Source organism: Muntiacus reevesi, chromosome 19 (assembly GCF_963930625.1).
Source record: "Muntiacus reevesi chromosome 19, mMunRee1.1, whole genome shotgun sequence".
NCBI classification, from domain to species: Eukaryota; Metazoa; Chordata; class Mammalia; order Artiodactyla; family Cervidae; genus Muntiacus; species Muntiacus reevesi.
The window spans coordinates 12,502,921-12,791,278 of NC_089267.1; the positions used below are offsets into that span (position 1 = coordinate 12,502,921).

General features: G+C 40.6%; 1 protein-coding gene and 1 non-coding gene across 2 annotated transcripts; one reads left to right on the forward strand and one right to left on the reverse strand.

Moving 5' to 3' along the window:
• The first annotated feature begins 40,703 nt into the window (after positions 1-40,703).
• CD109 (CD109 molecule) lies at positions 40,704-173,935 on the forward strand. The gene is made up of 33 exons (XM_065911293.1): positions 40,704-40,925; positions 42,253-42,425; positions 63,466-63,494; positions 70,512-70,742; positions 76,470-76,595; positions 98,541-98,580; positions 101,430-101,514; positions 109,983-110,079; positions 110,346-110,487; positions 111,171-111,280; positions 113,599-113,823; positions 114,624-114,725; positions 114,812-114,874; positions 117,479-117,655; positions 120,010-120,162; positions 124,255-124,329; positions 124,856-124,916; positions 129,111-129,252; positions 130,322-130,439; positions 132,296-132,409; positions 134,127-134,345; positions 135,072-135,216; positions 138,714-138,890; positions 148,195-148,276; positions 150,202-150,430; positions 151,726-151,891; positions 153,628-153,818; positions 154,957-155,112; positions 157,307-157,372; positions 159,724-159,866; positions 164,759-164,906; positions 166,905-167,007; positions 168,959-173,935. The coding sequence occupies exons 1-33, from the start codon at positions 40,852-40,854 to the stop codon at positions 169,135-169,137; spliced, it is 4,341 nt and encodes a 1,446-aa protein (XP_065767365.1). The 5' UTR covers positions 40,704-40,851; the 3' UTR covers positions 169,138-173,935.
• Positions 173,936-266,603: 92,668 nt separating this feature from the next.
• On the reverse strand, positions 266,604-266,711 carry LOC136150989 (U6 spliceosomal RNA). Its single transcript, XR_010659977.1, has one exon. It is a non-coding gene; the product is annotated as a U6 spliceosomal RNA (small nuclear RNA).
• Positions 266,712-288,358: the final 21,647 nt, after the last annotated feature.

Below are 288,358 nucleotides of genomic sequence, written 5' to 3' on the forward strand. Positions count from 1 at the left end.
CCTCCCTTGCGCTCCCTGGTAAAGCTCAGAGAGCAGCGGGGACTGGGAACCTTGAGGCGGAAGACAGAGGCTTAAATCTTGCATCATTAAGGGGAGAACTTGGAGTGGATGACGTTCAGTTATAGTAGTAATTTGCCATGAAAGTGATTCATGCATTGGAGAAGGAAATGGCAACACACTCCAGTGTTCTTGCCTGGAGAATCCCAGGGACGGCGGAACCTGGTGGGCTGCCGTCTATGGGGTCACACAGAGTCGGACACAACTGAAGCGACTTAGCAGCAGCAGCAGCAGCCATGAAAGTGAAAGTCGCTTAGTCGTGTCCGACTCTGTGCGACCCCATTGGACTATCTAGTCCATGGAATTCTCCAGGCCAGAATACTGGAGTTAAGTAGCCATTTCCTGCTCCAGGGGGTCTTCCCAACCCAGGGATCGAACCCAGGTCTTCCGCACTGCAGGCGGGTTCTTTACCAGCTAAGCCACAAGGGAAATTGCCATGGATATTAGCAACCCCAGTACTCTCTGCCCGTGACAGCATATTGTCGCTAGGATAGCTTTTAAGGTGGAAAACAGGCAATAGAAACATTGATTCCTGTGTAATTGCCTACTTTGCAGTCAAAATACCCAGTTATCAGCAGTTTTCTATGGTTCACCCTATGCAATCGTCTGACTTAACATCTCCACAGGTCTAATTCGAACAGGTTTTCCTGGCATTTGCTGACTAAGGGAGAAGCGCTAGGAAAATGCACTATCTTGCCTTGGGGTGTGTGACCACCGGCAGTAATCCTGGGAACTGGAGATTGATTAGATATAAAGGCATAGTAGATGACCTTGTGGCGGGGAAGAAACTCACAAGCCATCAGTTGAGTCAGCCAGGTCAGGCACTTGGTGAGGTTCACGTGGTAACAAATGAAAGGGGTCATCTTTGTCCAGAGGGGAGGGTGGCAATTACTGAAGGAATTCTTAACCTCTGCATGGGTAATGGCTGGGAAGGTTATCACGTTAAAACTAGGACAAATCAGACCTAGTTTCTGAAATTATGTAGATTTTAAACTCTGAGGCGGATTCTGGCCTGTCAGAATTTTGTAGTGTTAGGAAGTTCACAGGTGGCTACACTTTGAATAGCAAGGTTATAAAGGATTTGAACCAGAAATAATTCCAACAAAAACTTGAAAGTTTTCAAACCACAAGAGGTCCTTAAAAAACAAACAAACAAACAAACAAACAAAAAACAGAAACCTACCCCTTTTATTTTAGAAGTTTTAAGTTTAAAGAAAAGTTGTGGAGCTAATCCGGAGAGTTTTGCATACCATTTGTCTTGTTTGAGGTATAGCTGATATCTTACGTTGGTATGATACATTGATAACAACTAATTAGCCATTGTTAGGTTGTTGTTAATGGAAGTTCATACTTTATATTCAGATTTATTTAGCTTTTACCTAATATTCTTGTTCTGTCCTAGGATTCCATCCAGAATGCCACATTATATTTAATCATTATATCTCATGGGACTCCTCTAGACTGACAGTTTCTCAGATTTTCCTTGTTTTTGCTGACCTTGAAAGTTTTGTTGAGTACTGGTAGAATTTGTAGAAAGCCTTTCAATTTGGGTTTGTTGGATGCTTTTATTGTAGTTAAACTGGAGTTACGGGTTTTGAAGAAAGACCAGAGAGGTAAAGTGCCATCGTCATCACATAATTTCAAGAGAATGTGCTGTCAGCATAGCTTATCATTAATGGTTATCACTGGTGGTGTTACACTTCATCACATGCTTGAGGTGGTGTTTGCAGGTTTTTCCTTGTGTCAAATTCCTCTTTTTTCCCATCCCATTCTCAGTATGTGCAGCCTGTACTTGAGGGGTAGGGACTTTATGCTTCATCTCTTTGAGGGACAGAATTCTTTTGTATCGGAAAAGTGTCTGTTCTCCCCCGTTTGTTTATTTTATGTGTACATATATTTAAAATTTGAGACTCGTTTATTTATTAAAATTTTTTATTTTACATTGGAGTGTTGTTGATTGACAATGTTGGGTTAGTTTCAGGTGTTCAGCAGAGTGATTCGGTTATACATGTACATGCACCATTCTTTTTCAAATTCTTGCCCCATTTAGGTTATTCTAGTGTACTGAGGAGAGTTCCCTGTGCTAGACAGTAGGACCTTGTTGATTTTTTTTTTTTTTTTTTAAGCTGCGCTGCACTGCTGGTGGAATCTTAGTTCCCCACCCAGGGACTGAATTTGGGCCAAGGCAGTGAAAGCGAGGAGTCCTAATCAGTGGACCGCCAGGTAACTCCCATGGTTATCTGTTTTAAATAAAACAGCGTGTACATGTCAGTCCCAGACTCCCAATCTATCACTCCCCCACCCCCATATATTTATTTATTCAATCATTTATTTATATTAATGTGGACTCATGGTTTTTTATCCTTTGGGTTATAAGCCAACGCTCTGTTATTCATTTTATTGCTCAGATTGTTCCAGCTTTGGTAATTGAGCGGTCCTTTCAGTCGGCTCCTGTATCCCTTTTGTATGTCCCTGTTGTGTATTTTTTAGGCACTACCTTAGTTTCTGGAATTAGAAGCTGTTGCAGCTCATCCTGAATAGTCTCCGCTCCTGCCATTTCTCCAAGGGCAGTGATATTAGAAACCAAGGTGGTGCTGGGTGTACTTGCTACTCTGTCACTGATCCCAGGCCCAGAGGAGGTACTTTTGTTTTTGTTTCCTTTTATTATCTTCCCAAGAGAATTTTTTTTTTTAAGTATAAGGTAACACCTTTTAGTTTCTTGTATCTGGCCTTCAGTTCCTGGTCACTGCCATAAAAGATTGTTGTTGAGGTTGTTTGTTTATTTTTTGATTGGTAATTTCTTCCTTTACCAGCACTCTAAACCAGTGCTGTTTAATAGAAATATTATGCAAGACATATATGCAATTTAACATTTTCTAGTAGCTACATTAAAATCTTAAGAAACAAAAAAGTAAAAAAAGGTGAAATTATTTTATAATATATGTTATTTAATCAAATCTATCAAAATTTTTACAAATTCAATATCTAATCAATATAAAATACTTAATGAGGGACTTCCCTGGTAGTTCAGTAGTTAAGATTTTGCCTTTCAATTCGGGGGCTGGGGGTTTCTTTAGCTTCCTCTAAGATCCCACATGACTCCCCACATGACTTTGGACCAAAACATAATATATAAACAATATTGTAACGAATTCAATAAAGACTTTAAAAATGATCCACATCAAAAGCAAAAACCACTTAATGAGATATGTTATATTCTTTTTTTTGGTTCTAAATCTTCAAAATGTGGTGGGTGTATTACACTTAGAGCACATCTTTATTAAGACTAGTCACATTTCAGATGTTTGATAACTACATGTGGCCTGGGCTGCCATTTGGGACAGCACAGTTGCAGACCATGTGAGGGCTTACTTTTCCCCCAAATTCTGTCTGCATGGAAAAAGAATATCTTCTGATCAGTGCCTAGTTCAAAAGACTATCTGTTTTCTTCCTCCATAAAATGGGGATAATAATAGAAGCAACTATTATTGTTAAACAACTCATTTTCTTATTACGAGAAATAAATAAGATAATACATGCAAGTCATGGTATAGGATGGGTTGTTGTTTAGTCGCCAAGTCATGTCCAACTCTCTTGCTACCTCATGGGTTGTAACCCACCAGACTCCCTGTCCATGGGATTTCCTAGGCAAGAATGCTGGAGTGGGTTGTCATTTCCTTCTCCAGAGCATCTTCCCCACCCAGGGATTGAACCCGTGTCTCCTGTGGCTCCGGCACTGGCAGGTGGATTCTTTAATGCCACCAGGGAAGCACTACATGATGGTTAGTAAGTCTCAATATATGTTCGCTATTGTCATTTTTATTGTTAAGTTTGTTTTGGAAAATGAACTTACCCGTCTTAGGAACTCCTTTATTTATATATTTTAAAATGTAGTTTATTTAGTGTCATGTTATTTTATGGTGTACAGAAAAGTGATTCAGTTATACACACACACACACATACACACACACATATTCTTTTTTATGTTCTTTTCCATTATGGCTTATTACAGGATATTGAGTATAGTTACCTGTGCTATACAGTAAGACCTTATTGCCTACCTATTTTATGTATATTAGCTTGTATCTGCTAGTCCCAAATTCCCAGTTTATCCCTCTCCCACTCCCTTTCCCCTTTGGTAACCATAGGTTTTTTTTTCTATGTCTGGTAGTCTGTTTCTGTTTTATAAATAAGTTCCTTTGTGTCATATTTTAGATTCCACATATAAATGATATCATATAACATTTGTCTTTCTCTTTCTAACTTACTTCACTTAGTATGATTATCTCTAGATCTATCCATGTTGCTGCAAATGGCTTTATTTCATTCTTTTTTATAGCTGGGTAATATTCCCTTGTATATATGTACCACATCTATTTTTTTAAACTTTTTATTTTGTATTGGGGTACCGATGATTAGCAATGTTGTGATAGTTTCAGGTGAAAGGCAAAGGGGCTCAACCACACATATACAGGTATCCATCTCTTCCAAACTCCTCTCCCGTCCAGGCTCCCACATACCACTGAGCAGATTTCCTTGTGCTATATACAGTAGATCTTTGTTGGTTATCCATTTTAAATATAGCAGTGTGTACATGTCCATCCCAAACTCCCCAGCTGTCTCTTCCTCCCATCCTCCCTCCCTGGCAACTATTAAGTTTGTTCTCTTAAGTCTGTAAGTCTGTTTTATAAATAAGCTCATTTGTACTGTTTCTTTTTAGATTTTTACATGTGTGGAATTCCTAGGTGGCTCAGGTGGCAATGCAGGAGACAAAGGAGATGCAGATTTGATCCCTGGGGTGGGAAGATCCCCTGAAGGAGGGCATGGCAACCCACTCCAGTATTCTTGCCTGGAGCGTCCCATGACAGAGGAGCCTGGCAGGCTACAGTCCATGGGGTCACCAAGAATCAGACACGACTGAAGCAACTGAGCATGCACACATATAGGGGATGTTGTGCAATATTTGTCCTTCCCTGACTTACTTCATTCAGTGTGACAATCTCCAGGTCCACCCACATTGCTGCAATGGCATTGTTTCATTCTTTTTAGTGGCTGAGTAATATTCCAATGCCGATGGACACTTAGATTGCTTCCATGTCTTGACTATCGTTAATAGTGATGCTATGAATATTGGGGTGCATGTATCTTTTCAAATTATGGTTTTCCCCAGATATATTCCCAGGAATGAGATTGCTGGGTCATATGCTAGCTCTATTTTTAGTTTTTAAGGAACCGCCATACTGCATCAATTTACATTCCCACTAACAGTGCAGAGGAACTCCAATTTGATTTTTATTATACCTCTTTCAAAATACAAATCACTTTCTGTCCAGAATTATATAGATAGTGGCTGACTGTGCAGCTGTTTTAGTTCCTTTCTGTGGCTGTTGGTGTCCTAGGAACTGGTATCACATCTCATTTATCTTTGTGAGCTGAGAAGTTCGTAACTCTGGTTCTTTCACTGGGCTTATCATATTTCACAGTGCTTTGCCGTGCTGGCCTTGGTGAAATTTCCAAGGTGAAATCTCAAGTAGATATGTGTATATAGGGTGTAAAAAACTCAATGGAGAGACAAATATTGAAACCACTAAATTTAGAAATAGTAAAATTGGTAAAGGAATTTTTGGATGAACAATGTCACCCTATAAAATCATCCTTTATCCCAGATTTTCCTCTAAAATAATTAATTATAATTACAAATGATGATTATCAAGCTATAATGGTTGAGATACTTTATTTAATGTCTTAATTAATTATTATTATTTTTGCCAAACTTAACAATTAATCATCTGAGAGTTTATTTCTTTGGGTTAATTTCAGAATTCTTTGTCATTTTATGGTTTTGAATCTCTAGAATTTAGCAACTATTTTCTTTAAATTGTATCACATTATTATATATTCCACCATTTTGGAGATCTTGTCCTCACAGAATTCTGTAAAGTTCAGTTCCACTGATCATTTTTTTCTCAAATTATCTTTGTAACTTATATAGAGTGTTAGGCCAAATACTTGCTCAGACAATAGATTTTTGCAAAGGAGAGACACTAAAACTTTAGGTACTACCGTTCAGCCTGACTTCAAACAATGAAATGTTAAAATATTTTAAAAAGATAGGATTTGTAGGAAAACTTCTATTGAGTATAAGGTTTCTCTCTACTCTAAGAATATTGATTTTCCTTATAATACTTCTTTTCTGGCATCACAATTCTTGATTTCAAACTTTATTACAAAGCTATAGTTCTCAAAACAGTATGGTACTGGCATAAAAATGAAGACATAGACCTATGGAACAGAAGTGAGAGCCCAGAAATAAACCCCCACTTACAAGGTCAACTAATATTTGATAAGGGTGTCAGTAATACTCAATGGGTCAAGAATAGCCATTTCAGAACTGGTGTTGTAAAAACTGGATAACTATATGCAGAAGAGTGAAAATGGACCCTATCTTACATCATTTACAAAAATTAACTCAAAATGCATTAAAGACTTAAATGTGAGACCCGAAACTGTAAAACCCCTTAGAAGAGAACATAGGAAAAAAGCTCTTTCACATTGGTCTTGGCAATGATATTTTGGACATGACACCCAAAGTATAAACAACAACATAAAAAATAAACAGGTGGCGCTACATTAAAATAAAAAGCTTCTGCACAGCAAAAGATACAGTCAGCAAAATAAAAAGAGTGAGAGAAAACATTTGCAAACAACCTATTTGATAAGGGGTTAATATCCATAATAAGTAAAAGGACTCATACAACTCAATAGCATAAAACCAGTCTGATTAAAAAATGGGTAAAGGATTTGAGTTGACTTTTTTCCACAGAAGACATATATATGGTAAAGACATATATAGATACATGAAAAGATGCTCAACACCACTAATTACAGGGAAATACAAATCAAAACTTCATACCTGTTAGAAAGTCTGTTGTCAAAAAGACGAAAGATAACAGATATTGGCGAAGCTGTTGATGTGAGTGTAAATTGCTGCAGCCACTATGGAAAACAGTGTTTTTCCTTAAAAAGTTAGAACTAGAACTACCGTATGATCCAGCAATTCCACTGCTGGATATATATCTTAAGGAAGTCAGGGTCTTAAAGAAAAGTTTGCACTCCCATGTTCACTGTAGCATTATTCATGATAGCCAAGATATGGAAACAACCTAAGTGTCTATCAACAAACAAATGGATAAAGAAAATATAATGGAATATCATTCAGATATATAGAAAAGGGAAGTTTGCCTTTTGTGAGAACATAGATGGACCTTGAGGACATGCTAGGTGAGGTAAGTCAGAGAAAGACAAATTTTGTATGTTTTCACTTATATTTGAAATTTAAAAGCTGAACTCGGATATAGAGAGTAGATTGGTGGTTGCCAAGGGCTGGCAGTGGGGTGAGGCAAATGGAGAGATGTCAGTCAAAGGGTACAAACTCCCAGTTACAAGATAAATAAGTTCAAGGGATCTAATGTATATCATGGTGACTATAACTAACAGTACTGTACTGTATACTTGAAAGTTAAGAGAATAAATCTTAAATGTTATCAATACATACACTCAGAGGCAATTATGTGAGGGGGTGGAGATATTAACTAACCTTGTGAAATCATTTTATAATATATACATGTGTTAAATCATCACATTGTAAACCTTAAGCTTAGATATATGTCAATATTTCAACAAAGCTGGAAAAAAATTTTTTTCCTTTTCCCTGTTAAAGTATCATCTGCATGTACCTTTAGCTCTCTCTGCATAATACAGGTCTGATACTGTTACTCCTTTAAAAAACCCTTTAATGAAAACTTATTGCCTGGGTATTCATATCTTTTGATTGTGTACTACATCATGAAAAATTCTGAATATGGACCCAATTTGTATATTTTTCTTTGTAAATTACACATGAATATATATATATATATATACTCAATGAACACTCAAAAAGGAGATGAGAAAATATAAATAGAGATAGATGTTTTGATTTTTCCCTGGATCAGTTTGCATATGCTCTGCAGTGAGTGCCCCCCACTTTGGAGAGTATTGTCTAGAAGATAAAATCTAAATACTTTGGTGGAGAACGCAAGACCGTTACTGACTGGCCCCATTTTCCTTCCACCTTCCATCACTTCTGCACCCGCTGGGTGCTGTACACGTTGGACCACACATCATGCTTTCTTTGTCTACTTCTTTTGTGCATAGTGAGTTCTTATTTGTCTGTAGGCTAAAATGTCACATTTCTTTAAAGATCTCTTGGCCACCTCTCCTTTTCTCATGCTCGCGTGTGCATTGTCCGTACATCTATATTAACATATTGTGCTATAACAAGGCTGTTTATAGTGTGTGAGTCATTCCTTGAAGATAGGAACCTTGGCTTACTTATCTTCCGTTCCAGCTCTAAGCAGACAGAACAACTTAAGAAATATTTATGGAACCTCATACGATGCTGAGGGCCTGACCTGGTTGCTATGAAAGTGTATGAATGAATAAACATGATTTTTGCCTCTAAGGAGTTTATAAATAAAATGTACCTTGAAGAAAATATTTCTTAATTACTGTGCAAGGGAAGTACAAATATTTCTCTAACAATTATGAATTAGAGGACTTTTTAAAATGTGTATTTTCTAGAGAACCAGTGGTATATGATTAATGTATTCCAGAGGACGAGTGATCATATTTTTAGAAAGGAATTTCAAAAATGAACAGTCTGGACATATTTTTCCATATCCTGTTTCCTTCATGCAGCTGTACTGACAGATGTTCTCAATGATCGAAATGTAAACAAAGTAAGGCAGGTAAATGTGAATAGTTTTTTTGTCATGTTTACCTGACAGCATGCACTCAATTATTTTTATAGCACGGTTTAAATTTTACAATCTAACATAACAATTGGGTAATTATTGTAATATACCCATAGATACGTGGTTATTATAACCATTTAAAAGAGGGGAACTAATGCATGACAATTGAATGAAGTAAATTGTCCAAGGTCAGTGAGATGCACTATGGCAATTTAGATTTATTGCCTTTTCTAGAATTCAGAGCCCCTAGGATGGTGGTACTTCTTCATAATTTTCTTGATTTTCGACACCGCCTTCATTATCTTTGCATCTTAAAACTTTTGAGTACAATTTTGCTTACTCTTGGAAGTCATTTCAGTGATAGGTATATAGTATATAAAGTTAGTTGTTGACTATAAATTATATGACATTTTCTTTGTCAGTTTCCTTTTATTTGCTATATGGATGGTGAAAAAGCAGTCACTTGAAAAAGAGACATAAGTAATTTTGCCTCTGGGAAAATCCTGGAAAAGACTGATATGTAACATTTAAATACACTGAAAAATTTAGAAGACATGTTGCGGTTTTATCTCTTTTACTTTAGGGAATTTAAAATAAGTCAGGTTTTGCAAATGTGAATTATCAGTGAAGCAGATAGTGAATCAGCTGGGAAAATCACATAAGAACCACAAGAAACAGAATGACCTTCAGAAATAAGCTGAAAGTGCATGTAAAGCAACTTAAAATTGAATGACTCAGGCAGATTAGAAGATTAAGGCTCAAATTTGTTCTTTTAACTAGTGTGTGAAACCACAGTGCTGTTGAGTCAGCTCTTCGTGATGATCCTTTTTGGTCAGAATTCTCTGCACAAATACCTTTATATTTTCTGACTAATGAAGGATATACTGGATTAGAAACTAATTGTTACTTTATAACAGGAAAAATAATCTGAGAAAATGGGATCTGGATATTAAAAAGTGTTACAGCATCCCTATAACCTACCAATGAGCACAATAGCACCTTATTTTTCCTTACATAAACATATAAAAGTTTATATAAATTCAGCCATATTTCAGATGACATGTGAGTTTGCTACTTTTTAAAATAGGGCTATGATTAACCCTTTTGTAGAGGAATAGCTGAATTTTCATTTTTTAGGTATTTTTTAACCTCTATTTCTTCTTTACTGTTGAATTACAGTTTGACGTTTTACAAGTCAAAAGACTGAATATTTCCTCTTAGGAAATTGACCACATTTTCCCGTTCTTTTTTTTTTTTGGTCATTGATTAGTCTGGTGTCTGACTAAATGATATCCCTTTTTAGTTAATCTGTCTAATCTAGTTCATCTGTCTTTTCCTTCTAGTTACTTTTAGTATCTTTTTTTTTTTGACTCTGCTCTTTTGGCTCACTATTATGCATCTAAGTGTGCATTCATTATTTATCTTGCTTCCAATTTGTTAAGCTTTCTGAATTTGTACATTGAGACATATATTCAGTTCAGTCAGTTCAGTTCAGTCGCTCAGTCGTGTCCGACTCTGCGACCCCATGAATCGCAGCACGCCAGGCCTCCCTGTCCATCACAAACTCCCGGAGTTTACTCAAACTCATGCCCATCGAGTCAGTGATGCCATCCAGCCATCTCATCCTCTGTCTTCCCCTTCTCCTCCTGCCCCCAATCCCTCCCAGCGTCAGGGTCTTTTCCAATGAGTCAACTCTTCTCATGAGGTGGCCAAAGTACTGGAGTTTCAGCTTCAGCATCAGTCCTTCTAATGAACACCCAGGACTGATCTCCTTCAGGATGGACTGGTTGGATCTCCTTGCAGTCCAAGGGACTCTCAAGAGTCTTCTCCAACACCACAGTTCAAAAGCATCAATTTTTCAGCGCTCAGCTTTCTTCACAGTCCAACTCTCACATCCATACATGACCACTGGAAAAACCATAGCCTTGACCAGGTGGACCTTTGTTGGCAAAGTAATGTCTCTGCTTTTTAATATGCTATCTAGGTTGGTCATCACTTTCCTTCCAAAGAGTAAGCATCTTTTAATTTCATGACTGCAATCACCATCTGCAGTGATTTTGGAGTCCCCCAAAATAAAGTCTGACACTGTTTCCACTGTCTCCCCATCTATTTCCCATGAAGTGATGGAACCAGATGCCATGATCTTAGTTTTCTGAATGTTAAGCTTTAAGCCAACTTTTTTACTCTCCTCTTTCATTTTCATCAAGAGGCTTTTCAGTTCCTCTTCACTCTCTGCCATAAGGGTGGTATCATCTGCATATCTGAGGTTATTGATATTTCTCCCAGCAATCTTGATTCCAGCTTGTGCTTCATCCAGCCCTGCGTTTCTCATGCATATGCATATTCTCTGCATATAAGTTAAATAAGCAGGGTGACAATATACAACCTTGACATACTCCTTTTCCTATTTGGAACGAGTCTGTTGTTCCGTGTCCAGTTTTAACTGTTGCTTCCTGACCTGCATACGGGTTTCTGAAGAGGCAGGTCAGGTGGTCTGGTATTCCCATCTCTTTCAGAATTTTCTACAGTTTATTGTGATCCACACAGTCGAAGGCTTTGATGTAGTCAATAAAGCAGAAATAGATGTTTTTCCGGAACGCTCTTGCTTTTTCGATGATCCAGCGGATGTTGGCAATTTGATCTCTGGTTCCTCTGCCTTTTCTAAAACCAGCTTGAACATCTGGAAGTTCTCGGTTCATGTATTGCTGAAGTCTGGCTTGGAGAATTTTGAGCATTACTTTACTAGCGTGTGAGATGATTGCAATTGTGCGGTAGTTTAAGCATTCTTTGGGATTGCCTTTCTTAGGGATTGGAATGAAAATGGACCTTTTCCAGTCCTGTGGCCACTGCTGAGTTTTCCCAATTTGCTGGCGTATTGTGTGCAGCACTTTCACAGCATCATCTTTCAGGATTTGAAATAGCTCAACTAGAATTCCGTCATCTCCACTAGCTTTGTTCGTAGTGGTGCTTTCTAAGGCCCACTTGACTTCACATTCCAGGATGTCTGACTCTAGGTGAGTGATCACACCATTGTGATTATCTAGGTCATGAAAGTCTTTTCTGTACAGTTCTTCTGTGTATTCTTGCCACCTCTTCTTAATATCTTCTGCTTCTGTTAGGTCCATACCATTTCTGTCCTTTATTGAACCCATCTTTGCCTGAAATGTTCCCTTGATATCTCTGATTTTCTTGAAGAGATCTCTAGTCTTTCCCATTCTATTGTTTTCCTCTATTTCTTTGCATTGATCGCTGAAAAAGGCTTTCTTATCTCTCCTGGCTATTCTTTGTAACTCTGCATTCAAATGGGTATATCTTTCCCTTTCTCCTTTGCTTTTGGCTTCTCTATGTAACGTAGACAGCTAGTGGGAAGTTGCTGTTTAACACAGGGAGCTCAGCTCAGAGCTCTGTGAAGACCTAGAGGGGTGATGTGGGGGTGGTAAATGTATCTTATGGCTGATACGTTGTTTTGTGGCAGAAGTCAAGACAACATTGTAAAGCAATTATCCTCCAATTAAAAATCAATTTTAAAAAATCTGAGCAGTTCCAAGTATTCATGAAAGATGTAAACTTACAAATTTAGCTATTCTTTTTAATAGGACACATTTATACTTGTTTTCTGTACCAGTAATTTAAGTAAAAAGAAAAATGCAGTTATGTTGAGATTATCTTTCTAATTGAGTATATCAGGAATAAAAACCACAATCTTAAAAATCACTAGCTATAAAAAAAAATCACTAGCTATAATGCTAGTAAATCAGAATCTTAAATTTAATCCTTTCTATTAAAAGACAAATTCATCAGGACTGGTTACATCAATTGATGAAATTATTCCAGTCTCTATCAATAGACCTCTTTTTGTTTAAACAAATAAGCACCAAAGGACAAAAATTCAAAGAATAACAACAGCTAAGGCAAAACCAAAACTCAGAGTTTTCATGATTGATTAACCGCTTCAACTCAAATAAAAACCACCAACAAGACATAGAGTTAATAATGCTATGTGGTAGCATCATTACATATAAAGGAAAGCAGTCAGACTAGGTCACAGTTTTAACATACAAAATGTGTCTATAAAATAACCAGATTGTGTGAAGGAGTGAAGAATTGGTTCTTCATAGAGTTTTACAAAGAAACATTCTGAAAGTATTTTGAGAGAACTGGAGAAAAGATATTTAACCTGTTAAAACTTGCATTATCTATTTCATTAATTTGTGTTTATTTGGGAAAAAAAAATCTCAGTAGTCTACTGCTGGATTCTCACACTACTGTCTCTCATGTAGCCAAGCTGACAGCTTAGTCGTGGTGATGTCAACAGAGGTGGACCCTACACATCCGTTTTCTTGGAGAAGAGCATGAGTGAACTGGTAAGGAAGACTCTGTCTTTTATTGGGACACAAGGTGGGATCATGGGGAGGACTTTTATCTGAGGCAGGCGCTTCTTTACCACTGAACCACCATGGAAGCCCCTCCTTAGGCATAAGAATGAGTTAATGAAATGTTTTGATGCAGATTTAAAGAAATGAATGCTACCCTACCTTTGTGAAGCTTGGAAGGGACTTTCAATGATAGCTTCAGTTGTGTCTAAGAATCATTGTTGACTTTTTTTTGATTGCTTAGGCAAGGGAATGTATACATTGAATGCTACGATGCAGGTTAAGGAAATTACTTTACTTTTGGATTAGACTGCCAATATATTAAACTTGGAAAGGAATTCCAGCTACTACCTAAGACCCAGTCATCCCCCCTAGTCCCCCTCCTATTGCTGTGCAGTAGGTGGTCCTAAGTGAAAACCCAGCCTGTGTTCTCATCTGCTTTGTTATGCCCTTCAGTCATGCTGGGAAAGGTTGAAAGCAGAAGGAGAAGATGGAGGCAGAGGATGAGATGGTTGGATAGTATCACTGACTCAAAACTCTAGGAGACGGTGAAGGACACTGGAGCCTGGTGCGCTTCAGTCCGTGGGGTCGCAAGGAGTCGGTCATGACTTAGCGACTGAATGACAACACGAGGGAAACAGATCAGCACAATCCTTAAAAAACATTTCAAAATATGTGCCTTAGCATAAACTTTCCATTATGAAAAATTTCAACATGCATGAATGTGGAGAGAATAGAATAATAAACTACTATTGACAAGTAATTTGATTCTGATGATTATCAATATTTTGCCAAGTTTGTTTCATCTATCTCCCATTCAGCTAACTTGTGTCTCCCTGTCCTCCATTACTCCGTAACCATCACCAGACTATTTAAAACCAATCATCAGACATCATTTCCTACATTTCAGGTAAAAGGTTAAAAATGATGGTGCCGTTATTACACTAAAATCACAGTGCATGCATGCTAAGTCGCTTTAGTCATGTCTGACTCTTTGCAACCTTATGGACTATAGCCCGTCAGGCTCCTCTGTCCTTGGGATTTTCCAGGCAAGATTACTAGAGTGGGTTGACATGCCCTCCTCAGGGGATCTTTCTGAATCAGGGATTGAACCTGCTTGCCCAAAGTCTCCTGCATTGGCAGGCGGGTTCTTTACCACCAGTGCCACCTGGGAAGCCCCAAAGCATAATATTCCAATAATAATATCGTCTAATACTTATTCTCCCAGTTGTCTCAAAGATGTCTTTTAACTGAATAGGTTCAATTAAAATTGGTTTTATCCATAGATCAGTGGAATAGAATAGAGAGTCCAGAAATAAACCCACACACCTATGATCAATTAATCTATGATAAAGGAGGCAAGAACATGCAATGGAGAAAAGACAGCCTCTTTAATTAGTGGTACTGGGAAAGCTGGACAGCTACATGGAAATCAATGAAATTAGAACACAACCTCACACCATACACAAAAATGAACACAAACTTGTTTAAAGACCTAAATGTAAGACATGACACCATTAAATTCCTAGAAAAGAACATGGGCAGAATATTCTTTGACATAAATTGTAGCAATATTTTTTTGAATGAGTTTTCCAAGGCAAAAAAAAAAAAACAAAACAAAAAAGGAAAGACAAACAGGACCTAATTAAAGTTAAAAGGCTTTTTATACCAAAGGAAACCATCAACAAAATGAAATAACCTATGGAATGGGGGAAAGTATTTGCAGACAATACAATAGACAATGGTTAAAATCCAGAATATAAAAGAACTCATACAACTCAGTATCAAAAAACAACTCGATCAGAACACTAGGCAAAAGATCTAATACACATTTTCCCCAAAGAAGACATAGAGATGGCTAATAGACACATTAAAATATGCTCATTATTATTAGTTATTAGAGAAATGCAAATCAAAACCACAGTGAGGTATCAGTCACCTCACCCTAATTAGTATGACTATCATCAAAAAATCTACTAATATTATAAGACTTCCCTGGTGGTCCAGTGGTTAGGACTCTGTGATTTCAGAGCCTTGGGACCAAGTTCAATCCCTGATTGGGAACTAAGATCCTGTAAGCCACACTAAATTTTTTTTTGGAGAAAAAAAAGAAATAATGCCATGTTGTTTCAGAAACATGGACGGACCTAGAGATTGTCATACTGAGTGAAGTAAGTCAGACAAAGACAATTATCATATGATATTGCTTATATGTGAAATCTAAAAAAAATGACACAAATGGACCTATTTGCCATCAGAAATAGAGTCACAGATTTAGGAAGCAAACTTATAGTTACCGAGGGGGGGACGTGGGGGAGGGATAAATTGGGAGACTGGGACCAACATGCACACACTGTTACATGTAAAATAGTTAACTAATAAAACCTATGGTGTAGCACAGGAACTCTACTCAGCACTCTGTAATGATCTACATGGGGGAAAAAATCTAAAAAAAAGAGGATGTATATAACTATTCACTTTATTATACAGCAGAAATTAACACAACATTTTCAATCAACTATGCTCCAATAAAAATTAATTTTCATAAAGTCTGTCAATATAATGGAACTTCCCTGGTGGCCCAGAGGTTAGGTCTCCAAGTTTTCACTGCTGAAGGCCCAGGTTCAATCCCTGGTTGTGGAATTAAGATCCTGCAAGCCATGCAGTGCAGCCAACAACAACAACAAAATCTACAAATAATAAATGCTGGAGAGGGTGTGGAGAGAAGGGAATACTTGTGCACTGTTGGTGGGAATGTAATTTGTGCAGACAGTATGAAAACCAGTATGGAATTTCCTTAAAAAGCTAAAAATAGAGCTAACATATGATCCAGCATTTCCACTCCTGGGTATATATCTGGAAAACAAAAAATCTATTTAGAAAAGATACATGCACCCCAGTGTTCAGAGCAGCACTATTTGCAATAGCCAAGACATGGGAGCAACCCGAGTGCCCATCAACATTAAATATATATAAAATGGAATATTATTCAGCCAAAAGAAGGAATGAAGTACTGCCATTTGCAGTAACATGGATGGACCCAGATAACATTATGCTTAGTGAAATAAGTCAGAGAAAGACAAATGCTGTATGATATCAATTATATGTGGAATATAAAAATGATACAAAATATTATTTAATAATAATATTAAAAATAATACAAATGAATCTATAGACAAAACAGAAACAGACTCACAGACATAAAGAACAAACTTATGGCTACCAAATAAGATTGGGATGGAGAGATGGGGAGGCACAAATTAGGAAGATGAGATTAATAGATAAGCCTCCCAGGCTCCTCTGTTCATGAGATTTCCAGGCAAGAATACTGGAGTGGGTTGCCATTTCCTTCTTCAAGATACAGGATACTATACATAAAATAGATGAGCATCAAAGATTTACTGTTTGTAGCACAGGGAATTATACCCAATATTTTGTAACAACCTATAATGAAATAAATTTACAAAAAAATTGAATCAGTATGTTGTATACCTGAAACTAACACCATATTGTAAATCAACTATACTTAATTAAAAAATTTAAATTTAATTAACTTAAAAAATAAAAATTGGTTGTTTCTCTTATTTAAAAAGTTAACAGATTTTATTTCTTAGAGCATTTTTAGGTTTACAGAAAAACTGAACAGAATTCATAAACAGTTCCCTTATTTCCTCCCTTCATGCCGTTTCCCCTATTATTAACATCTTGCACTGGTGCATTGATGTGGTACGTTTGTTATAATTGATGAACCAATAATGATATATTAGTATTAACTAAAGTTCATAGTCTACCTTAGGGTTCACTCTTAGTACTGTGTAGGTCTATAGGTTTTGCCAAATGTATAATGTCATATATCCAGCATTACAGTATCATGTAGAATAATTTCTCTGCCCTAAAAAAATCCCTTGTGCTCTATACATCTCTTCCTCCTTGCTCTCTCCCAAGTCTTGGTAACCAATGATCTTTTTATTGTTTCTAGAATTTTTCCTTTTTCATATAGTTGGAATCATATAGCATGCAGCCTCTTCATCCTGGATACTTTCACTTAGCAATAAGCATTCACACGTTTAAGGTTCCTTCATGTCTTTTTATGACTTGATAATGGATTTCTTTGTATTAGTGAATACCATTGCATTGTATGGCTTTGTTTATCCATTTACCTATTGAGGGACATCTTGGACATCTTGCTTCCAAGTTTTGGTAATTATGCATAAAGCTGCTATATATTATTACATGGAGGTTTCTGTGTGGACTTCAGTTTTCCACTCATTTGGGTAAAATCCTCAGAGCATGATTGTTGGGTCACATGATAAGATGTGCTTTAGTTTGGTAAGAAAGCACTGAACAACAGAAAAGTCTCTAAAACGGCTGCACCATTCTGCATCCTCACCAGCACTAAACGAGTGTTCCAGCTTTCACATCCTTCCCAGCATTTGGTGGTGTCTAGAGTGTCCTGGAGTTCAGCCATTCTAATAGGTGTGTAGTGCTGTCTCCTTGTTTAGATTTGCAGCTCTTTAATGCACCTCTCTATTTTTTATTTTTATTTTTTTCATTTATTTTTATTAGTTGGAGGCCAACCATTTCACAACATTGCAGCGGGTTTTGTCATATATGGACATGAATCAGCCATGGAGTTACATGTATTCCCCATCCCGAACCCCCCTCCCACCTCCCTCTCCACCCGACTCCTCTGGGTCTTCCCAATGCACCAGGCCCTAGCACTTGACTCATGCATCCCACCTGGGCTGGTGATCTGTTTCACCATAGATAATATACATGCTGTTCTCTCGAAACATCCCACCCTTGCCTTCTCCCACAGAGTCCAAAAGTCTGTTCTGTACATCTGTGTCTCTTTTTCTGTTTTGCATATAGGGTTATCATTACCATCTTTGTAAATTCCATATATATGTGTTAGTATGCTGTAATGTTCTTTATCTTTCTGGCTTACTTCACTCTGTATAATGGGCTCCAGTTTCATCCACCTCATTAGAACTGATTCAAATGAATTCTTTTTAACTGCTGAGTAATATTCCATGGTGTTTATGTACCACAGCTTCCTTATCCATTCGTCTGCTGATGGGCATCTAGGTTGCTTCCATGTCCTGGCTATTATAAATAGTAATGCACCTCTTTAATGAGGTGCTCAACTTGGAATGTTGAGCATTCCAAGTCTCTTTTAATCTGTAATAGCTTTATACCTTTCTATTCCCCTGGCCATGCCATTTATCTGTTAAAGAAACCAGGCCATTTATTTTGTAGAATTTTCACATTCCAACAGATTCATGATGTGTAAAGTGCATGTTTGTTGACAGAAGTTTAGTATCATCTTCATGTTTGAAAGAGAACACACAACTAAGAACCTATTGGATGGAAAGACCTTAAGATACTACCGTGCTTAGCTGCTGGGTCGTGTCTGACTCTGCAACCCCATGGAGTGTAGCCCAGCAGGCTCCTCTGTCCATGGAATTTCCCAGGCAAGAGTACTGGAGCGGGTTGCCTGTCCCTTCTCCAGGGGATCTCCCTGATCCAGGGATCAAACCTTGCATCTCTTGCATCTCTTGTGTTGGCAGGCGGATTCTTTACCACTGTGCCTAGATTATCCTATATTTTATATTATTAACAGTTCAATTTAGTGTTTTAAAATATACTGCCTACAAGGGATAGACAGACATTATGTTCTTTTGGAATTCCTCACACATTTCAGATGACAGATTTGTTTCTCTTTTTTGTAAATTTGTCTGATTTCACATTAACTGATAGGGTTAAAAAACCTCTGGCCAATGTGGAGTTAAGTCTTTTTAGTTCTTTTCAATAGACTTTTAGTGCACATTAAAAAAAATGTTGAAAATATAACTTTCTAAAATTGCTTTAGGCTAAGTATACATTTTGGAGAAACCATGTTGTAACTCCCTTCAGGAATAATGAGAGCACAAAGGAAATGTCTGATTTACAGTCAGTTCACGGTGGGTTCTATCAGAGCATCTTACTTTCTTGTTCACAGTTGATATCTTGGCCATGATAGTTCCTGTTCCTTGAAGCAATAATTTCTCTTGACAAATAGTTTTGTCTAAATGAAGGCTCTACTACTCTATAGTTTATTACTCTTTAATTTCTGCGTTTTAAAGGGTAATGTGGAAAGTATTGTCGGTGTTGTTGGTGATCTATGGACTGATGCACAGACAGATTGAAAACTGAGTTATTAAGCAGACCTCCTTTTTTTATTTTTTAAGATTTATTTGTTTATTTTTGGCTGTTCTCGGTCTTCGTTGCTACCTGTGGGTTTTCTCTAACTGCTGTGCGTGAGCTTCTCATTGCGGAGGCTTCTCGTTGTGGAACACGGGCTCTAGGTACATGGGCTTCAGTCATGGTGCGCGGGCTTCAGTCGTGGTGCATGGGTTTAATTGCTCCATGGCATCTGCAGTCTTTCCGCAGCAGGTATCAAACTTGTGTCCCCTGCATTGGCAAGTAGATTCTCAACCACTGGACCATCAGGGAAGCCCAAGAAACAGACTTCTTGTATTTTTTTTTAAATACACATCTTATTTGTTTGGAAGCAACAAACTATGTTAAAAAAATAAGGATTTCCTTTAGTGAAGACCTTAAAATAGAACATCTATTGTTATCACTAAAGTTCCCATGTCATATATATTTTTGGGGATTGATGAATTTTTATCATGATGTCTAGTATTTGTATGGAAACTGTCCTTCAGTCTAGGCAAACCTGCTGGTGGTGCAGTTCAGACCCATTCCTACACGGGAGGGGTCTTTCATTTTTTTCTGTGTAATTGTATTTATTTGTTTTTGGTTGTGCTGGGCCTTTATTGCTGTGTGGGCTCTTCTCTAGTGCTGCTGCGGCTGCTGCTAGGTCGCTTCAGTTGTGTCTGACTCTGTGCGACCCCATAGATGGCAGCCCACCAGGGTCCCCCGTCCCTGGGATTCTCCAGGCAAGGACACTGGAGTGGGTTGCCATTTCCTTCTCCAATGCAGGAAACTGAAAAGTGAAAGTGAAGTTGCTCAGTCGTGCCCGACTCTTAGAGACCCCATGAACTGCAGCCTACCAGGCTCCTCTGTCCATGGGATTTTCCAGGCGAGAGTCCTGGAGTGGATGCCATTGCCTTCTCCATTTCTCTAGTGAGCAGGGGCTAATCTCTAGTTGCAGTGCACGGACTGCTCATTGTGGTGGCTTCTCTCGTCACAGAACACAGGCTCTAGAGTGCAGCCTCAGTAGTTGTGGTACCCAGGCCCAGTTTCCCCACAGCATGTGGAATCCTCCCAGACCGGGATCGAACCCATGTCCCCTGCATTGGCAAGTGGATTCTTAACCCCTGGACCACCAGGGAAGTCCATGTCATGGAGTTTTGAGTTGATGATGCCCTTTGACTGCATATACACTAGAGGTGAAGCTGTGAACTGGCCATGAAAGGTCCGTGTGATAGATGGCTTTGCTGAACAACAGCGGTCCCCCACCTTTTTGGCACTAGGAACCAGTTTTGTGAAAGATAGTTTTCTACAGACTGGGTTGGGAGGGTGGTTTTGGGATGATTTAAATGCACTACATTTATTGTGTACTTTTTTCATATTATTATTCCATCAGCTCCACCTCAGATCATCAGGTATTAGATCCCAGAGGTTGGGGATCCCTGATGTGTGGGACTTCAGATTTAGAGCCTGGGCCTGATATTGCTACTCAACACTACTCCAGGGTCTGCCTGGTGGCTGGCTGCTTCTGGAGATACCCGACGTTGGGAGATCCCTCAAGTCTACTCCGAGAATTGTGGTGTGGACTCCTGGCAACTTCTTTTCACAGCAAAGTTCTCAGTACAATGGAAACTGCACAGAATAGGTAACGTAGTCCTACTTTTGGGTCTTGGAGAGTCTGTTCTCCAGGAGTACAAGCAGAAGGTATTTTTGGCACTGAGCTGAGGTCACCTCCAATTTTTAGTTAGGGAAATTGAAATTCTTTTGTCCATGGTGTTGTCTACAGTGATGAATACAAGGCTATCTACCACCTGGGTGGGAATCCTAAAATCCCTTTGGTCTCATCCTCCTGTGCTTCCTCACATTTCACATGACTAACTGTGGTGTAAGCGGAGGCTGTTGATGGTCCATTTCACTAAATGTTGAAGCAGGTGACATTAAAACACTTGTCTTAGGTAGACTCCTAATTATAGAACAAATGTAAGAGTTATAGTTCTTATTTTCTAAGAATTTTTTTTCTTGTCTTCTAAGAGTTTTTATCAGTAATTATTTTGTCATTGTCGTATTGTTACAGGGATGTCTACGTCTCTCTCCTCCTCAGTTTGACCCAGGAAGCATTTATTCCCAGGCACAGAAAAAGATGAGGTTATACTGTTTGGATCGTGTGGAGACACCGGTAACATGTTGCATCGGTTGTTATGACCAGTAGGTGGCAGGCTGATGCAGACGGCATTCAGCATCTGGCTTATTCTTTGGTCAGAGGGGCACGCAGGCTTTTCCAAGATTCAGAACGCAAGCTGGATGAATTCAACCGTCTGTTACCTTATGGACCTGTCACCCAGTTACCTTTTCCTCCTTATTTCTTCTTTTAGACCTTCAAACACGAAAGACTAAGCATCCTATTCCAGGTAATAGAGTTATTTCCATACCACTGTAATGTGACCCAAGGGCTCCCTTATATAGATGCCTAGAACTCAGAGGGGTCACACTCTAAAAGTTTGAGTCCTGTAAAGAAAATTAAAAAAACACCAAAGAACCCAGAAGTGGGTGATGGGAAATTATAAAAAGAAGGGTCTATTAACTACCGTCCTTAGAGAGACAATATACCTCCACAGAATTACCTCCTTTTTCAGTGTTTATGAGAAGTCCAAAAGTTCCCATCTAAATTGGCTTCCAGGAGTCCACTGCGGGTGGGGAGCCCAGGTCTTTTCTCTTTCACTGTATTTTGTTTTTTTCCTGCACTGAAGTGGTATTGCCTACCGGCACTCAGCGTCTCCATCAAAACAGAGCCACTTTGTCCCCATTTGTCTTCAGATTGGACACAGTCTAGTTTTGGTTCACACCCATCTGCGGTAAATGACTTTCGTGGGAGTGGAGGTGCCTCTGACGCCCGAATTGCTCCTGACCCTAGGCTGCTTTCCCCTCCTCCACCCCAGCTCTGTTTCAGGCCCTGTCTGCGGGCCCAGTGCTAGCGCGTCCTCCTGGGGTGTTCCAGCTTGTGTCCTTGTTCAGAATTCCAGCTCTTCCTTGCTAGTTTTATCACTGTGTTACTGATTAGTAACTCTGATTACTGAATACTGATTACTCTACTACTGGCATCCAGACTTCTTGCCTATTCTTAATCTGTTTCAAGACTCTGACACTGTCACCATCAAGTCAGTTAAACTCTTTTTCACGTCCCTAGGGTTGCTTGATGGAAACTAATTATAATTGTCCCACATTGTCCACTGGGGATTGGTTCCAGGTGACCTCATATAAAAATCTAGGGATGTGCTTATATAAAATGGCATAATATTTGCATATAATCTATGTATATCCTTCCTTACATATGTTAAAGTACCTTTAGACTACTTAAAATATCTAATACTATGTATATACTATGTAAATAGTTGTAGTGAAAGTGTTAGTCATTCAGTCATGTCTGACTCTGCCACCCCATGGACTGGAGCCCACCAGGCTCCTCTGTTCATGGAATTCTCCAAGCAAGAATACTGGAGTGGGTAGCCATTCCCTTCTTCAGGGGATCTTCCTGACCCAGGGATTAAACCCAGGTCTCTGTATTGCAGGCAGATTCTTTACAGTCTGAACCACCAGGGAAGCCCTAAATAGTTGTAAGTACAAATATAATTCCTATGTAAGTAGTTGTCAGTTCCTGGAAAACTCATGTTTTGCTCTTTGGAACTTTCTGGAAAATTCTTTTCAAGTCTTTTCAGTCTGTGGTTGGTTAAACATGTGGGTACAGAACTTGCAGATATGGAGGGCCAACTTCAAAAAATTTTAATTGAAATGTAGTTGATTTACAATGTTGTGTTAGTTTCAGGTATATGGAGGACCAACTTTTAATAGGAAATTCAAGAGGTTATACAGATAAACTCTTGGAACTAATAAGAGTTCAGCAGGAATGGTGAGTACAAGATCAACATGCAAAAATTAATTGTATTTCTTATACCATCAATAACCCCTTAGGTGGGGCTTCTCTGGTAGCTCAGTGGTAAAGAATCCACTTACCAATGCAGGAAGCCCAGGTTTGATCCCTGAGTCAGGAAGATCCCCTGGAGAAAGAAATGGCAAACCGCTCCAGTATTCTTGCCTGGGAAATCCCATGGACAGAGGAGACTAGTGGGCTACAGTCCATGGGGTCACAAAGAGTCTGACACGACTGAGCGACTCAACAACTATAATACAATCCCTTAGGTAATGCAATTTAAAAATATCATTTGCAATAATATCAAGGATTATAAATCTGACAAATGATATGCAGACCTTTATTGAGAAAAAGTATAAAATGTCATTGTTTCAAAATAGTAACATAGATGCAGAGTTATATCATGCCCATGTGATCTCTGAGAGACAACAGTGAGCAGTCTTGAAGCAGAATCTTCTTTCCCTGCCTGGAAACGGCAACCCACTCCACTATTCTTGCCTGGAAAATCTCATGTACGGAGGAGCCTGGTAGGCTATAGTCTGTCCGTGGGCTTGAAAAGAGTTGGACACGACTGAGCAACTTCACTTTCACTTTCACCCTGGATGAAAACCAGGAACCCTAACCACTAGTCTATCAGGGGTTAGATTAGAAGCAAATTTACCCTTGCTTTTGCCCCCATTTGAAAGCATGGATGTTTCAAGGAGGCAAAAAGTATAAAAACAGGTCTGAAGTTTGTTATTAAAGATGGAGTACAATATGTGGGAGAGCACACAGAAAAACAGTTTATTTATTTAAGACAGGAGCAAGGCTTCCCAGGTGGCACAGTGGTAAAGAATCCGCCTGCCAATGCAGGAGATGCAAGAGATACAGGTTCTATCTTTGCGGAGGAAATGGCAACCCACCGCAGTATTCTTGCCTGAAAAATTCCATGGGCAGAGGAGCCTGGTGGGCTACAGTCAATGGGGTCGCAATGAGTTGGAAGGGACCTAGTACACACACACACACACACACACACACACAGAAGGCAGAAATACACACCCAAAGAGAAAGGGTATGGGCATCTTACCTAATAAGAAGTAGTGAAGTAAAGAGGCGGTTTAATCACTTATATAGCGCAGTTCCTCTACATCTTCGTTCTTCTCTGGCCAACTATCTCACTTCTTTTCCCTCATCTGACCTGTTTTAGGGTCCTCCACAATATGAGTGTTCATGTTTTTACCAAGATGGATTCCAGCACAAAGGCCTGTGGGAGGTTTGACCACATTTATTTTGGGGTGATGTCCCCCTTCCTTTTTGAAACCCCCAGTCTTTCTGCGCATGTATGGTCAGGGAGGTTTCCCTGACCTCAGGAGTGGTCAGCTTGTCTCTTTATTGCAGCAGAACCCAGCTTCTGCCATTAATTTTATCCTTAGAATGTTTAGGGAAAACAAATCTCCAGTTTACTTGACAAACTCAAACTGCTCAGCCCAGGGGCCCACATATTTCCTGTTGTTGTTGTTGTTTTTTAGTTGCTCAGTCCTGTCCAGCTCTTTGTGACCCCATGGACTGTAGCTTGCCAGGCTCCTCTCTGTCCATGGGATTCTCCAGGCAAGAACACTGGAGTGGGTTGCCATTCCCTTCTCCAGGGGATCTTCCTGACCCCTGATTGAACCCAGATTTCCTGCACTGCAGGCATATTCATTACCATTTGGGCCACTAAGGAAGCCCCCACATACCTCCTACCTCACAAGTATGGGAACCTTCAGTTTCATAAAGGTGTTCATTTTCCTAAGTTAATCTATTAGTTAAATAAAAATTCAAGTAATAATGCCATCACTCTTTTCCCCATGGAATTAGACTGATTCTAAAGTTCATATGGAGGAATAATAGTCAAAGTTCAGCCAAAAACAATTCTGAAAAGGTACTATAAGAGGTGATTTACTTATTAAATTCCAGAACTCAATACAAAATTTTTTTAGTTAAAGCATGTGGTATCTGGTCCAATGATAGACAAGCAGATCAATAGAAGAGAAATAATCGCTGAGAAAAATGACTGAAGCACTTATGGGACATTGATATAAAGGTGATGTATTAGTTAGAATTTCTTTCTGTGAGGGAAAAAACTCAAAATAGCAATGGCTTAAACAAGATATTGTTTATTTCTCTCTTACCTGTTAGTCCAGAGGAAGTCAGGGACCTAGGTTTTTATCTTTAAAAAAAAAATAATTTTATTTATTTATATTTGACTGTGCTGGGTCTCCACTGCTGTGCGGGCTTTTCTCTAGTTGTGAAGAGTTGGGGCTTCTCTCTAGTTGTGGTGTGAGGGCTTCTCATTGCAGAAGCTTCTCTTTGGAGCGCAGGCTCTCGGGTGCACAGGCTTCAGTAATTGAGGAAGTGGACTTGGCAATTGTGGCTCCTGGCCCTAGAGCACAGGCTCAGTAGTCGTGGCACACGGGCTTGGCTGTTCTGAGGCATGTGGGGTCCTCCTGGGTCAAGGATCAAACTGTGTCTGCTGCATTGGCAGGTGGACTCTTTTTTTTTTATTATTATTTTTTTTATTAGTTGGAGGCTAATTACTTCACAACATTTCAGTGGGTTTTGTTATACATTGATATGAATCAGCCATAGAGTTACACGTATTCCCCATCCCGATCCCCCCTCCCACCTCCCTTTTCACCCGGCTCCTCTGGGTCCTCCCAGTGCACCAGGCCCGAGCATTGGTCTCATGCATCCCACCTGGGCTGGTAATCTGTTTCACCATAGATAATATACATGCTGTTCTTTCGAAACATCCCACGCTCACCTTCTCCCACAGAGTTCAAACGTCTGTTCTGTACTTCTGTGTCTCTTTTTCTGTTTTGCATATAGGGTTATCATTACCATCTTTCTAAATTCCATATATATGTGTTAGTATGCTGTAATGTTCTTTATCTTTCTGGCTTACTTCACTCTGTATAATGGGCTCCAGGCAGGTGGACTCTTTACACTGAGCCACCACGGAAGCCCCTAGACTTATATCATTTTATACCACTGTGCATGGCCTACTTTTCTAAACTCAACTAATGGTTCAGGATGGCTTCTGCAACTCCAGCCAGCAAGTCTGCAAGCAGCATTCTGCAAGCAGGAAAGAGGTTAAGGAAGGGAAAAAGAATGCTTCCTCTGTTTGGGGACATTTCCAGAAGGTTGCACACATTACTTCCACTAACAGCTCATTGGCCAGAACATGGCCACACCAGCTGCAAGTAAGGCTGGGAAATGTTATTAATTCTGGTTACCCATGTTTCCAGCTAAATCCTGATACAGGTGGCAATACAAATCAATGGAAGAAAGATTCCTCATTTATTATATGTGTTGGGACAGTAGATTCATGAGAAAAATAGAATTTTTGATACTTTCTTCACACTGTACATAAAAAGTTTTGATGAATTAAAAACCTAAATGTGAAAAATAAAACTTTAAGGGTACTTGAAGAAAATAAAGAAGATTATCTTTATGGTTGCAGTAGAAAGCTTATTTGTTTAACAGGAGATATGAAAAGCACAACCCACTAAGTATGTCTGATAGATTTGCACACATTGTAATGAAAAGCTTCTGTACCACAAAAGACAATAAACAAAAAGAGAGGCTAAGATAGGTATTTGTAATTTATATACTAAGATAACATTTTAGCACCCAGATTATGTGAAAGAAGGTGAAAGGGAAGTCGCTCAGTTGTGTCTGACTCTTTGCGACCCCATGGACTGTAACCTATTAGGCTTCTCCGCCCATGGGATTTTCCAGGCAAGAGAACTGGAGTGGGTTGCCATTTCCTTCTCCAGAGGATCTTCCTTACGCAGAGATTGAACCCAGGTCTCGTGCATTGTAGGCAGACGCTTTACCGTCTGAGCCACCAGGAAGTTGTATGTAGTACCAGACTATATGTAGTACTCATAAATCTGTAAGAAAAAGGCAACCTAACACGAATTGAACAAAGGACTTCATGAGGCAGTTTCCAGAAGATGAAAACAGAATACCAAGATAGACCTAATTGTACCAAATACCGTTCTACTGAGACAAAGGTTAAAGAGAATTTCTTTAAAAACAATGATTTATTTCTTTATTTGTCGCCGCGCAGGGCCTTGGTTGCTGCCCTCAGGCTTTCTCTAGTTGCGGCGAGCTGAGGTTACTCTAGTTGTGGTGTGTGGGCTTCTCACTGCAGCGGCTTCGCTTATCACAGAGCAGAGGCCCTGGGTGTGCAGGCTTAGTTGCCCTGCGGCGTGTGGAATCTCCCCTGACCAGAGATTGAACCCGTGGCCCCTGCACTCGCAGGCAGATTCTTAACCGCTGGACCATCGGGGAAGTCCTAAAGAGAATTTCTTACCCACCAAAAAGTAAAATAAAATAGAAAGGCAATTAATATGTGAAAATATATTCAGCCTCACTAGTAAGAGTACTGAATGGAAGAATGCATTCTAAGTTACAGTGATGCTTGATTCTGGACAGATTAGATCCAATATCTGGTGAGGGAGAGGAACAAAAGGGGAGTTTAACTTGTTATAGATCTCCTAGCCTTTAAGTTAAAAAAAAAATAAGATGAGTGAGAGTGACAGAAATAAGGAACAAAACCTTGCCACAGAGCCTCTCAGTTAGACTTTTCTTGGCTTCATGGGCACACTCTTGGGTGGGGCCTGCTGAGGCCTGCAGGAGAGAGGGTAGAGGGGAGTGCTGGAGTTACTGCACTTTCACTCTGCATTTGTGCTGGCCTTCTGGGGCCAGGGCTGAGGAGTGTGGGCCACCATCTGTGCAGAGGCCCCATGGCTCTGGTTCTCTTTGCCACCATATCTCCACGGAGGGAAATGCAAGGGAGTCTATTTTGAATTCTGAAGGAAGACCCCGGCTCATTCTCTAATCTTGCAAATGAAGAGCCTGCTGTTTTCTTTGACATCTTCAGTCAGTTTCTGCTGCTTTCTGACTCCTCGGGACATACAGGATACCGGAGTCAATTTGTTCTCTCTGAGTCAATTTGTTCTCTCTGTCCTTCAGGTTAACGCCCAGGAATTCTGACAAAGTATCTGATGGTCCCTGATGCATGGGTTGTGCCTAGATAATTATTTGGAAAAAAGGAAAAAAGATTAAAGAAGGGGGAAACAAAGGCAGTATGCAAAAATACATTATTTCAATAATTGAAAGAGGCATCTGAAATTAAAGTATTGGTTACTCAGTTGTGTCTGACTCTTTCGGACCCCACGGACTGTAGCCCATCAGGCTCCTCTGTCCATGGAATTCTCCAAGTAGGAATACTGGAGTGGGTAGCCATTCCTTTCTCCAGGAGATCGTCCTGACCCAGGGACTGAACCCCAGTCTCCCTCATTACAGGCAGATTCTTTACTGTCTGAGCCAAATTATTTCAGTAATTGAAAGAAGCATCTGAAATGAAAGCCTTATTAATATCTGATTTCTTTCCATATCTAAAATGAAAACATGGTCCTTCTGGGAGAGCCCACACACAAGACTAGTTTGGCAGTGGCGGTGGTGGGGTCACCTAGGAGTCAATGTGTGTATCTGCTGCCTGAAAAAGTCAGGAGCTGAGGACAGCAACTGTGGGGCTTTTGGGCGTGAACTGAGCCTAGGAGGGGAGCAGAGCCAAAATGATCAAGTGTGCGTGAATGAACACAGGCTCAGGGTGAGCCTTGAGGTGGGGACTGCATGGTGGAGCAACCGAAACCAAGGTGGATGAAATATCAGAACTGAGTCAGATCGGGAGGCAGGTTACCACGGAGGAAAACGGGGAACCACAAACTCAGGGATACCGACAGAGTCATGATTCTGCTCTGTCTGTTTCCATTTCAAGTCATTTTTATTTTTGAATGCTGATTAAGTGATTTACCTTCTAAATTTATTAGATACAGATTTATGTGTGGAATTCCCTGGTGACTCAGCGGCAAAAGAATTCACTTGCAATGCAGGAGACATGGTTTGATCCCTGGGTTGGGAAGATCCCCTGGAGAAGGAAATGGCAACCCACTCCAGTGTTCTTGCTTGGGAAAGCCCATGGACAGAGGAGCCTGCGGGGCTACAGTCCATGGGGCTGCAAGAGTCAGACACAACTGAACTAAACCACCACCACCACCACATATATTTATGTAATTATATTTATATAATTTAAAATTTCTTTTTCCTTTATACATTTTCCTTTCACAAAAATTGGTGATGTGACAGTTAACTTTTGGTGTGTGTATAATGTTGACCAGGTTTAAAAATCCTGACACAGTGTATTGGCTCTGCAGCTTTTAAAAAATACAGACAATATAAAAAAAAAATACAGACAATATAAAAGTTAAGTTCAGTGTTTAAAAAACCACATTTGCATGAAGTTTAAAGACAAAAATAATTCTACAAGACTTAGTGGAAAAACAAAAGAAAAGCCAGCAGCCCCCTTTACCTATGTAGTCTGTTTCCAGAGGAAACTGTTTTATTTTTATTATTTACATTATTATTTATTTTCTATATTATTTACTATTTACTACTATACTATTGAGTGGAGTTGATGTACAATATTGCATAAGTTGTAGGTGTATGAAATAGCAATTCATAATTTTTAAAGGTTATACTCCATTCAGAAGAAGCTATTTTAGTTTTCTTGGCCACACAGCACAGCTTACAGGATCTTACTTCCCCAACCAAGGATTGAACCGGCACCCTCAGCAGTGAAACTGTGGCACTCTAACCACTGACCCACCAGGGAATTCCCCAGTGAAAGCCATTTTAAATGGGAAATTTTCCTTCATGGCATTTCTAGCTCAGTTTCCATCTTTTCTGCTGGCTTTCCATATCTTCATTGAGGTCTTAACTAGATAGTTTTCTTAGGCTGTGGTCATTCTGGGGACAAAATTTTTGGTTATAATGTTCATGTCCTCTATTATTACACTATTCTGGTGAGAATTATTAGCCATTTTCCTGTTTTTATTTTTTAGTTTAAACTGAATTCTCTTGTATCTTTGTATAAATCTTGTTTTGGTACAAAAATATTTTCATTATGGAAAATGTCAACATATGCAAGTAGAGAGAAGAGTGCATTGAATCCCCACATATCCCTCACCTGCCTCAACAACCCTTGACTATAATTCCATATAATTCCACCTGGCCCAACCTGCTTGTCGCCTCTTGTATTATTATTATTTATAGTAAAATATATATAACATATAGGGCAGTTGGTAAAGAATCTGCTTGCAATGCTGCAGACCCTGGTTGGATTCCTGGGTCAGGAAGATCCCCTGGAGAAGGGATAGGCTACCCACTCCAGTATTCTTGGGCTTCCCTTGTGGCTCATCTGGTGAAGAATCCACCTGCAATGCAAGAATACAGATTGTAATAGCTACTTGCAGTTCTTTCTTGTTTTGGTATACATGTATATATACTTATACATATCAGAGTATATATATATATTTATTTATTTTTTCCTTGTGGCTCATCTGGTAAAGAATTTACCTGCAATGTGGGAGACCTGAGTTCGATCCCTGGGTTGGGAGGATCCCCTGGAGAAGGCAAAGGCTACCCACTCCAGTGTTCTGGCCTGGAGAATTCCATGGGCTATTTAGACAGAGTCGGACACGACTGAGCAACTTTCACTCTTCATATAGAACCTATAGAACTTATAGAATAAGTCACATTTTTTTAAATCTGTTAATTCATCAAGGAACACCTGTGTTGAGTTCACCCCTTGGCTATTGTGAACAGTGCTTCTGTGAACAAGTGTGTATAAATATATGTTTTGAGTTCCTGCTTTCAATTCTTTTGGATGTATACCCCAAAGTGGAGTTACTGAATCTTATGGTAATTCTATGTTTAATTTTTTTAAGGAAATGCCATGCAGTTTTTCCACCATGGTTGCACTTTAACTTCCTTACCAGCAATGCACAAGGATTTCAGTTTCTCCATACCCTTTCCGATGCTTGTTATTTTCTGTGGTTTGTTTATTTGATAATAGCCATCCTAATGTGTCTGAATTGGTTCCTGTATTATTTCTGAAGCAAATCCCAGGTATCACAAATTTCACCTACAATTATTTCAGGAAGTATTTCTTCTTTTTCAGTATGTATTTCTAAAAGATAAAAACACTTTTAAAATTATCAGTTCAGTTCAGTCACTCAGTCATATCCAACTCTTTGCGACCCCATGAACTGCAGCACGCCAGGCTTCCCTGTCTATCACCAACTCCCAGAGCTTGATCAAACTAATGTCCATCAAGTCGGTGATGCCATCAAACCATCTCATCCTCTGTTGGCCCCTTCTCCTCCTGCCTTTAATCTTTCCCAGCATCAGGGTCATTTCAAGTGAGTCAGTTCTTCGCATCAGGTGGCCAAAGTATTGGAGTTTCAGTTTCAGCATCAGTTCTTCCAGTGAACATTCAGGACTGATTTCCTTAACCATTGACTGGTTTGATCTCCTTGCAGTCCAAGGGACTCTCAAGAGTTTTCTCTAACACCACAGTTCAAAAGCATCAATTCTTCGGTGCTCAGCTTTCTTTATAGTCCAAAGTCTCACATCCATACATGACTACTGGAAAAACCATAGCTTTGACTAGATGGACCTTTGTTGGCAAAGCAATGTCTGTGCTTTGCAATATGCTCTCTAGGTTGGTCATAGCTTTTCTTTCAAGGAGTAAGCATCTTTTAATTTCATGGCTGCAGTCACCATCTGCAGGGATTTTGGAGCCCCCCAAAATTAAGTCTCTCACTGTTACCATTGTTTCCCCATCTATTTGCCATGAAGTGATGGGACTGGATGCCTTGATCTTAGTTTTTTGAATGCTGAGTTTTAAGCCAACGTTTTTAGTCTTCTCTTTCACTTTTATCAAGAGGCTCTTTAGTTCTTCTCTTTCTGCCATTAGGGTGGTATATCTGCATATCTGAGGTTATTGATATTTCTCCCGGCAATCTTGATTCCAGCTTGTGCTTCATTCAGCCCAGTGTTTCTCATGATGTACTCTGCATATAAGTTAAATAAGCAAGGTGACAATATACAGCCTTGACGTACTCTTTTCCTAGTTTGGAACCATCTGTTGTTCCGTGTCCGGTTCTAACTATTGTTTCTTGACCTGCATACAGATTTCTTAGGAGGCAGCTAAGGTGGTCTGGTATTCCCATCTCTTTAAGAATTTTTCAGTTTATTGTGGTCCACACAGTCAAAGGCTTTGGCGTACTCAATAAAGCAGAAGTAGATGCTTTTCTGGAACTCTACTTAAGACTGTATTTCCAACCTGAATAATTAATAACAGTTCTGTAATATCATCAAATACTTAGTCACTATGCAAAATTTCAACTGTTTCAAAATGGAACAATTATTTTACCAGTGTTCTGTTTGGATATAGAGCTAAATTATATTCGTACATTGTCATTAATTGTTGTTTTTTAAGTCCCTTTAAACCTTTAGTTTCTTTCAATTATATTTATTTTTCCTTACAATTTATTTGTTGAAGAAATTTGATTGTTTGATAAAACATCCCACAGCCTAGATTTTGCTAATACATCCCTGAGGTATTTTCCCCTTCATGGATCACAGCCTTGTGACCGAAGCCACCCCAAATAAAAGAAATGTAAGAAGGTGAAGTGGTTGTCTGAGGAGGCTTTACAGACAGCTGAGGAAAGAAGAGAAGCCAAAGGCAAGGAAGAAAGGAAAAAACGCGCCCAACTGAATGCAGGGTTCCAGAGAAGAGCAAGGAGAGATGAGAAAGCCTTCTTAAGTGAATGATACAAAGAAATAGAGGAAAACAATAGAATGGGAAAGACTAGAGATCTCTTCAAGAAAATTGGAGATAGCAAGGGAACATTTCATGCAAAGATAGGTACAATAAAGGACAGAAAAGTTATGGACCTAACAGAAGCAGAAGAGATTAAGAAGAGATGGCAAGACTACACATAAGAACTATACAAAAAATGTCTTAATGACCTGGATAACCACAGTGGTGTGGTCACTCACCTAGAGTCAGATATCTTGGAATGTGAAGTCAAATGGGCCTTAGGAAGTATTACCATGAACAAAGCTAGTGGTGGTGATGGAATTCCAACTGAGCCATTTAAAATCCTAAAAGATGATGGTGTTAAAGTGTTGCACTCAATATGTCAGCAATTTTGGAAAACCTGGCAGTGGGCACAGGACTGGAAAAGGCCATTTTTCATTTCAGTCCTAAAGAAAAGCAATGCCAAAGGACATTCAAACTACCACACAGTTGCACTCATTTCACATGCTAGCAAAGTTTTGCTCAAAATACTTCAAGTTAAATGGCTTCAGTAGTACATGAACTGAGAACTTCCAAATGCCCAAGTTGGATTTAGAAAAGGCAGAGGAGCAAGAGATCAAATTCCCATTATCTGTTGGATCATAGAAAAAGCAAGAGAATTCCAGAAAAAACATTTGCTTTATTGACTATGCTAAAGACTTTGACTGTGTGGATCACAGCAAACTGTGGAAAATTCTTAAAGAGATGGGATTATCACCTTACCTGCCTCCCAAGAAACCTGTATGCAAGTCAAGAAACAACAGAACTGAACATGGAACAAAGGACAGTTCAAAACTGGGAAAGGAGTACATCAAGGCTGTGTATTGTCACTCTGCTTTTTTAACTTATATGCAGAGTACATCATGTGAAATCCCTGGCTGGATGAATCACAAGGTGGAATCAAGATTGCCAGGAGAAATATCAACAACCTCAAATATTCAGATGATAACACTCTAATAGCAGAAAGTGAAGAGGAACTAAAAAGCCTCTTGAAGAGGGTGAAAGAAGAGAGTGAAAGAGCTGGCTTAAAACTTAGCATTCAAAAAACTAAGATCATGGCATCCAGCTCCATCACTTCATGGAGAATGGAAGGGGAAAAATTGGAAGCAGTGACAGATTTTCTTTTCTTGGGCTCCAAAATCACTGTGGACAGTGACTGCAGACTTGAAATTAAAAGACACTTGCTCCTTTAAAGGAAAGCTATGACAAACCTAAACAGCATATTAGAAAACAGGGACATCACTTTGCCAATGAAGGTCTGTCTAGTCAAAGCTATGGTTTTTCTAGCAGTCATGTATGGATGTGAGAGAGTTGAACCATAAAGAAAGGTGAGTGTCAAAGAACTGATGCTTTCAAACTGTGGTGTTGGAGAAGACTCTTGAGAGCCTCTTGGACAGCAAGGAGATCAAATTAGTTAATCTAGTAAAGGAAATCAACCCTGAATATTCATCGGAAGGACTAACGCTGAAGCTGAAGCTCCAGTACTTTGGCCACCTGAGGTGAAGAGCCGACTCAATGGGAAACACTGACTCAATGGACATGATTCTGAGCAAACTCTGGGAAATAGTGAAGGACAGGGAAGCCTGGCCTGCTGCAGCCTATGGGGTCACAGAGAGCCAGACAGGACTTGGTGACTAAATAACAACAACCCGGAGGTATTTAATATGTTCCCCTATTTTTCTTTGCAAATTGGGAATCAGATTCAGGTTCAGTCTTTTGACAAGACCATTTAGGTGGTTCTGGGTTCTTCTATAGGGAGACAGGGTATCTGGATATTTCCTATAGCAGCCCTTTATCATTATTGTTTAGGCCCACATGAACCAATAGAGTCGTCACATGTTGCCTGCTCTTTAAATTAATGCAAATGAAATAAAATAAAAATCTCAGCGTCTTGGGTATGCCAACCACATGACCAGTGTGCTCAGGAGCCTCACATTGCTCATGGCTTCAGTACTGAGGTGGATATGGAACATTTCCGTCCTCACTGAAGATGCTATTGTATAGCACTGGTCTAGATCTATTAATTCACCAAGGGTTGTGATATGGTGCTAATTCTAACATACATTTTACATTTTACTGGCTGGAAAACTTCTGAAATGAGAAATTTTCCCGTGTCTCCCATTTGGTTATCAGTGATACAGTTCATGTAGGCGAAGCAGGATAGAGTTTAATACTTCCCCTTTCACAGGACTGATTCTAAGTTATAGATAAGTAAACCATACATAACTTTATATAATTCTTGTTTACTACAGACCCAACTAACGAATTATGGTTATATTTCCTTTTTTATCTATTTTTTTTCTTTTCCCTAGAGTTTCTGAATTTCTTTCCCACTGTTACACAATTTTACATTATCATAGCCTCAAAATTATCCCCCAGTTTCCCATCAGATTTATCTATTCTATTCAGGTCCCTTTTACCCTTGAGGCCTTTATTCCTGGAATTCTTCTTTCTGTTGGAACTTCTCTCATTATTGCTCTCTGGGGTTATATATACTGTTCCCTGAATCTCATGTCTTCCTTTTTCTTGGCTTCTATCATTGGTTTGCTAAATATGTCCTCCTAAAGTAACTTCCTAAAAAGAGTTTATTGAAGCAAAGTTCCTAAGCCATTCCATTTCTGAAAATGTTTTCATTCTTTCTCTTGTTTGATAATTTGGTGGGACACAAAATTCTAATTTTAAATTTTGAAATCTCATAAATAAAGTTAAGAACAAGCTTAATTATTATTATTCCTAATTAATTTCAATATCATTCTTTGTCTTCCAGTGCACAAGAATTTCCTCTTCTGCTTTGAGTTAGAAAGATTCTGGTGTTCTGTGTAGGCATCTATCTAAATAGTTCTCAAGTAGATGATAAATGTAAGTAAACATTCATTTCATACATAATATTTCTTAAATTTTATACAATTTGAATGTGTAAAAATCAACAACAGACTTGAGGATGTAGACTATTCTGTAAATCAGTAACTAATGTTTAAATGTTTCTCCCGAAACCAGCCTCACTGGTGTGAGAACAGAGGGTGGAAATGAGAGCGGCTCCTCAATTACCCCTAGTGACCACTGCTGAAAGTTTTGCTTCTTATTTCCACATCAGACTCTGCCAGTTTAGAGTTCTGAGTTCCCAAGAGAGGCATGTTTCCACTAGGTGACACTGCAGCAGTTTGGTTAGACTGGCAGCTGACCCTGGCCACTTGGGGCTCCTCATGCCAGTAAAACAGTGGCCACAGAAGCGGTTGCTTTACTGGCCGGAGGGACTGAATGCTCTTGATTGTCGAGGAATTGCCACTACACAGTGGAAGTAAGGAGTACTTCTGGAATACTACAGAACATATACTCCAGTATATCTGCAGAAGATATACTGGGGCATCTCTCAGTCTCCCCAGGTCCTGTGGTTAAAAATCAATAGAAAACATCAATGTAATATGCAAAGGACTGATAATGCTTCAGACCCTTCAGGAGCGAAGATCTAGGTCACTCCACCATGCAGAAAGCCATGCCAGCCTAGGTGATTACTGACAGCAGAGGTATAAGTAGAAGAAGTAGTTAGTTATAAATACAAGCTTGTGACGAGTAGCAGAAATAAAGACTGTAATAGCTACTTGCAGTTTTTTCTTGTTTTGATATACATGTATATATTCTTATATATATCCAAGTATATATATACATATTTTCCTTGTGGTTCAGCTGGTAAAGAATCCGCCTGCAGTGTGGGAGATTTTGGGTTGGATCCCTGGGTTAGGAAGATCCCCTGGAGAAGGGAAAGGCTACCCATTTCAGTATTCTGGCCTGGAGAATTCCATGGACTGTTCAGTGCATGGGGTCACATAGAGTAGGACACAAGTGAGCCACTTTTGATTTCATATATAGGTATTTTATATATATATATACACACACACACACACACACACACACACTTCATTCCTGAGGTATGAGATTAACTGCTAACACGTTAGATGGTAGAGAAATGAGGGGGGAAGGAAAAATATTGGTTAATATATAATAGTAGCCAATATTTATATATCTTATATTTATATATATATTATATATATATATATTATTATTTATTAAAATTACCAGGTGGCTCAGTGGTAAAGAATCTGCCTGCCAAGCAGGAGATGAGGGTTCAATTCCTGTGTCAGGAAGATCCCCTGGAAAAGGAAATAGCAACCCACCCCACTATTCTTGCTTGGGAAACTCCATGGACAGAGGAACCTGGTGGGCTGCAGTCCATGGGGTTGCAAAGAGCCTGACAGTACTTAGCAACTGACCATGCAAAATTATAATATAAATATAATATATAGAATATTTTTATTATCATTGGCATTTATAATAATATATTATTATAACATATTATTAATATAGTAATATAGTATATAATAAAATAAATATTACTATTGTATCACTATATCAATCAATAATATAGTATATATTAATATACCATCACTGTATTATTACATTAATGTTAATAATTAATATTATAACATTAATATATTAATCTATATATTAAATAATTATTGCTTTGAATATAATATTAATTAATATTATATATATAAACTAATATTTTTCTTCCCCTTCTCAATTTTCTACCATCTAATATATATTAATAGCAGTTAATCTTAAACCTTAGGTTTAAAGTTATAGGCTCTCAAAGGGAGAATGTGATTCAGCTAGAAAAGGCACTGATAATGTCCAAAAACAGTTGAAGGACTTTTTATACTCCTTTGGAGAAAGGGTCGTTTTTGGTTCTGTGAGGGATAGTTGCATCATGTTGGGGGAAAGCATGAATTTTCTGTCTCTTGTTGAAGTTAAGTATGGTTAAAATGGGTATATTCAGAAGCCAAGTGGATGAGGCATGGACTTTGGTAGCTTCGTGCTGTGCCAGATTATCTAAGATGAAGCTAAACTCAGAATTCCCCTCCCTGTATGGTTATGAGTTGGTGTTGGCCACAAGAGACACTTTATGTGAATTTGGAAGCCAGCTTGAAGCAGAAGTCATAGTTTTCACTCTGAAGGTCTGTGCAGGGCGCTGGCCTTGGCCACCAGCCCAGACTGGTACTGCCGTGCTAGCTGACTTGGCGGGTGTGGGGCGGCAGTGGGGCCCAGGTCCTCCGCTTCTCAGGGGGTCTCCACCTTGAGCTTTTCTGAATTCTGGGCCAGGTACATATTTAGCTGGCTTCTTCTGCAGGTTACCCATGACATCAGAGTTGGAGGTGTTAATAGACACATGCGTTCCAGTTCACCCTCATGTTTCCTTGTTGTGGTTCACATGTAGCTTTTTTCCCCTGGCTGACTTAGAGTGACTTCACTCAACCCTAGATGCAGAATCAACAACTGCTCCACAAACTCCCATAATTGCGTAGGATTTGTCTCCTATTGATTCTGCTTTTCTCAATGAACCACATGCTAAAGACATGTCAGGAGGGACATGGGAACAGTGTGAGGTTCTTATGCCAAAGGCCATTCAGTTTTCATGGGAGAAACATACTTAGTTTTTTTGTATCAAGATTCATGAATTTTATTCCAAAGAGTTTCTAAGATACTCTCTTAAAGACTACTTACTAAAATGATATCATTTTTAATGTTTTATTTTTTAAAGTTATATATATATTTATATGTAGACAGTTTGGCAGGTCCAGGTAATTGCCTGGATATGGATAACATTTTGATGAATATCCTTCAAATCTTTTTTCAGTGCATATATATATAATGTATGTGTGTGTGCGCGCTAAGTTGCTTTAGTCCTGTCTGACTCTTTGTGACCCTATAGACTGTAGCCCTCCAGGTTCCTCTGTTCGTGGGATTCTCCAATACTGGAGTGGGTTGCTGTGCCCTCCTCCAGGGTATCTCCCCAATCCAGGGATTGAACCTGTGTCTCTTATGTCTCCTGTATTGGTAGATGGGTTCTTTACCACTAGCGCCACCTGGGAAGCCCAGTCTGTGCCTCATTTCTGCAAATCCACATGGCCAAATTTCTGCATGGTTAAGCTTCTTGTGTGTATTGTAAGAAGGAAGGCATGAGCAGGGAGCTCACATCAATTTAAAATATGCACAGACTTCATTTTATAAAACAGCAAGGTGGTTCTAAACTTTTCTAGACATCTTCTGGGGATGCAACATTATCAACTAATTTTTTGGAGTCCTTCTTATATCTGCCTGCCTCTAGAATGAACCTGAATTGATTGATCCATTTTCTGAAGTGAAGCTTGGAAAGAATTTTCTGCAGTTTCCCAATTTCCTTTTCTCATCACAGACAGAGTCTACCGGTAGACCCTCTGTAGCCCACAGTATGCTGAAATGAAGTAGAATTTCAGTCCCAGACCTGCTGAATCAGGATTTGCATTTTACTGTGATTTTCATACATACACATTAGAGCTTGAGAAGCACTGATGTAGGCTGGGACAGAGCCCTCACTCAACCTTGTACTACAGAGGTGAGGAGACCAGAGTGTGTACACAATGACCCACTTCAACCCTTCTCACTTCACCCAAGCCCTGCCTGCACAGGATGTCAGCCACTAAAGATAGGAGCGTGTAGGAGCCTTGAGGACACAGGGCTCTGCAAGCCGCTCAGCAGGGTGAAAAAGGGTGGAACAGGAAAGGGAGGAAAACAAGTTCCTGGACTCCCAAACCACAGTTTGTCTAGGTGCTACTTTCCCCCTTATTTAGCACATAGACTTGTGAAGAGACAACCTTCTGATGACCTCTTTTCCTTTTGCATTTTGCCCCGTGTTAAACGGTCACCATCTGAAGCTTTTCTCCGTGAATTAGAAACCTGAAGTTGTCAGGGACTGAGTGTGCCCGTTTTCCAACGGTTCCTGGCAGTTCCCCGCTTTTATGGTTGTAGTCATGGTGAAACCTGAGTCATCTGAAGATGGTGAGTGCCAAGGAGTCGGGGAAGGAGTTGCAGCCAAGCCAGGACCCAGGAGCTGGGGCTCAGGCGCTGCGGGCCACCCTGGGCCACTGGCCTTCCTTGGGCACAGGAGAGCCGCCCCAACCCTGTGTTTAAACAAATTGCTCCAAGCTTCGCGGTGCTAATGAATACCTTCTGTAGCCGAAGTGTTCAGCGGCAGCCCAGAGTATGAAGCATCTCCCCACACAGTTGCTTCTTAGGGTTTCAAGGAGCAGCACCTCACTCTCACACGTGCCAGAATTTTCTTCCCATTTATTTCATTTTTTTTTTTAAACCGACAAATCCACATTTTCCTGGAGAAGCGAACAATATACATGACATTTTGTTTCAAGGGGGGAAAAAAAGTTTTCTCCCAGGCTTATTGATTCATACACATTCAACGGCTACCAGCAAATACGCGCCTGTTTGGTGTGTGTTTGCCGTTTTCTCTGAGATTCTGACTCACAGTCTGGAGGACAATGACTGATTTTTTCCCACCTCCCAGAGCGGCCGTGCATTTTTCTCTGCACAAGGAGGGGCCTGTTTACGACCCCCGGGCATCGCCGGCGGAGCGCTCGTGTAAACAGCCCGCGGAGCCGGGTGGCCGGGGGGCGGAGCGGGGCGGCCGCGCCAGGTCGGGCGGGCCGCGCGCCTCCCGCCTCCCGCCCGGGTCTGCGGTGTCGGCCGGGGCGCCGCCGAGCGCCGCGGTGATGCGGCGGGAGGGGTGGAGCCGCCGCGCCCCGGCTGGGTTTGGAGCCCTCGCTCGGCCGGCGGGCGCGCCCAGCGCTCACTGCTGAGCCGGGAGTCTGGGCGAAGCCGGGAGGCGGTGGGAGGCCACACCCCGCGCGAGCCCGCGGCCGCCGCGCAGACAGCGCCGAGATGCGGGGCCCCAGGCTCCTGACCGCCGCCCGCCTCTTCTGCGTGTGGAGCGCGGCGCTGGCCGCCGTCCCCGGGTAGGAGCGCGGGGCGCGCGGGGCGGGCGGGGAGCGGGGGTCCCCAGCCGGACCTCGGCCTGGAGATTGGAGCCTGCATCGCTTCAGCTGGGTCCTCCCTGGGACAGTTAACTTTCTCCATTCACGAGGTTGTTTAAGCGTCTCCGGCCAGGACTGCTTTCTGAAGACTTTATTTTTAGTCCACGCTCCCTCTGAGTTTGTTTCGACTTTTTGCACCCTCCCCCACTCTCCCCCAGTAATGTGTCTTCTTTTAAAGACATGAATGCATATTTTTTCTAAACAAGATGTCTCAACTTTAGCAATGATAAGGTGTGGCCGAGGTGGTTAAGTATGGGTTCAGGTGCAGACTTCGTAGGAAGATAACCAGCGAGACGCTTAAGTATTGGAATGCACTTCCTTCCCCCTCAGCGGGTTTTGCGCTGTAGCCCTAATCCCTGGTCTGGGCAGAGAAAGTGCTTTTAGCAACTTTTTGTGCTCTGCTCCACCTGGAAATGTCACCGCCGACAGATAGTTTAATTTCAGATGGCATATTTTAATCAGTGATGTTGATTAGATGATGTTTTCTTGGGTAGATGCCCAAACATAAAGGTTTGAATAAGAAACAAGCAAAATTCATGTGTGTATATATGTGTGTCTGTGTGTGTGTGTGCGCGCGCGCCTGTGTTTTTAAGCCAAGAAAAAAAAATTACCCTGGGATGATGTCTTCTATAAAGAAGTTTAGAGGCTTGTACTTTGCCAATACTTCTGCATGTCTTAGTGTAAGCTATCCTGTGCTATTTGTGGTTTATAAAATGGAAATACTAACACAGGCCATCCTCTAGCAGTGAATGCATTACTGCATTAAAATTGATTTATGGGAATGTACAACATGATAAATATAGCTAACACTGCTGTATGTTATAAATGAACCTTATGAAGAGAGTAAATCCTTAGAGTTCTGATCACAAGGAAAAAATAAGTATTTTTTCTGTTTCTTTAATTTCATTACTATGTGAGATGATGAATGTTCTCTAAATTTATTGTGATAATCATCTTATAATGTGTGTAAGTCAAATCGTTACCTGTACACCTTAAACTTTTACAATGCTGTAGGTCAGTTTTATCTCAATAAAACAGGACAAAAATTGATTTAGGGGAATGATTATTTTTTCAACAGCCTTTCAATGCAGTTGCTAAATGGAGCAGTGGGGCCACATTAATTGAAGCAGTTACAGTTGACATTGTATAGGGAATCTGTCTCACCATCTATGAAACTTGAGAATCTCAAAAGAATGAAGATGTAAGGATAAGAGACTTCATTTTTCTCTTGTTGTTGGGAACTCTTTAGGCCCAGGTTTCTGGTGACAGTCCCTGGGATCATCAGGCCAGGAGGAAATGTGACCGTTGGGGTGGAGCTTCTGGAACACAGCCCCTCACAGGTCACTGTGAAGGCGGAACTGATGAAGATGGTAGCGAACCGCTCGGTCTCTGTCCTGGAAGCAGAAGGAATCTTTGAAAAAGGTAAGATACACAGCAGAGTCTCACCCTTCTGCGGTAATAATTGTTGTTCAGTTACTCGGTGATGTGTGACTCTTTGCGACCCCATGGACTGCAGCACACAGTCTGCCCTTCGCTATCTCCCAGAGTTCAAACTCATGTCCCCTTGAGTTGCTGATGCCAATCCAACCGTCTCATCCTCTGTCATCCCCTTATCCTCCTGCCTTCAATCTTTCCGAGAATCAGGGTCTTTTCCATTGAGTTGGCTCTTTGCATCAGATGGCCAAAGTATTGGAGCTTCTGCTTCAGCAGCGGTCCTTCCAATGAGTGTCAGGGTTGATTTCCTTTGATTGACTGGTTTGATCTCCTTGCTGTCAAAGGGACTCTCAAGAGTCTTCTCCAGCACCACAGTTCAAAAGCAAAGCATCAATTCTTTGGCATTTGGCATTCTTTATGGTCTAAATCTCACATCTGTACATGCGCATTAATAATTGGAGTGTGCAAGAAATATCAATAACCTCAGATATGCAGATGACACCACCCTTATGGCAGAAAGTGAAGAGGAACTAAAAAGCCTCTTGATGAAAGTGAAAGAGGAGAGTGAAAAAGTTGGCTTAAAGCTTAACATTCAGAAAACTAAGATCATGGCATCTGGTCCCATCACCTCATGGGAAATAGATGGGGGGACAGTGGAAACAGTGTCAGGCTTTATTTTTTTGGGCTCCAAAATCACTGCAGATGGTGACTGCAGCCATGAAATTAAAAAACGCTTACTCCTTGGAAGGAAAGTTATGACCAACCTAGATAGCATATTAAAAAGCAGAGACAAAAAAAAAAAAAAAAAAAAAAGCAGAGACATTACTTTGCCAACAAAGGTCCGTCTGGTCAAGGCTATGGTTTTTTCAGTAGTCATGTGTGGGTGTGAGAGTTGAACTGTGAAGAAAGCTGAGCGCCGAAGAATTGATGCTTTTGAACTGTGGTGTTGGAGAAGACTCTTGAGAGTCCCTTGAACTGCAAGGAGATCCAGCCAGTCCATCCTAAAGGAGATCAGTCCTGGGTGTTCACTGGAAGGACTGATGCTGAGGCTGGAACTCCAATACTTTGGCCGCCTCATGTGAAGAGTTGACTCATTGGAAAAGACCCTGATGCTGGGAGGGATTGGGGGCCGGAGGAGAAGGGGACTACAGAGGATGAGATGGCTGGATGGCATCACCGACTCGATGGGCATGAGTTTTAGTAAACTTTGGGAGTTTGTGATGGACAGGGAGGCCTGGCGTGCTGCGATTCATGGGGTCGCAAAGAGTCGGACACTACTGAGCGACTGAGTGAACTGACTGAATAAAGCCATGTGCTAGGTAGGGTCATGAAGAAGCCCCACATTTTCAGTGGCTTAAACAATACACTTTTGTTTTTTACTCATGTGGAGTCCAAAGTGATGTTCCTGGGATGCTCTTCTAGGGGGAGGTTCTGAGGCCCAGGTTCCTTCCTCTTTGTGGCTCTGTCCTCATCAGTACGTGGCTTCCAAGTCTGCAGGGCAAGAACGTGCATTTCTTCCTGTGGGAGGTTCTTGTGGGCCATGCCTGGACATGGCTCATATCACCCCTCCTCTCATGACCACGCTGAGCTTCACAGGAGTCTGGGAGTGTAGGACAGTGTGTGCCCAGAAGAGGGAGTGGGCATAGTTAAAAGTCTGACACAAGACCATATTTGCGTATGGTTTATATAAACTATGTGTAACCATCTGTCTTTATTGGTTGCAGAGGATTTTACTAAGTAGGCCCATGGGAAGTAAAAGAAGAACTGTAGTTAAAACCTAGTTTTATAGAATATGTTTTAGTTTTTTAAGTGACAAGAAGAAAAGAAAAATAATGTAAAAGTGGAAGCCATTTGTAAAAGAACCCACATCTCTTATTTTAAGTCTGGGTTCTAACTAGGCCCAGGATTAAATTGGGTCAATGAATATCTTCTTTTTTAATACTAAGGGCAAAATAGTTTTGAGGGGTAAAGAGTTAAATATATAAACTCTTTTTTTTCACAATGAAACCAACACTTAATTTTTTCTAATTGAAAGAGTAATATATACTCAGTGCTGGTAACCTGGAAAACACTGTAAGTAAAGAAAATAAACCAAAATCACCTGTAATCCTACCACCCACCTATAAGCACTGTTAACTAGAAGCATGATTACAGGTTTAGTCGTAGGCCAGAAACTGAGGCATAAATCCCTATAATGTTGAGAGTTATCTTTTAAGAGAATAATTTAAGGGCACAGAATGAAGGGTGGATGAGATTCCACAGTAGCTCATTATATACATGTTTACCCTTTACCAGCATAGAGAAATTAATACCATCATGAAATAAGATAAAATCACAGTTTATTTTCATTTGAGATTCTTTCTGCACTGGGAAGTTGACTGACTGGGCAGGTAAATTTGGAGCTGGAAGAGGTGATGCGTGCAGGGGCCAGGCCACTTTGTCTTTTCTATAGGAAAGACAGGAAAGTGGGAGGCCTTGTCCTTGGAGAAGAAATGTTAGTGCTTAAGGTCCGAGATTGAGTCTTAGTACTAGCTGTGTGATCTTAAGCCGGTTACTTATATACTCTGAGCCTCAGTGTCCTCATGTATAAAATGGGGATAGTGTAAAGTTAAAATCAGTATCTAGTACCTGTTAGACACTCAATAAACAACAGCTGTGCATATTGTGAGTAGAAATACTATTGAAGAAGAAGATGACGGAAGCATCATTTACTATTTACATGGGGGCCAACCTCTACTTTCATTATTGAACTGTTTATTCTGAAAATGGATGAAATCTTGGCCTTAGGATAATGGCTAAAGGAAATACTGAAATACCAAGTCACAGCAGACAACACAAGGCTAAATAAAGAGGGGCGGACAGCACTATCCTGGGAGCTTAATGAATTTTTGAAAAAGAGAGAAAATGCACTACTTTCAGGGGCTGTTTCATTGAAAATACCATTGCAAGCATGCTCCCTGTTTCAAAGGAAAATGTTAACTTTGTTATCAGAGGTTGTGAGTCATTGCTCTCAGAACAGATGCTTCCTGTAAGGTTAGGACTTAAGGATCAAGACATTTCTCCCTCTGTCTTCACATCCTTTGCTTTATCTGATTTCTCCAGTTGTAACAATATGTAGATCAAGAAGGACTTTTTTAAATTAATGGGGCCTGGATCTTCCTAGGATTCATTTTATTTCTTGCTATCTAAACACAAGTAATTAAATACATTTTAGGTCTGATTATTTCATCATTTTCTCATGGGGGCCTCCAAGAGGTTACTGCCAAGAAAAGACAGCTTCCCTGGTGGCTCAGGTGGTAAAGAATCTGCCTAAAATGTGGGAGACCCAGGTTTGATCCCTGAGCCGGAAAGATCCCCTGGAGAAGGGAATGGCTACCCTCTCCAGCATTCTTGTCTGGAGAATCCCACGGACAGTGGAGCCTGGCGGACTGCAGTCCCCCTGGGGTCCCAAAGAGCTGGACACGACCAAGTGACTAACACTTTCACTTTCACCTTCTAGCGGAGGTGGGTAAGGAGGGGACTGTTTATGAGTGGCTGTTTCTAGCAGCTGGGCTGTTCTTGGAAATTCTTTGGGTAGGGCAGTATTTCACCATAACCAGAATGCATTTGAATTGCAGCATATACCTTAATGGGCTTCCCAGGTGGCGCTAGTGATAAAGAACCCGCCTGCCCACGCGGGAGATGTAAAGAGTCTCGGGTTTGATCCCTGGGTTGGGAAGATCCTCTGGAGGAGGAGGACGTGGCAACCCACTCCAGTATTCTTGCCTGGATAATCCCATGGACAGAGGAGCCTGGCAGGCTACAGTCCTTCGGGTCACAAAGAGTCGGACACAGCTGAGTGACTAAGCACAGCACAGACCTTAATAAAATCAGAAAAGTATGGCTTGTTCTCAAGGAAAAACTCATTTATTTGTTTGGTATATATGGGGAGAATTTTGTTTACATTTCCATCCTTGAGGCCAGTAGCATGGACTACATTACAGTTAGTTTATTCATTTGTGAATATATCAATTCTATATTTATAGGGAGTCAATTATGTTTATGTATTTATTTTTTGATGAACAATAGCCCTTGAGAAAAATGTGTTTCTAATAAACTTTGAGGAGTTCTCTCTAAGAGTACAGACATGGAAGTGTACTTGTTATTAGAACCACCACCATCATCATCACCACCATCATTATCATCATTTCTGTGGTGAATAGTATAAAACAATTAGTTGAATAAATATAATTGATAAAATTTAGTGGGAAGTAGTTACCAGAGGAGAGAAGATGGAGCAGCTATGGAGATTTGAAATCAAATCAGACTATCTGTTGGTTGGAGAGTGAGTCTCTCCCCTTATTTCTTACCTCCTGGCCTTTACCTCTTCCTTTATTGTGTTGCCTGGGAGTTCCACACCCAATCAAGAAAAAAATGTTAAGAACGTTTGAATTCACAGGTCATAAATAAGAACCAACTCTTAAAGCATATGAAGTAATTGAATTATTTTTGATGTCATTAAAACCATAATTTCTGTTTTATTTCCCATTCTCTTTTTACAGTTTGACATGTTCATCTGTAAACTTTCATTGTTTTTCCTGAATGATATTTACCTCACATAATGAAGAATATACCCTTTTCCTCCACTATTGAATTGTCACTGGTTTCACATACCCCTGATAAAAGATTAAAAAAAAAAACTAAGAAATCTCCATACTGTTTTCCATTAGTGGCTGCTCCAGTTTACATTCCCACCAGCAGTGTAGGAGAGCTCTGTTTTCTCCACACCGTCTCCAGCATTTATTTTCTGTAGACTTTTTGATAGCACAGGGAACTCTGCTCAATATTCTGCAATATCCTAAATGGGAAAAGAATTTGAAAAAGAATAGATGCCTGTATATGTGTAACCAATCACTTTGCTATACACCTGAAACTAACACAACATTGTTTATCAGTGATAGTTCAATATAAAATAAAATTAAAAATAAATTAATAAAATTTCTTTTCTGTCCCTCTTCCCCCCAACAAAGAGAAAAGAAAAAAAAAACCCTACTAAACAGAAAACCTTGACTGTTAACTTGAGTGCTCAGGAGGGCATCTCCTGGCCTGGAGGCCCTGCTTATTTAATTTTGACACCGAGCCTGCTTCCATCTTCCCACGGAAGGGTTCGGGTGAGGTGGACTCTGTATATGTCTGTATCCTTTAACTTGCCTTTTCTTCTTGCCCTAAAATCTTGGAGAGTTAACGGGATGTTTATGTCCTATTTTTTAAGGATGAAACATTCTTCTTTGTCTTCTCCCATCGACTGTGGATTTTTTTGTTTTTTATCTCGATCCACTGGGATGAGAAATCAATATTTTAAAATTTGAGATGTTAGTTGAAGAACTCAAAAAATCACTCAGTTCGGTTTGGATGGCTTTCTGGTGGAAACAAAGCTCCCGAGCATACATTTCATGGCTTGTCGGTAAAAATCGGCGCCACGGTTTTCATGAGCATAGATGAGTTAGTGTGCTATGTGGGGCAGGTATCCTCGGGAAGGTTTTCACAGGCAGTGTGCCAGCAGAGCTCAGTGTGAACTTGTAGCGACATGAGAATTATTTTGAAAGGGTGTGGGTTCTTCATTCACATGTCTTTGGTATGGTGTGTGATGTGTGTAGATAGGTGGGGCCTGAGGAGAGAGGACCAGAGTGTGCTCACAATGAGCTTGAGCTCTGCAGCCAGGCTACCTGACGCCCTCCCATCGGTGACTGTGTCCTTTCTCACTGGGCTTCGGTTTTATCATCTGAAGAGCAGTGGTTTCCGCTTTGTACAATTTCCCAGTTATTGTGAGGATGAAATGAGGTAACATGTTTAGAGCACTTAAACACAGAAGACCTATTCAGGGAGCTGGTACCTACTGTTACTGGAAGATGATGGCAGCAATCATGTCAGAGGCAATTCTTGGTCACATGTTGGGATGATCTTGAACTGGGAACTCTATAAAAGACACTCACACGGAGAAGGAAATGGCAACCCACTCCAGAGTTCTTGCCTGGAGAATCCCAGGGACGGGGGAGCCTGGTGGGCTCCCGTCTGTGGGGTCGCACAGAGTTGGACACGACTGAAGCGACTTAGCAGCAGCAGGAAGGGGGTGGGAAGGGATGTAACATATTAAGTACTGAGTTTCCTTATAGTGTGGAGATTAATGCACACTCTTAACTTCAATAACCCTAGGAGGAAGGCACTATTATCTTCATTTTAGAGATGAGACTGAGGCTGAAAGAGAATAATTGTCCTGGATTAACACAGTAAATGGTATATATCGCCTGAATGTGAAGTTGGTCCTGATGGTTCTTTTGGTTAACTGAATTTGAAGGTTTTCCACCGCCTGGAAGAACATGGAATACTTTTTGGTTGCTCCACTTTGGAATATTGACGAAATGTGGTGTCGGTCTTCTGTGAAAAGCATTTTTTCTCGTTTGCTTGTGGTAGTTCACAGTTGGATCTCATGAAATCTAATCTGGATCTAAGAGTTGCAAGCTGCAGTGCCATCTCTCCTCCTGATTTAGTTTGAGCTTCGTAGAATTTGGGGGAGATGAGCCAAGTCAATCGCCTAGTTCATGGCTGAGGAGATTGAGGGGTGGTGTGTAGTGACTTGCCCAAGGTGAAATGTCTGTTGGTGGTAGAAACTGGCCCCCAAATTTGCAATCCAGTGCTTCTTCCATTATACTCTAGGAAATTCTCCTGACATGGGGAACTGTGTGTGATTTCGGATATATTTGCAGATGTTGCTTTATCTGATACAAACAAAATATGGCTAACTAAGGAGGTGAAAAATGCTTACCTGCATCTTTGCGCTAGTTTCCTATTTCAGCTGAAGGTGGAGTTGCTCTTTATGGACTAATGGTTCTGCGTGGGTTGGGGGCCAGGCTAGTTTTAGAAATTCTATTGCTGTGATTCTTAAAATGTGAGTCATACTTATTCAAAATGCAGATTCATGGTCATCCTCTCAAGACATGGGTAATGTCTGGGAATCTAAACTTTATTTTGAGCAACCACCACAAGTGAGTTTCAGCTGTGCTAAAATGAGAACAACTGCACTTCAGTTAAAACGATTCTCATGGATTGTTACCAGCCAAGTACTGGAAAGCCTGAGAGTAAGAGGCAAGCCTTCACAAGTCTGTGATGATTCAAGGCAGCTGGAGGCCCCGCCCAGATTTCCCTGTTTGCCTTTCAGGTGGCCCGCCAACCCTAAACCTTGGTGTTAATTTAATGCAACAGAGCAACATGTCTTGGCATTTGATTATGAATCAGTGATGGAGTGAAGTTGAAAGTGAACAGACTGATTCTTTAAACTCCAAGTTAAACACGTTCTGCTCTTCTTCTGACACAGAATGAGTCATTGAGGGCTTGTGGTGGAAACAGAAATCAGATCCTGTAAGAATCTGGGCGGGGTTGCTGTTTGATCCCTTATGCCTTAAGAAGACTTTTACAATGTTGGAACTCCTTGTTTTCCTGGTAACATTTCCCCCTGCTAATTTATTATTTATTGCATGGGAGACCTGGGTTTGATCTCTGCCTTTGGAAGATCCCCTGGAGAAGGAAATGGTAATCCACTCCAATATTCTTGCATGGAGGATTCCATGGACAGAGGAGCCTGACAGGCTACAGTCCATGGGGTCGCAAAGAGTTGGACACAACTGAGTGACTAACACGGATTATTTGCTGTGTGTGAAACGTGAATGAATGGGGTGGGCAGGGCAGAAGGAAGGAAGTTTCAGAGGTGGCAGAAGGAAAAGTGTAATATTAAAAGTGCAGAGGCTGAATTTTGATTTCTCATTTGTTTAGAAAGTTTAGTGTGGTTGGTAAGCAGTGCTTCTTGTGTGTGACCCTCTGCCTGGTTCTGTTACATTTTACGTGCAGAACTGTACAGATGTCCATTCATGAGCATTCCACCTCTGCTGATATATTTGGCATTTTGTGGCAGTTACTTCGCAGATGAGAGAAGGAAAGGGTGTGCCAGAGGAAAGTGCCCGGGGCTGGGAGTGGCAGGACTGAGGAGACAGAGCTTTGTGTGTATATGTTTTCTGAAAAGATGTTACTCTCTGGTTTAGTTGAGTGTGGGGAAACACCCTAGGGGAGAGGCCCAGCAGATAGTTTTGAAATTGTAACCAGGGAGAGAGTTGAAGGCATTGTTTTCACAGAGGCAGACAATATTCCAAATGTTGGTGGGAAGGCGTGGCATGCCCAAGAGATAATGCTTATGGAGAGAATGAGGCTGATGACTGGAGCTTGGGAGGCAGAAGAGAAGTCAATGAAAGAGCTGGACAGTGAGCAGCCAAGACAGGGATGGGTTGGAGATGCTGAGATGTCTCAGATGCCAAGGGAAGAAGAAGTACCGAGAAGGAAGTTTTTATTAACTTCCTTTTATTAACTGTGAAGTGTCCTAGAAGGTCAGAGAAGAAAAGGACAGAGTAAAGGGCATTGGTGACCCTCCAGTGAATGAATGCCTTTAAGTTGATTGTTGGGAGCAAAAGCAAGTTTTTAGTAATAAATGGGCGGTGGGGAAATATAATCAGAAAATGTAGAATCCACTCTTCTTTTAAAAAAGTTATTGCAGTAGCCTCCTTGATTGTCCCCCCACCCCCCGCTCCCTGCCGCCCCCACTGATGGCTCTAAGGGGCTTCCCAGGTGGCTCAGTGGTAAAGAATTTGCCTGCCAATGCAGGAGACTCAGGAGACTCGGGTTCGATCCCTGGGTTGGGAAGATCCCTTGGAGTAGAAAGTGGCAACCCGCTCCAGTGTTCTTGCCTGGAAAATTCCTTGAACAGAGGAACCTGGTGGGCTTACAGTCCAAGGGGGCCACAGAGTTGGAAATGACTGAGCATGTGCATGCAACCACACATATCGCTCTATAGTCTGTCCTCAATCCAGTGGCCAGGAAGCAGGCCAGATTTTGTCACCACCCCTCCATCTCAATATTAGCATACATCCAGCCTCCCCATGGCCTGCAAACCGTACACGATCTGTCTGATCTCATTTCACACACCCTCCACCTCACTCTGCAGCCTCTTAGGCGGTCATGCAGGTCCTGCAACACAGCACGAGTGCGCCCCCCTCAGGGCCTCACAGTTACTCATCTCTCTCCTTGCGATACACTCGCCAGATGTCTTCATGACTCAGCTGCTCCAGGTTTTGATTCAGATATCACCTTTGCAGTACACCACTGCAAAGACCAAATGTCCCTCTGTGGAAGTTTGATGGTTGAAAGAGAGGCGGATTGTCTCTTTAAAAACACAGTAGAGGGGCTTCCCTGGTGGTCCAGTGGTTAAGAATCTGCCTTGCAAACAGAAGAGACACCGGTTTGATTCCTGGTCTGGGAAGATCCCACATGAAAAGTGAAAGTGAAAATTGCACAGTGGTGTCCGACTCTGTGATCCCATGGGACTGTAGCCTGCCCAGCTCCTCTGTCCATGGGATTCTCCAGGCAGGAGTACTGGAGTGGGTTGCCATTTCCTTCTCCAGGGAATCTTCCCGACCGGGGAATCAAACCCAGGTCTCCTGCATTGCAGGCAGATTCTTTACCAACTGAGCCACTAGGGAAACCCTAGTGCAAGGGAGCCTGTGTGCCACAGCTGCTGAGGCCTCGAGCCCTGGAGTCCACGCTCTGCAACCGGAGAACCCCGTGCACCCCAGCTAGAGGCAACCTGCACTCAGCCTCAGAGACCTAGCCCAGCCCGAAATAAATACAGAAATATTAAGAAGACACCCCACAGTACTGAGGTAAAGGCCAGGGGTAGATAATTTAGGATAAGAAGTGGGGTCATGTTTAGGAGCATGGGTAAGTGGATTATAGTTAAAAGGGTACTTTTTCCTTTGATATAAGAAAGAAACGGAAGAGAGAAATGTTTTGAAGTATCAGCTTGAGATGAATAAAACTGAAATATGGTTTTAGAAAACCTTGCCATAGTTACCTCTAAACTGTGCAGATCCATCATCTCTTTGTAGAAAGTGGGGATAAACGTTAGAAGTCATGGCTCCCTGAGGAGAGAAACACAGAACTGGGGGTATTCCCTGGTGCTGCCCTAACCTGGGTCCCTGCTGGACTGGGGGCTAGTGGGATGCAAGAAGGGCGGATACCAATACTGGCATGGGGGGGGTACACAGAACAGAGAAGAGAGGGGAGCTGTTTGTGTGGTAGGATGCCTCACTTGGGGCTTCCCAGGTGACGCTAGAGGTAAAGAACCCAGCTGCCAATGCAGGAGACATGGGTTTAGTCCCTGGGTTGGGAAGATCCCCTGGAGGAGGGCATGGCAACCCACCCCAGTATTCTTGCCTGGAGAATCCCATGTGCAGGGGAGCCTGGCGGGCTACAGTTCATAGGGTCACAAAGAGTTGGACACGACTAAAGCGACTTAGCACACACACATGTCTCGTTTGAAGCTTGAGGGGATGGGGTAGAGGCATTTTGTTATCACTGTGTTGTAAGTGGGAGAAGAAGTGACCTTGTGGCTCCTCACATCCTGGTCTGGGCTACGAGGGCCTCATACCAAAGGTGCAGTGATAGAACTGGAAGAGAGGAAATTGTAGTGGGTCCTAGACCTGCTGTGTCTCTTCTGCCCTCATTCCCCTTAGGAGAATCCATGAGTTGACTCACTTCCTTTGCAAGAGTGGGATCCAAGAAACTGATCAAAAAGGATTTGACGGAGGTGGAGGAGTAGGGAGATGGTGGGCAGGTCTGTGGGTCTTTAGTTCTGAAGAAATGATTCATGAATTAAAATCTGAAAAACCAGAGAGGTAAAGTGCTTGGAAACAAACAAGGAGAGACGTGTGTTAAGAGTGCCTGGTAAGCTTCTTTTGGACAAATATTAGGAGTTTACATTTATGCAAATGTAACTGGCAGAAATGATTTACTATTATAAATTTCACTTTTGCTGAAATAATGTTTTAAACCTCCTCAGGAATATAGTTAGTGAGTGAAGTGAAGGTGCTCAGTCATGTCTGACTGTTTGCGACCCCATGGATTGTAGCCCGCCAGGCTCCTCTGTCCTTGGGATTCTCCAGGCAAGAATACTGGAGTGGGTTGCCATATCCTTCTCCAATAGTTAAGACAGGGCATTTACTATTTTGCGAACTCCACTCATTCTTAGGCACCAAATTGTAAACAGCACAAAATTGGTGGCTTAATGTTTGGTGACTGCACAAATTTCCTGTTCTGTCATGCTCCTCACAGGGAAGCAAAGCAGGTTTCATGTCACGTGCCAACGTGGTGGTAGAGTCGGTGGTAGAGGCCACTTACGTTGTTTTCAAATAAAGTGTGGGTTTGCTGAAGTAGAGACTAGGTGGATTAGCTGTGTCTGCCATGCAAGGGATCTGGGAATGTGGTGTGAATGTTGCAAATGAGCCTGTTGGTTTGAAGATGGATGGTCGTCTGAAGGGCCACATAGGGACTTGATCCGAAAACACATGGATAAGAGAAACTATGGAAGAATGGGTGTGTCAAGATACTAACTTGAGAGTGCAGTAAGCTACAGAGGCGTGACAGGGAGGGAGTATGAGGCTTTTTGGACTGATATTTTAGAAGAACTAGCTGGGTCTGTCCTTTGCAGTTTGGGAGACACAGTGGGTTTGAATGGGGCTTAGACACATTGCATTTTCCCCTTGTGGCTCAGTTGGTAAAGAATCTGCCTGCAATGTGGGAGACCTAGGTTCGATGCCTGCGTTGGGAAGATCCCCTGGAGAAGCGAAAGGTTACCCACTCCGGTATTCTGGCCTAGAGAATTCTATGGACTATATAGTCCATGAGGTTGCAAAGAGTTGGACACGACTGAGTGACTTTCATTTTTTCACTAGACACATTGGAACTGGGCCATTACACTGCTTCTTACTACCTGTGTGGCCTTGGGAAGGTCATTCTTCTCATCTAGTCTCAGCGTCTTTATCTGCATAAAGGCAACAGTAATAGTGCCTACCTCACACTCTGTTGTGAGGATTAAAGGACATGATGCTTTAGAGCCGCCCTGTCCATTTTGGTAGCCACTAGCCACGTGTGGTTTTTGAGCTTGCAGTGTGACTCGTGCATATAAAGATGAGCTGTGAGTATAAAATACACACTGGATTTTGAATACTTTTAGTGCCAAAAAGTGTAGCAAAACTCAAAAATTTGTTTTGGGAATGGTGGGATAATAATTATTTCAATAATTTTGTGGGAATATAAATTGTTAACAGCCACTATGGAACAGAGTATGGAGATTCCTTAAAAAGCTAGGAATAAAACTACCATATGACCCAGCAATCCCACTCCTAGGCATATACCCTGAGGAAACCAAAATTGAAAAAAACACGTGTATCCCATTGTTCATTGCAGTGCTATTTGCAATAGTTAGAACACAGAAGCAACCTAGATGTCCACCAACAGATGAATGAATAAAGAAGTTATTGTACATATACACAATGGAATATTACTCAGCCAGAAAAAGGAATGCATTTGAATCAGTTCTGATGAGGTGGATGAGCCTAGAACCTATTATACAGAGTGAAGTGAGTCAGAAAGAGAAAGAGAAATACCGTATTTTAATGCACATATACTGAATCTAGAAAAATGGTACTGAAGAATTTATTTACAGGGCAGCAGTGGAGAAACAGACATAGAGAATAGACTTGTGGACGTGGGGAGAGGGGAGGAGAGGGTGAGATGTATGGAAAGAGTAACATGGAAACTTACATCACCACATGTAAAATAGAGAGCCAATGGGAATTTGCTGTGTGGCTCAGGAAACTCAAACAGGGGTCTTTATCAACCTAGAGGGGTGGGGTGGGGAGGGAGATGGGAGGGAGGTTCAAGACGGAGGGGACATGTGTATCCCTATGGCTGATTCATGTTGAGGTTTGACAGAAAACAACAACATTCTGTAAAGAAATTATGCTTCAGTAAAAAAATGAATTAAAAAGAAAAAAACCCTCATTTAAAAAGTATTGATTACACATTTATTGGCAATATATTGGTTACATGGGCCTTCCCATTAGCTCACATGGTAAAGAATCTGCCCACGCTGTGGGAGACCTGGGTTTGGACCCTGGGTCAGGAAGACCCATCAGAGAAGGGAATGGCTACCCACTCCAGTATTCTTGCCTGGAGAATCCCATGGACAGAGGAGCCTGGTGGACTGCAGTCCATGGGTCGCAAATAGGGGAACACGACTGAGTGAATAAAATGTTATTAAAATTAATTTCACCCTATTCTTTTTCCTTTTTCTGGTTTATTTTAAAAATTTTTATTCTTTTCCCTTTTTTGTGGTGTACTGCTTTAGGACGTTCCCCACGGTGCCTGGCACAGAGTAAACACTTGGGAATGTCAGCTATCTTGTACTGAGCATCTCCCAGCACACACTCTGCCCTGGTGCCTCCCTTGTGAGCGCAAGCCTGTGGCGTGAGGCCAGGTGTGTCTGTATTTTATTTTATTTTTTTTATTGCCAGGTGTCTCTGTTGATGGCTCTTTGATTCTGACTGGAGTGGGCCTTCAGCCTTACTCCTCACCCTTTGAGGAAGGAGAATATGTATCTTCCTAAAAAGAACACCATACTATAGGAGTCAGTAAACTTTTTTTCTGTAAAGGGCCAGATGGTCAGCACAGTAGGTTTTGCTGGCCTGTGGTCTTGGTTGCAGTTACTCAGCCATTGTAGCGTGCAAGCAGCCATAGATGGTGTGAAAGGAGCGTGCTCGTGTGCCAACAGAAATTTATCTGTGGACCCTGAATTTGGAGTTCGTATAATTTCTATGTGTCACAAAACATTCTTCTTTTTAAAAATTTTTCCCAGCTATTTAAAATGCAAGCTATTTTTAGTTCATGAACTGTACAAAAACAGGCATGGGCCAGACTTGGCCTGTGGGCTATAGATTGCTGACCTTGACATGATGAATGGCTTGTATATTTAGCAGCCCAGAGCTTGGCTTAATTGGTTTTTCATTTGTATAGAACCTAACAATTAGCTTATGTTGTACCATTTTATTTATTTTATTTTTAGTGGGCTTTCATTTGACCTATTTTACACTTCAGCAGTTTAAATGGAATAAAACATTGTATATGAAACTCTTAGTAAGAAATTTGTAGAGCTTCCATGGTACCTTAGTGGTAAGGAATCCGCCTGCCAATGTAGGACACACAGGTTCGATCCCTGATCCAGGAAGATCCCACATGCTTCGGAGCAGTTAAGCCTGTGTGGACAACTATTGAGCCTGTGCTCTAGAACCAGGAGCTGCAGCTACTGAAGCCCTTGTGCCCTAGAGCTGGTTACTTTGCAGAAAGAGAAGACACTGCAACGAGAAGCCCGCATGCCACAGCTAGAGAGTAGGCCTCCTCGCCACAACTTGAGAAAAGCCTGCGGTAGCAGCAAAGCCCCAGTGTAGCCAATAAATAACTAACTAACTAAAATCGTAAAATTCTTTAAAAAGAAATTTGTAAGCAAGGAGAGGCAGGAGAGAAAAAAATTATGTAAGGGACCACAGGACATATTTTTGTTTTGTTTTGCTTGAAGTACTTCTGTATTCTGTCTAGAATGAGTTAGTTCACTGAAGAGTTCCTTGGCTTAAAAATGACATTAAATCATGAAGCAGGATCATATTTTTAAGGTTTTGCCTTCCATAAATTTGTGGTGGGAACCCCATTTACCACTTTGTCCATTTGTGATCAAAGAAAATGCTGAATAATGAGGGTACTGATGAGAGAATATTTAATAACTTGGTAAAGAGGTCAAATTTTTTAGCTGAAAAGGTGATTTCCTTAAGTTCTTTATTGTATATTACTGAACAGCAGAGAACTGTCAAAAGTAATTCACCAGTAAACACTAAGTCAGGCACATACATGGTAGAAAACCGTTTATTTCCCGTAGAGAATATTTCTGGACCCGGTTGGATTTCCAATTACACACTCTCCTTTCCTTCAGCGATTTTCTGCAGAGCTGTTTGGTGAGCACAGATGTCAGAAGAGGCAGCCTATGGCATAATGGAGTGTGTTTAAAAAGTTAAGGAAAGGTTAGTTTTTGAGTATGCTTATTACACAATTTAAAAATAGCTTTGACTCTATTTGTAAATCAAATGACGGCCAGCTCTCAGGCCTGTGCCAAGTGTGAAGCTTTAAAACAAGGTTTCTTTTGAGTGGTTTTGGTGGCTCTGGGAAGGCCAAAGCACTGGAGGATGTTAAGATCGACTTTCTGTGGTGGTAACACAAAAATGATCTGAGTTTTACAGAGTTATCTGTGATAACATTGAGGAGGGCTTCACAGAACAGAATGTATGTTTAGTCAGTGATTAAGAGTGATATGCAGCTTTTTGGGAGGTGGTTACTATTTCCTGTGTCTGAGTCTCAGCAAAAGGCCCCAGCAAAAGGGAGAAAAAAATGCTCACAACGATTTGGAGATACCATCTATTTCATCTTCAACCTAGAAGCCCCAGAGAAAGAGATGACTGTTTCTCATTGGCACTCGTACCACACTGCTCTTAATTTTATATTTGGCTACTGTAAATTATTGCTAGAATGTTAGGACTTTCAAATAAGACTTACCCAGTGCCTGGGAGATTCCAAACTGCCCTTGTAAATTTAGAGGGAAGACAGCAAGTTAAAAAAAAATGTCAAGTACTTGAAGTTGACCTTTTAATAAGGACACATGGAACAAGTGAGGGCTTTAAGTTGGATCCAGCAAGATTGAGGGGTAGGCAGACCTCTCTCCTTCTGCACCCCAGCTTTTGGGGGCTGCTGTGTGTTTCTTGGGTCTGTGGTAGACATGGTTACCTGTCAGAGCAGTGAGACCCAGGCTTGCAGTCTACCCCCTCTTCCAATTTCTCTCTGATGAGAAGATCCCTCAAAACTTTGACTTTATGAAGAGCTGCATTAAAATTTGTTGTGTGACTCAGGGAACTCAAACAGGGGATCTGTATCAACCTAGAGGCGTGGGATGGGGAGGGAGGTCCAAAGAGGGAGGGGACACATGTATACCTGTGGCTGATCTATATTGATGTTTGACAGAAAACAACAAAATTCTGTAAAGCAATTATCTTCAATTAAAAAATAAAAAAATAAAGTTTTTCCATGAATGGGATTTCCTGGACTTCAGATCTGGGTAGCTGGCTTTGAATTGCTGAAATGCTTGACCTCCTATTAATCAACCTACTGGATTTATTTGGATTGTAGACTCGAAGCTGCTTTTTTATTTTCTCCTTGCTTAGTGTCATGTAGATAAAAATAAATTACTCCCCGCCCCCTGCCCCCAGCACACACGCACACGCGCACACACTCACACACACTCGCAGTCTTTAGTCTTTGTGAGTTTGCCAGTGACGGGAGGTAACTCGCTTGTCAGGCCCTGGTAGAAAGGAAGCACATTGCTTCCTCCAGTCACGGGACTGACAAAATAGGCAACCCTGATGGTTTATCTTAAAGATGTGAAAAATCAGTGACTCTCTATAATCACACGTGCTGGTTTGCTGGGCGAAGAGCTCCTTGCAGTTTAATATTTTTGATTTTATTCCACGGTGGGACACTGTGGTGGGGTGCCATGGTCCCCCTCCCAGAACCAGCGCATCAGGGATGAAGACTTATTCTCTGAAATCGCTGGGGGATGTTGCAGCCCGCTGCCTTCTGAGCTGACTCTTTGGGGACTGCAGCCACAGGGAGATTCGTCCTGCACCCTCCTTGGGGGAGGCCCAGCTTCCCCGCTAGCCCTACTCGGGGCAGCTCTCAGGGGTCAGATTGGCTTCTGAGGGCTCCCGACGGATGTCTCTGGAGTCTGCATTGCAGCTCCTTCCCTCCTCCTCCCCAGTCCTGCCTCCACAACCCCCTCTTCTCCAGGGCTGACCCCAGGTGGACGCCCTGCTCTTTCATCACCATCTCAGAATCAGCTTCCCAGGGAACCCAACCTTAGACACATGTGGTTGTTTCCTTCGAAGATGAGTTTTTCCAATCTTGAAGTTAACTTCAAATGTATCAAGACTGTGTAGTGTGAAGAAGTGATAAAAAGAGCTGAGAAATTGTCCAGTGTGTATCTCCTTTTCAGAAGGTTCTTGTATTATACGAATTGTTTAATGAGCTCCACCACTGAAGCTCCTATAAGGGCGGGGAGAAACATCATGGTATAGTGTCTAGGTTCCCCGTGATGATTAACGTAGAGTTGAGGGGAGCAGGGAGTCCAAGAAGATTGTGATTTTGAACCTGCCTGACTGAGGGAGTAAGGAGCATACACAAAGAGGCTACCCAGGATGTGCAGCTTTTATGTAATCAAAGGTGGGTAGAATACAAGAGCAAAAGTACAGCTGCTGGTAGAAACAGAGGCAGTGGCTTAGAATCTCGGCTCTGTTACTGCTCTTTTATGTGACTGGGGAACTCACTTAAGGTCTCTGTGATTCAGGTTCTCATTTGTAAAATAAGGATAATAATACTTGAAATTGCTAGAGAATCTTTTTACTTTAAATGTGTACCAGTTATCTATTGCTGTGAATGAACCATTCAACACTTAGGAGCTTCAAACAGCCATAGTTTATTATTTCTCACGAGCCTTAGTCCTTCCACATATACACACAAGATTGGTAATTTGTCTTAATCAGTTATTATCATAATTGTTGTGAAATTTTCTAATTCCATGATTCCTTCTACATTTATTAATTGGAATTCTATGGTAAAGAATAACTTTTTCAGAATGTAGAACAATCTCTTTGCTCTACAGGAGAAATTAATACAACGTTGTAAATCAACTACCCTTCAATAAAATTAATTTAAAATAGTAAAAAAAGAATAACTTTTTCTTCTCCCTCATTTAAATTATATACCAGCATAAATTCATAGACTCTTATTTTATTCTGTAGGTTATACTCCATTATTTATTTGAATGTTTCAGTTGTCTGACCATTATCATAATAATGTTCAATCTGAACATTCTCATAAATGAAAAATTATTTTTGCAGATTTCCCATATTATTCCTGACACCATGCATGCCTAGCTTTCTCTATTATCAATATTGCTCATAAGAATGGTACATTTTTTTTCTTACCAAGGATGAACCTGTTTTGTTACTTCATAATCTCCCAAACTTCATAGTTTATATTTTTACATTAAGGTTCACTCTTGGTGTTATATATTCTATGGGTTTTGTTGAATGTATAATGACATTTGTCCATCATTATAATATCATACAAAGTATTTTTACTGTCCTAAAATCCTTTTTTTTTTTTTGTCAAAGATAAGTTGACTACCTAGAGTAGTGAAATTAGGAGCAAAAATAAACAAATGGGACCTAATTAACTTAAAAGCTTTTGTACAGCAAAGGAAAGAATAAACAAAAGGAAAAGACAACCCTCAGAACTGGAGAAAGTATTTTAAAATAAACCAACTGACAAGAGATTAATCTTTAAGATATACAAACAGGTCATGCGGCTCAATATAAAAAAAACAAACAACCCAATCAAAAAATGGGCAGAAAATCTAAATAGACACTTCTCCAAAGAAGACATTCAGATGGCCCACAAAAAGATGAAAATATCCCCCCCCCAAAAAAAAAAAAGATGAAAATATATTCAACATCATTAATTATTAGAGAAATGCAAATCAAAACTACAATGAGGTGTCACTTTACACCAGTCAGAATAGCCATCATCAAAAATCTACAAACAATAAATGCTATAGAGGGTGTATTGAGAGGGGAACCCTCCTACACTGTTGGTGGGGATGTAAATTGGTTACCCTGGCTATGGAGAACAGTGTGGAGGTTCCTCAAAAACCTAAAAATAGAGCTACCATATGATGCAGGCAGTCCCACTCCTGAGCGTATATCCAGAGAAAACCATAGTTCAGAAAGATGTATGCATCCTGAAGTTCGCTGCAGCACTATTTACAATAGCCAGGACATGGAAGCAAGCTAAGTGTCGCTCAGCAGAAGTATGGATAAAGAAGATGTGGTACAGATGTATAATAGAATATTACCGGACTGTAAAAAGGAATGAAGTGATGCCATTTGCAGAGAAGTGGATGGACCTAGCGATTGTCATACAGAGTGAAGTACGTCAGAAAGAGAAAAGCAATTGTCACCTGAAACTGCCTGTAGGTGGAATCTAGAAAAAAATGGTACAGGTGAACTTATTTGCAAAGCAGAAATAGAGTCACAGATATAGTGAACAAACTTACAGTTACTTGGGGGAGGGGGAATGGTATGAATTGGGAAGTTGGGATTGACCTATGTACACCACTGTGTATGAAATGACGATGAATGAGAACCTACTGTGTATCACAGGAAGCTCTCCTCGGTGCCCTGTGTGCGTGCTAAACCCATTCAGTTGTGCCCGACTCTTTGCCACCCTATGACTGCAGCCCACCAGACTCCTGTGTCCATGGGATTCTCCAGGCAGAAATACTGGAGTGGGTTGCCCTCCTCCAGACTCAGTGCTCTATGGTGACCTAAATGGGAAGGAAATCTGAAAAAGAGTAGATGTGTGTATAGGTGTAACTGGTTTGCTTTGCCATACGGCAGAAACGAACACAGCTTTGTAGAGCAACTGTTCTCCAGTAACAAGTAATTAAAAAACTTGGCTGACTGTACTTATGAAGTCTATTTCTAGGCTCTCTATTCTGTTCCATTGATCTGTTTGTCTCTTCATTTGCTGGTATCACTTGGTCTTGATTACTGTGAAGTGAAGTTGCTCAGTCACGTCCGACTCTTTGCGACCCCATGGACTGTAGCCCACCAGGCTCCTCTCTCTGTCCATGGGATTCTCCAGGCAGAATGATTACTTTAGCTTTATAGAGAGTCTTAAAGTCAGGCAGCATTACTTTTCCACCTTTGTTCTTCAGTATGGTTAGCTAGTCTGCATCTTTTGCTTTTTCATGTAAACTTTAGAATCAGTTTGTTGATATCCATAAAATCGCTTGCTGGGATTTTGATTAGGATTGCCTTGACTCTAAAGATCAAGTTGGGAAGAATTGATGTCTTGATAGTTGAGTTTTTCTATTTATGAACATTGAGTGTCTCTCCATTTATGTAGCTCTTTGATTTCAAAGTTTTTTTTTCTCTTAAAAGTATTTATTTTTTAAATTTGGCCACATTGGGTCTTAGTTGCAGCATGATGGCTTTCCGTGCAGCATGTGGGGTCTTAGCTCCCCGACCAGGGATTGAACCCGCATTCCCTGTGTTGCAAGACCGACTCAGCCACTGGACTAGCAGGGAAGCTCTGTGGATAAAAAAATTGAACCTGGAGAATTAGGTAACATGTCAAGGACAGGACTAGTAGTCTGATTTCAGAAGCCACCGGCCTGACTCCTGCTGCATGCTATGCCTGTCTGTTCCCACGGTGTAAGACGCCTGTGGCCTTCAGGAGGAGAGGGGCTGTGTCTGTCTTGTTTACTGGGTTACCCTTAATAAGTGTTTCTTAAATGAATGAAGAAACTGAGGGCCTGTTACCACCTATAAATTCATGTCACTTAAATGGAAACTTCGAATAAGTACTCTTTTATTTTTAACTTGGAACATTTTCCCCTAGCAGTAAATAGATTTGATGAGAAGTTGGCATGAGTTAAATTAGCAGTCTTTGTTTAGTAACTTACATGAAAAAAGTCTGCATCGTTTTAATACTAATGGGTCAGTTAGGAGTCCCAGCTCACCCCTGATGTGACTAATGCCTTCCTTTTCTCTGTCATGAGTGTATGAGAAATGTTCATTAGGAATGAACCTCAGCTTCCTTCTGTACACTGTATAAAGTGTCCCTCAAACGTGTATAACCTTAAAACAGCAAGAGGAGCAGCAGCAACGCTGATACCAAAAATGAACGTGGAAAAGAGAAGCAGAACTTAGTTTTTAGGAAGAGGTTCACCCACTGTTAGCCTTTTGATCTTAACTCTTTGGCACAAGGATATGTAATAATCTCTCAGGGGTTCTGGGCTTTAATAAAATTGTTTTGGCTTGGCTAAATAAATTTGTGGCTTTGTAAGTTTATGATACCCTCTATATCTGAAAAGTATTAGAGTCTTAATGAGTTTTATGTTATATCATCATATTCAAATTATGACTATTTTCTTCCCTGTTTTCCTTTTTAGGTTCTTTCAAGACACTTATTCTTCCATCAGTAAGTATTTATCTTAAATATTTTTAAAATTTAAATTTATTTAAATGTATTAATTTATTTAAATGCATTTATTAAAAATATACACTGTGTCAGTGAAATAAATAAATTCAGATTTTATTGGTTTTCATATTGATTTACATGCCTTGTGAGTTTGGCTTGGGTTCCGTTCCACCTTCAAATTATTTAAGAATAATATTTCTCCAGGGAGATTGGTTATTAGCCTCTTCAGACTCATAGTGGAGATTTTCCTCCTGTAAAGTAGAGAACGTCACTGAGGGGACTGGCCTGGAGTCTTCACACAGGGACCTGGGTGGGTTTGGTCCTGCTTCTTCCCTAGTGAGCACAGAAGTCTTGGGTGTGTCATTATTGCTTCCTCCCAGTTTCTTTGTCCTGGAAAAGGGCAGTGCCTCGCTGAGCAGAATTGCTGCTTGAGGCAAAACAAACAAACAAAAATCAGTAATTGATACTGATCCTATCTTTGATTAAAATTTTGATTTTTTTTTTTTTTTTGTTTCACAGTTTTGTATTGCTTTTGCTGTTTATTATTGAGTTTTTTGCTATTCTTGAGTTTTTTGCTATGTTTATTGAGTTCCTTGATTATTGAGTTTTTTGGCACACTCTTGAGGCAAGTGCCTGGCTCACCCCACCATGGTCCCAGCCCTGGAGAAGGGGATGAACGTGTAGTCTGATTCATAGAGGCCACCTTGGAGGTGAAGTGAGGTGTAGACTTGCTGTGGCACCTGCTGTAGCAGTGGGAAGAGTTATTCTTTGCTGAGAGAGTCAAGAAACCTGGTTATTCAGTGTTGCTTGTGAACTAGTCCTACTTGTCATAGCTTTGGTTTGGAAGTTTGTCCTTTACAACTGTTTTCTTTTGGAGCGTCACACATTTAATGTGTAGTTAAACACAGCTTCCACCAAGAGGACAATTCGGTGCACTTTCCTGGGACTAGATGAGTCATGACTTTGACCTTGACACATTACACACTTGTGTATGTAGGGTCAGCATCTCCCGGTAAGCCAGGTTCCCCATTACCTCCTGAAGGTTGTTTATCAAGCACATGCAGAAATCACATTCATTTTGAGGGGGAGTTCTTAGAGAACGGGCTTCCCTGGTGGGTCGGTGATAAAGAATCTGCCTGCATTGCAGGAGACCTCAGTTCAATCCCTGGGTCGGGAAGATCCCCTGGAGAAGGGAATGGCAACCACTCCAGTACTCTTGCCTGGAGAATGCCATGGCCAGAGGAGCCTCGTTGTGGGGGGTGGGGGTGGGCTACAGTCAGTGGGATCACAAAGAGTTGGGCATGACTGAGTGACTAATACATTCACACTTTTCACACTCTTAGAGAATATAGTGCTCCCAAACAGTTCTTTCCGCCTGGAGTAGGAAATGGCAACCTGCTCCAGTATTCTTACCTGGAAAATTCCATGGCCAGAGAGGTGTCTTGTGGGCTACAGTCCATGGAGTTGCAAAGAGTCAGACACGACTGAGTGGCTGAGCACAAACAACCTGTTATAAAAAGTCCTTGATGTTGTTCAATCTCTAAGTTGCATCAGTCTCTTTGCCACCCCATGGCCTGCAACATGCCAGGCTTCCCTGTCCTTGACTGTCTCTGGAGTTTGCTTAAATTCATGTCCACTGAGTCAGTGTTGCTATTTAGTTATCTCATCCTCTGCCACCCCCTTCTCCTTCTTCATTTTTTCCCAGCGTCAGGGTCTTTTCCAGTGAGTTGGCTCTTTGCATCAGGTGGCCAAAATATTGGAGCTTCAGCTTCAGCATCTATCCTTTCAATAAATATTCAGGTTGGTTTCCTTTAGGATTGACTGGTTGGATCTCCTTGCAGTTCAAGGGACACTTAGAATCTCCAGCATCACAGTTCGAAAGCATCAATTCTTCAGTGCTCAGCCTTTTTTATGGTTCAACGCTCACATCTGTACATGACTACAGGGAAAACCGTAGCTTTGTCTGTATAGACCTTTGTCATCAGTGTGATGTCTCTGCTTTTTAATACACTTTCTAGATTTGTCATAGCTTTTCTTCCAAGGAGGAAGTGTCTCTTAATTTCATGGCTGCAGTCACTGTTAAAATCATGGCTGCAGTGATTTTGAAGCCCCTAGAAATAAAATCTGTCACTGTTTCCATTTTCCCCCCATCTGTTTGCCATGAAGTGATGGGACCGTGATGGGACCGTGAGCTTAGTTTTTTGAGTGTTGAGTTTTAAGCCAGCTTTTTCACTCTATTCTTTCACCCTCATCAAGAGGCTCTTTAGTTTCTGTGTTTTCTGCCATTAGAGTGGTATCATCTGTGTATCTGAGACTGCCAATATTTCTCCCGACAATGTTGATTCCAGCTTGGCATTTCACATCATGTATTCTGCATATAAGTTAAATAAGCAGTGTGACAATATACAGCCTTGACATACTCCTCTCATAACTGTTATATTTCATACCTAGTATGTTTGTACTTACCTTACTAAGAAATATATGCTGTAATAATAGAAAGTAGGGGCAGGGGAAGTGAAGGCATAAATAGGCAGAGCGGGGTTAAAAAAAACCCCAAACTTAATGGCAATAAGATATTAGACTGCATTAATACGACCTCAGACATTAGGTGCTGACTCCCCATGCCCGTGTCCCTAACTCTGTTGAAAGAGTATTACAATGAGAAGATTAAAATAAATCCTGTGTGACTTAATTGTCTGGTAGCGGAAGGGAGTGAGATTTAAGCTCAGGAAGAACAGCTTGAAGCACAGTAACTGCTTTCCTCAAAGAAGTCCACAGCTGCGCTGGCTAGAGGGTGGTAAGACTGGCAGGAGTAGGCGTGTGGGTGGGACCAGAGCACTGGGGCTGGATTTCCAGTAACCCCCCTCTAAGCTGTACTCATCCCATTTATCAGTAGCTGCAAATTTCACCACTGTTATTCTTTAAATTAAAAAAAAAAATTAAGTTTATTTTTGCTGCACTGGGTCTTTGCTGCTGCACGCGGGCTTTCTCTCGCTGCAGCGAGCGAGGGCTGCTGTCTAGACGGGGTGCGCAGGCCTCTCTCTGCAGTTACTGCTCTTGTTGGGGTGCCCAGGCTCTGCAGAGGAGGCTCAGTAGTTGCGGCACGCAGGCTTAGTTGCACATAGGCGTGTGGGATCTTCCTGGACCAGGGATTGAACCCGTGCTCCCCGCCTTGGCAGGTGGTTTCTTAATCACTGGACCACCAGGGAAACCCTACTCTTTTTCTTTAAAGTCTTAACTATGTGAAATGCTCACCCCAATGTCTCATATTTGTCTGTAACATTTTTTTTTGTTGTATGTAGATATAACAATTACCTGTTGAAAATTTTACTAGAGCTTGTATTTAGGACTAGATCCTTTTTTAGTAAAACAGAACTTTAAAGACTTAGTCATAAAGTGTCTGGGAAAATTTGATAATGCTTGGCAAAAATAGAAGGTTCTGCATTTTTATGAGTTTTCAATGAAAATAGACCTGTCTTTAAAAGCGTGCTTGTATTCTGTTTGCAAATATAATATTTAAAATTAGTTTTTAAAGTCCTCATGAATTTTTGCTACAAAATATGAATATTTTGGCTGTATTGAAACATGTGTTTTTAATATCTGACTGGCTCATTGTTTCTGCTTCTGATATAGTAAAATCAGCCTTCAATAAGAAGTAAATAAAAAAAGCAATTTATGCTTAACATAAAGGTTGTTTTTTGTATAAAATATGCTAGAAAAAGTTTCTGTTGTTCTCTGTGTAATAAAGCTTAAAATGAGGGAGTGGCTTTTAAAATTAAAATGCTTAAAATTTTTTAAATTTTATATTGGAGTAGAGTTGATTTACAATGTTGTGTCTCAGGCGTACAGTAAAGTGAATCACGTATGCATATACTTATATTTATTCTTTATTGGATCTTTTCCCGTATAAATTGTTACAAAATATTGAGTATAGATCCCTGTGTTATACAGTAGGTCCTTGTTGATTATCTATCTTACATATGAAAGTGAAAGTTGCACGTTCATGTCCGAATCTTTGTGATCTCATGGACTGTAGCCTGTAGCCTCTGTCCATGGAATTCTCTAGGCTTGAATACTGGAGTGGGTTGCCATTTCCTTCTCCAGATCTTCCCAACCCAGGGATCGAACCCAGGTCTCCTGTATTGCAAGCAGATTCTATACCGACTGAGCCACTCAGGAAGCCCCAACTTGCATATAATAGTATGTATATGTTAGTCCCAACCTAATAAGATTAGAATGCTTTTAATGTTTAATTACTAATATATTTTAAAATAGAAACTATCATCTTAAGTTTCTCAATTTTATTTAGAAAGTTATTTGAAAGTGCCATTACTTTTGGTAACTGGAGTTATTAGTGAAATAAAGTAGTATTAAATACTCTTGTGTTGTCTCAGTTTTCTTAAGACGGTTAATCTTCCAGAGAAGCTGAGATGGTTTTAGATGGGCCAGATTAGAATCAGGAATCCATTTATTGTCCATCAGGAACTTTCTGAGCATTCCTCTGTCATGTATTCTGGGTGGAGAGCTGCCATCTGCCTGGAGAGTTTGTGTTGATGTACACCCAGAATAGACTTAGCGTAACTGAGAATCAACAGTGCTCAACTCAGGTGCTGGTTGATATTCTGTTGATCTAAGTCCTGGGGAGTGTACACCCCCAGCCTCTCATCCTGCTGTCAGACAGTGTCTGTCTCTGGGAACCACGTCTTTCCCCAGTCCTGTGACTTCAGCTGAACACATAGGATCCAAAGTTTCTGTAGGTAAATAATTGGTTCTTGTGTAAGAGAAAAGGAACCCCTTTATTACCAGTTCTGGGAACTCTTTTCAGTAATTGAGGGAGAAGGCGGGAGGCAGTTTACCAGGAGATTCAAGAGATTTACCACCTTTGATCCTCACCACCATCCGAAGCAGGTTACCACTGAGTGTGCAGGTCCGGCATGACTCTTTCATGAGGATTGCCTAACATCCCCAGTGTTTTCTTCAGTATCCTATCACTATGTCCCTCCACCGTTACCAGTGGAGGGCCAAGGTCTGTACTGACACCCGGAGTGACAGTGACAGGTGACACCCTGGACCTTGCAGGAATGCCCCCTGGTTCATGGGGACACCCCAGGTCCACTCTGACAAGTCCATATTGTCATCTCTGACTTTCCAGCCCTAGGGTCAGCCCCGAGGCTTTGAGGCTCCTACATTGCCCAAATTTTACATATGAGGAGGTGGGATTTCTACCAGGCGAGGTTTGAAAAAGAGAATTAGGGTAACTGAAAGGAGCAGAGAGTCAGTACTGTCTCCTCTTGTGTATCAACTCCCCGAAGGAGGATGGAGTAGGAAACAGGAAAAGTCCTTGGACACTTTTGTGTCACTTCTAACTCTCTAACTGTTTGACTCTTCGTGGTTAGTAAGTCTTTAGTTGCAGGCCTCTGCATCATTAATTTGGTATAAGTCTTTAATCCACTGGGGCTTTCCTGGTGGCTCAGATGGTAAAGAATCTGCCTGCAGTGCAGAGACCTGGGTTCGATCTCTGGGTTGGGAAGATTCCTCTGGAGAAGGGAATGGCAACCAATCCCAGTATTCTTACCTGGAGAATTCCATGGACAGAGAAGCCTGGCGAGCTACAGTCCGTGGGGTTTCCAAGAGTTGGACACGACTGAGCCACTAATACTACTTTAATCTACTGTCTGTTCTGGGGCCTCTGTGCCACTAAAAATGATACCCAAATCATGGAGAGACATTCCATCTAATCCCATATTTTTAAAGAATGAGCTGTTTATAAATCTGTGGCATATACAAGCAAATGATATGCTGGCCCCTGGAATGTATATTTTCCTGCTTACTTTCCCTTGTGGCTCAGCTGGTAAAGAATCTGCCTGCAATGTGGGACTGACTTCCCCCAGAGCCTCGGATCCGAGAAAGTGAGAACCAGGCAGAGGGTATCTGTCAACGACGCAGCCTCATTCCACTCCTGAGGAGCAGGTCACTGGAGATTTAGGCTCCCACTTTTGCAAGGAGGAGGGTCAAAGAATATTTGGACATGTTTTGTTTTAAAAAAACTTTTTATTTTGTGTTGGGCTATAGCCGATGAGCAACCTCATGATAGTTTCAGATGAACAGGAAAGGGACTCAGCCATACATACACATGTTGGATACATGGATGGATTTCTCCCCCAAACTCCCCTCCCAACCAGGCTCCCCCATAACGTTGAGCAGAGTTCCATGTGCTGGACAGTAGGTCCCTTTTGGGTTTCTGTTTTAGATATAGCAGTGTGGACGTATTTTAAAACCACCGCACGAAGGCTCTTGTTATGGCTCATCCCAGGTCTGAATCTCAGCCAGTGACCTGGAGCAACTTCTTTCATTTTTCCAAGCCCCCAGGTTCCTGGTTGTAACCTGGCATTTGTTAGAGCATCCCCCTGAAGGGTTGTGAGTGGAACGACACAGCGTGTGTAAGTTGCTGAGTGTGGCTTCTGGTCTGTCAATGCTAGAAGGTAGGATTTCCACTAGTGACAGAAACAGTAACAATATCAGTGCCATCAGATGGACCAGGACTATGGCACGATGCACAAGGTGGGGCAAGGGAGTGCATCTTGGCACAGGTAAGAGATCCTGGAGAGAGAATGGCAAGAAGACCGGTCTTGTGCAAATGTGCCTTTGGGCTGCCTCAGACAGGGCAAGGCACGGAAGTGAATGCTGAAGGGTGTTCTGACTCACAGTGACTGTACGTGCAGAAGAGTTCGTACTTGGAATAGGAAGTGAGAAGGTGACTGCTGACAGGGCTATGGGGCGAGGCTCCTGCAGTCCAGGAACCTGGAGATTTAACTAGAGAGCAAACCCCAGGGTGTTGAAAGAGGGAAAACAAATTTTTTAATTGTGGTGCCCAGGAGGGGCACATTTTTCAATGTTGCAATTACTTTTGATAATACTATATATTTAAAACGTCAATTCTAACTTACAATTAAAAACATTTTTGAGGTAAAGCGATGAGACTTTGATACATATGATGTCTTTTTATTTTTCCCTTAGCTACCTCTGAACAGTGCCGATGAGATGTATGAGCTCCGTGTCACCGGACGTGCCCAGGATGAGATTTTATTCTCGAATAGTACACGCTTATCATTCGAGACCAAGAGAATGACTGTCTTCATTCAAACAGACAAGCCCCTATATAAACCAAAGCAGGAAGTGAAGTTTCGTGTTGTTACACTCTTCTCTGATTTTAAGCCTTACAAGACCTTTTTAAACATTCTAATTAAGGTGAGTGCCAGGTGGAAATGAAACTGGGGGTTCAGGCCATCTCATGGAGCTCTCTTGGAAGTTCTGCTGACATTGTTGGTCCTGGGACGACTTAGGATTCACGTGGCTAAGCTCCTTTCCTGACGTGGGGCGGTTTCCCTAGGTAGGGGATGGTAGAGCATGGGTTAAGAGCTCAGGCTCCAGAGTCAGCCTGCTTGGGCTTTGGTCCCAGTTTCTTCATTGATTAATTCATTTGTCAAACATTTGTTAAACCTCTGTGTCCTCGATACAGAGGGTGAGTACTTGCTCACATTGATCTTGTATCCTGGTGGGTAGTGGACAAATAATAAATTAACATACACATAGATATAAAAAGAAATAAGTGTTATGTATGTGTGAAAGAGAGGGAAAGACCTTGTGTTTGCTGTTTTCAACAGGGTTGTTAGAGAAGTCCTATTGAAACAGAGACCTGCAGGAAATAGTAGACTCTGCAAACAGAGGGAATGGCATATGCAAAGGCCCTGTGGTAGGAACTTGTTAGGGCCATTGGGGGAGTGAACTAGCAGTGCACTATTTCCCAGGAAGTGAGGGGACAATATTAGAAGATAAGTCAGGTATGAGTAGGTTGACTGGAGGAGGGGCTGTATGGGATTTTCTTGACTATGATATGGACCTTGGATTTTATGGTGAAGGAAATGAAAATTCCCTGCAGAATTCTGAGGAGAGGAATGATACGATTTGACTTCACGTTTTAGAAGGATCACTCTGTGCTCTAAGAAGTGCTTAGATGTGTTAGCTCTGTGACCTTCAGGAAATGAATCAACATCTCTGATTCTTGGTTTCCTTATTTGTAAAATGTGTAAAAATACTACTACTTTTGTGAGGATTATGTGAGGTGGCTCAAGTAGAGCATTTAGAACTATGTCCAGCACATAGAACATGCTCACTAAACATTAGCTATAGGAGCCCCTTCTGGCAAGAAGTCTTTGGCCTCTGCTGCTGGAACACTCCAAGCTCTGAAAGCAGTGTGGTTAGCAGACCGAGTGCTTTCTGGTGAGAACCAAGCTGAAGATGGCTGAGATCCAGGTGGACCTGGTTTTCTACATGTAAGCTGAGGAGAATATTAGACATTTGATCAATGGCATAGAAATAGGGTGAGCAACTCATCCCAGTTTGCTGGGACTCTCTTCAAGCTAAGATATGTTTGTAGCAAATACCACATGGGTTGGCATGTTCGATGCATATTTCTTGAATGGCACTGGTATTATTTCAGAATTTGCAGCTCTGTGAATTTCTGCCTTTGCTGTGTTGGAATAAAGCAGGTCGCCATAGTGAACAGCATTTCTAAGTTCATATAACTCTCTGAATGGAGTTAATGGATGCCATTCATACTGTCCGTCATCCTTTGTCCATCTTTTGTAAAAGGAGGGTTCAGAAGTGAATGTCTGTCTGTGTCTGGTTGTTTACATTAGATCTGCCTGTTTTCTATCTCAGTTGAATAAAAGTCAGCTCTGGGTAAATGGTCTGTTCCAGGTGTTAACCCAGAAGGAACCCTGCTGATTCTGTTTTGTGGATTCGTTGGGCTCCTTTCTCAGATTTTGGACTTGGCCTGACATGTTCGTCTTTCCTGGAAGCACATGGAGAGACCTTCCTCTTGCTGCTTCTGGTTCTGAGGGATCCCGCTGGCCTGGCTGACGGGGGGCTTCCTTGGTCAAGTGAAGTGAAAGTCGCTCAGTCGTGTCCGACTGTTTGCGACCCCATGGACTGTACAGTCCATGGAATTCTCCAGGCCAGAATACTGGAGTGGGTAACCTTTCCCTCAGTCCATGGAATTCTCCAGGCCAGAATACTGGAGTGGGTAGTCTTTCCCTTCTCCAGGGGATCTTCCCAACCCAGGGATCGAACCCAGGTCTCCTGCACTGCAGGCAGATTCTTAACCAGCTGAGCCACAAGGGAAGCCCTGGGGAGGAGAATTTAGACTGAAATTCTACCAGGAACCCACGGTGTTTGGGACCCTGCCCTCCTCCCTCTGAAAACAGTCCTTTGGGCCCAGTTCACCAGGCTGTGATATTTCCTACATTTTTCTTGGAAAAATTTCCCAGAAAAAAGTTAAGTCTTTAGTGTAGTGAGAGCCCCTGATGTGGACCAAGTTGTACTTGCTAGCACAGCGCACCCTGCAGGCGAGTGTGGAGAATGCATCTTGGATCTACACGAGGCCAACTGTTGGGGGCCCATGTTGCCCAGCCAAGAATGACTCACTCTAGGATGTACCTAAATTATTGACCATCATAGCATATTCAGGCACTTCGGTGTTTTTCTGGGATCGTTGGTTATTTCCCCTGATCTACTGACTGGCTTTCTCAGGAAGCAAAGGGGCTTCAGGGACCTATTTATGGTAATATAAGCCTCTTCCTCCTAATTCTGATCTCCTCCAGCCAGTTTGTTCTTACACAATGGAAATATAAGTGTCTTGAACAGTGTGACTGGGGGTTTCCCAGGTGGCTCAGTGGGTAAAGAATCCGCCTGCAGTACAGAAGACACGGGAGACGTGGGTTCGATCCCTGGATCGGTAAGATCCGCCAGAGAGGGGAATGGCTACCCACTCCAGTATTCTTGCCTGGAGAATTCCGTGGACAGAGCTCTGAGCCTGGAGGGCTACAATCCACGGGGTCGCAAAGAGTCGGACACGACTGAGGTGACTGAGCACAATAGTGTGATGGTCACCGGCTCGCTGTTTTCTACCCTGGCTGCCCTTCCTCGTGACGTTGTTGCTTCTGGAGCAGGTGGATGGTCTTGTGGGCATGGCGGCTGGCCTGGGGTCCATCCTGTCTGTGGCTGGGCTCTGACACTTTGGCCTTGTGCAGTGGTGGCAAACCCAGAACCTCATCCTTGGCCAGACGAGGGGCCACCACATTTCTTTAATTCTACGTGCTAGACACTTAATGTGTGTGTGCTGTGCCCAGTCATGTCCAACTCTTTGCAACCCCATGGACTGTAGCCCACCAGGCTTCTCTGTCCATGGGATTTTTCAGGCCAGAATTCTGGAGTGGGTTGCCATTTCCTTCTCCAGGGGATCTTCCCAACCCAGGGATTGAACCTTTGTCTCCTTCACTGGTAGGGGGATCCTCTGCCACTGAGCCACCTTGTGCATAACCCGGGACTCCGGAGAGTGGCAGAGATCCCTGCCTTCTCTAGCCAGGGTGAGTTTATTGCTTGAGAGGGTGTGGCACAGGCAGCAGGCACTGTGCTGTGCAGAGGAAGCTGACGGAGAGCCCGAGCCGTGCGGAGGTGACTCAGAGAGCGCGGGGACCACTCTCCCTGCGTCTCCAGCCACATGACTCTTCCGTCTGCCACAGGGCCACTGTTCACATCACACTTTGCTGTGCTGGGTGCGTCCCATGTGGAAGTGACCACGTGCAAGTGCTCTGCTGTGGTGCACCTGTTCAGATCCTCGTGTGCCCTGGGAGGACCTCTGGCCTTTCTCCATTCTCCGTTCTCGTGTCTTCCTGGTTGGTGACATGCCCAGGTCCTAGACTGGCCTGGGAAACGAGAGAGATTTATCTCTTTCACACGCAACCCTCTAGGTCCTCTAGGTCATCAAAGCCTTCAGTGTGGGTTTCCTTTGTTTGTAGGGCTGTGGGAAAAATGGGTGCCTTCCCCAAAATAATACATCAGTGGACTGTACGCGTTTCTTTGCCTACGTTTTCAGCAACCCTGGGAATTATTTTTTCTTTTTGTCAGTGTGACAGAAGAAAAATGGCCTTTCATTGTTTTCACTTGCATTTCCTTAATTATTTGACAGCATGTATTTATTAGCTTTCTGTATTAGCTTTTCATTTTTGATCCTTTGAGCTCCGGGTGTCATGCCTTGGCAGTGGGTGGGAGAGCCAGCTCTGATGGCAGTGCCTGTGCCAGGGCTTGCCAAGCGTGGTGACCTTCTGATTCTTGACCTGCTTGTGGTCTTTGGTTTTAACACTTGGTTTCTGCCTTACTAGACCACTTACTCAGTGGTCAGCATTGTTCTCACCCTGACTTTCACACTGTCTCCTGGTGGAGGAGAGAGATTTCTTCTGACCCAAACGCCACCTCGAGTCACAGCGTAGGAATTAAGAATGGAGAAATATTTGATCCCTACTGCCAGGAGTTCATAGTCCAGGGAACAGAGAAACACCAAACCCCAAAGTAACAAGGACAAAAGCACCAAAAAACCTAGATAGCGAGTGAGAGCCTTGAGCACTAATAACATGTCAAGAAGGGTGAACTCCGGATGTCCTGAGGTTTCTCCAGGAAGTGGTGGCTTCTGCCTGTTGGAGGCGTGTGGAGAAGGAAGAATTTGGAGCTCATTTCAGCAGCTGGACAAGGAAGGGAGGGCCTTCTGTGCAGCAATTGTAGAGGCTTATGTACACTGGCATTTGGAGCAAATTACAATCAAATCTATGTGTTGGGAGGAAGATGTGCCTAGAACAGTAGCTGGGGTCAGCTTACTGGGCCCTGTAAACTGTGCAAGGGTTTCCCTGGCAGATTAGCCTGCTAAGCAGGAGGTTCATATTCAGTCCCTGGGTCAGAAAGATCCCCTGGAGGAGGAAATGGCAACCTGCTCCAGTATTCTTGGCTGGGAAATCCCATGGACAGAGGAGCCTGGTGGGCTATGGTCCATGAGGTTACAGAACAGGTGGACATGAATTAGCAACTACCCAACAAAAAACTATGCAAAGGAATGTAGCTCTCATTCTGTAGGCAAGCAGGAGTCGTCGTTACTTGGCGGTCTAGTGTTGTGCTTATAGCAAATGTTTGTTTATTGTGACGTGCCAGGAGCTGTGCCAGGCGTTTCCGCCACCGTGCCTCGGTCTCAGGTTTGTGTTTGGCAGCGGGGAAAATGCATTGGCGGGGCCAGACTAGGGGAGAGAGATGAGCTGCAGCAGTTAGAAAGTGGTGGCTGAATGTGAGGATGGAAAGGAGATAAATTGCAGAGATGTGAAAGGGATAGGGCTGGGGTTGGGTTGGATGGATGTTGCGCACGGGGACGTGGTCTGGGAGAGCCTGGGAAGACTCAGGTGTTTTTCATGCATCCTCCTGGTTAAGCACCTTCGTGACATACTTTTGTTGAATTAAAAGACACATAGGTTCGAAGCCTCAATTTCATCATGTGTTGGTGCCCTGACATTAGATCAGCTGTTTATGGCTGAGGGCTTATCTGACCTCTCAGGGGGCTACTTTTCTCAGCCATCATGTGAGGCTAATCCGACTCTGGAGGAGAGTCATAGTGACTGAATGATGTGTGAGTGATCGTGAGAAGGCTGAGTGCCAGACACACGGGCCTCTTATCCCCACAATGGGATTTTATTTTACAGCAAGAGCAGCAAGCATGGTTTTGGAGATGGACGTGTTGTAGTGTTTCATGTGGAAGGAAATACGGTGTCCAGAATTAAAAGGCAGAGCAGAATAAAGATATGCTCAGGAGAATATGATGAAAAAGTTAACTTTTATTTGCCTTTTTTGGTAGTATTTTTGTTGTTATTCAGTTGCCAAGTTGTGGCTGACTCTTTGCAACCCCGTGGACTAAAGCATGCCAGGCTTCCCTGTCCCTCACCATCTCCCAGAGTTTGCCCAATATAGAGCTGGCATTTTCCAAGAGCTCCCCCATTTTGCATGTGCCTGGGGGTACTGCGGGACCTTATTTGTAACCAGGTAGGATCCACATGTCCATGGCAGGTTTTATATAGTTAACGTACATGGTTTTCATTATAGGATCCCAAGTCAAATTTGATCCAACAGTGGTTATCAGAAAAAAGTGATCTTGGAGTCGTTTCCAAAACTTTCCAGTTATCTTCCCATCCAATACTTGGTGACTGGTCCATCCAAGTTCAAGTGAATGTGAGTATACATACATTTAGTAGGTGGGGGAGGGGAAAGTTAAAATGTTTTAAATAAATCTGGTGGGGAACGTATCTCTAAAGTCATTTATTTCAGTTAACAGAAAAAATATTAATATGAGTATCTAGATAATTTAAGTGATTTATTTTTTAATTTGCTGTTGTTATCAATGGGTTAGCCTGTCTTGTAACATATTGGAGTTTTAGTCATGTTCTTTTTATGTAACATTTGAAGGTTAAAACATTTCACATTTTAGTATAAAGGTGATTAAATGTTGTTTATTGTACTTAGTTATTGCACTCACTGAGTATTTTAAAACTAAGTAATGAATACATAGCTATGATTTGGCAAATCTTATGTCAGAATGATGACTCCTGATGAGAGGTTGGTCTAACCTACTCTATCTTTGTTTTAAGAACGCTGTTGACCTGAGACTTAGAGAGTGAACTTATGGTTGCTTGAGCAGGGAAGGATGGGGGGAAGGGATAGTCAGGGAGTCTGGGATGGACGTGTACACACTGCTATATTTAAAACGGATAACCAACAAGGATGTACTGTATAGAACAGGGAACTCTGCTCAATGTTATGTTGCAGCCTGGATGGGAGGGGAATTTGAGTGAGAATGGATACGCATGCATGTATGGCTGAGTCCGTTCACTGTTCACTTGAAGCTATCACAACATTTTAATCATCTAGTGTTGTTGTTCTGTTGCTAAGTCGTGTCTAACTCTGCGACCCCACGGACTGCAGCATGCCAGGCTTTCTTGTCCTTCATCATCTCCCAGGGTTTTCCCAAGTTCATGTCCATCGAGTTGGTGATGCCATCCAACTGTCTCATCCTCTCCCCCCGTCTTCTCCTTTGGCCTTCAATCTTTCCCAGCATCAGGGTCTTTTCCAGTGAATCTGTTCTTCACATCAGGTGGCAAAGTATTGGAGCTTCAGCTTCAGCATCGGTCCTTCCAATGAATATTTAGGATTGATTTCCTTTAGGATGGACTGGTTTGATCTCCTTGCTGCCCAAGGGACTCTCAAGAGTCTTCTTCAGCACCAGTTTGAAAGCATCAATTCGTTGGTGCTCAGCCTTCTTTATGGTCCACCTCTCACATCTGTACATGATTACTGGAAAGACTGTAGCTTTGACTGTATGGACCTTTGTTGACAAAGTGATGTCTCTGCTTTTTAATACGTTGTCTAGGTTTGTCATAGCTATACCCCAATGCAAAAAAAAAAAAAAAATCTCCAGTGACTTTAGACAGCCACATCAATCTTCTGTTCCCCATCCTTCTTCCCGTCTGGCTCCTCCACCTACTTCCTGTGTTTTCTGCCAGCTCCCCTGCTCTGAGATCTGCAGCACAGGGGCACTAGAACACCATTCACGTCTCTGCCTCAGGTTTTCTCTGGAGCATCACTCTGTGATGTTTGAAAAGTCATTGAATTTTTTCTGATTTTTTTTCTTTGGAATTTATTAAAATATATATAAATTCACAAATAGGAGCTTTAAAAAATAGGGCTGTTAGAATAGGGCTTCTCCCTTTTGATGTTACAGTAAAAAATTCTTTGTTGCGGAGTTGGCTTGTGCCCTGTTGGATGTTAGCAGCGTCTCTGATCTCTACCTGCTAAATACCAGTAGCTTCTCCCCCTCCAGGTCATGACAACCAGAGATGTCTACAGACAGATGTCCCCTTTGAAAAATACCCTTTCCCTCCTCCATTGGAGAGGGCTTCCCTGGTGGCTCAGATGGTAAAGAATCTGCCTGCAATGCGGGAGACCTGGGTTCGATCCCTGGGTTGGAAAGATTCCCTGGAGAAGGGAATGGAAACTTGTTGGGGTCCTTTAATGGACCAGAACCTGGTGCTATGGAGTCGACGATAAGAAAGTAAAAGAGAGAAAGAGGCTGATATTCCCTGGTTTACGCAGAGGACGAATAAAGCCCTTGACACAGGACTTGCATCGCTCACAAAGGCACCAGGCGCCCTCTCGAGGGGGTGAAGGCACAAAGTGCCTTCTCGAGAGGGTCTTAGAAGCCCGGGCAGGAAAGTGAGCACGACAGTCTCCACGCTCCAGAGAATCAGCCAGAAAAAGAGAGAGAGAGAAAAAAAAGACACAGGGACCTAAGCTCTGATGGAGCAAAGGTGCTTTAAGGATTTTTCTATGAGTATATATAGGCTGTGGTACAAGAAACTTCTTTCGGGAATGATAGAGATCAGAAAACCAAACGTACAGCAACCGTTACCAAGGGAACAAGGGGTAATGTTAGTCACAAGGCCAGGAGACAATCCATATCTCAAGAAAGGGGAAGGAGATTAAGCAGTTTTGTCCTAAGGAGAATGTTTACTAAAGGAGACCCCAGCCTGCCTCACACAGTGACCTCAGGCCCTGGGAGCAGCGTGCTGTTCTGCTTGAAGAGGGACAAAGGACTCATGAGAGACAGCATGTAGGAATCCTCCCGTCAAACATTCCCTGCAGAAGCTCAACTCCAGTATTCTTGCTTGAAGAATTCCATGGACAGAGGAGCCTGGCAGGCTACAGTCCATGGGGGTCACAAAAGAGTCAGACATGAGTGGGTTACTAATGAACACACACATTCTCCATCCGAGAACCACTTTATTAGAAGGAATAGTCATTCATTAGCATGCGAGTTGAGGGAAAAGTACCAAGTACTTAATAAAATTAAAATTAAAAATGAAAATTTTAATTTAAATTAAATTTAAATTAAATTTAAATTTAATTTAATTTTAATTTAAAATTTAATTCAAAAATAAGATTAAAAATGAAAACAGATTTCCTTTAGTTAGCATTTTTTTTGGAGGGGCCACGTCTAAAAAGCAGAACTAAGTCTCCTTAGTCAGCACAAGGTTTTGGAGCATCTGCCTGGGGGTGAAGTGCACACTAGGCTCCTGGCGAGGCTGTGCCGCAGAGGAAGCCAGGAAGCCCGGAGGGAGTTGTGGGCAGAGAGCGGGGTGGCGAGCTCTGGGTGGCACAGATGTTTGTGCTCGTAGAGAAGGAGGTCAGGGTAGGTGTTCTGTGAGACCTGGGCGAGAGGAGGGTTCGTGTAGAGGGCGGGAGGGTGGAGGAGAGCCTCGGGATCTGGGGGCTGGGGAGAGCAGGGGGATTCGAGCAGGTCCAGGAGGATGGGAGCTAAGGGTTAGAAAGCACGGTGTGAGTTTTAGGGCATTAGGACTTTATTCTATGTCCCCCCCCATTGGGGTTTCGCTACAGTTTTCCCAGGGGCCAGCCATTTGTCTGTCCGTCTGTCTGTCCGTCCTTCCATCCATGCATCCATCCATTCATCCGTTGTTCATCAAATACGTGTTGAGAGCTTCTAGTGCTGTGGTGTGATACTGGGAAGCCAACCAGCTGATCTTTGTCTTCAAAGACTATTGTGGGGCAGATGACTAACGCGATAAAAGTTAAGTGACCGGAGGGTGATGGAAGAACTTGAGGTTGTACAGCCGCAGAGGACGCATGAGGCGCTCAGTCGTGAGCCCCGTCAGGTTCCCCCAGAGGGAGTCTCGCTGAGGCCTCAGGGGGCAGAGAGGGTGGTGTCTGCTGTCAGCTGAGCGCCTGTGCTCTGGGGCCAGCGGCCCCCTCTGTCCTTGGGGTCGGCCCCGTCCCCCTTGCTCTTCTCATCCTCTCTGGGCTCGGTCTGGGCTGAGCACGCTGACAGCCTAGTAACCATCATCCTCAGGGTCCTGCAGTCCAGCCTCTGCACGGGAGCTGGCAGCTTATGGCTGGGTCGCTGGGTCATGTCCACCTCTGGCTCGCTCAGAAGCCACCTCCGCACAGTGGGTGAATGGGACCATCTCAGCCTTGTGGTAGCAGCCTCTGAGGGATTAATTTGTTCAGTGAATGGTGCACAGAATATGCACCAGAGGAGAAAGGAGACTGGGAGAGTGGAGAAAGGCTGAGACTGTAGGGTGAAAGAATGACCGGATTTCTCATGCAGTAGTGTTTTTTTTGTGGACTTGACCTGTGTTATTGATTTAATAGCCAAAAAAAGAAAAGGTAAATGTTCTTAAGGAAATTAAGTGCTTGAAAAATCACAAAATCTTGTCCTTGCCTACCTCTTCGGCCTTGTTAAGGGCTGCTCTCGCTCTTGAACTCTGTGCTTTAGACATATTATCCCCTAAGTTTTCTAAACTGGCCAGTCTGTTCTGTCCCAGAGCCTTCCTGCTCCCTCTGCCTGGAAAGCCACTTTTCTGCTGTTTTTCTGGCTCCTGGCTTTTCTCCTCAGGCATCGTCTGTGATGGCCTGGCCCCTCTGGACGGTTGCATAGCACGCTGTGCGTCTCTGGGTCCATTCCTGTCACTCGATCGGCAGGATCCGAGAGGCAGAGGCTTGTTTCCCTGTATCTTTGAGACCCAGCACAGTGCTTTTGCAGAAGGTGGAAGTCAAAGTGTGCTTGTTACATGGATGCATGAAAACTATATGACAGTCATTGAACTAATGTTCAAGACGTTACTAAATGTAATGTCCCCTTTACACATTCTATAAACATCTTTATCCTTCTGAAGACAGGCATATTGATTAGGAACTTGTTATTGGTGTTACGTTGTTTTTTCCTTCTAGCTTTATCAAGATGTAATTGGCAAATAAAATTGTAGGATATTTAAAGTGTACAGTGTGATGATTTAATATGCATAGACATTGTGAAAGGATTCCCCTAGGTGATAACAATGTTAAGGCATGTAAAATGTTTCGTCACTAAGTCGTGACCCACTCTTTCGCAGCCCCATGAAGTGCAGCCTGCCAAGCTCACCAAATCCTCTGTGGGATTTCCCAGACAAGAATACTGGAGTGGGTTGCGATTTACTTCTCCAGGGGATCTTCCTGATCCAGAGATCTAACCCCTGTCTCTTGTGTTGGCAGGCTAATTGTTTACCACTGAGTCACGAGGGAAACCCAAGTGAAAATAGACCATTTTATTTAAAAAAGTCGCTCAGTCCAGTCCAGTTCAATTCAGTCAAAAAAAAAAAAAAAAAAAAAAAAAGTCCTCCAATGGCCACCAGAGGGCAATATAGTCAAAGAAATGTAGGGGAAGCAACCCAACCCAAGCTTTGGTCTCTGGTTTTTTCTCTCTCCTTGACTCCTGCACAGCATTCAAAGAGTCTGTTGCTTATTATTAAATTCTTTTCCTTTTAGCTGTGAATAATGATTATAGAGTAAATATATTTATTATTTAAACAAACCACCATTATAGACCATATTTTTATTTTCTCAAGGCAGTGACCATTCTTGGTATAAATCTTTGGGAGGAGAAAATAACTATTTTCGGGAGAGAGTTTTGAAATTCCATTTTTGTCTCTAGAAAAAATATGGCATGATCATAGTATTACTACTGAAGGACAATGTATGAAAAATACAGGACTTCCCAGAGCTTTGATTCGTAGTGATGTGCAGATAATCAGTAGTAGTATTGTAAAGCAAGCCTTGACGATTATTATTTTTAAACTCTCTTAAAGTTAGTAAGAGTTAGTTAGAAAGCTGACTTTGTTGCCTGATATTTATGCGTATACTTAATTTGCATGGTTGCATTGGATGAGACTAGTTCTTGACTGCCTTGGGGACTGTACTGCTCCTGAGAACAATCCCCGTCCCGCCCAGCTGTCCCACACTTTGCTCCCTTCCTCCTCTCCCGGCCCTTTTCCATCGGGTCTCCCTTAACTTCCTGGAGCCCCGGGCCCTCCCCTCAGAGGGGCTCCTCCCAGGTGAAATTCCCCTCCCTGGTAACATATACAGGTGTCCACTCTCCCCCAGACTCCCCTCCCACCCAGGCTGCCATGGAACATTGAGCAGAGTTCTCTGTCCTGTACGGTGGGACCTTGTGGGTTCTACTTTTCAAAATAGTGGTGTGTATATGCCTGTCCCAAACTCCCTAACTTTCCTGGGAAGATAATTTGTTTTAAAAGTTAGGTATTGCTTGTACTGGAATTTTTTGTAGTAATTGCTTTATCTTTTGACTGGTATCCTTAGTTCTCCCAAGTAGTTGCAAAATTTTTTATTTGCTCCCTATTTGTATGTGTTTGTGTGTGTAGTAAAATGTACATAAGAGGAGATTTACTGTCTTAGGTATTTTTAAGTGTATGGTTCAGTGGTATTAAATACATTCACAGTGTTGTGCAACTATCACCACCATCCGTCTCCAGAAGTTTATTCATCTTGCAAAACTGAAACTCAGTACATATTAGCCAGTCACTGCCCATTTTCCCCTTCTCAGCCCCAGGCACACACCGTTCCTCTTCCTGTCTCTATGATTTTGACTCCTCTAAGTACCTCTTATAAGCGGACTCATGCAGTATTTGTCTTTTTGTGACTTTAGCCCACTTAATTTAATGTCTTCAAAGTTCATCCGTGTTATAGTATGTGTCAGAATTTCCTTTTTAATGATGAATAACCTTCTGTTGTATGTATATTCCAGATTTAGATGCCAATTTTCTGACATCTGTGATTGTAAATTGTTATTCCAGGTTCCTGGAAGGCAGTTTTAGAGCTTTCTCTTCTTCTTTTTTTTAAAATACATTTGAGAGACCAGGATATGCCTCCTCTGCTTTTTAAAAAATATTTATTGATTTGGTTGTGCCAGGTCTTAGTTGTGGCATGTGGAGTCTAGTTCCCTGGCCTGGGATTGAACCCGGCTCCCCTGCATTGGGCGCATGGAGTCTCAGCCACTGGACCATCAGGGAAGTCCCTCATAAAGCAGTATTAGAGGTTCTTGAGTCTGGCGTTGGTGTCTGAACACCAGGTTTCTAGGAGGTCGGAGGGGTCTTGCCAAACGGCCTTCTCCGTGTACTCAGTGTAGGCTGGCCCAGAGTTCCAGGTATCAGTGAGAGTCCTCTGAGGACCCGAGGGAAGGGCAGAGTCACAGAGAGAGCCCCATTACCGGATGTCATAACTCTGTGCCCTCCTTTCCTGGGGCGGGGTCAGACAACCTGTCTTTCCTCCCAGAGAGGTTGGTGGGGCTCCCGCTGCTGAAACTTAGCATTGGTTTCCAAGCGCGCGCATGCCTGAGACTCCGCTGACGGCAGCTCTGGTTCAGGTTATACAGCCCAGGCCCCACCCCTAGACCGCTAGTCAGTACTGCTGGCAGGGACCTAGGAGTCTGCATTTTGCACACGGGTTCGATCCCTGGGTCAGGAAGATCCCCTGGAGGAGGAACTGGCAACCCACTCCAGTATTCTTGCCTGGGAAATCCCATGGACGCAGGAGCCTGGCGGGCCACAGTCCATGGGGTCGCAAAGAGTCAGGCATGGCTGAGCGACTAAGCCGCAGCAGGAGCATTAGCTCTCTCGGAAATCCTGTCTGTTTTCAGGGCTGCCGTTTGAGAAGTGCGGCTCCGCGCCCCCAGCTTGGCCTCTTCAGTGTCAGGTCAGGGGGAAGGCCAGCCCCTGACTTCTGTGAGCGCCCTGGTGGTGAGACTGGGCTCCTTAGCTCCCCTGCAGGCGAGGAGCTCTGCACAGCCCTCTGGCAGCCTGGACTTCCTAACGCGGGTCTGTTTCTGCAACAGCTTCCCTGGAGATTGGAGGCACGGCTGGCGCTGGAGCCCCTGAGCCAGACGACCTCGTCATCTCTTTGGTCTGTAGCCGACTGCAGTTTCTCAGCCCTTGTTTTGATCTTAGGCTAGCGGACGAGGAACAGACGGCAGAAAGCACGGTAGCCCCGAGGCCTGAGATCACTCTTTTGGAGCCCTGTGTGCTGGTCTGTGGGTGGAGTTACGTAATTCAAAAGCAGCCGGCACGGAATCGTTCCTTTATTGGTAACAGTGATATCTCCTTTCTCCTGAGCTGGTTGCTCTGGAAGGTCAGGTAACCGGGCACCGCCTGACTTCCTACAGCCTTTCAGGTTCTCCTTCTCTTTCTGCCTCTGCTTATCTTTCTGCTCAGCTGTTCCCTGGTGAGTTTGCTTCTGCTGTCAAGGTTTTTCTGGAGCCATTGTCCTTTGCGAAAAAGCACATCTTTGTTTGGACACTTGAAGCACTCTACAAGTAGCATCTGGTGACCCCCTCTGGCTGGTGATGACGAATGAACAGGGCATGGATCCCCTGTGACAGGTCACCTAACAGTATATTCTCTCTGGATTGTGGGTGTGGCTTCTCAAATCCTCTTGCCAGCTCTGCTTAAAAGAAGGCTGCCTTTACCGACGGGGAAGATCTTAAGTTCTTGCTTGAATGTGCAGTGAAAAAAGGAAGGAGGAGTCAGTTTTAGAATTTCGATATTTTAGAGTATCAACTGGCGAAGGCAAGCACTTCATTCTGCATTCTTCCCTAGGTGCTTTTACACAACATCTATACTGCAGCACTTAACTCCTGTAGTTTTCTCTCTCTCTCTTTTTTTTGTGGTAAGGTGTTGATAACATAAAATCTGCTGTTTTAGCCTTTAAGTTCACTAAGTTGTAGTGCTATAGTTCAGTAGCATCAAGTACATTCACATTGTTGTAAAAACATCACCATTAATTTCCAGAATTTGTTTCATCTTTCCAAACTTTGATCAGTGTAGTTTTACAAAATATGACTGCCTCATTTAATAGACTGTGAGTTGCAGTTTAGTGACTCTGAGCTCCTTGAAGACTCAAGTTCTTTTTCTTTAATTGAAGTATAGTTGATTTACAATATTATGTTAATTTCATATGTATATGCCATAGTGGTTTGTCTTTTTTCAGATTATATTCCATTATAGGTTATTACATGATATTGGGTAAAATTTCCTGTGTTATAAATCCTTGCAGCTTGTCTGTCTTATGTATAATATTGATAGTTTGTATCTCTTAATCCCATATTCCTGATTTGTCTCTTACCCTTTCCCTCTCTCTTTTGATAATAATACATTTGTTTTCTGTTTGTGAGTGTGTTTCTGTTTTTGTATATAGATTAATTCATATTATTTTTGATTCCACATACAGTATATCATAGTATTTATCTTTCTCTGACCTATTTAACTAATCGTAAAATTCCCTACATTTATTCCTGTTATTGGAAATGGCAGTATTTCATTCTTTTTTATGACTGAGTAATATTCCATTGTGTGTGTGTGTGTATATATATATATATACACACACACACATATATCTATCTATCTCATATCTTCCTAAGTCAGTCATCTGTTAATGGGCACTTGGGTTGCTTCCATAAGACAGGAGTTCTATATGATTAATTTTCATTTTTATTCTGTCCTGTATGCAGTAGCTCATTTATGCTTGTAGGATGACAGAATGGATGAATGAATGGAGTGATTGAACAGTTTCTCCTAGACTGTTGCTACTGGCCATTGTTCTTTGGAAAGTTCTTTGACTTACAGTCCCACTCTTCTATATGAGACTACAACTTAGTGGAGATATGTTCATATATTTTCATTTTGAGGGTATGTACATAATTACTGTATTTGATGCACCTACAGGCCAGTAGGAAACAGGCCTTTTGGATTAATATTCTGCACTTTCTGATTTGAAGATTAAAAAAGATTTCAGTCAAGAACTGAATATTCTGGTCTCTTGTGAAATTCAAGATGCACACACACAAGTTTTGTGCTGTTTTATTCCTGTGACTCTATTGGGTTGTTCTGCTATTGTCAGTCCTTGGGGGTGCGCATTTTATTAAATTCTGGCTCCAGGCTAGTTATGTGAGGAGTTCCTTGTCTTGGTCTTTCTCTAGAAGCTACTCCTGGGATGCCCTTCCTCTCACATGGTCTCTTTCCGACCACTCTCTTCAGTCAGAAAACTTTGGGGTCAGAGTTTAGCATGTCCTGATCCTCAATGAAATGGGGGTCTGAGAAGCCCATCAGCCCATCTCACAGGGCTTCAGTGCTGGAGAGGATCTTAGCGAGCCTCTTACCTAGACCCGTCTCCTCTTTTGATGGAGGAAGAATCTAAGTGACTTAGTTGAATTCAGGTGGTATTAGGGTAGGGTCAGGACTGGAAGCTAGATTTCCTGCTACTTTCCGCTCTGTAACAGTGAACAGTTTAATATGTGCAGCAATTGCTGTTTTGAGATGGTCGCCTTTTTGTTTGAATGCAGATGCCAACGGGGATGGCTGGGACTTCCCTGGTGGTCCACTGTGGCTAAGACTCTGTGCTCCCAACGTAGGGGACCTGGGTTCGATTTCTGGTCAGGGAACTAGATCCCATATTCTGCAGCTAAGACCTGGAGAAGTCAGATAGATAAATAAGAAATGAGTATTTAAAAAACCAGGACCGACTGGATGCACTGGTGGGGTGGATGCCCAGCTCTCTCACATGATTTTCGAGTCACACTTGTCACTTCCTCATAAGTTGGGTTGTTTCCAAAAGATCTCAGATTCCAACCACTGCAGGCAGGGCTTTGTGGTATGGATTGAGGGTTTGGGTCTGGGAGACTCATGTTACAGCTTATGGGTTGCCTGGTAGGGACTATGTAATATCCATTAGTGTATTTATTGAGGATTAGCTTGCTGTCACCTAGCAGACTGTATAAGCTTGGTGTTATGAGCCATTAAGATTAATTTCTTTTTTAGTTCTGTGACGTTAATTTCTTTTTTTTTTAAATTGCATCTCTTTTCTAAAAATGGAAATAGAGCTGATTTACAATGCCGTGTTAATTTCAGGTGTTAGCACGGTGATTCAGTTATACACACATATAATCTATTCCTTTTCAGATTCTTTTTTATTATAGGTTATTACAAAGTATTGGATATAGTTCCCTGTGCTATATAGTAGGTCCTTGTTGCTTATCTATATCTGTTGATTCTGAACTCCTAATTTATCCACCTCGTCTTCCCCTTTGGTAACCGAGTTTGCTTTCTACGTCTGTGAATCTATAAGAAGATTAATTAATTAATTAGGCTGCATTGGTTCTTCGTCGTTGCTCGCAAGACCTTCATTGCTTCATGTGGGATCTTTCGTTGCTGTGGATGGTGTTTGCAGAAAAACTTATTGCAGGGCTCTAAGCAATGGAGTGGGGGGACCAGCCACTCCAACCTGGTCTGTGAATTGGGGCGTTTCTTAAGGAAAAGAACAAGGAGGCTGAGATTAATGGTCATTTGTTGACGTTTCTTTATTTGCAGTTTTGAGGGTCAGGATGTCTCTGGTTTACAGTTCTCTGGCCCCGTGATCCGTGGGTCATCTTGCTCTGGAGAAACAGCCTGAGTTTGTGTGTTAATGACGATGTCCACAACAGCAGTTTTGGTACAGCAATGATGTTATCAACAACCACCATGATTTTAGTCATCTGACTCTGGTTGATTAGTGTTCAGCTAGCACAGGCTTGAGGTCAGAGGGGACAAGAAAGGGTATAAGTTTCGGATAGAGGGATTAGTCATAAGCTCAGTAAGGGAGCTCACTTCTTGCGGGACTGGGTCTCACACCCACAAGGCTCCCGCCCCATGGGGCCTGCTGCCAGCTTTGCAGCCTGTCCCCTAGCTCTCATCCCCGGGCCACCCCCATCCCACCCCACTGGCCTCCTCTCAGCCCTGCAGTCACTCCACCTCCATCCGGTTGACACGTGGAATTTTAAGGTGTGAAGAGGCTTGCAAGTTCTCTGATCAGAATCCTCTACTTTATAGCTGAGGGAACTGGAATTTATAGTTAGAATGACTTGGCCACAGTCTCATGACTCCTCAGTCTAGAGTTTTTTGCATTTATTCTTTTTTTAAAAAAGTTTATTTATTTATTTATTGACTGCGCTGGGTCTTCACTGCTGCCCACGAGGTTTCTCTAGTTGCAGAGGGAGGGGGCTTCTCATTGCCTGGCTTCTCCTGTGCCAGGGCACAGGGTCTAGGGCGTGCGGGCTCAGTAGCTCGTTGCTCTGTGGCATGTGGGATCTTCCAGGATCGTGGATTGAACCTGTGTTCCCTGGGTTGGCAGGCGGATTCTTAACCACTAGACCACCAGGGAAGCCTGAACTCTTAGCAACCTTAAATGAAGCTTTTCTTGACTGTAAGCTTCCCTGACCCTACTTGAAAGTAGGAACTGTGTCTTATCATCTTTAGATGTTTACTGACTTGTGTTTTTCCCCACCTAATATATACAACAGGAAATTTCTCTATTTTTAGCTTTATTCAGATCCCTACTAATATTCCTAATGGTGATGATGTTGCTAAGTTGCTTCAGTCATGTCCGACTCTTTGAGACCCCACGGACTGTAGCCCGCCAAGCTCCTCTGTCCATGGAATTCTCCAGGCAAGAATACTGGAGTGGGTTGCCATGCCCTTCTCCAGGGGATCATCCTGACCCAGGGATCTAACCCATCTCTCTTATGTCTCCTGCATTGGCAGGCAGGTTCTTTACCACTGGAGCCACATGGGAAGACCTTAGCCTTAATTACCTACAGAACAGTAATCATGTAATATCTTATCTTCCCCCCTCTTTGATTTTTACCATATAATTAGCAAAGAACTTAAAAAGCTAGTAAATCACAAAAGCATCAAGAGATGTATGTTGTCTTTCTTAGAGAAATGACAGATGTGCACACTGCCTGAAATGGGGTGGGGGGAATCCCACTACTTTTCTGGTTATTCTTTGGTGATAAAAGGTCCTGTCATTTTTGATTACATGTATGCACACGAAATTCTGCATTCAGTAATTAATATGTCCAGCCCTCCTCTCTCACCTCTGGTCTTCTCTGCTCTGGCCGCCTATCTCTCATTCATGAGGATGCATTGCAGTCCTGCAGGATCAAATCAGGTGGAGGGAAGAGAGGTGAGGGATAAAAAACTCATTCATATGAGGGTGAGGCATGTTCATTCTGTGTGCGTGTGCTGCTTAGCCACTTTAGTCCTGTCTGATTCTTTGTGACCCCATGGACTGTAGCCCACCAGGCTCTTCTGTCCATGGGATTCTCCAGGCAAGAATACTGGAGTGGGTTGCCATGCCCTCCTCCAGGGGATCTTCCCGACCCAGGGACTGAACCTGAGTCTCTTAGATCTCCTGCATTGGCAGGGGGGTTCTTCATCACTAGCGTCACCTGGGCAGCCCAATATTAATTCTATAAAAGTGTTTAATGTGGTTTAAGGTACTAGTGTCGTCAACTGGTATCAGAGCTTTCTGGGCTCGGCAGGCATTTAAAACGAACACCTTTTCTTCCTAGAGCTCTTTTGTGGGTTCTCTGGAGCACCCCTACCGTTGCTGGGAGGTTTCTCATCCAAACTGTCTTCCGTGCTTTTGACTGTCTCCTCCGGCTGGCTCTGTCCTGACTGCTACATCGTCAGCTCCTGGCTGTCTGCAGTGCACCTCTGGCTGCATCTCCTGGGGTTGCCTTAGGTCTCTGGAGGCTGATTTTGATCAGGATAGAAGCAGCCTCATGCTGGGCCTCTCTTTTTTTGCACATTCAGTTCAGTTCAGTTGCTCAGTCGTGTCTGACTCTTTGTGACCCCATGGACTGCAGCACACCAGGCCTCCCTGTCCATCACCAACTCCCGGAGTTTGCTCAAACTCATGTCCATTGAGTCGGTGATGCCATCCAACCATCTCATCCTCTGTCATCCTCTTCGCCTCCCGCCTTCAATCTTTCCCAGCATCAGGGTCTTTTCAAACGAGTCAGTTCAGTTGAAGGGAAAAGCTCCTGTTTTCTTTGCTCCCTGAAACTCAGTGCAGCATCCTCTTCCAGCTCAGCCTTCTGTGCAGCAGGTCAGCAGCAGTATTTTTCTCTCTAGGATTTTTGGGCCGGAGGAGGCAATGGCACCCCACTCCAGTACTCTTGCCTGGAAAATCCCATGGATGGAGGAGCCTGGTAGGCTGCAGTCCATGGGGTCGCTAAGCGTTGGACAAGACTGAACGACTTCACTTTCACTTTTCACCTTCATGCATTGGAGAAGGAAATGGTAACCCACTCCAGTGTTCTTGCCTGGAGAATCCCAGGGACGGGGGAGCCGGGTGGGCTGCCGTCTATGGGGTCGCACAGAGTCGGACACAACTGAAGTGACTTAGCAGTAGCAGGATTTTTGGGCATGTCAAGTGCCTGACCACTGCAGCTTGAGGTCGCTCCCGGGGGCAGGCATCCAGCTGTCTGGATTGTCCAACTGAAGCCCTTTGCCTTAGGCTTGAAGTGAGGGGCAAGCAATTCCCACCTGATCCCTGGGGGTAGGGTGTGTGAGACTCCTAGCACATCAGAAACTGTCTCTTAAAATTCCTTTCGAGTTGATTTTCTTTTGGTGAAGAGCTGCAAGACCAGTTTTTTGAGCCTTCTTTTGCAAGTCCTGCCTGCTAGTCTTGCACATTCCTGGCTTGGGAATGTGGCTGTATTTGGCCTCTGCCACCTTGGGGGGCAGAGCCAAAACTGAGTCTGAAATAGTTCCATTTTAGCAACCTGTTATGTGTGGATGTAAAAACTTTTAGTGCCTTTCTTAATCTTTAAATAAAAATTAAATCCAGACACTAGAGATCAATGCTAAAGCAGATTTTTGTGAAGTTAACATGTTCATAAATGAACGTAAATGTGCAACAAAAAAGAGTTCGTCCAACCCTTTAATTCTGTTTCTGGCATTTCTTTTTATTCCAGCAGCGAGAGTTGAAAGAAGCTGACCCGCAGTTGTAAAAATATACATCTTTAAGCAGTCAGGTAGTGTGCCATATTTTTTGAGGTTTGTTAAAAAATAAAAGCCCTCTTATAGCAGTTGGATGGCTTCATGGTTAGAGAAGGGAAATCAGTAACTGGAATAGCAGGTCTTAGTAATTCATGTGTCTCCAATTTGCTCTGTAGTCATAGCAGATTTTTTAGGAAGGTAGTAAAAATAGTCTGTTTTCTCTCTTTCCCCTTTCATTTGATTGATTTCCATAATATACACCATCACCATGAACTATTGATGTAGGGATAAAGGGATAAAGAAGTTCAGAGATTACCCAAGAGCACCCCCGGGTTCTTCTTTTCCATTCTGCTTTAGAAGTTGTTTAGAAATCTAATTGAGATGGTCTCACATGTAATACAGATGAACATGTGTGCTGAAGAGCAGGTTTCCTAAGGGAGTGCTTTCTCCCTGGAAACAGTGACTGTATTAAAGAAAGCAGAGCTCCAAAGACCTCGATGTTTTCTATTTCTTTTTTTTTTTTTCCTGGAAAGGTGTTTGCTTAGAAGATATGCTGCCCAAGTATTTAAGCCTGCAGGTCAGCTTCTCTCTCTGGTTGCTGGTAGAGTGAATGAGCACAAGCTGTTTCACAAGCTAGAATAAATATTAAAAACTCATTTTGAAGCAGATTGTTGCTTTGGTGGTGCTAATGGTAAAGAACCCACCTGCCAATGCTGGAGACATGAGAGATGAGGGTTCGATCCCTGGGTTGGGAAGATCCCCTGGAGAAGGGCATGGCAACCCACTCCGGTATTCTTGCCTGGAGAATCCCATGGACAGAAAAGTCTGGTGGGCTACAGTTCATGGGGTCACAAAGGGTCGGACACAACTGCTTTGAAAGTGAAGGCAAGTTTAGTAAATGGAACGTTACCTCCTGCAAAAGGTCTAGGGTTGTTTTTTGCTTCCTGTTTTTAGTTTGATTTAGTCAAATTTAGTTGAGTTCAGCTAGATATAGCAGAACAGAATGGAAATAAATTTTAGATTTTGGACCAGGGGTTCAGCAAACCCTGACCTAAAGACCGAGTGAAGCCCAGCAGGTGTTTCTGTTAATAAAGTTTTGTTGGGACACAGCCAGTCTTGTTTGTTTGTCTTGTCTCTGGTTGGGTTGAGAAGTTGTAAGAGGGACCATATGGCTTGCAAAGGCTAATAAAATATTCACTGCTTTGCCTTTTATAGAAACAGTTTGCAAAAACCTTTTCTGGACTAATGAAATGTGGTTATCTTCCTTATCTATGGCATAAATGGCTACCGATTCTCTGAATTATTATTCATTTAAAGTATTTCAGTATCTTCTATATTCTTAATTGTATATTTTGTAAAAATATTTTATAAAAAAATATTAAACTTGTGAAAATTGGTATGGCCTGATTGCCTAATGACCACATGTTGAGAATGCCGAAACTTATTAAACCCCTGGAACAGTAAAATAATTTCCTTCTAGATTTGCATGTCACGTCTTATAAACATCCTGGGAAAACCGCGTCTGGTACAGAGTACACTGTCACCACTCAGTCACTAGATGATTTATTGATTTATTGGAACAATTTAAATGACAATGGAAAGAAGCCTTTTTCTCCCACAGTTTCTTCAGTTTTCTGTGATGAGTGTTTTCTTCCACTCCCAGACGTTCATATTCCTTCCAAATGCGGCACAGAGAGTTAAGGTTACTTCATGGGTCACTTGGCTGATGGCTGTGCCTCCTCAAGGTAGTCTGAAGGCTCTGACTTTCTTGCCGGAGATGCTGCGAGATAACTGAGGCTAATCTGATGAGCCCCCAGTAAGAACCAGCCTGGGGACCAAATTCAGTGTGTTCATTCATTAATATGTACATTCATTCAACAGAGCTTGAAAGGACGCTGAATTAAGTGCAGTACCCCCAGTGGCCTCATAGTCTGTTCCAGGTGATGATCACAAAGCAGATGGTTATAGTATATTAAGTAAAGTGACTGAGTTATACACGGATATTTGGGAGAGAAGGGCATCTAATCCAACCTGGGGAGAGGCGATCAAGAGACTAACTCCAGATAAATGAGTCCAGGACATTAAAAAAAATTATTTATTTTATTTTTGGCTACGCTGAATCTTCATTGCTGAGCACGGGCTTTCTCTAGTTTTTACGCAGCAGGGGCTACTGCGTACTTGTGGTGAGTGGGCTTCTTATTACAGTGGCTTCCCTTGTTGGGAAGCATGGGCCCTAGGGCACATGGGCCTCACTTTTTGTAGCACATGGGCTTAGTTTCCCTGAAGCATATGGAATCTTCCTGGACCAGGGATTGAACTTGTGTCTCCTGCATTACCAGACCAACTTACCTGCCTTCTGAGAAATCTGTATGCAGATCAAGAAGCAACAGTTAGAACTGGACATGAAACAATGAACTGGTTTGAAATTGTCAAAGGAGTACGTCAAGGGTGTATATTGTCACCCTGCCTATTTAACTTATATGCAGAGTACATCATGCAAAATGCCAGATTGGATGAAGCATACGCTGGAATCAAGATTACAGGGAGAAATATCAGTAACCTCAGATAGGCAGATGACACCACCCTTATGGCAGAAAGTGAAGAGGAACTATAGAGCTTCTTGATGAAAGTGAAAGAGGAAAGTGAAAAAATTGGCTTAAAACTCAACATTCAGAAAACTAAGATCATGGCATCCGATCCCATCACTTCATGGCAAATAGATGGGGAAACAAAGGAAACAGTGAGAGACTTTGTTTTCTTGGCCTCCAAAATCACTGCAGATGGTGACTGCAGCCATGAAATTAAAAGACACTTGCTTCTTGGAAGAAAAGCTATGACTAACCTAGACAGCATATTAAAAAGCAGAGACATTACTTTGCCGACAAAGGTCTGTCTAGTCAAAGCTATGGTTTTCCCAGTGGTCATGTATGGATGTAAGAGTTGGACCATAAAGAAAGCTGAGCGCTAAATAATTGATGCTTTTAGACTGTGGTGTTGGAGAAGACTCTTGAGAGTCCCTTGGACTGCAAGGAGACCAAACCAGTCCATCCTAAAGGAAATCAGTCCTGAATATTCATTAGAAGGACTGATGCTGAAGCTCCAGTACTTTGGCTACCTGATGTGAATAACTGACTCAATGGAAAAGATCCTGATGCTGGGAAAGATTGAAGGTGGGAGGAGAAGGGGACAACAGAGGATGGGATGTTTGGATGGCATCGCCGACTCGATGGACATGAGTTTTAACAAGGCTTGGGAGTTGGTGAAGGACAGGGAAGCCTGGTGTGCTGCAATCCATGGGATCGTAAAGGGTAGGACATGACTGAGTGACTGAACTGAACTGAATCCCTGCATTGGCAGCTGGATTTTTAACCACTGAACCACCAAGGAAATCCAGAAGTCCAGAACTTTCTCTTGATCTTTCAGGTGGAGGTGTCCAGAAGATGTATTTGAGTCTAAATCTCCAGCTTGAGATAGAGGTTTAGAAGTGTTTACTGAAAAAAAAAAAAAAGAAAAAAAAGAAGTGTTTACTGTAGAGATGGCAGTTAACACCATGAGAGTTGATGAACTAACTTATGGGAAGAGCATGGGGATCAGGATGGGAAGGACCAACGTTTCAAGATCAGAAAGGACCATTAAGGAAACAAGGAGTGATTCAGAAACAGATTCAAGAGTACCAGGAGAGCAGAAGATGTAACAACGTCTATAGACAGAATGAAGGGGAGGAGACAGTAAACAGAAAGATGGAAAATCCAGGTATTGTCAGGGGTGATTGGTAATGTAGGAGGCAGGAAGGGAGACTTCATTTCAAATGTCATCTAATGTAAGTACTTGTGTTAAATAATTGCCTAAATGTTGGTTTCAAGGCTGTATAAAGGAGGCCCAAATAAATTAATTTTCTACATTTGTCAAAGCTAGCACTTTTATTCAATATAAAACATGTTATTTTGAGAACTTTTTTGTATCAGACACTCTTTTAAGTTGACATGTCAAGGGATAAACTATGAAGGGTAAAAACATGATCCAACATGGACGTGGTCATGAAGGAACTTGCAGCAAGGGAAGCCATGTACCTAAATATTTAGGATACAGGGTAAAAAGTGATGAAGAAGGGCTGAAGTGCAAGGAGGCAGAGAGATTACTTTTATTTTAGTTTCATTTTTTTTTTTTTCAAACTTTAAACTCTTTATTTTGTATTGGGGTGAAACCATTTACTCAGGTTGGGACTTGAACCCACGTGGCTGGGACTCAAACCCAGCCAAAACCCACCGTGACTGGTTTCAGAACCTAATGAAGCTCAGGTTCTTGATGTCTCATCAGAGAAAGAGTTCAGTGAGAGACAAAGTGATAGGTAAGAAGTGGGTTTATTTAGATTCAGAGAGAAGCGCACATCACGGACAGAGTGTGGGCCATCACAGAGGTCGAGTGCTGGCTGTGAAATGTGGGGCGGTTAGTTTTAGGATGAGTGATTTCATATGCTAATGAGTGGGAGGATTATTCCAACTAGTTTTGGGAAGGGGTGGAGGTTTCCAGGGACTGGGCCACCGCCCACTCTTGGTCTTTTGACAGTGCCTGGGAACTGTCATGGCACCTCTGGTTGTGTCATTTAGCTTGCTGATTGAGGGTCAAGGTCTACTTAAGGTCGACTCATCTGCCATCTTGGACTCATTCGATTTTAACCGGGTTGTGTCGTGTCCTTGGGCTATGTCATTCTTTCAAAAGTTGTGCCCTGGCCCTTTTCCTCCTGTTACAGGAGTGCAGCCAATTAACAATGTGGTGGTAGTTTCACGTGCACGGTGAAGGGATTCAGCCACGCACATACATGTATCTGTGTGTTGAGTCGCTTCAGTCGCGTCCAACAGTGTGCTACCCCATGGACTTGCAGCCTCCCCAGCTCCTCTGTCCATGGGATTCTCTAGGCAAGAATACTGGAGTGGGTTGCCCTGCTCTCCTCCAGGGGAGCTTCCCAACCCAGGGATGGAACTGATGTCTTTTATGTCTAACCTGCATTGGTAGGTGGGTTCTTTACCACTAGTGCGACCTGGGAAGCCCATACATATATTCATTCTTCCCTAAAGAAGAATAATGCCAGCCTCCCGTCCAGGCTGGCACATAATTGAGTAAAGTTCCAGGTGCTATACAATAGGTCTTCGTTGGTTATCCATTTTGAATAGAGCAGTGTGTACGTGACCTTCCCAAACTCCCTAACTATCCCTTCCCCTGGCAACCATAAGTTTGTTTTCTAAGTCTGTGAGTCTCCTTCTGTTTTCTAAGTAAGTTAGTTTCTATCATTTCTTTTTAGATTCCACATAGAAGGGATGCCATACGATATTAAAGAGATTACTTTTAGATTGGGGATCCAGGGAATCACATGCTATTTGATCTAGGTCTTGGCAGGTTAGAGGTGGAAGTGTGTGTCAGTCAAGTTAGGGAGCTGAGATCGGAAGCCCAGTGCATGAAAGTCTAGGGTACGGTCTGCCTTGCAGAACTGCTCTGGACTGGGTCTGCTCCATCTTGAGATTGACTCTGATGTTGAGGGCTGTAGTTAACTTTTACAGAGCTTCATGCCATGTTTTACATGGGATACTCACTTGGCATTTGCTGTATGATCTTGATCAGCAGACATCATCATTTTTAAATTGCTTGTTCACAGCCTTACCAGTCATAAAGCAAAAAGTAATTTAAAGACTAGAATTCTTATATTATCAGTAAAATTACAGGTAGATTACCTTCCTGATTTGATTTTTGAGGATAACAAATCAAAACTTATAAATGAATTAAAACCATTGATTTATACCATTCCTATATGTGACATGAAAACACTTTAAGATAGAAGGGACAAATGTGAGATTCCTAAAGACTGATCAACACAGTGTCTTTGGGATCTATAAATGACAGCCTTGAAGCCAAGCTTTAGACAATTATTTTGTTGATGTGTAAGTAGTTTCAGTTGTCTTATACTTTGAAATGAATTGTATCCTGTAAGGACTAAAAAATAATTGCTGGTGTGCACTTTATTTATTAAAATTTTATTTTTTATTGAGGTATAGTTGATTTATACTATCATATTATTGGTTTAGGAGATGTAGAGTTACTTTAGATTAAACAAATAATTATTATTTAAAAAACCAATATGTTATTTATTTGCTTTGGTAAACTTAGGGAATCAGAATTGGAATATACATTTCTTTAGTAGAATTTCTTAACTAATTTGAAGAGGTGCTGTTTAATGTGTTACCTGTGATTAGGAATGGACAGATAGAAATATGAGTTGGGGAGGGTGGTGGGAGAGGGGATCGGGATGGGGAATACATGTAAATCCATGGCTGATTCATGTCAATGTATGGCAAAAACCACTACAATATTGTAAAGTAATTAGCCTCCAACTAATAAAAATAAATGGGAAAAAAAAAAAGAAATATGAGGAGTTGGGGAAAAAAAAGATTTTCTAGGCCAGACGTTTTCTTTTTTGTTGTTGTTGTTTACTTTGGGGAAAGCTCCCTCTGTTTGTTTAAAAAAAGTTTTTTAAACTTTGACTTTGTGTTGGGATATAGCTGATTAACCGTGTTGTCATAGTTTCAGGTGGTCAGGAAAGGGATTCAGCCATACATACGTATGTATCCATTCTCCCCCCAATTCCCCTCCCATCCAGGCTGCCGCATAGCATTGAGCAGAGTTCTAAGTGCTATACAGTAGGTCCTTGTTATCCATTTTAAAACAGCGGTGTGTACATGTCCATCCCAAATCCCTACCTGTCCCTCTGCCCATCCACCGCACCCTGCAACTAGAAGTTCCTCCTCTAAGTCTGTGCGTCTGTTTCTGTTTTGTAAGTAACTTCTTTTGTATCATGTCTTTATAGATCCACAAATAAGGGATGTCACACGCTTTCTTGTTGATCTTGGAAAAAGAAATGATATCTGTTAAAATAGGGTAGAGTATATTGACTTAAGGATTATAGTAGAAAATACTTCAGGCAATTAGGAAGATAAAGGGTATTGGTCCATGATGATTTTGTATCCTTGACTATTTTATATATTTGAATAATGTGTAATTTTATTTTCTTCACTGGTTAGCTTTGATAGAGATATACAAACCAAATTTGAAGTCATTTCTTGTTAGTTTGCCATGCTTCATAAATTATCTGATTTAATTTTGTTCTTATTTCGCAAATGAGGAAAGTCAGGTTAAGCAGTTGGTTTCAGTGACCTGCAGTGAATTAAAGAGACAGGTCACCTTTTTATGTTAGTGGATTGCTAAGAAAAACTCATGAAATTCACAGACTTCATGTTGCAGGTGATTAAAAATAAACTTCTGTAAGTTGAAATAAATTGTTTTGTTCATTAAATAATTATAAATGTAATTTAAAATTTTTTCTAAATATTTTTGTGAGGTGAGTAAACAAATGAAGTAATTAAATAGAAACTCATTTATTTTCTTGTCTTTTTTTTCTTTCTCTCAATAGGACCAGACATATTATCAGTCATTTCAGGTTTCAGAATATGGTAAGAGTTCTTCAACTTATTTTGAAGGAAAATGTATTTGTTCCTTTCCATAGGGAAAAGAAAGATTTCTAGGAGGTATATTATTTAAAGTAAAAACTCCAATGGAGGTAAAGTCCTGATATTTCTTATAGGTCTGAACTTTTTTTATCTGTAAAAGATCATTATAAAGAGTAAAGTGGGAATGAGATTGCCTATAGTCCCATGATCCTACTCTTTTTCTTATGCACAGTTAGCCTGTTTTTGTATTTTGCTGTGATCATAACATATTTAAAATTATTATTATTTTTTAAAGCATAGCCTCAGTGATTTCCTGATTTTTCCACTTTTCACTTGGTCAACACTAGTCAAGACCGGGTTTAACTTGGGTAAATCCTCTTCCTGCAGGTGCCACTTCTGTAATACTGTAGTTGTAAACACGTAGGTGTAGGCAATGTGGGACCCAGCGGTTTTTTGTTGGTGCATAGAGAAGAGGAAAGCTGAGAGTGAGTGCATAGGGTCCCAGTATTAGTTACACTTTGAACAACTGTTCTGAAATTGTACACAAGCTCTTTTGTCTGACTTGTGTTATTTTTTGAGAGGGTGTCTCATTCGGGCATGAGAAATTCTGGAAAGTCATCTGCTTGCACATTTGTGGCTGCGGTCCACGTGTGTCTCACAACATTGTCACAGCTCAGTTTCATGATCAGCTGGAACAGGGAGCAGCAAAGCTTTTTCCTATAAATGGCCAGATAGGAAAACTTTATGCTCTGTGGCTCACATGGCTGTCTTTACTCAACTTTGCCATCACAGCACGCAGCAGCCGTCGGCAATATGTAAGTGAAAGTGGCTGTGATCCAGTACAATTTTATTTATGGATGTGGAAATTTCTATTTCACATGATTTTCACATGTTATGAAATACTCTTCTTGTGATTTTTTCCCCCAACCAATTAGAAACGCACAAACCATTCTTAGCTCATGCTGGTCTTTGTTTGCTGACCTCCGATCTGGAACTGTTTTGCCCAGTTCAGGGGTCACTCAGCACATTGAATGCTTGAAATGTGGCTGATGCAAATGGAGATGTGCTCTAAGCGTGTAAAATACCCAATTTTGAAGATGGTATAAATGAAGAAAAATACCTCCTTAATAATTATTTGTATTGATTACATGTTGCAATGATATTTTGGATATATGAGGTTATATAAAATGTTGCAAAAATTAATTTCACCTGATTTTTTTTTTTCTTTTTAAATGTGGCTGCTGAGCATACGAAATGACACCACGTGGCTCACATTTTATTTCTTTTGCACATGGGAATAAGTCAGAGGTGGCTGTGACTCTCATAGGCTGTTTTTATGTCATGTAGGAGTGGTGCTGGGTGGTTGTATGTTGTTGAAGGAGGTATATCGTGGAGGCAGGATGGATTGCCAACCTGTGATATCTGTGGAGGGGACATTCTGATTTCCTTGTTCTGAGGAGATTCCACCCCTGGGTGACCCCAACTTTTGTGCTGGTGCAGAGTCCTGGCCTGGTCTTGGTCTTGGTCTTGGAGTGTCCGGGCCCTCCAGGGTCCTTAACCTGGAGCTGGAGGCTCTCCTGTTCTGCCGATTCCTTGGTCGTCTTGTTTCGTTTCTTTTACTAATTGTTATGAGATGAATCTATTTCATTGGTCAGTGAAGTTAAAGATGAGAATTATTTCTATAGATTTGTTTAGATTGGTAGGAAATATTTTCTTTTAACTCCAGTGAAGTGCTTTGTATTAAATAATATTACTATTTATGAAATATTTCACAGCTTAATTATACTTGTTGTCGTTGTTGTTGAGTCACTAAGTCATGTCCGACTCTCTGTGTCCCCACGAACTGCGGCACGCCAGGCTTCCCTGTCCTTCACAATCTCCTGGAGTTTGCTCAAACTCATGTCCATTGAGTTGGTGATGCCATCCAACCAGATTGCATTAAATAATACTACTATTTATAAAATATTTCATAGCTGAGTTATATAAAGCCAGCCAAAGTAGGGGTTTCTAGTTTTGGGATTACCTTCAGGAACCAGTACCTGTTGCACAAGAAAAGCATCATTACTTGTAGCCATATCTTAGTAATTAACTAGAAATCCTAGTACACAACTTTCTCTTCATGGGATTCCTTTGGGTTAGACTGTTACCAGATTTGCCTCTGATGGCCTCCAAGGATGCAGGGTCTCTGTGAATGCATGTATGTCAGCATGCAGAAGGAGAGTAAGAGTCAGGATGTGCTTTTAGAAGCCAAATTGGAACACAGTCCTCAGAGGTACCTATTTATCAAATAATATGGGTGACAATTGAATGAAAAAACCGAGTCTTCTAGCACTCAGATGGCTTTGCCTGTAGGGTTCTGGATGCAATTTATTTATTTTTAATTTTTTCTATTAAACTTTTCATTTTGTATTCGAGCTACAGTCAGTTAACAATGTTGTGATAGTTTCAGGTGAGCAGTGAAGGGACTCAGCCATACATGTACACGTATGCATTCTCCCCCAAACTCCTTCTAACCCAGGCTTCCACATAACATTGAGAAGAGTTTCCTGTGCTACACAGTACGTCCTTGTTAGGTATCTGGATCCAGTTTGGATTCTGCCAGTGGGAGGCTTCACAGACATGAACGTCCACAGCAGCCCTCCCCATTCAGTGTTTCGTCACCAGCCTTATGGGGTTTTAGATTTTGAGTGGAGTGAAGTACTTTTATCTATGTGTAAACGTGTGTTTGGAGCCTAACGAATTTAAGTTTAAATAATACCAACTCCTTTAGAACAGTTCTATTCACTAGTTTGTTAAACTGTAAAATGAGAGGAAAATGGACTGTTTAAAATATTCTTGCTTTTCTTTTCCAGTATTACCAAAGTTTGAAGTTGCTTTGCAGACACCATTATATTGTTCTTTAAATTCTAAGAGTTTAAATGGTACTGTCACCGCAAAGTAAGTATCATATTGCTTTTTATGACTATAAACTGTTGTGAAACTGCATGACAGAGAGCTCATTATATACCCCAGAACATGAGTGCAACATGTTGCTTGTTAAAATACCCCAATGGACAGGAAACAAGTGTTTATAATAAATATTTAGGCACGGAACATGTCTGCACAGGTCTTTGCAGCCATTTTCTCTGCTTCTAAGCTGATCCAATCCTAAAATAGTCCCCATAGGCGCGTATCTTTCCAAGACTAGTCAAGAGATTTACCTTATAGATTTTGCAGGATTGAAAAAAAAAAACAAACTTTATTTATCATTCAGCTGACATGGGTTAAGGCAACTTACTCTTTTAAATGCTAATTATTTCCTCTGTCAATAATGGATGTTGAGACTTTGGGGAGGGGATTGGTTCCCTTGGGGCTTCCCTGGTGGCTCAGATGGTAAAGAATCTGCCTGCAATGTGGAAGACCTGGGTTTGATCCCCTGGAGAAGGGAATGGCTACCCACTCCAGTTTCTTGCCTGGAAAAATACATGCACCGAGGAATCTGGCGGGCTACAGTCCATGCGGTCGCAAAGAGTCAGATGTGACTGAGCGACTAACACATTTTTTTCACTCGGTTCCCTTATTGCACTTGGCAGATGCATCAGTAAGTCACATTCATCATCCATTTCAGCATGTGTGCACAGAGACTTCCCGCCCCCCCGCTGTGTAACTTCTGTCTAGTGGCTTCCATGATTTCATGAGTTTGATCCACTGGCTTGAAGAGCACGGCGCTTTGTTTTGCTGAAGCAAAAAGCATGCTCTGGTTTCCAGACCAGTGGCTCTTCAAAGTATAGGGTGAATTTGCCCTCAAGTAAATCCAGCACTGATTTCTTGTAGCATTTAAACATTTTAATTTAGTGTCAAATTTTTTTGTCCCTCCTCATCTCCCAGGGTTTGCAAGGACTTGGCTGGGGCGACACCTGTGACATGGGTCCCTCCTTGGCTACCTGTCAGTGGGCTGGAGTTGGCCTGGGTGGCTAAGGCCTCCTTGGGAGAGCAGCCTATGGGCTGGGGTCCCACCTAACCCTCTGAGGACCTGGGACCTGATGGAGCATTGCAGTATCCTTTCCTGTTCAGTTGTCCCTCCTCTGTGTCACTTGCATCCGCTCTCTCAGACGGGCCCAGTAAACCTCAGCAGACTCCTGGCGTCCTCTGCAGCTCTTTTGGAGAAGTGCTTGCTTTTCCTTCCCAAGAAAGGCTGTGCCATGCAACATTTATTTTGTGTATGTGTGTGTGTGTGTACGTGTTAGTCGCTCAGTTGTGTCCAACTTTTGTGACCCCGTGGACTGTGGCCTGCTAGGCCCCTCTGTCCATGGGATTCTCCAGGCAAGAATAATGGACTGGGTTGCCCTTCCCTTATTGAGAGGATCTTCCTGACCCAGGGATTGAACCCAGGTCTCCTGGATTGGAGTCAGATTCTTTACCCTCTGGGCCACCAGGGTTTAAATTTATGTATTTCATTTTTGATTGTGTTGAGTCTCTATTGCTGCAGGGGGCCTTTCTCTAGTTGTGCGAGCAGGGGCTACCCTTCATTGCGGTGCGTGGGCTTCTCACTGTGGTGGCCTCTTGTTGCAGGGCACAAGGTCTAGGTGCTGGGCTTCAGCACTTGCAGCACACGAATCAGTAGTTGTGGTGCACTTTTGCACGTGGGATCTTCCCGGACCAGGAATCGAACCTGTGTCCCCTGCACTGACAGGCAGATTCTTATCCACCAGACCACCAGGGAAGTCGTAGCATTTGTTTTTGATGTGTCAATGTCTGTACTCAGGTTTGTGAAATTTATTTAGTTTCAGAATTTATTTGTAATAACTGGTAACAACTGTACCCCACGTCACCACTCTCTCCTCACAGTATTTCTCTCTTATTGGGGGTCTGTGGCAGTGGCAAGCATGGGCAGTGAGTTCACATACCAAAACATCTGAGGACTCCTGTTTTAGGTTCTTCTTGCAAACAAATCATGTGAATCCATATGACATAAAGGCAAAAATGTGTCTATGATTTGTATACCAAGCTAGTTCAACTAAGAGGTAGCTTCCAGTGTGAATGTGGGTACTGTGGCTGGATTTATGGTTTAGAAAACACATAAATGCCTACTTTTTCATATTATTATCCTGCTCTTGATCTTAGCTGAAGGTCAATATTCTGTCTGGGTTTTATTTGGAATTCTTTGACTAACACATATAAAACTTAGTGACTGCAAATCCGCATAAACCATCTGTGTGCACATGGGTTAAGTTGAAAGTGGATATCTTCTTTTTTCTGTTTTTGGTTTTCAGGCATGTGCCAGGGATTTAAACACAACTAGTTAAAACAGTGGTTCTTAAACTCTGGTAACTATCTAGAAAATTTATTGTACACTTTTCAGGGAGGGTAAATCCCTTGAAGCCACAACACTAACAGCCTCTTCCTCATGCCAAGCAGAGCCCTGGGGACCTCCGGGCCCAGAGGCCTTTCTGTACCCCATTTCTTGTAGGCAAGATTCCAGCCTCCATGACCTTTCCTGAGTTCCAAAGGGCAGACTTTGGGGGACTTCCCTGGTGGTTAAGAAAACGCCTGCTGACATGTGGGGCATGGGTTTGATTCTGGTCCGAGAAGATTCCACATGCCATGGGCAACTAAGCTCAGTCCCCACACCTGCTGAGCATGCACTCTATAGAGCCTGTGAGCTGTAAGCGCTGAAGCCTTTGAGCTGCAGAGCCCATACTCTGCGACAAGAGAAGCCACCACCATGAGAAACCTGGAAATTAGTCCCCACTCAGAGCAACTCGAGAAAGCCCGGGTGGAGCAACAAAGACCCAGGGCAGCCAAAAATAAATAAATGCAAAGGGCAGATGGGAACAGTTGCGGGGCAGATTCTTTACCATTGAGCCACCAGGGAAGCCTGACTATATAACTGCTTCCTATTCACCAGGGAGAGGGGGGCACAGTTCTTGAGGCGCTAGCCTACTGTGTTCGTCTTTTGTCTGGCAAAGAAGTAAAGCCACTTTTCCCTTTTCCTGCTTACTCTGTCTCCATATTTCTGTTTGACCCCGGTGCACAGAGAGCCAAGGTTCTGGCAGCGTGTTCCTTCAGTGCAGGGATCCTCTGGTGTCAGGTGATGGTGGGTGAACTGTGACCTTACCTGGAATGAAGAGTGCATCATCAAGTAGTCAGGATCTTCCATTTGGTGGGGGTTTTAGTTCTGCACAAGAGCTCAAAGACGAGGTTCTGTGTATCCCTTGAGGCGGGACCAGGACCCTGCCCCGAGGCTGCACTATTGTGTCTTGACTGCTCCTCCCTTGCCTCTGCCATCCTCTCCCTTCCCGGATTAACAGCTGCTTGAACCTGTCCTCTGGAAGGCAGGAAAGGGGACACAGAAAAAGGTTTTTGTGCCCAGGAGCCCCACAGGGTCCCATTCAATTTCAATTGCATTATGTCTAAAACAAAAACCTACCTACCTTGATTAAAAAGTACTTTATTCGCAAAGAAGACTAACCATCATCCGAGCCTTTGGTGAATTGTAATGTGTTTGCAGTAGTGAAATCGAAGATCTCTGATCATAGATCACCACAACAAATGTAATAGTGATGAAAAAGCTTGAAATATTATGAGAATTACCAACATATGTCACAGAGACTTGAAATGAGCAGATGACTTTGGGAAAAGGGCACCAGTAGACTTGAGTATCAAAAGGTGAAAGTGTTAGTCGCTCAGTCAAGTCCGACTCTGTGACCCTATGGATTGTAGCCCACCAGGCTCCTCTGTTTATGGAATTTTTCAGGCAAAAAGAGTGGGTAGCGTTCCCTTTTCCAGGGGATCTTCCTGACCCAGGGGTTGAACCCAGGTCTCCTGCTTTGCAGGTGCATTCTTTACCATCTGGGCCACCAGGGAAGCCCTCGCTTATTGCGAGCTTGCCACAAAAGTTCAGTTGGTAAAAAACACAGTATCTGTCACTTCACAGTATCTGTGAAGTGCAATAAAGCAAAGCACAATAAAATGAGGTCTGCCTATAGTCCATTCCGAGGACTTCCTTCCTTTTACCCCTCCTTCCTTCAGGCTTCAGTTGCCTGGGGGTGTCCATAATGGGGGCCGAGGAAGGTGGCCTGCCCCAGGGCAGCTCAGATCTTATGTGTGAATTCAAATGGGTGGCTCCCGAGATGGCTGAGGAGGCCCTTTGCTTGAGGTCTGTGGATAAACGGTCCTTCTCCACCCCAGCGTTCATGAGTTCTCAGTCAACCCTTGCGTTTCAGGAGGGTCTTATTTTACTCAGATTGTGTATGTAATTTGCAACTTTGCAACAGAGTCAGGAGATCTTTTGACTAGCAAGGTCTTTTACCAGTCTCTAAAAATTGACATAGACCTAATCTATAAATACTGTGTCCTGGAGGAGATGGAGGTGATGACGGTGAAGTTGCCATCATCCTGTGTCTATTGAGAACCCATCTCTCCTTCCTTCAGGCTCATCCTTCCAGTTTGCCTCAAGTCTGGGTCTCCTGTCGGGAGAATCCTGGCCCACTTCGCTTCTTACCTGTGTCTGAATTCTTCCGTTTGGTGTCTTTAACCTTCTGCTATTTCCTGGCATCTTCACTCTGTGTTTAAACGTGTCTGTCATTGAAGGAAGCAAACCCTCTCTGATTATCCTGCCTCCTTCTAGCTGCTGCCCCATCTCTCACCTCTTTGTAGAGTTCCAGCTGCCTGTTTCTGCTTCTTCACATCCTGTTTGTTCTTCAGCCCCCTGGGTCCTACTTTTCTCCTTCACCATGGATGGAAACTGTTTTCACTACGCCACAAAGCCTCCTTCTTGCCTCACCTTGTGGCTGCTTTCTTAGGCTGTTACAAATTTTTGCCCCGCCTTGCAGCACTGATCATTGCTGTCCTCTCATTTTCTTTCTGGCTTTTCTTCTTTTGCTTTGGTTACCCCTTTGAGGCTCTTTGCAGACAATGTCCACATTGAAAACCTTATTCCTTAGAGCTCCATCTTTGGCTCTCTTTTCTATTTTTATGCATTTACTCAGAGTTTTCTTCTCCATGGCCAGAGCTTCTGCTCCTGTTGATAATTTGATGAAACCTGAATCCATACCAGGCTTCCCTGGTGGCTCAGTGGTAAAGAATATGCCTGCTAATGCAGGAGATGCAGGTTTGATACCTGAGTTGGGAAGGTCCCCTGGAGAAGGAAATGGCAGCTCACGCCAGTATTCTTGCCTGGGAAATCCCATGAACAGGAGAGCTTGGTGGGCTCCAGTCCATGGGATCCCAGAGTCCAGCATGACTTAGTGACTAAACAACAACAACAAAATCCGTATCTCCAGCCTTCATTTCTGGCTTGACAGTCAGATCTTTATGTCTCGCTGCTCACTGGACATCGCCCACTGGATGTCCCACAGATACATGAAGCAGGCTGTCTTCCCCAGCCCTGGTTCTCTGCACCCTTCTCCTGGTGGACTGCACCTCCCTCTCTCTAGCTGCCTGGGTCAGCTGTACTCTTCTGACTCCCTCGGTTCACAGCCAGTCAGCATCCAGTGCTGCTGGTTCTGTCTCCTTGTGAAAGTCGCTCAGTCGTGTCCAACTGTTTGCGACTCCATGCACTATACAGTCCATGGAATTCTCCAGGCCAGAACACTGGAGTGGGTAGCCTTTCCCTTCTCCAGGAGATCTTCCCAACCCAGGGATTGAGCCCAGGTCTCCTGTGTTGCAGGCAGATTCTTTACCAGCTGAGCCACAAGGGAAGCTCTCTTTCTCCTTTATATCTCTCAAATAATCCATCCCCTTTTCTCCACTGGCACTTCCTTCACTCAGGCCAGTGTCTCTTTCTTTCTTCAGCTACTGTTGTAGTTTCTTAAAAGTGTTTCCTGCGTCCATTTTGGCGACATTTAATCTTTTCTGTACTTTGCATCCAGACTTCTTCTTGTCTCCTCTTCTTTTCCTTCTCTCTTTCTCCTCCTCCTCTTCTCCCCCAAATCCCTACCACTTCTGCGTTCTTTTTTGACTGAAAAAACAAAGCTAATTCTGTTGCCCTTTTGCATTAAAGTTTTCAGACCATTGCCTTGAGGGTGAAGTTCAGAATTTTTAGTGTTTCTTACCAAGTTCTTTTCTAGTTTCAAGTCTTTTGAAACACCTCGCTCAGCCCCTTATCTCCCCTCTCAAAGTCTCTTCCCGGATTTTACCTGTGCGTCCAAGAATGCACAATGCTTTTTCTGCCCAAGATGACTTTACTTAGGTAATTTCAGTGTGTGGCTTCTTGCCCCCAAGCTTCTGTCCTTAGGCCACGTGGCTCAATCACCTCTTTGAGAGTGGGTCTGTGTCGTGGTTACAGTGCCCGTCATGGAGTGGGCTTCTAATAAACGCCCATTGAAAGAATAAATAGATAAAACAATGTGACTCCTAAGATTTCAGTTTCAAGCTGTGTGTAGCACAGCAGAGGCCTCTATACCTAATCAAAAGCCTCTTATTTTGAGTGAACTAAATTAAGGTGTATGGGCAGTAGTTTTGGTTTTGTCACCAAATTAGGGAGTAAAGAAAAGGACTTGAAATCCAGTTGTCTTTTGTGTGTACTTTGAAAGATGAGTTCTGTTGTCTTACCACTTGGAGAGTTGTTATTAAGTTATAGAAATGATTAGCTCTTACAGTCATCTCTATGAGCGGATGATAACAATTTTGGTTACTTTTGCTTGTGGCCATCTATCCCATCAAAGTATAGTTGATGTGCAGAGGGTTACTGGAAATTTCCTGGATCAGAAGGTTAACATTCTCTTTTAGTTTAAAAATTTTTAGCTGAGATGAATAAAAACCTGTATATGCTTATTAGCTTTGATGTGAACATCTGCTCACTATTCCCACCTCATTAAAATAAATAATAGATTCTTTCTTCTCATCATACTAGGTTTAAGAAGATTGTAAAGAAAATAACATGGCATACATCTAGTTACTTCCATAACGTTTGTGGACAGTAGAACTTCAAAAGTATTGTTTTTATAATCTAAGGCTTATTAAAATGTAGTTATTATATGATGAGTTGAGACATTTGTATCCTGGGAATGACATGGAAAAAATGGTGGGGAGAAATATATGAATTATAATGATAGGTTCACTTGTTTTAGGTATTATTTTGTAAACCTATTGTGCTATGGTTGTTTCCTGAAAAAACAAAAAAAGATCCTTGTTTTGTTAATGATATCATAGAATATCTTTGACTTACTTTTTAAAAGTTAAACTGTTACTTTCTGAATGATTAGTTTATTCCCCAAAGCATCTAGATTCTGTTTAGCACAATAATGTCAGTATCCTTGTTTCATGATTATCATAAAAAAATCAGCTTGGGACTTGGAAAACCAAATCCATGTCACATTTAAATCAAAATTAAAAATATTTGTGTCTGACAATACTTTAAATAATGTATGAATTCTCAGCTCCTTGTACTATCATGTGATATAACTTTTAAAATAATGATGTTCTGGTGTTCTAGTTATGGATTTATTTAATTTTTAACAAGATACAAGCAGAGTTAGGTTTTGAGAACTCTTTTGAGCATTTGAATTTGATGCTGATATTACTATCTGGGGGTTTCCACTAACTTTATTGTTTTTGTTTGGAAGGGTGGTACATTTGAAGATGGACTGTTTTATTTTTTTAAATTTTGGAATATGCTATATTTTGTTATCAGTTTTTGAGTTGAGTTGATCCAGACAAGGGGATGTTTTCTGTGATCCAGATGAGGGATTCAGGAAGCAGGAGTTAACAGTCACATTTTTAGAGTGCAAAATAAAATTAGCTTTCATGTTTGGCTGAGCATTTCGTAATAGAGATGGAAGGAACCCAGGAAACGGATTTACAGAAGGCTTTCTGACAGTAAAATGATTTACCAAAGACTGCCTCTCCTTTACACAAAGAGACTTTCCCTTCGTGAGAGATGATACAGTTAAAAAGTAGAATGCAAATCAGCAAGAGTGATATCTTCTTGACTCAAGAAGATAATTTTGATTATATGGATAATTTGCTCTTATTTTAAATTTTCTTTCAAAAAGTGAATTTTCAATAGCTATGAGCACATTTGGTGCCCTGGTGTGTTGGTCTAATAAACCCTGATGGTTAATATTGAAACATGCAGGAAAAACATTTTAAAATGTTTAAAAGTTGCAAAGTCTCCTGGGCATGCAGTTAATCGGCTGTCCAGACTTCTAAGAATAAAAGATTTTCATAATATTTTAAGAAATCTTTCAACAGGAAACTGTCACTTCCAGTTATGATCAGATTTTCTCCAGGAGGCTGGGTAAAGTGTGTGTGTTGTGAACTGTTTTGAGGTATTGTAGTAAAAAATCTTCCCACTTTGGAGACTTAGTATCAAGAATCACCATTTATTAAGCACATTCCTCTGTTTTAGTTTTAAAAATTTGTAGTAAGAGCATGTTTTTAATATAATTCTTTTAAGTTAGGTCCTGTTTATTATTTTTCAGGTATACATATGGGAAGCCTGTGAAAGGAGACCTAACACTTACATTTTTACCTTTATCCTTCTGGGGTGTGAAGAAAAATATTACAAAAACGTTGAAGGTAACTTTTGCAGATATCTTTTAACCTGTAATGGGAAAAAAAATGTGTACATTCCCCAGAAATAAGATTTTATACCAAATTAACAAAAAGTTGAACATGAGAAAATCAAGAGATTTCTATCATTGAACAAATGAGAATTTGCCTATTTATTAAAGTATTTAAGTGGAAATAGAACCTTTGTATTGTTGTGACTTAGTTTGAATTTTATTTCTCAAATTTGAAGTGCTAAAGTGAAGAATGAAATTGAAAATTTTTTAACAAAACAGATAAATGGATCTGCAAACTTCTCTTTTAATGATGAAGAGATGAAAAAGGTAATGGAGTTTTCGGATGGACCTTCTGAACACATGTACCTGTCTTCTCCTGGGCCAGTAGAAATCTTAGCCACAGTGACAGAATCACTTACAGGTTTGTAGACTTTGAAGCACAGGCGAAGTTCTGTATGATGTGCTGCTCTATCATTTCTTATATAATTAGCATGTTCATTTGAGGGCACTGTTGCCTAAGGATGCTATTTAATGCTGAAATTGTCATGAACATTAGTCTAACTTGCAGAATGTTTTCATAATGAAGGGGAAACTTATTTTCTTTGAACAATAGTGCTTCAACCACCTGTGATAGGTATTCATAATTTTTTCCATCTCTACCGTTTTTTTCCAACCTGAAAACTACATGGAAGGGCTACCTTTTAGCTGACTAACCATCCTCCTTTTATTTTTTTTAAATAATGTCCTCTGAAATCTCACCTCCTCCTAGACCGTGTTCTCTTTTAATAATAAAATAAAGGTTAATTACTTGGATCTTTCTGTTGCTATTTTAATGGCTTTCATCAATCCCCAGAAGTACAAAAAGACTATTCTGTCAGTGGCCTTGGGTGCACATGTCATTGATGGAGGGCTCTACTGGTGCTCAGAAGGGATCCACGAAGGACATAATGTAACTGATGTTCCTTTTTGTGGCCAAGCCAAAGAGGCTTCTGTGCTCTGATATCCTAACGCTTTGGGAAGTAGCTCAGATGGAGAGATGTGGTGGATCGAAGCTGGTGATTATATATTACTTTTACTGTCTAAAGGGTGCAATTTCCAAAACAGGTATCTCAAGAAATGCAAGCTCCAATGTATTTTTCAAGCAGCACGATTACATCATTGAATTTTTTGACTATGCTACTGTCTTGAAGCCATCTCTCAACTTCACAGCCACTGTAAGTTGGCATGTTTAATAATGGTCTAAAGCAGTAAGTTCAGTTTAGTGAAACAGGATGGGAGAGAGTACTTTTAGTGGTTTTCAAAAAAATTTAAGCCCAAAGTAGATAAGTTACTTTTCCCCTTTAGATATATGAGGCACACAGAATTGTTTCCAAATGACCTCTATCTAATTTACTTTTAAAAAGTAGTTTCCAAAATATATTTTATTCAAAGTATTTTAATAAGTAATATATGTTAGATATTTAGAAATTAATGGAAGGGTTTAGATGCTAGTAAAAAAATTTCAATTTCAAAGTTTCAAATTTCAAGTTGATTTTTATGACTAATTTTAGTTCTAGCAAAGATGTAGCATTGGAGATGATCATCTAGTCTGGAAATTCTCCAGTAGTCCAGTGGTTAAAACTCTGCCTTCCAATGTAGGGACGTGGGTTCAATCCTTAACTGGGGAACTAAGGTTCCCCATGCTGCAGGCTGCCCTCAAAAGTTAAAAAATTATCAATTCAGTCTCACTTTTTTGAGAGAATATTGCGTTAACATTTATTGGGCAAGTGAATTTTGACAGTCTGCAAGGCATGCTGCTGGGTGGGGCTTACTGACCTCGGAAGACCCCAGCCCCAGTCCTGGATTCACAGTATTTGTGATGGTGACAAGAGAATACACACATGGCTGTAATTCAAGGCAGGATAAATGTGTCATGAACACACTTCTGTAGGGATTTAAAACTGGCAAACTTTTTCTGCAAAGGGCGAGATAGTAAATATTTTTAGCGCTGCGGGCCACGTGGTCAGTCCCAGCTGTGCGGCTCTGACATTGTAACATGAAAGCAGCCGGAGCCACTTGGTAACCAAGGGAGGGGGCCGTGTTCCAGTGAAACCTTATGTCAGAGAGACTGGATTTGGTCTTCCTGCCTGCCACAGTTTGCTAGCCCCTGGTGTAAAGAGAAAAGGGTCAGTTCCTGTTGAGCAGATCAGGACAAGTTTTTAGAGTTTCCAAATTGGTGACTGTGGAGATTTGGGGGAAAGAATGTGCTCAGAGAGGGTCCTTTCCTGGTTCCTTGGCCTGAACGTCGATCCTTTTCATTTTGTTCAGTATCCTTTTACAATAAACTGGTAATCTAGTGAGAAAAAAAGTTTTAGCTCCTAATTTTAACAATCTTATAATTCAGACAGTTTGAAAGGATAGTTATGAAGAAATCTGCAGAAACTGTCACCCAGGAATCTGCACATGGTAACATCCAAATGATTAGAGGGACAAAGAGAGTTCCGGGAAGAAGAGCTGGCTGGGGGATGGCGTGGGGGTCGTTGAAAGGGGAAGATTTAGGCTCTTGGTTGCAAGAGATCACAGCATTTTCAGTGTTTGAGTGTGTCGTTTGGGAGCAGGCAACAAGATGAGCTGAGATGCAAAGCAAGAGTTTTGGGTGGCAAGTCAGGGTGCAATCAGGTGTCAGTGACTGGACCCAGCTGCGGCTGCAGAGAGCTCATGTCTGGGAGCAGTCAGAGAGGAAACACGAGGTGAAGCTTGGGGATTGCAGAGGGTCCTCCGTGTCCCACGTGCTCCGCGGGGATCGCAGAGGGTTCTCCGTGTCCTACAGTGCTCTACACAGTGAAGAGCTTGGAGCCTCATGAACGTGGGAGGGATGTGGCAAAATCTGGGTTCCAGGGTGACTGGTGGGGTCTGTGTGTGGGAGAAGGGTGGTAGCCCTGGCATGAAGCCATGAGGAGGCCCAGTGGTGGATGTGGCTGGAGAGCTTGTAAAAGACATTTAGGACTTGGTAGGCATCAGATTGGGAAGGTGGGGAGAGGGATGGGCAATGCACACATGTTAAGTATGGGAGAACTGTGATATTAGAACAAGCAGGAAAGCAAGATGGTTTCCCAGTTTTAGATGTGTTAAATTTGAGACAATGGGGTTGTACAGGTAGAAATTTCCTTGAGAGCTTGGAGGTACAGAGTGTGAGTTCCAGAGCTAGGTCAGGATGGCCGCAGGAGTGCTGAGACCTTTGAGGGTAAATGATAATGACGCTTTGGCAAATTCCCATGGTTCCAGAGAGGGAAGGGGAACCAAAGTGGACACTGATACGATGTAGAAACAGAGGTGTGCAGTGAAGGAGGTTGTTGTGGAGCTGTGGAAGGCAAAAAACGTGGAGTGGAGGCTGCCTGGAGAGACCTCTGAACCTGGAAGTTAGAGGACTGCTGATGACTTTTGAGAGTTCAGGTTCCTGGGAACAGCACAGACGGAAACTGGATTCAATTAAACTTAAATCCTTTGCTTCTGTTGTTTACCTGATTTCACAGTGTTTTCTTTTGACAATTAGGTGAAGGTAACCCGTTCTGATGGTCATCAGCTGACTCCTGAAGAAAGAAGAAATAATGTAGTCTTAATGGTGACTCAGAGAAACTATACTGAGTACTGGAGCAGATGGGACACTCGAAATCAGGATGTAGGGGCTGTCCAGATCATAAATCATACTGTCCCCGCAAATGGAATCTTCAAGATCGAATTCCCAATCCTGGATGATTCCAGCGAGCTACAAGTGAAGGTGCCACATGTTTCCCATCATATGTTACTGCAACAACAGCATGAAAATTGAAGTCTGGCGGCGGGCACTCAACTGGTTGGGAGGTGAAAGTGCACAGGAAGTCGACACATAGTTTTACTTAAAAGAGCGGGAAAAGGGATTAAAAGGGATTTAATGGCAGTGGCTGAGTTAGACTTCCTTGTAAATTCATTTTGAAGAGCACAGTAAAATACTGACCGGAAGACATGATGGAGAAGCACCCCCAACTCCCAGTCTAGGTGCTTTCAATCATTTGGAATTGTATTTTGGCAGGAGCTGAAAATGAAAGGGGAATATATGTTTTTACATCCCCCTCCCTCTCTCTGGGTTACTCAGCCCTGCCACAGTGTGGCCTCTCTGAGTTTTCCTCTCCCCAGCGGTGGACTGAGTGAGCTGATTCTGTTTCTTGCTGATAGTTGAGCTCTGTGTTGTGGGGAGAAGAAAGGATTCCTTTTCCTTTTTCTTCTCTCCTCTCACAGTGTGAGAAATCTCTCAAAGGTGTGAGAAGACACCTTTGTTTTAAAAATAAGTTAGGACTGTGTTTTTTCCTCTTAGATGATGATGATGATGAAGACCATCTAGCACATTTTACAGCTATCAGTTTCTTTATCGTTTCTTTAAGCTGTAAAATGATGACGCTCCAATGTCTGGGGAGTATATTGTTTGCTGTGTGAAAAAGGTGAAAGTGAATTTGCCTTTCACTGATTGTCCAGCCAGGTCACATTCCTTATCCTGATGCTTCTGAAGATGAAAGTTTATGGCTCCCTTTTCTTTTGTTATAGGCCTCTTTTCTCGATAGTATAAGTAACATGGCAGTTCATGGTATGTTTAAGTCTCCTAGTAAAACCTACATCCAGCTGAAAGCAAAAGATGAAAATATAAAGGTAAGGCTTGCAATCATGTGTTAATGATAATATAACTGAACTGTCTTGACATTGATATGTATTTATTAATTAAGTTTTTTTCCTAGGTGGGATCACCATTTGAGTTGGTGGTTATTGGCAACAAGCAATTGAAGGAGTTAAGTTACATGGTAATCTCTTTTAAAAAATAATTTTCTTTATTTTTAAATTGATTTTTGACTGTGCTGGATCTTTGTTGCTGTGAGGGCTTTTCTCTAGTTGCAGACAGCAGGGTCTTCTCTTGTTGCTCAGCACAGGCTCTAGGGTGCCCGGACTTCAGTAGTTGCAGCTTATGAGCTCAGTAGTTGCGGCTCCCAGACTCTAGACCACAGGCTCAGTAGTTGTGGTTCACAGGCCTGGTTGCTCCACAGGATGCAGAATGTTTCCCAACCAGGGATCGAACCCATGTTTCCTGCATGGGCAGGTAGATTCTTCACTACTGAGCCACCAGGGAAGCCCTGGTAATTTCTTACATGATCTAAATTTATTATCTATTGTAGAATCGTCTGAAATCGTGTCTATCTTATGTTTAAACTGAACTTACTGATTTTTAAAATTCAGCCTCACACTTAAAAAAAAACATATTTTGCATATCATACATGCACAGGATATAGTATTTATATACATCCTTTCAGACTTTTCTATGTCTAAGTTGCATATAAATTTACTTTTACAGAACTTAACATTTTATTCCTGTTGGTCCTTTAATGGACCGGAACCTGGTGGTCCGGAGAGTAAGAGAGAGAAAGAGGCTGATAACACCTGGTTTACACGGAAAGCCAGTGGAGTCCTGTTCTTAGGGCTCGCGCTGCTCCACATAGGCACCAGGCGCCCTCTCGAGTGGGTGAAGGCACGGTGCGCCTTCTCTTGAGGGTCTTAGAAGCCCGGGCAAGAAAGTGAGCTCAGCGGGCCTCCGCCCTCCAAGGAATTAGCCAGAAATAGAGAGGGAGAGAGAGAGAGAGACAGACAGACAGAAAGAAAAGAAAGAAAGAAAGAAAGACACGGGGACCAAAGTTCTGATGGAGCAAAGGTGTTTTAATCAACATGGCGTGGGCATATATACTGTCTTACAAGGTGGTTATTCTCAGCAAAGATAAAGATTAAAATTCTAGACTTACAAAACATAAGACAATCCCTATCAAAGAGAGAGTTGCAAACAATCACCTTTTACCGTTTGGCTTATAAAAAGGAAGAGGGTACTTATCACCGTAATGAGAAATGCCTGGATTCCTCAGCCCCGGGAAAGGCGTGCCTCTCCTCTTAATTCCTGAATATTCAGGAATCAATAAGGGCCAGAGGGTTCCTGACAGATCCAAAATAGCACACAGGAAACCTCTTGTTAAATGCTTCCTGACAATTCCTTCTCCATAATGGATTATGTTATAACTATAATTACAGTATGTTGACTGTAGCTCCCTGTGCTATACAGTAGGTCCTTGTTGTTTATTCATCTTACATACAGTAGTTTGCAACCCAACCTCCCAACCCATCCCTCTTCTACCTTCTCTCCCCTTTGGAAACCTCAAGACTATTCTCTGTGTCTGTGAGTCTGTTTCTGTTTCTTTTTAAAATTTTTCTAAAAATTGTGCATTTATTTTTGGCTGTGCTGGGTCGTTGTTGCTGTGCGTGGGCTTTCTGTAATTCCAGTCAGTGGGGGCTGCTGTTCCTTGCAGTTCTTGGGCTTCTCATTATGGTGGCTTCTCTTGTTGTAAGCACCAGCTCTGGGTGCCTGGGCTCGGTAGTTGCAGCTCGGGCTTACTTACTCCTTGGCATGTGGAACCTTCCCAGACCAGGGATCAAACCTGCATCCCTTGCATTGGAAGGCAGATTCTTAACTCTGGACTACCAGGGTAGTCCTTTGTGTCATATTTTGGATTCCACATAGAAGAGATATCATACGGTTTTTGTCTTTCTCTTTTTGACTTATCTCACTTATCGTACTAGGTGCATCCATGTTGCTGTAAATCAGCCTCATTTCTTTTTAAGCTGCCCATTTATACTGAAATCAAACTATCTTTTTTCTTTCTTTACTTATATTTGTATTTCCAACTTAAGAGGAATAATGAAACCACCTTGCATTATGTTTAAAATTTATATTTTTATGAGGTAAGCCACATATGTTCATTGTGTGTGTGTGTGTGTGTGTGTGTGTGTGTGTGTTAGTTGCTCAGTCATGTCTGACTCTTTGTGACCCCATGGACTGTACCCCAGCCAGGCTCCTCTGTCCATGGGATTCTCCAGGTAAGAATACTGGAGTGGGTAGCCATTCCCTCCTCCAGGGGATCTTCCCCACTCAGGGATTGAACCTGGGTTCAATTTGCCTGCATTGCAGGCAAATTCTTTACTGTCTGAGCCACCAGGAAGCCCTGTGTTTATTATAGAAAATTATAAAACGTAAGAAAGAAACAAAGAAAATTGCTCCCATAGCCTTGTCATTTCGCTGATCCGTCTCTCTGAGTGGTGCTCTGCGTTCCTTAAACTCGGGAACAGATTCTTGTCTGTTGAGTTGCTGTTGCCTCCGTGATGGTTACTTTATCTTCTCCTTTTCTAATGACCAGCGTATACGCCCTGTGTCAGACAGGAAAGTTTATTTGTGGGTGTGTGTATTCAGAAAGGATTTGATGTTGGCTTAAGTCGAGAATTTGTATGTATGCTTAAAATTATGAAAGCATAGCTGATATTGAGATTCTCATTATCTTTAGCACAAAACGAAACTCGTGTACTCTTCTTTTCAGGTCGTGTCCAGGGGACAGTTGGTGGCTGTAGGCAAGCAAAATTCAACAACCTTTTCCTTAACACCAGAAAATTCTTGGGCTCCAAAAGCCTGTATCATTGTATATTATATTGAAGATGATGGGGAAATTATAAATGATGTTCTGAAAATTCCTGTTCAGCTGGTTTTTAAAAATAAGGTAAGATTTAAGGTAATAATGTTTAGAAAGAAAACTTCATAAAGTCTGCAAAATGTAATATTTCTTTAGAAAAGTATCATTAAAACAAATTAGTTAGAAATTCATATTTTTTCTAGAACTCTGAAAGTGAGAGCAGGTTCTAAAAAATGTTGCTGTGTAAGAGGCTTTGAGGAAACAGTGTGTATAAATAGCATACTTCCAAGAAACTTCTTAGTATGAGCTGTAAGAAAATAGTTTTGGTTGTGTTTGCAAAGATAATTCTTCAATTTTTATATGATAATGTTTACCACATTTACTCCAAAAGAAATTATGTATTTGGAAATAAAATATGTTTAAACACAACAAAATTAATGAATCTTTGTGGATGTTCAGTAATGACTGTGGAATAAATGTGTGGGATGTAGAGAGGCAAGAGATGTAGTTTCAGAGATTGTCAGCACAGAAGTGCAGTTTGGAGCTATGGAGTCACTGAGGTGCAGAGTAAAGGGTGAGAAGTGCAAGGTTTGCATATTATGCGTTCCCCTCTCACCTTATTTAAGATATGAGTGGAGAAGAGTAAACCTATCACAGTGGCTTAAGAGGCATGTGAAAAAAAGATTGTTAAACAGGCAAGTTAAACAGGGAAGGAACACTTTAGTTAAGACTATTGCAGTAGGGGAGAGATACGGAACTCAACTCCACTGAAAGAGAAGGCAGGAAAGTTTTTAAATACTGGGGTGAGTTAATGAAAAAGTACTGGAGGACGTTGGGGGAGGGATTGGTCAATGTGAGCAGGCCATCTGTGAGTTTATAAGTTAGGTTCCTATTCACTCACAGAGACTGGGAGATCAATCAAGGCCCTTTCTTGATGATTAACACTTCAAAGTGAAAAAACTGGCTTAAAACTCAGCATTTGGAAAACTAAGATCATGGCAACCAGTCCCATCACTTCATGGCAGATAGACCGAGAAACAATGGCAACAGTGATAGACTTGATTTTCTTGGGCTCCAAAATCACTGCAGAGGGTGACTGTAGCCATGAGATTTAAAGATGCTTGTTCATTGGAAGAAAAGCTATGACAAACCTAGATAGCATATTAAAAAGCAGAGACATTTCTTTGCTAACAAAGGTCTGCATAGCCAAAGTTATGGTTTTCCCAGTAGTCATGTATGGATGTGAGAGTGTTAGTTGCTCAGTCGTGTCCGACTCTTTGCGACCCCATGGACTGTAGCCCATCAGGCTCCTCTGTCCATGGGATTCTCCAGGCAGGAATATTGGATTGGGTTCCATGTCCTCCAGGGGATCTTCCCAATCGAGGGATCAAACCCAGGTATCCCACATTGCAGGTGGATTCTTTACTGTCTGAGCCACCTGGGAGGTTGGTATATGGTCCAATGGATGTGAGAGTTGGACCATAAAAAATTCTGAGCACTGAAGGATTGATGCTTTCAAACTGTGGTGTTGGAGAAGACTCTTGGGAGTCCATTGGACTGCAAGGAGATCAAACCAGCCAATCCTAAAGGAAATCAACCCTGAATATTCATTGGAAGGACTGATGCTGAAGCTGAAGCTCCAGTACTTTGGCCACTTGATGCAAAGAGCTAACTTATTGGAAAAGACCCTGATGCTGGGGAAGATTGAAGGCAGGAGGAGAAGCGGACGGCAGAGGATGAAATGGTTGGATGACATCACTGACTCAATGGGCGTGAGTTTGAGTAAACTCAGGGAGATGGTGTAGGACAGGGAAACCCGGCGTGCTGCAGTCCATGGGCTTGCAAAGGGTTGGACATGAGTGAGTGACTGAATGAAGACACTTCAAAAGGATGGCTCCCAGATCTTTGAGAAAGACTTTTCGACTGGTAATACTAGCAGGAAGCTGGGAGAAGGTTTACATCTCAAAGGAGCAGAGAAAACATTTGCAATTGCAGATTTTCTAAGGAAAGGGAAATCAGGTAGTTAATATCAGGTAGAAGCCTGTCTAACATTCAACTAAGCTGAGGGATTCATTAAGGCCATCTTCATCAGGTGGCCCAGCCACTGGGGCATGGGATTGTTGGAATAGAGCTGGGCAAGATGAACATTCCTAGGAGGAAGAGGTGGGGTGAGAAGCGGAGAAAGGGAAGTACGGTAGAGAAGTGAAGGAAAACTTTGATATATACCCCAGTGAGAGGTTCCATGACTTGAGAACACTGTGGGAGTGAAGTTTGTTTTTACTCCTTTCCCTGGAAAAGACTTGTGGATGGTTTTGGAATGCCCCTGAGCCAACACAAGTGTAGACTCTTTGCTAGATTTTGTCACTGATCTGCTATTGATAGGACATATGAAATGCTTTAAAAAAGTGTGCTATATCAATACTGTTTTTTCATTTTCTTAGATACAGCTATTTTGGAGTAAAGCCAATGCTGAACCATCTGAGAAAGTCTCTCTCAGGATCTCTGTGACACAGCCAGACTCAATAGTTGGTATCGTAGCTGTCGACAAGAGTGTGAATCTGATGAATGTCTCAAATGATATTACAATGGAAAATGTGAGTTTAGCCATTTTTTCATTACAAAAATATGCATTGAAAGAGAAAAAAAAGAAACTTTACTGTGTTACTTCAAGTTTTAAAGGAAATTTCATTTTTCAAGTATAAGTCAGTAATAGTAAAGCTTCTGAATGAAGGGGATCTGCATTCCAGTTGTCATGCTGGAAAGAGTCTATTGTGGTCAACTGTCTTTGCTGTCTTAAGTGAAAATTGTCACCTAGAGTTTCCCTTCATTTTCAAACTATATTTTAACTGAACACACTTGAAAAAGTATTAGGAATTGGACTTGCACATTTATGAATGACACTGGGGAGAGCTTTAGGTAATTGTAAAATACTTTATATTTTGGTGATGCATAATGGTTATAAATAATTACAGTCCTCACTGAATCAGGAATTTGCAGTGTGTTCAGGGAGTGAAATCATGTTAATCTTCAGAAAACGTAGAAGTCAAGGAATATATGAACATCTAGTGTTACATAATCTAATCCCCTATTCATCAGTCATTTAATTTTTATTTATAAGTCATTTATATATCCTTGGCAGTGGAGATGTAGACTGTATGAACCATATCCATTGATTGATTAACTATAATGATTAACAACACTTCAGGAAGAAAGATACATGTGTATAGGCTAATTTGGACATATTGTTGTAAAATCAGTCCATTTGAGAAAAATTATGTATTTTTCTTCAGCCTATCCAGCAAATTTTTCTCATTTTCTTTTTTAAAAAAAAAAAAAAAACCCATTGGTCACTTTTTTCTCTTGACTTTACTTAAATTCATTTATTCTAAAAAAATCGATAGCATTTTGCACTTGATTTAACTGATGATAGTATCTTTTGTTTTACAACTTGCTAAATATCTTGGTAAATACATTATTTAATTTTTTCTTCCATATGTGTGTGTCCACACAGAGATACACACACATGTGCTCTCCCCGCGTCTCTGTCTCTAAATCACACTGTGCATTTACATTAAATTCTGTCATATATAAGATTGCTATCCCAGATTTCTTTTGTTTCACACTTGAGTGGTATGTTTTTCCATCTTTTTATTTTCAACCTTCTGTAAATTTTTAAGTGTATCTTGTAGACAGTATATTATTGTATTTTGCTTTTTTTTAAAAAAAAAATCTAATCTGACAGTATCTTAATAAACTTATTTAACCCATTTAAAAATTAGTCCTTGTTCTAATTAGGACTTATTTCTGCTTTTTTATTTTATAATTTAGACTACTTCCTTTTTGTTTCTTTTCATTCTTCTTTTCATGGTTTTGGAAGTTACACATTCTATTTTTGTTCCCATGATAGATGTCCGTATCTCATGAATTGTACTCATGTTTATTTATCCTTATTGATTTTTTTTTGTATATTTATCTGACAAGTCAAGCATTTTGGTGTGCCCTCATATTCTTACACATCCTTTGTGTCTCTCCCTGTCCCCATCTCCTTCCCCAACCCTGGCCAGATCATGTTGCTGTTGTATAGTATCGTTAATTATTGTTTTCATTTGTTTTTTTCCTTGTTTTATATTGCTAATATTTTCTCTTATCTGTATTTACTATGTTTATTTTAAATTCTTGAGCTGACTTTTCAGTATTCACCTCACATGCTGTATATTGTCTGATTGGATATCTTTTATGAAAACTATACTTGTTGGATATCTAGTTGATTTGGCAGCTGTTCTGTCTGTTGGGGAAGGCTGAATACCAGGCTCCAATCCGCGTAATTCTTGTCAGTTTAAAGAGAGGGGAAGGGTTGAGCTTCAGGGACTAGAGAACTACTCTTGATTCTCCCGATGTGCTGCCCCCTTCCACTCAGTGGTTCATTTTTAAGCTCCTAGGGAAAAGCAGCCCAGTAAGAGGTAATTTCCTGAGGTGATGACCCACCAGCTCGGAGGGGTGGGAGGAGGAGGGGAGGAAAAGTGAATGCTTGAAGGCCAGGGGTCTGTCTAAATGTTTCCTGGTTCTTTCACACCAGAAGGGCAGAGGTGCTGAGCTGGTATTGTCTTGGCCATTAATATCCTGGTGTTATCAGCAGACTGCCTGCCCGCTGCCTGCTGGTTTTGGCAGTGAATTGCCAGGATGATTGTCCTAAGGCTACCTCCTGAAGAGAAGCACAAGTAGAATTTAAAAGCCTCTTCCAGCCTGCTACGTGTATCAGCTTTCTGCCATCTGCTTCCTCCAACACCCCAATTGGAGATACCCTTCCCTCTTCCGAGAGTTTTCTTGTTCTACTCATATAAGTTTCTTGCTTGCTTTTTGTATTTCTCAAGTGTTGGCTGTAGAGGAAGGAGTCAAGAGCCTATGATAATGGACCATTTTCCTTTCTTTCATTTTTGTTAAATTTATGTATGCTGTTCAGAGACTTGTGAATGCCTTGGAATAATTTAAGTGTCCTACATCTTCCAGGACTAATCTGCAGGTATCAGACTTCCCTTGCTGCAGCTTTCTCACTGAACCAGTGAGGAAAAGAGGACTTCCGTATGCAAGAGATGCTTCTTCCTAGATAGTTCCATTGATTCACACCTGCATTGCACATATAGGTCTTGTGTGGCAGAGTTTGAGTTATGGAATGAAAAACTTTCCTCTCCATCCTGTCTGGCTCTGGCTTCATTGTCTATAGTTGGGCTAACTATATTGGCCAGCTTGTTGAGATATTATGGAATTTTCTGTTTTCTCATTCTGTTGCTTTCTTCTTGATGCCTATTCTAGCATCATGCTTCCTTACCATGGGTGTAGCAGTGCTATTGTTAGTAAAGCAGAAGCAGTGGTTTGGGTGTTTAATGTTAAACTTGATATGTTTTTAAACTTAGAATTGTCCATAATTCTTTTCCCTGTCTTAATTTCCCAATCTTAATGCTAATGTAATTGAGGTAAATGTATCAAAGTAGTTACCAAAGGGTTATAATATCCTAACTTTTTTTTTACCATAGTAAAATATATATAACATGAAATTTTCCATTTTAGCCATTTTAAAAAGTATAGTTCAGTGGCATTAATTATTCATAATATTGTATAACCATCATCACTGTTTATTTCTGAAATTTTCGTCATTCTAAATAGAGACTCTGTGGCCATGAAGCAATAACTCTTCATTACCTCCTTCCCTTTGCATCACTGGTAACCTCTAATCAAATTCTGATCTTATGAATTTACTTATTCTAGATATTTCACAAGTGGAATCATGCAATATTTGTCCTTTTGTATCTGCTTTACTTCACTTAGCAAAATTTTTTAAAATTTATTTTTAGTTGAAGGATAATTGTTTTACAACAATTATTATGTGTTGGTTTCTGCTGTCCAACAATGTGAATCAGCCATAAGTATACATGTGTTCCCTCCCTCTTGAACCTTCTTCCCACCGCATCCCCCAGTCCACCCCTCTAGGTCATCACAGAGCACTTGGTTAACCTTCCTGTGTTATATAGCAACTTCCCACTAGCTAGCTATTTTGCACATGGTTATGTATATGTTTCAATGCTACTCTTTCAATTTATCCCACCCTCACCTTTCCCCGCTGTGTCCACAAATCTGTTTTCTGTGTCTGCATCTCTATTCCTGCTTTGTAAATAGGTTCATCAGTAGCATTTTTCTAGATTTCATAAATACACATTAATTAATTTTTCTCTTTCTGACAACTTCACTCTGTATAAATGGCTCTAGGTTCATCCACCTTGCTAGAACTGACTTGGATTCTTAACTGATGTTTTTTAAGGTCTTATGTTAACCATCACATTGACCCTCTATCTTTGTCAAAAGTATGGCTCATTTTTAATGCTGATTTCTACGTGTTGGCTTTGTCAACAAGCCCACACTTCTTAGGAACTCCTGATTACTGAACAGAATAAAAATAAGTTTAAAGAAGAAGTGTATTTTTGGCTGATAGAATTATGAACATGGCATTGACATATTCATTATTCCTCCATTTATGTCATTTTCAAATTTGATAAGCATATGGTCTATTTGATGTAGTACACTTGATAAGCATGTATACCTGTCTTTTATTCACAGTACATATCAGAAATGTTGAGAGGGCAGAACACATTGATATGAATGCTTTCATTCTGTATATTTTATCTTTTTCTTAGGTGGTCCATGAATTGGAACTTTATAACACAGGATATTATTTAGGCATGTTCATGAATTCTTTTGCAGTCTTTCAGGTATGTTTAGTTTGCTATGTAATTTGAAAATTTATATATATATATATATATAAAATTTGAAAAGATATTAATATATTTACTGCTGCAAAACTAACTTCAGTTGCTGAAGTGCAGTGTGTTATATAAGTGTAATTTGAAATTGAAAGATGGTCGTCTTTCTAGTCTTAAAAGCAAATGTGTAAATTCATCATTAGAGAAATAATGGAATTGCCATTAAACAAGTAACTTCTTTCTTTTATATCACTTTCCTTGACTCTGAAATAGCTCTTTCTGCATGTGAGAGTGTGTGTTCGTGTGCTTGTGTGTGTGGCTGTGTGTCTTGTTGTGAGAAACTGTATACTCATGTATGTATTTAAACTCTCAATGAGAGTTTAAAATGAGCAAGAGTTAAAAAAGCAAAGGGAGGTATTTTCACATGTTTTCACAAAAACAAAACAGCAAGAGTGAATTAGGGGTATAGGCAACTGACAATTTAGAGGGCGTTTAAACTTATATTTTAAACGAAAATTAAAATGATTCTTTCTAGGAGTGTGGCCTCTGGGTATTGACGGATGCAAACCTTGTGAAGGATTACATTGACGGTGTTTGTAAGTGAAATCTGGCAAAGTGCTTTTTAAGTAATTAAGTCTCTCATCTCAGGTATTTATAGTTACTTATGTAAGTATGAATACATTCTGGTTGAATATGGATATTGTAATTTTCATTTTCTATTCTTTTATCCTATAGTGTTTGGAGTTTATTGTACTTGGAAGTACATCTGGGCCATGACATGGAGTGTTCCTCAGCTCCTGTTTAGATCTTTCTAATGATTACTTTCCATTTTCTCTCTGTAACCTTTTGACATGGTTATATTTCTGGACATATTGAAAGATCTTATGCCTCCAATTTGTATTGTAAACTGCGATGTTACTTTGGAATTAGTTAAACGGAGGCAACATGTTTTTGAAACATTTCTGTTCTCTGTCTTCTTATTGTTCAGCTAGAAAATAGTCCAGATGCCATGAAGTATGCAGTGTACACACACACACACACACACACACACACACATGCACACACTCACGTCTCCTCAGTCTGAGTTCTTCCCAGGGCAGGATCACATCGCACATCCCTGTTCCCTGGATTGCGAAGTAGACTTGACCACCCAACTAATTAAAAGATGTGCTTTAAGGAAAATTCATAAGGCGTTTTACTTGAATTGTTCATTTTAACTTCTTTTAAAAAATTAACTGATTGATTAGACTGTGTCGGGTCTTAGTTGCACTATGCGGGGTCTCCGTCACATGTGGGATCCTTCGTGTGGTGCAAGGACTCTAGTTGTGGCGCCTGGACTCGGTAGTTGTGATGTGGGGGCTTAGTTGCTTCATAGCGTGTGGGATCTTAGTTCCTGGACCAGGGATTGAACTCCTATCCTGTGCACAGCAAGGTGGATTCTTAGCCACTAGACCACCAGGGAGGTCCCCATAAAATATTTTGACTGAAGGAAATGAGAATGATTAATTCTAGAAGCTGTTCTCACTTCTTTCAGGTAAAATGATACGAAATCATCTCGAAAGACTATAGAACTATCATAGTTTCTATTCACGAATCCCCTAATGTCTACCCCATGTTCCCTCACTAACCTCCAGACTCTCCATTTAGGAGTTGGTTCTTGACACCGTAGGACACCTGAGCCTCTGTCCTGAAGTTTTAAGGACAATTTTATAGTCTTAAAGATTTTATGAAGTCATTATGATCTCTGTGTATTAAAGACACTTGGCACTTTTAGCTTTCTTCATGTAATCATTTATCCTAGGCAGCCTTCCAACCAATCTGATTTTCCATGCTGTCTCTGTTGGTCTCAGCTTTTACCCAGCTTTGTTTATGTTTACTTATCAAATCCTGATGCTATCATACTCATTCTATTGTTAGTAACACTTATTGTAATCTTTACCTTTTCTGAGAACCTTCTACCTTTTCACTGTAACAGAAGAAACCTGATATTTTTACTGGTATATTATGTTCCTGGAAACCTTCAAGTAATTAACATTAATTTTTCTGCCTCTCTTCTGGTTCACGGTCTGAAGGTGCATGTTGTTGTTTAGTTGCTAAGGTGTGTCTGACTCTCGGGACCCCATGGACTATAGCCTGCCAGGCTCCTCTGTGCATGGAATTTCCCAGGCAAGAAGACTGGAGTGGGTTGCCATTTCCTTCTCCAGGGTATCTTCCTGACCCAGGGATCGAACCCACATCTCCTGCATTGGCAGGTGAATTCTTTACCATTGAGCCACCAGGGAAGCCCCCCATTCCCAGTAGGTGTATAGAGTTCAGTATTTTCTTGGCTACTTCAAGACTGTTGTTCAGCAGTCCTCAGTTAAAAGCCCCTTATCATTTGAAGCTCAAAAATTTCAATCACGTATCCTTTAATCAACATTCAGTCACCTACTTTCCCTTTGACTCTCTCTATATTAATGACTCTGGCAGAAGGTTCAGAGTCTGACTACTTTGTCTTCTTGGGGGATTTGAAGGTGTGGGTGGCCCGTCTACTGTCATGTGATCATCACCATGGCAACAGTAGTCATAGGTCACGTCATCACGTACCATGGATCTACCCCTGACATTTCAAATGCCTGTCCTTCTTCTTTGTATGTGCCCTCACTTCCCTGATTCTGTTACGTGTCTTCTTTGGTTTTGGCCTCTCCTGGTCATTTTTGGTCACTGACTCCTGCCCATATTTGCCCCTAGTACCTGGACCACGGGCTTCCCAGGTGGCTCAGTGGTAAAGAAACTGCCTGCCAGTGCAGGAGATGCAGGTTTGATCCCTGGATGGGGGAGATACCCTGGAGGAGGAAATGGCAACGCATTCTAGTATTCTGGCCTGGGAAATCCCATGGACAGAGGAACCTGGTGGGCTACAGTCCGTGGGGTTGCCAAACAGCTGGAACATGACTAAACAACAACACAACAGCGACCCCCTGGACCACGTGGTCACTCAGTTTGGTAGAATTCTTCCCTAGTCCCTGGTCCTTCCATGACATCTTCCCCATTAAATTCAACTCTGGAACACCTTGATTGTTTATCTTACCCCTCCTGATTCTGCACCCTGATGCCCCACAAATACCTTAAATTCTATATGTCACAAACCATTGCTCTTCCCTAATATGATTTGACTGATATATGAGCTCTTGAATTGATATGATCTCATATATCTGTTAATGAAATCACCATCTACCCACATGTTTGCATCAGAAACCCAAAACTCATCCTTGATTCTTTCCTCGCTGCCAGATGCAGAACAGCCTAGTGATTAAGAAAATAATTTACCAAGAAATACTTCTGACTTTCAATCGTGGCTTTATGGCCCTGAGGAAATTCATTAAGCTCCTTAAACCTCAGGTTTCTCCTTGAATTATAAGTACTAATAATATTGCCTCTATTACAGGATTGTTAGGAGGTTAAATCCAGAGGCATGCAAAGTGCCTCGCACATGTTTGGTACTCAGAAATCTGCAATTACCTATTATCAGTAGATGATATTAATATGTGCCTGGCATGTCAGAGGCAATGGAAGTTCAGGCTTGGTCTAGTAGGCAAACCAACACACAGGTAGAAGAGTGTGCTGAGGGGTGTGATGGGGAGGGAAAGTGCCGTGGGCACGCACAGAGCTCATCCAGCTGGGAGGCTGAGCAGAGTCATTTCAAGACTGTCCTTCCTCTCCTCTGCTGGGCCCCAGCTCCTGGTCAGTGTTTTTCCCTGGGCAGTGCAGGAACCTTCCTTTTCTCCTGCGTCCATTCCCCCATCTCCGAACCACTGTTCTCATTGAGACCAGAGTTATCATTATAAAACATGGAATAGATCACGTTTCTAATTTATTTTAAAACCTTCAGTAGATCATCACTGCTTAAAGGATCAAGTCCAAATCCTTCAGCATGGGATAACTGATGTTTTAAAATCTGGACCTGTGCATTCTTTCTGTTCTCATTTTATGCCACTCTTCCCTAATAAGCATTGCCATATTCTGGACATGCCTTTGTACTTAGCTTCCTTTTTTTCCCCCTCTTGTATGGGATACTCTTTATCTGAAGACATAAGGAAAATGTAATGCAATAAACAACACAAGATGGATTTTTTTTCCTAGCCATACCTTTTCATTATTCAGATTCTATGTAAAAATCAGCTCTTCTCTGCATGGCAGACATTTCGCCTGAGTGGACTATCACTCATATATTTGTTTGCCTTCTCCATAGACAGTGGGTGGAGCTCATTGCATTTATCTTTGTATCTTTGGTAACTTCGTCAGTATAATTTTATTTTTTAACATTTTGTTTTGAAATAGTTTTAGACTTATAGAAAAGTTGAAAGAATAGAGATAGGTGATCCAGCATCTGTGTGTCAGTGTGACTGTTTTGTATGAAAAAAGCTAATAAGCTGGATTTTTGTAGCATCTTGTGGCAGGTATAGCCAAAGGCATTCAGCACTAGGAATCTAAGATGAGGAGAATAGCAGAACTGGAGATAACTTTTAAAAATGGGATTTAACTTATTTTTTTGCAGCTGAACTGCAAGTAGTTTTTAAGGTATTGGTTGTAGGGCCAGAGAACGTTTTTTCCCAGCTCTGCCATAAGTGACCATGTGGCTTGGGGTAAATCACATGACTGCTATGGGTCTCGGGTGTCAAATGAGAAGGATTGGAGAAGATAAACTGTAAAGGCCTTGTCAGCTGAGAGATTCTGTAATTCTGTGGACTAGGTTTATGAACATTATCTACCGTGACTTTCCCCTAACAGTTGTCAATGTTTATTTTTAGATGACAGCGTAGAGTTGGCTGAGAGGTTTGTGGACGAAAATGAAAGCTACTTGGTAGATCTTCATGACTTTTCTCTGGGTAGCAGTCCACGTGTACGAAAGCATTTTCCAGAGACTTGGATATGGCTAGACACCAACATGGGGTACAGATTAAAGTTCTTTGCCTGTATATGTTTTGTTTGGTCTTAGTTTTAAGTAAGTTTTGCCCTCTTTCTAATGTTTCAGTATAAATATAGTGTGATAAAGAACTAAATAGACCAAGAGTTTTTAAAGAATGATATTAATTGTATCTAAATATAGTATTTAATTAGAGAAGGAAATGGCAACCCACTCCACTATTCTTGCCTGGAAAATCCTATGGACAGAGGAGCCTGGTGGGCTATAGTCTGTGGGGTCACAGAGAGTTGAACACAGCTGAGCAACTGAACACACACATGCATAGTATCTAATAAAGCTGTATGCAAATTGTGGCAGTAAGAGGATCATCAAGGAGAAGACAGGTCTTTTCTTAAGAAGGATGATTTTAAGTTCCCTGAAGTTGCATGGTTCTCGCTGGGGAAAGACTGCTGGGAGTTCCTTTGTTGCTTGGGGTGGGAAGCGCTCATGATTGTTCCTTTTGCCTTGTGGCGCCCTATTAAACATCCCTGTGAGCTACAAGCAGAAGAGGTGTGGTCATTGAAAAGAACTCAACCTAGCTAACAAACTCTGTGCCACCTGGCGTGATGACTCAACATGAAATGTTGAATCATGAAATCTGCATATATTGTGAGTCAGCTATTTATGGAAATTTGAAATAAGGCACGAGTCAAACCTCCAAAAACAAATAATAGCATTGACAAGAATACAGAGGGAAACTTTATGCATACTGAGAGAAACAAATGGGAGTTAAATTTGGAAAAGGATATTTATTATCTATATAACATTTTTGAAAATGATGCTTGTCTTGAAGATATAAATATTATAGAAAGATTTTTATTGGAATATGGATCAGTATGCAGTATTATGACCTTATTATGAGCTGTTCCTTGAGAACTTGAGATGTATTGTTTTATGCTTAAATCTTAAAAAAAATTTTAGATATGTAAATTATTTGGAAAATTAAAATTTTCCAAAACATGGAAATTCTTCCAAAACATGATTTAGGTTATGTTGACCTATTTTGAAGTGTGTCTGTTCTTGGTTTTGTGACTTTTATGTTTATCTTGACTTCAGTTCCAGGATTTACCAAGAATTCGAAGTTACTGTGCCTGATTCTATCACTTCTTGGGTTGCAACTGCTTTTGTGATCTCTGAGGATTTAGGTCTTGGACTAACAACTGCTCCAGTGGAGGTAGTATGCGAAAGGGCTGCTTATAGATGGTGCAATGCCATGAAGCACAGAGAGCATCAGCTCCTCAGTGGATTTTAAAAAAGTGATTGCTTGTGATGTTGATCATAGTTTGAAGCTTTCTTGGCATTTCCTTTTTGTTTTTCATCTGTTTTACATTTTCAAGTGTGAACTGCATTAAACTGTTAACTGTGCTAGCTCTGTGTTGAGATTTGGAGAGTAGGTTTATTGTTGACTGAGTCCAATTACTTCCAAAGGCCAGAGGAGAGAGAATGTCCTCTTTAAGGATGAGCGGAACTCAGAATGTACCGTAGTGAACATTCCTTCACAACTCTTTGGTCAAATTACATCCCATGTCGCTCCCTAAACCATCACTGACAGGAGGAAGCTCTTGACTGTGATTGGTCTGAGGCCAGTAGCCTTCAGCTCTGTCATATATGAAGCTGGTTTTTAAAAACAGATATTTTGTTTTGTCCCTCAACCACCTGTGCAAATGAAATGCATAGAAAATTTAATATACCTTAATAAAAAAAATCAGTAAGATGCTCTAAGTGAAATACCAAGGAGAAATAAAAGGAAAGTAATGTATAATAAAATAATAAACCTTTTAGTATGTAAACCATAGTTGCACAAGAAAGCATAGTAACATATTTGAATATTTATGTGGTATACAGTATACCTTGTGTGTACGTAGGTACCTTGTGTATAAGAGCTGCAAAATGCAATTTGATATACATGTATTGTTTTAGCAATGCAAAAATCTTGAGTGGTGCTCCCTGTGGTGATGTAAAGTTTTGAAATAGTGAAGAAATTTTGGTAAAGTTAACAAAACAAAGTGCAGTTTCCTCTTGATTTACAAAATAGTTGTGTATTGACAGATGCTTTAAGTCCAGCTTATTATAAGCAGGGGCTTTGTCTACATGAAAGGACATTTAAGAATCATGAGGAACACAGGGCAATTCTTCATTGTCTGGGACTGTCCTGAGCATGCAGACCTTCACCTGCTGAGTGCCAGGAGCACCTCATTGTGATAGTCTGAGACTTTCACAGATTTCCAAATAAACTTCTAAGAGAGAATTAACTGCTGCCAGTGAGAAGCTTGGCCAACACTATCAGAGTTTGGGTGACCAACATATATGTATGTGTTTATATGTTGGGCTCTCCTGGCTTAGACAGTAAAGAATCTGCCTGCACTGCAGGAGACCCCACTTTGATTCCTGGGTCGAGAAGATCCCCTGGAGAAGGGAATGGCTACCCACTCCAGTATTCTTGCCTGGAGAATTCCATGGATGGAGGAGCCTGGTGGGCTACAGTCCATAGGGTGGTAGGCAAAAGATCATTTGCTCTTCACAGGAGTCTAAAACAGATGCTGTTTCATTTGGACAATGGCTTTAAAAGCAGAATGATGAAATCGGCATGGCGGAGTAGTAGAAGAGGAACTTGGCCATGGCCTCAGACATGCCAGGATCCAGGTCTGGCTCTTGCACTGGCCAGCAGTGTGCTCTTGTACCAGTTACAGAGGTGGCTGAGCTTCTTTTCTGTAAAATATGTTTCTGTAAAATAGGTTTCTTTTCTGTAAAATATGACCATAACACCTGCCTACATAGGGGTGATGAAGTAATTTGTATAAAGTCCCTGGTTTCTAGTGGGAATTTCATAAAACATAGTGATTACTGTGTTATAAATCAAAGCAATATGCCCCTGTTTATTTAGGATAGGTTGCGGTTTTCTGTTGGTAGGCAAGAGGACATTTCTATGCGAAGCTACTAATAAGTGTTGTAGGTTTTGTGAGATATAAGTGTGTAAGTGTGAATGAAGCTCTGGACTTAAATAAAATGTGTTCATTGTGTTCTTTCCAGCTCCAAGCCTTCCAACCATTTTTCATTTTTTTGAATCTTCCATACTCTGTCATCAGAGGTGAAGAATTTGCTTTGGAAGTAACCATATTCAATTATTTGAAAGATGCCACTGAGGTAATGTGCTAAAAGGTTTGTTCATCATTTACATGTCAGGAAAAATGAAGAAAGCATGCTGGCATTGGGTTATGTAGTGTTTGGGCATCTAAAAATGTTATACATTTCTGGAATATTGAAAATAGCCATACTTTGCCCACCATTTCTTCAGCTTGTTAATGTTGAAGGATATTGCTGGCGTGGCGTTCTCCCCTTAATTTCTAGTGCGGGTTCTCTGCTTTAGCCCCCCAACTTCATTTCTTGACCTCTCTTTCTCTTTCGTGCCCCTTTCTCCCCACATTTTTTCCCTACTCTACTCCCACACGGGGGATGTATTGCCACTTCACACTGCCATTCTGTGCCCCCTGCAACTGGCAAGAATTTATTCCTTTCAAGGACGGGTTTGGAACTAAGGTGTCTTCCCTGAGGAATCTCACTCATGCTGTTAGGCTAGTGGTCCCCATATTTGTACAATATTTTCTGGTTTTTTTTTTAATCTATTTTTAAGTGGAGGATAATGGCTTTACAACATTGCGTTGGGCTCTGCCATACATCAACATGAACCAGCTGTAGATATGCATATGTCCCCTCCTTCCTGGACCCTCCCCGCCCCCCACCTTCCTACCCCTCTAGGCTGTCATGGGGTACAGTTGAGCTCCCCATGTTAGTGTATTCTGTTTCCAGGGCTTTTATTTTTGAGTCATGGCCTGGTGTCCCCTCAGCCAATCAGTTCCCTGTAAGGCAGCGGTAGGCCCACTCTTTTTATTGAGCCCATAGCGGTGCTAATGAAATGATTCCCTCCCCACCCCCACCCCCAGACTAGGGATTGTAATTAACCTTTCTACCCGAAAATGCCATCATCTCTTTAAGCACTGTGTCTAGAGAATAAGCTGGTTCTTATTTTCTAATTTTACTTTTTAATTTTCTCAACATGGTATAGTGTAAAGAGCAAAAGATCTGGAGTCAGAAGGCCCAGATTCAGTATCTAGCTTGTTCACTTAATGACAGGTAACTTAATTGCAGTTTAGTCATCTGTTAGATAAGAAATATTTTGAGAAACAGATGAGAAAGTAAGTGGGAAAAACAATTCATAAAGTCTAACATCCAGAGAAATGCTCTTCTTGATGAGCCTGGCAACTTTGAAGTACTCTACGAAAGTTTACAACCAACACGTGCCTCAGGACTAGTGTCTGATTCATACTTTTCTTGGAATAATTTTAGAGATTCTCAATGAGTGTAATGACATTTCATCCTGTTTGCCTCAGGTTTTTCTAATGGGACTAGTGTCCCAGGATGACACAGTTGAGTCAGGCTGGTGGTAGTGCTAGGATATGAAATAACCCAGCCTTCAGAAAATGAGAGAATTTAATGTTAGTGGGAGTTTAATGTTAGACCTGAAGAATGGCATTTCCCTGCTTGTCTTGAGGTAGGTGGAAAAAGCGTGGGAAAGAACTAGGTTTATCCTGTTACCTTTACACCCTCTTCTTGGCTGAACCTTTCTGAACCTTTCATTTTTCTCTAGTCTTGGCCCTCACAGATTTAACCATGCTTAAAAGGGCTTGGCAACCCACTCCAGTATTCTTACCTGCAGAATCCCATGGACAGAGGAGCCTGGCGGGCTGCAGTCCATAGGATTGCAAAGAGTCGACTAAAGCGACTTAGCATGAATGCACAAAGCAACATTTTACTGAGGAGCATTTATTATATAGAACCTTTGATGACTTTGTTTTTCTTCCAGGTTAAGGTAATCATTGAGAAAAGTGGTGCATTTGATATTCTAATGGCTTCGAACGAAATCAATGCCACGGGACACCAACAGACCATTCTGGTTCCCAGTGAGGATGGGGCAACTGTTCTTTTCCCCGTCAGGCCAACACGTCTGGGGGACGTGCCCATCACGGTCACAGCTGTTTCACCCGCTGCTTCTGATGCTGTCACCCAGAGGATTTTAGTGAAGGTAAATACTTGAAGTCTAAAACAAAATGGAAATACATAATTGAAAAGGAAGCAGAAGATGGTTTTTTTCCTGGTTAAATTTGTTTTCAAGACCTAGTAGGACATCTTCTCCACCCTCCAGGAATGCCTAACGTTTTTCTCATCTAAATGTAAAAATATATCACGCAATTGGAGGCAATTGCCAATGTCTTATTTAAATTTATAGTATGATTATAAAGCAGGTTGCATTTACACTCTGCGTGACATTGGAATCCTGTTAAATTGTGCCAAGTTGATATATAGATTTTGAATTTTGGGATTCCTCAGTACAGGTTTTGTAGATAAGTATAGGTTTTGTAGGTTTCTTTCAGAGAAGACAGTATGCACAAAAAAGCAACTCAGCATAGTGGATAAGCCCTTGTGTTCTGGAGGGAGGCAGCCCTGGGTTTCATCTCAGCTCTGTCAAGGGTGCCTTTGGACAAGGTATTTAATCTCTTTGAATAATAAAAAGACCTATTTCAGAGGATTTCTCATCCCTTTTTCATCTTCTTTATCATTTCCATTGCCATTCCATGAACTATTTTCTTTAGTTTAAAGAGAAAATAAACATTTATTAACGGGTTTGAACCAAGAATCAAGACCTTGTAGGTACTTATCTAACCATAACAGGCCAGACAATTAACTGCCTATAGTTTTCTCTAAACAGAGGAATAGAGACCGTGTTAATTGTGTTACTTTTTATCAACAGGCTGAAGGAATAGAAAAATCATATTCACAATCCATCTTGCTAGATTTGACGGACAGCACGCTACAAACTACCCTGCAAACACTGAGTTTCTCCTTTCCTCCTCACACAGTGAGTGGCAGTGAGAGGGTTCAGATCACTGCAATCGGTAAGAACAGGGTATATCACCCTCACCACTGGTTTATTTGTATATGATAATACACACTTCTCATTTATTTGTACATGCATTTCCTTTTTTAAGGAATTATTTAAATTGAAGTACAGTTGATTGACACTGTTTTGGGTGAACAGTAAAGTGGTTCGGTTATACATATGTATAAGTATATAGTTTTTCAGATCCTTTTCCATTATTGTTTATTACAAGAAATTGAATGTAGTTCCCTGTACTATACAGTAGGTCCTTTTTAGGTATATTTTCTTATTTAACCTTTCTTATTTAATCCTAGCTAAATAAAACTTTTTCTAGTTGCTGCCAACCGCTGATTCCAGGAGAAAGGCAAGTAAGATGTGTGTTCTGGACCAGTTCTTCTGGACCAGTTCTGGACCAGTCTTCAGGTGCACATGAATCTTCTGGGGACGCTGTGTGAAGGCAGATTCTGGCTCAGTAGGCGTGGGGTGGGCCCTGGATTCTGCATTTCTAAGAGGCTCCCAGGTGTTGCTGATGTTTCTGGTGTGCAGTCCGCTCTTTGAGGAGCCAGGCCACAATGCTGTGTGGCTGGAGGGAGGAGTTTTCCTGCCTTTGTGGCTCTCAGTTACTGGTGAATATCACAGCCTTCTGTGGAGCTTTGCAAATACGCAAATATCCGGGTTCCACTCCCAGTCTACTCAGTGAGGCTCCCTTGGACTATGGCTAGGACATGCATGTTTTGAATAGGTTCTGCTAGTGCTTCTGACAACCAGAAGTTGAGGACCACTGCCTTGAGCGGTTTTCTGTGCAGAACGCAAGTACCCTGTACTGTTGGAAGCCACCCACTGACTTAGTCACCGTCTCCTAGTTGCCTTGGTAACCCCAAAGGACTTTCAACTATTAGAACTTCCACAGAAATGGCTTATTTGTATAGTTGTGCTTTACAAATAGCTGAAAGAAATGTTTAGATTTTGTTGTTTTTCAGTTGCTCAGTCGTGTCTGACTCTTTGCGACCTACCTCATGGACTGCAGCACGCCAGACTTCCCTGTCCTTCGCTATCTCCTGGAGTTTGCTCCAACTTGAGATGATGATGCTATCCAACCATCTCATCCTCTGTCGTCCCCTTCTCCTCCTGCCCTTAATCTTTCCCAGCATCAGGGTCTTTTCCAATGAGCCGGCTCTTTGCAGGTAGTCCAAGTATTGGAAATGTTTCAATTAATGACATCTAAATAATTTGTTAGGTCTTTGAGGTGCCAAGACCTAAGGCACTTTTTCTTTTGAATCTCACCTGCAGGTGTAGTGCTTTTTATTATTACTCCAAACAACCAGTCCCTCTAGAGGGGGCTTTTTGGGGAGACTTAGATATAATTCTTAAAAAGAAATAAATAAACTCTCTATTGAGGAGAATACATTCTGCTTTAACACCTCCCACAGTGGTGGGGTGTTGGGAGATGGTGTCGCATGTGTGCACACATACAGAGGGAAGAGCCTTGAAGTTTTTTCTTTTTAAACTTTTTTTATTTTGTGCTGGGGTAAAGGCTACCCACTCCAGTATTCTGCCCTGGAGAATTCCATGGACTGTACAGTCCATGGTGTCGGAAAGAGACACGACTGAGTGATAGCTTACGGTGAACGGTGTCGGATTTGTGATCACCAAGGATTTAACTTCGGGACCAGGGACCAGGTTGATCACTCAAGAGCTTTTGTATAGCAGAGTTTTATTAAAGTGAAAAGGAATGGGGAAAGCTTCTGACATAGACATCGGAAGGGGAATGGAGAATGCCCCCCTTGATAGTGTTAGCAAGGGAGTTAAATGTTTTTTTAATTGGTTATTACAGTAAATCAAAAGAATGTCTCAAGGTTGTAAAGATCTTACTAGACCCACTCCCATAATATACATTTTAAGATAACAGGATTGGTCAGAAGATTTTCAGGAAGGAGAAACACGTCCTCGAGCAGGATACATTATTTTTATATTATCCTTACTGAGGAATGTAGGAAAAAACGTTTGTCCTTTCCTGCTTGAGAATTCCAGACCCCTTTCTCCTCCTCGGGGACCCTGGACTTCTTATCAGCCTGCCTAGGAATTGACTTGCTCATGAGCGACTTTCACTTTCTTTCATAGCCAGTTAACAATGTTGTGATAGTTTCAGGTGAATAGTGAAGGGACTCAACCATATATATATGTATCCATTCTCCCCCAAACTCCCCTCCCATCCAGGCTGCTACATAACATTGAGCTGAGTTTCCTGTGCTATACAGTAAGACTCTGTTGGTTATCCATTTATAATATGCATATTATACATATACATATGAACAGTGTATACATGTTCATTCCCAAACTCCCTAACTATCCCTTCCACCCAAGAGCCTTGAAGTTTGAGTGTGTACCATCTTTCCTTATGTTGGAATGAGTCTGCCTGTGGTTGTTGAATATTCTGAAGTTTAATTTTAAAGTTTTATTTAAAATAATGTTTTTTCAAGTTTTATTTTTATACAGTATTTAAAAAACCTGTTTGGTTTTTAATTTGCTATTAAAAAACCTATTTGTGTTTTATTTGGTGAATATTGGCTTGCTTCTTTGACTATTAAAAGTCCAAGTTTATGTTCACTTTGAATATTAAAAGCATAATGTGCAGTGGTGGTAATAATAAACAAAACCTGTACTGGTATTTACTTCTCTGAGTTAACATCTAAAGTTTAAGACATGGTACGCTAGTGTTTCTGCAGCCTACACACATGAAAGTCTTGCTCTCTTATTTGGATCATTTTTTTAGGAGCAAGTTTTCAATAGGTATCTGGATTTGGAATGGTGAAGTTTTTAAAATAAACCACACCGACGAATATTCTTCTCTATACAGTTCAACCATAATGAGGTCAAAATTAGAACTCAGCCTTTACATTTTTAAATTTTTACTTATTTTCTTGAGTCATGGTGTTAGAATGTGGGTAGAGGAATGTGGGTAAGCATGTGTTTTGTTTAACTTTATGTTACTAACTTTGAAGAACACTTTTAACCCATTTTGACCCTGAGATTCACTGAAACATATATATTGGTTAGTTCTACTTTGTTGTTGATAAATAGAGCACATTGGAAAATACCACAAGCCCTGCCCTTAGAACGTCATTTCTCAAGAATTTATAGTGTATTAGTAAGGAAGTCAAAATAAAGTTCTATTTATGTGAATAACACTAACTTTTCTTCCCTGTATAAGAATGATGATTTCCTAATGCAAAGGATTTTGGTTAGAAATTTTTAAAAACCTCACAGTTTGCTTATGTGTGCTGTATCTTTGAGCTAAAAGTCTCCTAATTTGTCGCATAATCTACAAGTTCAGTACCATTGTATTATCATTTATTTGACCAGTCTTCCTAAAAGCCTGATGTAGTTTCTCCTGTGTTCCTGGCAGTGGAACAGTCATATTGCTTCAATGTTGGGTGCCTTCTGCTCTCTTTGCCATTAGGCGGTATGGTTATTGGGGATTTGCTGACCTTGATAAATATCTTGTGCTTTCAGGAGATATTCTTGGTTCGTCCATCAATGGCTTAGCCTCCCTGATTCGGATGCCTTACGGCTGTGGTGAACAGAACATGATAAATTTTGCTCCAAATATTTATGTTTTGGATTATCTGACTAAAAAGAAACAACTGACCGAGAATTTAAAAGAAAAAGCCCTTTCTTTTATGAGGCAAGGTAAGCATTTTAGAAATATACTTTTTTTTTGTAAAAATACATTTGTTTCTGTTTTTGGTTTGTTTTCGGTCAGAGTTGACTCTAGACTGTATTTCAGAATGGACAGGTTTTGTCCTTGCTGTGTGATTGTGACCTGAGATGATGTGGAATGTGCTGGAAGTGTTAACAGCTGTCATTACTTGTCCTCAGCGTCGGGCTCACTGACTGCTGCGAAGTTTGTTAAAGGAGTTTGATCCTGGAGGGGCTTATATTTTCATAAGGGATTGGAAATTTAAAGCCACTTAAAAATCTGGTGGTGAAGTACAGGCAAGGCTGGTGTGCTGCAGCTCATGGGGTCGCAAAGAGTTGGACACGACTTAGTGACTGAACAACAACAAAAATCTGAAGGAATGAGTATTCATTGAGTCATTCCACGTTTCTGGAGTATCTCTGAGGGACCAGGGTCAGTTCCCGTGCTGAGGCCGCAGGAAGTCAGGCCTTTCCTCCCAGGGAAGTGTGTGTTCAGTGGAGAAAGTCTGTATGTGGTGAAGAGGCGTGGCGTCATGCGGTGGGGGCGTTTAACATTACAAGTGGCGGGGGGCTAGGAGGGAAGAGTGAGTGTGGGGTGCCCTCCAGCCACATGGAAAACATGGGAACTCTGCCGTGATGCCCTGGGGAGGCTGCTGCTGTTTGCAGACGCACAGATGCTCTGTGTCTACAAGTTGCTATTAACCATCATTAACATCGGTTGATGCTTACAAATGTGGCAGGCAGTGTTCTCACCACCTTACATAATATTTTACTTACTGGTCACAGTCAGTATGGTTATTGTCCTCCTCTTTTTACAGATAAAAGTCTGTAAAAATCTGGCACATAAAAGTTGCCTAACTTGTTAGGTCACATAGGTGAGTGGCAGAGCTGGGGTCTGAACTCACTGTCTGGCCCCTGAGTCCATACTCTTAATGTCCATACTTAGGAGAAAATGGAAAGTTGTGAGGCATTTTTAACAATAATAATGTAAACTTGATTTTTTTCCCATTATTCTAAAAGCTAGCCACCCAGAGTCACGGTTTCAGCTTTGTGCTTCCATTAGGGTACCGCTATCAAGATCTCAGTTGCTCAGTGGTAAAGAATCTGCCTGCCAATACAGGAGATTCTGGTTTAATCCCTGGATCAGAAAGATGCCCTGGAGAAGGAAATGGCAACCCTCTCCAGTATACTTGCCTAGGAAATCCCATGCACCGAGGGGCCTGGTGAGCTACAGTCCCTGGGGTCACAGAACAGTCGGACATGATTTAGCAACTAAACAAGAAGAAGTAAGATCTCTGTATGGCTGAGTTTATCATTCTGCACAGTTTGGGGTACCTGCTGTCCATCAAACTGATAAGAAAATTGGTCAAAATTATAGGAAACTGCTTGTTCAGTATAATCTACAAATTGAATGAATACTTTCCATCCTACCTTTTTTAACAATTTTTTTAACCTTTTTTTTTAACCTTTTTAAAAACAATGAATGGGTTAAATGCCAATAGAGACAAGCTTGTTAGTGATTTGGCTAACTTTTCCACACTTAAGAATTAGAAAACTCAGTAAAGACGTTATTTTAATGTGAACTTTTCTTCCAGGTTCCCTCATTATGAAGGGACGTATTTATCCTAAACTAACTGCTGTGTAATAATAATAATAACTTACCCTGTTTTACACATATCGTAATTTAATTTTCACAAAAGCCCTTGGAGATAGGAGTACTGTTATTGCTTCCATTTTGCAGATGAGAAAACTGAGGTACGGGAGGCTAAATAACTTCCCCATGCTTCCCCTAGATGGCCTGACTCCCAAGTCCATGCTCAGAATGCCAGGAAATAGTGTTACTTTGCAACATTCTTAGGTTCAGTTCAGTTCAGTAGCTCAGTTGTGTCTGACTCTTTGTGACCCCATGAATCGCAGCACACCAGGCCTCCCTGTCCATCACCAACTCCCGGAGTTTACTCAAACTCATGTCCATCGAGTCTGATGCCATCCAGCCATCTCATCCTCTGTCGTCCCCTTCTCCTCCTGCCCCCAATCCCTCCCAGCATCAGGGTCTTTTCCACTTCGCATGAGGTGGCCAAAGTACTGGAGTTTCAGCTTCAGCATCAGTCTTTCCAGTGAACACCCAGGACTTATCTCCTTTAGGATGGACTGGTTGAATCTCCTTGCAGTCCAAGGGACTCTCAAGAGTCTTCTCCAACACCACAGTTCAAAAGCATCAATTTTTCAGTGCTCAGCTTTCCTCACAGTCCAACTCTCACATCCATGCATGACCACTGGAAAAACCATAGCCTTGACCAGATGGACCTTTGTTGGCAAAGTAATGTCTCTGCTTTTTAATATGCTATCTAGGTTGGTCATAACTTTCCTTCCAAGGAGTAAGCATCTTTTAATTTCATGGCTGCAATCACCATCTGCAGTGATTTTGGAGCCCCCCAAAATAAAATCTGACACTGTTTCCACTGTCTCCCCATCTATTTCCCATGAGGCGATGGGACCAGATGCCATGATCTTAGTTTTCTGAATGTTAAGCTTTAAGCCAACTTTTTCACTCTCCTCTTTCACTTTCATCAAGAGGCTTTTTAGTTCTTCTTCACTTTCTGCCATAAGGGTGGTGTCATCTGCATATCTAAGGTTATTGATATTTCTCCCGGCAATCTTGATTCCAGCTTGTGCTTCTTCCAGCCCAGCGTTTCTCATGATGTACTCTGCATATAAGTTAAATAAGCAGGGTGACAATATACAGCCTTGATGTACTCCTTTTTCTATTTGGAACGAGTCTGTTGTTCCATGTCCAGTTCTAACTGTTGCTTCCTGACCTGGATACAGGTTTCTCAAGAGGCAGGTCAGGTAGTCTGGTATTCCCATCTCTTTCAGAATTTTCCACAGTTTATTATAATCCACACAGTTGAAGGCTTTGGCATAATCAATAAAGTAGAAATAGATGTTTTTCTGGAACTCTCTTGCTTTTTTGATGATCCAGTGGATGTTGGCAATTTGATATCTGGTTCCTCTGCCTTTTCTAAAACAGCTTGAACATCTGGAAGTTCACGGTTCATGTATTGCTGAAATCTGGCTTGGAGAAATTTGAGCATTACTTTACTAGCGTGTGAGATGAGTGCAATTGTGCGGTAGTTTGAGCATTTTTTGGGATTGCCTTTCTTAGGGATTGGAATGAAAACTGACCTTTTCCAGTCTATGATCTATGACTATAGACCCATGATCTATGAACTATGTTTGCTTGATAAAATCTGCTAATTTTTAAAGTGACTCAGTCATATTTTAAATATATAAATACAGGAACTGCTTTTTTCCAAGAGGCAAGCTTATTGGAAACAGGGTAACAGGGAAAGTTACTATCATTATTACACAGAAGTTAGTTTAGGATAAACATGTCCGTTTATAATGAGGGAACCTGGAAGAAAAGCTCACATTAAAATAATGTCTTTACTGAGTTTTCTAATTCTTAACTGTGCAAAAGTTAGCCAAATCACTGACAAGCTTGCCTTAAACTTATAATTAAGTTTAAGCAGTGGTACCAGGGACTTTTGGTATAGTGTATGCCACACTAAAATCAGGTGAGATGTTGGCATAGTGCCATAATAGTTATAGATAAGGAGATGAGTGAAAACTATTTTTCATAACTCTGCATCTTTTAAAGACAAGATTCTGACTTCTATTTGAAATGTAGTTTGGCTGGTTTCACATAGAGAGTATGTAGGCACTAGACTGATGCTTTATAACTTGATATATTATATTCTTTAAGATATTCTTTGATATATTACATTCTTTGAGAGAGTGTAGAGAACAGAGGAGCCTGGCCTGCTGCAGTCCATAGGGTCACAAAGAGTAGGACATGACTTAGTGACTGAACAACAACAAATAAAATAAAGTGAAATATTTTAGAAAATGCCACTGATGGCATATTTTATGTGTTTCTGGAATGTTGGCCAATCAAATATCAATGCTTTAAAGAGACAGAATAAGTTTTCTAGTGTGAACCATTTGGAGTGAAAGTTGCTCAGTCGTATCCGACTCTTTGCGACCCCATCCATGGGATTCTCCAGGCCAGAATACTAGAGTGGGTAGTGTTTTCCTTCTCCAGGGAGCCTTCCCAACCCAGGGATCGAACCCAGATCTCCCACATTGCAGGCGGATTCTTTACAAGCTGAGCCACAAGGGAAGCCCATTAAGGAACAATAATTTACGCCTTAAGAATTTGAGTTTCTGTTCTAGCCACTTTGCTGTGTCTTAGTATTGACAGATGCCCTAAAAAATGAACACTCCAAATCCTCAGTATCCTTTTTTTTTGTTCTAAAAGGTCCCCCACGCCTGTCCCGGCAAGGTAGGTGCCAGACTGCAGTTTCAAAGCAGCCCTGTATTGCATTTGCTGGTTGTTAGAGGCCGTAGAGCGGCCAGAGGGCAGTACAGGCTGTGTGGGCAGAATGAAGAACCTTGGAGCTGTGAGATGGGCAAGTCCCCCACCACGGGAGGTGGAGCCCTGGTTCTGGCCTTGGTGGGGGCTGTCAGCCCTGGGCTCTGAGCCGCACCTTCTGCTCTGGGCTGGTTTCCGTAGCCTCGTCTTTCCACCTGTAAGACATGGGTAAATAAGTACCCGCTTCTTAGGGCTGTTTTGAAGAATAAATGAAGTATTTTAACACATAATAAATGCCCAGGAACTGTCAGCTATAATATACTTAGTTGCATCTAAACTAGGAGATAGGGTCTCAGGTCAGCAAGTAAATTGTTTGTTCTGCCTCTAAAAACAAGTGTGAAATTCCTCTGCTCTCTCCATCCCAGGCTGATGGCTTTATTTTGACGTGTTGCTGCTCCCCAGGTACTCCAGTGGCTTCCTAAATAACACTCTCTGCCAACCTGTTCACCTTCCTTTAATACAGTTTCTGCATATTTTATAATAAAAAGGATCTTTGGATAATGTCAAGATCATGAGACTTTCTTAAATTCTCCTGCGGATTTCTGGGCTGGGCTTGCAGGCCCTGAGTGAACACTGGACCCTTCTTTCACTTCTCCTGCAACTACCCACCCAGGGCTCTGTCCCGCCATGTCTAGGCGCTCCCAGGTCCACGGTGCGCAGGGTCTTTCCACCTGTCCTGCCTTCTCCTGGGGTGCTCTCCCCCCTGATCTTTCCAAGGCTGGCTCTTTCTGGTCACCCAGGTGGTGTTTTCTGCAAAATGGCCTTCCCTTAAGTCAGTAGCTCTGACTTAAATCATGCCACTTATTATATTCCTAAATTATGCCATTTAATACATCTTAAATTATACCATTTAATATATTCTTAAATTATGCCATTTAATATATTCTTAAATTATACCACTTAATATATTCTTCATCACACTTGACATTATGTAAAATGTTCTTGTTTTTCCATTTTCTGACTGTCCCCTGCTCCAGAAGGTAAGCTCCCTGACAGTGGGGACTGCTTTAATCTCTTCTCCATGGTTGGGCCCCTCAGTATGTGCAGAATGGGTGAAGACATCCGTATCAGCATTCACTTCTTTGGGCTTTTGGTTGATCACCCTAATGTGGAGGTTGAGTCTAGAAGATCTCTCAGGTGTTTCCATGATGCATGGTTATTTCTTACCACCACAGTGTCTACCTGGCTCTGGCAGGTTTTTATGAACTAGGAAATGTGACTAGGGATTTGAACCTGTTACCTTTTGAGCTGGTGAAGTGGCTGATGGGAATCAGTCCCGCTGTTGTTGTTGCTCAATCGTGTGCACCTCTTTGTGACTCCGTGGACTGCAGCACGCCAGGCTTCCCTGTCCTTCACTGTCCCCTGGAGTTTGCTCAAACTCACGTCTACTGAGTTGATGATGCCATCCAACCATCTCATCCTCTGTCATCCCCTTCTCCTCCTGCCCTCAATCTTTCCCAGCATCAGGGTCTTTTCAAATGAGTCAGCTCTTTGCATCAGGTGGCCAAAGTACTGGAGCTTCATTCAGCTTCAGCATCAGTCCTTCCAATGAATGCTCAGGATTGATTTCCTTTCGGATGGACTGGTGTGATCTCTTTGCAATCCAAGGGACTCTCTAGAGTCTTCTCCAGTGAGCTCCTCAAAAATGCATCTTTTCACATGATGAACTAAATTACATTAGTTATAAAGTAGTGGACAAAAACTTCTTGGTGTCATGATTTTCATTATGAGATCAGTGCCTCATTTCAGAGACTCTATTTTTCCTTTTGCTATCATGTTTGCCAAAGTTTTAAAAAACATACCATAGTTGTTTTAATTTTTTTAAGGGATTAAAGTGGCTTTGACACAAGTCATGATTATATTATTAAATATCATTTGTGAACAGCACATGGTTTTCCTTAAATCATGCTTGGCCCAGGAACCCTGTGACCTAACCTTGTATTTTTTTTTGATCTAAACAATAGCTACATCATTGAATGAAGTATCTTTTACTGTCAAAAAGAAAAATAGAATCATAAAATGAAAACTTGTTCAAATATTTAAATTGTAGTTCCTTCAGCTCAGTTTTTCAAGTAAGACTCAGACCAAACTTAGTTGAAAACACATTATATTTTCTCTGTTGAAATAAAGACAGGGAATAATAGGTTTCAGAACTCTGATGCTGCATTTGGCCTTCACAAGAATGGCTAGAGGCAATAGTAAAGATGCTAAAAAGAAAATGTTGGTGAAGTTCTCACTGTCCATTTCATGTCAGAAAGAGTAAGGAAGTTGATAATGAATATTTTTCTTTTAGTATATAGAGTATTTTAATCAGTTTTTTGTTTTTTTTTTTTTTGGCCAGAGAAAGATATTGATACAGCCACAAACAGCTGATTTTACTTCTTCTATTTGTATGCAATTGTGACACTTGTGATAAACTAAGACAAATTATGTTTAGAACTTTACTTTTCTATGTGCTTCTATGAGTGGTACTTTCCTCTTTATTATGATAAATTGTAAATATTTTATACTCATGACTATTCCAAAGAAAATTCATGACCCGCAATGTATGTATCTTGTCTGACCCCTTATAAACAACAGTTCATGCATCATTATTTTAAATTTTAGAAGCGTCTGTTAATTCTGATTATATATTACTTTCTAATGCAAGAGCTCTTCATAAAACTATGAACATAAAGGCAATACTCTTATTTCCTCATAAACTTTTGGAGAAAACCATGTTTTTGCCTTTCTCGCCTGGAGATGAAAAGTCTCCAATTTAGGTGACTACCCTGGAACACTGGATTACTATACTAACAATAAACCGTACAGCTAAGCATGCTGTCTGTTTCTCTTATGGAATTGGATGGCTTGGAGAACAAGTAGCCATGGGTTCTCTCATGATGCATGGGTGGCTTCAGACAGGGAAGGATGCGTCACTGGAGATCCACTTGGTTCTGGTTCCCTCCTCTTTTGCCCAGGGAGCAGAGCTGGAGGCTTGGAGTCTCAGTTTCACCTAAACCAGCTCAGGAAATGCACTCCATACCTGGAGATTATCTGCGAGTCATCCCCCTCCTCTGGGCTGGCTGCTCCTGGCGAAAGAACTGTGCCCGTTGTTGATATTAATGGCGATGGTTGGAGGTCAGCCACCTGAGGGGTAATTTCCCTAAGTGCCGATCTCATCTCTGAAGGTTTCGCAGTAACCCATCTGGGGGAACTGCTGCTGATGTGACTCAGGGGAGGCACTCAGTCCTCACCTGAGGCTGGTCCGTCTTCCCGCAGAAGCATCTCCTCTAGTGATGGAGGGACCCGGAGCATCCCTTCCCTTTTCTCCCCTTCCCTTCCTCTCCTCCCTTTAGTTTGTCCTCTGTCTTTTAACTTTGCCTCTAGTGTTTTGCCATAGGAAAGTTTAAAACAATTGTGTTGCTGTTGTCAATTTTTTTTTTTCCTTAAATTTGATGGTTAGAAAGTCATTTTCTATACTCATGTTAGGGAGCGATGTCTATTGTTTTTTGAGAGCATATAAAAGGTACTGTGCAAAGGACTTTTTATATATATATAAATTTTTAATTTTCTGCTAGAATGTAGCTGATTATCAATGTTTTGATAATTTCAGGCAAACAGGGAAGAGACTCAGCCATTCCTGTACATGTATCCCTTCTCCCTGGACTCCCCTCCCATCCAGGCCGCCATATAACATTGAGCAGAGTTCCACATGCTATGCAGTAGGTCCTTGTTGGTTGTTATACTGGGTGAAGAAAGTCAGAGAAAGAGAAATAGCATATGACATCCCTTATATGTGGAATCTAAAAAGAAATGATACAAACAAACTTATTTACAAAGCAGGAACAGACTTACATCGAACGAACGAACTTATGGTCCCTGGGGGGAGGGGTGGCAGGAAAGGACTTTTCACATATTAATTATGGAAAGCGCTCAGTGAATTAGTAGGAAGCAGCGGCTTCTGGAAACAGATTGACCTTGGCTAGTGCCTAACTTCAGTGCCTACCAGTGTGTGACCTTGCACTTGACGTATTCTGAGTTCCTGTCTCTTCATCTCTAAAATATAGAATAATCATAGAGTTGTGGGAGTACCAGAGTTATACCTGTAAAGGGCTTTGACCAGTTCCTGACACACAGTCAGTGTTGGATAACTTACTTATTTCGTATTAAATTGGGCTTCCCTGGTGTCTCAGACAGTAAAGAATCCACTTGCAATGACGGAGACCTGGGTTCGATCCCTGGGTCGGGAAGATTCCCTGGAGAAGGGAATGGCAACCCACTCTAGTATTCTTGCCTGGAGAATCCCATGGACAGAGGGGCCTGGTGGGCTACAGTCCATGGGGTTGCAAAGAGTTGGACGTGACTGAAGCAACTTAGCATACAAGCATTGAAACCATTGTAGTTAAATCCAGACTTAAATACTCCACTTTTTAGTTTACTTGCTTTATTTTTTAAAAAAATATTTATTTATTTGTTTATTTGACTGTACCAAGTCTTAGTTGCAGCGTATAGGATCTAGTTCCCTGACCAGGAAGCAAACCTGGGCAGTCTGCACTGGGGGTGCAGAGTCTTAGCTGATGGAGCACCAAGAGAGTCCCTAATTTACCTGCTTTTGAATGGCTAGAAATGTTGGCTGTGTAATGGTATTTGACTTTGTTCCAGTTTGGGGCTATCTCAGTTCTTAATTTGTACATTCTGCTTGGAAAGTCCTGATGTTCTTAATCTTCCACAGTACAGAATATGGAAAATATTCAGTGTTATTTGATTTCATGTCTTCTTTCCCATTGTCTGCCCATGTCTCCTCAATATGAAGTCATGATCAGAAACTTTTATTCATTGCAACTTGATTACATTGATGATCTATTTTGTTGTCTTCAGGTTACCAGAGGGAACTGCTCTATCAGAGGGAAGATGGCTCTTTCAGTGCTTTTGGGAATGATGACCCTTCTGGAAGCACTTGGTAAGTGTTTCTGCTAGTGGAACAAATCCATGTCACGGAATGGACTCTTATTAGGTCATGATGGCCATGATATTGACAGATGAATCTCTGTTATCTGCTTGGGGACTGTGTTTTCCAGAGCCTGAATTTAAAAGAGATTCTCCCTTTCAAATATGGCTTTAAAACACTAATAAGTCAGACGCTTTTATTTAGAAAAGATAAGTCATAAATTCTCTCTCTCTTTTTTTTTTTTTGGTGGGAAAAGCAGCAATAAAATACTTTATGATGATGGTGCAGCTGGCCAGAAAAATTGGTTAGAAATACAGGGTATTTGGACATAGTTCTTTTAAGATTTTTTTAAAGATCACTTTTAAAAATGCTTTATTTATTTATTTATTGGCCTCACTGTACGGAATGTGGGATCTTATTTCCCCGACCAGGGATTGAACCCATACTCCCTGCAGTGGATACTCAGAGTTTTAACCACTGGACTACTTGGGGAGTCCAGTTTTTTTTTTTTTTTTTTTTTTTAAATCAGAGACAATTCAACATGAATTTTGTGGTAATACAGTCAATGTAGTTTCTTTAAGGTTATTTTTTTTGTGAAAAGACAGTGAGGGGGTTAAATAATGAACAGAGTTTCCTCCAGAATGAAAGCTCTGTGTGGCTGATTTTGAATGATTACTCTCTTCTTGAACTATCTTCAACTTCGTTTACATTCAGAAAAAGACAGGCTAATGGTATCAGTAGAGTTAGTTCAAGTGTGCTGTGGTAAAAACCTTCTAAATCTCAGTAGTTGATTAGCAAACATGCGCATGCTGCATTTCCAGTGTGGGTCACCAGGGGGCTCTGCACCTTTGTTTCAGCCACAATCTCCGGGTCTCACCCAGAGCCTCCAGGCTTGCTGCAGTCTGGGGACAGAAGGCTGGGATATCCAGCGCTGGCAATTAAAAGCTTCAGCTGTAAGATTTCTTATCACTTTATCGTGATCAGAGCTGGTCCTGGGGCCATGCCTAACTTCACGGGGGCCTGGAAGTGAATTCTTCTCATACCCAAAGTTAAAGAGAACTGCATCATATTGAATATTAGTAATATTTACCACACTAAATCTTTTATAGGATGAAACAGATCTGCTTCAGATTTTCCTTTGGCACGAGTTAGATTATAGATCCATTAATAGAAAGGTTTCAGTGTTTTATTGCTTGATGTTCTTTTCACCTCAATATTTAGTGTTCTGTAGCAGAGATTGGCATACTTTTTCTTTAAAGGGTCAGATAGTAAATATGCTAGGACATAGAACCTCAGTTGCATGTTTTTTCTTTTTCCCTTCACCCTCTCTTCTTCTCCTTAAAACAAAAACCGTTTTAGGTGTAGGGTAGGGGTGGGAAGAGGTACATATAAGGAGACGGTGGGCTGTCTTTGGCCCAAACAGTATTGGTCCACAGACTGTAATTTGCTGGTTGCTGTCCTATAGGATAGAAATATCCATTTGCTCTACTTAAAAGTACTACAGTTTGATTGTGGACTAAACATACTTCATCCATTGCTTTAGGGTTGAACCAAATGTGCGATGAGCTCTTCCTAGGTAAATACCCAGAACAGTCCACAGGTGAATAACCTTGGACCATTTATTTAACTCTCTCTGAGTTTCAGATTCTCAGCCTATAAAATAATGAGGTGGGATGAGATGATTTCCAGGTTCTTTACCAGCTCTGCTGTTTTGTGAGCTGACCTGGAATTTCCCGGCCACGCTTGTGGGAAACTGTACCCTCTGCCTGGCTGAGTCGTTTACTTTGAGTCTTGTGGTCGTTTTCTGTTCAGTGATTGGCCCTTTGGAGAATCTTTTGATGGGGGAAAAGTGTTATTGTTGGTGTTTTCTTGCTTGGTGTAATTTGGAGGACTTTATAAAGTGTATTTTATGTAATTTTCCCCCCCTTTCCACCAAGGTTGTCAGCTTTTGTTTTAAGAAGTTTCCTTGAAGCTGATCCTTACATAGACATTGATCAGAATGTGTTACACAGAACATATACTTGGCTCAAAGGACATCAGAAATCCAACGGTGAATTTTGGGAGCCAGGAAGAGTGATCCACAGTGAGCTTCAAGGTGGCAATAAAAGTCCTGTAACTCTTACGGCTTATATTGTGACTTCTCTCCTGGGATATAAAAAGTATCAGGTATTTAATCTTTAATAAATAATGGGTGGGAAATCACAAGAAAGGTAGGTCTTGATGGGTCAAATACATGTCTGGAAACATAAAGAATTTTGCAATATTCCATCACATTTGAAGTCTTGAATTGGAGTACTCTTTTGCTTTGCATTTGGGGACACATTCCAACAGCTGAGAATGAAAATATCAACCCACTCTATTGAGTAAACAAAGAGAAGTCTAAAAATGTAATATTTTTACATTTTGTAATACATTTTGCATTTTACACTTTGTAATATTAAGTGTTCTTGTTATTGGTAAGATAAGTCGACACATATTTAATCACTGGAAAGTTAATTTTTTAGACAAAAAATTCTTCAGAATTTGGGAATGTGTTCTAGCAAACTTAGATTGTTAAAGATTTTTTTTTTAATTTCTAAAATACCCTGGAGCAATTATAATGTCTACTAATTTAAAAAAAGTACAGGCGTGTGTGCTAAGTAGCTTCAGTCATGTCTGACTCTTTGTGACTATGTGGATTATAACCCGTTAGGCTTCTCTGTCCATGGGATTCTCCAGACAAGAATACTGGAGTGGGTTGCTATGCCCTCCTCCAGGGGATCTCCCCACCCAGGGGTCAAACCTGCATGTCTTATGTCTCCTGTATTGGCAAGAGGGTTCTTTACTACTAGTGCTACCTGGGAAGCCCAAGTAAAAACTACACCCACACTCTAAAAAGCATGTTAAGTGGGCATGGATGTCTGGGTGAGGATGAATGTGCCTGGAAAGTTATGCAAATGAGCTTAATTTTGCTCTAAAGCTGTCTAAGTGATTGATGCCTTTTACTGCTTATTGCCGACTGCAAATAATCAAAAGCAGCCATTCTCAATATTAAGATCCTGCAGTTTTCCTAGCCTAGTACTAGGCATGTAGGATTTAATCTTTCCCCTCAATTTAGAGCTTCAGTACCTTAGATCATATATGTGAAGTATCTTTCTCAGGTTACATTTTATGTCCTCTTCTTAGTTCATGATAGTCAGTGGGAGAAACACTGGCAAAAGCACCAGTTCTTATGTTTTATTCCCTCTATAGAATGGTGCCTATTTGCTTGTAAAACCTGAAAAGTGGTATTATTTTCAAAATACATGGCAGATCTTTAATTGTCAGCGATCAGGGTTGATTTCCATTGTCTAGGACAATGTCAGGTGCTTAGTAGGTGCTGAACTTGTTTTTGAATGAATGTTTGAAAATACTTTTTATATAAATATGTGTGTGGTGACAGGTTATGTTGAATAGTAAAATGTGTATTCTTTTCTTTCCAGCCTAATATTGATGTGCAGGAGTCTATCAACTTTTTGGAGTCTGAATTCGATAGGGGAATTTCCGACAATTACACCCTGGCACTTGTAACTTACGCGCTGTCATCTGGGAGGAGCCCTAAAGCCAAGGAAGCTTTGGACATGCTGACTTGGAGATCAGAACAAGAAGGTAAGCGTGTAGCCCCCGTGCATTATGAAATGTGTGCATGACATGAGAAAGTTTTGTACACCGGTATGAAGGTGATTACACTTACATCTGAATGGCCTGAAAATGCGATGCAGGTAAAATCATGATGGGTTGACATGGTCACCCTGCTGTGACTCTCCCCAAGGGTTTTCTAGAGAGTTTCGTGCTTTGGGTGTTTCCTTCTTTTAGACATGTTCTGCCTTGTGTCTGTTACCCTTCGAGTTGTCTGATGCCATTTCTGGTTTTGTGGCCTTGGTTTTTGGAAAGACTTGGGCTCAAATTCTAGTTCGGTTACCTTTCTGAGCTTCAGTTTCCCTATCTGTCAGAGGGGAATAACACCACTTTTAGGATTGGTACGAAGATTAAATGAGGTAATGTGCAGGGCTTACCATGTGTTCAAAAATGTGAATTAAAATGCTAATAGAAATACGAATGTCAGAAATGCCATTAGCAAGCTGTGTGTATGATTTTTTAACAGTTTTGGAATGAGCACTGCTTGTGGGCTACAGTAGGACAAAAAGTACATGTGTTATTACTTCCCGAATGCCCTCTATAGTCAGGGATCCAGGTGTGTGTGTGTGTGTGTGTGTGTGTGTGTGTGTGTGTGTGTGTGTGTGTGTGTGTGAGGGATCCAGGTGTGTGTGTGTGTGTGTGTGTGTGTGTGTGTGTGGTGGAAGGGGATGGGGTGGGCAAAAATAATTTTAGGTGATGTCGACTGATTTTGAATATCTTTGAATTCAAAACAGGCTAATTATGGAAAGTGCTTTAGAGGCTTCTGAGACTGTAAAAAATATTGTGTTATTATCAGCAGTGCATTTGTCCTTGGTCATGTCTGACTCTTGGTGACCCCAGGGACTGTAGCCCTCCCAGGATTTTCTGTCCATGGGATTTCCCGAGCAAGAATACTGGAGTAGGTTGCCATTTCCTCCTCCAGGGGATCTTCCCATCCCAGGGATTGAACCCAGGTTGTTAGCAGTAATTTAGGTTAAATCCTTATTGCCTATTGCAGTGTTGGGGACTAGAAGGTTTATTGCATAGAGGCTGAAGTAATCCTTGACATTTCTGCTTCTCTGCTTGGCTAAGTGGTAGTTGTGTTACCTTCCACTCAAATGTAATCATCATCTAAATGGTAATATTTGAGACAAGGGGGAGTGGGTAGTAAGTAGGATGTTTCTCCTGGGGGCTAGCAGGACTATGTCTAGGAAGATTGTTGAGCTGGCCAGGGTCTCTCATTTTTTTCCTGGGGTCTTGGATTTTGAACTTATAACACTAACTTTCAGATAATGGAAAAAGGAGTGTTTCCCAGAATGTTAGAACTGCTTAATGGCAGATTCCCAGAATACGTTTCTTTCCAACGTGTCCGAAAATATTTTGGGATGGTCTGGAATATACTATGATTTTTTCAAAAAATTTATAGCTGTTTAGTCTTGAGCCAGACATATGGAATTTCTCTTGGGAAAATATTTTCATGAAAATGTCCTCAAATATAAGTAATAGGAAAAGGATGAAAATTTATAAATTTAATAAGTTTAAGAAAAGGCATGTTTATTTGTGTGTGTGATTATACATATATTTGCTTGGCAGAAATATACACATGTATACAAATATGTGTATTTTTATGCTAGTCAAGGAGAACTTGGACCAGTATAGGAATGTTCAGTGGTATCAAGTGTAATTTTTCTGTAATTGGCCAGACCGTTACCACTTTTCTTCTGCAGGAGGCCTGCAATTCTGGGTGTCATCGGTGTCCAGACTGTCCGAATCCTGGCAGCCGAGCTCCCTGGATATTGAAGTTGCAGCCTATGCGCTGCTCTCACATTTCTTGCAGCATCAGGTTCCTGAGGGAATTCCGATTATGAGGTGGCTAAGCAGGCAGAGAAATAGCTTGGGAGGTTTTGCATCTACCCAGGTGAGTGAGGATCGGTTTCAATTTCTTTAGCTATCTACCTATATAAATAACTATATATAGGTAAAACTAATTCTGCTCTGCTGTGCTGTCATGCCTGACCCTCTGCAACCCCATGGACTGTAGCCCACCAGGCTCCTCTGTCCATGGGATTCTCCAGGCAAGAATACTGGAGTGGGTTGCCATGCCCTCCTCCAGGGGATCTTCCCAACCCAGGGATCGAACCCAGGTCTCCCACATTGCAGGCAGATTCTTTACCATCTGAGCCACAGGGGAAGTCCAAAAATACTGGAGTGGGTAGCCTATCCCTTCTCCAGGGGAACTTCCTGACCCAGGAATTGAACCAGGGTCTCCTGCATTGCAGGCGGATTCTTTACCAGCTGAGCTACCAGGGAAGCCCAAAACTAATTATATAAAAAATTAAATGTACATGTTGTTCAGTTGCTCAGTCATGTCTGACTCTTTGTGACCCCATGGACTGCAGCATGCTAGGTCTTCTTGTCTTGCCCAAGTTCATGTCCATTGAATTGGTGATGCCATCCAGCTATCTCACCCTCTGCCGCCCTCTTTTCCTTTTGCCTTCGATCTTTCCCAGCATCAGGGTCTTTTCCAGTGGATCGATTCTTCACAATCAGGTGGCCAAAGTACTGGAGCTTCAGTGTCAGCCTTAGTCTTTCCAATGCGTGTTCAGGGTTGATTTCCTTTAGGATTGACTGGTTATATATATATATGTATATGGAATATATATATATTTACTAATGTGGTTCCTTTTTTTCATGACTTCATAAAATTACATGGCAGTTTAAAAGTTTAGTAACTTTAAGGACTTGTTATTAATTTTAATTTTTTCCCATCGTTGATATAGACATCATATCTGATACTCATATAGGATAAATTAGTTCCCTGTCTTAGTAGCCATTTTCCACCTGTGGTGTCTGGTACAGTAGGATCTCAGCTCTAGTCAGCAGATTCTGAGTCTTTCCTGTATCCAGGTCAACCAAATTCAAAGGTGGACCTAGGTGAGCTCCTCACCCAAGAAAGGTGGATGAGTGTGTAGTGGTATCCTAAACATTACTGAAATTTACTCTTTGGAAGCCTTAAAAAATGCTTATGTGCACAAATCTTTTTTTCCCCTCAACAGGACACCATTGTGGCCTTGAAGGCCCTATCTGAATTTGCAGCTTTAATGAATGTAGAAGAGACAAATATCCAAGTGACTGTGGAGGGGCCCAGTTCACTGAGTCCTGTGAAGTTTGTGATTGACACACAGAACCGCTTTCTTCTCCAGATGGCAGAGGTGTGGACAAGGGGGTGGTTATCTGAATATCTGTGTAGGTGTTCCCATCTGTTGATGATTTTCTTTCTGTTGACTAAAACAAAGACTTGTTCCCAGAGCTGTGTCCCGACAGGAAGGAGTACCCTCTTTGTGGTTGAATTTGCTGAGTGGGGGAAGGGAGAAGGGGATGAGAACTTTGCAAAGATTTGGGAAAGGCGAAAACATGGGTCCAGTCATATTGGGAGATGAATGAATACTCTTTGAGCTCCTCCTCTTTGCAGACCCTGTGCCAGATTTCTTTGTGTGTGCTATATTGTATTTACTTTTCAAACCAAGACTAAGGAGCAAGTACTTTTATCCCCACTATACATATTATAAAACTGAGGCTAAGGGAGTTTAAGTAACTTGCCCACAATCATGTTGCTAGTAACAGTAGAGCTAGAATTTGAACCTGTTGTTTCAAAGACCATGTTCCTTTTGGTTGTACCACATTCCTCTTAGGAGTTGATAGAACCAGCAGTAGAATTTTTTCCTTAAAAATGGGATAAAGGACTGTGCTAGACCCTAACTTTATTCCCTTGGCTAACCTTGCAGGAAGTTGAGGGTAATGGAGGAAAGCAGTAACTTCAAGACTAGAACCTGAGGGAGAAGGGGTGATAGCAAAGGAAAAGGAAGGAATAGTGTTGGTCCAGGTCAGTGATAGCATGTCATTGTGTTCTCAGAAAGGCCAGGGACTTGGATGCTAAGGGAGGCTTGAGGAGGAAGGGAGGACTTCTCATTCTTATCTTTCTTGCTTCAGTCCCTACAGAAGGGCTTCCATAGCACTAATGTGAACTTCCTCTGCCTTCACCCCTCTTATCTGGTTTACCCATAACGTTTGACTTGTGGGGCTGTGTAAAGTTCTTTTTTAAAAAAATTATATCCCAAAATACACTTCATTAATCTTGTATCAGTTCTGGACTGTATTTTCAACTTCTTGCTTTTAATCTCCTACCATGCCTGATCCAGGTCTAAAGAAAAATACTTGTTTACTGTTTAACATTTGTGGGAGGAAGTAAGGTGAGTGGGGAAGGAAGGAGGATTTTATTGACTTGAAAAATAATTATGTGAAGCCTTCTATTTACACACAAGATGAAGCAGCAATTTGATTCATGTGCGCTTTTGATTAAACAGGTAGAGGAAAAAACACAGAGTCTATTTAGGCATTATGGAGAGTAATTGTTTGAACTGTATTTTTCTTTATTGAATATGTATTTTTTACTTGTTGAACGATAACATTTCAGGCTACAGAATGCTTAATTTCCATGATGCTAGTTAAAACCAGCACATGTGTATCTAAGTGATTGGTCTAGATGAAGAAATAGGCAAGCTGCGATCTGTTCTTTTTTATGGAATAATCAGTTCTCTTCAGTTTAAAAAAAAGAAAAAGAAGTGTGTGATCTTAACATTTTGCTTACAACTTGCTAATAATCATTATTATTTTATGGATTCTTTTTTTTTCATTTATTTTGATTAGTTGGAGGCTAATTACTTTACAGTATTGTAGTGGTTTTTGTCATACATTGACATGAATCAGCCATGGATTTACATGTATTCCCCATCTCGATCCCCCCTCCCACCTCCCTCTCTACCCGATCCCTCTGGGTTTATCTAATTTTCATATGTCCGAAGGTAATTTAAACCATGAACAGAAATTAGTAACGTTTTTAAAGACATTGACCATAATTCAGTATATTTACATACCAATGAAATTATTTGCAGAAAAGTATTTTTAATTGTCAAAACATATATAAGGTATTAATTTTGTCATAGTAATTATTATTTATCATCATCAAAATTGACCTTCATAGTGACCTGTGTAAAAGAAGTTCTTTTTTTAAATTAAATTTTTTTAAAGACTTTGTTACTGGAGTATAATTGCTTTGCAATGCTATGTAAATTTCTGCTGTACAGCGAAGTGAATTAGCTACATGTGTACATGTATCCCCTCCCTCTTGAGCCTCTCCCCGCAACATTCTCCCTCCTCTAGGTTATCACAGACCTAACTGGGCTCCCTGAGCTTCCTACTAGCTATGTATTTTCCATGTAAAGTTGTTAGAGCTTTCAAGTGCAGACAGCTCACACTCCTGATGAGGGAAAACAGTGGTCTGTGCTGGCTGGGAGGGCCTGGATATGGACACTTAGCCATATTTACTTTTTTCCCACTTTTATTCAGCTTGCTGCAGTACAGCCAACTGCAGTGAATATTTCTGCAAATGGTTTTGGATATGCTATTTGTCAGGTATGTAATAATGTTTATTTTTTGTTTTGTTAAATATGACTTGCTATAATAATTCTTCGATTTGAGGCACTGATAAATCTTGAACTTAGATGACAAAATTATTAAAGGTTTATTTCTATGACAGCAAAATAAATCACTATCTTTAATAAAAAGTGTTAGAGCTGTGACTAGCTAATGAGTAGACTAGCAATTATATGAGTTGATAATGTGTCAGAAGAATATTTCTTGAGTGTTAAATACTTTTTGAGGTGAGGGTTAAAATCCTCCAATATGAGTCATGCGAACTGTTGGGAACTCTCACCTTTTTTGTGTGTGAAAATGTAGCTCAAACATAATGCTGGGTAGAGTTTCTTTTTTTTTTATTTTTATTGGTAGAGTTTCTATTGTGACTTGATAAATATGTAGCGTTTTACTTACTATTTCTTAATATTCATCTAACAATATGAAGGTCAACATGGTATTATAAATAATTGACTTGAAGATAGGAAATGTGTCCCTTTGATGTAAAATTTTATATTATTGTAAATAAAACAATTAGAGCATAATATGTTCAGTGCTCTACTATAGGAAGAAAATTCAAAGAAATCTACCCTTTATGGTGTAACTGGGATACAGTTAAATGGAGGTAGTATATAAAATACTGAATGGAAGTTATTTTACTTAATAATACATGAAAATCATGGGGACTTAAAACCTATTTTGCATCCCAATAACATGGTTTTAAATCCCCATGATTTTTATATACTACGTACTTGGTTAGAAAAAACAAACCAAACAAACCCTGACAGCTTTACTGAGAAAGTTGTTTAGTTACTAAGTCGTGTCCGACTCTTTTATGACCCCCATGGACTGTAGTCTGCCAGGCTCCTCTGTTCATGTGGGATTTCCCAGGGATACTGGAGTGGGTTGCCATCTCCTTCTCCAGGGGATCTTCCCAACCCAGGGATGGAATGCGTGTCTCCTGGTGGACTCTTGGCAGGTGGATTCTTTACCACTGAGCCACCAGGGAAACCCTGAGAAAGTTTTTTAAAAAGACTGTTGTAGAGAAAAGATACTTTTTCAAAAACCAGTACAACTATCCTGGTTGAGAGAACAGATGCTTTTGCCAAGACACAATGCTTAGGGCACATGGTCAGGTATAATTTAGAAACTTAAAAATAATGTGAAGATTATTTTGTATAATACTCAAAATACAGTAAATGTTTTCTTTTAATCAGGGAAAAAAATCACAATTAAAAGGAACAGTGTTTGATGAAAAGGATAGAAAGAGGAAAGAGTAAATAACTTGTATTGGTCTTTACCAACAAAGACCATGTGAAAATACTCATTCTCAAGCTATCTTTTAATGTGAATAATAAATCCAAAAGTAAATACACAGGATATTTTAGATAAGCTTGAAAAATTATACGTATTTAAACCACCAGTTGGTTTGAATTCATTCTTGATAAACCAAATATAGATAAATTACTGTATAGGTAAAGTCAAGTGATTTTTATATGAGGTCTAAGGACACAACAGTAAATTTGGTACCTACTGGTCAGAATGTTCACCAGTTGTTTGTCTGTATCAATGTGAAGAAAACAAAAGGTAGGGACCAATAGGTACTTCTTGTAATGGAGAAGAAAATGGCAAAAAAGCTGGTTACCCAGAAATAGGTATTGACATTTCCTTTAGTTAATGTTTTTGAAAGTGCTCTGGAAAAAAGAGGGCAAGGAAGACTCTCAGGTTTGCAGTAGTGTTGACCCCTTTTGAGTGATAAAAAGCAAAGCTATTTTTTAGAAATAAACTGCAAGATTTCTTGAATATAAAGACCCAGTTGACTTGAAATCCATCATTTATTTCATCATCTTCGAAAAACATTGTATAATCAAAAAGAAGCCTTAGCAGTTGAATAGGTTTCTGTTCCACCAAGGCTTTTGGATAAAGATATTTTGATTTATCTTACCAATAGTTCCAGTTTGTGAAAAATGACTCCAGCTGGGCAACAGAGCTTAGAAATTAGTGGATGCTTTCAAGAAACTTGGCAATAGTTTAGCTTGTTCCCTCATGGGAATGTTTTACAATATTTGAAAAAAACAATATCTGTGAATATTGTCCACGATGATCTATGAAATTTTGAATATTCCCTAACAATTTTTCTCAACTTTAAAAATCAGTTTATTAACTTTTATAATTATATTTGTAAATAATGATACTTTGCTAGCTAGTAAAACTAAAATTTTTTTTAGATTGAAAATTACAAATTTAGTTGAGTTTATCCCAGAGAATCATTACTTAATTTTTAGAATATATAATTAAACCAGTTTATTGCTAATGACTTATTACTTATGCTCTTTTGTTATTTATTGCAGCTTAATGTTATTTATAATGTGAAAAATTCCAGATCTTCTAAAAGCCGAAGATCTATCCAAGATCAGGAATCATTTGACTTAGATGTTGCTGTAAAAGATAATAAAGATGATGTCAATCACTTGGATTTGAATGTGTGCACAAGGTTGGTATCTAAGTCCTCCCTCTTCCTCCTTAAAAAATAAATTTGAATAATTAAATATATATGACTATTTATGGAGAAGGAAATGGAAATCCACTCCAGTAGTCTTGCCTGGAGAATTCCATGGACAGAGGAACCTGGTGGTCTACAGTCCATGGGGTCACAAAGAGTCAGACACGACTGAAGTGACTTAGCAGCAGCATATGACTATTTATATATTTAATTATATAACTATATAGTTATCTAACTGTATTACTATAAGGAGTTACATTTAGCAAAGATTTCAGTTACACAATATACTTCTGATTACAAACTAGAATGCTAATTGTATTTAAACCTTTCTCCACATGCTCAAATTATCAATATTTGCAAGTTTTTCTTGTATTTATAATAAACTTTCATAGAAAAGTTTAGTAAAACTCAATTTTAATTTATAAAAACTTTAACTGTCATTCAGTCACTCAGTTGTGTCTGATTCTTTGCGGCCCCGTGGACTGCAGCACACCAGGCTTCCCTGTCCATCACCAGCTCCTGGAGTTTGCTCAAACTCATGTCCATTGAATCAGTGGTATTGTCTAACCATCTCATCCTCTGTCATCCCCTTCTCTTCCTGCCTTCAATTTTTCCCAGCATCAGGGTCTTTTCCAGTGAGATGGATCTTCTCATCAGGGAGCCAAAGTATTAGAGCTTCAGCTTCAGCATCAGTCCTTCCAATGAATATTCAGGGTTGACTTCCTTTAGGATTGACTGGTTTGATTGCCTTGCTGTCCAAGGGACTCTCAAGAGTCTTCTCCAGCATCATAGTTCAAAAACATCAGGTCTTCGGCACTCAGCCTTCTTTATGGTCCAACTCTCACATCTGTACATGACTCCTGGAAAAACTATAGCTTTGACTACATGGATCTTTGTTGGCAAAGTGATATTGCTGCTTTAATATGCTATCTAGATTTGTCATAGCCTTTCTTCCAAGGAGCAAGCATCTTTTAATTTTGTGGCTACAGTCACCATCTGCAGTGATTTTGGAGCCCAAGAAAATAAAGTCTGCCACTGTTTCCATTCAAAAACCTTAATGAATCATGATCAATACTCCAAAATTGATTATTTCTTTTTGTTGTTCATTTTTCCATTAACCAATTATTCTAGGTTCACATTTAACTTTTTGTGTTATACACTTAACTCAGAACTTCATAAAAGTGCAAGTTCAATGAAGAGCCTAGTTTTTTTAAGATACAGTGAAATAGTTCCAATTTAGAAGATCTTTGCATTGGATATTTAGGCACTCACAGCTTCTGGGAGCATTTAATAAAGTGACTATTAAATTTGGTCTGTGTCCAGAGCATCTGAGGATCTTGTTAAGCAAAAAGTATTCACTTCAAGACTACTGACTTTACAGATTCAGGGTCTATGAAGCCACCTTCAGCTTTCTTGCTTATTCTGATGCATACAGCAGTTTGAGAGCAACTCCTTCAGAAAGTTCTCGAATCAAGAGACTTTATAGTTTCTTCTTTGTCAATCTACTGTGGTTAAGCTCGGTGTTACTCTATTATGCACTGATCTTGACGAGCTGCTGCCTGCCCTTTTTAAATATCCCATAGTGTCTGATTGGGCTTTTTTGGTGGCTCAGACAGTAAAGAATCTGCCTGCAATGCAGGAGACCCAGGTTTCATCACTGGGTCAGGAAGATCCCCTGGAGAAGGGATTGGCTACTCACTTCAGTACCCTTGCCTGGAGAATTACATGGACAGAGGAGCCTGGCGGGAGTTGACCATGGGGTTGCAAAGAGTCAGACATGACTGAACGGCTAACACTTACTATAGCATCTGATTGGCCTTGGACTCTTGGTGGGCTGGATGTCACTGATGTGATACTGAACCTCCAGGTCCTTCTAAGGTCATCTCTAGGTGTTCCTCCCGGTGGTCAGTCTTCTTAGCCATTGCCTGAACCCAGTCTTCTTCATTACTGCTGTCATCCCTACTGTCTTGAGTCTCCTTATTCCTGATTTTAGTATAAATTGCCACATGTGTTTGCCCCCTTCCTCACCTATTTGGGCATTTTGAACCAGCAGCATGGGAATATCAGAATGTCTGCAGTGGCTTCCTATTTAGCTGAGAAAGTAGGACTCCCATTATCCTTCACTAAGATTGAAACTGGGCTCTGTTCCAGAATAACAACATCAAGTTATTATCATTATTATTTAAACAACACCCACCTGCATTTGGGCTTCTCCAGTAGCTCAGACAGTAAAGAATCTGCCTGCAATGCGGGAGACCTGGGTTCGATCCCTGGGTTGGGAAGATCCCCTGGAGGAGGGCATGGTAACCCACTCCAGTATTCTTGCCCGGAGAATCCCTGTGAACAGAGGAGCCTGGCAGGCCAATGTCCATGGTGTCGGAAAGAGTTGGACACAACTGAGTGACTAAGCACAGCACAGCATCTGCATCTATCACAAACTTACATGCTAGGCATCGCACCATGACTTGCACATGCAACTCATTTAATCCTTGGAGTTATTCTATAAAGTTGGTGCTATTATTATCCCTGCTTTTCTCATTCACTCCTTCAGTCATTCATTCACTCAGTAAATATTGGCTGAGTTTCCATTATGTAGTGTCAGGATTTGGAATATTAAGGTTAGCCAAAAAGATATAGCCTTATCTTCACAGTACTTACTATTTGAAAGAGGAGACAAAAATTAATAAAAATGATTCCTGAAAACAATGTTACTGAACTCAGGTTTGGCTGCTGGCTGTTTAGAAATCAATACTCAAGAGACAGTCACTGGTTGAAAGAAAAGATGCTTTAATAAGAAAAACTGGCAGTCTGGGGAGAAGGTGGACTCATGTCCTGAGACCAGCTCTGAGGATTCTGCTCAGTAGTAATGGTTTTTAAAGGGAAATTGGGGAAACAGTCTGTCGGTCATTGAGATGGGAGTCGGAGCCATCACCACCTTGCCCTGCCCGCAGGCTTGTCGACTTCTTATGATCTTCCTCTAGATTCTGTCTTGTTCATATAGTTTGTTCATGAGATTACTTAAAGGGGAAGCTAGGGAAGAGATCTGGTCATCTGTTAATTATTTATTCTTCATTTGTACTCCTTTGATCTATGGAAAGAACCAACAGGCTAGGCAAGATACTGTGTGATCAAAAGATTTGAGAAGTGTGCTTGGCCAGAGGTGAGCCTGGTTTAAGGTTAGTTACAATGCAGCTTTGCTAAAATGACAAGAAGAGAGCTTTCCTGAGGAGGGTGGTTTCCTGCAAAGAGCTGCTTAGAGCAAATCAATAAAATTCTAGTTTTGAAAAGGGCAAATTGTTCTTATGGGGCCATGAGATGGATTCTACCTCTTAGGGAGGTCAGGTGAAGACACAGAAGAGGAAAATGAAGTGAAACTGAGATTCAGACCATGATGGGGCTTCACTATAAGGGGCTTATGTAAAAATGCACGATTCCAAATCTTATTCCAGCATCAGAAGTCATATGGGCAATAAACTTTGCTATGTAGAGGACATCTATATCTTTTTTTGTGTGTGTGGAGGATCTGGAGAAGGTGTTTTAATCAGGGTTGGGGGCTTTATAAAAAGGATCTAGACGCTGCAACTAGTTTTCTGAGAAAAATCTGCTATGAGATACAAATAGCATTCTAAATGAATTCATTCAGTGACACTTTATAAAAAGAAAAACTGGTGTTTCAGGCTCTTTATTCTCGTCAGTAAGGTCCAAGCTCTTACTCACCTCAGACAGGGTTTCTCTGTGGCATGGCAATTTAACAAGTTCTACCCCTGGCTGGTGGAAAGACCAGGTCAGCTAAGGCACTTCTGATGATACACTGCAGTCATCGAATCTAGGCAGGTTGGCTGTTTTTCTCATCTCTAAAACCCTTCCAGTTTTAATGCCCATATTGGTTTTCAGCAGCGTCTCTTCTTGAGCACATTACCAGCAGATGGTTTTGACTGCCTGGGGTTGCCAGCCAGCCACAGTCAGCACTTGTACTGTATGGCTTTTCAATCAGTCATGTTTGGCAGGCATCAGTTTACTGCTTGGAAAAGTGAGATTTTCTGCTAGCCCTTCCTGCTTTTGCCATTTAAAGGACAACAGGAACTTAACTGAACGATGCTGAGACCTCCATCTTGGAGACAAACTCCTTTCCATAATGACACTGGGCTCCTTCAGATCCAAACTAAAAGCTCTTGCCACCTAGTCTTTTTTAGAAAAATATTTATTTTAAAGGAGACAAAATGTTGTTGGTGCCCAGATGCTTTGATGCTCACAATGTGTACAGCAGGGTTAGAAAAGAAGCCGTGTAATAAAACTTTCCCAGGCTTGTCATTCTCCCAAGGCCACCAAAGAAAATACAAAATTTGCTCCAAATATGTGGGAGAAGAAAGGGAAGGACCTTCCCTACTGGTCTTCTTTTTCTAAAACCAGATGAAGAAAAGGTTGTTGAAGACTTGGCCGCTATCTCCTGCTAACTGGTCAAGTGATGCCTCTTTTTCAGTTCCTAGCCTTGAGCCAGAGAACTTAGTACCATCAACTTTTGAGAAAATGAAAAATGCAATGCAGTTTGGAATCAACCACTGAAAAACAGAGTTGCCTGCTGAAGGGGCAAAGGTTGCTTTCATTACAGCCCAGGTGCCTAAGCCAGCTGCATTGTAGGCATTTCATGCTGGCTGACAAATGGACCCACTGTTCTCTTCCTCATGTGGTTGAAAGTTATAGGAATTTCAGACCTGTAAAGAAAGGGTTACCTTTTTACAGTTTTCTACGGTTAACTTATTTCAACGAAACAGTAAATATTTGGAATAACACTTGGCAGTTTTAATTTCTATATGAAGATAGTTTGCCAACAGCTGTAGGTTTTTCCTAAAGGATTTTTGTCTCTCCTGTCATCCTTGATTTAGGTTTCTGGGCCCAGCCAGAAGCGGCATGGCCCTTATGGAAGTCAACCTGCTCAGTGGTTTTACTGTGTCCTCAGATGCCATTCCCCTGAGTGATACTGTGAAAAAAGTAGAACACGACCATGGGAAACTCAACCTCTACTTAGACTCTGTAAGTAATGACACCTAAGTTTCCCCTCGGTAACCATTGACACCACTCTTTACTGTGTTCAGAAGTACCTTTACTTTACACGTTTTCTTTACATCATTATTTTGGCTTTTGGTGTCCCTGAGTGACTTTCACATGGCAACCATCTATTGTCAACACTAACAAGACATTATTATAAAATTAGTTTAAAGAGAATTACTATTAATGGTGAGCCTACTGAAAGTCTTGATAATGAAATTGTTATTTCATACCAGATGTTCAACACAGAAATTGTTGTGACATATTTTCCAAAATATAGTCCAGATCAAATAGAGAACTCCTGTGCTTCAAGGAATTGCTGAACATATTTATTTAAATGCTGCTGATGGTGAAAGCTTTAATTACATGTTTTAAAATGCTCATGAGGGACTTCCCTGCTGGTCCAGTGGTTAAGAATCCTGCTGCCAATGCAAAGGACCTGGGTTCCATCCCTGGTCTGGGAACTAGGATCCCACATGCCATGAGGCAATATGTGCCAGTTCCTGAGCCCACATTCTAGAGCCCATAAGCTGTAACTGGAGAGAAGCCTGAGCACCTGGAGTTGGTGCTCCACAACAAGAAAAGCGACTGCAATGAGAAGCCTGCATAGCACAGCTAGAGAGTAGCCCCGCTCGCCACGACTCGAGAAAGCCCCAGGTAGCAGTGAAGACCTAGCGCAGGGTTCGTTCATGAGAGAAAAAGCGTTTAATACATCCCAAAGGGGTTAACATTCCTGCACTGCAAAGTCAGCTGCTTAGATCATAGAATATTCTCAGAGGTTTGGTCTTTACACAAAATTATTATATAATGTAATTGCATCATATAATTTTCATGTACTCTTCCCATTGCTGTATGAAAATTACTGATTCAGGAATAAGGTGCATAAAATATTCTGAGAAAGATTAGTGTGGAATTCAAGACTCTTTATGTCTCAAAACTGCTGGCATGTAAGTGTATTCTTCTGACATCTATATGAAATATATATGTGGAGTTGAATTTGAGTTTTAAGTGTTCTTAGGATTTCATGTTATGAGGGGGGAATATGTATGTTTCTTATTCCAGTTTTGCCAAGTGTGAATCAGAATTATATTGCTTTAGCAGTGACTACTTTTATAAAGCAAGTTCCTAAATATTCTCCTTGTTTTAAGACTTCAAAAACCACTTTGGTTAATCAGCTGTTGAAACGAATTCAAAGTCTCTAGATTCTTTTGCTATTCAGCAATTTTAATATATTAAATACTGCTTGACAGTCATGGGCCTAATTTAGGGTTTGAAAAATGCATTTAATGTTTTTATATTTAATAATGTAATTAGGTTTGGAGTTTGTCCTGTGTCTCTGATGTTCTTGTTAATGGCTATTTTTAGTGTCCATTACATTTTGACTGATTAATTTGACTTTTCGCTTCCTGCTAATTGGTATGTAATGAAATGTTTGAAGGAATTTATTAATTTCAGATTCCTTAACCAGTATTGTTTGCCAGTTTGGCATTAAGTACCTTTCCTGGAGGCAAAGAGGCTGGCCTTTTGTACCCCATCTTGATCAGTTACTGGTTGGGAACTGCTCTCCCCTGACTCTGGTTACTTCACTTCATGGATGAGGTGGCTCCCGTGAGCTGAGGGTGATTCTCCAGAGAAGGGGACTGGGGTGAGTCAGTAGCAGCAACCGGGATGGAGTGCAAGGCTGAGAGAAGGGTTTCGCTGAAGCACCAAGGCCAGGGGCATGCACCTTGGGCTCCTGCATCCTTAACCATTCTAATTCTCAGTAAATGTTTCGGTAAAATGGAAGTAAGAACCATACTGATCATGCAAAGATTGTTTTACAAAATAAATGATGTGATTTCTGTAAAGTGCTTACCACAGTACTGGGTGTGTAGAAATGCTGCCTAAATGTTAATTTCTATAACTGTTTGATAAATGATAAGAAATGTCTTTTATCATGAACACAGTCTGCCACCCCTTTAAAAGTCTTCTGTATTTTTCAAGGTAAATGAAACCCAGTTTTGTGTTGATATTCCTGCTGTGAGAAGCTTTAGAGTGTCAAATACACAAGATGCTTCAGTGTCCATAGTGGACTACTATGAACCAAGTAAGTGTGTTCTGGAGTTCCCAGTACTTTAGGAGTTAAGCCAGGCTTTCATTCATTCAAAGTGGCCGTCTACTGAATTAGTTTTATGGGGGAGGGTGTAGTTGGGGGTAGTGAAGGAGGTGGTGCAGCAGGAGGTGAGCTTTCCATTTAAATGAAGACAATTGATAATTTACAAAATACAATCACAAGGTAGCATTTTGCATCTATTAAAATGATGTTTTTGCTCGTAATATTTAAGGTTTTCAACTCACAGTTAAAATTAAAACAACAACAACAACAACAAAACTGACACAGAGAATTCCAAGGTTCTTTTCTTGTTCCAAGCACCCACTCCATCTGGTTCTGGTTTTAAAACAAGACTTCTTCAGTAGAGAACGTGAACACCATCCGTGTTGGCAAACCTCAGTGGGATTTAGCTGTTTCTTCACTGAGGGAGTCTTGTTTTGCTAAAATGTATTTATTAGATTTTTTTTAAAATCATTTCAAGAAAAATATGGTCTGAAAAATAACTTGCGCTTCTTTGATTTTACTGGTAACTTTTACTTTATAAAATATTAGAAATTTATTATGTGAAAGTAGAGATCTGGTTTGGAGATCATCTAAGCTGATCAGGACAAGTCTCTGTTCAGTCAGGGAGTGATTTTTTGTCAGTGTGAGACCAGCAGGCTAACATTTCTGCTTGTAATCACATTCGTCCTGAATAAGCACTCCTAGCGGCTCAGAATCATCAGAATGCATGAGAATCGTGAACATTTTCATGTCCCAGGAAGTTGTAGATAATTACACTTTAGAGTATGAGGAACCTGTCCGCATGGTTGGGAGTCTTTGCAGGGTATTCAAGAGGTAGCACCACCTTGCTCTCCTTCTAAGTCAACAAACCAGTTCCTCTCATCTTTTGCTTCATATTGAAGTTGGGGTAGAGCATTCACCCAGTTCTTGTGGGACATTAAGACTGATGCAGCATTTTTTTTTTTTTTTCTGATGAAAGGATGAAAGACTCAGGTAGAGACTCGGTGACAAAATAACAAATTTACCCAAATTTGTTATTTAATAATCTAGCTGAAAGATTCTCCAATTGATATTTCTCAGGTGTATGGAGAATATTTTAAACATTTAAGAAGCAAAAAAGATTCAGTCTCCATAAAGTTTTTTTTTTTTTTGTGGAAAATGACTTATGTATTGGGGGGCATTTAAAATGAAAACATGGGTAAGATCAGGATAATAAAACCCACTTTGAAAAACCCTAGAGTCAGAAAGCATATTTATAATATTTAAAACAATGAAAAACCATGAAGGAATTTGAAAACAAAGTTTCTTAAAAACTGTAAAAATAAAAATCATTTATGCCTTATAGTAAGTTTATTATAATGCTATTGGTGCTTTATGTAGTTTTTAAAATATTAGCTTGTACTACAAAATTTACTCAAGTTCAGTAGTTTTAGAGACTGTTGTGCTTAACATTTTAAGACGCTGGAACAAGGCGTCACACAGAGTTCTTTTCACATTTTTTTGCATTTTAAAATAAAGCCCACGTGAATATTTCTCTTCAGGAGTTCTAATGATTAGAACTTTACTTGAAGGCATAGGAAATATCGTCCAAAAATGAAGTCTCAAGGAGGCTAAAACACCCTCAAGGTACAACCTTTCCCTTTCCAGGAAGGGTTCCAGGTTGCGCTTGACCTGGGCCGTGCAGCTGGGGTCTGTTTTTCCTCTTTTAATGCCGGCCAGCTGCTGGTGGTACAGAAATTGCACTTGAAAGCACCGTTTCTCTCTTGGACTTGCTTCGCAGTTTGGGCTCCTGGCAGTTTTGCTGTTTTTCTTGTAAAGAAAAATAAGATGATGTGAAGAACGGAAAACTCAGAAAAGTGTCTCGAAGGGCTCTTAAGTTTTGGCAGAGTACCCGTTTCCAAACGCAGGAGGCATCTAAAGCGACGTCTGCCTCTTTGAACAGGGCGGCGAGCGGTGAGAAGCTACAACTCCAGGGCGCAGCTGACCTCCTGTGACCTCTGCGGGGACGCGCTCGCCTGCGGCCCCTGCGCCCGCGCCGCCCCGGCCCGCCTCCCGCGCCTGGCCGCCCGCCTCCTCCTCCTCGGCCCCGCGCTTCTGCTCTCCTTGCAGCCTTGGCCGTGATTTGTTTCCCGAAGACTCCATGAAACACTTGCATTTCCAAAAGCCACACGTGACTGTCTTGTCGTCATAATCAGATATTACCTCTGCTTGGAAAATCAATGTTTTTCTCTTTATGAGTTGGGAGGCCGGTAGAAGTGGGGGAGATGTATTAATAACAACAGGTCCTTGTGTGTGTAGCTGCATAGATGTTTTCTTTCCCCCCTGACTTCTGTGTGGAACAAAAAAATAAGAATTATTGCAGCTGTATTCTTTTATTTTCCCCTCTTAAAATTTTTTAGGATTTTTTTGGAGGTGGTGGTTTCTCCAGAATAAATGCATTATTTTAGATGATTCTTTTCATTTTTTAGAAGAAATGAGTGAGCCTGGATTCTTAAGCACTGCTGTATGTCAGTCTCTGCTTTAGTAGTAACCGTGAAAAGGCCCAAGGGAAGAGCTTGTTCTGTGCCTTCCGTATCCACCCCAAACTCCTGCCCACCCCACCCACCCCAGCTGCCTCAGTGCTGTGCTGAGCTGGCTAAGTCGCTTAGTCCTGTCCGACTCTTTTTGATCCTATGAACCTGCCAGGCTCCTCTGTCCATGGGATTCTCCGGCAAGAATACTGGAGTGGGTTGCCATGCCCTCCTCCAGGGGATCTTCCCGGCCCAGGGATTGAACCCACGTCTCCTGCATTGGCAGACAGGTTCTTTCCCACTAGTGACCCCCTGGAAACCCCATGGTCTCTACATCTTTCTTGATCAGATATAGTGTTTTTCTTTAGGATGGAGGTGGTGATTTTTATTTTTTTTTTAAGGAAAATGATGTTGTTCCACTCCAGATGTAGTCGCATACCCCATCCCTTGCTTTTCGCCTGTTTTCCCTCTGGAGGGAAGCAGAGAGACTGGGCTTTGCTGTGCTGCCCATGGCTCAGAGGTTGGGGTCACTGGGAAGTGATCAGAGGAGCCCTGGGTGATCTTCTCTGTGAACCCAGCCCACACGCAGGCTTTGTTCAGGCTGAGGGTCAGAGATCATTGCCACATGTGCCTTTTGGGGCTTGGACAAGAAGATCCTAGACCAGGAGACACATGTGACAAGTCATGGGGGATGATCAGTTGGAAGCTGAAAGTGTTAGCCACTCAGTCGTGTCTGACTCTTTATGACCCCATGGACTGTATCCCACCAGGCTCCTCTATCCATGGCATCCTCCCCAAGGTTGCTGGAGTTGGTAGCCATTCCCTTTTCCCAGGGATTTTCCCAACCGAGGGCTTGAACCTAGGTCTCCTGGATTGCAGGTGGATTCTTTACCATCTGAGCCTCCAGGGGGACACAACCAAATTCTGTACGAGATGCAGCGGACTGACCTCCCTGTGGTCTGGGAAAGAAGCTGGGGTTTGATGGGGGTCAGAGAGGTGTGAAGCACTGTACAGTGTTGGCCAGGGTCCTGTGGAACCTTCTGGATTCAGGTGTCTGAGCGTCAGACCACCACTGACATCTAATGCTTGCTCTGAACCTTACAGAAGATTCTTGAATTTTGAGCATCTGGCTCATTGGTTACCTGGTATTTAGAAGGATAATACTCATTTATGTGAGTGAAGTTTTAAAGAAAGATTCCTTTCTTCTCCCTTTCCTGTTTGTCTTCTTTTGTCACCTCTTTCTTTTTTCATTCTTCCTTCCCTTCCCTTCTTTCTTTCTTCTTTCCTATTGAAAAATATTGAAATATTTTAGATACATCAAAAAATGTAAAGATCTTTTACTAAATCCAAAAAGTGGTTTAATTTTACTCCTGAACTCAGCATTTATCTCAAGGGGATGTAGAAATGTAATTGTCATGGGCTCCAAAGAAGCTATGTTATACTATTTTCAGCTGTTTAAAAATAAATCCAAAATTAAAACATACAAATAATATATTTTAAAGTGAATTTTGAAAAGAATATTTTTATTGTAGTGAATTTAAAGAAATTACAGTGGAGTGGATATTCATGGATTGCTTATGGATATTTTGGACACAAAGGTAGGAATTACTAATTTCAGGCTTTTAAAGCTTAAATCCTGAGTTTAGAAAATAGATCCTTAGAGGATGGTCTATGGAGTGAGAGCAGTTAAATAACAGATATATAATTTTCTTGTATATACTTTCAAGTGGGGAAAAGTTTTTAGTTGTGTTACCCCTTTGAAACAGTCTGATCCAAAAAAGAGACTTGGGTTTGGGCTTTCCTGTGTGGAATTTTTGGCTTTTATATGTTAGGACTTCTTTGGAGGTGAAAGTATCTTAAAATGAACTTGGAGGAGGGTATTGGCAAAGGATCCCGCTTCCCCTACCCCACTGCCCAGAGAAACTCAGACTACCCATCAATAGCTTTCGATTCTGTAGCTTATATACTGTTCATTCCAGACTTCAAGTATAGAATCTTGAAACACAAGAATGAAAAGCCATTGAAAGACGGTGTACATTTTAAAAAATCTATTTCCTCATTTAAAAACTAGAGATCTGATATTTTTTTGTGTGAATTATTTCAGAGTTTTGGGTTAAACACTCACCTTGTAACTAATATTTTAATGTATTAAAAATACATTACAGATGTATTAAAACATATTGAAGGTGAGGAGGAGGATGGGATTGAGGAGGAAGAGCGGGAGGGGACGCAGTGGGAGGGGCGGTCCATGGTTGGAGGTGCGTGGGCAGAGGGGATGCCCGCGTCTTCCTCCATCACGCCGCTCGGAGGCAGCCTCTGTGACAGCCGTGGGCTGGGATGAAGAGGGTCCAAAAAAGCCACAGGTATCTGGGTTAAAAGAGAGCAGTAGTAGCAGGAATTGACATTATTAACTCTTCTTCACATGCTATGAGTAACAATTAGAAACCTTGTTGTGCCTTTTACTTTCCTGATGGTGAAACTTCTCCAGTGCACTCAATTTCACTTACTGCTATAAATCTGAAGTCTCTCCTTCTTTCCTGCCAAGTGGGAACCTCATTATTAAGACACCAGCATATGCTGCTTCCAGTTTTGACTGGCCAGGGGTTCCAGACATGGAATGTTGGGAATAACTAGTAGCCACATAAATTCAAGGACAGATCAACACTATTGTATTTGGTTTCAACACGTTACTGCCTTCAGTTATAATTCTAAAAAAGTAATTAAAACCCATTAAAATATGTTGGGTCAATGAAAAAATTCCTTTTATTGTATTGTCCTATTATACTTTAGTAAGATTTTAAAAATACTCTAACAATAACTTTGGTTTAGTATTTTGGTTATATTATAATCTGTGGAACATTGTGTTAAAATCCAGATATATGCTTATTGCCTAACAGTTTGTTGCTTACATATGCAATGCTATATTCTACATGTGGGAATTTTCAGAGTTGTACATAGCATAATTCTCCCTGTTTCCGTTTTTTGAGCCTGAGTGTAATAATTTTTTTAAAAAAGGTTATATTGAACCATAATTTCTTTTTATGTTAAATTTAGTTACAAATATTCTGGCAACAGAATGCTAGTAATCTTTATTTTGATTATTTTGATCCAATTCAGTTATTCTGATATCATTCATTTTGATGTCATTCAACATTTCTGACCATCCAATTTTAAAAATTGGAGCTATGATTTTTCTTTATCATTCTTTAAAGGAGCCATTTTATTAGTCTTCCAGCATGTAATCTGGAGTTTTTTGTAACAACCTCATTTCTAATTTGCTTTATTGAAGTTTAATACTGATTTTTATAAAAATATGTTGTAAATAGCTCCCTGACAATGTTCTTTAAATGAAGACAGTACTTGGAGTTCGTCAAGTAGCTCCCATGGGTCCTGGTGCCATTACTTATTCCTGGGAGCATCATTTTCTTGCATTTTGTAAATTTGAGACAGTTAGTGGACTGACTCTTGGAGAAGCTTCAGAACCTTATATACCCTAAGAGGCTTCTATTAGAAGAATATTCTATTTTTTGTCTGTTTTCAAATTTCAGTAAAGCATAGCACATTTAAGAACTTAAAAATTTCCTGTCATCTACTCAGTTGATATTCATGTTAATATTAAATATCTTAAGTTGTGTTGGGAGTAATTTGAGGTGCAATTATTTTATCACCACTTTCTTCAGGAAACTAAGCAATAAATATACATTTTTAATAAAGAATATATCAGTTGTGGGTAGGCTTGTTTCAAAACTATTTCTATCCATTGAATTGTGTTTTCATGTGCCTCATCATAAGACAGTGCCACATGCATCATTCCACAAAATGTTGCCATTTCATTTCAATAGTTATAATATAGAAAAATAGACATTTCCTGGGTGATTTCTGAGTTTCTCACTTCACAGGACACTTACACATTGGTATGTGTGTGTCTTTGTAATAAAGATCATATTAGTACATATTTAAGAAAAATTCTGTGTCACGAGACCATGATTTACCTCTCTTCTGTCAGGGTATTGAATCAGTGGTAGAGGATAGTTCCATGTTCCACTTATAGATCTTTAAGATTTATCTTTGATATAGTTAATAGAATGTGGCTCTATTCTGGTCCTTCAAACCTTTATGTTTTGGATTTCTACTGAGGTGCAGTTGATGTGGTAGAATCAATTTCTTTTGTACACAGTAGGCTTTATAAAATTTTATTCATAAATCTATTTTAAGACCTTGTTTGCATATAAGAAGGATACTATTGAAATAAAACATTTTCACAGAAACTAAAGCTTTATATATTGAACCAGGGTGATTCTGAAAGCTTAAATTTTAAATGTTAGAGTATTGTTATATTATTAATTGTACTTGATTATGTATTCAATAGAAAATCATGGTTTATCAATAAAAATGAAAATTTCCATCGATTTATTACCAGTGCTGTTTTTATTTTCTATCATATGTATAGCACATCTCTTTTACCTAAACCTATTTAATGGAGAGAAATGGGATGTCTGAGAGTAGATTTGAGGGGTGATTATTGTGTTAGATTTTGACATAATGAAAGGAGAGAAACTTGGCCACCAGTAGCCTTCACTTCCCTCCTCACTCTTTGCACTTGTTGTTGGAGTGGGATGTGTGAAGAGGTAAGTGATATACAAGTGAAAGATGTGAGGTGAGGACTCACTTAGCTTCTGGAAATTATGCAGAAATACAGAATGCACGGACTTCCCAGATGACACTAGTGGTAAAGAATCTGCCTACAAATGTAGGAGACATGAGAGATGCAGTTTTGATCCCTAGTTTGGGAAGATCCCCTGGAGTAGTAAATGGCAACCGGCTTCAGTGTTCTTGCTTGGAAAATCCCATGGACAGAGGAACCTGGTGGGCTACAGTCCGTGGGCCACAGAGTCGAACACGGCTGAGTGACTGAGCACAGAATGCTCAGTTTGTATACCCAGGAAAATGGAGGCATGGACTCTTGCATCCGCAGACCAACATTTCAGGTTTATTTTCCTGATTTCTCCTTGGTGTTAACACTTTTCTTGCCACAAATTTTCTAGGCTTCTGTGAAATGTTAAAGATAGCATGCATGCCTACACAGTCCGACTCTTTGGGACCCCATGTACTGTGGCCCTCTAGGTTCTGCTGTCCGTGGAATTTTCCAAGCAAGAATACTGGAGCCAGCAGGTATTGCCTACTCCAGGGGATCTTCCTGACCCAGGGATTGAACCCACGTCTTCTGCATCTCCTGCATTGGTAGGCAAGTTCTTTGCCACTGAGCTACCTGGAAAGCCCCCTAAAGACAATACAATGGTTCTCAACTGGGTGAAACTTGGCAATGACTGGAGATTTTTTTTTTTTTTTTGGTCACAACTGAACACAGTGCTACTGGCATCTACTGGGTAGAAACCAAGGATGCTGTTAGACGTCCTGCAGTGCCCGACTCCACAACAAAGGGCACATATCAAGAGGGGCAAATATCAGTAGTTCTAAGTTTGAGAAATTCCTTAGTTAAATGATGCTGGGAACTTCTAGATCACTGAGTCAGCTTAATGACTCTAGTTAATTAATTTAATGTCTCAATTCAATGTCAATGAATTCCTTAAGTCATTGGAATCACTGAGAAGATATTAATGTTTAGATCAACAAATAAATCTGTATCTCAACACGAGAAAACTTAGGTTGGAGACTGGGGAGTCCCTTGGACTGTAAGGAGATCAAACCAGTTCTTCCTAAAGGAGATTAGTCCTGAATATTCATTGGAAGGACTGATGCTGAAGGTAAAGCTCCAATACTTTGGCCACCTGATGTGAAGAACTGACTCATTTGAAAAGACCCAGATGCTGGGAAAGATTGAAGGCAGGAGGAGAAGGGGATGACAAAGGATAAGATGGTTGGATGGCATCACCAACTTTTGGACATGAGTTTGAGTAAACTCCTGGGAGTTGGTGATGGATGGGGAGGCCTGGCGTGCTGCAGTACATGGAGTTGCCAAGAGTCAGGCACAATTGAGCGACTGAGCTGATGTGCGTAACTTTGGGTAGAAGGTAAAGGAATTCTCCCATTCTCCAGTTGAGTTGTTCCTTCTGACTGGGTCCCTTTGAAGCTCACAGTGCTCTGACGTCATCTCTGATGCTCACGGTGGACGAGATGGGGTGCTCTACTGGGGGGGATGGGTTCTTTTCTCCTTCCTACTCCTGCCAGGTCATCGTTTCTGCTAAGGTGTTTCAAAATGGGTCCTTGAAGAAGGTTCAGGTAATGGTGTATTCAAGGTTCTTGCTGTTGTTTTAGTTGCTAAGTCTTGTCTGACTCTTTGTGACCCCATGGACTGTAGCTCACCAGGCTCCTCTGTTTGTGGGATTCTCCAGGCAAGAATACTGGAGTGGGTTGCCATTCCCTTCTGCAGGGGATCTTCCTGACCCAGGGATGGAACCCACGTCTCCTGCATTGGCAGGTGGATCCTTTACCACTGAGTCACCTGGGAAACCTGTATTCAAGGTTATCAGTGATGAATTCAGATTATGGAGGTTCAGATATGGGGGTATTGTACCCCTTGATCTAGTTTTGTTCATCCCACCAACTGTATAGGAACGTGAGGCATCACCTCCCCCACGAGGACCCCTCCTGAGCTGGCAGAGCACCTTGTGGGTGCATCCCTGAGGCACCCCTAAGCCTTTCTTTTCTTCCCAGTTCTGCCATCCGTTCTGCATCCTGAAGTTCCCATCATTTTCGCTTTCTTTGTCAGTGACTCCCTCTCAGGCAAGCACTGTGTCTCTCGTTTTGCCTTCAGCTTCTTCTTCACGTCCCATGAGCTGGGAGCCAGAGCCTTCTCTCTTCTGTCTGTTCACCTGTGAGGTCATGTCCCCAGGGAGGAGGAATAGTGAGAGGACTTTGGAAGATTCTTTGCTCTGATGGGTAGAGACTTTTACTCTCTTTGATTTTCTCGAAGTTTGGAGAACTGTGTGCGTTCAGCACGAGGGGGACATCAACTGGCAGGACACACAGAAAAAGATGGGATGACTTTTTTCTGAGTCAGTGACAAGAGAGCAAATGCCTCCAGTTTCTCAACAAGGGACGTGACTCATTTCAGTACACCCTGCATGTTTCAGGGTGTTTTGCCTGGTGACTACCATCACAGTTTAAGAAGGAAGACCAACTGGAGCCCATACGGGACAGAGAAGCCATAAAGATGTCAGGATGAAAGAGGAAGGGATGTGGGGACACTGAGCTGGTGAAAGAAACCACATGGACTTGGACACTTTCCTTCAAATATCCCAGATGCTGCCACCTGCAAGCTCACATTGCAGAATTGTTACACGTGGGCCGATTTGGGCACGTGTCAGGGGGAATCAATTTCAGGTGCTGGTAACTACATGGTCCTTAGAGTTGTTAAGCAGAGGCTCATGATCACTGGGGGCTGATGCTTTTTAACTTGGTATCTTATCCATTGCTATTTTTTTTTTCATTATTAAAAATGGTAGGGGTGAAGAGGTTTTCTGGTTGAGCCCTGGTTACGGATTGAATCATGTTCTCCAAAAGCCATGTGGAAGTCCTAACCCTCGGTACTCCAGAATGTGACCTTATTTGGAAATAGGGTAGTTGCATTATAAAAGAAGTCGGCTGCATGAAGACAGAGATCCAGAGGAAGAACACCATGTAATGACAAAGGAAGAGATTTGAGTTATGGGGCTGCAAGCCTGGAAACGCCAAAGAGCACCCAAAGACTAGACGTTGGAGAGAGGCAAGGAAGCATCCGTCTGCAGCTTTCAGGATGCTCCTTTTCAGGAGCAAGGTCTTTTTGACACTTTGGATTCAGACTCCCCGCTTCAGAACCGTGAGACAATACTTTACTGTGATTTTAAGCCACCCGGTTTGAGGTACTTTGATATGGCAGTCCTAAGAAACTAATACAGCTCCCCAGAGAGGTTAAGTCCTGGCGACAAGTTCTACAACTTCTATTTTTTTGCCTTTGCAATTTAAGAGGAAAATTGGGACTTCTGCCTGGCAAGTACGAGGCATTCCGTAACAGCAGTTGACTGAGCACTGATGGCTAAGCGCCCACATTTATTCTTTGCTCTCAGCATCCCTGCCCCGACCCCTTCACTCCCAGGCAGGAAGACTGGAGCTGCTCTCCATTTGAGACAGTGACAGCGAATAGAGCTCTCTTGAATACCAGCTATAATCATTTGATAATGATGGTCTGAAGGGGTTCTGCCAGGGATTTTGAGGCCACTAGCCAGGTGGTGCTAGTGGTAAAGAATCTGCCTGCCAATGCAGGAGATGAAGGTTTGATCCTTGAGTCGGGAAGATCTCTTGGAGGAGGAAATAGCAACCCACTCCAGTATTCTTGCCTAGAAAAATTCCATGGACAGAGAAGCCTGGTGGGCTATGGTCCAAGCGGTCACAATGAGTTGGACGCAACTGAGTGCACACACAACCTGTACCCACTGATAGGAGTTGGAACCTCTTGAGCATAAGAGCCAGAGTCAGCTGTGAATGTCTGTAGGGGAGGCAGGGCCAGGTATTGGCACCTGAGCTGGGAATTTACCATGGCTGATTTAGGGTCTCAGTGTACAATTTAGCTTTTAGGTATTAATATATTGCCTTGGACTTGAACTAATTGTTTTTACTGGTGTTAGTGGCTTCCCAGGTGGTACTAGTGGTAAAGAACCTGCCTGCCAAAGCAGGTGACATGAGAGGTGGGTTCAATCCCTGGGTCGGGAAGATCCCCTGGAGGAGGGCATGACAACCCACTCCACTATTCTTGCGTGGAGAATCCAATGGACTGAGGAGCCTGGTGGGCTGCAGTCCATGGGGTCTCAAAGAGTGCTTGCACACTTGCACGCCGTCTTGATTCACATACCACATTTTGAACCAATGCTCTTGTCCTTTACCACCTCTGTTTCCATATTTATGGTAAATGCTATCTAATTCATGTGCCCAGAGTATTCTGTAGGTTCTGAACTGTATACTTATAAATAATAAAATAATAATCATAAAGATATGTACTAAAGGCCCTGGCATTCTTTGAAACCTCAATATGGCAGATACTAACTGCCGTCTTATCACACTCATGTTTCATCTCTTACAGCCCCTAACACTACCTCTAACTCACTAGATATTCATAAATGTTTAACTAATTGATAGAATTTGACGTAACTGCAATTAAGAACATATCCACATGAATAAATAAACTATAGGAATGTAGTTACAGGAGTTAAGGGAGAAAGGATGGAAAGAAAGAAATGAAGAAGATGGAGAAATATGGACTTGTTCTGAACATAACTATCAGGTGCCTTATTAAATTTCAGTTGTGGTATTTGGAGAATTTCAGCTGACCCCCACTATAGGTGTATATATTTTTAAGATTTATTTAGTCATTTGATTTTTTGGCTACGGTGGGTCTTCACTGCTGTGTGCGGGCTTTCTCTAGTTGCGGCGAGCTGGGGCGACTCATTGTTGTGCTGTGCAGGCTTCTTGTTGAGGTGGCTTCTATTGTGGAGCACAGGCTCTAGGTGTTTGGGCTTCAGTAATTGCAGCACCTGGGTTCAGTTGTTGCAACTTGAGGGCTCCGGAGCGCTGGCTTAGTAGTTGTGGCACGTGGGCTTAATTGCCTCGAGGTATGTGGGATCTTACTGGATCAGGGACTGAACCAGTTTTCCTTGCATTGCAAGATGGATTCTTAACCACTGGACCACCAGGGGAGCCCCCACTATAGATATTTAAGACATGTGTTTTAAGTGCTAAATACAAAGTTCACCTTAATTTATAAAGTTATGAGCAAATATGTCTCTATGTGTTATTGCATTAACTTCTTATTGCCCTTGCCCAAGTGTGCAGGAGCAAGATTTCGATTCTTCTTAGCTTTAACTAAGTAATGAATATTGTAAAACAAAGAATATTGCCTACCATCCAGTTCTAGAAGGACTGAATCTTTAGCATTTCAGTCATGGATTGACAGTGTACCCTGAAAGGAATTCAGGGTGAAAAATAGGATGAAGTACTCTGTGTTTTGGAAAAACAGGCCCATTAGATAGTGTTATGTATATCTTAGGGAGAATTTTAATAAACCCAGATTCTTGCATCTTTCCACACATAGAAAAGCACTAAAATCATTAACTGAGATATCTGTTCCTGGTGACTAGTGGTATTTTACTGAGATCTGTGCTTGACTTCATGTATTCCCTATCCAAAGATCACGTATACACTGGCTTCTCTCCCTGCCTCTTCAGAGCAGTTCCTTAAGAGCTACTGAGGGGTTGTTTTTCAGGCTTTTAGAGATCAATAAGGTCCTGAATTGGAGAAGGCAATGGCACCCCACTCCAGTACTCTTGCCTGGAAAATCCCATGAATGGAGGAACCTGGTAGGCTGCAGTCCATGGGGTCGCTAGGAGTCGGACACAACTGAGCGATTTCACTATCACTGTTCACTTTCATGCATTGGAGAAGGAAATGGCAACCCACTCCAGTGTTCTTGCCTGGAGAATCCCAGGGACGGGGGAGCCTGGTGGGCTGCCGTCTATGGGGTCGCACAGAGTCGGACACGACTGAAGCGACTTAGCAGCAGCAGCAGCAGCAGCAAGGTCCTGAATACAGATCCAACTTACAGCTCTTCTATTGTGCATTTTACTTTCTTTTTTCTTAAAAAATTATTTTGAAGGTAGTTTAATACATATACATGTATATATACATGTTTATTGTTTAGTCACCAAGTCATGTCCAACTCCTCCCAATCCCATGGACTGCAGCATCATACCAGGCTTACCTGTCCCTCACCATCTCCAGGAACTTGCCCAAATGCATGACCATTGAATCAGTGATGCCATCCAACCATCTCATTCTCTGTTGTCCTCTTCTCCTCCTGCCTTCAATCTTTCCCAGCATCAGGGTCTTTCCAATGAGTCATTCATATATCCACTCTTTTTTAGATTCTTTTCCTATATAGGCCATTACAGAATATTGAGTAGAGTTCCCTGTGCTAATAAGTATGTCTCTATTCAGTTCAGTTCAGTTCAGTTGCTCAGTCATGTCTGACTCTTGCAACCCCATGAATCGCAACACACCAGGCCTCCCTGTCCATCACCAACTCCTGGAGTTTACTCAAACTCATATCCATTGAATCAGTGATGCCATCCAACCACCTCATCCTCTGTCGTCCCCCTTTCCTCCTGCCCTCAATCTTTCCCAGAATCAGGATCTTTTCCAATGAGTCAGCTGTTTGCATCAGGTGGCCAAAGTATTGGAACCTCAGCTTCAATATCAGTCCTTCCAATGTACACCTAGGATTGATCTCCTTTAGGATGGACTGGTTGGATCACCTTGCAGTCCAAGGGACTCTGAAGAGTCTTCTCCAACACCACAGCTCAAAAGCATCAATTCTTCTGTGCTTGGCTTTTTTCATAGTCCAACTCTCACATCCATACATGACTACTGGAAAAACCATAGCCCTGACTAGATGGACCTTTGTTGGCAAAGTAATGTCTCTGCTTCTTAATATGCTGTCTAGGTTGGTCATAACTCTTCTTCCAAGGAGTAAGCGTCCTTTAACTTCCTGGCTGCAATCACCATCTGCAGTGATTTTGGAGCCCAGAAAAATAAAGTCAGTCACTGTTTCCACTGTTTCCCTATCTATTTCCCATGAAGTGATGGGACCGGATGCCATGATCTTAGTTTTCTGAATGTTGAGCTTTAAGCCAACTTTTCACTCTCCTCTTTCACTTTCATCAAGAGGCTTTTAAGTTCCTCTTCACTTTCTGCCATTCAGGGTGCTGTCATCTGCATATCTGAGGTTATTGATATTTCTCCAGGCAGTCTTGATTCCAGCTTGTGCTTCTTCCAACCCAGTGTTTCTCATGATGTACTCTGCATATAAGTTACATAAGCAGGGTGACAATAAACAGCTTTGACATACTCCTTTTCCTATTGGGAACCAGTCTGTTGTTCCATGTCTAGTTCTAACTGTTGCTTCCTGACCTGCATACAGATTTCTCAGGAGGCAGGTCAGGTGGTCTGGTATTCCCATCTCATTCAGAATTTTCCACAGTTTATTGTGATCCACACAGTCAAAGGCTTTGTCATAGTCAATAAAGCAGAAATAGATGTTTTTCTGGAACTCTCTTGCTTTTTGATGATCCAGCGGCTGTTGGCAATTTGATCTCTGGTTCCTCTGCCTTTTCTAAAGCCAGCTTGAACATCTAGAAGTTCATGGTTTGTATTGTTGAGGCCTGGCTTGGAGAATTTTGAGCATTACTTTACTAGCGTGTGAGATGAGTGCAATTGTGTGATAGTTTGAGCATTCTTTGGCATTGCCTTTCTTAGGGATTGGAATGAAAACTGACCTTTTCCAGTCCTGTGGCCACTGCTGAGTTTTCCAAATTTGCTGGCATATTGTGTGCAGCACTTTCACAGCATCATCTTTCAGGATTTGAAATAGCTCAACTGGAATTCCATCACCTCCGCTAGCTTTGTTTGTAGTGATGCTTTCTAAGGCCCACTTGCCTTCACATTCCAGGATGTCTGGCTCTAGGTGAGTGATCACACCATTGTGATTATCTGGGTCATGAAGATCTATTTTGTACGTTCTTCTATGTATTCTTGCCACCTCTTCTTAATATCTTCTGCTTCTGTTAGGTCCATAACATTTCTGTCCTTTATCGAGCCCATCTTTGCATAAAATGTTCTCTTGGTATCTCTAATTTTCTTGAAGAAATCTCTAGTCTTTTCCATTCTGTTGTTTTCCTCTATGTCTTTGCACTGATGGCTGAGGAAGGCTTTCTTATCTCTCCTTGCTGTTCTTTGGAACTCTGCATTCAGATGGAAATATCTTTCCTTTTCTCCTTTGCTTTTTGCTTCTCTTCTTTTCACAGCTGTTTGTAAGGCCTCCTCAGACAGCCATTTTGCTTTTTTGCATTTCTTTTTCTTAGGGATAGTCTTGATTCCTGTCTCCTGTACAATGTCATGAACCTTCATCCATAGTTCATCTGGCTCTCTGTCTATCAGATCTAGTCTCTTAAATCTTTTCTCACTCCCACTGTATAGTCATAAGGGATCTGATTTAGGTCCCTGTTAGTTATCTATTTTATATATAGGAACACATTTATGTCCATCCCATCTCCAAATTTGTCTGTCCCCAACCCTGTTACCCCCAGTAACCATAAGTTTGTTTTCTACATCTGTAACTCTAATCCTGTTTTGTACCTTTTCTTTTACCTTCCACATATAAGCAATATCATATGATATTTATCCTCATGTGTATAACTTACTTCACTCGGAAAGAAAATCTCTGGATCTACCTATGTTTCTGCAAATGGCATGATTTCATTCTTTTTTAAGTTTAAGTAATATTCCATATTATTTATGGAATTACTATATGGAATATTCCATAGAGTAATATTCTATGTACCACATCTTCTTTATCTATCCCTCTGTTGATGTACATTTAGGTTGTCCTGGCTATTATAAATAGGGCTGCAATGAAAACTGAGATGTATATATCATTTTGATTTATGGTTTTCTCTGGATATGCCCAGGACTGAGAGTGCTGGACCATATTGTAGCTCTAGTTTTAGTTTTTAAGGAAACTTCATACTGATCTCCATAGTGCCTGTATGAATTTATATTCCCACCAACATTGTAGAATGGTTTCCTTTTCTCCACATCCTCTCCACAACTTATTGTCTATAGATTTTTGGTGATGGCCATTCTGACCAGTGTGAGGTGATACCTTGTAGTAGTTTTGATTTGCATTTCTCTAATAATTAGTGATGATAAGCTTGTTTTCATGTGCTTTTTAGTCATCTGTGTATCTTCCTTGGAGAAATGTCTGTTTAGGGTTTCTGCCCATTTTATTTTTTTGATTCAGTTTGATTTTTTGATATTGAGCTGAATGAGCTCTTTGTTTTGGAGATAAAGCCCTTAATGGTTACTTCATTTGCAAATACTTTCTCCCATTCTGAGGGGTTGTCTTTTTGTTTTGTTTATGGTTTCCTTTGCTGTGCAAAAGATTTTAAGTTTAATTATGTCCCATTTGTTTATTTTTATTTTTACTTTCATTACGCTAGGAGGTGGATCAAAAAAGATTTTGCTGTGATTTATGTAAAAGAGTATTCTGCTTATGTTTTCCTCGAAGAGTTTTATGGGAGCTGGCCTTTTATTTAGGTCTTTAATCCATTTTGAGCTTATTTTTGTGTATGGTATTAGGAATTATTCTAATTTCACTTGTTTACATGTACTTGTCCAGTTTTCCCAGCATCACTTACTGAAGAGACTGTCTATTCTCCATTGTATTGTCTTGCCTCCTTTGTCATAGACTAGGTGACCATAGGTGTGTAGATTTATTCTGGACTTTCTAGCCTGTTCCACTAATCTATACTTCTGTTTTTGTGCCAGTACCATACTATTTTGATGACTGTAGCTTTGTAGTATAGTCTTAAGACAGGGAACCTGATTCCATCAGCTTCACTTTTTTTAGAACTGAAGATTCCTTTGGCTATTTGGGGTCTTTTGTGTCTCCATACAAATTGTAAAATGTTTTGTTCTAATTTTGTGAAAAATGCAATTGGTAATTTGCATTGAATCTGTAGATTGCTTTGGGTAGTGTAGTATTTTTCACAATATTGATTCTTCCAAGTCAAGGAAATGCTCTATCTTTCTGTGTCATCTTTGATTCCTTTCATGATAATCTTATACTTTTCTGAGTATAGGTCTTTGCCTCCTAAGGTAGGTTTATTCATAGGTATTTTATTTTTTTGATGCCATGGTAAATGGAATTATTTCCTTGATTTCTCTTTCTAATCTTTTGTTGTTAGCATATAAGAATGCAAGACATTTCTGTATATTAATTTTCTGTCTTGCAACTTTACCAAATTCATTGATGAGCTCTAGAAGTTTTCTGGTAGCATCTTTAGGGTTTTCTATGTGTAGGCTCATGTCACCTGCAAACAGTGACAGTTTTACTTCTTCCATTTTGGATTCTTTTTCTTTGATTGCTGTTTTTAGGAATTCCAAAACTGTGTTGAATAATAGTAGTAAGTGTGGACATCCTTGTCTTGTTCCTGACGTTAGAGGAAATGCTGTCAGTTTCCACCATTGAGAATAATATTTGCTGTAGGTTTGTTACATATGGCCTTTGTTATGTTGACATAGGTTCCCTCTGTGCCTACTTCTGGAGACTTTTCATCGAAAATGTGTGCTGAATTTTTCTGAAAGCTCTTTCTGCATCTATTGAGATGATCATATGGTTTTTATTCTTTAGTTTGTTAATATGGTGTATCACACTGATTGATTTGCATATTTTGAAGAATCTTTGCATCTAGGATAAATCCCACTTGATTACGGCATATGATCCTTTTACTGCATTGTTGTATTCAGTTTGCTAGGATTTTGTTGAGGATTTTTGCTTCTATGTTCACCATTGATGTTGGCCTGTAATTTTCTTTTTTTGTGTTATATTTACCTGGTTTTAGTATTAGGGTGATGGCGGCCTTGTAGATTGAACTTGAGAGTGTTCATTTCTCTTCAAATTTTGGAAGAGATTCACAAGGATAGGTGTTAATTATTCTCTAAGCATTTGATAGACTTCACCTGTTTTTCTGGCTCTTGACTTTTGTTTGTTGGAAATTTCTTTTTTTTTTTTAAATTTATTTATTTATTCATTCATTCATTTGACTGTGCTGGGTCTTATTTGTGGAATGTGTGATCTTGTTCCTTCAGCAGGGATCAAACCTGGGCCCTTTGCTTTGGGAGCACAGAGTCTTAGCCACTGAACCACCAGGAAGTTCCTGTTAGAAGTTTCTTAATCACATTTTCAACTTCAGTACTTGTGTCTGTTCTTAATATTTCTCCCTGATTCAGTGTTGAAAGCTTGTATCTTTCTAAGAATTTGTCTATTTCATCTAAGTTTGTCCATTTTATTGGTGTAAAATTGTTTGTAGTAGTCTCTTATGATACTTTACATTTCTTTGGTGACAGTTGTAACTTCTCATTTTTTATTTCTGATTTTATTAACTTGGGTCCTCTCCCTTTTTTCTTGGTGACTCTTGCTAAAGGTTTATCAGCTTTGTTTATTTTCTCAAAGAACTAGCTTTTAGTTTCATTCATTTTTACTGTTATTTTCTTTATTTCATTTATTTTTGCTCTGATCTTTATGATTTCTTTCCTTGTACTAACTCTGACATTGTTTTGTTCTTCTTTCTCTAGTTGCTTTAGGTGTTAGGTTGTGTGTATGTATGCTAGGTCACTTCAGTCATGTTTGTCTCTTTGCGACCCTATGGACCATAGCCCATCAGGGTCCTCTGTCCATGGGATTCTCTAGGCAAAAATACTGGAGCGAGTTGTTGTGCCCTCCTCCGGGGGATCTTCTTGACCAAGGGATCGAACCTGCACCTCTTACGTCTCCAGCATTGACCGGAAGGTTTTTACCACTATTATCACCTGGGAAGCCCAGGTGTAAGGTTCATGTGTTTGTTTGAGGTTTATCTTGTTTCTTGAGGGAAGACTATTGCTATAAACTTTCATCTCAGAACTGTTTTTGCCATGTCCCCTAGGTTTTGCTGTTTCGTGGTTTTTTTGTCATTTGTGTGTAGGTATTTTATGATTTCCTCTTTGGTTTCCTCAGTGACCCCTTGGCTATTTGGTAATGTATTGTTTAGCCTCCGTGTGTTTGTGTTTTTTACATTTTTTTCTGTCATTGATTTCTAATCTTATAGTATTGTTGTTGGAAAAGATGATATGATTTCAGTATTCTTAAATTTACCAAAGCTTGATTTGTAATATGTCCTGGAGAATGTTCTGTGTTCAGCTGAGAAGAAAGTGAATTCTGCTGCTTTTGGATGAAATGCTGTATAAATAGCAATTAAGTCTAACTGGTCTAATATGTCCTTTAAGGCCTGTGTTTCCTTACTGATTTTCTGTCTGGGTGACCCGTTCACTGGTGTAAGTGGGGTGTTTAAGGATCCCCACTATTACTGTGTCACTGTTGATTTCCCCCTTTTGACTGTTAGCATTTGCCTTATATATTGAGGTGCTCCAATATTGGGAGGCATATATATTTATAACTGTTATATCTTCTTCTTTTATTGATCCCTTGATCATTTTGCAGTGTCCTTCCTTGTCTCTTGTAACAGTCTTTATTTTAAAGTCTATTTTGTCTGATATGAGTATTGCTATCCAGCTTTCTTTTGATTTCAAGTTGCATGAAATATCTTTTTCTATCCCTTCACTCTCAGTCTCTATGTGTCCTTAGGTCTGAAGTGGTCTTTTATAGACAGTATATGTATAGGTCTTGTTTTTGTATTCATTCAGCCAGTCTGTCTTTTCGTTGGAGTGTTTAATCCATTTACATTTAGGGTAATTATTGATACGTATGTTCCTATTGCCATTTTTCTTAAATGTTTTGGGTTTATTTCTGTAGGTCTTTATTCTTCCCTTCCTCTTTGTTTTCTTCTCTTGTGGTTTGATTGCCATCTTTAGTGTTTTGTTTGGATTGCTTTTTCTTTTTTATGTTTGTATCTATTGTAGTTTTTTGGTTTGTATTTCCCATGAGATTTTTTTTTCACTTGCTATTTAAAATTTACTGAGCACAGACAGTGTGTCATTGAAGTACTTTACTAAAAATTTATAGTCTTTGCCTTTGAGTTTTACATTCTTTACATAATGTACATTAAAAAAAACACAGTGTAGCATGTGGCATCATAAAAAGATTATTTAAACCTAGACTGAGTCCCTTTGTGGTGAAATTTTGTAACATTCATGATGTTTTATTTACATCATGGTAATTGATGACTAAAAGTCTGGATGAAAATGGAGGACTTTATGTGAAACATAAAGTTTCCATGTGAAAACAAAATGGAAACCAATATGTCAAGTTATGTGTGTAATCCTTTAACTTTTGACCTCTGTAGGCTGAATTCTATAATAATAGCCATCTCATGATCACTGGGATCAATTATAAGCACATTGTCTTGTAATTACAGTGCCCTCATTTTTCACAATGATGTAAGGAAACAATAATATAGGATTGACATGTATACACTATCATGTATAAAATAGATGGCTAGTGGGAACCTTAAAACTCAATATTCAAAAAACTAAATCATGTCATCCAGTCCCATCATCTCATGGCAAATAGATGGGGAGACAATCGAAACAGTGACAGACAATTTTCTTGGGCTCCAGAAATACTGTGGATGGTGACTGCAGCCATTGAAATTAAAAGATGCTTGCTCCTTGGAAGAAAAGCTACAAAAAATCTAAACAGCACATTCAAAAGCAGAGACATCACTTTGCCAACAAAGGTCCATATAGTCAAAGCTATGGTTTTTCCAGTAGTCATGTATGGATGTGAGAGTTAGACCATAAAGAAGGCTGAGCTGAAGAACTGGCTGAGGAATTGACGTCTTCAAACTGTGGTGCTGGAGAAGACTCTTGAGAGAGTCCCTTGGATGGCAATGAGATAAAACAAGTAAGTCCTAAAGGAAACCAACCCTGAGTATACATTGCAAGGACTGATGCTGAAGCTGAAGCGCCAATACTTTGGCCACCTGTACCAACTCATTTTGAAGGACCCCTATGTGGGGAAAGATTGAGGGCAAGAGGAGAAGGAGGAGAGAGAGGCTGAGACTGTGGATGGCATCACTGATTCAATGGATGTGAGTTTGAGCAAATTCCAGGAAATAGTGAAGGATGGTGAAGACTGGCATGCTGCAGTCCATGTGGTTGCAAGGAGTCAGACATGACTGAGTGACTGAACAACAATTGGGAGCCTGTTATAAAGTACAGGAAGTTCAGCTCTGTGCTCTGTGATGCTCTAGAGTGGTGGGATGGGGATACGTGGGAGGGAAGCTCAAGAGGGACCCCTTGAGCTGCACACATATAGCTGATTCACTTTGTTTTTCAGCAGAAACTAACAGCATTGTGAAGCAATTATATCCTGTTTAAAAAATCCATCCTTCAATACCCACAGTAAGTGGATTTTTAAAATTTTATTTAATGATATGGGTAACCTTTATCAGAAGATTTACAACTGTCTCCTTTTTTGCTTTAGTCAAACTAAAACAATGAAGAAAACATACTTCCAGAAATATATTTATACAAAACCAAAGAAATTATTTTTCAACAAGTATTCCTATGAGATTTTGATAAAGTTTTACATGTATATGTATATGTGTGTGTGTGTGTGTGTGTGTGTATATATATATCTATATATATATGTACGTTTGTTTTAAATCACTGATGTCTTAATTTCAATTCCATTCTCTGCATTTGTAGTGTCTTCTCATGGTTGCTGGTTCTGATATCATATTTGTGTACAGGTGATTTCCTGCTTTTGCTGTATGTTTGCCTTTGCCAGTGAGCTTTCCCATTTGTTATTTCTTGTTTCTAGTTTTGGCTTCTTTTTCTCCCTGCTGCCTGGAGAAGTTCCTTTAGCATCCATTGCAAAGTTGGTCTGATGGTGCTAAATTTTCTTAGCTTTTGCTCATCTATAAAGCTTTTGATTTCTCTGTCAAATCTGAATGAGAGCCTTGCTGGGTAGACTATTCTTGGTTGTCTGTTTTTCCCTTTCATCTATTTAAATATAATATACCACTTCCTTCTGGCCTGCAGAGTTTCTGCTAAAAAATCAGCTGGTAACCTTATGGGGAATCCCCCCATGTTGTTTGCTGCTTTTTTTTCTTGTTGTTTTTAACATTTTTATTTGTATTTAATTTTTGTTAGTTTGATTACTCTATGTCTCAGTGTGTTCCTACTTGGGTTTATCCTGTATGGGACTCTGCATTTCCTGGACTTGAGTGACTATTTCCTTGCCCAATCTAGGGGAGTTTATGACTATCATCTCTTCAACTATTTTCTGAGGCCCTGCCTCTTTTTCTTCTTCTCCTGAGACCCCTATAATTGGAATATTGGTGCATTTAATGTTGTCCCTGAGGTCTCTTAGACTGTCCTTTATTTTCATTCTTTCTTTATTCTATTCTGTGTCAGTGATTTCTACCAATCTGTCTTCCAGCTTACTTATCTGCACTTCTGCCTCAATTATTCTGCTATTTATTCCTTCTAGTATATTTTTCATTTCAGTTGTTTTATAGTTCATGTCTTTTTTTGTTCTTTAGTTCTCCTAGGTCATTGTAAAACATTTCTTATATCCTCTCAATCCAGGCCTCTATTCTTTTTTAGACATCTTGGATCATCTTTACTATCATTACTCTGAATTCTTTTTCAGGTAGATTGCCTCTCTCCTCTTCATTTACTTGTCCTTCATAGCTTTTTACTTCGCTTCTTCCTCTGCAACAACTTGTTGTCTCGTTTTGTCTAACTACTGTGTTTGTGGTCTCCTTTCTGCCGGCTGCAGGATCATAGTTCCTCCTACCTCTGGTGTCTCCTTCCTGGTGGGTAAGGCTGGTCCAGAGGCTTGTGCCATTATTCCCTTGGTAGGGGGCATTGACTGGTGGTGTGACCAGAGCCTTCCCTGGATACTGAGCGGGGCCTTCCTTTGCTCTGTGGTTCTCACTGTCCTGTCACAGGTGGGGTCTGTTCCCTAGTTGCTGGAGCAGACGTCCCCAGATTTGTTTCTTAGATGTGTTTCTGATCTGTGGTGGGAGGCAGGTGGGATTGGAGTGCTCCCATTGGGAGGGAAGCTGCTGCGTGTTCCTCCTCTGGGGCTGTCCGCTGTAAATGTGCTCCGTTGTGTTCCCTCTGGCCTGTTGTGTGGGTTCACACAGGACAGCGTTGCTGGCACTGCTCCTGGCCTCACCTTCACCATGGGAATGCTGGCGGTTGACCCTGGAGACTCTCAGGCGTTTTTTCACCAGGCCGCCAGTTGAGAGCCACTGAGTCAGGTCCCAGGACTGCTGCAATCACGCACCTGGATCTGCTATGGGAGCTGCGGAGGCGGCTCAGACTCGACCCTGCCCATCCCCCGTGTGTACGTGCCGACGAAGCCCACAGCTGCTAGCGTCGGAACTTTCCCAGCTGCAGGAGCACTTGTTGTCCTTTCAGATGTTTCACAGGCACTAAATTTAGGAAGCCTTCAGTGGAGGTGTAGCTCCACAGTTGACACAGCTGTGAGGAGAGATTTCAGCTCTTTTACAGTCACATGGCCCCTGCGGCTCAGCTGTGGATTCAGCCCCGCCTCTCAGTGGGGACCATCCGCCTGGAGGTCGCTGGAGTCCAGAAGCCCATCAAGCAGGAAGGATCCAAGTTGACAGTTGGGGCGGGAGGGTTGCCCAGGTGGGAGGGTGCTGGGGTAGCGACTGGAACTCCAAAGCTGTCAGTTGGGGATCAGAGTGAGTGGGGACAGGGTGGAGGAAGCGATGGAGGGGGACCACGGGTCAGCTCCAGCGGGAGCCCTCCCATGTGCCCAAGGAGGCAAGGGCCGGAGCATGAGGAGAGCCCTGCCTTTGCACGCCTCTCAGTAATGGCACTTTGCTTCTACGGAGGTCCAGGCTTCCTCCATGAGCACTTCTGGTTGTGGAACTCCTCACTCCCGTCTCCTCAGGCTGTCTCCTCTTGGTCAACAGCAGTCCCCTTTCCCTGGGTTGCTCTCTAAACCCCACATTCCAGCACCCAGCTCCACCCCCCACCCTTCTGCACTGGAGGACTCCCATCTTAGGCTGGGGTACACAGGACTGTGGCAGGGACTATTTGCTTAGGCCTCACTCTGTCCTGCTGCATTCTCCTCTGCATTCTCTGCTGCATTATCCTCATGCCCAAATCTCCCCTTCTGTCCCATCTAACATCTGTGCTTGTGAGGGGATGTTTCTAGATGCAGGAACCTCTCCTCACCTTCAGCTCCCTGCTGAGGGCAGGTCCCATCCAGCTTCCTCTCTTCTTTCTTTTGTTCTACCCGTTATGTGGGGATCTTGCTCTTTAAGGTGTCTGACATCTGCTAGCGTTCAGCCGTGCTCTGTGAGACATGTCCCATTGGTAGATGTTTTCCTGATGTGTTTGTGGAGACAGGCAATCTCCACGTTCTCCTACTCCTCCACCATCTTGGAAAGTCCTGTTTACTTTCAACTGTCACTTTCAGAGTTATGAATTGATAAATAACTTTTGGACAATTAAAATAATTATAAAACAAAAGCTATTGTGAAAAAAGTAATGATGACTCTTTACTAGGAGAATTTTAAAATATCTTGAGGTTTACACATATTAAAAACTTTGTGTCCCTTTCAGCCATTACGATCTCTTCTTTCTTCAAACTTTTTGATAGAATTTTCTGTATTTATTATCTTTCCTCACGTCTCATCTGTTCTTCAAACCACTGAAGCCTGGATTTACTCTATCAAAGCCACTCTGAATAAAGTGGTCAGCTCCTTTCTTTTTCTCTGTGTCTAGAGGACTGTCTCCTTCCTCTCTTCCTGACATCTTTAGTAGCATTTGATACTGTGGACCGCTCTCCTATCTGAATCTTCTTTTTCCTTCAACTTTTGTGTCTGCACACTCCCTTGATTTTTCTCCTACCTGTCAGATGCATTGTCTCAGTCTCCTTTGAAATCTTGTTTCCCTTTCTATATTTTTAAATGCAGATGTGGTATTTTGGGGGTATTATCAGGAAGACTTCAGAATAGATTGGCTGTAGGAAGTGAGGAAAAGAATAAAAAACTAAGGTGGGGGGAGACAAGTTAGGAGTTTGGAATTAACATATGGACACAACTATATATAAAATAGATAAACAACAAGGACCTGCTGTTTAGCACAGGGACTATTTTCAATATCTTGTAGTATATATAGGTCTCTATATATGTAGGTGTCTATATATATATATAGGTGACTCTTTCTCTCTATGTGAATCACTTTGCTGTACACCTAAAGCATTGTAAATAAACTATACTTCAGTACAAATTAAAAATTAAAGAAAAGTCTAGGAAATGAAGGAGGGGCACTTATTGAGGCAAAGAAGAAAGACTAGAGAAAGTGTATGTGTATGTGTATCAGGTATTCCATTTTGGGTTATTGTATCTCACTGAATTCCCAGTGAAGAGAAACAATATATAGTATTGAGATAGAAATACTAGGCAGTCAGTATAGAACTTGGTCTTATTTTCAGTAAATACCTTTCTCCATTTTCCTGAATTCCTGGAATATGTCTTTAGTCTGATAAATTATCAGCACTCAGATCCAGGCAAGGGCAGTAATTAAATTCTGCTCCATATGCATGAGGGAAAAACAGCTGGTGATCATTAATCTTAAGTCCGTACATCTGATAAAATGGCCAGGGGGCATGATAAAGGGTGGTGACTTAATCCAAGGATCAAAGAAGCCTTAAAGATGTTAAGTATCTTGACCTTTAAATTGATTGTTAGAAATAATGTGATTTAAGGAAGGATATAAAACTGCTGCAAGTCCCACCTTGGGGGTACTTTTTACCCCCTCTCAGTATCTATGCTGAGACCTTTGTACTTTCCTCCTCTTTAATAAATCCTATTTGCTTGCAACCATGAGTGTCTGCCTGTTGGTGGATTCTTAGGTTCCGCAGACAAGAACTCAGATTCCCGTTTCAGTGTGACCCTAGAGTAATTCACTGATGCAAAGAATAGCAGCAATATGTTATCTAATTATTCCTTTACAGTGCTCTACTCTTGGTTCTTTTTTTTTGTTTTGTAATCTAGAGGAACTTAGAAAACTCCAAGGGAATTGTTGGGGAGAAAGAAATTTCCCTCTACCATTCTAGATTCTTCTAAGAATTATATTGACATGAAATAGACTAACAGGAGACAGTGAAACAAAGGTTTAATGGCATGTATACATAGGCAAGACCCAGGAAAATTCACTAACTCAACAAAATGGCTGAAACCCTCACCTGAAATACCACCCCCGTCTAAAGACAAAAAGAGCATGTTGAGGATGGGGCAGTTACAGGAGGTGACCTGGAGAGGCACAGTAAGCAAGGATAAGGTTGTGATGCTTATTCAAGTCAGTTTCGTCTCCACTGACAAGCGTTCTGGAGACTTGGTCATCTTCCTCTTTCTGGTACAGAGGTACCAGATAAAGATTTCTCTTGTAAATGCAAATATTTCTTACAAAAATGTAACTTATTCTTTGTTATCAGGGTCTGTCCATGTTTACTGTTTCTTAGAAAATAAACAACTGAAAATAATGTGCAAAAGAGACACATTTTGGGGTGTCAAATTCTATTCTCTTATAGAATTCATATAGCAAAATCCTTGGTGTGGAGTTTGATTAAAAAACTTTTGATTTTGAAATAATTATAGGCCCACAAGAAGTTGTGAAGTCATACACAGAGGTCTTCTGTGCCTCTCTGCTGGCTTCCTCAGCGACTGCAGTGCCCTGAGGAGGCCAGGATGGCACAGCATGATTCACTAGATACTGGTTGTGTTTTCATGATCTTTTCACATGCATTCATTTCCTTATGTCTTTGTGTATAATTCTAGGATGTTTTATCACATGTACATGATCTAAATGTGTCCCCACAGAATTCTTATTATGAAACCTACCCCCTAAGATATTTGGAGGTAGGGCCTGGGGGAGGCCGTTAGTCATAAGGGATGAGTGCCCTGTCACAGAGGTCCAAGAGATTCCCATACCCTCATCCCCCTGTGAAGTTACAGGGAAAAACCTGCCGTCTGTGAGCCAGGAAGCAGGCTCTAACTGAGGTAGGAGGTAGATGGCCCCCCACCAGGGTAAAGCAATAGTAGATTCATTCCTTGTAGACAAAACCCCCTAGATGAGAACAGCAGGACAATTAAGAGGTGAGGTTTGGCTATACCCAGACCACATATTTCTCATTCTCAAAGTCAGGAGACCTCTTCGAAAGTGCAGAAAGTCTCTTTGGAGGTCAAAGGGGAGTGATGTCAAAAGACGCTCTACCCGTAGGCCCCTGTGGTAGAATCTATCTTGCCTAAGAGATGCGTGTCTGCACATGGGAGGATCCTGAGATATACCAAATACGGACTGTGAACCGGGCAAATCAAAATGATTGGCCAAAGAAAACTTGGAAGAAATGCCCATGTAAGTGATTTAAACTGCCATGAGCGTGTGACTCAGGGACTCTCCCTCTGAGTTTGCTCATGTGTCTATCCACACATACTGTACTCTTTTTCCTGCAAAGAAACACTTTACGTTTCACTACTTTCTGTCTTTGTGGGGATTTCTTTTCTGCAAAACCAAATGGCCAGGGACTTGGCACTGACCACTGGTCTGGTGGTTAGGATTTGGTGCCCTCACCTCTGCAACCTGGATTCAACCTCTGGGGGGAACTGAAGCCCCACTTCAGGCTGCTGCAGGCCAAGACCACCCAAGACCACTGGGTGTGCCCAATGTGTCCGACTTTGTGGGAGATTTCTTTGGTGTGGTGTATATGCTCAGTATTGTCTGACTCTTTGCGATGCCATGGACAATAGTCTGCCAGGCTCCTCTGTCCATGGAATTTTCCAGGCAAGAATTCTGAAACGGGTTGCCATTTCCTACTCAAATCTTCCTGATCTAGGAATTGAACCAGCATCTCCTGCATTGACAGGCAGATTGTTTACCACTGAGCCATCTGAGAAGCCTGGAGATCATTATCAGCCACCAGACCTATTGGTGTCTTGATCTTGGAACTTTTAGCCTCCAGAATTATGAAAAATAACTGTCTGCTGTTTATAAGCCACTCCATCAGTGGTATTTTGTTAGAGCAGCCCAAATGGACTAAAACATGTAGATCTGAATAACTACTATTACAAGCAACATACAAGTCCCTTTTATCACCACGAAGGAACTCCTCCCCCCATTTTATTGCCACAGCTTTTGTCTCCTCCCTTGTGCTAAGTCACTTCAGTTGTGTCTGACATTTCGAAACTCCGTGGACTGTAATCCACCAGGCTCCTGTTCATGGGATTCTCCAGGCAAGAGTACTGGAGTGGGTTGCCATTTCCTTCTCTAGGGATCTCCCCAGCCCAGGGGTCAAACTTGCATCTCCTATGTCTCCCGCACTGGAAGGCGGATTCTTTAACATTAGTGCCCCTGGGAAACTCTCCTCCCTTCACCCCTGGCAACCACTTATCTGTCTCCATCTCTAATTGTCATCTTGAGAATGCAATGCAAATGGAATCATACAGCATGTGGCCTTTTATTCCCCCATTTGTATAATGCCCGTAAGACCATCTATGTTGTCCTGTGTATGTTTGATCCCTCTTACCGCTGAATGGTGTTCCAAGATTTGATCTTGAGAGCCTGCTGTATTCCTAGGTATGGAGTGTGCATCAGCTTGGCAACATGATATCAAGTTCTCAAATGAAACAACTGAAGTTAATACAGTGGGGAATAATCAGCGTGATAAGGGAAGAAGAATAACAAGGAAAGAATTTCTTAGCCATTCTCAGGAGCAAACAACGGGCTGGAAATGAAGTGTGCATGCTGACATTTCCCAAGGTGAGTTTACCGGAAACCAGTAGTCTAACATACAAAGAGTGGTTAACGCCAAAGTCTAGGAAATCACAAAAACTGTCACTGCTGTTGGACTGATTTTTAACATGGTGATGCATAATTAGAATTGTAGAAGAGGGCATGATATTCTCTGCTTTCCAAACCTTTAGACCAGCACATTAGTGTCCTTTTCCTAGAATATTTCTCTGTAGAGTTTTCCAGGGAAAATATTTGAGGTAGAGATGTTGTAAGTTAGTATACAATATTTAAATTCTAAAATGACCATGCAGTTTATTACACAGTCAAATGTGTTTATCAAGTTGATTTTAAGGTTTATAATAGGCATAAAATAACGAGCTAACTCTACAGAGCAACTCTACTCTGGTGGTGGAAATATAACTGTGAAATATTTCTAAAGGCAAACCCCCTCCTCCCAAACCTCAAAAAACACAGCTCATAGCACCAGAGAGTTTCCAGGGTTTCCAGGAAACAGTGGTTTCCAGGGGGTGGGGGTGAGAAAATGGGGAGATGTTGGTCACAGGGCACAAACTTTCAGTTTGTAAGATAAATAATTTCTGGAAATCTAATATACAGCACGATGACTATAATTAATACTGAACTGTATACTTGAAGTTTGTGTACATGCTATACAAACAAATTATGCTTTATATTGTATACAAAGTGTGTTTTATATAGTATGCTGTATACTTTGAAGGATAAATCTTGTATTCCCATCACACCAAAAACAAGGTAACCATATTAAGTTGACTTTGGTAATTACTTCACAATGTATACATAAATCATGAGATTGCATGTCTTAAATATTGATACATGCAGTTTTTATTTATCAGTTTCTCAATAAAGCCTGGAGAATCCCAGGGATGGGGGAGTCTGGTGGGCTTCTGTCTGTGGGGTCGCACAGAGTCGGACACGACTGAAGCAACTTAGCAGCAGCAGCAGCAGCAGCAGCAATAAAGCTGGAACAAAATTACATAAAATATATTGCCACTAGGGGGCAGAAGAGGATTAGAGGAAAGGAAAGCCTCCCAATTGTTGTCTAATTCCCATGGACAGAGGAACCTAGCAGCTACAGTTCATGGGGTTGAAAGAGTCAGACACATTTTAGCGCCATCTTTCTTTCTTCTTGTGTCGCTAGAAGAAGGTGTTTGCTATGACCACTGCGTTCTCTTGGCAAAACTATATTAGCCTTTGCCCTGCTTCATTCTGTACTCCAAGGTCAAATTTGCCTGTTACTCCAGGTGTTTCCTGACTTCCTACTTTTGCATTCCAGTCCCCTATAATGAAAAGGACATCTTTTTTGGGTGTTAGTTCTAAAAGGTCTTGTAGGTCTTCATAGAACCGTTCAACTTCAGCTTCTTCAATGTTACTGGTTGGGACATAGGCTTGGATTGCTGTGATATTGAATGGTTTGCCTTGAAAACGAACAGAGATCATTCTGTCATTTTTGAGATTGCATCCAAGTACTGCATTTCAGACTCTTTTGTTGACCATGATGGCTACTCCATTTCTTCTAAGGGATTCCTGCCCGCAGTAGTAGATATAATGGTCATCTGAGTTAAATTCTCCCATTCCAGTCCATTTTAGTTAGCTGATTCCTAGAATGTCGATGTTCACTCTTGCCATCTTCTGTTTGACCACTTCCAATTTGCCTTGATTCATGGACCTAATATTCCAGGTTCCTATGCAATATTGCTCTTTACAGCATCGGACCTTGTTTCTATCACCAGTCACATCCACAACTTGGTATTGTTTTTGCTTTGGTTCCATCCCTTCATTCTTTCTGGAGTTATTTCTCCACTGATTTCCAGTAGCATATTGAGCACCTACTGACCTGGGGAGTTCCTCTTTCAGTATTCTATCATTTTGTCTTTTCATACTGTTCATGGGGTTCTCAAGGCAAGAATACTGAAGTGGTTTGCCATACCCTTCTCCAGTGTACCACATTCTGTTCAGCTAAAGATGGAGAAGCTCTATATAGTCAGCAAAAACAAGACGGGGAGCTGACTATGGCTCAGATCATGAACTCCTTATTGCCAAATTCAGACTTAAATTGAAGAAAGTAGGGAAAACCACTAGACCATTCAGGTATGACTTAAATCAAATCCCTTATGACTCTACAGTGGAAGTGAGAAATAGATTTAAGGGACTAGATCTGATAGACAGAGAGCCAGATGAACTATGAACGGAGGTTTGTGACATTGTACAGGAGACAGGGATTAAGGTCATCCCCATGGAGAAGAAATGCAAAAAAGCAAAATGGTTGTCTGAGGAGGAATTACAGATAGCTGTGAAAAGAAGAGAAGTGAAAAGAAAAGGAGAAAAGGAAAGATATTCCCATTTGAATGCAGAGTTCCAAAGAATAGCAAGGAGAGATAAGAAAGTCTTCCTCAGCGATCAATGCAAAGAAATAGAGGAAAACAACAGAATGGGAAAGACTAGAGATCTCTTCAAGAAAATTAGAGATACCAAGAGAACATTTTATGCAAAGATCAGCTCGATAAAGGACAGAAATGGTATGAACCTATCAGAAGCAGAAGATATTAAGAAGAGGTGACAAGAATACACAGAAGAACTGTACAAAATAGATCTTCACAACCCAGATAATCATGATGGTGTGATCACTCACCTAGAGCCGGATCCTGGAATGTGAAGTCAAGTGGGCCTTAGAAAGCATCACTACGAACAAAGCTAGTGGAGGTGATGGAATTCCAGTTGAGCTATTTCAAATCCTGAAAGATGATGCTATGAAAGTGCTGCAGTCAATATGCCAGCAAATTTGGAAAACTCAGCAGTGGCCACAGGACTGGAAAAGGTCAGTTTTCATTCCAATCCCTAAGAAAGGCAATGCCAAAGAATGTTGAAACTACCACACAATTGCACTCATCTCACACGCTAGTAAAGTAATGCTCAAATTTCTCCAAGTCAGGCTTCAGCAATATGTGAACCGTGAACTTCCAGATGTTCAAGCTGGTTTTAGAAAAGGCAGAGGAAACAGAGATCAAATTTCCAACAGCTGCTGGATCATTGAAAAAGCATGAGAGTTCCAGAAAAACATCTATTTCTACTTTATTGACTAAGACAAAGTCTTTGACTGTGTGGATCACAATAAACCTTGTGAAAGAGATGGGAAAATTCTTCAAGAGACAGGAATACCAGACCGCCTGACCTGCCTCTTGAGAAACCTGTAAGCAGGTCAGGAAGCAACAGTTAGAATTGGACATGGACCAACAGACTGGTTCCAAATAGGAAAACGAGTACGTCAAGGCTGTATATTGTCACCCTGCTTATGTAACTTATATGCAGAGTACATCATGAGAAATGCTGGGCTGGAGGAAGCACAAGCTGGAATCAAGATTGCTGGGAGAAATATCATTAACCTCTGATATGCAGATGACACCACCCTTATGGCAGAAAGTGAAGAGGAACAAAAAAGCCTCTTGATGAAAATGAAAGAGGAGAGTGAAAAAGTTGGCTTGAGGCTTAACATTCAGAAAACTAATATCATGGTATCTAGTTCCATCACTTCATGGGAAATAGATGGGAAACAGTGGAAACAGTGTCAGACTTTATTTTTTGGGGCTCCAAAATCACTGCAGATGGTGATTGCAGCCATGAAATTAAAAGACACTTACTTCTTGGAAGGAAAGTTATGACCAACCTAGATAGCATATTAAAAAACAGAGACATTACTTTGCCAACAAAGGTCCATCTAGTCAAAGCTATGGTTTTTCCAGTGGTCATGTATGGATGTGAGAATTGGACTGTGAAGAAAGCTAAGTGCTCAAGAATTGATGGCTTTGAACTGTGGTGTTGGAGAAGACTCTCGAGAGTCCCTTGGACTGCAAGGTGATCCAACCAGTCCATCCTGAAGGAGATAAGTCCTGAGTGTTCATTGGAAGGACTGATGCTGAAGCTGAAACTCCAGAACTTTGGGCACCTTATGCGAATGAAGTGAAGTGAAGTGAAGTCGCTCAGTCGTGTCTGACTCTTTGCGACCCCATGGACTGTAGCCTACCAGGATCCTCAGTCCATGGGATTTTCCAGGCAAGAATTCTGGAGTGGATTGCCATTTCCTTCTCCAAATAGATAATAAAGTTACTTAAATATTCTTTGTATTTATTACCATAGAAGGATACTTATTTTGTAATGTACACAATTTATAAATAAAAAAATTTTTTTAGAGTAAAAGATATATCCAGGCTGGGAGCTGCTTTTTGATTTTATAAATGTAAATCCTGATTTTTCCAAACCTGAGAGCTCATTAACCTTCACAGTTTAGAAAGAAATACTGTTACCATATTCTATTATCCTTTTCCCAGCTTGTTTTGGTTAGGGAATAGGTTACAGCAAGTCAAGTTTGACCTGGAATTTGTGAAATTTTAATCTTCTGATGGAATCAAAGAGTCTCTATTAATCTTCTAACATATATTAGTTACTATATTTCCCCACCGACTTCTGCTTTGTGCTTGAATATAGTTTTTCCTGTTAATGTTTCTTCTTTTGTAATCAAAACTGGAGAGGAACAAATATAACTGAAAAGATAGGAAAATGGACTGATCAATGGAGGTTTGGTTGCCCGGTGATCTTCTCAAAGCCTGTCTTTGCTTACATCACCAGGCCCACCACCCCCTATCCAGCTCCACCCTGTCCCACCCTCCTTCATCGTGGACCAGCTTATTTGTATAAGAATGTTTTATGGGGATCCAGGAATCCCCACCTCATTCGGGAGGATTGTCTATTAGGAAAGTTTGACATTGTAATGGAGAGACACTCCCTCCATGGATCTCAATTCTTCTTCCTTTTTCTAAAGTGAATGCTTGTTTGTGATACGGTTTTCCTGGTGAGCAAAGTTCCAGACAGGGGTTGTTGTTGAATCACTTCGTTGTGTCCGACTCTTTGCAACTCTGTGGACTGTAGCCCGCCAGGCTCCTCTGTCCATGGGGTTTTCCAGGCAAGGATCCTGGAGTGGGTTGCCATTTCCACTCCAGGGAATCTCTTCCTGACTCAGGGATGGAACCCACGTCTCCTGCATTGGCAGGTAGATTCTTTATGACCAAGCCGCCAGGGAAGCCAGGGGTTACATCTCTTCTTCAACGGTGGCTGTCATTCTCTGGGGGCAAGTCGTGGGTCCTCAGACAGGAAGACAGAAATCAGGAGGTGGGAGCTCCTGCCTTCCTTTTGGTGGTGGTCTCTTGGGACTGGTCTCTTAGGGGCGTTTGGACATGATTGATGGTGCTCCCAGATAGGAAGGGAAGGCTGGGATGCAGGGAGGAGGCTGAAGATGAGGGAATCACACTATTTACTCTGGAGTGAGTACTTAGTTGCCCATTTATTCTCCTGTTCTCCCTTAGATGTTTGTGGTTTATAAATACTTTGGCCTTATTTCAGTTGGAGGGAATTTAAGGAAGAGTTAAACTTCCAGATGAGAACAATGCCTCCTTGTGAAGCAGTTTGGAAGTGATAACTTTCACATACAAGACACTGAAAGCAGGAATTTGGATGTCAGAGTCACAGGTCTAGCCCTCTGTCTCCACCAGAGTCCTTGTTCATTGCTACTGTGAAGGCTGAGTGAGTCCTCTCAGGTACTCAGAACAGGACATGTGGAAAGAGCGGGTGGTGATGTTTCCTTCCCCACAAAATGCTGCAGTGAGCTACCCTCAAAGCTTCTTCCTTGAAAAAGTTCTTTCAAATCTCAGGTATTAGGATGCGGAGATCATGTAGGTGGTTTATCTTTATTTATTATTAACTCAGAATTGACTCCCTCATCCAAATAGGTGAGGAAATGAAAAACTGGTTCTGAGAGATCAAGTGATGCCCCTAAAGTCACAGGGTTGAAGTCAGGGTGGGGCAAAAGCTCAGGTTTCCAGGCTCCAAGTTGTTCTGACACTGCCCAGGGTAGGGAGGTTTCCACTTTTTCTGCCATGAGACAGAATTTGCAAGATATAGTCAACAGCTATTTGGACTTCCCAGGTGACACTACTCGTAAAAAACCCACCTGCCAATGTGTTCGATCTATGAGTCCAGGAATATCGCCTGGAGGAGAGCATGACAACCCACTTTTCAAGGACTTGGGGACCCTGAGCTGTGTGGGTCATTGGTTGAGGGGATTGACATAGATTTTCCTGCTGGCCCCACAGTCAAGCCTGGGGGTCTGACAAAGTGAGTGCTTTAGAGGGAGTGTGTGTGTGTGTGTGTGTGTGTGTGTGTGTGTGTGTGTGTGTGTGTGGAGTATGTGTGTATGTGAGAGAGAGTCCTTTCAATGCCACCAAGAAATGGTGGGCTGGGTGACAGCACATCCTTATTCTCTTTCTTGGGACAGAACACTGAAGGGCAAAATCCTCTCTGTTGTTAGTTAGACATGAAAGAAGGATGTTATCTCAATTCCAGACAAAAGGGCACTGAACAGGGATAGCTAGACATCCCATTTTCTCCTCCTTGGTGTACTTTATTTCCTGGGAAAGAAACACCAAGATGTTGATGACCATTGCTTAATGATCACAGATTATTGACGCCATGTGTTTCTGTGAAAAGGAAAACCATTGTGTGGTACTGTCTGTGCTCCCAGACTCCCTCCAGCAGGGAGCCCCCTGGAGCAGCCCGAGTCCCTGAGCCGCAGCTGACATCGCTCACTGCCTACAATGTGTCAGCATCATTTTAGATTCTTCGCATGTTTTATGGCGGGTAAACCTTCCTTATAAGGTAAAGCCTTGTAAGATAGGTGCAGTCTACAGATGCAGATGTTGATGAGGTTATGTGTGAGTCACACGATAGGAGGTAGAGAGCCTGACCCACGTCCTAGCAGCCTGGTTCCAGAGTGCAGGCTCCTAACCCCTCCACAACTCTTTCCCCTACCAGCATCCACCTGACTTCCACAGAGCCCTATGGACCTAGGATAAATCCTGCAAATTTTACTCACCATCCCTTAGGTTCTGGTGTGATCACATACACACAAGTGACTGGTTTGGGGAGAGCAACCGTACAGTGAGAACTGGGGATGAAAAAAAAAATCACTCTGATACATACTCAAGAATAATGTGACCTTGGATGTCAAATTTATTTGACTCATTAATACTATTTTCAAATAATGAAGCTAATGATTGTTGAAATATTATTTAGTACTTAACTAAATGTGAAAGTCCTTAACATACATCACCTCTTTATCCATTCAGCAATCAAATGAATGTAGGTTTAGGGTCCTGAGTTTAAAGATGAATTTAGAGTTATTGAGTCATTTCGCAATGTTATACAGCTTCTTCAAAGGCAACACTGTCTCCAGTGCCCACGCGCTTAGCCACTGAGTTATATCAATGCCCTTGTTGGCTGGTTTGCAGTTCAGGATGGACATCTTTCCAATTAGTTAGCTTTCCTGAAAACTTGGGAGCAGGATAAATTTGGTCTCTGTGGCCCCGAGTTTTGTTTTGCTGATTCTGTTCTGCTCTTGAGCCATCTGTGTACCGTTCTTTCTTTCTTTAGTATTTAGCTTTCATCATCTGGCTTTGATTTGCTCAAACTCTTTCCTCTATGCAATTTGTACTGTTTTGGTTTCTTTTTCTATGGAAACCATTTTTTTGGTAGTTAATTTAATAATAGATGTTTTACTACTTTGAAGTCTTATTCTTTCACTATAATAACATATTTTATATAAGACTATGGTAGATGGTTTCAGTAAGAATTATTTACACATATATAACTTTAAATTTATAACATTTTTTTGGGCCCTACAAGTATCTTTGTGAATTGTTTGTTCAACTCCCTTGCCAACGTCACTTTTTCCACATGGCATGATTTGAGGGGTATTGAAGAGTGTCTGCCTTATATACTTGTTAATGGCATAGAGAAATAAAGTATTATATCCAGAGAAATAAAGTATTAATTATATCCAGAAATGCCTCTGAAACAGTCATCCCTGAAGGACCATGTACTAACTTACAGTGTTGTAACAGCCAAACAAGTTGCTTCAAGTTGCAGAGGGTGAGGCAGGACCCCTGGTTAAAGAGGTCTGAGACAGGTAAATTCATCCCAGGGCAGAGCACTTTACTTAAGGCATGTGTGTGGATCAGAGAGCATGGCAGGTCTGAGAGTCTTGAAGAAAGTGGATTGCAGCAGGAGCAAGGGGTGCGGAGAAAAAAAGAGGAAGTTGAGTAGGCGAAAGAAGTTACATCTGTACGTGGACTTGCAGGGCACATCCCCATGTTCAGCTCACAGTTCTTCTATTTTGATAAACTTTCATCCCTCCCCCAGTCTCCCCACCAATGCCCCAGCCCAAGTCATAGTGGGAATAGCCAAGTTCACACCACATGTCTGCTTTCACAGCTGATTGGGCAAATATGGGCCAATATGTTCCTTCTCAACTCTCTGAGCCCAAGAGATTCTAGGCAGTTGGCTGTTCTCCCAAACAGAGGAGATATAAATCAGGACTTCACTGAAGAGGAAGAATGAGGGAGACCCCAGAGATGGAATTCTTGGTTCTCTCAAGTGCTCTAGTTGCAATTTGGTCAATCCGTTTCACAGGACCATTTGCAACTCTGCCCTTGGCATTGGTCCTCTGCTTTTTTGCTTAGTTGATTGAACTCATCATTTACAACTGGTCACTTTTTAATGTGGTCAATATATAGAACATAAAGTTTACCATTTTAACCACTTTTAATAGGTTCAGTCAATGTCATTAAACTCATTCACATTGTTGTGTGATCATTGCCAGCATCCATCTCCAGGACTTTTTTCATCTTCCTAAACAGGAACTCTGTACCCGTTGAACAGTTCCCCATTCTCCTCTGCCCCCAACCCCTGGCAACCACTATTCTACTTTCTGTCTTTATGAATATGATGACTCTATGTACCTCATGTAAGTGAAACCAATAGTATTTGTCCTTTTGTGACTGGCTTATTTCCCTTAGCATAATGTCTGTTCATCCACGTTGTAACATGTGTCAAGGTTTCCTTCCTTTTTAAGGCTAAGCAATATTTCCTTGATTGCATATACCATATTTGGTTTATTTTTTCATCTATTTAAGGACCCTTGAATTGCTTCCACATATTGGCTGTTTGTATAATGCTGCTATAAACATGAGTGTACAAATATCTTTTTGCATCCCTGCTTTTGATTCTTTTGGTATATACCCAGAAATGGAATTGCCAGATTGTATGAGAATTCTAGGTTTAGTTTTTTGAGAAATTGCCATATTGTTTTTCCACAGCAACTTCAACATTTTACATTCCCACCAGAAATACCCAAAGGCTCCAATTTCTTCACATCTTTGCCAACACTTACAGTTTTATGTTATTTTTACAAAAGCCATCCAAATGAATGTGAAATAGAATCACATTGGGTTTTGATTTACAGATCCCTAGTGATTTGTGATGTTAAGCATATTTTCATGAGTTTATTGTCTTATAGTATATCTTCTTTGGAGAAATGCTTATTCAATTATTCATTTAAAAATTGTTGTTGCTCTCATCGAGTCCTTCATATATTCTGGATATCAACTTTTATCAGATATGTGATCTGCAAATATTTTATCCCATTCTATGTGCTGCCTTTTCACACTATTGACAGTGTCCTTTGATACAAAAAATCTTAAAATTTTGATGTAGTCTATATTATCTTCTTTTGCTTTTGTTAATGTGCTTTTAGCATCATAGTTAAGAAATCATTGCCAAATCCAGCATCATGAAGCTTTCTTCCTTATTTTTTTTCTAATAGTTTTAGCTTTTATATTGAAATCTTCGGTCCATTTGGAGTTAGTTTTTGTGTTTGGTGTAAGGTAAGAGTCCAGGGTCATTCCTTTGCATGTGGATACTCAGCTTATTCAACATCATTTGTTGAAAAGACTCCTTTTGTCATTGAGTGATCTTGACACAATGGTAGAAAATTATTTGACCATATATGGAAGGGTTTATTTCTGGGCTCCATGTTTTATTCCATTGGTCTAAATGTCTGTGTTTATGCTAGCATCATAGTTTTAAAGTTTGAAATCAGAACGTGTGGACTTCTAGCTTTGTTCTTCTGTTTCAAGATGGTTTTGGCTATTCAGGGTCCCTTGCAAGTCCATATAAATTTTAGGATGGATTTTTAAGTTTTTGCAAAACACATTTTTTGAAATTTTAATAGGGATCATCTTGCTTGAACTCTTGCATCTTTGCTTTGAGCTTCTATTTTACAGAAGTAATTAGCTGTTAAGTTTTAAAATTTGCTTTTATTTGTTCCATGAGTATTCTTTGCCATTTGTTTCCCCAGTCTCTCCTTCCTTCCTAGCCCACAAACATTTTGGTTGTATTTTAGTGACATTTATTCAACGATTCCTTTTTATTTCTTTATTGAATGCTTGTGTGCTAAGTTGCTTCAGTTATATCTGACTCTTTGAGACTATGGACTGTAGCCTGAGAGGCTCCTCTGTCCATGGGATTCTCCAAGTGAGAATATTAGAGTGGATGCCATGCCCTCCTCCAGGGGATCTTGCCAATCCAAGTATTGAACCTGCATCTCATGTCTCCTGCATTGGCAGTGGGTTCTTTATCACTCATACCACCTGGGAAACCCTATTTCTTCTTTATTCAATCTTAAATGAGTAGAGTTGTTTCTGCACCATGTATTATAGAAGGTTCAAGCTTGTAGAAATTTTGCACTACAAGTTCTTTATGATACAGGGTTGTGTGGGTAAATTCTTTGAGGTTTTCTTTTCTCCCAGCTACTTGAGATTGTCAACCACATCGCTAGCCATAATGTATTCTACTCTGTCCTACCTTTTGAAAACTTCCTGGAAATCTGAGTAATTCCTCTTTTACCCCTACCTTCCCTTCTCCTCCTTGACCCAGGCTTCCCACCCTCTCAGGTTGTCACACTGGCCCTGGAGACCTGTGCTCTGAAAGCTTTGTTTGAGATCTTTAGCTAAATACTTCCTTGCTGGATGTCTTCCCATATCTCTGTTAGACTTCCAATGTATTTGGCAGCCCATTCTCACATACTGTGCTTTGGAATTATAAAAGTCCCTGAGTTTTATTAACTGTGGAGCTTAACTCTCTGTTACTCATTTTCCTAGGTTTTTTTTGGGTGATTTCCTAAAGGAGGAGAGACTAGCCTTATAACTTCCAGCAATGAATCTGGGAGGCAAAACTTTAGCTTGTTGAAATAACAGTCATAGACGGTTGACTTTCATGAGCAAGATATGTGAGGAGAATGGGTAATATCAGACTACCAAACAATTTTTTAAGGTAAACTCTAGTTAAGTGAAGACACCTGTGAGATCTGCATGAATGACAGCACATGGAATGCAGAACTGGTGTGCATTAGCTGTCATTGGCCTTCATAGTCAACTTTAGGGTACCTGTAGATCTCTGCTATAGACTTGTGCATATTTCTGATTTTGTGTTCCAATCTAGTATTGTCATTTGGTGTTTCCAAGTCTAAAATTCCTGGCTTAAATGCTTTCCATATTCTTCCTTTCAGTCCATTGAATCCATTGACTGTACTCTCCTTTTATCCTTCTACCTACCACCAATCAACTAGTTTCTGCTTAGCAGATTGGGTGAGTTTCTATGTTTTCAAGGTAATATGAATGTGACAGGGCAATAAGTAGTTTAGTCTTCATTTTCATTAAGGCTGCTATAAGCTGGAATTATAAAGGGGATATGGGAAATCTACCTTACATTCAGGATATGAGGAGAAGTTGGAATCAAGTATGAATAAGGGAAGTCATGATTTCCACATGAGACTGGAAATGTTTAGATAATAACAGTATTTAGCCCACCAAGGAGAGATGTTCTAAGGGAGGTTGTGTGACAGAGAAGCTTAGATGAGGGTTTGTTTCCTTTATAGTAGCCACCCAAAGGAATATTATCTAGGACAAAATACTCAATAAAGCACATTAATGAGTAGTAGTACAGTGGAGTGGTGGGGGAGGGGAGTGGTTGGGCAGATTCAGTGAAGCAGTGGATTTTTATAGATATTGTCATAAAACAATCCATGAAACATGTGTGGGAATTCCCCTTTCTTTTTCCAACTCTGCCCTTCTCTCTTGCTTCTCCTTGTTTTTAATTTTCTCCTTCTAGTTTGCCTTGAGTATTCATTTTGCCTTGTATAGGATTGTGAGATATGGTAGATGAAGAGAATAGTCAGTTCAGACTTGCAGAGATTACTCTTATTATATCATGTAGACTGCCTAATATTGTAACAGCATATAGAACTATCCAACTATGATCATAAAAATGAGTTTTTGAAATACTGGAAATAGAATGCTTACCTTATTTTCAAATTTTAAATTGGAAGATAATTGCTTTACAATATTGTGTTAGTTTCTGCCATATATCAACATGAATCAGCCACAGATATACATATGTCCCCTCCCTCTTGAACCTGCCTCCCACCTCCCACCCCATCCTACCCTCTAGGTTGTCACAGAGCACTGGGCTTGAGCTTCCTGTATCATAGAAAAAGTGGAAGTTTGCTATTTTATATATGGTAATATATATGTTTCAATGTTGCTCCTTCAATTGGTCCCTCCCTCTTCTTCCCCCACTTTGTCCACAAGTTCATTCTCTATGTCTGCGTTTCTATTGCTGCTCTGCAAATAGGTTCATCTTTCTAGATCCATATATATGCATTAATATACGATATTTATTTTTCTCTTTCTGACTTAGTTTACTTTGTATAATAGGCTCTAGGTTCATTTACCTCATTAGAATGGACTCAAATGAGTTCCTTTCTATGGCAGAGTAATATTCCATTGTATATATGTACCACAACTTCTCTATCCATTCAAAAGTTAGCAGAAGAAAAGAAATCATAAAGATCAGAGCAGAAGTAAATGAAAAAGAAACAAAGGAGAAAACAGCAAAGATCAATAAAACTAAAAGTTGGTTCTTTGAGAAGATAAACAAAATAGACAAATCATTAGCCAGACTCATCAAGAAAAAAAGGGAGGAAAGTCAAGTTAATAAAATTAGAAATGAAAAAGAAATTACAACAAACATTGTAGAAATGCAAAGGATCATAAGAGACTACTACAAACAACTATATGCCAATAAAAGGGACAACCTCAAAGAAATGGACAAATTCTTAGAAAAGTATTACCTTCCAAAACTGAACCAGGAAGAAATAGAAAATATGAGTAGACCAGTCACAAGCACAGAAACCAAAACTGTAATAAAAACGTCTTCCAACAAACAAAAGCTCAAGGCCAGATGGTTTCACAGGTGAATTCTACCATAAGTTTAGAGAAGAGCTAACATCTATACTGCTCAAACTCCTCTTGAAAACTGCAGAGGAAGGAAAACTCCCAAACTCATTCTACAAGGCCACCATCACTCTGATACCAAAGCCATAAAAAAAAGAAAATTACAGGCCAGTATCACTCATGAACATAGATGCAAAAATCCTCAGCAAAATGCTAGTAAACAGAATCCAACAACATACAAAAAGGATCATACATCATGATCAAGTGGGCTTTATCCCAGGGATGCAAGCATTCTTCAACAGGCATTTATGTAAAAACTCTCCAAAAAGTAGGTATAGAAGAATCATACCTCAACATATGATGCTGGGAAAGATTGATGCTGAGAAAGATTTCCTGGTGCTGGGAAAGATTGAAAGCGGGAGGAGAAAGGGATGATAGAAGATGAGCTGATTGAATGGCATCACCGACTCAATGGACATGAGTTTGAATAAACTCCAGGAGTTGGTGACGGACAGGGAGGCCTGGTGTGCTGTGGTTCATGGAGTCGCAAAGAGTTGGACACGACTGAGTGACTGAACTGACCTCAACATAATGAAGGCCGTATATGACAAACCAACAGCAAACATTATTTTCAATGGTGAAAAACTGCTGAAAGCATTTCCTCTAAGATCAGGAACAAGACAAGGGGGCCCATTCTCACCACTATCATTCAACATAGTTTTGGAAGTCCTAGCTACAGCAATCAGAGAAGAAAAAGAAATAAAAAGAATCCTGATGGGAAAGAACAAGTAACTCTCAGTATTTGCAGATGACACAATATCATATATAGAAAACCCTAAAGATGCCACCAGAAAGTTACAAGCATTAATCAATGAATATAGTAAAGTCACAGGATATAAAATTAATACTTAGAGATCCCTTGCATTCCTATATGCTAACAATAAAAGATAAGAAAGAGAAATTAAGAAAACAACCCCATTCACCATTGCAACAAAAAGAATAAAGTGCCTAGGAATAAACCTACCTAAAGAGGTGAAAGACCTATATGCAGAAAGCAACAAGACATCAATGAAAGAAATCAGAGACCACACAAAACAAATGAAGAGATATACCGTGTTCTTGGACTGGAAGAATCAATCTTGTGAAAATAATTATACTACCTAAAGCAATCTAAAGATTAAATGCAATCTCTATCAAACTACCAATGGTATTTTTCACAGGAAAAATTCACAATTTGTATGGAAACACAAAAGACTTTGGATAGGCAAAGCAATCTTGAGAAAGAAAAACAGAGCTGGCTTCAGACTATACCACAATGATACAGTCGTCAAGACACTATGGTACTGGCACAAAAGCCCAGATATAAACCCACACATTGATAGACACATTATCTTTGACAAAGGAGGCAAGAATACACAATGGAAGAAAGACAGCCTCTTCAATGAGTGGTGCTGCGAAACTGGAGGAGTACTTACCTTTTAAAGCATGGTTAAAATCCTATAGTAGGGGGAGGAGCCAAGATGGCGGAGGAGTAGGACGGGGAGACCACTTTCTCTCCTAGAAATTCATCAAAAAAATAACTGAACGCAGAGCAAACTTCACAAAACAACTTCTGATCGCTAGCTGAGGTCATCAGGCGCCCAGAAAAGCAGCCCATTGTCTTCGAAAGGAGGTAGGACAAAATATAAAAGATAAAAAGCGAAACAAAAGAGCTAAGGACGGAGATCCGTCCCGGGGAAGGGACTTAATAGAGGACGTTCCCAGACACCGGGAAACCCTCGCTCTGGCGGGCCTGGGGGAAGTGTTGGAATCTCAAGAGTTTGAATCTGACTGGGAGGGATACAATAAATAAAACCCACAGATTAAGAGCCTAAAAGCAACTCCCAGCAGAAAAGTACCCCAGACGCCCGCATCCGCCACCAGCAAGTGGGGACGGAACGGAGAGGAGCGGGCGGCATTACTTGGGGCAGGGTCCGGGCCTGAGCGCCCTGAGGACAATCAGAGGGAGCTTTTGTGAGTTGCCAACTTGAACTGTGGGAGAGCAAAAGAGACAGAAAATTAACCGGCCCGAACACACTGCCGGCCGTTCGCAGAACAAAGGGACCGAGATTCTGGGCGGCCGAAGCCCGCCGGGAGGGTCGTGGCGAGACGGAGGGCGCGGGCGCCCGACCGGCGCGGGTGGGAGCTGCGGCTGGGGACGCGGAGGGCGGAGGGCGCACACGCCCGACTGGCGCCGGCGGAATCTGAGACTGGGACCGCGCAGGGCAGAAGACGCGCCGCACCCGGGGAGAGAGCGCCCGTCAAGCGCCTGGCTGCCTGGGCCGCTCGGGCGGCGTGGGGCCGGAGCGCGGGCCCAGCTTTGTGTGCTGTGCTTTTGTGAATCGCCCGAGGGCTGGAGCCGCGCGCAGCGTGGCGCGCGCTTCAGACGGAGCAGCCCGGAGCCTAAGCAGCGCAGACCGAGAAAAGAGCGCAAGCCTCTCCCGGGAGCGCCGGTCCCTCCCCGCACAGCCCCTCGCCGCAGCGCGACGGAACTAGCTACCTGAATAAGAATCCACCTCCGCCCCCTGTGTCAGGGCGGAAATTAGGCACGGAAGAGAGACCGGCAACAGAACCCAAATAAACAAAGGGAACCGCTTCAGAAGGGACCGGTGTAACAGATTAAAATCCCTGAAGAAACCACGGACTGACTACACCGGAAGGGCCTGTAGATATCGAGAAGTGTAAGCTGGAACGAGGAGCTATCTGAAGCTGAGCCGAACCCACACTGACCGCAACAGCTCCAGGGAAACTCCTAGATATATTTTTTCTTTTTCTTTTTTTTTTCTTTTTTTCTTTTTTTTTTTTAAGTAAGGAAAAAAAAAAAAATTTTTTTTTTCTTTCTTTTTTCTTGGTTCTCTTTTATTTTCCTTTAAAAATTCCTTATTACTCCCCCATTACTCCTTAACTTTCATTTTCATAGATTTTTACGATTTTTTTTAATTAGGCAAAACAATTTTTTTTCTCTTTCTTTTTTCTTTTTTTTTTTCTTCTTTTTTTCTTTTCTTTTTTCTTCTCTTCTATTTTCTTTTTCTTTTTCTCTTATTTCTTTTAAAGCCCTCTAGCACTCCTTTTACTACGCCTTAATTTTCATTTTCAATCCACTATAACCTTACAGGAGAAGGAGAAAGGGAAGAAAAAAAAAAAAAAAAGAAGAGAAGCCCTATTTCTATACCAAACTTCATATATATTTCTAAAATTTCTTTTGTGTGTTTTGGTTTTTGTTTTTAATATAGTATTTTTAAGAGTCTAACCTCTACTCTAGATTTTTAATTTTTGTTTTTCAGTATATGATATAAATTGTGAACATTTAAGAATCCAATATTCAGCTCCCATTTTTATTCACGAGTGTGTTGATTATTCTCTCCCAATCTTGACTCTGTTTTCTACCTCAGAACACCTCTATTTCCTCCTTTCCCCTTCTCTTCCCAATCCAATTCTGTGAATCTTTGTGGGTGTCTGGGCTACGGAGAACACTCTGGGATCAGACAACTTCGTAGATCTGTCTCTCTCCTCTTGAGTCCCCCTCTTTCTCCTCCTGCCCATCTCTATCTCCCTCCTCCCTCTCCTCTTCTCCATGTAACTCGGTGAACCTCTCTGGGTATCCCTAACGGGGGAGAAACTTTCCACCATTAACCTAGAAGTTTTATTATCAGTGCTGTATAGTTGGAGAAGTCCTGAGACTATAGGAAGAATAAAACTGAAATCCAGAAGCAGGAGACTTAAGCCCAAAACCTGAGAACACCAGAAAACTCCTGACTACATGAATCTTTAAGTAATAAGTGACCCTACAAAAGCCTCCATACCTGCAACGAAACCAACCACCACCCAAGAGCCAATAAGTTTTAGAGCACGACATACCACGCAAATTCTCCAGCAACGCAGGAACATTGCCCTGAACGTCAACATACAGACTGCCCAAGGTCACACCTAACACATAGACCCATCTCAAAACTCATTACTGGGCACTCCATTGCTATCCAAAGAGAAGAAATCAAGATCCGCACACCAGAACACTGACGCAAGCTTCGCTAATCAGGAAACCTTGACAAGCCAATCGTCTAACCCCACCCACTGGGTAAAACCTCCACAATAAAAAGGAACCACAGACCTCCAGAATACAGAAAGCCCACTCCAGACACAGCAATCTAAACAAGATGAAAAGGCAGAGAAATACCCAACAGGTAAAGGAACATGAAAAGGGCCCACCAAGTCAAACAAAAGAGGAGGAGATAGGGAATCTACCTGAAAAAGAATTTAGAATAATGATAATAAAAATGATCCAAAATCTTGAAAGCAAAATGGAGGTACAGATAAATAGCCTGGAGACAAAGATTGAAAAGATGCAAGAAATGTTTAATAAAGATCTAGAAGAAATAAAAAAGAGTCAATTGAAAATGAATAATGCAATGAATGAGATCAAAAACACTCTGGAGGGAACCAAGAGTAGAATAACGGAGACAGAAGATAGGATAAGTGAGGTAGAAGATAAAATGGTGGAAATAAATGAAGCAGAGAGGAAAAAAGAAAAAAGGATCAAAAGAAATGAGGACAACCTCAGGGACCTCTGGGACAATGTGAAACGCCCCAACATTCGAATCATAGGAGTTCCAGAAGAAGAAGACAAAAAGAAAGGCCATGAGAAAATACTCGAGGAGATAATAGCTGAAAACTTCCCTAAAATGGGGAAGGAAATAGCCACCCAAGTCCAAGAAACCCAGAGAGTCCCAAACAGGATAAACCCAAGGCGAAACACCCCAAGACACATATTAATCAAATTAACAAAGATCAAACACAAAGAACAAATACTAAAAGCAGCAAGGGAGAAACAACAAATAACACACAAAGGGATTCCTATAAGGATAACAGCTGATCTATCAATAGAAACCCTCCAGGCCAGAAGGGAATGGCAGGACATACTGAAAGTAATGAAAGAGAATAACCTACAACCTAGATTACTGTACCCAGCAAGGATCTCATTCAGATATGAAGGAGAATTCAAAAGCTTTACAGACAAGCAAAAGCTAAGAGAATTCAGCACCACCAAACCAGCTCTTCAACAAATGCTAAAGGATCTTCTCTAGACAGGAAATGCAGAAAGGTTGTATAAACGTGAACCCAAAACACCAAAGTAAATGACAACGGGACCACACCTATCAATAATTACCTTAAATGTAAATGGGTTGAATGCCCCAACCAAAAGACAAAGATTGGCTGAATGGATACAAAAACAAGACCCCTATATATGCTGTCTACAAGAGACCCACCTCAAAACAAGGGACACATACAGACTCAAAGTGAAGGGCTGGAAAAAAATATTTCACGCAAACGGAGACCAAAAGAAAGCAGGAGTCGCAATACTCATATCAGATAAAATAGACTTTCAAATAAAGGATGTGAAAACAGACAAAGAAGGTCACTACATAATGATCAAAGGATCAATCCAAGAAGAAGATATAACAATTATAAATATATATGCACCCAACATAGGAGCACCGCAATATGTACGGGAAACACTAACGAGTATGAAAGAGGAAATTAATAGTAACACAATAATAGTGGGAGACTTTAATACCCCACTCACAACCATGGATAGATCAACTAAACAGAAAATCAACAAGGAAACACAAACCTTAAATGATACAATGGACCAGCTAGACCTAATTGATATCTATAGGACATTTCACCCCAAAACAATCAACTTCACCTTTTTCTCAAGTGCACACGGAACCTTCTCCAGAATAGATCACATCCTGGGCCATAAATCTGGTCTTGGAAAATTCAAAAAAATTGAAATCATTCCAGTCATCTTTTCTGACCACAGTGCAGTAAGATTAGATCTCAATTACAGGAAAAAAATTGTTAAAAATTCCAACATATGGAGGCTAAATAACACGCTTCTGAATAACCAACAAATCATAGAAGAAATCAAAAAAGAAATCAAAGTATGTATAGAAATAAATGAAAATGAAAACACAACAACCCAAAACCTATGGGACACTGTAAAAGCAGTGCTAAGGGGAAGGTTCATAGCATTACAGGCACACATCAAGAAACAAGAAAAAAGCCAAATAAATAACCTAACTCTACACCTAAAACAATTAGAGAAGGAAGAAATGAAGAACCCCAGGGTTAGCAGAAGGAAAGAAATCTTAAAAATTAGGGCAGAAATAAATGCAAAAGAAACTAAAGAGACCATAGCAAAAATCAACAAAGCTAAAAGCTGGTTTTTTGAAAAAATAAACAAAATTGACAAACCATTAGCAAGACTCATTAAGAAACAAAGAGAGAAGAACCAAATTAACAAAATAAGAAATGAAAAGGGTGAGATCACAACAGACAACACTGAAATACAAAGGATCATAAGAGACTACTACCAGCAGCTCTATGCCAATAAAATGGACAACTTGGATGAAATGGACAAATTCTTAGAAAAGTATAACTTTCCAAAACTGAACCAGGAAGAAATAGAAGATCTTAACAGAGCCATCACAAGCAAGGAAATCGAAACTGTAATCAGAAATCTTCCAGCAAACAAAAGCCCAGGACCAGATGGCTTCACAGCTGAATTCTACCAAAAATTTAGAGAAGAGCTAACACCTATCTTACTCAAACTCTTCCAGAAAATTGCAGAAGAAGGTAAACTTCCAAACTCATTCTATGAGGCCACCATCACCCTAATTCCAAAACCAGACAAAGATGCCACAAAAAAAGAAAACTACAGGCCAATATCACTGATGAACATAGATGCAAAAATCCTTAACAAAATTCTAGCAAACAGAATCCAACAACATATTAAAAAAATCATACACCATGACCAAGTGGGCTTTATCCCAGGAATGCAAGGATTCTTTAATATCCGCAAATCGATCAACGTAATACACCACATTAACAAATTGAAAGATAAAAAACATATGATTATCTCAATAGATGCAGAGAAAGCCTTTGACAAAATTCAACACTCATTTATGATTAAAACTCTCCAGAAAGCAGGAATAGAAGGAACATACCTCAACATAATAAAAGCTATATATGACAAACCCACAGCAAGCATCACCCTCAATGGTGAAAAATTGAAAGCATTTCCTCTGAAATCAGGAACAAGACAAGGATGCCCACTCTCACCACTACTATTCAACATAGTGTTGGAAGTTTTGGCCACAGCAATCAGAGCAGAAAAAGACATAAAAGGAATCCAGATAGGAAAAGAAGAAGTGAAACTCTCGCTGTTTGCAGATGACATGATCCTCTACATAGAAAACCCTAAAGACTCTACCAGAAAATTACTAGAGCTAATTAATGAATATAGTAAAGTTGCAGGATATAAAATTAACACACAGAAATCCCTTGCATTCCTATACACTAACAATGAAAAAACAGAAAGAGAAATTAAGGAAACAATACCATTCACCATTGCAACAAAAAGAATAAAATACTTAGGAGTATATCTACCTAAAGAAACAAAAGACCTATACATAGAAAACTATAAAACACTGATGAAAGAAATCAAAGAGGACACAAACAGTTGGAGAAACATACCGTGTTCATGGATTGGAAGAATCAATATTGTCAAAATGGCTATTCTACCCAAAGCAATCTATAGATTCAATGCAATCCCTATCAAGCTACCAACGGTATTTTTCACAGAACTAGAACAAATAATTTCACAATTTGTATGGAAATACAAAAAACCTCGAATAGCCAAAGTAATCTTGAGAAAGAAGAATGGAACTGGAGGAATCAACCTGCCTGACTTCAGACTCTACTACAAAGCCACAGTCATCAAGACAGTATGGTACTGGCACAAAGACAGAAATATAGATCAATGGAACAGAATAGAAAGCCCAGAGATAAATCCACGAACCTATGGACAGCTTATCTTTGACAAAGGAGGCAAGGATATACAATGGAAAAAAGACAATCTCTTTAACAAGTGGTGCTGGGAAAACTGGTTAACCACTTGTAAAAGAATGAAACTAGAACACTTCCTAACACCATACACAAAAATAAACTCAAAATGGATTAAAGATCTAAATGTAAGACCAGAAACTATAAAACTCCTAGAGGAGAACATAGGCAAAACACTCTCCGACATAAATCACAGCAAGATCTTCTATGACCCACCTCCCAGAATATTGGAAATAAAAGCAAAAATAAACAAATGGGACCTAATGAAAATTAAAAGCTTTTGCACAACAAAGGAAACTATAAGTAAGGTGAAAAGACAGCCCTCAGATTGGGAGAAAATAATAACAAATGAGGAAACAGACAAAGGATTAATCTCAAAAATATACAAGCAACTCCTGAAGCTCAATTCCAGAAAAATAAACGACCCAATCAAAAAATGGGCCAAAGAACTAAACAGACATTTCTCCAAGGAAGACATACAGATGGCTAACAAACACATGAAAAGATGCTCAACATCACTCATCATCAGAGAAATGCAAATCAAAACCACAATGAGGTACCATTACACGCCAGTCAGGATGGCTGCTATCCAAAAGTCTACAAGCAATAAATGCTGGAGAGGGTGTGGAGAAAAGGGAACCCTCTTACACTGTTGGTGGGAATGCAAACTAGTACAGCCACTATGGAAAACAGTGTGGAGATTTCTTAAAAAACTGGAAATAGAACTGCCATATGACCCAGCAATACCACTTCTGGGCATACACACTGAGGAATCCAGATCTGAAAGAGACACGTGCACCCCAATGTTCATCGCAGCACTGTTTATAATAGCCAGGACATGGAAGCAACCTAGATGCCCATCAGCAGATGAATGGATAAGGAAGCTGTGGTACATATACACCATGGAATATTACTCAGCCGTTAAAAAGAATTCATTTGAATCAGTTCTAATGAGATGGATGAAACTGGAGCCCATTATACAGAGTGAAGTAAGTCAGAAAGATAAAGAACATTACAATATACTAACACATATATACGGAATTTAGATAGATGGTGGCGATAACCCTATATGCAAAACAGAAAAAGAGACACAGAAATACAGAACAGACTTTTGAACTCTGGGGGAGAACGTGAGGGTGGGATGTTTTGAAAGAACAGCATGTATATTATCTATGGTGAAACGGACCACCAGCCCAGGTGGGATACAAGAGTCAGGTGCTCGGGCCTGGTGCACTGGGAGGACCCTGAGGAGTCGGGTGGGGAGGGAGGTGGGAGGGGGGATCGGGATGGGGAATACATGTAACTATATGGCTGATTCATGTCAATGTATGACAAAACCCACTGAAATGTTGTAAAGTGATTGGCCTCCAACTAATAAAATAATATTAAAAAAAAAAAAAAAATCCTATAGTAATTATGTTAAAGCATAGTGCATCTAGATGTTACTTCTAGAGACAAATAATGTGCCTTGTAGTTCCATGTATTAAGGAGAAAAAAGGTGCATAAGTTGTTATCAAGGCAAACATTATCAGGTGCATGTTTTCCAAATTCTATTTTCAATTCTTTTAAATTTTTCATGAAGAGGATTTCTGTAATATTCAAGTCATTGTCCATTAGCATACTGACCATTATACAATTTTCAAATGAGTTCAATTTTTAAAATGTTTAAGTTGAGATAAAATCAAGAGTTTTAATGAAGTTCTCTTCCTCTAAAGGATAATATCAGTTATATCAGAATAAGTAAGGGAGAAATCATATACATATTTTTTTAAATGAAATAATATGGTGTCACTTTCTTTAAAACTTATTTAAATTCTCTCACATGCTGTTTCTCTTGAATTGATCTCATTCTTCTCTGGCTATGTCTCATTTTATTGTACTGAATGTATGTTTTTCAAGTTCCAGGAAAAATTCTTTGTCAAATTTATATTTGGCCTCTTTAATCCCTAGAGCTTGCAAATGATATCAGAATGGGAAATATTGTGAATTATTCTAAATAATTGGAACTTTGGAAATGAAATTTGTTCTCCAATGCAACTAAAATAATTGTTTTTGCCTGGAGTGCATTAATTCTAATTTTATTACCCATCTACTTTATGAAGTTTCTCTACTTTTTATGTGGAAAAAGTAAGAAATAGAATTGCTATACACATTTCAATTATGAGAAACTCTATAGTAGCATAAGCCAAAATAAAAGAATGTCTTCCACTTTAGAGCAATTATTTCCATCTTTATTATATAGAAAAGGGAATCTTTCAGTCCCATTTCCCAGATGAGTTATCCTTTTCTAAATAGCACACACTACAATAGTTGGATGATGGACCAAAATTTTAGAGGATTAGTTCAACTTTTCAAATGTTCAAGGTGAGATGAAATTCAGAATTCTAATCAAGTTCTCTTCCTCCTAAAGGGGAAACATAATGCTTCTATTTTTCCTTCCCATAATATAGGATCTTAGAGTTGGCAGGGGTCCCAAAACATTATTTTTTTTCCAAGCTCTTTGATCCAAGAATGATGGACTTCTTCCTGATTGCTTAAATTTGGCCACTTTGGGGTTTGATTCAGAAGTTCAGTTCAGTTCAGTCACTCAGTTGTGTCTGACTCTTTGTGACCCCATGAATCGCAGCACGCCAGGCCTCCCTGTCCACCACCAACTCCCGGAGTTTACTCAGACTCATGCCCATGGAATTAGTGATGCCATCCAGCCATCTCATCCTCTGTCGTCCCCTTCTCCTCCTGCCCCCAATCCCTCCCAGCATCAGGGTCTTTTCCAATGAGTCGACTCTTCACATGAGGTGACCAAAGTACTGGAGTTTCAGCTTCAGCATCAGTCCTTCCAATGAACACCCAGGACTGATCTCCTTCAGGATGGACTGGTTGGATCTCCTTGCAGTCCAAGGGACTCTCAAGAGTCTTCTCCAACACCACAGTTCAAAAGCATCAATTTTTTGGCGCTCAGCTTTCTTTATAGTCCAACTCTCACATCCATACATGACCACTGGAAAAATCATAGCCTTGACCAGATGGACCTTTGTTGGCAAAGTAACGTCTCTGCTTTTTAATATGCTTCAATATGATTCAGAAGTTAGGAAGTCCTAAATTGGCCAAAGATTGGCAAACTATAACATCAAAGAATTAAGCTTAGTTACAAAAATAAAAACTGTGAATTCTGATTGAGTGCTAAGCTTGGCAAATATCTTTGGAGAAATCATCTGCCTTATATAAAGTGGGCTTGCTACATCTCTAGAAAATGATGCCCATTAACTTTTTTTTTAAACAAACACTAGTCATTTATTAATATAATAGTATGAAAAGAAGGAAGAGTATTTAGAGTTACAGTCTTAAATTTCTTTAAAATGCTTGAGCTATTTGCTCCACAACATCTTTTTTTTTTTTTTTTCATATAATGAGCGCTTGATAATGACTTTTTGGTAGTCAGGAACCATAAAGCTCTTTGTCTTCCAGATGCTATTAGGACTGTACTGAAACAGTCTTGTAGTTATTTGTATTTAATGCCCTAAAATTGGAAATTAAATGCACGTTTAATTTTATTAGTGCAGGTAATAAATCTGTATATTCTATTTTTTTAAAAATTAATTAATTTTAATTGACGGCTAATTACTTTACAATGTTGTGGTGGTCTTTGTCATACATTGACATGAATCAGCCACTGGTGTGCATGTGTCCTCCCGACCCGAACCCTCCTCTCATCACCCTCCCCATCCCATGCCTCTGGGTTGTCCCATTGCACCGACTTGATTGCTGTTTTACGCATTGCACTTGGATTGGTCATCTGTTTCACATATGGTAATATATATGTTTCAATGTTTTTCTGTCAAATCATCCCACCCTCACCTTCTCTCAGAGTCCAAAAGTCTGTTCTTTACATCTGTGTCTTTTGCTGTCTTGCATACTGGGTCATCGTTACCATCTTTCTAAATTCCATACATATGCGCTAATATACTGTATTGGTATTTTTCTTTCTGACTTCACTCTGTATAATAGGCTCCAGTTTCATCCACCTCATTAGAATTGACTCAAATGTGTTCTTTTCAGTAGCTGAGTAATATTCAATTGTGTATATGTACCATAGCTTTCTTTTCCATTTGTCTGCTGATGGACATCTAGGTTGCTTCCATGTCCTAGCTACTGTAAACAGTGCTGTGATGAACATTGGGGTACACGTGTCTCTTTCAATTCTGGTTTCCTCAGTGTGTATACCCAGTAGTGGGATTGCTGAGTCGTCTGGCAGTTCTATTTTGCTTTTTAAGGAATAACCACACTGTTCTCCATAGTGGCTGTACTAGTTTGCATTCCCACCAACAGTGTAAGAGGGTTCCCATTTCTCCACACCCTTTCTAGCATTTATTGTTTGTAGACTTTTTTGATGACAGTCATTCTGACCGGTGTGAGATGGTGCCTTATTGTGGTTTTGATTTGTATTTCTCTGATAATGAATGATGTTGGGCATCTTTTCATGTGTTTATTAGCCATCTGTATGTCTTCTTTGGAGAAATCTCTGTTTAGTTCTTTGGTTCATTTTTTGATTGGAGCATTTATTTTTCTGGTATTGAGCTGTATGAGCTGCTTGTTTATATTGGAGATTAATTCTTTGTCAGTTGTTTCATTTGCTATTATTTTCTCCCATTCTGAAGATTGTCTTTTCACCTTGCTTATAGTTTCCTTTGTTGTGCAAAAGCTTTTAAATTTAATTAAGTTCCATTTGTTTAGTTTTGCTTTTATTTACATTACTCTGGGAGGGGGTTATAGAGGATCTTGTTGTGATTTATGTCAGAGAGTGTTCTTTCTATGTTTTCCTCTAGGAGTTTTATAGTTTCTGGTCTTAAATTTAGATCTTTAATCCACTTTGAGTTTATTTTTGTGTGTGTTGTTAGAAAGTATTCTAGTTTCATTCTTTTACGGGTGGTCAACCAGCTTTTCCAGCACTTGTTAAAGAGATAGTCTTTTCTCCATTGTATATTTTTGCCTCCTTTGTCAAAGATAAGGTGTCCATAGGTGTGTGAATTCACCTCTGGGCTTTCCATTTTGTTCCACTGATCTATATTTCTGTCTATGCACCAGTACCATACTGTCTTGATGACTGTAGTTTGTAGTATAGTCTGAAGTCAGGCAGGTTGATTCCTCCAGTTCCATTCTTTTTTCTCAGGATTGCTTTGGCTGTTCTAGGTTTTTTGTGTTTCCATGCAAATTGTGAAATTATTTGTTCTAGTTTTGTGAAAAATACCGTTGGTAGCTTGATAGGGATTGCATTGAATCTATAGATTGCTCTGGGTAGTATACTCATTTTCACTATATTGATTCTTCTGATCCATGAACTTGATATATATTTCTCCATCTACTTGTGTCATCTTTGATTTCTTTCATCAGTGTTTTATAGATTTTTATGTATAGGTCTTTTGTTTCTTTAGGTAAATTTATTCCTAAGTATTTCGTTCTTTTTATTGCAATGGTGAGTGGGGTTGTTTCTTTAATTTCTCTTTCTGTTTTCTCATTGTTAGTGTATAAGGATGCAAGGGATTTCTGTACATTAATTTTATATCCTGAAACTTTACTATATTCATTGATTAACTCTAGTAATTTTCTGGTGGTGTCTTTAAGGTTTTCTATGTAGAGGATCATTTCATCTGCAAACTGTGAGAGTTTTACTTCTTCTTTTCCAATCTGGATTACTTTTATCTCTTTTTCTTCTCTGCTTGCTGTGGCTAAAACTTCCAAAACTTTGTTGAATAGGAGTGGTGAGGGTGGGCACCCTTGTTTCTGACTTTACAGTAAATGCTTTCATTTTTTCGCCATTGAGGATAATGTTTGCTGTGGGTTTATCATATACAGCTTTTATTATGCTGAGGTATGTTCCTTCAATGCCCGATTTCTGGAGAATTTTTATCATAAATGGGTGTTGAATTTTGTCAAAGACTTTCTCTGCATCTATTGAGATGATCATATGGTTTTTATCCTTTAGTTTGTTAATGTGATATACCACATAGATTGATCTGAGAATATTGAAGAATCTTTGCATCCCTGGGATAAAGCCCACTTGGTCATGATGGATGATCTTTGGAATATATTGTTGGATTTTTGTTTGCTAGAATTTTGTTGAGAATTTTTTCATCTATGTTCATCAGTGATATTGGCCTGTAGTTTTCTTTTTTGTGTGTGACATCTTTGTCTGGTTTTGGTATTAGGGTGAAGGTGGTCTCATAGAATACATTTGGGAGTTTACCTTCCTCTGCAATTTTCTGGAAAGCTTTGAGTAGGATAGGTGTTAACTCTTCTCTAAATTTTTGGTAGATTTCACCTGTGAAGCCATCTGGTCCTGGGCTTTTGTTTGTTGGAAGATTTTTGGTTATAGTTTAGATTTCTGTCCTTATGATGGTCCTGTTAAGATTTTCTTCCTGGTTCAGTTTTGAAAGGTTATACTTTTCTAAGAATTTGTCCATTTCTTCCAAGTTGTCCATCTTATTGGCACATACTTGCTGATAGTAGTCTCTTATGAGTCTTTATATTTCTGTGTTGTCTGTTGTGATTTTTCCATTTTAATTTCTAATTTTACTGATTTGATTATTCTCTCTTTTTTTTCTTGATGAGTCTGGATAAAGGTTTGTCTATTTTATTTATCTTCTCAAATAACTAGCTTTTAGTTTTGTTGATTTTTTGCCATAGTCTCCTGTGTTTCCTTTTCATTTATTAATACTCTGATTTTTAAGATTTCTTTCCTTCTACTAACTTTGGGGTTCTTCATTTCTTCTTTTTCTAGTTGCTTTAGGTGTAAAGTTAGATCTTTTATTAGATATTACTCTTGTTTCTTGAGGAAACAAGAGTAATATCTAATTCTATGAACCGTCTTATACTGCTTTTACTGAATCCCATAGGTTTTGGGTTGCTGTGTTTTCATTTTCATTTGTTTCTATGCATATTTTGATTTCCTTTTTGATTTCCTCTGTGATTTGTTGGTTAGTCAGAAGTGTATTGTTTAGCTTCTGTACGTTTGTATTTTTAATAGTTTTTTTCCCCTGTAGTTGACTTCTAATCTAACTGCTTTGTGATCAGAAAAAATGCTTGAAATAAGATAAATTTTTAAAAATTTACCAAGGCTAGATTTATGTCCCAGGATGTGATTTATCCTGGAGAATATTCTGTGTGCACTTGAGAAAAAGGTGAAATTCATTGTTTTGTGGTGAAATGCTTTATAGATATCAGTTAGGTCCATCTGGTCCATTGTGTCATTTAAATCTTGTGTTTTCTTGCTAGTTTTCTGTTTGGTTGATCTATCCATAGGTGTGAGTAGAATATTAAAGTTTCCCACTATTTTTCTGTTACTGTTAATTTCCCCTTTCATACTTGTTAGCATTTGCCTTATGTATTGAGGTGCTCCTATGTTGGGTGCCTATATATTTATAATTGTTATATCTTCTTCTTGGATTGATCCTTTGATCAATATATAGTGTCCTTCTTTGTCTATTTTTATGGTTTTTATTTCAAGGTGTATTTTATCAGATATGAGTATTGATATTTGGTCTCCATTTGTATGAAATATCTTTTCCCAGTCCTTCACTTTCAGTCTGTATGTGTCCCTTGGTTTGAAGTGGGTCCCTTGTAGACAGTATATATGGGGGTCTTGTTTTTGTATCCATTCAGCCAGCCTTTGTCTTTTGGTTGGGGCATTCAACCCATTTACATTTAAGGTAACTATTGATAAGTATGATCCTATTGCCATGTACTTTGTTGTTTTGGGCTTGATTTTATAAACCTTTTCTGCTTCCTTTCTAGAGAAGATCCTTTAGCATTTGTTGAAGAGGTGGTTTGGTGGTGCTATATTCTCTCAGCTTTTGCTTGTCTATAAAACTTTTGATTTCTCCTTCATTTCTGAATGAGATGCTTGCTGGGTATAGTAATCTTGGTTGTAGGTTTTTCTCTTTCATCACTTTAAGTATATCCTGCCATTCCTTTCTGGCCTGAAGAGTTTCTATTGAAAGATCAGGTGTTATCCTTATGGGGTTCCCCTTGTGTGTTCTTTGTTGCTTTTCCCTTGCTGCTTTTAATATTTGCTCTTTGTGTTTGGTCTTCAGTAGTTTGATTAATATGTGTCTTGGGGTGTTTCACCTTGGTTTATCCTGTTTGGGACTCTCTGGGTTTCTTGGACTTGGGTGGCTATTTCCTTCCCCATTTTAGGGAAGTTTTCAACTATTATCTCCTCAAGTATTTTCTCTTGCCCTTTCATTTTTCTTCTGGGACACCTATGAGTCAAATGTTGGGGTGATTAACATTGTCCCTGAGGTTTCTGAGGTTGTCCTCATTTCGTTTAATTCTTTTTCCCTCTCTGCTTCTTTCGTATCCACTATTCTATCTCCCATTTCACCTAAGCTCTCTTTTGCCTCAGTTATTCTCCTGTTGGTTCCCTCCAGAGTGCTTTTAATCTTAGTTATTGCATTATTCATTATTGATTGACTCTTCTTTATTTCTTCTAGATCCTTGTTAAACATTTCTTGCATTTTCTCAATCCTTGTCTCTGGTCTATTTTTCTGTAACTCTGTTTTGTTTTCAAGATTTTGGACCATCTTCACTATCATTATTTTGAATTCTTTTTCAGGTAGACTCCCTATCTCCTCTCTTTTGTTTGGTGTGGTGGGTATTTATCATGTTCCTTTACATGCTGAATATTTCTCTGCCTTTTCATTCTGTTGACATTGCTGTGTTTTGGGTGCCCTTTCTGTAGACTGGAAGCCCATGGTTCCTCTTTATTGTGGAGTCTGCTCCCTGTGGGTGGGGTTGGACTAGAGACTTGTCAAGGTTTCCTGGCTGGGGGAGCTTGTGTCTGTTCTGGTGGGTAAAGCTGGATCTCTTCTCTCTGGAGTGCAGTGAAGTGTCCACTAGTGAGTTTTGGGGTGTCTATGGGTTTGGCATGGCTTTGGGCAGCCTGTCTTTTAATGCTCAGCATTGTGTTCCTGCTTTGTTGGAGAATTAGTGTGGTATGTCTTGCTCTGGAACTTGCTGGCTCTTGGGTGGAGCTTGGTTTCAGTGTAGGTATGGAGTTGGGTGAGCTCTTGCCTATTAATGTTCCCTGGAATCAGGAGTTCTCTGATGTTCTCAAGTTTTAGAGTTAAGCCTCCTGCCTCTGGCTTTCAGTCATTCTCTTACAGTAGCCTCAAGACTTCTCCATCCATACAGCACAGATAATAAAATATCTAGGTTAATGGTGAAACAGTTCTCCACAGCGAGGGACACCCAGAGAGATTCACAGAGTTACACAGAGAAGAGAAGAGAGAGATAGAGGTGACTCGGAGAAGAAGAGGGGGAGTCAAAAAGGGAGAGAGCAATCTAGCCATTAATCAATTTTCTAAGTGCTCTTCATAGCCCAGAACATCCTGAGAGATTAACAGAGTTACATAGAGAAGGGAAGAGGGATGAGGGAGATATAGGTGACCAGGAGGAGAAAAGGAGGAGTCAAAAGGGGATAGAGCATTCTAGCCAGTAATCAGTTCCCTAATTCTTCTCCACAGCCCAGAACTCCCAGGGAGATTCACAGAGTTAAGCAGAGAAGAGAAGGGGGAGAAAGGAGATAAAGGTGACCTGGGGGAGAAAAGGGAGAGTCAAAAGGGGAGAGAGCAATCAAGACAGTAATCATACCCCTAAGTGAAAATGGATACTGAAAATTAGATTCTTTTTATCTTTTATATTTTGTCCTACCTCCTTTTGAAGACAATGGGCTGCTTTTCTGGGTACCTGATGTCCTCTCCTAGCAATCAGAAGTTGTTTTGTGGAGTTTGCTCAGTGTTCAAATGTTCTTTTGATGAATTTTTGGGGAGAAAGTGGTCTACCCATTCTATTCCTCCACCATCTTAGCTCCTCCCTCAACCTGAAAATTAGATTCTTAAAGGTACAGAATTGATAACAAATACCAAAAGGCAAAGATTAAAAATCTAGAATAGAGGTTTGACTCTCAAAAATACAATATAAAATATACAAAACAAAATAAATCACAAAAATTAAAAGAAAATATGATATTTGTCTTAAAAATAGGGTCTTTTTTTGAAAGGTAATAGTAGGTTATAAAAATTAAAATTAAAGGAGTAATAAAGAACTTAAATTTTTTAAAAAAATTGAAAAGTGATAATAAAAATATATCTAGGAATTTCTTTGGAGCTGTTGTGGGCAGTGTGGGGTCAGTTCAGTTTCAGAAAATTCCTTGTTCCAGCTTGTACTTGTTCTCAAGATCTATAGGCCCCCTCCAACGCACAGTCAATATTAACTGCAGGGTTTTAATCTGTTGTACTTGTCACTTCCAGAGCAGTTGCCTCTTCTTTGTCTATTTCGGCTTTCTCTGTTTGCAAGTCTCTTTAGTGTCTAATTTCTGCCCTGATACAAGGGGGTGAAGGTGGTCACTTATTTAGGCTCACTTGTTTAGCTGTGTTGTGGGGAGGGAGGGATACTGCAAACAAATATCACTGTTTTGTGTGGGGAGTGCTCGCAGTGTATGCCCCACACTGGGTTTGCTATGCCCAAGGCAGTGTGTTCCTCCCGGGTCTACAATGGTCAGGCTCCTGCATGCTCTGAAGGGCTACTGTCCCAAGTGGGCCCGGCATTTTGTGCATTTCCCAGGTCTAAGCCGTTCAGGTTCTTGGGTGCTCTGCAGGGGCACAGACACGGTTGGGCCTGGCATTTTGTGCCCTCCCCAAGTCCAAGTGGCTCAGGTGACTGGGTGCTTGGCAAATGCACTATTCCAGGTGGGCCATGCATCTTCATCACCTTCCCAGTCCCGGCCACTCAGTTTCCCAGATGCTCCGCGAGAGCATCATCTCAGGCATGCTGTGTGTCTCCTCTGGGGAGCTGATCTCAGGCTGTGACACTCCTGGCAGATGTCATGTAATTAGCAACTGGGAGTCTGCTCCCAGTTTGGTGGAAGTGCCGTCTCTGTGGCCAAGATTGCAGAAGCCCCTTGCCTTTCAGCTCTGACTGTCACAGGCCTGCCTCTCTGCCTCTGGGATTGGGGCGCGGTGGGGGAGGGGGCGCTATATGCATCCAGATAGCTCTCCTTTAGTATTTGCTCAATCGTTGTTCTGTGAGCATGCTAGGCTGCACGTTAGAGCCTTTCGTAGGAAAGATCTTTTTTATCGGTCTCTCTAGTGATCCCACGGTTTGGGTTGCTATCTCACGTTAGCTCCCTCCGATCGTCCTCAGGTCATTCAGGCCTGGTCCTTACACTAAGGACCAATGACGCAGCCTGTGCCTCCCTGACTAGCCCCTGCTTGCTGGTGGCAGACACGAGCATTTTGGGCTACTTCTCTACTGGCAGTTGCAGTTAGGCATGTATTCTGTGGGTCTGGTTTTTTCTTTTCTTTTCTCGGTTATGTTGCCCTCTGAGATTCCAAAACTCCCCACAGACCCACCTGTGAGACGGTTTCCTACTGTGGGGAAACTTCTCTTTCATGACTTCCTCCCCAGGATGGGACTTCATCCCTAAATCTTTTGTCTCTGTTTTTGTCTTTTATATTTTGTCCTACCTCCTTCTGAGGAGAATGGGCTGCCTTTCTGGGTGCCTGATGTCCTCTGCCAGCATTCAGAAGTTGTTTTGTGGAAATTATTCAACACTCAAATGATCTTTTGATGAATTTGTGGGAGAGGAAGTGGTCTTCCCGTTCTATTTTTCCACCATCTTGGGGCCACCTCGCCCATTAACTTTTAAGATTGATTAGATGCAGTTCTAGTAAAGCTGTCATTTTCATTAAGCATTTGCAACTTAACTCTTAATACTGACAGTTTGGACTGTGACACATAGGAGAAAGTGAATATAACAAGATGAATCTATTTATCGTTAAGTACTGTTAAGCATTATGTAATCAGAAAAATTTGAGGTCCTAAAAATTCCCTTTTATTTGCATGTTATAGTGACTGAGTTGAATGAGTGAAGTTGCTCAGTCGCGTCTGATTCTTTGTCACCCTGTGGACTGTAGCCTACCAGGCTCCTCTGTCCATGGGATTCTCCAGGCAAGAATACTGGAGTGGGTTGCCATTTCCTTCTCCAGGGGATCTTCCCGACCCAGCGATTGAACCCAGGTCTCCTGCATTGCAGGCAGACACTTTACCCTCTGAGCCACCAGGGAAGCCCTTAAAAAGCACAATCTATCATATAAATATAAATTTACAGCAATAGGTTTATAAATGTCTAATAACTATTGTAAAGCAAGCTTAAAAATTTCACCCAAAGCCTATCATATTGAGTGAAGTCAGAAAGAGAAAAACAAAATCATATATTAACACATATATATATATAATTTAGAAAAATGGTGTGGATGAACCTATTTGGAGGGCAAGAATAGATATGAGATGCAGATACTTAGAATGGACTTGTGGACAGAGTCGGGGAAGGAACTGCTGCTGCTGCTAAGTCTCTTCAGTCGTGTCCGACTCTGGGCGACCCCATAGACAGCAGACCACCAGGCTCCCCCATCCCTGGGATTCTCCAGGCAAGAACACTGGAGTGGGTTGCCATTTCTTTCTCCAATGCATGAAAGTGAAAAGTGAAAGTGAAGTCCCTCAGTCGTGTCTGACTCTTAGCGACCCCATGGACTGCAGCCCACCAGGCTCCTCCATCCATGGGGTTTTCCAGGCAAGCGTACTGGAGTGGGGAGCCATGGCCTACTCTGGGGGAAGGAAAGGAGGAGACAAATTGAGAGAGTAGCATTGACATATATACACTACCATGTGTAAAATAGCTAGCTAGCAGGAAGCTCATGTATTAGCACAGGGAGCTAATTAGCTAATTAGCTAATAGGGAGTTTGGAGCTCTGTGATAACCTAGACGGATGGAATGGGAGTGTGGGAGGGAGGCTCAGGAAGGAGGGCATATATGGATACATGTGACTGATTCATGATGTTGTACAGCAGAAACTAGCACAACATTGTAAAACAATTATATTCCAATAAAAAAGAAAAATTCACATTCTTGTTATATCAGATCATGTGTGGTATTTTAAAGCATCTTTTAAAAATGAAATATACATAAAGTAATACAATGATTACAACACTTATGAATACCAGAACTTAATCCACCTCTTCAAATTAATATCATGTGATTGATTAGTTTCTTGATCATCTCTGTAATTATTTTTATCCCTTGCTGGAATTGCAGCACTTCCTACACAACCAAGAAGAGAATAAGAGCCACTTTAGGCTGCAAAGTTACTGCTTTGGGGATTTGGAATTGAATATGATACCTGAGGGCCCCTTCTAAGAAGCTTTGATCAAGCAGGTGCTTTTTAGGATAAGCCTAGAAAGATAGGTTAGTGTGAAATTGTGTGGAGTCTCAAATGCAAGGCTAGGATTTTAAACTTATTTTGTTAGAAACTATCACTTTTTTTAAATTAGGGGAAGTATCAAATGAGGGCTGTGCTTTAGGAAGATTATAAAGCTTCAAATTGTTTTCATTTGCTTCAATGTACAAATTCTACTTTGAATAATTGTAGAGATTTGACTTCTGTTCTGAAAAATTTCCCCCAGATTTATTGATGATGGTTGATAAACAAAAACTGTGATAAACATATATACACATTTGAAGTGATAAATGTATATATTTGAAGGTGTACAATGCTATGTTTTCAAGGTGATGTTTTGATATGTGTATACATTATAAAATGATTACACAGTCAAGCTCATTAATATACTGTCACCTCACATAGCTATTCTTTTTTGTGATGAGAATACTTGAGATATACTTTCTTGGCAAATTTCAAGTCTGCAGTACATTGTGGGTTTTTTAAAAATATTTTTACAATTTAGACTTCCCTGGTGGTTCAGATGGTAAAGCGTCTGCTTGCAATGCAGGAGACCCGGGTTTGACCCCTGGGTTGGGAAGATCCCCTGGAGAAGGAAATGGCAACCCACTCCACCTCACATAGCTATTCTTTTTTGTGGTGAGAATACTTGAGATATACTCTCTTGGCAAATTTCAAGTCTGCAGTACATTGTGGGTTTTTTAAAAAATATTTTTACAATTCTCTTTATTTTTATTTATTGGAGGTATAGCTGTTTTACAATGTCATGTTAGTTTCTGCTGTAACAACAAAGTGAACCAGCTGTATGTATACATATAATCTCCTCCTTCTTGGGCCTCCCTCCTATTTCTTTATCCCACCCATCTAAGTCATCGCAGAGCCCCGAGCTGAGATCCCTGAACTCTAGAGAAAGTTCCCACTAGTTATCTATATTATACAAGGTAGGATATATACGTAAACCCCAATCTTCCAGTTCATCTCACCCTCCCTTCCCACTCCTGGCATGTCTACATGTTCTCTCTCTGTGTCTGCATGTCTTTCCTGCCCTGCAAATAGGTTCATCTGTACCATTTTCCTAGATTCTACATATATGTATTAATATAAAATATTTGTTTTTCTCTTTCTGACTTACTTCAGAAGAAGTAAGTATGACAGACTCTAGGCCCATTCATATCTCTGCAAATGACCCAACATTATTCATTTTTTTGGTTGAGTAATATTTTATTGTATATTTTATTTTGAAATGAAAAAAAATTAGGATATTTAATAGATAAAACCATGAACATTGTAGAATTAGCAAACACTTATCTCTCTTTTCTTTTTTTTTGGCAGTCAATCTAAAACCATCAGTTCTCAAATGGGGTGATTTTTGCCTTTCTCTCCAGTGGACACTTGACAATGTCTGGAGACATTCTTGGTTGTCACTAGGGAAGGGTGGAGGGACATGCTACTGACTTCTAGTAGGGAGAGGCCAGGGATGCTGCTAAGCGTCCGATAACATGTCGGACAGTCCTCTATGGTAAAGAATTTTCTGGCCTCAAACATCCACAGTGCTGAGGAGGAGAAGCCCTTGAGTGCACATGTGGAGGGTATACCCTGGAAAAAGCCCTGAACTAAGTTTGTGACTCCCCGTGCTCAGTCTGTCTGAAAGACTTGAGTGATTATTTGAATTTTCTTTTGGCACCTATAACATCTCATGTAGCTTTTACATAGAATTCCTTTTGAAGTTAAATTTTCATTACATATGTTATCAGAAGTACATCTTTATCTTTATCTAGATACACTTCTGTTTTTGTCATAATTCCTGAGTGTACTGGAGAACCATTTGTTAATTAGCTCATATCACAGGTATAATTAGGATCCTACAAAACCAGAGCTATAAATTTTGACTTTGGGAAGAACATCTTACAGATTATATAGTGTTTTCTCTAAACAGTAATATTATAAAATTTTTAAATATTTTAATATTATATTTAATATAATTTTATAATAAAATAATATTTTTTCAAGAAAAACTTTTAAACCTGATGCAAAGAACTGACTCCTTAGAAAAGACCCTGATACTGGAAAAGATTGAAGGCAGGAGAAGGGGATTACAGAGGATGAGATGGTTGGATGGCATCACCAGCTCAATGGACATGAGTTTGGGCAAACTCTGGAAGTTGGTGATGGATAGGGACGCCTGGCATACTGCAGTCCATGGAGTTGCAAAAAGTTGGACATGACTGAGCAACTGAACTGAACTGAATAAGGAAACATAAACAAAACTGACAAACCTCTGGCCAGGCTCACCAAGAAAATAAGAGAGAGTATCCAAATAAATGAAAATAAGAAATGAAAAATGAAAAATCCCAACTGATAGTACAGCAACAAAAAAACATAAGAGAATACTATGAACAATTATATGCCAACAAATTTGCCAACCTAGCAGAAATGGACAACTTTCTAGAAACATATAGATCACCAAAGCTAAATCAAGAAAAAATAGATAATTTGAATAGACTGATCACTGGAAGTGAAATAGAATCTGTAACAAAAAACTTCATACAAGCAAAAGTCTGGGGCCAGGTGGAATCACAAATTCTACCCAAAATACAAAGGTCTTACACAGATTCTTCTCAAACTCTTCCAAAAGACTGAAGAGGAAGGAACACTCTCAAATGAAGCCACCTCACCCTGATACCAAAATCAGACAAAGATACCAGCAACATAGAATATTACAAGCCTGTATCTTTGATGAATATAGATGCAAAAATTCTCAACAAAATATTAGCAAACCAAATCCAACAACACATAAAAAAAGATGATATAACACAAACAAATGGGATTCATCCCAGGTTCACAAGGGTGGTTCAACATATGCAAATCAACCAATGTAATACACTACATTAACAACAAGGAAAGTAAAAAACCATATGATCATCTCAATAGATGCAAAAAAAGCATTTGAAAAAAATTCAACATTCATTCGTGATAAAACCTTTTACCAAAATGGAAATAGAGGAAACATATCTTAACATAACTAAAGCTATTTACAACAAATCCACAACCAATATAATACTCAATAATGAAATGTTGAAAACCTTCCCACTAAAATCTGGAATAGTTATAAGGATGCCCACTCTCATCGCTTCACTTCAGAATAGTATTAGACGTTTTAGCCACAGCAATCAGACAAGAAAAAGAAATAAAAATTGGAAAGGAAGAGGTAAAATTGTCACTATATGTAGATGATATGACACTATGTATAGAAAAACTCTAAGGACTCCACACAAAACTACTAGATCTAATAAACGAATTTAGCAAAGTAGCAGGATACAAGATTAACATTCAGAAATTGATTGCATTCCTTTATACTAGCAATGAATTACTAGGAAAGGAATGTAAAACAAACAAACAAACAAAAAAAAAACTTTTAAAATTGCAAGCAAAACCCACTATGATATTGTAAAGTAATTAGCTTCCAACTAAAATAAATAAATTAAAAAAAAATAATAAAAAGCTTCAGCCAAAAAACAAAACAAAACAAAACAAAAACCCAAAGAGCTGAAGAAAATTTCCTTAAAAAAAAAATTGCAAGAAAAATAAAATAGGAATAAAACTGACCAAGGACTTATATGCTGAGAACAATAAAATTTCAATAAAGAAATAAAAGAGGGTTCAAAGAAATACTCTTGGATTGGAAGAGTTAACATTGTTAAAATAGCAATACTATTGAAAGCAATCTACAGATTTAATGTGATCCCTATCAAATTACCCATGACATTTTCCACAGAACTAGAATAAATGATCTAAAAGTTTATATGAAATAATATCATGCAAGGATGCGCACGATAAAGGACAAAATGGTAAGGACCTAACAGAAACAGAAGAGGTTAAAAAGAAGTGACAAGAATACACGAACTATACGAAAAAGATCCTAATGGCCCAGATAACCATGATGGTGTGGTCACTCACCTAGAGACTGACGTTTTGGAGTCCGAAGTCAAGTGGGCCTTAGGAAGCATTACTATGAACAAGGCTAGTGGAGGTGATGGAATTCCCATTAAGCTATTTCAAATCCTAAAAGATGATGCAGTTAAAGTGCTGCACCCAATATGCCAGCAAATTTGGAAAACTCAGGAGTGCTCACAAGACTGGAAAGGTCAGTTTTCATTCTAATCCCAAAGAAAGGCAATGTCCAAGAGTGTTCAAACTACTACACCATCGAGCTCATTTCACATGCTAGCAAAGGAATGCTCAAAACCCTTCAAATTAGGCTTCAACAGTACATGAATTGAGAACTTCTGGAAGTACAAGCTGGATTGAGAAAAGGCAGAGGGAGCAGAGATCAAATTGCCAACATCTGTTGGATCATAGAAAAAGCAAGGAAATTCCAGAAAAACATCTACTTCTGCTTCATTGACTATGCTAAAGTCTTTAAAGTCTTCTGTGGATCACAACAAGCTGTGGAAAATTCTTAAAGAGAAGGGAATACCAGACCACCTTCCTGCCTCCTGAGAAACCTGTAAGAAGGTAAAGAAGCAACAGTTAGAACCAGATGTGGAATAACAGACTGGTTCCAAATTTGGAAAAGACTCCATCAAGGCTGTATATTGTCACCTTGCTTATTTAACTTATATGCAGAGTATATCATGTGAAATGCTGGGCTGGATGAATCACAAGCTGGAATCAAGATTTCCAGGAGAAATGTCAATAACCTCAGATATGCAGATGATACCACTCTAATGGCAGAAAGTGAAGAGGAACTAAAGAGCATATTGATGAAGATGAAAGAGGATAGTGAAAAAGCTAGCTTAAAACTCAACATTCAGAAAACTAAGATCATGGCATCTGGTCCCATCACTTCATGGCAAATGGAAAGGGGAAAAGTGGAAGCAGTGACAAATTTCCTTTTCTTGGGCTTGAAAATCACTGTAGATGGTGACTACAGTCATGAAATTAAGACACTTGCTCCTTGGAGGGAAAGCTATGAGAAATATAGACAGCATATCAAAAAGCAAAGACATCACTTTTCAGACAAAGAATAAACCACACCAATATTTTCTTAGATCAGTATCCCAAGACAATAGAAATAAAAACAAAAATTAAAAAAATGGAACCTAATCAAACTCACAAGCTTTTGCATAACAAAGGACACCATTTAAAAAAGTGAAAAGAAAACCTACATCATGGGAGAAAATATTTGCAAATGATGTGACAGATAAAGGGTTAATCTCCAAAATATACAAAGAATCCACACAACTCAAGAACAAGGAAAAAAAAAAAAAAACAACAAAAAACAAATGACCCAGTTGAAAAATGGGTAGAAGATCTTAATAGACATTTCTTCAAAAAAAAAAGAATAAAAAAAGACATAAAGATGGCCTGGAGACACAGGAAGAGATGCTCAACATCACTAATTATTAGAGAAATGCAAATCAAAACTCTAATGAGGGACCACCTCACACTGGTCAGAATGGCCATCATTAAAAAGCCTACAAAGAACAAATGCTGGAGAGGATGTGGAGAAAATGGAACCCTCCTATGTTGTTGGTGTGAATTTAAGTTGGTAGAGCCACTATGAAAAACAGTATGGAGGTTCCTCAGAAAACTAAAATAGAATTACCATGTGATCCAGCAATCCCACTCTTGGGAATATACCCAGATAAAACTGTAATTAAAAAAGATAATGCAGCCCTATTCCCATAGCAGTACTGTTCACAATAGCCAAAACTTGGAAATGACCTAAATGTTCATTGACATAAAGATGTGGTACATATATATAATGGAATACTATTCCACCATAGAAGAATGAAATAATTCCATTTGCAGCAACATGAGTGCAACTAGAGATTATCATACTAAGTAAGTTGGAAAGAAAAAGGCAAATATCAAATGATATCACTCATATGTGGAGTTTAAACTATGGCACAAATGAACCTATCTACAAAGCAGAAACAGGCTCATGGGCATAGGGAACAGACTTGTGGTTGCCAAGGCTGGGGAAGGGAGAGGGGTGGATGGGGAGATTGGGGTTGGTAGATGCAAACTATTACATTTAGAATGGGTAAACAACAAGGTCCTAGTGTATAGCACAGGAAATCATATTGAATATGCTGTGATAAATCATAATGGAAAGGAATTTTAAAAAGAAGGCATGTATGTGTATAACTGAGTCACTTTGCAGGAGAGCAGAGATTGGCACAACACTGTAAATCAATTATACTTCAATAAAGAAGAAGTAACGACAAGTGGCGATCATATTCTTAAAATGCTGTTAGAAAGTCCATCTCAAGATGTACAAATTTTGAAGTCATATTTTAGGAATGAGAAGCTTGGTCTTGCATTAAGATTTGTGACATTGTTGTCAGATTTTATAATTTTAGACTTTCTTTTTTCTGTTTCAGAGATATTTCAATTTATTCAAGTTGCTAGGTAGAATATGAAACCAAATTTGTAGTTAGTACCAGAGAATGCACTTCACTGGGGTTTAAAGAGAACTGTTTCTACACAAACTCACAAAAGACTTACAGGAAAAGGGGTAAAGCCCTAATTTTAAGCAAATAGAATTCATGTTTCAAACAGACTAGACAAAAATTGATTTATACCCCAGTTCCCCCCAGCCTTTTTTGACATTTAGAAGTACAGATTTAACAAAAGGTAGTCATATCCTTTGTGTAGGATATATATGCAGATTATAGTTGTGCAAACAGCAAAACTGTCAGTCTATTACCCCCAAATTCCAGTGTTTGGGGCCAGGTTATTTTGAAAAAATTTCAAACCTTGCAAGAGTAAAAAAATGAATTCATGCAAACTGTTCATCTAAATTCACCATTTCTTAACACTTTGCCCGTTTTCTTTCTTTCTTTTCTCAATGTGTATACATCTACATGTTTCAAGTTTACTTATTTTATTTGCTCCTAAAAACAAGATATATATATATATCTTTGGTCACTCTGTACAGCTCACAGAATCTTAGTTTCCTGACCAGGGATTGATTCCTGGCCCTTGGCAGTTGGAACTTGAAGCCCTAACTATTGGATCACCAGAGAATTCCCAGAACATGGAATTTTTTACATAACCTTAATCACCATATGAGAACCAGTGGTGTAGATTGACTAAAAGAAAAGTTATAAAGAAAGAAAAAAGAAAGGAAAACAAGCATTTGTTGATTCTGTTATTTTCTTGTTTTTATTTTTCTGTTAAATATTCTAATTAAAAAATTTCAAAACAGAATGTATTATATATATTTGAAATTTGCTAAGAGAGTATATCTCAAGTGTTGTCACCACAGAAAACCATGCTAACTGTGTGAGGTGAGGGATATGTTAATTATCTTGATAATGTAATTATTACACAATATATATTTGCATATAATCATTTGCATAAAGCTCAGGCTTTATTCTGTACTTCCTCCTAAAGTCAATAGTTCCTAAAAATAAGTATAATCAAATTGAGAAGAGTTAAAATCATTATAATATCTAAATATAGCCCTTATTCAAAATTTGCCACTGTGCCAACAGTGACATTTATAGCATGCTATATCTCTCAAATCTTCTTTAATCTGGAATATTTTCAGCTTTTTTGAGGGCATTTATGAATGACATTTCAGAAGACAGACCAGTTATTTTGCAGGATACCCTCCAATTTGGGTTTGTCTGACCTGCATTTTTGTTCAGGTTATGCATCTTTGGCAGCATTACTACTGTGTAAGTGGTACTGTGTCCTCACTGAATTATACAGGAAGTATCTAATGTCAGCTTGTCATGTTATTATTTTACATTATTAAATTATTCAAAAATTAGTCAATTTTAATTAAAAGTAATACATTTTAAAATAAATAAATTAATTTAATTTTTGGAAGTATAATTGATTTAAAATGTGTTAGTTTCTGGTATACAGCAAAGAGATTCAGTTATATATAAATATATTTTCTTTTTCATATTATTTTCCATTATATTTTATTATTAATGATATTCAACTAAGCCAGGGTGGTTTCCTCCAGATTTCTTCATTGCATTTTTTGCAATTAATAAATTACACCCAGCATCCAGTGAGTTCTTGCTTGAAACAATTGTTGGTATAAAGATTGAAAACAGTAACATTCTAGCTCCAAATTCCCTGTACATTTATTAGTTGACTTTCTACTTTAAAGAACATTTTCTCCTAATTAATTTGTTGCTTGTTTTTGTAGAAGTATGAGGTTGTGCATTATTTGTATTCAATGTGCTATAATCTATAGTTTTCAAGATTCACGTTGGTGCTACAATCACCACACATTTGGGCACTGGGAGCACTGTAAGATAGGCTACTGTGTCCTTTTTAAAAGTTCTCATCAGTTTTTGCATTTCTTTTTCTGGAGGATGATCTTGATCACTGCCTCCTGTACAATGTCATGAACCTCTGTTCATAGTTCTTCAGGCACTCTATCAGATTTAATTACTTGAATCTATTTGTCATTTCCACTGTACAGTTGGAAGGGATTTGACTTAGGTCATACCTGAATAGTCTAGAGGTTTTTCCCTAATTTCTTCAATTTAAGTCTGAATTTTGCAATAGGGAGTTTGTGATCTGAGCCACAGTCAGCTCCTGCTCTTGTTTTTGCTGACTATATAGAGCTTCTCCATCTTTGGTTGCAAAGAATGTAATCAATCTGATTTTTGGTATTGACCATCTGGTGATGTCCATGTGTAGAGTCTTCTCTTGTGTTGTTGGAAGAGGGTGTTTGCTATGACCAGTGCGTTCTCTTGGCAAAACTCTGTTGGCCTTTGCTTTTCTTCATTTTGCACTCCAAGACCAAATTTGCCTGTTTCTCCAGGTATCGCTTGACTTCCTACTTTTGCATTCCAGTCCCCTACGATGAAAAGGACATCTTTTTTGGGTGTTAGTTCTAGAAGGTCTTGTAGGTCTTCATAGAACCATTCCACTTCAGCTTCTTCAGTGTTACTGGTTGGCACATAGACTTGGGTTACTCTAATATTGAAAGGTTTGCCTTGGAAATGAACAGAGATCATTCTATTTTTTTTTTTTTTTTTTTTGAGATTGCATCCAAGTACTGCATTTCAGACTCTTGTTGACTATGAGAGCTACTCATTTCTTCTAAGGGATTCTTGCCCACAGTAGTAGATATAATAGTCATCTGAATTAAATTCGCCCATTACCATCCATTTTAGTTCACTAATTCCTAAAATGATGATGTTCACTCTTGCCATCTCTTGTTTGACCAGTTCCAGTTTATCTTTCTTCATGCACCTAACACTCCAGGTTCCTATGCAATACTGTCCTTTACAGCATTGGACTTTACTTTTCACCAGTCACATCCACACTGAGTGTTGTTTTCGCTTTGGCTCCATCTCTTCATTCTTTCTCATTCATTCTTTCCTCTCCACTAGTATATTGGGCACCTACCAACCTGGGGAGTTAATATTTCAATGTCATATATTTTTGCCTTTTCATACTGAGAAAGACTAGGGATTTCTTCAAGAAAATTAGAGATACCAAGGGAACATTTCATGCAAAGATGGGCACAATAAAGGACAGAAATGGTATGAACCTAACAGAAGCAGGAGATATTAAGAAGAGGTGGCAAGAATACACAGAACTATACAAAAAAAAATCTTCATGACTCGGATAACCACAATGGTGTGATCACTCACCTAGAGCCAGACATCCTGGAGTCTGAAGTAAAGTGGGCCTGACGAAGCATCACTTTGAACAAAGTTAGTGGAGGTGATAGAATTCGAGTTGAGTTATTTTGCTACAGTCAATATGCCCACAAATTTGGAAAACTCAGCAGTGGCCACAGGACTGGAAAAAGTCAGTTTTCATTCCAATCCCAAAGAAAGGCAATGCCAATGAATGTTCAAACTACTGCACACTTGCACTCATCTCATACACTAGCAAAGTAATGCTCAAAATTCTCCAAGCCAGGCTTCAACAGTATGTGAACTGTGAACTTCCAGAGGTTCAAACTGGATTTAGAAAAGGCAGAGGAACCAGAGATCAAATTACCAACATCCTGTGGATCATTGAAAAAGCAAGAGAGTTCCAGAAAAACATCGACTTCTGCTTCATTGACTATGCCAAAGCCTTTTTTTTTTTTTAAATGCCAAAGCCTTTGACTGTGTAGATCACAATGAACTGTGGAAAATTCAAAAAAATGGGAATACCAGACCACCTCACCTGCCTCCTGAGAAATCTGTATGCAGGTCAAGAAGCAATGTTAGAACCAGATGTGGAACAACAGACTGGTTCCAAATTAGGAAAGGAGTACATCAAGGCCGTATATTGTCACCCTGCTTATTTAACTTATATGCAGAGTACATCATGCAAACTGCCAGGCTGGAAGAAGCACAAGCTGCAATCAAGAATGCTGGGAAAATATCAATAACCTCAGATACACAGATGACCCCACCCTTACGGGAGAAAGTGAAGAAGAACTAAAAAGCCTCTTGATGAAAGTGAAAGAGGAGAGTGAAAATGTTGGCTCAAAACTCAACATTCAAAAAACTAAGATCATGGCATCCAGTCCCATCACTTCATGGCAAATAGATGGGGAAACAATGGAAACAGTGAGAGAATTTTTTTGGGGGGCTCCAAAACCACTGCAGATGGTGATTGCAGCCATGAAATTAAAAGACGCTTACTCCTTGGAAGGAAAGTTATGACCAACCTAGACAGCATATTAAAAAGCAGAGACATTACTTTGTCCACAAAAGTCCGTCTAGTTAAGGCTATTGTTTTTCCAGTGGTCATGTAGGGATGAGAGAGTTCAACTATAAAGAAAGCTGAGCACTGAAGAATTGATGCTTTTGAACTGTGGTGTTGGAGAAGACTCTTGAGAGTCCCTTGGACTTCAAGGAGACCCAACCACTCCATCCTGAAGGAGATCAGTCCTGGGTGTTCATTGGAAGGACTGATGCTGAAGCTGAAGCTCCAATACTTTGGCCACTTCATGCGAAGAGTTGACTCATTGGAAGAGACCCTGATGCTGGGAGGGATTGGGGGCAGGAGGAGAAGGGGATGACAGAGGATGAGATGGCTGGATGGCATCACCAACTTGATGGACATGGTTTGAGTAGACTCCGGGAGTTGGTGATGGACAGGGAGGCCTGGCATGCTATGATTCATGGGGTCGCAAAGAGTCGGACAGACTGAGTGACTGAACTGAACTGGACTGAGACTGAACTGGCTGACTAACTGATCAACTTTTCAGCTCTACCTTGCTTGCTGGCACAATAATATATTTCAGATTCCAGTTACACTTTCCCTGGAGTCAGCCTCTTTCCTTTTAATTAGAAATGGCATTTAGAAAACAAGATCTGGGTGTCAAGTGTACCCACTGCTTTTGGGATGACGTTGCTTCTATACCTTTTCAGTAGCCAAGGTTAGTAATGAATTTCTACCTTTTTTAAATTTATAAATTATTAATTGTGGTCAAATACACATTATATTTACCATTTTAACTATTTTTAAGAGTACCTGTGAACAGTATTGAGCATACTCATATTTTTGTGCAAGCAATCTCCAGAACTCTTTCATTCTGCGAGAATACAGGTATCCATTAAATAAGGACTCCCCATTCCTCTATTCGTCAGCACCTGGAAACCACCATTCTAGTTTCTTTCTGTGACTACGACTGCTCTTGGTACCTCATGTAAGTGGAATCATAATGTCTTTGTCTTTTTGTGACTGGTTTATTTTAATTTAGGCTTCTTTTTAAATCACCAATTCAGTATGAGTATTTTTGAAGCATTATGTAATGGGCTTTTACTAAAGTTCAAACTTCTTTGACAAATGCCATTTTAGAAATAAATGAGACTTTGAGATATATTTTTCATAGTTAAAGTGTTGATCAAGTAATTGGTATCTAAAAATATCTGTCAGTTTCACTAAATAATAAATACTTGGCCTTGACAATTTATGAATCTCATCTACTTTTCCTAAATACACTTACGAATGTGTAGTACTTAGGAAAAAGAATATTATTTAAAATCTATCTCTCTTAAAATAGAAAAGGATAAATGGATTTGTAAGTAGTTGGTAAAACTATCCCAGATAAGTATGACTTTCATGTCATATTTTTCTAACTGGAGCTCTAAAAAGTCACTTAATCATTTTAAAAGAAATATCACATATATCTGCAATAGCTATGTAGAGGTGTGAAATATCTAACTTTCTAAGGGAGTATTCCAAATATATGAGGTGATGCTTTTAATAATTGACCAGAGATGCCAAAAATTGTTGAAGACTATAAAAGACAGACAATTTGGAAGTGCATGTGATTCAGAAGATTTTTGGATGGGTTCCCAAAGTCTACACTAGGCAGAGTGTTTGAACAAATTTGGATTTGATTTGTGAAAAATTTTCTTAACATATTATTCAGTTATGTATTTATCATGTAATAGTAAAAGTTACTTGAACACTGGTTTAATATGAGCAAGATGTTCTCAGCATCCCCTTTCTCTTTATATAGCTAAAACTTTCAGTTCTACCACAATGTACTAGTTCTTTATTTTATTAAAGTATAGTTGATTTATAATGTCATGTTAGTTTCAGGTTATAGCACGGTGATTCAGATATGTATACACACACACACACACACACACACACACATATATACTTTTTCTGATTCTTTTATAGGTAATTGTGATATATTGAGTATAGTTCTCTGTGCTATACAGTAAGTCCTCATTGCTTGTCTATTTTATATATAGTAGTGTGTATATGTTAATCCCAAACTCCTAATTTATCTCCCCCTTTCTTCTTTGGTAACCATAAGAGGTTATAGTCTATGTCTGTGGGTCTATTTTTGTTTTTGTACTGGTTTTTAAAGTGGTATAAATTAGCATTATGTTTTGGATATGGACTGAAGAACTCTGATGAAATCCACTGTGAAGTATGGGACCAGGTAGTGGGGAGTGGGAATTGGTTCCCTGCAATAAGCTTTTCATTAAGTCACTTAATCACTAGGCTAGAAGGCTTCTGGCACTTTAAAGATCATCTAGCCCCAAATTCTTTACCTCTGTCTTAACAAAGATTGCCAAACCTACATCCTCATCCTTACTTAAGGCTTACCTTTCAATCTTTAGAAAACTCTTGACTGCTAGAAAATGACCTCCTTATAGTTTTCACCCCCTTAGTTCAGTTCAGTTCAGTCGCTCAGTCGTGTCTGACTCTGCGACCACATGATTCGCAGCACACCAGGCCTCCCTGTCCATAACAAACTCCCGGAGTTTACTCAAACTCATGCCCATCGAGTTGGTGATGCCATCCAGCCATCTCATCCTCTGTCATCCCCTTCTCCTCCTGCCCCCAATCCCTCCCAGCATCAGGGTCTCTTCCAATGAGTCAACTCTTCGCATGAGGTGGCCAAAGTATTGGAGCTTCAGCTTCAGCATCAGTCCTTCCAATGAACACCCAGGACTGATCTCCTTTAGGATGGACTGGTTGGATCTCCTTGCAGTCCAAGGGACTCTCAAGAGTCCTCCAATACCACAGTTCAAAAGCATCAATTCTTCAGTGCTCAGCTTTCTTTATAGTCCAACTCTCACATCCCTACATGACCACTGGAAAAACCATAGCCTTGACCAGACAGACCTTTGTTAGCAAAGTAATGTCTCTGCTTTCATCCCCTTATCCTGGTCCAATTCATTGGAACCATAGAGAAATGTCTTGACCAGATTTTAAATATTTAAAGACAATATGACTTCATTTTCATCAACTGGAATCTTTCATCATTGTTACCCAGAGCTCAACTCAAAGGACACAACAGTTGGAGAAAAGGAAAACAAACAGAACTGGCAGAGTTTAGGATCTGTTCTCTCCCGCTGTAAGTCAGAACAGGGTGTGTTGGTTCTGCCAGCCAGGTGTAGCTTCCCCACCCCACTGCTTCCATGCAGCCCAGCCCCTGTTGTCCGTCAGCCTAGTGCAGATGTATTCCAAATTCCACGGACAATCTCTCATAGTGCTTTGCTGTTTTAATGGGATAAAGCTGGCACTCATGGATAAATAAACTATATACTTTCCATGTGGCAATTCAAGGACGAGCATAACATACCATTTAACAACTAAGCAGGGTACTGGAAATTATCATTCTTGACCAAACAGGAGGGACTAAGTGTGAAGGAGCATTTTCAAGCTGTCATGGTGATGAGAAATACTCTGGAATTTAGACAATGAAGACCAGGTATGTTAAATGGCCTGCAATGCATGAAAGTCCCAGGAAATTATTAACCTAACAAAAATGCCCTAAGTATTCTCCTTCCACCATTTTGTTTGATTGGAACATTGATTTTCCTAACATTTAACATGTTTGAAGTGCCGATTGATATAAATTCATGTGAAATCTCTGTAAGACATGATGTGTAAGAGTTCATCAAGAAAGAAGACCTAGAATTTGCTTCCAGTATTCTTCTCTTAAAGATCTCACTTGCTTTCACTGCAAAGCAGGAACTAAAGGTGCTTCAGCAGCAGAATACTGATGTCCTTGAGGGATCCATCCACTACAGGATTATGCGCCTCAGGACCCATATCCAGCTCAGGGTCCAATGTTGGTGATCTTCAAAGGTGGGTGGCAGATGTATTAGGCATTTTTGGTAGGCTAATTGTTTATTTTGTGGGACTATTTCATGCACTGCAAGGCATTTAACATCCCTGATCTTCATTGTCTAAATCACTTCCCATCACCATGATGAATAATAATGCTCCCAAATATTTCTAGATCCCCTTTGTGAGCAGGGGGTGGAGGAGAGATGTGAGAGGGTGTGATGACGAGGTGGGTATCAGTAGTCTCATGTGACAACCATCAGTCAAGTGTAATCACAGTGGCCTCTTTCCTCTTGCTAGTGATTGTTGTAGGCAGGGGATCAGATACAATTCTGGCCAGTGAGATGAGAGGGAATCTGTGGGAGTGCTTCTGGGAAAAGTTGAACACATTGATAAAATGAGAAGAAACAGCTTCCAGTCTATGTCTGGTCATTGTGATAAAAACATTGTGATGTTTTTATCCAGCCTAGATGTTTAACCAGCCTAGAAACTGGTTTCCATTTGCTTGTGGCTGAAGTGACTCTGCTGAAGATAGCTGAACAAAAAAGGGGAAGGAGCCTGAATCTTTGTGGTGCCAATGAGCTGCTAAATCAATCAGTCCTGGAACTGTTTTGTATTTTGACTTTTTACTATGTGAGATAATAAATTCCTTATTGATTAAATCAACTGAGCCAAAGTTTTTAGTTAAGTTGAAAGCATATTGAATGATACAAAAGGCATATTGAAAGCCTTATCCTGCTTTCTTCCTCCCACCCCCAATCTTAAGACCATCTTACTGAAACAAATAAAAGTATTAAAAATTAAAAATGAACACAAATTTAAAATATTCACACCTGAGGCAAATACCAAGGCTCTTTGAAAAACAAAACTGGGTATGTCTTCTACATTATTCATTTGTCAGATTGAAATAGGTCAAAATAAAAGCTGTGTCTTAACTCCAACCAATGATTCAAAACCAGAACTAATTCTATGAGTTCCCTTTTAAAAATTTACTAGTATTTGAATAATATTCATATGACATCATGTCATGTCACAATATTCAGTCATAGTGGCCTTTTCCTTTTATCTCTGCATTCTTATTTGAATCTAACATTAATTTTTGATTTTTTTTTCCCAGATGGTGTTTCCTAATTTGACCATGGATTTTGCCTGAAAATAAACACATGCTTGAAAACTAAGAGCAGTGTCTCATGAATGAACCTATTAGTGGTGACCTTAAGTCTTACTTTAACAAGGCTTAAAGTTTTTCACAGATCTGGGGAATTTTAGTGCTTGGGTGGACATCAGAGATAATCTAGCATGTATAAATCCCTTTGAATCCTTAATGAGAAGAGAAGATTGAATAGTAATGTGGTTTTTGAAGTTGGTATAAATTTTTTAAGGGATAGCATGCCATACAAGTGACAAGTATTGGGATCAGAACACAGGTACTTCAGTTCTCATCCTAGTTTTGGCATTTTCAGATGTGTGATACTAGATCAACTATTCACTTCTGTTTCTTTATCTGTAAAATAGGTTTAAAAATGTTAGCTCTGTTTGTTTTGAGGGGATGTTGTGAGAATTAAATGGAAGGATGTGTTCATAATAGGTATTAAAAACAGCCACAGCAACCCCAGCAACATCCTGTTAGGTGATTTTTCCCCCCCTGGGATAAGAACCACTGCAGATTAGAAAAAAAAAAAAAGAAAGAAAACAAACAAACAAAAAACAAAAAAACAAAAAACAAACCAAAAAAACTCCATTGATTGCTAGAACTACTTTTCCCCTTTTGTCATTCATTTAACTCATTGTGCATTATCAACCACTTCTCAGATATGACTTTACTCCAGAAGATTCTCTGCTTCTCCTGAAAAGCAGTCCAGATCAGTACTGGGTTCATAACCCCATCACAGTACTTACTCATCTCCATCTTGCTCTTTGGTAGTGGTTCTCAGGGTGCCTGAGAACATCTGGGGAACTCAGAAAGAGTTTACTGGGCCCACTCCAGGAAATCCTGATCCAGCAAAGCCTGATACCTGGCAGTCTGTGTGTTTTACAACAGGGATTAAAAAAAATTAATTTATTTATTTGGCTATGCCGGGTCTTAGTTGCAACATGTGTGATGTTTAGTTACAACTTTGAACTCTTAGTTGTGGCATGTGGTATCTAGTTTCCTGACCAGGGGTTTGAACTCAGTTCCCTTGCCTTGGAAGCTTGAAGTCTTAGCCACTGGACCACCAGGGAAGTCCCAGCAAAGGATTCTGATAAGACATCTTTAGGCCACACTTTGAGATCTCATCTCAAAGATGATCTCCCTGAGGGTCAGGCTCTAATTTTCTTCTTTGTATTCACTTTACTTGGGGATAGGTACTTAGTAGGTGCTCAGTTGACAAGTACTAAATGAACACCAACATTTTCTGAGGTTCAGTTTGTAGAAATATATAATTGATTTTCCACACACAATTTATACATAGTACAAAAAGTAACGCACTCCTAAGAAATTTTGCCTTTTGTAGCCTGGTGGGTTGCTGTCCATGGGGGTCGCACAGAGTCAGACACGACTGAAGTGACTTAGCAGCAGCAGCAGCAGCAGCCCAAACATTCAGATATCTGAAATGATTGTATTCTGATAAAACAGAAAGGAAACTGCTCAGCCTTTTTTAGGTGTCAGAGAATTGCAGAGAAAGTACTCATCTACTAATTTATCAAGTGCTTCCAACAGGTGTACATTATGTTGGGTGCCACAAAGATGAAGGAATTACAAATAAATATAAGCAGGATTTCAGTTGCTCAGGAAATAGACATCCTGGGAAAATAAGATAAAGCCATGTGAAATAGGCCCCCACTAATATGAATGCTAGAGTGGCCTTTGGGGGGTGGTTTCCTAAACATTGGATGTTTAGGAAGGGATCTGTGGAGCTGCTGAGTCTTGAACTGGAGAAGGAGAGGGGACTCAATAACAGGACTGACTTTAGCAGACAGGGTACGTTGGAGCAGTTGTGAGGTCTTGGCAAACAGTGAGACCACCACCCTCCCTTAGTGCTAAACAAATGGAAATAAACAAAAGAGTAACAGGAGAAACCAAGGTACCATCTTCATTTCCAGTAACGACTGGATTCGAGATTCTATCTTAGTGTGGGAGCCTAAAGCTCCGCTAACCTATTCCCGTAGGAGTAGCTCAGTGGTTGATGTGCACAGGTGGCTTAATTTTTAGGAAGAGGAAAGGACTGAAGTGGGCATGCTCCCTCACATTGTCCTAAGTCACTGCATCTCCCTTGCTTTGAGAAAGGGAAGGGGCAGCAGAGGGTCGGAAGTGTCAGTCCAGTGGTGCTCCCTTCACTTGGGAGGAAACAAGAGTGTGGAGAAATGTTCCTTCTAATATTCCTCTTCCTTCTGCTCCCCTTGATCAGTAGGTTTAACTGTTAAACTCAGGGTCCATTGGGGGCATAGCTATCCCCCTTAACTGAGACTCTCTGCTCTCTTTCAGGACAGTCCTAATCCCACTTTCATATAGCCACCCCTTATGACCAACTGCTGCTCTTTAAGGTTTTATTCTGGGATGGGTGGTGGGCAATATGAAAATGTGACCCAGAAGATACAGAAGTCAGTTAAAAAATATATTAACTAAATAAAAAGAAACTTTGTGTCCAAGAGTGAAAATCATTTTCTCTTCTTATTCCCATTCTAACTTTTATCCATCTGTGTGCCATCATCATCTATTGATGTTTCAGAGAAATTAAATAAGACTTTTAAATACATCCAATAATAAAACCCGGCAGAGATCCTTTGCTTCTAAAGCAGGTCTTAATTTTGTTCTTTCTACAGCAATATAGAGATGTCCAAAATCTGAATTTAAATTTGTGCAATTATAAAATTACCTGAAATTAAAGACCATATTGCAAGATATTAAGGTCCCAAATTAGATTATCTTGGTTTTGTGAGTTAAAAGTATAAAGAATCTACAGTCCTTCCCGTTTCTCATTTGACTCCATCTCAGAAGTTCTTGGCCCCTGTGTAGACACCTAGACCTTATGTGTCACATGAATGAGTACAATTGTTTCAAGCTTCAGAAACTCTGATGCCAACTCTCTGACAAACCTACTTTTAGAAACAAGTCCAACGGGTCAATAGAGCCCCATAGCACTGCTCCCAGTATGGAAGAAACCCAATAGTATCTGACGCAAGGAGACTAGATGGAACAAAACAATACCAGCTAACCAACCAACCAAAAAACAGGAACAAAAACTTGGTTTTAGTTTCTCTGGGATACCAATTAATACCAGTTGTCCAGAAACAGCAGTGAATGAACTTAAGGTCAACTGGTAGAAATTGCTCACCCATGTTGTTTGGAGGAAAAATCCACCTTGTTTCCACTCATAGAAAGTGGTACCTGAGACATTTCTGTCTTCTTGCAAAGTTTAGAGATTTGCAGTGATGGCAGCCCTTCCACCCTCTCTTGTGCAGACATTTTGGTCCTGTGCCCCAGTGGCTATTTCCCTACGTCTTCATGTGGAATTGCTTAGACCTGTAAAATCCCCCTCCTGGAGAAGGCTTCTCTTGCATCTGTGTGCGTGTGTGTGCATATTTAGTTGGCTTCAGTTGTGTCTGAGTCTTTGCGACCCTATGGACCATGGCCTGCTAGGCTCCTCTCTTCATATGAGTGGGTTAAATACTGAAGTGGGTTGAATACTGGGCAAGGATACTGGAGTGGGTTGCCATGCTCCCCTCCAGGGAATCTTCCCAACCCAGGGATCAAACCCAGGTCTCCTGCATTGCAGGTGAATTCTTTACTGCTGAGACATTGGAAAAAACTAATGTGCAATTGATTACATTTAAAATCCACTTGCCAGCCCTTGCTAGTGGGTGACTGCAGAGACATTGACAAACTGGCTGGTTTTGCTACAGCTCCCTTCTTTGAATCGCATAATGACTTTCTGTGCAGCCTGTCCCGTGCGGCTTACCTAGTTCTGGCACTGAAGAATTAGATCTAGAACTTGAGAATTCTCAGCAGCACACAGAACTCTGCTGCCTTGCAGACATGGCTGAGACATAGCAGGCTAAAGGAGTGTATGAGAATCTGTACTAACCTATGACTGAATCCTCACCTCATTCTGCTTTCGAGGTTCACTAGCTTTTGCTGGAGCACCCACGGCACAACTGCCTCTTTCCGCTGCAGCTTCCCTCAGATGGGCAAGGTTAAGGTTCAGCTCTGCAGCTGTGCCTTGAGGCTATCTCTGTGCCGTGAGGCCCCTTGTTTGGCTCAGCTCATCCCCATATCTCATTCATCCTTTAATTCAAAGTGGAAGCCCCACATTCCTGCCGAGGCAGCTCACAGCCTTACTCAGGCTGCTCCCTGTTTGCCTCTCATTTTCCTCAAGGCCGGGCTTGCTGAAGACCCTCACCTTCGCTGAGGCAATAGCCCACCAATGCCTAAAGAGACCCAATCCCACTTCAGGTGGTTCAGGTGGTTCCATTTGCCTAAAGAGACCCAATTCCAATCCCACTGTGTCTGTGTTCAGCTGCATGAGGTGAGTTCTGTGTTCCAGTCACAGCATCTGTGGGCAGGCAATTAGGAGACAGGGTGGGGCTTGACTGGGCATTGTGGTGAGGCAATCGGACTCTACAGGTAGTGTTTTTACTGTTGCTGTCTATTCAATTAGTTAATACCTTATTTCTTATTGAGCTGGAGAGTGTTGAAGTAAACTGTGTAAACTTTTTTCTTTTTATAGATAAAAGTACAAGTGGTATGTGAGTTGATTTGGAGTGGATATAGAACTTTGGGGAGGCTCTTCCAATAATTCTGGTCAAGGAGGTAACAGGACAAAGAACATGTTTTTGAGACATTTCCAATAATTAAAATGAATAGGTGCCAGGGTCAGTGGCATGCAAAAATCCCACAGAGCAGTAGATGTAAGAGACACAGTTTCGATCCCTGCATTGGAAAGATCCCCTGGAGAAGGGCATGGCAATCCACTCCAGTTTTCTTGCCTGGAGAATCCTGTGGACAGAGGAACCTGGCGGGCTATTGTCCATAGGGTTGCACAGAGTTGGACACAACTGAAGCCACTTAGCATGTACACACAATCACAAATGCATTGCCGGATTTTTGCATCCCACTGGCCCTGCTGTCTATCCACTCTAATTTGTGACTGTGGACGTAGGAATACTCTTCATCTCCTTCTCTCCTCATTTATGGCTGCTGATGGGAGAGGGCACGTCGCCTGTGGGGTCAAAGGACAAACATTTATTAGGTGACAGGGGAGTGGTTATAGCAGATGTCGTGGAAGATTGTTAGCATGCCTGAGCTGTTCTGACACAGAGCATTGGAATGCATGTCTGTTTTTCCCTCTCAGTAGTTGAAAGATGCCCTTCTGGCCTGAGATCTGATCCATCCCGAAGGTAGTTCTAGACATCTGGTGCTACGACAGCACTCTTGACAAATAGCTAATGTTTTAAATAAAGGAAAATATTACATCAGGGGATTCCACTTACTTCTCAAAACCAAATGGCACCAAAGCCACTAGCTGTGTCATTGTTAAATGGTTTTGTGGACTCCAGGGAGGTGATAGTAATGAAGAGAATTTTGCAACTTCTCCAACTGTTTAAGCCCTGATTTAAAGAGCATTTCCTGACAGGCTCATCTTCTGCCTCCTGTGAAGGGAGAGAAGTTACTTTTTATCCAATGAATATTTGGCTCTCATGTTAATGATGTCCACCTGTTTTCTACAGACACAGGCTGTTTTCTTTCATTCCAGGAGAGCTGGGCATGAAGTGTCTCATCCACTGTCAGCACTTGGCTTTGAGAACCTGACCAGAATCCAGATTGACATAAATTCCCAGCCATCTCCTAATGAAATGCAGCCTTACAGTCCATAAGCGATGTAAAGTATCGCAAGTAAAACTGGGTTGTGGGTAGTTTGCTCCAGGAGAATTGGGGATGGGATGTTTTTGTCTCAAGAGATTGTCCCACTTCTGTCCCCAGGGCCATTTGTAACCCATCACTGAATATTTTAGTTCATATCATGATTTTCTAAGTTCTTTGTTAGAAGGGGAATATCTGGAGGAAAACAAGAGTCAATTTTTACATAATTTAAAGGAAAGTGTTACTTGATAACTTACCACGAAAGTGGATCTGAGCTGTGCGTACAGATAAGGCATTGGGTCTAATGCTGAACACAACACAGGCATGAAGAGGACCTAGCTCCTACCCAAAGGAGATTTGCAGAATCGCTGGCACTTGCCATTGGCTGGAACTTTTGGATGTGATCCCCTCATCTGGCTGCCTAACCCCATACCTACCCCCGCAGACTTCAGTGGAGACCCTTTCCGTATATCCTGTGCCTCAGTCTCCCCAAGACCCATGAAACTAGCTTTCTGCAACCTTATTAATGGGCCCAGGCAATTTGAAAAAGGGAATTAAACACAGGGAGAAATAAAGTAATGTACTTAGTGAAAGTGAAAGTGTAGCTGCTCAGTCGTGTCTGACTCTTTGTGACCCCATGAACTGTAGCTCGCCAGGCTTCTCTGTTCATGGAATTCCATAGGCAAGAATACTGGAGTGGATTGCCATTTCCTTCTCCAAGGGATCTCCCCAACCCAGGAATTGAACCTGGGTCTCCTGCATTGCAGGTAGATTCTTTACCATCTGATTTTCTTGGAGTTCAAAGGGCAAGTAGTGAGAAAGAAGGTAAGGTTTTCTTCCCCTGAAGGTTTGGTGCCTGAGTCTCTCTCAGCAGACTGAGGGTGAGTGGGGAGCCCCTTTTTCCAGCTTCAGGTCCTTTGTGATGGGTGATGGGTAGGCAGTGGGCTGATTTTTCTCTCCATTACTCCTGTGAAACCCAGCAAGTACCCAGGGATCTCCCAAGATTAAGCTTTAATTCTCAGGCACTGGATAGTCTAAACTCCTAAAAAACAAAGTTATTATTATTATTATTTTTGTCTTAGAATATGCAGGCTGTTTTGTCTTTGTGTGCAGGATAGAATTATTTTTATTCCTGTTTCCAGATCGATATACTTTAGGGGCTGAAGGAATAGGAAAGTACATGCTCTTTCCTGTTTCTCTCTTTGCAAATACCAAGGCAGTCTGTGAGATGACGATTTCAACAAAGACTTTTCTTGGTCAACAAGTTTATTCTCTGTTTTCATCTGAGGAAGGGAAGAAGAGGGCTACTAGTCCAGTGACATCATTTCTAATCTTGTCAATGAACCTAAATATCTTAGTTATTTAATTAGCATTTTTTGGATTGCTAATGAAGTTGAACACATTCCCATACATTTGTCTGCCCAGTTGTATTTCTTTAGAAATTGCTGTTTGAGTATCTTCCCATTTTCCTGTAGGCATCATATTTTCCCTCATGATGTGTAAAACTCTACATTTTTGATAGTGCATGCCATCATGCAAAGTGAATGTGTCTTTTTCCTCCTTAATGTATAACTACTGTGTCCTGAGAAACTTAGGCCCTGCCAGATAAAGCCCTTCCAATTCTGGTCATGGTAGAATGTCTTAATTGCCAGGAATTGGATGGAGAGTCTGTATTGAGTAAGAAGTGCAGTAACTTATTTAATACTGTTTTACAATTTAAAAAGATTTTTATACAGACAATCACATTTGGAACCAAATGAGGTGTTCTCTGAGTCCTTAAACTGAAAGGAATGAAGTCTCTTCATATATCTCACAAGAATGTGAGCTTCAATGGATGGTTATTTTTTATTTTTTCATGGGACACTAATCTCTTTGGCCCTGGGTCCTGCATGGATGAGCTGCTAGAACTATACCCCTAGTCAGTGCTGAGTGACCCAGATAATGGAGCCTGTTCTTCGTCTCTGAGGTTCAATATGATAGATTCAGGATTAGGTTGAGATTTAATGTGTCTTAGTTGGAGATGCCACTGCATTTTTAACAATTATTTTTAATTGCAGTGAAATATATGTAGCATAAATCTACTGTGTTAACTATAAGTTTACAGCTCAGTGGTATTAAATACATTCACATGGTGGCAAACCTGTTACCATGGCCCACCTCCCGAGCTCTTCTTCCTGCAAAACTGAAACTCTGTACCTTTCACTAATAACTCCTTATTCTTCTGTATTGCTATTCCCTGGCAACGACCATTCTGCTTTCTGTCGCCATGGGTTTAACTACTCTCGGCATCTTGTAGAAGTGGAATCATAAGTATTTGTCTTTTTGTGGCTGGTTTATTTTACTCAGGACATTGGCATTTTGGGCAGAGCAATTCTTGGTTGTGTGCAACTATCCCCTGCATGATATTTGGCTCTGTGATATTTGGCCCCTGGGATACTAGGACCCTGGAACACCTATGGAAACACCACTGCCCTTGTGACAGTCAGAACTGAAGGATGCGAGTGCTTCCTTGGCGGGGGCTTCAAATAAAACCTCCAAACCATCTGAAGTTGATTCTTTTGAAAGCAAATATGTATTTGAGATGTAAATTGCTCCTTATCCCAATCTGTGTAAACAAACCCCAGATGCCATGCTCTCAGACCTGAGAAAGTCAAGCCAAGTTTCATCAAAGGCTCTCTCAAAGTCCAGTTCCTTACCAGGCACTTGTAAACAAGTTTCAATTCTCTGCTCGGAGTGCATGATTCACGTGGCTCATGCTGGGCTGTTTAGAGCCCTTGACCTCTTGCAGAGAATGCAGCTACACCTTCAGCTTCTATTCCTCCTCAACCTCTTCCCCAACCAGCCAGATTCAATAGTTTCACTTAACGCTCTCCACATGAACAGTTTATTACCAGTTCATTGGACTTCTCAGGTGGTGCTAGTGGTAAAGAACCTGCCTGCCAATGCAGGAGACATAAGAGACTCAGGTTCGATCCCTGGGTTGGGAAGATCCCCTGGAGGAAGGCATGGCAAGTCACTCCAGTGTTCTTGCCTGGAGAATGTCAGGGACAGAGGAGCCTGGTGGGCTGCAGTCCAAAGGGTTGCAAAGAGTTGGGCATGAGTGAAGTGACTTAGCAAACATGTACATTTATTAATTGTTGCATTTATATATATATCTATAAATATATATATATATATATTTTACCAAAATATCTCAGATAACTTTGAAATTGAGCAAATAGCTTGTCTTAGAGGCCAGAGTGGACATGGACTTCAGACGAACAGCCTTCCTGGTAAAAAAGGGCACCTCCCATGATTCTGGGCTTTCACGAGTCTCAAAGAACAACTGAACTTGGAGATCTTATTATTGTCACATGTTCTCATCAACTAAGCCTTTCTTGTTTAAAAACATGTTTGTATTATAAAAGTAATGTGGCTATTATTAAAACATAGAAAATAAAGAAAATTATGAAGAAAAGAATAAGGAGAAGGAAAAGTAGATCATGCATAATCCTAACCTTTCAAGTATTTATGGTTCACTTATTGGCATATTGACTTCTGGTATATTTAATGCATTTGAAAAACACAGTTGCCATTTATTTTATACCTTTCTTTTCTTATGCTTTCATTTATTCAATTTTGGCTGTGTTGGGTCTTCACTGCTGCGCAGGCTTCTCATTTCCATGGCCCATCTTGCTGCAGAGCAGGGGGTCTAGAGTGTATGGGCTTCAGTAGTTGTGGCTCGTGGATTCTAGAGTGAGGGCTCAGCAGTTTTGGCGTGTGGACTCAGTTGCTTGTGGGATCTTTCTGGACCAGTAATCCAACTTGGGATCAAACCAGTGTCTCCTGTGTTGGCAGGTAGTTTCTTTACCATAGAACCCTCAGGGAAGCCCCTCTACTTTTCTTTTCAAATGGAACTTTCTTGCATTCAGTTTTGCTAAACTGACTGACCATGCAATTATGGAGCTAGAATTGAATTAATTGATCAGACAGTCCACCTCACATATCCTATAATGAAACTGTGGAGGCAGTTAAGTGTCATGCTAGTGGTTACACTTCCCATTTTAGCTATGTTTGGTAGCCCTTCAGTTTATGGGTGATAATTTCAATGGTGTTTGAAAATAAGTTGGAAAATGATAAAACTGGCCTCTTCAGATTATGTTGTGAACTGTGTATGCTGTCTGCCACTCTTCCTAGCTCTGACTATCTACCTCTGAAGTCTCATTCTAATGCTTCTTGGTTAGATCTTATAAAGCATTGGCCCCTACTCACCCTTAACAGCTGTTTTTTAAGGTTATCTGATGTTATGCCAACATTGCACATATTATACCTAGAAAAATAAATTGCAAACAGTCATGCTTCAGTTTGGTGTAAAAAAACAAACTAAAAAAAACCAAAATCCAAGTCTGCCTTTATCTTAGACCATCATGGGATTTCTCTAAGTCTTAATTCATGTCTCTGTAAAATGGGATAAAATGATAATGAGATAATAAGGTCAAGTATGGCTCTTACATGAAACTAATGAAGTTCTTGGATAACCTGATTATGATAGCAGGTTAGAGTTTTTCTCAAAATTATCTAGTTAGTAAGAAATAGTCTCCAGGATGTTTAGCATGGTTGAGGAGCTTAAAATTATAGAGAAATATTAAATGTGATTCTAATCTTTGAGGAAGGAAGGCAAAACTGAAAAATACATGATTAAAATAATATGTCTAGTGGCACATATACACCATGGAATATTACTCAGCCGTTAAAAAGAATTCATTTGAATCAGTTCTAATGAGATGGATGCAACTGGAGCCCATTATACAGAGTGAAGTAAGCCAGAAAGATAAAGAACATTACAGCATACTAACACATATATATGGAATTTAGAAAGATGGTAACGATAACCCTATATGCAAAACAGAAAAAGAGACACAGAAGTACAGAACAGACTTTTGAACTCTGTGGGAGAAGGTGAGGGTGGGATGTTTCGAAAGAACAGCATGTATATTATCTATGGTGAAACAGACCACCAGCCCAGGTGGGAGTCAAGTGCTCGGGCCTGGTGGGCTGGGAAGACCCAGAGGAATCGGGTGGAGAGGGAGGTGGGAGGGGGGATTGGGATGGGGAATACATATAACTCTATGGCTGATTCATATCAATGTATGACAAAACCCACTGGAAAAAAAAATAATATGTCTAAGTTAATACAGCCACTATCTACCTGTGATGATGCTTCCTTTTTAAGGAGCTCTTATTAATGTGACTTAACCATGGTGTGGGTCTCTATTATATGGTTAAGGAATATCTTCCTGAGATTTCTCTGATGGTTGTCTGTACATAGAAGCTTTCTGGTTAGATTCTACATTTCTGGAGAGCCAGATATTTTTATTATATTTTCCATATCTGCCTTGAAGGACACAGCACAGACCAGACATGTGCTGAGCCCCGTATGTGGGTTCATGCCCCTCAGCAGTGGGGTTTTCACTGGAGTAGTTTGAAAAGCCCTGCATTTCAGTGTAACTTCACCTGCAGGACTTGCTGGTTGGTGGGAAGAGAAAGGTGATGATGAGTGATTTGGGGATACAGCCTTAGCCATCAATAAAGGGTAGGTAGAAGGACTTTAGGAAGGTAGGTAAAGGACGTTAGATTCCAATGACAAATTTTGCCTACATCCAATTTTGCCCAGAAGTAGGCCTGGAGGCAGAGAGTTTGCTTCACATCCAGCTGTTTGAAGAGCTACGTAGAAAGAAGGGCATGTATACCATCTCATAGGTCACTCCACTTTGCCTCCTTTGCTGGAATGTTCATCCTGCCTGCATTTTGTCATTCAGGCCTAGGCTCAAGGTAATTTCTCTGAAGGACTTTCCCTGTCCATTCAACCTAAAGCTGTCCCATCCTCCACATCTCTGAAGCAATCACTTTCTGTTGCATTGTTGCTTAGGTGGTCTTTGTCATTAGTTGAAAAGATACAAATTCCTTTATTAATTTACTTATCTCAGTGGTCTACTTTCTTGTTCATAGTATGGTTGCCAGTTCCTAGAACACTACCTGGTACTCAAAAAGTGGTGGGTTGAATAAATAAACAAATGAATTACACGCAATCACAATTAGCTATAAGGAGACAGTCAAATATTTTGTTGAGTTAAAATTTTATTATTAAATCTTTCTTTAGAACTGGACCAGTTTGTTAAGAGCTGGAACTGCTTAAGTATAATTTCTTGTAGGGTAATGAAACTTGAGCTGTTTTTATTATGGTGCTTATTATGTTACTGCTGGATGATCACAACTTATTGTGGTTAGTAATGAGAATGGGCAAAAGCAATATAATGTTAGCAAACAAAAAATGGACCAAGTGTAAGACTCTATCTCAGCTTTCTTAACAGTCAAGTGGCATAATTGGATGACTGATGGTCTCAAGGGGCCTCTGTAATTCTGTGAGCTCTTTGTAAGAGGAAACAAGAAAAACAGAGAGAATATAGTATGTGCATGTAAACAGACATGTTAAAGCATTTTTTAGACAAAGTAGGACATCCTTTTAAGCCATTGTGAAGCACATTAATTGATGAGCTGATTATGGCTCAGTCATTTATAGGAAGAGCTTATAGGGAATATGAGATAGAAGATAATTTCCAACAGCTTTCATTATTGAATAGACAGCTGTCTAGTCAATACAGGAATTTTCCTTTAATTTAGACCCTTGTTGATGACATAAGTTGGCAAATCCAAGTATACTGGGAAATTTGTGGCCAAACTTGAAGATTTCTTTAAATCATTTGTTTTAATCAGAACTCATGCTTCTAAGTCAAAGCATACATTGATTCTGCTCTTCTTCCCAGCTGCAGGTCATTGTTTTCCTTTATATCTGTTTATTGTCTTGGCACAGACACTAGGTTTGGTAAGTGTGTTCACAGAAGAATTTGCAATAGAAGACAGTGGAAGGCTAATGCTTCATTTGTTGATGTAGTCAGTTTACTCTTCCTTCTCTTTTTTAAAGCCACCACAATGAATAAACAGAACAATGACAATGCTTAGTGAGCAAAGTTGCTGTCAAAACACTTACAGTGGCATCACTGTGAATTGTGATAGCAGCATGAAAAATGAAGATGGGATATGATGTCTAATTCAGATGGAGGGTCTCTGGACATAGGTAATCACGTTTTTTAGATAACAGGTCTTTTCTGCTTTCTCTCTAACACATGCCTTCAATATTTAAGAAAACAAATTTTCACCTTCTTAGCTTCTCATTGTTAATAAGCATTAAAGTGATTTTTTTCTAAATACATGGAAAAAATTGACTTATACAGTACAAATCCAAGGCAGGAAATTCTGATTAGTTAATTTCATTTATTCCTGCTGTGTTTATTTAAGTAAGGCTGTAAATACCACTGATGGCGTTACAGGGAGACACAGATGTGTTCTATTAAATAATTGCTCAGCAAAATTATTTGGTTGTGAATTAAAACATGATGATTTTAATGAAATTTCCTTTAAAAATTATCTTCAAAATATTTGTATGCATCATTATCAGAAAAGCAACATAGTAGAGTGGAAAAAATTCTGGACTGGTGGTCAGAACATGTGGGTTCAAGTCCTGGCCATGCCCCTCAAAATGGGAACTTCTTATTTGTAAAATTTCCTGGCTTGGATTTCTTCCTGCCAAATAAATGTATGGGTTTTAAGATTTATGTAAAAATTGTATGGATTTTTGTAAAAACAAATTTGAGGAAATGAGAATGAAGTTGATCTTAAGATTGCCATTGACTCATTTTATTAGGATTTCCTACTTTTTGCCTCATCTTTTTTTACAAACGAGCACAAACTCCCTATAAGCTTTAGAGAAAAATGTATTTTTTTCCCCACCCAGGTGAGGGATAGAGTTGATTTGTCCTGGCAGTGGTAGTGAGAAGCATCATTCAGCTAAAGAGTGCTCTTCTTTTGGCCTCCACCTGAAAGGCAGAAAGAAACAAGAATAAACTAGAAAATCCTGGGATGTGGTTTGGCATTCCCAAACCTTGGTGCCTTCCGGGCTCTGTGCTGTGTGGCTTGGGGACTGTGCCAGCAACATGTTCTGGTACAGCCTTCTCAATGGACTGGTGTGTGTGTATATTTGTGTATGTGGGTGTGTGTCTGTAGAGGGTGGGTAGAGGGTGGATCAGGAATTCATCTTTGTATGCCTGGCAGGATATATTGGGTTTGGCCTTTTTTCTTGAAGAATTAGCTTCATTAGGTTTTTTAATTACTCCCCCTAAATAGATAAATGAATGACTCTTTTCCACAGAGTTATCATCTGGTGCCAGTGATCAAGCATTACTCCATACCACGCCATGTGACACAGGATGTGGTCTGATATTTAATCTCAGTACAGGCTCCACTTTTTTTCTGGGTAGAGTGAATGGACTTATAAAGCTTCTTTGTTATGGAATGACTTCTTAGCAAACTGCCTTCTCTTTTACTTAGAAACCAAGTTACTAGAATAAAAAGAAAAAAAGTCCAGACATTATACACTCCTGGGCCTCCAACAGCCATTTTGGTAGAAGGTGATGAATGCGTTTTAGTGGATTAATATTTCCGGAATGTGAGCAGGGTCAGTCCACAGCAGAGTCAGCAGGATTGTCACTCCAGGGACCTAGTCAGGACTGCTGAACTCTCTATAACATTCAGCCTGGAAACAAAGCGTGCATCTCTCAATTGCCCTTCCATATTTCATTTCCTTGGATCTTACCTGATGGAAAGTAGGTGGAGTTGAAATAAGTGGAATGAGCATAACAAGCCAATATTTAATTTATCTATGATAGCTGTATGCTACCCTTCTATATAATAAAATGTCTAAAGTTAGTAATTACATTTACCTAGAATTACATATCTGGAGAAGGAAATGGCAACCCACTCCAGTACTCTTGTCTGGAAAAATCCCATGGACGGAGGAGCCTGGTAGGCTGCTGTCTATGAGGTTGTACAGAGTCAGACATGACTGAAGTGACTTAGCAGCAGCAGCAGAATTACATCACTTAGATGGCAAATAGATGGAGAAACAATGGAAACAGTGACAGACTTTATTTTCTTGGGCTCCAAAATCACTGCAGATGGTGACTGCAGCCATGAAATTAAAAGACACTAGCTTCTTGGAAGAAAAACTCTGACAAACCTAGGCAGTGTATTAAAAAGCAGAGACATTATTTTGCCAACAAAGGTCTGGATAGTCAAAGCTATGTTTTTTCCAGTAGTCATGTATGGATGTGAGAGTTGGACTGTGAAGAAAGCTGAGCACCGAAGAACTGATGATTTTGAAATGTGGTGTTGGGGAAAACTCTTGAGAGTCCCTTGGACTGCAAGGAGATGATACCAGTCAATACTAAAGGAAATCAGTCCTGAATATTCATTGGAAGGACTGATGCTGAAGCTCCAATACTTTGGTCAACTGATGCAAAGAGCAGACTCACTAGAAAAGACCCTGATGCTGGGAAAGGTTGAAGGCAGGAACAGAAGGGAACAACAGAGGATGAGATGACTGGATGGCATCACTGACTTAATGGATATGAGTTTTTGAGCAAGCTCCAGTAGATGGTGAAGGAAGGGAAGCCTGGCAGTCCTGGTCCATAGGGTCACAAAGAGTTGGACATGAGTGAGTGACTAAACAACAAGAATTGCACAGTTGCTGAAGAGATCAGTTCAGTTCAGTCGCTCAATTCTGTCTGACTTTGCAACCCCATGGACTGCAGCATGTCAGGCTTCCCTGTCCATCACCAACTCCCAGAGTTTACTCAAACTCATGTCCATCGAGTTGGTGATGCCATCCAACCATCTCATCCTCTGTCATCCCCTTCTGCTCCTGCCTTCAACCTTTCCCAGCATCAGAGTCTTTTCCAGTGAGTCTGCTCTTTGCACCAGGTGACCAAAGTATTGGAGCTTTAGCATCAGTCCTTCCAATGAGTATTCAGGACTGATTTCCTTTAGGATGGACTGGTTTCATCTTCTTGCAGTCCAAGGGACTCTCAAGAGTTTTCCCCAGCACCAAGTTCAAAATCATCAGTTCTTTGGTGCTCAACTTTCTTTATAGTCCAACTCTCACATCCATACATGACCACTGGAAAAACCATAGCCTTGACTAGACAGAGCTTTGTCGGCAAAGTAATGTCTCTGCTTTTTAATATGATGGCTAGGTTGATCATAACCTTCCTTCCAAGGAGTAAGCGTCTTTTAATTTCATGGCTGCAGTCACTATCTGCAGTGATTTCGAACCCCCCCCCCAAAATAAAGTCTCTCCCTGTTTCCACTGTTTCCCCATCTATTTGCCATGAAGTGATGGGACCGGATGCCATGATCTTAGTTCTCTGAATGTTGAGTTTTAAGCCAATATTTTCACTCTCCTCTCTCATTTTCATCAAGAGGCTCTTTATTTCTTCTTCAATTTCTGCTGTAAGGGTGGTGTCATCTGCATATCTGAGGTTATTGATATTTCTCCCAGCAATCTTGATTCCAGCTTGTTCTTCCTCCAGCCCAGTGTTTCTCATGATGTACTCTGCTGCTGCTACTAAGTTACTTCAGTTGTGGCTGACTCTGTGCGACCCCATAGACGGCAGCCCACCAGGCTCTCCCGTCCCTGGGATTCTCTAAGCAAGAACACTGGAGTGGGTTGCCATTGCCTTCTCTGGATGTACTCTGCACATAAGTTAAATAAACTGGGTGACAATATACAGCCTTGACGTACTCCTTTTCCTATTTGGAACCAGTCTGTTGTTCCTTGTCCAGTTCTAACTGTTGCTTCCTGATCTGCATATAGATTTCTCGAGTCAGGTCAAGTGGTCTGATATTCCCATCTCTTTCAGAATTTTCTGGTTTATTGGGATCCACTCAGCCAAAGGCTTTGGCATAGTCAATAAAGCAGAAATAGGTGTTTTTCTGGAACTCGTTTGCTTTTTTGATGATCCAGCGGATGTTGGAAATTTGATCTCTGGTTCCTCTGCCTTTTCTAAAACCAACTTGATCATTTGGAAGTTCCTGGTTCATGTATTGCTGAAGCCTGTCTTAGAGAATTTTAAGCATCACTTTGCTATCGTGAGAGATCAGGCAATTGTGCAGTAGTTTGAGCATTCTTTGGCATTGACTATCTTTGGGATTGGAATGGAAATTAACCTTTTCCAATCCCGTGGCCACTGCTAAGTTTTCCAAATTTGCTGTCATATTGAGTGCAGCACTTTCACAGCATCATCTTTTAGGATTTGAAATAGCTCAACTGGAATTCCATCACCTCCACTAGCTTTATTCATAGTGATGCTTCCTAAGGCCCACTTGACTTCACATTCCAGGATGTCTGGCTCTAGGTGAGTGATCACACCATCGTGATTATCTGGGTCATGAAGATCTTTTTTGTACAGTTCTTCTATGTATTCTTGCCACCTCTTCTTAATATCTTCTGCTTCTGTTAGGTCCATACCATTTTTGTCCTTTATTGTGCCCATCTTTGCATGAAATGTTCCCTTGGTATCTGTAATTTTCTTGAAGAGATCTCTAGTCTTTCCCATTCCATTGTTTTCCTCTTTTTCTTTGCATTGATTGTTGAAGGCTTCTTATCTCTCCTTATTATTCTTTGGAACTCTGCATTCAAATGGGTATATCTTTCCTTTCTCCTTTGCTTTCGATTCTCTTCTTTTCACAGCTATTTGTAAGGCCTCGTCAGACAGCCATTTTGCTTTTTTTGCATTCTTGTTCTGGGTGATGGTCTTGATCCCTGCCTCCTGTATAATGTCACAAACCTCTGTCCATATTTCATCAAGCAGTCTGTCTATCAGATCTAGTCCCTTGAATCTATTTCTTAGTACCACTATATAATCATAAGGGATTTGATTTTGGTCTTACCTGAATGGTCTAGTCTGTTTTAAATTTAAGTCTGAATTTGGCAATAAGGAGTTCATGATCTGAGTCACAGTCAGCTCCCAGTCTTGTTTTTGCTGACTGTGTTGAAGAGAAAGTTTTTGTATAAAGTCATTAAAATACCCATCAAATCAAAACAGTACAGCTGTATGATTTACCTATAGGTAAGAATGGCCATTGGTATTTTCAATAAGTTTATGATATTCTTAATGAAACATAGACCATCAGCAAAAGGGTAGAATAGGTGATCTTCAGTTTGAGTTGTCTTCACAGAAAGATGAGCTAGCAACAGTCCATGGACAAGATATTTTATGAAAATCTCACAGCCCAGGGATGAGACTTAAGTGTGATGGACCACAGAAACCAAGGCCTGCATTAGAAGAGCAGTAGAAACATTTTTTACTTTGACTACCTCGTTCCTCCTGCAGGATGGCACAGGTCCACATGGAGAAGCCTCACCCCGCCCCATGGGCCCATGGTTTCTCAGGGGCTACAAGGATCCTAAAGTGGACATCCAGTTACCCCTGTGCTTCCTAGGAGACCCTCATAGGGACTAGCCTATGAGGCTAGCCTCAGAGGGACCACCGGGTAACTGGTGGGGCTGGACCCCTACAAAGAAAAACAGAAGCAAGGAGGGGCCTCTAGCAATCAGCCTATAGATTGTGGTGGATTACATTCCTGCTGGCAGTGGTGCCTGAGCATTGATCACTCTCAGTGGCTCTGTCCTTCTGTAGAGCTGAGATGGTGGCCCCGTCTGTACAAGGAGCTTGATCAGCAGTTCTGCCCATTTTTGACTCCCAGACAATGAGCCATACTGGCTGTGGAGCCCATTCTATGCTCCCACCTGGAGAAAGAAGCCAGTCAGCAGCCCCTTCCAACTGGTGAGCACAGCCCTCAGCATTTGTTATTTTCCTTCAGAGGTGCAGCCCCACGAGTTCTCCACAAGTCTGTTCACTAGGTCTGTATCTCTATTCCTGCACTGCAAATAGGTTCATTAGTACACATGTAATCATCAATATATGATATCTGTTTTTCTCTTTCTGACTTACTCTACCCAGTATAACAGGCTCTAGGTTAATCCACCTCACTACAGCTGACTCAAATTCATATTATTTATGGCTAATATTCCATTGCATGTATATGTTAATACTGCTGCTGCTGCTGCTAAGTCACTTCAGTTGTGTCCGACTCTGTGTGACCCCATAGACGGAAGCCCACCAGGCTCCCCCGACCCTGGGATTCTCCAGGCAAGAACACTGGAGTGGGTTGCCATTTCCTTCTCCATGTTAATGCTACAACTTCTTTATCCATTCATCTGTCAGTGGACATCTGGCTTGCTTCTGTATCCTGGCTATTGCAAATAGTGCTGCAATGAACATTGGAGTACATGTATCTCCTTCAATTATGGTTTCCTCAGGTTTCCTATATGCCCAGTAGTGGATTTGCTGGGTCATGTGGTAGCTCTATTCTTAGTTTTTTAAGGAATCTCCATACTGTTTTCCATAGTGGCTGTCTCAGTTTCCATCCCTATGAACAGTGCAGAGGGTTCCCTTTTCTCCACATCCCCTCCAGTATTTATTGTTTGTAGATTTTTTTAATGATGGCCATTCTGACTGGTGAGGTAATACCTCATTGTAATTTTGATTTGCATTTCTCTAATAGTGAGAGATGTTGAGTATGTTTTCATATGTTTGTTGGCCATCTGTAAGTCTTCTTTGGAGAAATGTCAGTTTAGGTTTTCCACTCATTTTTTGGATCAGGTTGTTTGTTTTTCTGATATTGAGCTGCATGTAGTGCTTCATTTACAATTATTTTCTCCCATTCTGAGGGTTGTCTTTCATCTTGTTTATAGTTTCCTTTGCTGTGCAAAGGCTTTTAAGTTTAATTAGGTCCCATTTATTTATTTTTGTTTCTATTTCCATTACTTTAGGAGGTGGGTCAAAGAGAATCTCGCTTCGATTCACTTCAAAGAGTAATCTGCCTATGTTTCCCTCCAAGAGTCTTATTGTTCCTGGCCTTACATTTAGGTTTTTAATGCTTCTTGAATTTATTTGTGTGTACAGTGTTAGGAAGTGCTCTAATTTTATTTTTCTTGCATGTCACAGTCCGGTTTTCCAGTACCACTTATTGAAGAGGCTGTCTTTTCTCTATTGTATATTCTTGCCTCCTTTGTCAAAGATAAGGTGCCCATAGATGCATGCATTTATCTCTGGGATTTATATCTTGTTCCATTGATCTATGTTTCTGTTTTTGTGCAGTACCATACTGTCTTAATTACTGTAGCTTTGCAAGTATTGTCTGTAGTCAGGAAGGTTGATTCTCCCAGCTCATTTTTCTTTCTCAAGATTCCTTTGGCTATTTAGGGCCTTTTGTGTTTCTATACAAATTCTAACTTTTTTTGCTCTAGTTCTATGAAAAATGCCATTGGGAATTTGATAGAGATTGCATCGAATCTGTAGATTGCTTTGGGTAGTAGGCATTTTCACAACATTGATTCTTCCAATCTAAGAACATGGTATATCTCTTCATCTGTTCGTGTCTTTCTTTGGTTTCTTTCATTAGTATCTTACAGTTTTCGGTGCATAGGTGATTTGTCTCCTTAGGTAGGTTTATTCCTAGGTATTTTATTCTTTTTACTGCAATGGTGAATGGGATTGTTTCCTTAATTTCTCTTTCTGATTTTTCATTGTTATTGTATAGGAAGGCAAGGTATTTCTGTGTATTGTTTGCATCCTGTGACTTTACTAAATTCATTGATTAGCTTTAGTAACTTTCTGGTGGCATCTTTAGTGTTTTGTATGTATAGTATCATGTCATCTGCAAACAGTGAAGGTTTCATTTCTTTTCCAATCTAGATTCTGTTTACTTCTTTTTCTTCTCTCATTTCCCTGACTAGGACTTTCAAAACTATATTGAATAGTGGTGAGAATGGGCACCCTTGTCTTATTCCTGATCTTAGAGGAAATGTTTTCAGCTTTTCACCACTGAGAATAATGTTTTCTGTGGGTTTGTTATATACGGCCTTCATTATGTTGAAGTATGTTCTCTCTATGCCCACTTTTTGGAAAGCATTTTTCATAAAGCGGTGTTGAATTTTTTTTAAAATATGTAATGCTTCACAAAAGTGCATGTCATCCTTGCACATGGGGCCATGCTAATCTTCTCTGTTTCATTTCAATTTCACTATATGTGCTGCCGTACCGAGCACTGGTTGTTGAATTTTGTCTAAAGCTTTTCCTGCATCTCCTCTCAAGACTCCTTATGTGGATATTGCTAATTCTACTTTCGTCTTTCATAGCTCTAAACTTTTCTCATTTTATCCTTTTGGCTGCCTTTTGGGGAATTGCCTTATCTTAGTTTTCTTGCAAGTCATCTTTAAAGTATCTGCCTGCTATTACCCTGACCCACTATATTCTTTATTTTGACTGCTTTATCTTCATGTCTAATATTTCCATTGGGCTATTTAAAAATTTTTTTCTGTCCTTGTTTCATTTTATTCCTTATCTCCTAAAGAATATCTATCATGCCTAATTTAAAACATTTTTGTTTGTTCTAATGATTCTTCTTCAAATGGTATGTTTTCCAGTTTGTTCACTTAGAGAAATAGACGTTATACTCCTCAGATGCCTTGTTTATCATGTTGAGCGTGTATGTTCTTTCTCTTCTGAGGTTACCAGCTGTTCTTTATGGTAATGAACATTGAGAGGGGCTGAATGCAAGTCCCTAGTCAGTGCCAGTAGCAGCAGACTAGGAAGGGGAAAGGGGAGGAGCCCAGAAACCATACAGCCCTCACTAATAATTCCTGTTTGCTCCATCCTCTGGGACTTCTTTCGTGGCTGAGATGGTAAAGAATCTGCCTGCAATGCAGGAGACCTGGGTTCAAATCAGGGAGATCCCCTAGAGAAGGGAATGGCAACCCACCCCAGTATTATTGCCTGGAGAGATCCATGTACAAAGGAGCCTGGCAGGCTATCGTCCATGGGGTCACAAAGAGTAGGACACTGAGCAACTGATGCTTTCCTACACTTCCTGTTTTGAAACATCTTATGCAGGGGTTATTATCTTGCCTGGCCAAGGTGGACGGTTTCAATCAATTCAGTTCAATAGCTCAGTCATGTCCGACTCTTTGCAACTACATGGACTGCAGTGTGCCTGGCCTCCCTGTCCATCACCAACTCCCAGAACTTACTCAAACTCTTGTCCATTGAGTCAGTGATGCCATACAACCATCTCATCCTCTGTCATCCCCTTCTCCTCCTGTCTTCAATCTTTCCCAGCTTCAGGGTCTTTTCAACTGAGTCAACTCTTCCCAGCAGGTGGCCAAAGTATTGGAGTTTCAGCTTCAGCATCAGTCCTTCAAATGAATATTCAGGACTGATTTCCTTTAGGACTGACTGGTTGGATCTCCTGTAGTCCAAGGGATTCTCAAGAGTTTTCTACAACACCACAGTTCAAAAGCATCAATTTTTCGGTGCTCAACTTTTCTTATTGTCCAACTTTCACATCCCATACATGACTACTGAAAAACCATAGCTTGGACTAGATGGACCTCTGTTGGCAAAGTAATGTCTCAGCTTTTTAACATGCTGTCTAGGTTGATCATAGCTTTTCTTCCAAGGAGTGTCTTTTAATTTCATGGCTGCAGTCACCATCTGCAGTGCTTTTGGAGCCTCCCAAAATAAAGCCTGTCACTGTTTCCATTGTTTCCCCATCTATTTGCCATGAAGTGATGGGAACAGATGCCATAATCTTAGTTTTCTGAATGTTGAGTTTTAAGCCAACTTTTTAGTCTCCTCTTTCACTTTCATCAAGAGACTCTTTAGTTCTTCTTCACTTTCTGCCATAAGGGTGGTGTCATCTGCATATCTGAGGTTATTGATATTTCTCCCAGCAATCTTGATTCCAGCTTGTGCTTCATCCAGCCCGGCATTTCACATGATTGACTGCATATAAGTGAAGTAAGCAGGCTGACAATGTACAATCTTGACATATTCTGTTCCCAATTTGGAACCAGCCTGTTGTTCCATGTTAGCAATAGTTCTAACTGTTGCTACTTGACTTGCATACAGATTCCTCATAAGGCAGGCTAGGTGGTCTGGTATTCCCATCTCTTGAAGAATTTTCCACAGTTTGTTGTGATCCACACAGTCAAAGGCTTTGACGTAGTCAATAAAGCAGAAACAGATGTTTTTCTGGAACTCTCTTGCTTTTTCTATGATCTAGTGGATGTTGACAATTTGATCTGGTTCTTTTACCTTTTCTAAATCCAGATTGAACATCTAGAAGTTCATGGTTCACCCTGTTATCCACTATCTTGAATCTCTTGTAGCATCAGAGAAGACACCCTCCAGGATTATAATCCACAGCCCTGTGCTTTGAAGTGTTGAGGATGGGTAGGGCTATCTCTTTTCCAAATTCTCTACCCTAGCTGGGTTTGTACACTGCTCTGACATTTCCTCTTGGTGATCACAAATGGCCTCAGTGATTGCTACTGATAACTGTGATATACAGTCAAGAAAAGAGTCTCTAAATACAAATTGAGCTGAGGCAAGAACAGAATTTAAAAGGCTTTCCTACAGCCTATTCTCAATACATCCCAGGTGGCTCAGATGGTAAAGAATCCGCCTGCAGTGCAGTGAATTGTATTTTCCTCTGACATGTTTTCAGAAATTCATATGTAGCATCTAATGCTTTTCTTCATTGGGGTCTGGTTGATTTTAATATTATATAACTTTCTGGGATACAATAGAGTGATTCAAAGTTTTAAAGGTTATATTCCTTTAACAGTTAGTAAATAATATTGAATATATTCCCCGTGTTCCACTATATATCCTTGTAGCTTATTCATTTTATACATAGTAGCTTGTACCTCTTAATCCCCTCCCTCACCTTGCCCCTCCTCTGTTTCCTCTCTGCACTGGTAAATGTGAATTTGTTTTCAACATATCTGTGAGTCTATTTCTTTTTTGTTACATTCACTAGTTTGTTATATATTTTAAATTTCATACATAAATGATGTCATACATTGTATGTCTTTGTCTACCTGACTTATTTCACTTAGCATAATGCCCTTCAAGTCCACTCATGTTTTTGCAAATGGCAAAATTTCATCTTTTTTTATGAATGAGTAATATTCTCTTCTTATATATACCACATTTTCTTTATTCATTCAAATGTCAATGGACCACTAGATTGCTTCTGTATCTCGTGTATTATAATAGTGCTGCTATGAATGCTGGGGTACATGTATCTTTTGGAATTAACTTTTGAGTGGTTTTTTTTTCTAGATAAATACCCAGGAGTGGAATTGCTAGGTCATATTGTAGTTCTAGGTCATATGGCATCATTGACTCAATGGACGTGAGTTTGAGCAAACTCCAGGAGACAGTGAAGGATGGGGAAGCCTGGACTGCTGCAGCTTGTGGGATCACAAAGAGTCAGACAAGAATTAGTGACTGAACAATGACAACAATGATAGCTCTATTTTTAAAGAAACCCATACTATTTTCCACAGTGGTTGTGCCAATTTACACTCCTACCAACAGTGTACAAAGGGTTCCCTTTCCTCCACATCTTTCCCAACATTTGTCATTTGCAGCACCTTATACTTTTTCTTACTCTGATGTAAGATGCTTGTTTCGAAGTTCAGATTACAGGCTTGTGCTTATTGGTTTTGAGTCCCAAGACAGCTAAGCCTCTACTTTCAAATTCTGAGTATGTTGAGGCCTCGGGTGGGAAGAAGAGGTCTAGAATCTGGAAGGTGGAATTTTGAACCAGCAGTGTGAAAAGTCTGTTTAATTGAGAACTTTGATGTGGTATTTCATGGATCAAGAGATTGTATAGAAACCCACTGTGAATAACAAATATTTATTACCATAAATAAGAAATTTATCATAAATAATGTGTGAATTCATAAAAGATTGTTTCCTGTTGTAGTAAACTTTTTAAGTTACTCTAGATGTTCTTAGTCTCATGATGATTGACTTTGTCTTCTATTTAAATTTATGCAAAGGTTATATCAGTAATTTTTTTAGTGGAAACAACAACAACAACAACAACATTCTCCCTAGTCTCATACTCTTATTTTTGCTGGGTTTTATAACTTAATATAACTTATTTCTCTGAAAACATTCCCTCTCCCCAAGTTATATTTTAGGCAAAAACCATCAGAGTACCAACCTAATGATAGATTTCCAAATAAGTTTGAACAACTGTAACATGTTAGTTTTTAGAAACATTTTGTACACTTCTTTGGTGATGAAATTATGGCTTCTGATACCTTTTCCTCATTGTTTATATATCTAAAATAAAGTACCACTAACGCCACCCTGCTTATTTAACTTATATGCAGAGTACATCATGAGAAATGCTGGGCTGGAAGAAGTACAAGCTGGAATCAAGATTGCCGGGAGAAATATCAATAATCTCAGATATGCAGATGACACCACCCTTATGGCAGAAAGTGAAGAGGAACAAAAAAGCCTTTTGATGAAAGTGAAAGAGGAGAGTGAAAAAGTTGACTTGAAGCTCAACATTCAGAAAACTAAGATCATGGCATCTGGGCCCATCACTTCATGGTAAATAGATGGGGAAACAGTGGAAACTGTCAGACTTTATTTTTTGGGTTCCAAAATCACTGAAGATGGTGATTGCAGCCATGAAATTAAAAGATGCTTACTCCTTGGAAGGAAAGTTATGACCAACCTAGACAGCATATTAAAAAGCAGAGATATTACTTTGCCAACAAAGGTCCATCTAGTCAAGGCTATGGTTTTTCCAATGGTCATGTATGGATGTGAGAGTTGGACTATAAAGAAAGCTGAGCACCGAAGAATTGATGCTTTTGAACTGTGGTATTGGAGAAGACTCTTGAGAGTCCAGTGAACTGAACGGAGATCCAACCAGTCCATCCTAAAGGAGATAAGTTCTGAGTGTGCATTGGAAGGACTGATGCTGAAGCTGAAACTCCAATACTTTGGCCACCTCATGAGAAGAGCTGACTCATTGGAAAAGACCCTGATGCTGGGAGGGATCAGGGGCAGGAGGAGTAAGGGACAACAGATGATGAGATGGCTGTTTGGCATCACTAACTTGATGGACATGAGTTTGAGTAAACGCTGGGAGTTGGTGATAGATAGGGAGGCCTGGCGTGCTGTGATTCATGGGGTCGCAAAGAGTCGGACACGACTGAGCGACTGAACTGAACTGAAGTGAATGCCATAAAACTGTCCAAGATAAACCAAAAGGAAACCTTGAGTGACATATTACATGCAGTGTTTAGTTGCTCAGTCGTGTCTGACTCTTTGCAACCCCATGGACTGCAGCCCACCAGGCTCCTCTGTCCATGGGGATTCTCCAGGCAAGAATACTGAGGTAGGTTGCCATGCTCTCCTCCAGGAGATCTTCCCAACCCAGGGATAGAACCCATGTCTCCAGCATTGTGGGTAGTTTTTTTTTTTTTAAACCATCTGAGACACCAGGGAAGCCCTGAGTGACATGTAGGCAGAATTCTAAGATGATCACCCCATCCTGCCCCCCGCCATAATGCCCCTTACTCTTGTACAGGCATCAGTTCAGTTCAGTTCAGGTGCTCAGTCTTGTCTGACTCTTTGTGACTCCCTGGACTGCAGAACGCCAGGCTTCCCTGTCCATCACCAACTTCTGGAGCTTCCTCAAACTCATGTTCATCGAGTTTGTGATGCCATCCAACCATCTCATCCTCTGTCATCTTCTCCTCCCTCTTCAATCTTTACCAGCATCAGGATCTTTTCCAATAAGTCAGTTCTTTGCATCAGGTGAACAAAGTATTAGTTTCATCTCTAGCAAAAAGTCCTTCCAATGAATATTCAGGATTGATTTCCTTTAGGATTGACAGGGTAGATCTCCTTGCAGTCCAAGGGACTCTCAAGAGTCTTCTCCAACATCACAGTTGAAAAGCAGTGATTGTTCTGTGCTCAGCTTTATTTATAGTCCAACTCTCACATACATACATGACTACTGGAAAAACCATAGCTTTGACTAGATAGACCTTTGTGGGGAAAGTAATGTCTCAGCTTTTTAATACATTGTCTAGGTTTGCCATAGTTTTTCTTTCAAGGAGCAAATGTCTTTTAATTTCATAACTACAGTCACCATCTGCAGTGATTTTGGAACCCAAAACAATAAAGTCTGTCACTCTTTCCATCGTTTCCCCATCTATTTGCCATGAAGTGATGGGACTGGATGCCATGATCTTAGTTTTCTGAATGTTGAGTTTTAAGTCGACTTTTTCAGTATCCTCTTTCTCTTTCATCAAGACACTATTTAGTTCTTCTTCACTTTCTGCCTTAAGGGTGGTGTCATCTGTGTATCTGAGGTTATTGATATTTCTCCTGGCAATCTTGATTCCAGCTTGTGCTTCATCCAGCCTGGCATTTTGCATGATGTACTCTGCTTATAAGTCAAATAATCAGGGTCACAATATACAACCTTGATGTACTCCCTTCCCAATTTGGAACCAGTCTGTTGTTCCATGTTGGTTCTAACTGTTGCTTCTTGACCTGCATGCAGATTTCACAGGAGACAGGTAAGGTGGTCTGGTATTCCCATCTCTTGAAGAATTTTCCACAGTTTGTTGGGATCTATACAGTCAAAGTGGAGAAGGCACTGGCACCCCACTCCAGTACTCTTGCCTGGAAAATCCCATGGACTGAGGAGCCTGGTAGGCTGCAGTCCATGGGGTCGCGAAGAGTCAGATGTGACTGAGCAACTTCGCTTTCACTTTTCACTTTTATGCATTGGAGAAGAAAATAGCAACCCACTCCAGTGTTCTAGCCTGGGGGCTCCCAGGGATGGGGTTGCACAGAGTCGGACATGACTGAAGTGACTTAGCAGTAGCAGCATACAGTCAAAGGTTTTGGTGTAATCAAAAAAGCAGAAGCGGAAGTTTTTCTGGAATTCTTGCTTTTCTATGATCCAAAGGATGTTGGCAATCTGATCTCTGGTTAATCTGCCTTTTCTAAATCCAGGTTTAACATCTGGAAGTTCACAGTTCACATAATGTTGAAGCCTGGCTTGGAGATTTTTTAGCATTGCTTTGCTAGCATGTGAGATGAGTGCAGTTGTGGGAGAGCTTGAACACTCTTTGGCATTGCCCTTTTTGGGATTGGAATGAAAACTGACTTTTTCCAGTCCTGTGGCCACTGCTCAATTTTCCAAATTTGCTGGCATATTGAGTGCAGCACTTTCACAGCATCATCTTTTAGGATTTGAAATAGTTCAACTGGAATTCCATCACCTCCACTAGCTTTGTTTATAGTCATGCTTCCTATGGCACACTTGACTTCACATTCCAGGATGTCTGGCTCTAGGTGAGTGATCACACCATTGTGATTATCTGGGTTATGATGATCTTTTTTGTATAGTTCTTCTGTGTATTCTTGCCACGTCTTCTTAACATCTCCTTCTGTTAGGTCCATACCATTTCTGTCCTTTATTGTGCCCATCCTTGCATGAAAAGTTCCCTTGGTATCTGTAATTTTCTTGAAGGGATCTCTAGTCTTTCCCATTCTATTGTTTTCCTCTATTTCTTTCAATTGATCATTGAGGAAGGTGTTCTTATCTTTCCCTGCTATTCTTTGGAACTTTGCATTCAAATGGGTTTATCTTTCCTTTTCTCTTTTGCCTTTCATTTCTCTTCTTTTTGCAGCTATTTGTAAGGCCTCATCAGATAGCCATTTTGCTTTTTTGCATTCTTTTTCTTGGTGATGGTCTTGATCCCTGCCTCCTGTACAATGTCATGAACTTCTGTCCATAGTGCTTCAGGCACTCTGTTTATCAGATCTAATCCCTTGAATCTATTTCTCAGTTCCACTGTATAATCATAAGGGATTTGATTTAGGTCATATATAAATGGTTTAGTGATTTTCCCTACTTTCTTCAGCTGAAGTCTGAATGTGGCAATAAGGAGTTCATGATCTGAGCCACAATCAGCTCCCGCTCTTGTTTTTGCTGACCGTATAGAGCTTCTCCATCTTTGGCTGCAAAGAATATAATCAATCTGATTTTGGTATTGACCATCTGGTGATGTCCATGTGTAGAATCTTCTCTTGTGTTGTTGGGAGAGGGTATTTTCTATGACCAATGTGTTCTCTTGGCAAAGCTCTGTTAGTATTTGACCTGGTGCATTCTGTACTCCAAGGCCAAACTTGCCTGTTTCTTCAGATATCTCCTGAATTCCAGGACTTTTGTGTTCCAATCCCTTATGATGATAAGGACATCTCTTTTGGCTGTTAGTCCTAGAAGGTCTTGTAGGTCTTCATAGAACCATTCAATTTCAGCTTCTTCAGTGTTACTGGTAACTTGGATTTATTGTTTTTGAGATTGCACCTAAGTACTGCATTTTGGACTCTTTTGTTGACTATGAGGGCTACTCCATTTCTTTTAAGGGATTCCTGCCCACAGTAGTAGATATAATGATCATCTGAGCTAAACTCACCCATTCCAGTCCATTTTACTTCACTGATTGCTAAAATGTCGATGTTCACTCTTGCCATCTCGTTTGACCACTTCTTATTTGCTTTGATTCATGGACATAACATTCTAGGTTCCTATGCAGTATTGCTCTTTACAGCACTGGACTTTACTTCTATCACCAGTCATATCCACAACTGCATGTTATTTTTGCTTTGGCTCCATCTCTTCTTTCTTTCTGGAGTTATTTCTCCATTCTTATTATATAGAAGGGTAGCATATTGGGCACCTACTGACCTGGGGAGTTCATCTTTCAGTGTCATATCTTTTTACCTTTTCATACTGTTCATGGGGTTCTCAAGGCAAGAATTCTTAAGTGATTTGCCGTCCCCTTCTCTAGTGGACCACATTTTGTCAGAATTCTTCACCATGACTCATCCATCTTGGGTGGCCCTACATGACATGACTAATTGTTTCATTGAGCTAGACAAGGCTGTGGTCCATGTGATCAGTTTGATTAGTTTTCTGAGATTGTGGTTTTCATCCTATCTGCTCTCTGATGGAGAAGGATAAGAGGCTTATAGAAGCATCCTGATAGGAGAGACTAACTGAGTGGGAAACTGGGTCTTTTTCTGATGGGCAGGGCCATGCTCAGTAAATCTTTAATCCAATTTTCTGTTGATGGGCAGGGCTGTGTTCCCTCCCTATTGTTTGACCAGAGACCAAACTATGGTGGAGGTAATGAAGATAATGGAAACCTCCTTCAAAAGTTCCTGTCCACGCAGCTTCACTCAGTGCCCCTGACCCTGCAGCAGAGTACTACCGACCTATGGCTCCACTGGAGACTCCTGGACACTCACAGCAAGTCTGACTCAGTCTCTTGTGGGGTCACTGCTCCTTTCTCCTAGGTCCTGGTGCATACAAGGTTTTGATTGCGCCCTGTGAGAATCTGTTTCCCCAGTCCTGTGCAAGTTCTGTAATCAAATCCCACTGCCCTCTAAAGTCAAATTCTCTGGGGGTTCTCAGTCCCTTTCCTAGATCTCCAGGTTGGGAAATCTGTTGTGGGTCATAGAACTTTCTTGACAGTGAGATAATTTCTTTGGTACAGTCATACTCTCAAGGTATTGCAGATTCAGGATCAGACTACCATAATAAAGTAAATACTGCAATAAAGTGAGTCACATGATTTTTTAAAAAAAATTTTTCTGTGCAAGGGTTATGTATATATTATACTTTCATCTTGAAAAAAGATCCTAGAAAGAGCAGTGCATTCATACTCAGTCACTCACTCTTGTCCAACTCTTTGTGACTCTGTGGACTGTAGCCTGCCTGACTCCTCCATCCATGGGATTTTCTAGGCAAGAATGCCAGAGTTGGTTACCATTTCCTACTCCAGGGGATCTTCCTGGTCCAGGAATTGAACCCATGTCTCCTGTGGCTCGTGCATTGGCAGGCAGCATCTATACCACTGCACCATCTGGGAAGCCCTATACTTTGGTCTGTTAGGTGTGAAATAGCATTATGTCTAAAATACAATGTACATACCTTAATACAAACTATTAATGCTTTATTGCTTAACAGTGCTAACCATCTTCTGAAACTTCAGTGAGTTATAATCTTTTTGCTGGTGGAGAGTCTTGCCTCAATGTTAATGGTTGCTGACTGATCAGGGTGGTGATAGCCGAAGGTTGCTGGGGTGGGGGGCGCTGTGACAATTTCTTTTTTTTTTTTTTTATTTGAGGTATAGTTTATTTACCATATTATATTAATTTCAGTCACACAACACAATGATTCAAAATGATATCTTAAAATAAGAAAACAATGAAATTTTCTGCATTGATTGATCCTTTCTTTCATGAATGATTTCTCTGTAGCATGCAGTGCTGTTCAATAGACATTTTACCCATAGAAGAAATTCCTTCAAGATTGGGAGTCAATCCTCTCAAACCCTTGTGCTACTTTATCAACTAAGTTTATGCCATAGTCTAAATCCTTCACTGTCATTTCAATAATCTTCATAGCATCTTTACCAGAAATAGATTCCATCTCAAGAAATGACTTCCTTTGTTCGTCTTAAAGAGACAACTCCTCACCCATTAAAATTTAATCCTGAGATTGCAGCAGTTCAGGCACATCTTCAGTCACTCCTAATTCCAGTTCTTTTGCTATTTTCACCACATCTACAGCTTCTTCCTCCAATGAAGTCTTGAATCAAAATCGTCTATGAGAAATCAACTTCTTCCAGACTCCTAATGTTGATATTTGCACCTTTTTTCTTGAATCATGTATGTTTTAATGGCATCTACAATGGTGAATATTTCCAGAAGGTTTTTAATTGACTTGGCTCAGATCCATCAGAGTAATCACTGTCTATGGCAGCTATAGTCTTATGAAATATATTTCTTAAATAATAAGACTTGTACATGGAAATTACTTCTTGATTTATGGACTGTAGAATGGATGTTGTGTTAACAGGCATGAAAACAACATTAATCTCACTGTATATCTCCATTACAGTTCTTGGGGCCAAGTGCATTGTCAATGAACAGTAATATTTTTAAAGAAATCATTTTTTCTGAGAAGTAGGTTTCAACAGTGGGCTTAAAATATTCAGTAAACCATGTTGCAAACAGATGTGCTGTCATCCAGTCTTTGTTGTTCATTTGTCGAGCACAGGCAGAGTAGATTTAGTACAATTGCTAAGGGCCCTAGGATTTTTGGAATGGTAAATGAGCATTGGCTTCAACTCAAAGTTGTGAGCTCCATTAACCTCTAATCAGGGAGTCAGATTGTCTTTTGAAGCTTTGAAGTCAGGCATTGACTTCTCCTCTCTAACTATGAAAGTCCTAGATGGTATCTTCTTCCAATAGAAGGCTGTTTCATTTGCATTGAAAATCTGTTGTTTAGTCTAGTCACCTTCATAAATTATCTTAGCTAGATCTGGAAACTTAGCTAGAAACTTGCTGCAGTTTCTACATCAGCCTTTGATGCTTAACCTTACACTTTTATGTTTTGGAGACAGTTTCCTTCCTTAAACCCCATGAACCAACCTGTTAGCTTCAGAGTTTTCTTCTGCAGTTCCCTAACCTCTCTCAGTCTGGAGAGAGAATTGGAGGGAATTTTAACTTTGAACTAGTTTCATCTTTAGCTTAAGGGAATATTGTGACTGGTTTGATCTATCCAGACTTCTGAAACTTTCTCCATATCAGCAGAAGGCTATTTTGCTTTCTTATCATTCATGAGTTCACTGGAGTAAAACTAAATTAAAAATTTTAATTTCCTTCAAGAACTAACTATTCCTTTGCCTTCACAAGTTGGCTGTTTGGCATGAGAGACTTAGCTTTCTACCTGTCTCAGCTTTTGATCTGTCTGCCTCACTAATCTTAATCTTTTGTAGCTTTTGATTTTTTTTTTTTTTTTTTTGCCAATAAAGATCCAAGGCTTTTATTTGCCCAAGGCCAGCTCTTGCAGACACTGAGGCCCCAAGACTTCCAGAAGGGATGGAGGTAGGAGGGCCAAGCCATCCTGCCTACCAGGTGCTGCCTGCCCTCATCCTGCTTCCTGCAGGAGGTGGGAGAGGAGATAAATTATACATTTGTGCCATCAAGAGTCTCCCCAATGTTAAGGAAAAGACCTAGAGAAAATAAACGCCAAACAATTAAGAAAATGGTAATAGGATAATACACATCAATAATTACCTTAAATGTAAACGAATTAAATGCATGAACCAAAACTCACAGGCTGGCTGGGCAGATGAAAACGTGAATGTATGCACTTCCACTTACCACATTACTCTGCTTGACCTCCTGAATTGTATGTAATTATTTTGTATTGTTTGGTTAATCATGTTTCCATTATGGCTTGCAATTGTAATTATCTTTTTTGTCTGAGTATTGATTGTGAAAATTGATAAACATCTTTTACCATTGTTAAAAAAAAGAGTTTCCCCAGTTTTCAAATACTATAAAAATTTAGTTGTTGAAAAGACGTCTGTATAGAAAACCATAAAACGCTGATGAAACAAATCAAAGATCAAACAAATAGATGAGATATATACCATGTTTGTGGATTGGAAAAATAAATATAGTGAAAATGAGTATACTACCCAAAGTTATCTATAGATTCAATGCAATCCCTGTCATGCTACCAACGGTATTTTTCACAGAACTAGAACAAATAATTTCACAATTTGTACAGAAACACAAAAATCCTTGACTAGCCAAAGAAATCTTGAGAAAAAAGAATGGAACTGGAGGAATCAACCTTCCTGACTTCAGATTATACTACAAAGCTACAGTCATCAAGACAGTATGATATTGGCATAAAGACAGAAATATAGATCAATGGAACAAAATAGAAGCCCAGAGATAAATCCATGCACCTATGAATACCTTATCTTTGACAAAGGAGGCAAAAATATACAGTGGAGAAAAGATGATCGCTTTAACAAATGGTGCCAGGGAAACTGGTCAACCACATGTAAAAGAATGAAACTAGAACACTTTCTAACATCATACGTAAAATGAAACAATTGACGAAGAGTTAATCTCCAAAATATACGAGCAGCTCATGCAGCTCAGTACCAGAAAAATGAACAACCCAATCAAAAAGTGGGCCAAAGAACTAAACAGAAATTTCTCCAAAGAAGACATACAGATGACTAATAAAAACATGAAAAGATGCTCAACATCATTCATTATCAGAGAAATGCAAATCAAAACCACAATGAGGTATCATCTCACGCCAGTCAGAATGGCTACCATCAAAATGTCTACAAACAATGAATACTGGAGAGGGTGTAGAAAAACGGAACCCTCTTATACTGTTGGTGGGAATACAAACTGGTACAGCCACTATGGAGAACAGTGTTGAGATTTCTTTAAAAAACTGGAAATAGAACTGCCATATGACCCAGCAATCCCACTACTGGGCATACACATTGAGGAAAACAGAATTGAAAGAGAAACATGTACCCCAATGTTCATTGCAGCACTGTTTACAATACCCAGGACATGGAAGCAACCTAAATGTCCATTGGCAGATGAATGGATAAGGAAGTTGTGGTACATATACACAAGTGGAATATTACTAAGCTATAAAAAAGAATGCATTCGAGTCAGTTCTAATGAGGTGGATGAAATTGGAGCCTATTATACTGAGTGAAGTAAGCCAGAAAGAGAAACACCAATACAGAATATTAATGCATACATATGGAATTTAGAAAAATGGTAACAATGATCCTATATTCAAGGCAGCAAAAGAAACCCAGATGTAAAGGACTCTGTGGGAGAATGCGAGGGTGGGATGATTTGAGAGAACAGCATTGAAACATGTATATTACTATAAAGTGAAATAGATGACCAGTGCAAGTTCAATGCATGAAGCAGGGCACTCAAAGTCAGAACTCTGGGAGAACCCAGAGGGCTAGGGTAGGGAAGGAGGTGGGAGGGAGTTTCAGAATGGGGGACACATGTGCACCTGTGGCTGATTTATGTTGATATATGGCAAAACCACTGCAATGTTGTAAAGTAATTATCCTCCAATTAAAATAAATAAATTTTTAAAAGTTAGTTGTTGAAGAGGAAACTGAGGGTATGCTGACCCCTCACCAGCACCTCAGGTCTCTGCCAGACCAAGGTCTAGTGTACACCCTCCTTCCCTCTACCGGCAGAATGAGCTGCGTGTAGGCAGCCTTTTGCCAGAGGTGGGGAGGGTCTCAGGAGTCCATCTAGTGGTCTGTGTGAGGGGAGGCAGGTCAGGTTAAGGGCTGTGGATGGGGAAACAGGAGGAGGGGTGTGGTTGGAAGAGCAACTGCTACATGTGTGTGTGTGTGTGGGGAGGTGCGTGTCAGCACTGAATAGGGAACCCCCAATTGAGGTTCCATAATGATATCACTGGGGAGATGGCAGAGTCCTCTGCTGGGGAAACTGAGTTGGAGACACCGCCTACCTCTCAGAAGGGAGGAGCCTGTCACCAGCTATTGAAGTTTATTCATCTTCCCCAGAAAGGCACTATGGTCTGGGAGTAGGAGTGCCTTGTCAGCAGTCGCTCAGGATCTAGACTGAGACACAAGGAGTGGAAGGCTGCTGGGTCATCTGGCCACACAGACCGACACTCCTGACAGGCCGAGGGGCTCCTCCTCCCCTCTTTGTCTTGAAGAGTGCGCTGTCTTGATCCTGAAGCTGGTAGTCCAGTTCACCCAGTGGTTCCCAGTTGGTATTGTTCATCAGCACTAGAATTCCTGGCTGCAGGCTGTCTCCTGGGATGAACAACTCTGGCTTCTATTTTAGCAAATTCTGCTTGACCCAGGTAAGGAGGTTCTGGATGTTCCAGGGTTCCTCCTGTCCAGGCAAGGTGACTTGGTGTTTCTTCATACCCTGGAACAGAAGTCCCGCACCACCTCCAAACTCCACCACCATTACAAGGGCGCTGTCACATTGAGGAACTAGCTTTTGATTTAAAGTAAGAGATGTGGGACTTTTTTTTTTTTTTTTTTACTTGAGCACATAGAGGCTATTGTAGAGTCATTTAACTTAATTTCAATTTTACTGTAAGAGTCAGGCCCGAGAAGAGGGAGAGAGACGAAGGAATGGGCAGTCTGTGAAGCAGTCAGAACATACATTTATCAATCAAGTTTGCCATATTAAATGAGTGTGGTTCATGGTGCCCCCAAACTATGATAACAGTAACATTGGAGATCACTGACCACAGATACAATAGCAAATAAAATAATAATGCAACGGTTTGAAATACTGTGAGAATTACCAAAATGTGACACAGAGGAAAAAGTGAGCAAATGCTGTTGGAAAAATGGTGCCCATAGACTTGGTCAACTCAGGATGGCCACAAATCCTCAATTTGTTAAAAAGAAAAAAAGTATCTGAGGTGTAAAACATAATTAAGAGAGACATGCCTGGATAGTCCTCTCCCCTCTGAATGTGGGCAGAGCCTGTGTTATGGGACATCACACTCATGATTATGTTATGCTATATGGCAAAAGCAAGACTATCCTGAATGAGCCTGACCTAATCATGTGAGCCTAGTGAAAGCAGAGTGTTTTCTTTGGCTAAAGAGTAGGGAGTCAGAGAGAAGTGCTCTGAATGGTTTGGAAGAAAGTAAACATCTATGTTGTGAAGTGTCAATGGTGGTCACGTGGTGAGGAACAGGGGTGGTCTCACAAGGAGCTGGGGATGGTCCCTAGCTAACAGCAATCAGGAAATTAGGGACCTCAGCCCTACAACTATAAGGAAATGAATTCTGCCAACTAATGAGTCTAGAAGAGGATACTGTTCTGTAGGTGAGAACTGTAGCCATGTTGACACTGATTTCACCCTAGTGAGACCCTGAGCAAAGATTATAGCTATATGCCATTCCTGGATTCTTGACCAACAGAAACTGTGAGATAAGACATTCATGTTGCTTTTAGCTGATAAATTTGTTATGATTTGTTGTGCAGAAATAGAAAGCAAATACAAATGGAAAAAGGGCATTCAGAGAAAAAAAGATGATGACAGTCCTGCATTTGAGCTGTGGTGGTGGTACCTGTGGGCTCCCCTGGTAAAGAATCCACTGGTGGCTCCCTGGTAAAGAATCCATCTGCCAATGCAGGAGACGCAAGATGTGAATTCGATCTCTGGGTGAGGAAGATCCCTTGGAGAAGGAAATGGCAAACCACTCCAGTATTCTTGCCTGGGAAATCCCATGGGCTATGGTCCATGGGGTTGCAAAGAGTCAGATACAACTTAGTGACTAAACCACAACAATGGTATCCTGATGCTCTGTGTTCACATGGTTCATTTCAGTAATGTTGGCTATCGTAGGCTAGATGCCTACCTTCTGTGACTAAGCATCACAGGTTTAGAAAGCTGTTTGGAGTTCTCTCTTCTCTTTGGATCCTTTATGAGGTTTTGCACCACAGACTTTATCCCTCACCTGAATGTTCCCAGTTTAGTATAATTCAAAGATGTTTATTTAGAAGCACAGCAAAAGCAAAAGCATTCAACACCCTTTCTTGTTATTCCCTTCATGCCTCTTCATGATTTCCTGACAGAGAAAGTCAATATGGAAAATCTAAGGTGCTTTATGTTTAGTGAACAAAAAGGTGATATACTTAGTTGCTCTCACAATCAGTTAAATTTAAGATATATCATACTCTAGATGACAGTTTAAAGTCAATAACCTGCAAAATAATTATATATAAATAGGCTGAGAAGACAATAAATACCACAAGTAGAAGACTAGAAATCTTGAGAAAGCCTTCTGTAAGAAGATCTTTATGAGCAAATCCTAGAGTCTTTTTATATATTGAATTGTGTTCTCCCTAAAAGATATGTTGAAGTTCTAACCCCAAGACCTTAGAATGTGAACCCATTTGGAAATAAAATTGGTGTAAATATAAAGATGAGGTCATATGGGAGCAGGATGGTCCCCAATTCAATGTGAATGTTGTCCTTACAGCCATGTGAAAGAAGAGACACCGAGAGAGTACCATGTGAAGACAGAGGACTAGAGTGATGGAGCCACAAGCCAGAAAACCTCAGAGGTTGTGGTCAAACCACCAGAAGCTAGGGAGAGGAATTTAAGGTAAAGAATCCTCTTGCTAATGCAGGAGATACAAGGGATGTGGGTTTGATCCCTGCATTGGGACGATCCCCTGGAGTAGGAAATGGCAACCCACTCCAGTATTCTTGCCTGGAAAATTCCACAAACAGAGAAGCCTGGTGGTCTACAGTCCACGGGGTTGCAAAGAGCTGGACATGACTGAGCAACTGAGCACCCTTGCATGCACACACTGGTTTCAGAGGCAGCATGGCCCTACTGACACCTTGGCTTTAGATTTCTAGCATGCAAAATTATGACGATAAATTTCTGTTGTTTTAACTCACCCAGTTTGTGGCATTTCGTTACAGTAACCCTAGGAAACTAATATCTGCTAAGGCTTTTACTGAGTTTAGAAAGTCTGACTCACTTGTATCTGCTCTGAAAATGTTATGTGCAGGAGGTCAGTCACCACAGAGCTTGGCTAACTGCTAACTGCAGAGTGGAAGGTGGCCAGGTTATCTGCTGGAAATGCCCCTCCCCTCCCAGCCAGTCCTTCCAGTTTCAGTTGTATGTGATCCCAGTTAACAGTTTAATATTTCATCAAATTATCCACTGGAGACCCTTTGAGCTGATTAGCATTGACTTCAGGTCACAGAATGCTAGATCTTTCCCCATTTATTTACATTTATTTCCCATTTATTTATCCAGAAATGTCTATCTCCTTCCAAATTCTAACAATTCCACTCTTCTGAGAATGATTTTCTACCACCAACATATTTGCTAATGTTTTGAGCAATGTCTCTCAACGTCTGTTTGGTGGACCATGAAAAGGTAGAAAGACTTCTGAGGCCAGATTCCCTTAGGAAATGGTAAACTAAACAAAACGAGGCATGCGCCCTCCCCCCCCCCCCTTTTTTTTAAAAGTAATTTTATTTATTTATTTTTGGCTGTGCTGGGTCTTCGTTGCTGCACAGGCTTTCTCCAGCAGTGATGAGTGAAGGTGTTGCACCAGCTTCTCAGCGGAGGGGTTTCTCCTGCTGCAGAGCAGGGGCTCTGGGGCGCATGGGCTCTAGGCCACGTACAGTAGCTGAGGCGCATGTGCTCAGTGGTTGGGGCTCCCGGGCTCTCGGGCACAGACTCAATAGCTGTGGCACAGGGGCTTCGTTGCTCTGCCGCCTGTGGGATCTTCCTGGATTAGGGTCCAAACTCATGTCTTCCACCACTGTTCCACCAGGGAAGCCAATTGCTCCCTTCTTTATAAAGTTTCTCATGACTTTTAATTTGTTCACTTGTATAAGGGATCTTTAAGGGATAAGATGAAGATGGGAAGAGGTTTATAGGATTACCTGAAGTCAATACACTTTTTATTTTGAAGGAACATACCAAAGGCTGTGTGTTTATATGTCAGTCACTGTCGTGTCTGACTCTTTGTAACCTCATGGACTGTAGCTGTCCAGGCTTCTTTGTCCATGAAATTCTCCAGGCCAGATTACTGGAGTGGGTTGCCATTCCCTTCTCCATGGGATCTTCCTGACCCAGGGATTGAACCAGGGTCTCCTGCATTGCAGGCAAATTTTTTACTGTCTGAGCCCCTAGGGAAGCCCATATTGAGGGCTAATGTTCCCCCAAACTATATTTTGAGAAAAGCTGGCCAAATCATAGGTTATTTGGCTGGAATACAATTCAGAAGTAATTTATCTCAATCTTGAGACTTTAAGTTATCTAAAGCCACACAAATACTTAATGGCAGACTTAAAGCTCAGGTCTCCTAAAGCTCAATATTGTCACTGTCAACTATTACATACAACCAACACTTGAAAATAGAGCTCTTAAAATTAAATTTATTGCGGCAAAGCAAAAGAATTAAGCCTGTAATTTTTAAGTTTAAATAAATACAAAACTGATACCCTTCTAGTCCCTAACCTATGAGTCAAATTCTCATAAGTACCCATCTCATGAGCAGCCTACTTTTAAAATCACATGTGCCCAAACATTTTCTGCAGCCTGATTAAATTACAGTTCCATCTCCTTTGTATATTGTTATTTTTCAAGTGTTACTATTGCACTTAATAAAATACTGATTGCATAGTAAAAAAAAGAAAAAAAAAAACAAACCCAAACCTAATGCTCTTTCTGTTATCCGAATAACACTCTCTATAGTTGTTGGCATTTCCTTTTTGATCAGAACTATGCCTGCTTTTCATGAGGAAAGTGTTACCGTTAGATTTTAGCATTGTCTGTACATGCAGAAGGCAATTCAGGAACAGATGGGGACCAGAGGTCTACAAATGGGAGTCAGGAGAGTGGGAGAGTGGGAGACAGAGAAAGAGCCTTCCAAATGAATGCCTTAGGAACAGCTGAATCAAACCTGAGCTTTATTAAGGTTTCCTGTTTCTGAGCTGAAATTTGGAAATATTAGCATTCTGCCTTCCCCTTGGGGTTTGCCCCAGCTTTTTCACAGGCAAGGGAGGCAATGGCAAGCAGCCGTGCTCCCTGTCAGTCACAGCGAGCCTGCATCTCCAGTCCTCATGTTCTGTGTGCCTGCCAGCAAGTTGATAACTCCAAGAAGCTGATCTCATCTTAGGTCCTTGAGAAAGGGTATGTGTCCTAGGACTGGGAAAATCTTTGTCAGCTCAGTCTATTGGGAAACATCACAGATAACCATGGCAGTCTTCTCAAATCATTTCCGTTATGTCTTATCTTCCTGACCTGATATAGGAAAACCCATAAAACTGAAAGATTAAATGGACCTTTGGAGAGGTCTAGGATCTAGTTCATGGGCTTAAAACCATCAGTCCATGGACCATTTGAAGGCCCATGCATGAACTTCGAAGAATCTGAGAATCCCTGAAATGGTATACAAAATTTTCTGCCAAGTTCATTGTTCTGGGCAACGAGTCTATAGCTTTGATCAGATTCTCAGATGACTTGATATCCCCCCGACAGTTTAAGAGCCACTGATCTAGCCTAACCTTCCTAGCTTAGAGAGCGGAGGAAACTGAGTCTGCAAGATGGGGAATGCCTTTACTAACAAAATAATACAGTTTTTATGGGCAGTTAGGCTTGTAGGCTCTTTCAGTTCAATTCAAGTGAACCATCAAGCGTTAGATGAAAGACGTAAAAAAACAACATTTCTTAGTATGTGGGCATTAAATTTTTTAAGAGAATCTGGGTTCTACATGGGATTTTCTATCCTCAGATGAGATTCTCAATAATCGTAAGATATTCATAAGTGAAATATGGCACAGTGGTAAGGAATCTGCCTGCCAGTGGAGGAGATGCATGAGATATAGCTTTGATTCCTGGGTGGGGAAGATCCCCTGGGGTAGGAAGTGGCAACCCACTCCAATATTCTTGCCTTGAGAATCCCACAGTCAGAGGAGCCTGGTGGGATTGGAAAGAGTCATACATGACTGATAAGTGAAAAGATAGAGTTATTTCCTCTGCTATGTTTTTGTTCATATTCTTTCCTGTACTCCTCTGTGAAGCATCTATTTCCCCCTAGTTACTTGAAAATAATTATCATGAGAAATAAAAGTTGTTTCCCTGATAGCTCAGTTGGTAAAGAATCCACCTGCAATGCAGGAGACCCTGGTTCAATTCCTGAGTCAGGAAGATCCGCTGGAGAAGGGATAGGCTACCAAGTTCACAAGGCTTCCTTTGTGGCTCAACTGGTAAAAATCTGCCTGCAATGCGGGAGACCTGGATTTGATTCCTGAGTTGGGAAGATCCCCTTGAGAAGGAAAAGGCTACCCGCTCCAGTATTCTGACCTGGGGGATTCCATGGACTGTATAGTCCATGGGGTTGCAAAGAGTCAGACATGACTGAGTGACTTTCACTTTCAGTCTCATTTTGTGTTGTGGCTTAGGTTCTATACCAGTCTGAATCCAGCAGGAAATAACATAAACACTACAGGCTTTTCAGCAGAGGGAATTTAATAAAGGGAATCAATCACATAGGTGATGAAAGAGCTCAGCCACCAAACAGAGGAGGGGAGGCATCCAGAGAATAACAGCACAGCATACTGTTCCCACTGTTGTGTCAGAAGGTCGGTGGGGATAAGTGATATTTCCAGATCCTAAAATTGGGGCTTTCTGGAAGGATCTAGAATCATGGTGGGGGCTGTTCAGTGGGAGCTTCCACCACAGAGGAGACACAGCCATAGCTAGTAATACCACCAAAGACAGGGGGCACGAGAGGGGTGGATGGATGAAGTCTTTGCCTTCTCTCCACCAGCACTCCAATCTTCCACCAGGGCCTCCCATTGGCTGAACCTACCTGGAAAGCAGAGGGGAGGAGATCCTGTCCCTCAATATACAGAACACAGTAGAAGATGGGTCTAAGATAGAACTGGGAGCAAAAAGGAATCTAAAACTAACAGGAAAAGCTAGGTTATAAAGAGGCTAATGCCCTTAGGAAAATGCCTAAGAAGATGAGCTCACATCCCTTATAAAGTTTAGCACACCTAGTTTACCTCTGGTGTTAGAACAGAACATTCTTTTCTTTTCTTTTTTTTTGATTGAGCAATAGTGGCATATTTGACTTTGATCTGTGGTCATCCTGTATGAAAAATATGAATATTTTAAGGTAGAAATCACTCAGCTCAGTGACATGACCATACCTTGAGTTTGTAGCAACTGAGAAGAAAAACACAGCTGACCCTTCACACTTACTCAGAAATCTCAATTGTCCTCTCCTGCTGTCTCTCTCGGTAGATGTATGCATGCAGCAGAATGGTTGGAAGACTTGTCTGTACTACAAAATTGCTAATTTTCTCATCATCCTTCCTTTCATTCTTTCTTTTTCCAGAGACCATATGCTTGAAATTCGTGTAAGTTAAAAGGTGCTATAATGCTGCTTAA

Excerpts from the sequence above, each read along its gene's own strand:
- CD109 (XM_065911293.1), top strand. The coding sequence starts at position 40,852 with ATGCGGGGCCCCAGGCTCCTGACCGCCGCCCGCCTCTTCTGCGTGTGG. Across the intron at positions 76,596-98,540 it reads CCATCCAAGTTCAAGTGAAT|GACCAGACATATTATCAGTC; the intron begins GTGAGTATACAT and ends TTCTCTCAATAG. Across the intron at positions 113,824-114,623 it reads CCAGCGAGCTACAAGTGAAG|GCCTCTTTTCTCGATAGTAT; the intron begins GTGCCACATGTT and ends CTTTTGTTATAG.